Source organism: Rhinichthys klamathensis, unplaced genomic scaffold (assembly GCF_029890125.1).
Source record: "Rhinichthys klamathensis goyatoka isolate OS25496 unplaced genomic scaffold, OSU_Roscu_1.1 h1tg000098l_1, whole genome shotgun sequence".
Lineage (NCBI taxonomy): Eukaryota > Metazoa > Chordata > Actinopteri > Cypriniformes > Leuciscidae > Rhinichthys > Rhinichthys klamathensis.
This window is the reverse complement of record NW_026606637.1, coordinates 4639194-4927551: the sequence shown is the minus strand read 5'-3', so window position 1 is coordinate 4927551 and position 288358 is coordinate 4639194. Positions and strand designations below refer to the sequence as shown.

The window sequence follows — 288358 nt, the reverse complement described above, 5'->3', positions numbered from 1 at the left end:
TTCTAGGGGGAAGGGGAGGTTAACGCTTTTGATTAAAGATTATGAGTGCACATGAATAAAAATAATAATAATGATGTGTATGTATAAATCATTTATAATAAGCACTGCAACATTCTGTAAATACATTTAGATTTCACAGTGACTTTAACCATGCTAAGCCAGCAGGCTAATCGTCTAACAATATGCAACGGTTAGCATTTAAGCTAAATAAGTAACTTTTATAAATGTGCTTTAAAAAAAACATTACTGGTGTGCCGTGTGCGTGTTGAGACAAAACAATGGTAATAACATTTTTTAAGATCTGTCAGTGCAATTTGCTTTCAGTTAAAAAACAGATCAAACATGCATTTTCGTCTGGGACTAGACTTAAAGGGTTAGTTCACCCAAAAATGAAAATTATGTCATTAATGTCCTCACTCATTTGTTATTTTTGGACCAAAATGTATTTTCGATGCTTCAAAACATTCTAACTAACCCACTGATGTCACACGGACTACTGATGATGTCTTTATTTCCTTTCTGGACAAGGACAGTATACCGTACATACATTTTCAATGGAGGGACAGAAAGCTCTCGGACTAAATTTAAAATATCTTAAACTGAGTTCCGAAGATGAACGGAGGTCTTACGGGCTTGGAACGACATGAGGGCGAGTCATTAATGACATAATTTTCATTTTTGGGTGAACTAACCCTTTAAGCCTTGTCTGTGAAACTGGGGGTAACAGTAGTATGCTAAGCTAGCAGGATAATCAGTTACCAGTGTGCTAAGCTAACCGGCTAATCGCCTAGCAGTAGGTTTATGAGCTAACAGAAAAATCATATGACAACATTGCTTTGACCATTACATGAAGTACATAAATGTCTTTAGACTCTCTCAGTCCTCACAGTGGCTATAATGTCAGCTGAAAAGACATATGAAAGATGGTTAATTACGTGTGTAATATCTTGTTGTGTGTTTCATGTTTTCTAAATACAGCAACAGGAGCAGGACCCAACTAACCTGTACCTGTCCAACTTGCCCGTGTCTATGGATGAGCAGGAGCTAGAGAACCTCCTCAAACCCTTTGGACAGGTCGTGTCCACCCGAATCCTCCGCGACACTAATGGAGTCAGCCGGGGAGTGGGCTTTGCCAGGTTAGTGAGACTACTGATTTTGTGTGTGTATGTGTGTGTTTACGTGTGAAACGGGGTCAGATTTACACCGTTCATGCATATGAATGTTTTGTGAAATTTTCTGTCTTTATTCCTCTGTATTTCAAGGATGGAGTCTACAGAGAAGTGCGATGCCGTGATCTCTCACTTCAACGGGAAGTTCATTAAGTCCTCCTCTGGGATGCTGGGTGAGTATTCAGCACAATATTCTTGTGGTGTAGTCTATATGTAGGCTACAGACTGTAAGCTATATAGTCTTTGTCTTGAGTACTGTTAAGCTAAGCATGTGTGTGTGTGTGTGTGTGTTTTAGGTGCATCAGAGCCTTTGTTGTGTAAGTTTGCTGACGGCGGTCAGAAGAAGAGACAAAGTCAGGCTAAATATGTCCCTAACGGACGAACCTGGACACGGGACGCCGAGGTGAGACTAGTAAGTCCTGTTCACAATTGCGTATGTGTGCTGTGCTGACGGTGACGGCAGGTGAATGGGTGTGTATTTGTGCCTTGAAGCATAATGAGCCATTCTTCTTACATGACTTCATACGTCATCCTTTGTTTTGTTTCCAACTATTGTACTATAGGCTAATTAAATATAATAATTGACATATATTAACTGTCAATTGTATAGTGAAACTGGCTTTATGTGTATGAAACCAGCTGTGGTCAAAACCAATTTTTATTTTACTTTCTTTAGAGTGGAATGACCTTGACCTATGACCCCAATACCACCCTTCAGAATGGGTAAGAACAGCTTAAACGTGTCTTCAATTTATTTTTCACATTATTTTCAGTTTATAATGTTTATTTTCTACGCTATTCTACAGAGCCCAGCAAAATGCGGAAAAAGGAATTTGTTTCTAAGACGTAATAGTTAATTCCCTTGTTTTAGTTTAATCGTTTCCATGTTGTACTGATTCGTTCCCTCATTTTTATTTAAACAGTGGACACATTGTACTGATTCATTACCTCATTTTATTTATAACATGGCCAAATTGTATTAATTTGTTCCCTCGTTTTAGTTAAACTGTGGCTACTGATTCGTTCCCTTGTCTTAGTTCGGTTGTGGCCACGATTTAACTAAATTAAAACCGGTAAACAAATTAGTTAGTTTATAAAGTTACAATTATGGATTATTTTTCTTATAAAAAAGCATCTCTTCGCTTCAGAAGGCCTTTATTAACCCCCTCGAGCCGTATGGATTACTTTTATAATGGATGGATGTGGTTTTTTTGGGGCTTCAAAATCTCAGTTACTATTCAGGAAATTGAGTTTGGTTGAAAAAAGAAAGTCATATACACCTAGGATGGCTTGAGTGTGAATAAATTACTGGATAATTTAAATTTTTGGGTGAACTAACCCTTTAATACACCAACCAACCCCACAATTCTCAGATGTTTTTCTCTGATGTCATTGTGCAATTGCCATTAAAAAGTTAAATGATGTGTAAATGTCATATAGACCCTCATAAATATTGTATCCTTTTTATAATGTGTTTATAGGTACTATGCTGCTCCTTATGCTATGGGGAACCGGTTAATGGCTCAGCCAGGAGTGTCTCCATACATCTCTACATACCAGGTACCGCTCTTCTTCACCTCCCTCAACTTCACGATCACGACTAGCACCTGCTTTCTTGCTAACATCTGCGTTTGTGTCTCCAGGTACAGAATCCTTCATGGATGCAACATCAGCCTTACATCATGCAACACCCAGTAAGGCCAAATTATTCTCACTTTTTTTCTTTCATCTCTTTATATCTCTCCATTTATTCAACAGGAGATGACTCACACAACCAGTGCTGCTTACACATAAGTCAGAAAGACGTGTGTGTGTGTGTGTACTGTATTTACACAATATTTCCTGTTTTTGCCCTATTGTGGGCAGAATTTCTCTGTTATTTAGTGCTGGATGTCTCGCTCTTTCTCTGCAATGGCTAAATATAATTGTTGTATTCTGTTTTTTTTACTCAGGGAGCCGTTCTGTCGCCCTCTATGGAGCATGCCATGTCACTGCAGCCGTCCGCTATGTTGGCTCCCCTCACCCAGCAGATGGGCCATCTCTCTCTGGGCGGCACTGCAACCGTATGATCCTATCACACAGATTGCACTAATATGGCACAGGCGTATATGCTAATTAATAAGTAATATTAACACCTGTGTTTTTAATAAAGCCACATAATTCTTTTCTCCTGCAGTTTATTCCTGCCAACACAGCAATGCCAGGAGCTTACATCCCTCAGTTCGCCCACATTCAGCCCGCTACCATCCATCCTGAGGTCAGTCCTACACTCCGGTTATCAATGACAGTTATGCCGCAATTATAATCAGCATATATACCACAGACTGCTATAGTTTTCTGTATTGTCAAGACGCCTGTACAAATTTTGTTGATCTTGCTTTAAAAAAGCTATACTTGTTTTCAGAGAATGAAATTATGTTTGTTTTTTTCTTCTATTAGACAGGCTTTATTTTTGCTACCAAATCATAAGCATAAACCTTGTATAAACCTCATCATATTTACAATACCATTCAAAATGTTGAGGCTGGTAAGATTTGTTGTGTTTTTGAAAGTCTTATGCTCACCAAGGCTACATTTATTTAATCAAAAATACTGTAAAATCATAATATTGTGAAATATTATTACAATTTAAAATAACTGTTTTTTATTATACACATATATATATTTTAATTAAATTAATTATTGTGATGCAAAGCTAAATTTTCAGCATCATTACATTATCTTTACTGTCACTTTTGATCAGTTGAATGATTATAATATATTATATTACAAAAAAAAAGATTAAAGGTGCCCTAGAATGTTTTTTTTTGTTTTTTTTTATAATGTTTCCTGGGTTACCCTTATAATGTTAGTATGTTTTTTAGATAAAAAATAATCATAATTTAGAAATAAATGGCATTTTTCCTAGCCTGCTTTTAGCCTCTGATTTGAACACTCTGTTTGAAGGGGCGTGTCTGCTGTGGGATTCAGTGTAACCGCGGCCACTGGTGTGATTGGCTGACATGCTTGCATATGAAATAGCTACGCATTACATGTGAAACTCTCTCCCGAATACTTTTACTACTGCTATTATACGTTTTTACTATAACAGCTATCGAGATTAACGAATAGTGAGATGTTTTTAAAGTATTTAGATCTATTCCCATCACATAAAATGTTGCCGTGATGAGCATTGAGCAGATGACGTGTTGATCGCGAGAATGAAGATCTTATCATTGCAAAGCAGTTTCTGCACTCTCTCTGCTTTCACCAATGCAAACACGATGATGTAAATACAGTAAGAGCTTCGTTGTGCAGTAACGTGCGTCATTGATTTCATAACGAGTTTGGCAAGTGTCCAGATAAACTCGCGCTGTGTGGAAAGATTGTTCTTTGATCGCTTTCTGTATATAATTGGTTCACAATTGAAATACGATTATTTTCATCCTACTAAAAGAAACGATGTGAAGCTGATATTTTAGTCACTGGCTTGACTTACTGATGCATAAACAGTATTGAACGATTTTGAGAGAAAGATTACCTGTCTGAACTTGAACAATTACACAGAAAGTGTTGCTTGGTAGCTCGATCCGAGGCCAGCTCTGTATTGGCCCAAGTTGAGGAAACAGTCGGTGAAATGTTTGGAAATTTCCAGAGAAAATAAAATTAACCCATTGTTTCTTCAGAGGCTCAGATGAAGGAACTAAAAAATACTTTTGTGTTCATGTGTACATCCACACTGAGCAACTGCCATGCTTCGGCTGCGCAGTTCCGCCTGGCATTGAGGGCTGGCATTATGCAAATATTTGGAGGCGTACATATTAATGATCCCGACTATTGCGTCACAGTCGGTATTGTGTGGAGAACCGACCGTTTTTCAGGGGTGTTTTTTATAAACGTGAATTAAATGAGAACGCGAAAACAGTCCAGTTTGAGATTCACTCTATGTCATGTCCATGCACTGAACTCTTGTTATTTGACTATACCAAGGTAAATTCAATTTTGAATTATAGGTCACCTTTAAGAAAGATAGACTTTAAGAAATATTCTCTGGAAATGACTCATACAGTTAAAGTAAATTTAGCTTAGATTATTATTATTATTATTGGAAAACCACACATTATATTGAAATAAATGTTGAAATGTATTTGTTTTTTTCCAGCAGGAAAGTGGTGTACAGCCACAAGATGTGTCCTCTTCGGATCCTTCATCGTACTCTTTTCAACCCAACAAGCAATAAAACGGTATTTGATTTTCATCTTTTCATTCTTGTGGTGGTCAGTGTTCTGTTCACTCACTCTCATCTTCTGTCAAACCCATATGACCTCCTTTCTTCTGTGAACACTTCTGAAGTTGTAGAATGTTGACGGTGCTCTTTCCCATACATTGAAATCCCATTCACTGGGAAAGCAGTAGCCTCATGGACGTCAAAACCTTGTTCGATACATTCCACATTTGAATGAGATTTTAGAGATACAGCAGTTCAAATTTAAGACAAAGCCATTTTGTGTCTTCAGAAGACTAGGAATACAGCACACAACTCTTATGTACTACTTTTATGGTACTTTTGGGCATTTTGGGACTTTGAAAGCCCTGTCCACATTAGTCTCGCATAGCTAGACCTTCAGACTGATGGAGTCCATCACAGCTTTCATTGGCCAAGGACCGCCCAAGAGGACGCCTGACTGACATGTAAAGCAACCAATCACAGTTTGTTTTGTTCAGCGTCATGTTTAGAGGCGTGAAAATGTAAAGTCGATGTCCTTACAATAACAGGAAAACTCTTGGACATATTTTAAAGAGTCTACGGCATGAACTTCACATGCTTCACATACTTTTGAAAATCCAGCATTTAGTTGATCATGATAAGCACTCAGTGTCACAGTTGTAAACACGACGGCTTCCTTCTTCCATGAGGGGGTTTGGCATCACGACGGAATTCAACCAATCGGATGACGACTTGGAAACTCCTGAAGTGTTTCCAATTTTGTGTGCCATATGCATTTCTGGAACCGTCTGAGACTGAGAATGTCCACATTATCTCTCTAGGACGTACTACAAAATCACGACTTTTTGTGTTTTACTGAAGAAAATTAAAGCTATTCAATTAAAATGAGTCTTAAAAGGATTTTGAGTCGACATTAACATAATTCCGGAACACCGCTTGCACGTCCATAGTGTTCAGTATTTGACTAGTGTTGTTTTTTGTTTCAGGTTCTGAGATCAGAGCCAGACTACCGTACGAGCCGTTGCTACGGTAACAACGTTTGCTTTCTCTTAGAGGAAGTGACATCAGAGAGGAAGCGACGCTCGCGCACGGGTTCCAGAAAATTTGTCCATGATTTAATCATCTACTAAAAGAAATCAACAAGAAACCTCAGAAAACTCTTGTGCAAACATTTTCTCCAACAAATCAAGACAAGGCAATACCACATCAACTATGGACAACAAAAGGGAGCAGAGTTTTATTTTGCTAGAAAGAGGAAGGAGACGATGACAAATGCTTATTTTTTACCGAGAACTTTTAACACAGACCATGTCTGTGAGTAACAGTGAGTGATGATGATGATGATGACACCTTTCGATGCATGTTGTTTTTTTAAATATGGTTTTTATTATGTTTTTACGGACTGTTTCTCAAACAGACAAAAGAAAAAAAATTGCGGTTGCAGTCGAAATGAAGAGGTTTCTGTTTGCTTTTTGGTCTTCCACTCTTTGCCTTTTTAGTAGTTCAAATATTTACCTTTTAAATAAGGTGGGTGGGGTTTAGACTGACTGATGCAATGCTTGCTGGCTATTGGTTCTTGCTCCTGTCTCTCAAAGCAATGGCTTTCCTGTTTCCTTTTTTAATGTTGCTCTGAATCAAACATGATTTGTTTCAGAGATTGTGTGTCTGCTGTGGAGGAGTCTTTCTTTCCATTGAATTCATGTGTAAAGTCTTTCGGTAGATTTAGAAGTGGATGTTGAGACGAGGGTGGGTGGGGTTTCGTGGGAGGCGGGGCATGCGTGGGTGTGGTTAAGATAGCTAAGGTATGTGGGCGGGGCTAATAAAAGGGATATTATGGATTTGGGAAAGCTGACATTTTTCCATCTGTTCACAGGATGATTGCGATTTTTATTTTCAGCGCCATTTTTTATTTATTTGATCTTTTTTCTTCTTTTTTTTTTTTTTTTTTTTTTTACACAACACATCAGGATATCTTTGATGCGCAGATTAAAGGCAGAAGTGCAATGTTTCTTTAGGTAGAAATCAAGAAATATAAAAATGTAACCGAATAGTTCAGGCCTAACAGATTATAAACATACGATAGAACAGTTTTGCAAATAACAAATATGCATTTCTGAATAAATAATGTAAAACGTTCAATTTAATAAATAAATAATTTAAACAAAACAAAAACATGCAACTTCAAGGCAACTACTATGACACTTTCCACCAAAGACCTTTTCTGCCTACTATTGAACACAATAGTATGGACTCCTGCAATAGGTTTAGGTCAAACTGAATGGTAGTTTGTGTCTTTTTTTCGTCAATCTCAGCTTTAATCTAGTTTTCGTAGGTGTGGACACATGAACATCTCTAAGCAGTTGGATGGAAGTAAGACTTGATCGCGGGTTCATAACATGGTTGTAAACAAGGCTTTCATCTGTCTGTCTTACAGTTAGTTAAGCAGATTTCTGTGTGTCTGTGTGTGATTGTGTATTTAGATGTCCAGGTCAGCTTGGCCTTTGATCTACCTCAGAGTTGTATCTGTTGTCTGATTGGTCGGGCTGCAGGTCTATCCTGTCCAATCAGATGTAAAAGCGCCAGCTCGGGAGCTGGTGTCATGCAGAACTTCATCTTTAAAGCGTCTATTTGTCCTCCTCTTTAAAGAAACATCTATGTTTTGTATCTGTATGTCTTTCTGTTGGTGTGTTTTTTTTTTTTTTTACATTGCATTGAGATGTTTTGAGCTTGATTGTGTGGAGAATTTCTTTGTTCTTTTTTTTTTTTTGTCCATTTTATTCCTGATAGGTGCAGTAAAAAAGAGAGAGAGAGGCTTGTATAATTTTTCCTGCATTTGTTTCATTCATTTTTTTTCTTTCAAAAATCCATGTAAACTACCTTCTCTGGAATTTTTTCACTTTGCTGTAGCCTCTCCATGTTTAGAGGCCTAATCTGAAGAACCAAAGTTAAAAATGATCATGGTGACTAATGTGCGTCAAAAAGCAGCACATCATAATTTCATTGGACAGATAGAGTGTCTTTATTTCAGTCAAAGTAGACGTTACAGAACGGCAATCATTCACGCAGTGTATAAATACAGGACTGTTGTTGAAAATATTAATCTTTAAAATTGTTTTATTGAACACCTGCCACTTGCACGTCCAGGCTTTTTCGTTTGTTTTTATTTCTAAATTTTTTTTCTGTTGTGAAAAGAATTTTTTTAATTAAAAGAGCTCAAACTTGTGTTTTTGAGTTTGGTTTGTAATCCTGTGTTTTTTTGGACCTGGTAATTTAAGAGTAGGCTATATTACCACATGCTTAACTTGAACAAACTGTAATTTTATAGGAAATTCTTAATTGTCTTGAAAAAAATATCAGCCATGATATTTATCATAATCTGTAGCAGCTTTATTATTAAAAACAGCTTTATCAATTTGTATTTTATTAGTTACACTATCGAATTTCTTCTTCTTCTTTGCTAATAACCCAACAAAATGATATTAGGCAGTGCAAAAAAAAAAAAAAAAAGTCTTCCAAATCCTTTCTTTACCTAAATACACTTTGAAAAACCTAATAATGATTTAAATTTTTGTGGTGTAGGGACGTATGTGGCGGTAAATTGCATGCACACGTCATTCGCCCGTGCGAAACGTCATATCTCCACACTGAGAAAAGTAGCTTTCATTTGAAAAGTTACTTCAAATTGACTCCAAAACCTTTAAAATAATGACCGTACTGACATTAACCCGTGGGTGGTGCTCTAGGCCATAGTATACATGGTTGTTTCCATTGTCTTATCTCATTATCAAGTCATTCTCAAAGCCTACATCAAGAATAGGCCTATTAAGTGTAATATCAAAAGACTAGATCAAATTCATTTTATGTCGACTCGTAGCTGTAAATATCTGTGGACGAGGGGTTCATAAAAAGGGCGTGTCTGTGTCCACAATCTGTTTGATATTTTCAATAGCAGATATATTTATCATCTAAAGTAACCGGACTTCCGTTTTTTTCCGCCACCTTCAGGCATAGCTACTGAACGTGGAACCAAGATCAAAATATCAGATGGGGCAATTCGTAGATTCTTTCGACTTGAGTAAGCAACCCCCGAGCAAGGTGCTTAAAAGATCACCGAAAACCTTAGTAACTGCATAAAAGTGACAATCATTCATCCTTTTTATAAAATCTAGTTATTAAAGTGACTGTAAATCGTTATAATTTAGGATTGTCTTACTGGCATTGGCCAGCAGATGGCGTTATAGTTTAGGCCACAAAACTATAAGTAGGCCCATCAGCTCAACTCGCACACATCTTTATCATTTTTGTCTTTTGCCTTGATTTTAAACTGTACTGCCATAGAAAGTACATTTTCATTAAGGCCTATATTTAGATAATATACATTTGGCAGTCATCTCTTTGGAAGGTCATTTTGCACCTTTTTAGCTGAGAGGGGCCTTCCCAATGGGCCCTTTGTAATATCACCCTGCTGGGTTTTATCATAAATCCAGGAGATTATGTCTAAGACTCACAGGCACCTTGCATATGTCCCTCTCTCGCACTGTGTGTGTGTGTGTGTGTGTGTGTGTGTGTGTGTGTGTGTGTGTGTGTGTGTGTGTGTGTGTGTGTTTTCCACTGTCTAATTGCCACAGACTCAAACTCTAATCTAAGAAAGCATATCTGCGGTAGTCCTCTTCCTCTGTTTCTAATTCTTTCATTCTCCTTTTCATTGTCTTTAATATTGTTTCTGTCAGATTCTGGCTTCATGATCTATATTAATGACAAGTTCACATTTAATAGCATGTACACCTGTCTCTTTCCCTCCCCCCAGACAGCTGAGAGGACACACACCCTGTATCCTGGTGGGAGTGTGAAGGTTAGGTGCATATATGTGCGAGTGTGTGTGGATGAACATGTCTGTGCTTGAACTTGTGTGTTTGTGTGTGTGTGTGTTGCATAGATAGGAGATCTGTGTCTGACTTATTCAATCTAAATACCGCCATCACCACCACAGCAACCTGTCAATCAAAACCCACATGCTGAACCCCACGATGGAAAGAGACCGTCACAGTTCATTATAATTTTGTGTCTTTGTGGTTTTGTGTAGCTTTACTTTGAGGGCAGAATATTCCCCAGTAGTCTCTGCTTAAATTAATAAAAAATGTATTCATTCATTAAAATGAAAAAAAAAAAAAAAATAATAATTAATTAAATATCATTAAATAAAGAAACAAACAAACAAACTCCAATGGAGGTCCTTAGAGGTAAAACTTATTCACAAATTTAAAAAAAATTGTTTCTTTAAAAACAATTTAAGACTATGGTGCATTCTCATTTATCAAAGTATGTCCTCACAAACAGCATCAAAAGCTGTCTTGTGAGGACATCTGAAGTGGTCTTCTTTTAAAAGGCCAAATCGTGGTTTTGCTTTGAATCCAATAAAGTTCATTGTAAGAGCATTACCTATGTAACCATAGCGTTTCTAATAGATCTTCTTAAGTCTCACTCTCTGTGTGTGTTTGTTTGAAATAGTGCAACCACAAAGCTCTTGCTGCCCACATTATTTTCCCTTTGACTTTATATAAAAGAGACACTTTCCCTCAGTGTCTCTCATTCTCTCTACTTTCTCTCTCTGTTTCACTGTGTTCCATTAATATTTCAGTGAGGAAGAATGAGTGTATCTGTGGCATTCATTTCCGGTGAGTGTGACTGCAGCACACACACACACACACACACACGCGCGTTTGCCTTTCTATCATTGTGGGGACTTTCTACTGACTTCAGTTGTTTTTATACTGAGCTGATGATGTTTTTCAATCTCTTAACCCTCACAGAAACCTTTCTTTTTAAAAAGTTTTTATTAATATGTAATTTAGTATCTTGGCTGAGGAGTCGATTAATTTTTGTGGGACAAAATTCTCTGGAATAAATATTCTATTTAACATTGATTTCCCAAAGTAGAAAAAAACGGACACGCGCATATTCACACATAGTGGACATGCCAAGACCTGTTACTAAACAAAAAAAAAAGCACCTGACACTGATGGTGAATTTTACTTGCCACAGAATCAGTTTCGCTGTCTGACAGACAACAGAAAAAAACCCATTGACCTATGCTGTGCACACACACATTCAACAAAATCCACAGTCACACATGCCCATTTGGCCTGTCAGTCTCTCTCTCTCTCTCTCTCTCTCTCTCTCTCTCTCTCTCTCTCTCTCTCTCTCTCTCTCTCTCTCTCTCTCTCTCTCTCTCTCTCTCTCTCTCTCTCTCTCTCTCTCTCTCTCTCTCTCTCTCTCTCTCTCTCTCTCTCTCTCTCTTCTACTAATGAAGAAGCTTCATGCTGTGTGTGTGTGTGTGTGTGTGTGTGTGTGTGTGTAGTCCTGCAGTTGCTGCCGTCATTCATGCAGAAAAGTGTGTGTGTGAGAGAGAAGAAGGGAGCGCAGGCGTCATGCTCCATAAAACCACTGTGATAGTTTCAGCGTACTATTGCTTCCGACTCACACTTCCAGCCGGATAGACATTCACACGCTCCGGTATCGCTCTATCCCACTTGCTGCTGTGGTTTTGGTATTGAGAGAGAGGACAGCATGCTAGCTGCCGAGGCCTCCAGGGGTGAGTTACTCCATTCTAATACATCCAAAATGAAAAAAAAGAAGGAGAAAAGGTTCAAGTTTATATAACTCTTGGGCAGGTTAAAAGGTTAGTTAAAAAACCACACACACACATACAGCCAATGTCAAATGTAAGACTAATATATGCAGGATATCATAGATTTGGATAGAATTATATCTGATAGGACAGTATCTGTAGGATAGGATATGATAGGATAGAGTAGATGCAATAGGATGGGATGGGATGGGACAGGAAGGGATATACAATATGATAGGGTAGGACAGGATATGATAGGATAGAATGGGATATATATTTATGATATGATGGGATATATGATAGGTTAGGATGGGTTGGGATAGGACAAGATTTGGATAATATGGGATGGGGTGATAGGATAGGACAAGATTTGGATAATATAGGAAGGGATATATGATGAGATAGAATAGGATTGGATATATAACAGGATAGGATTGGATATATGATAGGATAAGACAGGATAGGATGGGATATAGGATAGGATGGGATGGGATGGGATGGGATAGGAGTGTTGTAGTACTTGAGTTCAGACAAGACCAGATTCAGGTCCGTTTCAAGTCCAAGACCATTTTTTTTTTTCAGATGCATTCCTGGCCTGGTCTTGAATAGTCATAAAAATATGGTATTAGGGTGTGTTCACAATTGTAGTTTGGTTCTCTTGGTTCTTTTGGTCTGGAACAAAAAAATAAAATAAAAAAATTATACATTTGTTCCTGGTCCCCTTAGCGATCACACTGTCATTTTTAAAACCGAACCTTAAGACAAAAAAGAGGCTTTTATGATGGATATTTTGTGACGGGCCTTGTTGAACATCTAAAACAATGCTGTGTGCTGGGCTAAATGTGCTTGCTGCATGTGCCTACATATGATGGTATATGATAGAGCTGACAACTTATGAAGAGCTTGTAAAATGTGTAAAGGAGTCAAAACACACAAATGAAGATCTGCTGCGAGGAGACGCGGTTCTGATGCCTGAACTATGATGGGCAACATCACGACTATGATGAGAAAAAACAGGTATGCTTGAGCATTCTTGTGACCTGATGTCCTGTTTTTTGTTTGTTTACATGTCTTTGGTCCGTGTCGCCTTCATATGTCAGTCAAATTACACCCAAGTTCATTTGAAAGTGGAGTGAGATCCATTTTTTCAGGGTTCTCAATCCGCTTGTTTGGTGCGCACCAGGGTTCGGATGCCAGCGTTCACACTTATTCAAATGAACCGCATTAACAGAGCAATCGCACCAGAGTTCGTTTTAATCGAACCAAACCTGCCAAGTGTGAACACACCCAAGATGGGCTTGAGTCAAAGTACGGATGCAAGTATTACAATACTGTAGGATAGGATAGGATAGGATAGGATAGGATAGGATAGGATGGCATATAGGATAGGATATGATAGGACAGGATAGGACAAAAGAGAAGAGGAACAGTTTGAATTGAAAAGGTTTGATTTATGGTCTTTACTGCAGTTATCCAGTGTCTCGACATCTGTATCTCTCTCGCTCCTCTTCCATCCATTAATGGCTACATCTCCTTTCTTACTTTTAAGTTTCATTTGAAATGGAATTCCAATTTTTTTTCTATTGTTCTAATTGTCCCATTGTTCTAAATGGAAGTGATTAACCAAATACACACTTCAGGAAAGAAAAATCACAAATGTGATCTGTGAAACTTGAAATCATTTCAGTTGTAGCAATTCGATTAAATTGAGAGTAAATGAGGTTCAATCTGGTGCTTCTCAAACTTTGCTCCAAAGTAAAAAAGTCCCCAGTAATCTCACGTCTCTTCTAGAATTTCAGAAGACATCACAACAATGTCTCAAACTGTGCTTGGATTTGCCAAGGAATTTTAGAAGGAACAGAGTTGACACTTTGAAATGATACATTACCAAGTCTATTAAGTCGGAGGCTGTGAATGAGCAACATCTGAACTACAATATTTCAATGTGGTCACACACTGATCTTGAGTTATGCTTGTAAATGAAAACAATACGTTATTCCATCTATTGTATACTGTACTGTAACTGTAAAATCTATTCCAAGGCCTCATCCACTCATTCCCACTGGTGGCCATCCCAACAATTTTACAGTCAGATGTTAATCATTACATTCTGTCATTCTTTTGAAATATGAAAACAATGACCTGCGGTCATTTTGTATTACCTGATCAGTTAAACATTGACTTGGTTTTATCTATATGTCTGTACTCTCTGTGGTCTCAGACAGAGTCTGAGTCACGGCTCTTCACAGCCAGGCGTGGCTCGCACACGCGCGCACACACACACACACACACACACACACACACACACACACACACACACACACACACACACACACACACACACACACACACACACACACACACACACACACACACACACACACACACACACACACACACACACACACACACACACACCTGTTTTGTGGAATGTGTCACATACAACCACACTTAACAAATATTAATATCAGTCAAGGCCATGGGGATTCCCACAGGCTTTGTTGAAGAATCAGGCTGTTCCCTATGGATATATACGGCAATACACATAATAGTCAATGAGAGTGCACTGCAGAAAACAAGATATCAATGGAATTGATTCCCAAAATACGTGTTTACGAAAGTCATATTTAGGGGTGTTTTCATAAGTAATCCACATTATGATTGAGGTCAGTGATGGGATTGAGCAGATGTTTGATATCTAAAGTAATGTGCTGATAAGGCATGATTCATTGCAAGGTCATAGCCTGAGGTTAACCTCTATGTTTGCTTTAGTCTTGTTGTCAGTCTTAATTACATTTAACTGATGAGTGTGGAGATAAATACTGTATAATTATATATTGTATCAACTAAACAATGAAAGAAAAGATAAACGTTTATGTGTAGTTCACACTGACTGCTATATGCAGAGACGATGTGACCAGAAATCATTCATTTTTAAAGTTGGCAGGTGATATTTAATGTGCAAATGGGCGACTGCCAAAAGGAATCGGTGAAGCCCTTGTGATCTGATGCCTGACAAGATAGTCAAACAGGAATCACAACCAGTATAGTTACTCAGGGGCCTCCATTGATTTAATTGGACTCAGTAAGGGTGTGAATTATGGGGCTTCATTCCCCTAATTAAAGCTCAAACACCCCTAAAGGAAATCAAGACTACAGTTAGCATGTACGTTTTCATAATTCAAGTTGACATTTATACATTTCAACAGCATTTTCAAACATTTCAATAACCACAAAATTAGATTACATGTTAGTCAGCATACTCTAAATAATATCTCAGAAACTTCAGTGTTTTAAAAAAAAATGCCTTTAAGATTAGCGGTTAGCTAACTGTGCACAACAAGACAGGTGGGTCAAGACCAAAGTCAACAGACTATGCTGTTTTTTTTAATAATGTTTTATAAAAGTTGAGTAAATTGAAAGTCAGTGAATAATTCACACAATGCTTTGAAAGCTTATTTACATATCCTATATTGTAGCCTATAGTATTTGGATTTCATAACAATATATAAATCAAGTGGCTGCATCTTTTCTCACAAATAGCTTTAACTTTCTTAGTCGCATTTAACATTTAATATTTAACTAGTCCCAGAGTGAGTTTAGTGAATGTAGGAAGTCAGTCAGTTCCCCTCAAGTTCACACAGGAGTCCAATTAACAATGTGCAGTTCATTATATGACCATATACCGATATTTTACAACCAGAGAGTATCTAAATACTTTTAATGTTCATTTTTGAAACAATATTTTATCTAATAGCCTACAATAGCATGGACATTTTACTTATGACGAACAATTCACTCTCAATGTCGCAACTTCTACCACATTAAACCGTGTTTGCAGAAGTGAGAAAGACATCTGAGCAGAAAACGTCACATCACAGCCTACCATAGAAAGTGTCACACTAACACATCTAATATATTAAACAAACTTGATCATTTCTAGACTATGAAAAAAGGTAGAACATCGTCCGAATTTTATCGCTGAATAAAATATCTTACGACAAAATGATAGAGTGTAGTTCTCAGTCTACTCTTGTAAAAAAAGCCTTGTCAATCTATGTCTTACTCATAAACGCGATGTTAAGTGCGTTAGAGAGGCTGCTGTGCTGTGACACAAGTATTTGTGTGAAATATGCACTTGAGAGAGAGTGCTTACCTGTTGTGTTCTCACTTGCACGGAAGTGCATATAAAGGTTGGGCAGGTAAGCGCACGCGCTGAGTCTGTCTGTCCAGGTGAGCTCAGACCTGCTCGCGCTATATGACCGAATCCCGCGTTTGTTTGTGTGAGAATATGAACTGTATTTTTTCTCCTGTGATCAGAAACCGTGAGGACTAATGGGGATTGTTTCACTCTACCTTGTCCTTCACTTCTGGCTCGGGACTGTCGGAGGTAAGACTGAACACATTTTTTATCAATCACACACACACATAAAGTACAGTCTATACGTGCAGTTTCGCTCTTCGTTCAGCCTAATTCCGGCTTTAAAAATATGAAAATATGAATTTAAAATATGAATCATTTAGAACTAACTTTATTTTAATTTTTTACGTGCATTAGCCTACTCACATTTAATTTAAAAAATATTTTATTTAAAAAAAATATGTTTTTTTAAAAAAAAATCTGCATTAATGTTACAATTACCTAGATATATGTAAATCTAAAGTCTGTCATTTTAAAAGAGATAAGTAGATTGTTTCCCTCATTTGCATTTAAATTGTTCGATATAATGTGCTTCTTATAAAGATGTGTTTCCATGAGAATAATGTCAGGGTTCTTGTTGACTTACAGTGACATAATTATGTAAATACTCACCTGAAGGCTCTCAAGATATAAACCACCCAAGATGTCACATATTACAACTTGGTATGAAATACGACAAGGATAACACTCAACTGATGATTTTAATAGAGGAACAAACAAATCACAAGACAACAAGTTAATAAACATGACAACAGCAATAATGTAAAAAAAAAGAAAAATAAAGTTAAACAGTAAAAATATGCTACCATACTTATTTACCCTAACCCCGTCCCTAGTGCATCCTGGGAGGTGAACCCCAAACCCATTTTTTAAGTGTTTTTCTGCACTCACAACATGTGTCGATCCAACTCACCTGCTATCTTAGTTGGTTTCACTTTAAAAACAAAAACAGTATATATTGTAATAGAAAAGTAGAAATATGATGTGTTCTTGCAAGTGAAGCAAAACAAAAAACTTGATTTAACAATATTTTTTATACTTTTAAGTGTACTTTGTTGCTCAGAATACTTTTTTGGGCAGAGAGTAGAAATATCAGCTGACTTTCTATGGTTTTGATGTTGCGTGAGAAACAAGCGAACCGCTTCCACAAACCACTGTGCACTTGTGTGCAGGGACGTGTTCTCAATTCAGCGCTGTGTCCTGTGACGAGTGTCTGCAGCTGGGGCCGCAGTGCGCATGGTGCACACTACAGGTAACACAGCACTCCCATCAGAACCACTTTGGAACTATTTGTGAATTTATAGTGAAAATTGTTTAAAAGTAAATCCTATTCGCTGAAAAAATTATATGATCAATAAATTATGACAACATATGTTTTTACATTGCTTGAACTCATCAAAATAAGTTAAGCAATTTTCCACCAAAAAAATTATAAGTTATACATGATTAATTTTTCAGGTCAGTTTAATGTTATTTTAAGTTGAAATGACTTAAACATCCAACTAAGTTGATTGTACTTAAAAAATTGAAGGCAGCAACTTTTTGCTCTAAAAATCAGAATGCAGTGCGCAGACTCTTTTTTTAAAGGATAGTTCAAAAAAAAAGAGAGAATATATATATATATATATATATATATATATATATATATTCTAATAATATAATATACTTATACAATATAATATAATATAATATAGCAAAAATGGCAGTAAATGTTTCTTCACGTCCTTTTTTTAATGAATTTCTAGGGATTTAAAAAAAAATTGTAAAAAATATTTTATACCATTCTCAGTTGAACTATTATTTAATTAATTGTATTCAATTATTAATTTCAAAGTTGGTACATAGTAGTTAAAGCCACTTAATATAAAGTGGGACTTTTGTTTGGTTTATATTAAGCACTTTATATTAAGTGGCTTTAATGTACTTACATCGAAAAATAAGTACAATGTACTTATTGTGTGGATGTTGTATTGTAAAACACTTTTGCTGCTATTGAGATGTGATACGGGTAAGGTTAGGGACAGGTGTGGTGGTATGGGTCGGTTTAAGGGCGGGTTAAGGTGTAAGGGTCAACAGTGTAATTACAAATGTAATTACATAAATTAATTACAGCTGTAATTACATGCAGGTATTGTAAAGTACAAGGTAAAAACATGTATGTACACAATAAGTCCATTGTATCAAATTATTAATTTCAAAGTTGGTACATACGTAGTAGTTAAAGCCACTTAATATAAAGTGGGACCGTTTGTTTTTTTCTATTATGGATTTAATGTGTTTTATGTGTGAATAAGATGTAGAATATGTGTATGTTGTAACACTTGCAGGGGGCCAAAAACGAAATTCCATTAAAATGGATAATACAGTGAATTTTACAATTCATTACAAAAAAGTGGCAAGTAACATATTAAATGAAACATGAAATTTTGAAGTAAATATTCTTGCAAAACGTACTTTAATAATCTTTGTTTTATTTACAAATAATCAAATCACTGTAATATTATATTATATTAATTGTAAAGCTGCGTGAAATGATTCTTATTTCTATTTTGGTTAATTATGTCACTATGCAACACTGTAAAGCATTACTACTGATAATAGTTCAAACTGTTTATCTAGAATTTCACCGACTTTTTCTCAATCGACGAGAGATGCGACACAACGGAGGCTCTTCAACAGAAGGGATGCTCCGGCGATTTTGTGGAGTTTCCCGTCACGAATGTCAAAGTGCTGAAGGATCAAGGGTTAGGAAAGCGCACCGGCCACACCAATGTTTCATACATCGCGCCTCAGAAGATGCGCCTCCAGCTTAGACCAGGTATAAAAATGGGTGACACAGATTTTGAAAATCAAAGAAACGTCTCTCTCTACCCACAGCTGTCGAGGTACTTCCCCTGATGGTAAGATCTAGTCATTCAGAGACCCGAAAACAATCTGTAGACAAACTAAATAAAGTCTACTGGTTAGAGTGGGCACTGAACCACGCTCTGACCTGGAAAACATTTGTACCACACTGGAATCTTAGAATGTGCAATTGGAACTTTGAGCTTTATTTGTCACTTCTCTTCCACAGGAAGTCAGCAGACCTTTCAGATTCGAGTCCAGCAACCGGAGGACCATCCGGTGGACATCTATTACTTGATGGACCTGTCGGCGTCTATGATTGATGATCTGAAAATGATCAAAGACTTGGGTTCGACTCTCTCAAAAGAGATGGCTAACCTTACCAGCAAATTCAGACTAGGATTCGGCTCCTTTGTGGAGAAACCAGTTCTGCCTTTCATCAAGATAACGCGCGAGGAGCTGGCCAATCCCTGCAGGTATTTCCCATAATACACCACCGCAGCCAGATCTAAAGGGTCGGCCAGTATAAACGCATAGTAAGATGAATCGTGACAGCCGCTGGGACATCAGTGGGGGGAATGTGTGATTTAATTTCAACCAATCATATTTATGACCAGTGCGTTACATCATCTTCCATTTAGAAGTGAATGATGAACTGTTTAAGACAATAGCAACCCACTTTTATCGCTTTTGTCTTTCGCAGGAGTGTTGATTTTGAATGTCTCCCCACATTCGGATACAGACACCTCCTGTCTTTAACAAGCAGCACTGACAAGTTTAATGAGATCATCTCCAAGCAACGGGTATCTGCGAACATTGACGTGCCAGAGTGCGGTTTCGACGCCATCATGCAAGCGGCGGTGTGTGGGGTGAGTCGTTTTCCAAAGACGCCCTTGAAATGCATACTCAGTTTTTGCTTTTATGGAGGGATGCCATTTTGTTCCAACTTCCTGGAAATGTCCATCCCACCTCAGGACAGGATTGGCTGGCGGAACGATTCCATGAAGCTGTTGGTGTTCGTGAGCGATGCTGATTCTCATTTTGGGATGGATAGCAAAATGTCCGGCATCGTGGTCCCCAATGACGGAGAGTGTCACCTGGATGGCAATAATGAGTATTCAATGACTGCCCACCTGGTAAGGTGAAGTCTGCAGCTTCAGTTCCTGAGTAATTGGGAAATTTGGATCCCTTAAAGGACTATTCCGGGTTACAATAAATAGAAATGAAACTCTATAGTCATTTTTCATCAGATACAAATAAATAAGAGGCTGTGAGGGATAGATGTAGTTTCTGGAAGCGCATATTGTCAGTATTTCATCGGCTGAACAATCGACACCATGCGAGATAAAAAATAGTGAATCATTTTGATTCTTCAGTTTCTAAAAGGAAAATTAATATGTTTACAGGTATGCGTTTACAATAATATTCATTTTGGTAGCTGACGGGAACTACTTTTGGGAAGTTGTTTCCTGCGGTGTGACACGTAATATATACTTTTGTAAAAACCATCTTTCTGATTCTTATTAATTTTTTTTTAAATCATTTTTATTTATCATTTTTATTGCAGATTTTATTTGTGGTAGGCCTAGTCATTAAATGAATGCATTCATGGAATATTCATTCTTAAAAATATATAATAATATAATATAATATAATATAATATAATATAATATAATATAATATAATATAATATAATATAATATAATATAATATAATATAATTGAATATAACATAATTGAATATAACATAATTGAATTTAATATAATTTAATATAATATTATATAATACAATATAGCCTAATATAATATCATATAATATCATATAATATCATATGATATATCATATATCATATCATATCATATCATATCATATCATATCAAATACACTATAATATAATTTTTTTGTATTTTGTAAAGCTGCTTGAAGTTATTCTTGTTTCTGTTTTAGTTACTTAAAAAATTAAGGCAAAAATGTAATTAAAATAGTGAAAAGCTCTAAGGAAGGAAAAAAAAAAAAAAAAAAACATTTTATTCATCAACTACTTGCTTACAATAGTAGCTTATGGGGGAAGTTGTCCAAAAAGGTTTTCAAAACAGAAACGATCATATTTTTGTAAAAGCATTTACAGTAATAGTTCAAATAGATAAGATAATAGAAAAGTCATCATTTTCAGAACTTAATTTGTATTTAACCTGGAATATTCCTTTACAAACTGCAATTTTGAGTTCTCGTTTTAACAAAAATAATGAAATATTGTTTTTTAAACAAATTAATTGAATAATTTTTTTGTTTGTTTTTTGTGAATTTGTTGTTGTGTGACTGAGTGTCTTGTTTTTGTTGCTTTTGTCCTGTATATTCAGGAGTATCCAACATTAGGGCAGCTTGTGGACAAACTGGTTGAAAACAATATCCTCCTTATATTCGCTGTGACTGATGAACAGAGACAGAATTATGAGGTGAGAAAAGAGTAAGGGACTTTTCATATTAGCCCACAGTGAGGCAAACAAACAGGTATGTGTTTTTCTGTGCACGAGGAACCTGAGAGGACCTGTGATGAGATATATCAGTATGTGAATACACTGCATGAATCACCAGTGTATTCAGTTCTCCTATAACATGTTCAAACACAGTCTTTATCACATCACCCAGACCGACCTCTCGCAACACAAATATTTAATGTATTCTGAATTCTCTTTTTGCTTTCTTCTCCCCTCCCTTTCTCCTTATCGATCTCCCACATCTTAAATTCTTTGGCTGTTCTCCAGGAGTTTGGAGTCTATGTTTAACCACTTTCTTCTGCATTTCTGACAGAATTATGCTAGTCTGATTCCTGGTGCTACTGTGGGGGTGTTGGCATCTGATTCAAGAAACATTCTGGAACTCATCATGACCTCATATAAGGTAAATGAATCCCTTTTAGTCTTCACAAGTCTTTCTGGACGGTTGATGGTGTCACCTGCCATATTAGGCCAACGTTCATTTAATGATCACGTACGTGGTTTTATGCTTTGCAAACTTGTTTGTTTATGTTTTGAATGTTTGGCGAATCCTGAAATGTTATCTAGCAGGCTGACGTAGATTAGGGTTAAAAATGGCATCTTTTTCCAGCAAAAATGTTGGAATTCTTGCTGTGAGATATTGCAAATTAAAAGTAAATTTATTTGTTGTAAAATTATTTTTTGAAAGAATCCAAAAAAATATACATTGATACATTGTATACATTAATATACAAATATATATTAACGTTTTAAAATCTAAAATAAAATTTTATGTTTATATAATATATGTGTGTGTACTGTGTATATAATTATTTTGTATATATATATACACACGCATGCATGTATATATTTAAGATATTTTTTATTTATATATAAAATATTTAGATTTATATATAATAGAAATGATAAATAAATACAGTATATACATGAAAATATTTCTTAAATATATACATGTATATGTGTGTATTTGTATTTGTATACATATATATTATATATTATTATGTAAACACAAATTGTGTACATGATTAATCGTGATTAATGGTTGCCCAGCACTAAACACCTTTAGAATCAAGCTATTTAGAATTTTAAGTAAAAATTATTTTAATAATAATTTATAATAATATTCACCCCTACCATCACCAACCAAAAAAAAAAGAGCTAAAAATATTGTTTCAAATTAAAAATAGGCATGTTGTCCATGTCTGTTAGTCATTGAGTAAAAATATAAAAATAAAACAGAAACCAAATTATTCATGATGATTTGCAGGAAGTTAAATAAATTACCATATGATCATTGAGTATGAGAGAATAGTTTATGTTTTTATGCTGACATGTCTTATCTGTTCAACATTTCCCCTCCCTTTAACCCCCTCTGCTCATTTTCTTGAGAATCGCCGTGTTCACAGAGCGTGTCTGCACTCGTTCTCTGGCTGTTGTTTGATCTCTTCATCTCCGTTTCTCCATCCCCCACTCTCTCTTTCCTCTGCCTGAACTCTAATCTTCATCAGAACCCTCTAAAACCCACCTGAGTGCTGCGCATCCCACTGACCTGACACAGGTGCACTATATGGTGGTGTATTATTAATTGAAGTGTGAAGTCTATAAACCCCAGTCAAAATCATAGAATAGACTATTTGACTTGAAGTTGACCATCTAAAAATGCTCTGGACGAGTTGGCACCTGGTGTGCTCGTATTGCTGACTCGACACGTGAGTCATTCAGACACATGATGACTCCAGCTGAGTACATTGCATACTTAGATGGGTCAAGTCAAGTCACCTTTATTTTTAGCGCTTTAAACAGATTGATTCAAAGCAGCTTCACAGTGATAACAGGAAAATGATTCAATGACATAGTTCATTTTGACCAGTGGCGTAACGAGCCAACACCGGGCCCTTATGCAGGATTATCGTAGTACCCCAGAGTGCAGTCTGGACGATGGGGCGGGGCGACACTTTTGGGCAGGGCGACACGTGTCGCTCCGCCCACCCCCAATTTTATTGGTTTATAATACCGCAATCTTATTGGTGTAGACGATTCAGGTCTGAGCATGCGCATTCCTTTAAGTACGATTTTATGAATGATTTGGCGTATTAAAGAACTATTAAATACTTTAATCGTATGGCTATCTTATCGGTTTACCATGGTAATTTTAGTTAAGATCTATTGCTGTTTTATTGTACTTAAGACACAGAATAGATTAAGTTATTGTTTAAAAACGAACGCTTGGTGACACAGCACCTGTAGGCCTACTTCAGTGAGATGTTTTACATTATAGCGCGTCATTCACTTGGCTTCTTTATACTTCTATCATGATCGGTGGATCAGCACAAACTCGGGATTTTACGCAAATGATGATAATTCACTGTAAGAATGTAGCCTAATAGCAGCTGATTTTAATTTTTAAAGCACAACCGTTTTTGTTTCATTTTTTAACGAGATGTTATTTGCATTATTGTGTAACGATGTAACGTGCATTATTTGGTAGGCTACAAAGTGCAAAATAAAATGTTTAATGGCAAACTCATGTTTCGTTGTTGTTTACCTGTTAATAAAATGAGGGCCTATATATGGTTCTGTAAAGCCCTATGTTATAGTTTTAAAAGATTCATGTTTTCTAATAAGTGTCAACTGGTTAACATGTAGGCTAGCTACAACTATCTGTGACTGCGACATTATAAAAATCCTATAATTTATTTATCCACCCCCGCATTACGTGTCCATGTTTTAATATGCGTAGTATAGGCTACGGGATAAAAATGGTTTTAAATATTAACACTCACATATAGGCTAGCTGCATAACCATAAAAAAAAACACTGCTGTAAATCTGTGCAATTATAAGGCCTTTAATAAAATAAATAAAATACCCAGCAGAGAAGTGATATGAACATGTAGGCATATTGCTTAAATACGCTCTTGAGCACATAAATAATAATATTTGCTATAGCCTAGATCGACATAATAAATCTGTTTTAGTAAATAAATATATTTTTTTTTTCTTCACATTTCAGCAGTGCACGGTTTTTATTCCTTTTGTAGCCTACGCACAAACCCCAATGGCCAGGGCTTGTATGCTATTTTGGTAGCCTATCATTGTCTTATTTGTCACCGTGGTTTTGCTTTAAAATAAAATAAAACACACTTTTGGATTTATACAATGTTTTACTGAAATACATGTTATCATCATTTGTGTAAAATCCCGAGTTTGTGTTTATTCACTGATCCTAATGGAAAAACGAAGAAGCATTTACGAATGATGTAAAATTCCGGAGCCCTGCATGAAATGCGGAAAAATATTGTCTAGCCTAAATCAGCCTATAGAAATTATCTCTCCTTCTATGCCAGTAATTTCATGCCGTCATGATCATTGCTCACTAAAAGTGGCACTGACTTTATCTCCAGGGTAAATTAATAAATACAATAGTATCTAGGCTAAATCTCAAACAGTGTATCATCAGCAACATAGGCTATTTCGTGATATCGCCTAGCCCTAAAACTGCTCAATATTATAGCCTATAAAGCTTACAATATTACTTTTTGTAAAGCTGCTTTGAAACGATGTGAATTGAGCGCTATACGAATACATTTTGACAGGAACTTCATCTAACTTGATTCGTAAATTCATCAAAACATTATCCAATTGATCGTTACTGAAATAGGAAATCGCCATGGTTATAACTTAATATTTCTGTAGTAGGCTATGGCCAAACAGCGTCGTAGATCATCCATAAACTCCTACCATAGACTCATACATAATGGAATGCGCATGCTCATGCCTTAAGCATCTACGCCAATAAGAGTGCTGTATTATAAGCCAATAAAATCAGGTGTGGGCGGAGCGACACGTGTCGCCCCGCCCAAAAGTGTCGCCCCGCCCCATCGTCCAGACTGCACTCTGGGGCTACTCGGATTATCAAGGCGGGCCCCCTACTACAACACGTGATGACGCAATGTCCACGAGTAGGCTTTTGCATGCAATACGCAAGGAACTGTTTACACCTGGCCACTTCATGCTTTTTCTGTGATCGTATAGCTATCCGATCGTGAAAAGAAGGTGTAAATTCCCTTCGAAACGCATTCGAGACGGATTTGAATCCGATCGCTCAAACCACTTCAGGAGGTGGTCTGGGCCGCATTCCAGACGACACTGGACAAGTGTAAATGCATCTGGTTGTTGAAACCACATATGTCAATTTTACTCCTCTAAAAATGCTAAAAAAAATAAACGTGTGAGAGCGTGTTATAGGCTAACGTTATATGTCATAGTCAGATATGACGACGCTTCTGCAACAACACGCATCACCGCAGATGAGCATCTATCAAGCCAATGCACAAACTATCGCAAATCAAAGTGAAAGTAAGTCGCAGACGCTCGCTTAACACACAATCATCTTCATTAAAAGTAAAGAAACGAAATGATCTTACCAATACTGTTGCCGCTCTCTCTAATTGCGGTCTTCGATTTAGAAATTTTAGCTGATGATCAATAAAATGCAGCTTATCTGTTGCTTTCGGTGACGTGAACTCTATTAAATCTGCATATAGCGCGAAAATTGAACATCGGATTTATATCTGTTTTGCAAAAACACATTTATGTGACCAGCTGTAAATGGAATCGTTTTGATAAATCAGTAGCTATCCGATCTGAGAAAACGCATGAAGTGGCGCGCGCGTGTAACGTTAAACAGCCGACCTGGGGATTCCCCAGTCCCAGCTCAAAACAAATTACACCAAAATCCATGATTGTTCGTTTCACACATGTATTTAATGATCTGTAAAATATGTTGTTGTCATTATTTATTTAAAACAAAATCGTGATAAAGTAAAATGCGATCAAACTAAAAGTAGTAATATGCGATAGGGGGCCCCGGCTGTCAATCAATATCTTCCAGTAGAGCGGGCCCCTGATTGGTCCGGGCCCGTAAGCAACCGCGTACCCTGCTTACCGATAGTTACGCCACTGATTTTGACTGTAAAGCAGCTCTAAAAGAAAGCGATGTCATTGTTCAGCTGAAGTCAGTTCAGTCAGTGTTGATTCAGTTCTGTTGTAAAGATCATCAATTATTAAATTAGTTAATTTAATCTAAAAGGCTGTTCTGGAGAAAACAGTGATGTCATCGTCCTGCTCAGGTCAGTTCTCAATCCAATAGTGTCAGTCATATAACATTGGTTTGAGTCCTTGAAGCTGATTGGCTGACTCACAGTTTTGATATTTTGTTTTCTTTATTACCCAGCTCTATGAAATACTTGATTATTATCAAATACAGCATTATAAAATGACCACTAAACATAATTTCAAAGCTGTGCTAGTTGAACGTCTCTCATATCACTCTACTGTGATCTTACAAATGAAATGTATTTGAACTCAAAAATGTTTTTTGTTGTTTTGGCTGTTTGTTTGCTTTTTGTTATTGTTATTGTTTGCGTTTTTGCTTTAAGACTGGGTTTATTTTGCAGTAATGACCGGCTCAAGTTTTTATAACACCGAGAAAATGACACACTTCACACATTAAAGGAGTTTATGTGTCTGTTTTTTGATTGACAGGAACTGAGGTCGGAGATCGATCTGGAGGTTCTGGGCAACACTGAGGGTCTGCAGCTTTCCTTCACGGCACTCTGTCAGGACGGGACCATCATCCCCGGACATAAAAACTGCTCCAATGTCAAAGCTGGTGATGTGGTCAGTTCTTTATTCTTTATTTGCTTACAATAATACTGCCCTAGTAGGTTAAAACAGGACTGAAGCAACAAAAAAAAAAAACCTGTCCTGTGTCCTGCATCTGTTGTTGACGAAATAACAAGTATGTTATGCTTAAGTATGATATATAATCCCATGAATATACTATTATTTTAGTTTAGAAAGGTCTTTGCTCTCATTGTTTTGTGTACATAACAGTTTTGTTAACGATTTGACAGTTACAAACAAACCTCTGCAAACAAGTTGGACACGTTTAGAAAATATTAGCTTGAAACGTTGATAAATATGTCCTGTATTTGACTTCTATACATTTTCTCAAAGAAATTTTAAACAAAACTGATTTTTTTTCTTCACTCAGGTATCTTTTAACGTTATGGTCGAGTTAAAAGGCTGTCTTGCTGGCCCACGGCTGTTTTACTTGCGGCCGGTGGGTTTCCAAGATACCCTGGAGATCGAACTGGAGTCCCAGTGTGTGTGTGACTGCCATCAAACCCCCGAGGCGAACAGCAACCACTGCAGCCGAGGGCACGGGGCGCTGGAGTGCGGAGCCTGTGTGTGTGATCCGGGCTTTGTGGGGCCGAAGTGTGAGTGCACAGAGGGCCAAGACCAAGTCAGTGACTGCAGGTGAGAACGAGCGTCATGGAGTGTTTCCCGCGAGGCACGCAGACACAGTTTAACGTATGTTTATGTGTGTGGCAGGGCATATGAAGGTGCGGAGATGTGCAGCGGCCAGGGCGAGTGTTTCTGCGGACAGTGCGCGTGTCACCCGTCCGATTTCGGCCGCGTGTATGGGGCGTACTGCGAGTGTGACGACTTCTCCTGCCTGAGGTTCAGAGGAGAGCTTTGCGGAGGTCAGAACACATCGTAACACTGTGATCAAATTTGAGGGGAGGAAAAGAAAGCGCTGACGCAGTGGGAGGGATATTTGATCTGCTCTCACCCTGTGGAATGTTGATGAAAGAATAACACACTGATAACTGCCAAAACAGTTGCTGTGCCCGGGAGGACGCGGGCGGAAGGGTTTAGTTTGGGCCATCCCATGTTTATATTTATATCCATGCAAATGTGCAATGCGAGTTTATTTATTTTTATTTTATGGCTGTCAATTTAGTGTGATAATCATCACAATCATTTAATGTGATAAATTATAAAAAGATTTGAATAATTAATCACCATATCTGACTGGTCTGACAAAACTTATTTATTAGTTAAGTATTTATGGCAACTATGTACACAATCACACACAATGCTCACCAAGACTGCATTTATTTGATAAAACTGTAATATTGTGAAATTATTACAATGTAAAATTACTCTATAATAATATTAATAATATATATATATATATTTTATTATGTTTTAAAATGTAATTTATTCCTATAATGGGAAAGCCTTTTCTGCAATCTTTAGTGTCACATGATCATTCAGAATTCATTATTTGGTGATCAAGGAAAAATTCTTATTAACAATGGTGAAAACAGTTGTTCTATTCAATAAAAAAAATTCAATTCACATTTATTTGTATAGCGCTTTTCACAATATATATCGTTTCAAAGAAGCTTTACAGAAAATGCATGCGTCTACATTACAATTTAGAGTGATCTGTTATCAGAGGTGACTGTCTAAGTTATATATTTCAGAAATGTACACAGTTAGCTAAAAATGTATTAATTTAAACAATGTAATAGTTTAGTTCTGAATATTTTTGTGGAAAACATGATAGAAATATTTTGTATATTTTTTCCCATCGTTCGTGCTGTTTGTGTAGGTCACGGGGAATGTGACTGTGGCGAGTGTGTGTGTCACAGCGGTTGGATGGGGGAGTTCTGTAACTGCAGCACCAGCACCAACATGTGCACATCAGCGGATGGGTCCATCTGCAGCGGACGGGGCAAGTGTGTGTGTGGGAAGTGCGAGTGCACCGTTCCCGGAGCCTCAGGAGAGCGCTGTGAAAGGTGCCCAACCTGTGAAGATATCTGTAACTTACCCAGGTAAAGACATGCACATTTATCTGTGACAGAATCTGACTTTCAAAATCAATATGAAGCATTCAAAGGCATTTGTTTTGACTACAGCCTGGTTTGAATCATTGCGGGCTGTCTAATTTTTGTGATCAACAGTTCAAGAAATGATTCTGAAACTATTTTTTCCCCACAAATAATTAAAAAAATGTTTTTAGAATTGTGAGATTTGTTTATCTTAAGTGTGTGTGTGTATTATTTAAATAAATGTGTATTAAATATGTTTATTTATTTTAGAACAATAATTATTTTAGAACATTTGTTCCAAATTTGAGAACAATAATTATTTTAGAACATTTGTTCCAAATTTGAGAACAATAATTATTTTAGAACATTTGTTTCAAATTTTAGAACATTATTTTAGAACATTTGCTTCTTATCACTTTTTATTCTGTCGGCTCTCATGCTCTGGGGCCAGTGTTATTGTAGTATTGTTCAGTCATTCAGATTCTATTGTAGTTTTATTCATATTTTGAATTAGATTTTATTTTTATATTTTCCATTTTTATTTTCATTTTAGTTGAAGTTTTAGTAATTTTGTTGTTTCTTCTCATTTTAATACAGTAAGTTTAAAAAAAATGTCTTAGTTAAACATAAATATGTTTGAGATATTTTAGTATTTTAGTACATCAAATAAAGCTCTCTCTCTCTCTCTCTCTCTCTAATATATATAATACATATAAGAAATAAACTACCTAACTAATAATACAATTTTTGCAACTGTCATACAATGTGAAACAATACATAATTTAACCCAATAAAAACTAACATGAATTGATTTCTTTGATTGACATCGCACCCCATGTCTTCACCTGACCAGGCTCTTCCTCTGTGTTTTTCTCATGCCTGTGTGTTTGTGTGAGTCTTCCTCTTGTTCACTCATATCCAGAGGGCATATATGAGCAGCAAAAGGCATGTGGCAGCTCTGTGGGATTGCATTTCCTTCCCACTAAAGGTCCGGTCACCCTGTGGGTCATTTGACTCTGTGATAGAGAGATAGAGAGAGAATGAACTCACAACGAATACAAAACTAAGCTTCCTCTAGAGACAAACTCTCTGTGAGGTCGACAGGTTAATGTTGTCATTATGTGTCCCACAGGTCTTGTGTGGAGTGTTACCTCAAAGCTAAAGACCCGTCGGACGAGTGCGCCGTGAAGTGCAACTCCCTGCATGCCACTGTCAGCAATTCCACAGGTCAGAATCCATTGTTTGGTTCTCTGCAGTGTTCTTTTATCAGTGCTCACATGTTCAGTAAGGTAGTTGTTTATTAGGCAAATATTTTACTTTACACCTCTTTTAAAGGTACAGTATAGCTAAAAAAGCACCCCCATGTTACTCCAAACCTGCATATTCATGTATTTTAACTCATACAGACACATTTATAATACTTAAACACTGTTTTCTTTCAAAATCTGTCTTGATATACTCATGCACGCACATAAAAAGCAGCCATTCTTAGTTTAGATCATCCCTCTTGACACTACAAAGGAAAACACGCTACTTAGCTTGTTGTGTGGAGAGCCTATTGTTGGGGCCCATTGAGTTTCAAGACCCTTCAAGTGTCTATACAAGATCAGTCTATTATATGAACCCTGAGATCACAAGCCAGCTGGTATTGTGGAGGCTGGCTGGCTCTATACGGCCTCTGACCCTAAGACGATGAAAAGTCACAAAACGCTGTCTGTCTTTGATAAAGACACAAGAGGAACAAAGGAAAGAGATTAAGGGAACAAAATGAGGTTTGAATGGGGTAATATCATGGTCACCGCCATTTTGCCAAGTATGACAAGTTCCTGGATATTTTGTTGATCCTTGAACAACATTCCTGTCTGAAAACATAGTCCTAACCTATGTCAAGTTTTTACCTATCATTTCTCTCAGATATTAGGGATAAGTTACAGTATGGGTAGGGTTAGGTTAAGGGATAACCTAACCCTACCCATAACTTATCCCTAATATCTAATAATGATAGGTAAAAACACTGATGTAGGAGCACCTAACTCTGGTTGTAAGCCTAAACTTGACATAAACTGTAAACTGGTGCCTCAAATCTGATTAGTTGATTGGAATGTTGTTCCAGGTTCAACAAAGATGTTGATCCAGGGACATGTTGTACTTCATGCATGTAATATCATGCATGCATGACACTGCCCTTACGAAAATGAACCATGGTTTTACTACAAATAAAACCAAAAAACATGTTATTATAGTTCAACCATGCTACAAATTAACCATGGTTTTATTACACTAACCATAGTTTAACCATGATATTTTTTGTAAAACTGTGGTTATACAAATGGTACTCAATCTGCCAAAAAACTGTGGTTACTACTTACTATAATAAACCATGGTTAATTTTCGTAAGGGTGGTGAACGAATATTTGTGGAGTGACGAATAACTATTTTTGAGAACAAAATGTAGTACAGATTTAATTTTATCAGTAGTTGATTGGATTGTGAAATGCGGCTCTTATAGGACAGGTGGTTGGAGAGGCTGGGTTTCAACATAAGAGGGCTTGGTGATGTCATCAGAAAAATAATGCTTTTTCCAAAGCTGGAGCAACTTATTTTACACGAATTAAAGATTATTAATTCAAACCTTTTTCTTTTCTTTTGAATAATCCTAAATTTTGTTGGTCTTATTTCACACATTTCAGTCTGGCAATAGTTCAACTAGTAAAATGTGTACAAGTTTATGTAACAATAACACGCTGACTAATGTAAGAAGAATAAATAAGTAAGTAAGATTTACTGATGGTATCCTCCGTTGGATCAAGCCACGCATCGCGTTCTTCTTCTTCTGAGGTAAATTAAAGGCTTATTCCTCAAAGCGAGTATTATATATTATTCTAACTCGATGAAAAGTAGAAGAACCTGATGAAGCTTGATGGTTTGTTTATGGAGGTAATGGGGACGTTTACAGGTTCGCGTGTCTCACCGTGTGAATAGCTTGCGTAGCTTGTGGGTGTGGCCACATTAAAAATAATGAGCAGAGGCGTGCAAAACTGGACCTCTCGTTGGCTTCATACGGATTACATAAACAGAGAATAGGCCTATTTGTTTTCGATATGAATGACTTTATTTAAAAGTAGACATCAAGCTTTCTAAAGACATATCTCTCATGTCTGTGTGGCAAGTATTCGCTGAGTTTCGGTTCATTTTTTGAAACGCGTTTTTTGAAAAGGGGGGGGGGGGGGGTGGAGATGCGTGCACACGCAAGGTCTCTCGCTCGCTTTCCCTAGCGCGCGCGCTACGCGGTTTGGAGCACAATCTCTGTCTCGCGTGTGCGCTCGCTCTAGATTCCGGGATATATTAACTAATTTGCGGCATAACTAGTTGATCACGAGTGGCTCAACAGGTAGATATAGATAAACTCATCTTCCCGGTGTTGTGCCGAATTTCGACCCCCGCCAAATTATTACCCCCCTAGCATTGGTAGGTTTAGGATTAGTTGTGGGGGAGGGGGGAGGATTAGGGGCGGGGTTGGGATTAGGCAATCAGGTACTGACTTCAACGAGGGGGGTAATAATTTGGCAGGGGGTCGAAATTAGGCACAACACCGGCATTTGACCGACCAGGTTGACACTTCAGCGTGAGAAATCGGGGGTGTGGCGTGTGAGCGTGTGAAACCAATCAAATGCGTGTGTCTCACGACCAATGCGTGAGAGTTGGGAGCTCTGTGATACACAATAGACCATTTACAGTTTTGAATGATGTATAACTGCATGTCTCTATGACTCTATGACTGTCTCTATGAGTATTTTAAGTTCTTTTCACCGTTATCAGGAAAAATGCAAGTGATCGCGCCGCCAACCCCTGAGGGTGAGGGTTAATACAATATTGTGTCAATTTTTTTGATAATTATTTTATTTATTTATTTTTCTAGATTTTGAGGAAAGTCGGGCAGCATTTTGCACCTTACAGAACGAGGACAGCTGCCTACTGTCTTTCAGCTTGATGGACAGCGATCACGGCAGCATCATTTACAACCCCAAGCTTTACGGTGAGATTAAAACATTTAATTTTTTTAATACATGAACATATACAGTTTAACTTATACATTGCGGCATTATACAGAAGAATATAGTTACAATCATATTTAAAATAATGTGTGTCTATAATTATCCTACAGCCTGCCCTGAGCCACCGAACGCACCATTGATCGCTCTGGGCGTGTGCATGTCTGTCCTCGTCGTTGGCATTACACTCCTTGTGATCTGGAAGTTTTTTGTTTCTGTCCATGATCGGAAAGAGGTTGCCAAGTTTGAGGCAGAGAAGGCGAAAGCAAAATGGCAGTCGGTATGATAGCATTATCGAGAGTTTTTCCCTATTCCAACATGTTTACTACATTTCACTGCAATTTCCATTCATTTTAATGTGTTAATGGCCCAATTTGCTTTTATGTAATGTGCTTTTGTCTATCTTTTATTCTAGGGCACAAATCCTCTTTTCAGGAGCTCGACATCAACATTTAAAAATGTGACCTACAAAAGCACAGGGCAGCAGAAGAGTGATATTTCTTAGGGCTACTGACCAACTTTGTGTGTTGAAACACAGAATGTAGGCTTCTATTTACCAGGAGCGAATGCTGTTTTTTTAATTTATATTCTTGTACTGTACAAGTGGGACACTGTGTGTGTGCAATTGTGTGCTTGTAAAGTGGGGGCAGGATTGTCAATTACTGGCAGTGAATTTATTTTAAAAAATGTAAATAATTTTGAACAATGTGTTGTGCTGCTAAAGGTGGTAAAGGTACTGTTAAATCTGGGCAACACTGGATCTTCTTGTTTTACATTTAGCGTTTCTTGCGGTTGTTGTAGCGAAATGTTTTTTATGTAGTGTTTGTGACCATTGTTTGTGATTGGTTAGTTGAGGCTGAGCCTTTTGTAATTAGATTTATTAATTCATTATGATTTTGCAGGATCAAATGTAAAAAGTCTGTTTGTGTTTTGTAATATATTAGATGGTTTTCCATATTGAGTCTCACATTATTTCTCTCTAAATGTATTTTTTACAAGGCCAACTTGCTGCAATGTGATCCAAAAAGTTAATAAGATATTTATTCAATTTAGTTCAAGCTTAACGTTATTTGTAGAGCTTTTCACAATACATAATTTTTCAAAGCAGCATCTTAGAAAATGATTGTTTTAACTTTCAATGTTACAACTCAGGAAGTATTCACTTATATCAGCCAGAGATTAGTGTGTCAATGTAACATTGTTTTCAAAATATTATTTCTGAATTTGTAATTCATGTGTGAATGCAATTATGATGACGAGTCGTGCAGTGTAAGGTAATTTTTCGTAGGATAATAAGCCACTTCAGATGAAGCTTCTGTGCCACATTTTACAGTGCAGTGATTTAAAACAATTTGTACATTTTATTAAACATGTAGGCCTAATATAAGTATTGCTACTTTGGTTAATTTCTTGCTACATGTTCGATTTCAAGAGAAAAACTGCACGCGAGTGAGGCGACTCGACGGGAATTTAAAACGCTGCTAATCTGGTCGCGTCGCGTTCAGAGCAGACGGGCTGTAAGAAGAGAGAAAGATTTAGCCTTTTATTGCCTCATAGAGAGACCAGTGACGTAAAGAACCTAAAAACTTGCGGAAAGTGTGGAGAAAAACAGGCTGCAGTCTATGCGGCGCGCGCAACTCCAGTGGAAATGCAAGGATACACTCAAACGCTTCGTATTCGCTTCCATGAAGCGCTTTATGTCCTTTATATGCTGCTTTATGTCAAATTCGCTTGTGCTGCTTCGGAAGCGTCGAACATAACTGAAGTTTGGAACAAAACTCAGCTTCTCGAGCTGTACAGTAAGTAGAATCGGCCTGCGCGACATATCTGTGACATTACTTACTGAAACGATGCTTAGCGCGATGGCATGAGCGCGTGGGTTTGGTCAGGATCAAGAGTTTATCGTGTAGATTAAGTGTGCTGTGCTCTGCAAATTACATTAGTATGTAGCGCATAGTCCAGCTCTTCTCTATGAAAGACTGACCGTACTGTGTCATTCCTCGTTTGAGATAAACCTGCACAGATTATTGTTTCAGTCTCAAGCGGGAGATTATACAAAATATGTTTTTAAGACTTGCACAACTGCTGCCCATTTAACTTGTTTTAGTGAAAGTTAACTGCACACAAACAAACCGATAGGCGGCTGCTCATCACATGATACAACAGAGACAGTTTGGACGGAACTCAAAGTAGCCTACACTCAACATTTTTAAATAAAACTAAGGATTTTTTTTTTTTTTTTAGTGGCTATTTCCACATTTTCACATTTTATGAACACACGTTGACCGTGACCGTATAGCAAACAGAGTAGGCTATGTTTCACAATGGAATTTGACATTCTACAAAACTGTAAAAGGAAACAACATACAAAGATATCCAATCATTAAATTGGCCAACAGATTTTATTGTTAAATTAATAACGTGACAACTTGCCCCAGTATTCATTCACATATAGGCTACCCATTTGTTAAGATACTGGAACACAGTTCAACTTTTCAATTATAATCTACATGGTGACTTTTTGCTATAGTGTAGTTTGATCATTTAACATACAAAACTGCTAGAGAAAATAACTTTTTAAAATAATAATAAAAAATAGATAAATAAATATTTTTTTAAAAAAATATCTATCTATCTATCTATCTATCTATCTATCTATCTATCTATCTATCTATCTATCTATCTATCTATCTATCTATCTATCTATCTATCTATCTGTCTATCTATCTATCTATCTATCTGTCTGTCTGTCTGTCAGAAGCTAGATTCCATTTTTTCTTTGATTTACAAGTATACAAAACATACATACATGTTTTGTATTATGGCACATTTCCCCTTAAAGACTAAAAATTAAGCAAATCTTGTGGATAATACAGTACAGTACAATTATACTGCATGACTTCTCCCTCTAATAAACGGAATGTCACACGTATGACCCCTGCTGAAAGACACAGTGGGTTTCTGAAGTTTGTCCAACAGATTCGTTACAGTCCCAGTGCATTTACATTTACATTCATGCGTTTGGCAGATGCTTTAATCCAAAGTGACTAGCATTGCATTTACTTGGGAACCAGTGCTTTTGTGAGTCACCCTGCTTGTTATAAACAGGGTCAGCTGAGGTTAGCAGCACATGCATAAACACACACCTACACCCTCGCTCACTCAGACCGATAACAACACGCTCAAAATAACCCATTTGGGTCTTGCAGTTCCAGAGTATTATGATCTCACATAGCAAATAATGATTCTGTCACTGAGATATTTGGGGTCGTGGAACACTTTCAGTTTTGGTAACCTACCTACAATTTAGGTAAAGTAGGACACTTTCACCCAAAAATGAGCCTCTTATGTGTCTGTTGAACTCAAAAGAAGATATAAGAATGTTCCACTGTTTTTGTTCATAGAATGATACTGGACAATACTGGACCCCACACTCTTATTGTATGGACAAAAAAGTTATGGTTAAAAATATCCTCCTTTGTATACATCAGAAGAAACAGGTTTGGACACACTAAGTGTACTGAAAAAAAGAAGAAGATACAAGTGGCAAAAATAAATAAAATAAAATAGAAGAAAAAAAAGGTAAATATAACTTTAGGACATATTTGTCACCTTAAATTATTCCAGGAAAGGGCACTCAATTTTAAAGATGAACTTAAGCTCTGTGAATCTATCCTTTTCCATTTTAAAAACATGTAAAGATCATCATATTTAAAACGGTATTGTATGAAGGACTAAGCCATTTTAGTAACATATTTTAAAACATTGCAGATGAAAAAAAAAACAATATTGTTCCCATTCTCAGCACAAGCTAAATGATAAATGCCACCACCGGACAAGAAAATCCTTTACTTCCTATATACTTTCCGACTCAGACATATGGCGAGGATAATGCGTAACTTCCCTTTGAAGTTTTAGAATACTCTGTGTGTGTTCGACTGTTTGAGAATATCTTTGTCTTTGGCCTGTATCTTCAATTACTCTTTCGTGTCAACGCCCACAAAAGACCCTCAGCCCTGACGACTCTGAGAACTCTGAAATATTAAGCCCCATTTTGTGGAGGTGAAACTGGAGAGAGCAGCTCTATCTTTCTATCTGTTCACTGCATAATCAGACCTGTCTGATACCTCAGTGCCTCTGAAAGGCTTAGAATCTCCAATATCACTTGCCTTTATAATCTAACATGGCCCTGCATGTAAATGGCTATATAATACTCCTAAAGAAAGGCTTTTCCCACTGGTCAAAAAACCCTAGGGCCTCACCATCTCCCAAATGTATTCGATACGACAAGAAAATATGCTTTAGCTTGACCTATTCGAAAGCTGCCATATATAATATCTGTGTTTGTGTGACTCAGGTAAAGGAGTTTTCCGGTTGGAAAGTGTATCGCAGGAGGGTTGCCTCTCTGCAGACTCGTCCGGTCTATCTCTGGCCAGCTGTGACCCCCCGTCTGCCGCCCTGCTTTGGAAATGGGTGTCCCGGCACCGTCTCTACAATCTGGGCACCAATCGATGTCTAGGGATCAACGCGACCAAGCAGCAGCCTGCCGTTGGCATCTACGAGTGTGATGTTTCCCTCACAACCATGTGGTGGCGCTGTGGGGGCAGCATGTTGTATGGAGCGATGAATAATAAGCTAGCGGTGGTGGACTCAAAAGTGGTGGTAAAGAAAGCCGTTCTGCAACTGTGGAGGATTTATGGGGCGGCTGGTGAAGGGCCGTGCGCTTACCCGTACGAAGGCAAGATGTCTTCAGACACTTTTTTTCAAACTAGGATCAATGACAAATACGAGTGTCCGCGATAAAGCAAAAGTAAAAATCTAGTTTAAAGGCGCGTTCACACCACGAATAATAACTATAACGATAACTATATTAGCGTCCACACCTACACCAAAAACAACCAAGTTGTGGGAATTTAAGAAAGGTTCTCCTTGTGGTCCTTGTTGATTTCGTATGGTTCTGAAAAACCGTTAAGCCATTTTCAAGAAAAGTTTCAGATTATTGAATCAGTGGAACCACAAAGTAAAAAGTAATAACATATTTTTCGTTAACGTTTTGAGTAAGTGTGTGCACATGTGCACGATTAAAAAAAAAAGAAAGAATTATTTATTCACAAATCATTAATAACCACATGGCATTTTAAAATCTGAACTAACTTTGCATTGGCAAAACAAACAAACTAAAAAAGTTTATTTGATATTTTAAGGGACCTTGAGTCCTTGACAAAAAGCCATGATGGTCATCAGGGTCATTTCCTGTTTTATGTGTCTTTTTCTGCATGGTTTTGCATGTTGGTTGCACCACATGACTTTGATTTGGCAGAACTTAAACTTACTCAAACTAAACTGCTGTCAACCCGCTCTCTAGATATCTTCATCAATGCTAAACCGATGTCCGATTTTGGTTGACCACTATCAAACTAGTGCATTCGGTGGATTGTTTGATGAGGTTTATTTGATGTGGCCGGAGTCAGACAGATTCTATGTGTTCTGTAACTGTTGTTCTCTTGCCATTGGCAGACATCCACACACTACAGGGAAACTCCCATGGCATGACCTGCTCCATACCCTTCAGATACAACAATAAATGGTTCTGGGATTGTACCTCTGAGGGCAGAGAGGACCGTCACCTCTGGTGTGCCACCACAAACCACTATGATCAAGATGAGAAATGGGGCTTTTGCCCCAATTCAGGTAAACCCATACTAATTAATTTAAATATTATTTTTTTCCTTTTTATACACTACCATTCAAAAGTTTGTGGTTATTTATTATAAGTTTAAAAGTTGTTGTTTTTTAAAAGAAATTAATATTTCTATTCAGTTAAATTGATAGAAAGTGACAGTAAGGACATTTATAATGTTACATAAGATTTCTATCATGGTTTCCACAAGGATATTCAGCAGAGCAACCATTTTTACCATTGATAATACAAATAAATGATTCTTGAGCACCAAATCAACATATTAGAATGATTTCTGAAGGATTATGTGACAATGAAGACTGGAGTAATGATGCTGAAAATTCAGCTTAACCATCACAGGAATAAATTATATTTTGAAATTATTAAAATAGAAAACAATTATTTTTAATTGTAACAATATTCTACAATATTACAGTTTTACTTTATTTTGATCAAATAAATGCAGCTTTGTTGAGACTTCTTTCAAAAATGTTCCTGACCCCAAGCTTATGAATGGTAGTGTATTTTGAGTAGATACTAACTAACTTAAGGAACCAAATCAAGCCTATATATGTGTGTTTTCTTCAGTGTCAGGCTGCAATGAATTCTGGGAGAGCCATCCGGAGCTGAATGCCTGTTACCAGTTTAACTTGTACTCCATCCTCACCTGGAGTCAAGCTCTTACTTCCTGCCAAGCACAGGGTGGGAGTCTTCTGTCCATCACACAGTCCAGTGAACAGAGCTATATCCGAGGTATACACAAGCTCAAATGTTTGCACATTCAGATTATTTTGACATCATTTATTTGTGTTTCTTTGCTGACATGCATTGGTTTATGCTGGTTTGGGTTTGGTCTGAGTCAAAGTCATGCTAGTTTAGCTAGTTACATTCACCTACAAATGAAACTTTGGTCATCATTTACTCACCACCTTGTCTTTCTAACCTAGGATTATTGTTTTTTTCTTGTGATGCACAAAAGAAGATATTTTTCCATTGAAGGAAAGTGCACTACCAGTTAAAAGTTTGGAATAATTAAGACTTTATTGCTTTGCTCACATGCTACATTTATTTGAAGAAAAATTCAGTAAAAAACAGTAATAATGGACATATTATTTCAGTTTAAAATAACTATTTTCTATTTGAATGTTTTTTAAAATGTAATTTATTTCTGCAATGGCAAAGCTGCATCATTATTCCAGTCTTCAGTGTCACATGATCCTTCAGAAATCATTTTAATATGATGATTTGGTGCTTATTATAAGCATTTCTTCTTCTTATTAATGTTGAAAACAGCATTACTGCTTTATTATTTGTGGAAACCGTGATAATCAAAAGTTTGGTGTAAGAAAGATTTTTAAAACATGAAAGAAATTAATACTTTTAATTAGCAAGGACACATTAAATTGACCAGAAGTTACAGTAAGATTTATTATGTTACAAAAGAAATGTTGTTTCTATTCATCAAAGAATCGTGGGGGAAAAAGTATCACTGTTTCCTTGTTTTCAACACTGAAAATAATAAGTTTATTTCAAGTTTTCTTGAGCAGCATATTAGAATGATTTCTGAAGGATCATGTGACTCTGAAGACTGGAGTAATGATGCTGAAAATTCAGCTTTGCCATCACAGGAATAAATTACATTTTAAAATACATTAAAATAGAAAACAATGATTTAAAATGTTAATAATAATATTTCACAATATTACTAATATTGCCATATTTAAATAATAATAAAAAAAGAGATACATATGGAGGATGTTCATTATATCACAATGTAGGAAAACAATAAGAGACAAATAAATTTCCAATATACATCACATTTACCACATGTAATAAATGTAGCCTTGGTGAGCATAAGAAACTTCTTTTTAAAATATCAAAATGATTCCAATTATTACTATTATTATTATTATTATTCCAAACCTTTGACCTGTGGTGTATATGGCTAGTTATACTGTCTTGCTCCAAAAAAGCATGGACACCTTTTATGCTGCTTTTGCTTGTTTTGTTGCAGCTTAGCACTATAAATTTCCATCCACTATTGCATGGAAAAGATGAGCTCAAACATTCTTCCTAACATGCTGTGTTTCATGGAAGTGTTTCATTGATGCATCATTGTTGTTCCACCAGAAAGACTCTCAGATATGGGTGTGATGGTCTGGATTGGATTAAACCATCTCAGTCAGCATGGGGGATGGCAATGGTCTGATGGATCTCCATTGGCTCTTGTCAATCATACCTCAGGTATAACTGGCTTATGTTTTTAAGTAGAAGAATTGTTCTTCATGGGCAGTATTAATTATGAAATGCCCTATTCGCTGTTTATTCATCTGTCCAGATCTGACCTCCATGCCGGTGCAGCAGAACCAGCAGTGTGGGGTGTTTAACTCCACGCAGGGTTCCTGGCAGAGTATGTCCTGTGAGTCAGCCTTGCCCTACATCTGCAAGAAAACCTCCAACTACAGCCGGAATGCCGAGCCGCTTGGTAAAGTGATGAGTTATCTGACTGCTTATTCATCCTTCCTTTCATTAATCCAGCTTTTTTGTTCGTCCATCCATCCGTTTCTAATAGCCTTTTGTCTTTCCCTCTAACATGTCTGACTTTTCCCAGACTCTCCATCCACATGGTTTTCTCAAGTTCTGTCTAGTTTAAGCTTCAGCCTCAGCATGCAACAACAATTATTACGTAAAAAGTGTGTCATTTTCCAGTGCTCATTATTGAGGGAATGAGTAGGCTGTCAGATAGACTAGTGACTATTGTTTCCATGATGGTCAGCATTGATTGTGATTGGTTGGAAGAGAAGAATGTGGGTGTGTCCTGAGATTTGTTCAAAGGCACAACAGCTGTGGCTCATCTAGAGTCTGAACTACTGCCCCTAGCTATCAAACACACACAAACACACACATTCTCACAGTGTGTGTGTAAATATAGAAACGGTCGGGGTCATCTGCAACAGTAAACAAAATCAAAAATCCTTTCCTTACAAGGGTTGGCTTGATATCAAAACGTTATATATACATACAGTATATTATATAAATTAGTAGTACTGCTGAAGGCAGTTGTTTTTGAAAGATTATACACTATACAATGTTGTGATGTTATTTCCATCAAGAGGTGCATTAATTTTCGGTCAAGATCTTGTGTTGACAATGCAAGAGTCAAGCACTCTGTAAAGTCTCCTCCTCCACATCCCAAAGACTTTCAATGAATTTAAGGTCTGGACTCAGAGGAGCCTATTCATGTTCGAAAATGATTTTTCATGTTCCCTCCCAACCATTCTTTCACAATTTGAGCCTGATGAATCTTGACATTGTCATCCTGGAATACGGTCATGATGTGTCTTCATACATGGTTGTTTAAGAAATGAAAACTACACACTCCATCAATTAGGGTTAGAAAAACTGTTGCCAGGCAGTGTGTGTATATATATATATATATATATATATATATATACAACAAATATTCAATGATTTAACACTTTTAGGATCACTATTTCTTGAAGAGCGATATCTTATATAATTGTACTAAGGACTTTCATTCAAACACTTTTTCATTAATTTAGGCATCACATAAATTGATTTGACATGGACAAAAATTGATTGATTTTGGAAAAATCTATAAAAGGTTTCTACAAAAATAAGCAGCACAACGGTTTTCAACATTGATAATCATATAAGAAATGTTTCAAATCAGCATATTAGAATGATTTCTGAAGGATCATGTGACTGAAGACTGTAGTAATGGCTGCTGAAAATTCAGCTTTGCAATCACAGGAATTAAATGTTACAATTGAGCAATTGTTTGTTTTTACTGTATTTCTGATCAAATTGATGCAGCCTCAATTTAGCTTAAGAGACTTAAAAATTCTTTCCAACCCCAACTTTTGAACGGTAGTCTATACTGTAGTATTTATTTTAAAAACTCTCTGTCTGTTTGTCTTCAAGATAACTGGCAATATAAGGAGACGATTTGTCCTGACGATTGGTTGGACCACAATGGGTTTTGTTACCGGTACCTGGAGAAGAAGTCGAGCTGGGACGGCTCTTCAAGCGCATGCAAGTCTCTTGAGGCAGAGCTGGTCAGCGTCCACTCCCTCTCCCAACAGGAACTGCTGCTGAAACTTCTCTCGAATGGTTGGCTGGATGTTTTTCACTTTATAGTGTAATTTATTAAAGTTACAGTGATCACAATATGTAACTGGTTGTGTCAGGATCCAACTCTAAGGTGTGGATCGGCTTGCACAAGGAGGCTAAACTTCCAGCAGTCCAGTGGTCAGACAACTCTCCTGTCACATTCACATCCTGGTCCTCTCAGGAGCCTTCCCATCAACATGGCGACAAGCGCATCTGTGTTACAGCGGACTGGAAGGTGAGTTCAGAGGTCAGAGATCAGATTAATGTCACAAGACATTAGTCATAAACTGAGCATACAGTATGTGGTCATAAAAGAAGCACGTGTCTAGAGTCACCCCATAAATCATACAGCAACTGTGTGTTAGATGAACACGACAAGATCTGATTTCAGAGACAGTCACTGCATGGAAACGTTATCCTGGGTGATCAGATGCACAGTCACCAGTTAGTCACAGTAGTAAACCAGCAGGTCAAGTGACAGATCTGGTCGTTCTGAATTTTCTTCTGTGCTTGATGAAAGACTCATTGTGTGTGTGTGTGTGTGTGTGTGTGTGTTTGTGTGTGTTTTAGGAAGGCAGATGGCAGTTTGCGGAGTGTGAAGAGCAGCATGCCGCAATCTGTAAGGCGTCAGGTCTTGTGCCTCAGCATCCTGCTGGAGAATGGGATGAAGGATGTCCAGAGGTGAGAACGTAACATAAACACACACACACACACACACACACACACACACACATTGTTACAATTTGGTGAGGAGAAACAAAATTACAAACCTGAGGGCAGTGTGAATGCGCTCAGGTTTGAAAATAGGAAAGTAAATGAAAATAGGAAAGTAACAAAATAAATCAATATATAAGTTTATGAAATCATTTATGCTTATGTTTTGCTAGCCAATACAACAGCTGTGTGATTTCTATGTGTCTGGTATTTTCTGCAAGCTGTTAAGAATCAGAACTTTTGATGTCTATCAGTGTTGTTATTATTAACTAAAGATATTTTGGTAATTGAAATAAAGCGAAAATAAAATATAAATATTACTTGAAAAACTTAAACGAAATGTTGCCTTGGCAACTAATTGAAATAAAAAAGTTTAAGTCGAAGTTCTAAAATTACTAAAACTTACCTGAAATGAAAATAAATTAAAGCTATATATAAAAAAACTAATAGAAAGTGCATAATTAATTAAACAAAAGTATACAAATAAAAGCTCAATTATTAGCTTTAATATATATGTATATGTATATATATATATATATATATATATATATATATATATATATATATATACAGTATATATATAAATAAAAATATTGATAAATACTATAATGGTATACTAAACTACTTTACTGATAATACTCAAATAAAACTGATGTCAATTCACAAATGATACAATTTTTTGAGTCAGTCCTTTTCAGTGAGGGATTCACTCACAATATACATTAGGTTACTGTAAATATCCTGAATTGGTTAGTGATTTGTTCTGAATCATTCAAACCATTAATTTTATAAAGAGAGAAAGAGAAAGAGTAGTTCCGGAGTAGTTTGCTCAACATTATCTGCAGGTGTATTTGCCACCTATCATTCATATTTTGCTGATTTTGTTTTTTGCATGATTAATTGATAAAGCGAACTTTCTGACTATGTATAATAAGTATTTCATAATAAAAGCACAGCAAGAACAAAAAACAGAACCATAAGTTTCCCAGAACAGTCATACACACACATTTACCATGTCATTCCAAATACATTGCGTGAGAAACATGAATAAAATGCAGTGAATGAGTGGAGGTCCTAACAAAAAAAAACTCCAATACCGAACTGCTTTTTCCCGTCAATCTAATAACCGGCACTCTCATTCCATCTGTTTTCCTGCATTTCTGATTGGTTGTGCTTGAGATGTGCTTTGTGTGGGGTGAGGAGGGCAGACAGGCTGTGTGTCTAGAGGACGGAGCGGCCGTCAGCGAAGGTTAGAGCGGGTCACGGCTGGAGAACAACAGACTGATTCAGATCTGCTCTGTCGCTCTGTTTCTGCTTTTGCTGGCTATGAAACAAGACGGCTACGAGAAGGACGAACGTGACGGATATGGCCAAACAGAGAAAGGGCACTTTTCAGAGATGCACACGTGCTAGTGAACGCTCATGTGTCACACCCACACTTACTCTTGTACTGTATGTGAAGAACAACCATTTATCTGTACTGTACTGAAATGGTTTTGTATTCTACTAAAGGCAAAAGAGTGTAAAATGATGAAAAAACACTTTCCCCTTCATATCGGTTTTAACCTCAAATCTTGATCTTGAATAAAAAGGTTCAATGCTCGTTTCAATCTGGTCCAGGTTATATGAAGGACACTGAATTGAGGCCATTGGACTCAATGGGGTTAATGGAGAACAGGTGTGAAAACACAGCTAGATGCCACTGAAGCTAATGCTGCATACCAAATTACCTGTGTCTACTGTGAACTATGCACTATTTATAGTATAAGTAGTATTATATATACCAAATTTTCTCTCAAAAAGTCGCACCCGAGTATGAGCCAGATTTACTATCTGCTTGCACCAGCGCAAACCCTAAAGGCATAACAAAACTACTGTGATTATTTACTACATGCAGTGAAAAATTGGCGATGAAAAGGCAAAGTTATTTTTGTGACTGACCTTATTGCACACTCATTTGTTGGAGTTTCCCTTTCAGACGCAACATTTATTGGAGGAGAGTAACAAAAAGCATGTCTTGAACCTTTTTGCGCTTGACATGGCTGCATCTGTTCTTTAATTTGCACATTGTTAGTCCACACTACATATGACACATGAATCCTATGCCTATACTACACACTACAAACCATAACAATCGGGTTTTGTGAGGAAAATCTCTTTTACATTCACAAATATCTCAGCATGTTAATATCAATAAAAGGCCTTGCTGAATCTTTTTAAAGTTTGCTTATTTTGTGCATGTGCAGGACTGGAGAAGGAAGGACAACTGGTGTTATATGATCACAGATCAGGAGCAGACGTTTGAGGATGCAGTGAGAGGATATTACTGCAAATCTCTTGTTACTGTAGAAAGCAGGTATGTAGAAAACGTCTGGATGGAATTATGTTGGTTTTGATCAGAATAAGCGGCAACTGAACGGTGGCAAATAAGTTTGTTTTCAATTTGAATAGAGTACAATTTAGTCAATTAAACAACTAACGCATACGTTACTTTAGGGAATTAAGTGCATTAAATAAACATGAAATATGAAATTACCTAGAATGTCTATTTTATTCCGAACAAAATCACTTTGTATTTACTATTTTGAGGAAAAGTAAGGGATGTGTAATTTTTATTTTATTTTAAGTCTCTAATGCTCACTAAGGCTGGATTTATTTCATACAAAAATACAGTAAAAAATGTAATATTTTGAAATATTATTTCAATTTAAAATAACTATTTCCTATTTTAGGAAAAGCATTCCTATATGCTGATTTGCTGCTCAACAAACATTTATTATATTAAATGTTACAAACAGTTGTGCTGCTTTATATTTTTTGGGAAACCACTATAATGTTTTTTTAAGGATCCTTTGATAAACATTACGTTCAAAAGAATAGATTTGAACTAGAAATATCAATAACACTTTAGGGTTCAATTCTCACTATTAACTAGTTGCTTGCTTGTTATCATGTATATTACTAGGATATTGGCTGTTTATTAGTACTTATAAAGAACATATTAATGCCTTATTCTGCATGACCAAAATCTACATCCCTCAATCCTACCCATTACCGAAACTTCCTTAACTAACTGTTAATAAGCAGTAATTAGGAGTAGTTAATAGTTAGTTAATAGTGAGAATTGGACCCTAATCTAAAGTGTGACTTAAATAAATTTTATAACTCTATAAATATCTGTCACTTTTGATTAATTTAATGCATCCTTGATGAATAAATGTATTAACTCCCTCAAAAACAATTCTGAATGGTACCTATTTATGTAACTAATACAACTTCCCAAGATCATAAACCAACCTTGAATAACCAGGTAACGCGTTTCATATAGTGTTAACCTCAAATGAGTAGCTGAGTCAGGCAATGCTTACTATACAAGGATAATTACGATGTTTACAACATGAAAGAAGCAGATACATTCATCACAATTGGAGTGTGTGGTTTCTCTGTGGCAGGTTTGAGCAGGCCTTTCTAAACAGCCTGATCAGGGAAATGGGAGGTTCTGAGTCGCAATCGTACTGGACAGCCCTACAGGACAAGGACAGAATCAGAGAGTACCGCTGGCTGACCCTGAATGGCTCGTCGACACCCCTCAACTACAACAACTGGAACCGACACCAGCCAGGTAAGTCCTTAACAGTTACCATCATAAACCTGGGCTAGCAGGCACAAACAGACTTTATTTGATGGTCTCTCCCTCTGCCTGCAGTGAATAGTGGGGGGTGTGTGGTGATGTCTGGAGGTCAAGCATTGGGTCACTGGGAGGTGAAAAATTGTCACACCTTTAAGGCCCTGGCTGTGTGCAAACAGGAAGTGAGCGACAACCATGACACCCTGATGCCTGTGCCACACATAAATATAAATGCACCATGTCCGACAGGATGGGAGAGCCGCAAAAGCCTGTCTCACTGTTACAAGGTGCAGAGAGTATATAATCATAAATCAATAATAGAGAGTAACTGCATGCTCTAATTATCTTGCTTCGGATACATTTTTACCCATTGTTTACTTAATATTTAGTATGTTACTGGCGTTCATGTCTGTTGGATCATGATCTGTTTGTTTGTTGTTTAGGTGTATCACAGTGAGAAGATCCTGATGCAGCGCACCTGGACCGAGGCTCAGTTCTTCTGCCGGGCTTTGGGTGCTGATCTGGTCAGTTTCCATCACAATGAAGATCAGACTTTTGTCAAAAATCTCCTTTCCATGATGTTCCAAAGGTTGGTTTACACGTTTACCCATGACAGATGGGGGTTTATAAGCAATTTTTAAAGTTTTGGTAAGATTTTTTAAATGTTTTTTTAGTTTTTTTTTAAGAAGTCGTCTCTGGTTACTTACGTAACCTATGTTCTCTGAATAGGGAACGAGACGCTGCGGAAAGCGCAGTGGGATATCCTCTGGATGTGCCGATTGCCTGAAGCCCTATAGAATCACGCCAATCCATTGGCTGATGGCGCTCGCGCAAAGCTGGCTCCGCCCCGACGCTCTTACGTCGTAGCATGATGTACGCGCGCGCGCCATCTTCTCCTCAGATTTCTCTGCCGAAAAGAAAAACTGTCGGCAGCGCGAGGAGCTTGGCAGCGAACGCAGCGTCTCGTTCCCTATTCAGAGAACATAGGTTACGTAAGTAACCAGAGACGTTCTCTTTCATAGGTTCACTCAACGCTGCGGAAAGCGCAGTGGGAACGAAATACCAAACTCGCCAAGCTAAGCGCTGCCATAACCGGTACCAGACCAAATAATAACAACCATGATAGGTTCAAGCAGATAGAACCTGGGAACCTGGAGTCATGTCAAGATCCAAATTATAGAACCTCACAAAGGTGTGCGGAGAGGACCAACCTGCCGCCACACAAATGTCTTCCAAGAGGGCCCCTCTAAAGAGAGCTTGAGAGGAAGCCACACTTCTAGTGGAATGCGCTCTGATGCTAAGAGGTGAAGGCAAACCACGCACCTCATAAGCCAGCGAAATAGCGTCCGTTACCCAGTGGGAAATCCTCTGCTTTGATGCTGCAAGCCCGCGGCGGCCAGCACCAAAACATACCAAGAGCTGGTTTGATTTCCTCCAACCGCTAGAGCGATCTACATACAACTTCAAAGAACGGACCGGGCAGAGCAAGTTAAGTTTCCTTTCTTCCTCAGAGGCAAAAGGAGGAGGGTGGAAAGCATTAAGGTTAACAACCTGAGAGCGGAACGCCGTGGAAAGAACCTTGGGTACATACCCCGACCTCGGCCTCAAGGTAACCCTAACCAGGCCAGGAGCGAAGTCCAAGCATGACTCACTAATAGAGAGAGCCTGCAAATCCCCTATCCGCTTCAGTGAAGATAAAGCTAACAAAAGAGCAACCTTAAGAGTCAGAATCCGCTCAGGAGCTGACTCCAAGGGCTCGAAGGGAGCCTCTGTCAAACCCTCCAGGACGACTGACAGGTCCCACGAGGGAACACTAGGGGGGCGAGCCGGTTTCAGGCGCCTAACCCCACGCATGAAGGCCGAAACTAACCTCAGTTTCCCCAAGGGAATCTCATCCGATTCTCTATGAGCAGCAATAGCTGCGACATACACTCTGAGAGTGGTAGCGGCCGCTCCGGAAGCAAACTTTTCCTGCAGGAATTCCAGCACTGAGCCTACTGGGCAGCTAACTGGGTTCCTATCATGTGCTAAGCACCACGCCTCGAACACCCTCTACTTGGAGGAATATAGCCTCCTCGTCGAAGGGGCTCTAGCATTCGCAATAGTCTCCTGAACGTCGGTTGGGAGATCAAAGCTTAAAGCTAACGGCCTCTGATAGGCCAAACGTACAGCTTCCAAATGTCGGGGCGAGGATGCCATATCCTGCCCTGAAGCTGGGAAAGCAGGTCCTCCCTGACCGGTATCTCCCAGGGGGAGGATTCCAACAGAGGGATCAGCTCCGAAAACCATGGCTGGGACGGCCAGAATGGGGCTACCAGAAGGAGGCGGACTCCGCTCTCCCTCACTCTGGACAGAACCGCCTGGATCAGCTTGATGGGCGGGAAGGCATAGAGTTTCTGCATCGGCCAAGGGTGGGCGAACGCATCTATCCCCAATGGAGCTGGAGGGCTCAGAGAGAACCAAAGCGGGCATTGGGACGACTCCTGAGATGCAAAGAGGTCCACTTCCGCTTTTCCGAACACCTCCCAGATCAGGGCCACCGACTGGCGGTTCAACATCCATTCCCCAGACCTGAGCTTCTGCCTCGACAGAAAATCTGCTGCGAGGTTCAGAATCCCTGGGACATGAACTGCTCTCAGAGAGAGGAACTTGTCCTGGGACCACAGGAGAAGGTGACGCGCATGCCTGTCTAGGGTGCGCGATCGTGAACCCCCCTGTCTGTTTACATGGGACACTACTGCCATATTGTCCGTTCTGACAATGACATGGTGTCCTTCGAGGAAAGGGAGAAAGTGGCAAAGAGCCAGGAAGACAGCCCTCAGCTCCAAGCTGTTTATGTGCCACGAGAGGGTCTCGCCAGTCCAAACCCCACACGCTGGCCTGCCCTCGAAAACCGCTCCCCAGCCGGTCAGAGAGGCATCCGTCGTAACCATCTGGCGACGGAATACCGCACCCATACCGACTCCTTTCTGAAGGAAGAGGGGGTCCCGCCAGATTGACAGGGCGCGAAAGCAACTGCGCGACACCTTCAATAGGCGAAAGGCTGGCCCCGTGGGCCGAGCCCCTGAGAGCTTCATCCACCACAGAAAAGGTCTCATGTGGAGCAGCCCCAGAGGTAGCACAGGGGAGGCCGCGGCCATAAGGCCCAGAAGTCTGCGGCAGGTGCTCACGGAAACATGCTGGCCTAGTGCGAAACGGGACAGACATGTCACCAGACTGGAAATCCGTGCAGGAGCCAAACGGGCCTGCATAAGAACGGAGTCCATGCATACCCCCAAGAAAACCGTGTTCTGAGCTGGAGTAAGAACGCTCTTCTCCGTATTCAGCCTCAAACCGAGAGACTGAATATGACGGAGGACAATGTCCCTGTGGTGAGTCACCAACTCTCTGGAGTGGGCTAAAAGGAGCCAATCGTCCAGGTAGTTGAGTATATGGATGCCCTGGAGCCGCAGCGGGGCCAGAGCAGCATCCATACACTTTGTGAACGTCCTTGGCGCTAGAGCGAGGCCAAAGGGGAGGACCCTGTACTGGTACGCTTTCCCTCCAAAGGCGAACCTGAGGAACTTCCTGTGTCGCCGTACGACCTGGATGTGGAAATAAGCATCCTTGAGGTCTACCGTCACGAACCAGTCCCCCCGCCGGATATGAGATATGATGGCCTTCAGCGTCAACATTTTGAATTTTCCTTTGTAAAGAGAGAAATTCAACCGGCGAAGATCTAGTATCGGCCGCAGGCCGCCCCCCTTCTTCGGGACCAGGAAGTAACGGCTGTAGAAGCCCTGTTCGACTTCCCCCGAAGGAATCTCTTCTATCGCCCCCTTCAGCAGAAGGGATGAAATCTCCTGCTGTAGTACAGAAGCCTGAGCGGCGCTGTCGACTACAGTAGGAAAGACCCCGTTGAAGCAGGGGGGGTTGCGACAAAACTGAAGCGTGTAGCCGAGCCGAACTGTGCGAAGGATCCAAGGCGATACCCCTGGTAAGCGCTCCCATTCTTGAACGAAATGTGATAGAGGCAGAGGAGTGTTGCAGTGCAAGGGACATACCTGAGGTAGGGTGTCGCGCTGGTTTCCATGGGGAGGCGCGGTTGACCGTGGAGGAGAGCGCTTGACGTCCTGACACGTATTGGGGGGTACCACCACCTGGATAGAAGTAACTGGGTCCGCCTGCTCCAGAGGAAAAAGAACTGTGCCTCTGAGGAAGCGATTGGCGGTTGTAACGTGCACCGGGAGCGAGGGGAGAAAGCAAGATGCGTCTCCTTCCTCCTGCGCCGGACTGGGTGAAGAGAGTGAAACAGGACCTGCACTTCGAAACACGCTGGGTGGCGAAGGTGACAGGGTTGGATGAGGAGAGCCGGCTGGAGGAGGGCAGAAACGCTTGCGCGGTCTGTCCCAACCTCGTAGATCTGATGAGGCTCTCCTCCTCCTGCCCTGCGGGTCAGGAACGGCTCGAGGAGGCTGGAGCGGCCGATTTGTTGGACCGCTTCAGCTGAAGGCGCTTGTGAGGGCGCTGGCGAGGAAATGGACGACCTCGGGCTCCCCAGACAGTAGTTGGTGGGTGGCGAGCCGGGTCACTCCTGCTAGTAGGGAACTCAGCCCTATGAGCAGAGCGTTCTCGGGTTTGAGAAGGGGGAGGGTTGGAGTCACTGGGCCCTCTGACCCTCCTGGGCATAAACTGCCTGAACGCGGCCGACTGAGACTTAGCGGCGCGGAACTTGTCAACCACCGTGTTGACCGCCTCCCCGAAAAGACCTGAGTGGGAGAGAGGGGCATCCAGGAGAAAAGTGAGATTCAACCAGAGGTGGCGCTCTGCAGCAACCGAGCCCGCCATAGAGCGACCTACAGCCCGAGCAGTGTGCTTGGTGGCTCTTAGGGCCAGATCTGTGGCTTTGCGAAGCTCTTTGACAGCTTCGGGCGTCAGTCCCTCTCCTTCATCCATGTCCTTCAAGACGTCCGCTTGGTAGGCTTGAAGGATGGCCATGGTATGCAGGGCCATGCCTGCCTGACCAGCCGCCATGTAAGACTTCCCAATAAGGGAGGAAGTAGTCCTACAAGCCTTGGAAGGAAGAAGGGGACGCGCCTTCCAAGACGGTGCAGACGACGGGGCGAGGTGGTTAGCCAGCGTGTCCTCGACCGCTGGAATAGCGGAATAACCCTGCTCCACAAAACCAACAAGGTTGGTGAAGTCAGCGGCTGCCGCATTAGTTAGGCGTGCGGAGAATGGCTGCTTCCAGGATCTGGAGATCTCGTGATGCAGATCGCTGAAAAAGGGCAGCTTTCTTCGCTCTGGCCTAGAATTAGGGCCACGTAGGAACCTCTCGTCGAGTTTGGACGATTGAGACTCGCGGGGCTCATCAGGCCAGTCAATAGAGAGCTTCTCTGTAGCGCGCGACAGCACCTCAATAAGCTCAGTGTAGGCCGGAGTAGGCCGCGCGTCCTGGCCGCTAGGCGGGATAACGTCATCAGCCAAAGCAGGCCCGAAATCCTCGGAGTCGGAGGCTGCAGTGTAAATAACGTCATCCAGACCGAAAGAAACCGATTCGCGGGCTCCCGGGCTGGGACATAAATAATCATGCGCGAATTCAACCGCGCCGCGTGCGTGCTCGGGAGAGGGAGGGAGAGAAAGGGCGAGGCTCGTCTGCTCATACTCAATATCCTCGAGCTCAACATCCGAACCCCAGGCCGCGGATCCACGAGAGGCCTCAGCAGTCTCGGGAGCGCGACAGGGGGAAACGAATGTCTCCTTCTCAAAAACCGCGAGTCTAGAGCGGAGGGTTTTGAGAAGGAGATTGTCACAAAATTTACATTTCGACAATCCTAATACAGCCTCACGCGCATGCGAAAAACCCATACATTTAACACACTTACTGTGAGGGTCGTCGTTCGAGATAAAACGAACGCATGGCGGAGAGCAGCGTCGATAATCCATGACACTTCACTGTAAGGAGAACAGAGTTCCACTTATACCAGTCGCTGAAGTGTCGAGACGAAAGCTGAAGTTGAATTGAAGAATTCGGGCTCAGAAAAACCGCACGAAGGGCGAGATGTGACCGCTTCGTGAAGGCAGAGAAATCTGAGGAGAAGATGGCGCGCGCGCGTACATCATGCTACGACGTAAGAGCGTCGGGGCGGAGCCAGCTTTGCGCGAGCGCCATCAGCCAATGGATTGGCGTGATTCTATAGGGCTTCAGGCAATCGGCACATCCAGAGGATATCCCACTGCGCTTTCCGCAGCGTTGAGTGAACCTATGAAAGAGAACTCTTATGCTCACAAAGGCTGCATTAACAGTATTTATTCGAAAAACAGAAAACAGTAATATTGTGAAATAATATTACATTTTAAAATAACTTTTATATTTCAATTTAAATCCAGATATGATCTTAATTTATACTAATATATATATCAAAATAGAAGAACATTATTACTATCAATGTTAAAAACAGTTTTTCCAGGATTCTTTGATAAATAAAAAGTTCATTTTGTAACTTTTGTAACATTTTAAATGTCTTACTCTCACTTTTGATCAACACTAGTGTGGGTGTATACTGTATATACATAGTGATAAATAAAAGTGTTAATTACTGACCCCAAAATTGTATATGGTAGTCAATGTAAGTGGGCATTATACACTGAACAAAATTATAAACGCAACATTTTTCATGAGCTGAACTCAAAGATCTAAAACTTTTTCTATGTACACAAAAGGCCTATTTCTCTCAAATATTCTTCACAAATCTGTCTAAATCTGTGTTAGTGAGCACTTCTCCTTTGCCTTTTACTGTATTGGTGGTCCGGGGGGACTTTTTTTTGGGACCCCCCAATACAGTAAAAGGTAAAACTGCTCATTTTAGGGGCTGTTTACACCTGGCCACTTAATGCGTTTTCTGTGATCGGATAGCTATCCGATCGTGAAAAGACCAGGTGTAAATGCCCTCCGAAACGCATTCGAGACGGATTTGAATCCGATCGCTCAAACCACTTCAGGAGGAGGTCTGGGCCGCATTCCAGACGAAACTGGACAACTGTAAATGCATCTGGTTGTTGAAACCACATATTTAAATTTTACTCCTCCCAAAAATGCTAAAAAATAAACGTGTGAGAGCGTGTTATAGGCTATATGTCATGTTATAGTCAGATATGACGAAGCTACTGCGAAACGCATCACCTCAGATGAGTAGCTGAGCGTCTATTCATCAAGCCAACGTGCAAACTATCGCAAATCAAAGTGAAAGTAAGTCACAGACGCTTAACACACAATCATCTTCATTAAAAGTAAAGAAACGAAATGATCTTACCAGGGCTGGTGTCGCTATCTCTTATTGCTGTCTTTGATTTTGAAATTAGCTGATGATCAATAAAATGCAGCTCATATCTGTTGCTTTCGTGACATGCACTCCATTAAATCTGCATATAGCGCAGGAATTGAAGATCAGATTTATATCCGTTTTGCAAAAACACATTTATGTGATCAGGTGTAAGTGTAAGTGGAATCGGTTGGATAAATCAGATAGCTATCCGATCTGAGAAAACGCATGAAGTGGCCAGGTGTAAACAGCCCCTTAGAGTGGCCTTTTATTGTGGCCAGCCTAAGGCACACCTGTGCAATTATCATGCTGTCTAATCAGCATCTTGATATGCCACACCTGTGAGGTGGATGGATTATCTCGGCAAAGGAGAAGTGCTCACTAACACAGATTTAGACAGATTTGTGAAGAATATTTGAGAGAAATAGGCCTTTTGTGTACATAGAAAAAGTCTTAGATCTTTGAGTTCAGCTCATGAAAAATGGGGGCAAACACAAAAGTGTTGCGTTTATAATTTTATTCAGTGTATATAACATATCTCTCAAGACCACATTGAAAATAAAGGATTTAAAATGTAATTTAAACCTGAAAGGTTTAAATATTAAGTAAATAAATATGTAAGGTTCTGAATTATTTATAGGTAAAAATAAACTAACCAAACCAAATAAAATAAATGTTTGACATTGTCAAGTTCACAGACTTTTGGACCCCACTGTATCTGGATATATTCTTAAATCTTTTGTCTCCAATTTTGACAAGTAGCCTAATTTATACAGTATAATAATTGATTAAAAAAAAAATAGAGTGAATTACTTTTTTTTTTTTTTTTTGCCATTCTAAATTTTATTTATTTATTTATTTTAGTGCTGTAAAATCGATTAATCTAACATAAAAGTTACACACAGACACACACACACATGAATATATACAGTATATATATATATATAAAAAAAACTTTATGTTAGATGAGATTTATCGCGATTAATCGATTTAACAGCACCAATTTATTTATTTACTTATTTTTCTCTCTCCTTCCTTTTCTTTTTGTCTCTTTTCAGTACAGAGGGTCGCTGGTTTTGGGTGGGCTTTACTAAGAGAAACCCTAGGTCCGAGGGAGCCTGGGAGTGGTCAGATGGCACGCCGGTAAGAATTCAGAGGAAAAAAAAGAGAAACAAACAAAAAAGCCAGGAAAAGAGAAAGCAGAGAGTCGAGTGATTGGAGATGTTTGACTATATTATCTAAATGTAAATAAAAAAGACAGAAATCTGTTTAGAAAAACAGACTATCATGGAGGAACCAGTTCATCAGCTTTAGTTATTTTATATTCATACCATTCTTTAGGTGGTGACATCATTCATTGAGGATATGAATGAAGTGGACTCTCACATGTGTGCTGTGTACAGTGACCTCACAAACACTCTCACGGCCCACTCATGTGACTCCAAATATGAGTGGATTTGCAAGGTCCCCAAAGGTTTGTGTTTAGGATGTATGGATATACATTTCAAATATTTAATGAAAAATTCATTATCAACCTGCTGAAAAGACCAGGGGCCAGTTGCATAAATAGCCATTAAGTTAAAGGATTAGTTCACTTTTAAAAAAACTTTTGCTGATAATTTACTCACCCCCATGTCTTTCTTTCTTCAGTCGAAAAGAAATTAAGGTTTTTGATGAAAACATTCCAGGATTTTTCTCCATATAATGCACTTTGCCGGGCACCAAACGGTTCAAGGTCCAAAAGACAGTTTCAGTGCAAACTGCAAACTGTTCAAATGGCTTTAAACGACACCAGACGATGAATAAGGGTCTTATCAACGAAACGATCGCTCATTTAAAAAAGTAATAACAAAGTTTAAGTTTTATAAGCTCAAATGCTCGCCTTGCTCTGTTCTGTGTGACTCTCGTGTTCGAACTCGTTCATCAAAATGAACGAATCTTTTTCCGAGTCAATTCGTTCATTTCGTTCGTTAAATGAACCAAATGACTCGAAAAAAGATTTGTTCATTTTGATGAACGAGTTCGAACAGGAGAGTCACGAACGTGCATCACAGAACAGAGCAAGGCGAGCATTTGACATTATTAAACTTAAACTTTGTTATTTATTTTTTAAATGAGCGATCGTTTCGCTTGATAAGACCATTATTCATCGTCTGGAATCGTTTAAATCCCTTTGAACAGTTTGCAGTTTGCACTGAAACTGTCTTTTGGACCTTGAACCGTTTGGTGCCCAGCAAAGTGCATTATATGGAGAAAAATCCTGGAATGTTTTCATCAAAAACCTTAATTTCTTTTCGACTGAAGAAAGAAAGACATGGACATCTTGGATGACATGGGGGTGAGTAAATTATCAGCAAAAGTTTTTTTAAAAGTGAACTAATCCTTTAAAGTAACACTATGTAGTTTTTCAACCTTCATAATATATTTCCAAGACCCTTGTGATGGTACATCGACTTAAAATAAGTTAAATGACACGTCTGCCATAGCCTGACGTGGTCTGTATCGCTTTTACTGGCACTATGTAACTTCGGGTTTCGGGTAGGAACCCGTGCACAAAAAGAACTACAAAATTCGACTGCTTTACGGCATACGTCACTTCCCCCACCACTTCCTCAAATTGTCTGTGGCCATTGCAGAAATCCCAAGTCTCCCGGGAGTCTCCTGCGTCTCCCTGATGCCCGCAAATTAGTTCAGATCTGCCGGAATCTAGAGCGCGCATGCGAGACAGAACATACTGCGCGCATAACATACATAGCGCGAGCACGGCTGAGAGAGAGAGAGCGAGAGACCTTGCGAGTGTGCCTCACGAAAGCTAGTCAACCCGCCACCAGCCGCCCCCCCCGTCAACAATCCAGTCACCAAGATATACCTCCCTGAAATGACTTCTTGCAGGTTGGGATGTCTGCCATTGTTGATTCCAAAGCCGGTGCTGGATAAACAGCGAGCGTGCGCGTGCGACAGTCGGCTGCAGAAGGCTAAATTATTTACGACAGCAGTAATGGACAATTCTGCTTCCAAACTGTAGGGCGACCAAGGGGGTAATCCATCGACCGGAAGTTGAAGCCTGCCGGGTGCCGCCATGTTGTAGCAGAACTTCACTTGCGTTAGCATTTCCATTGACTACCATTCATTTTGGCGTCCCTTTGACAGCGAATAACTTTACATCTGAGGCGTTTAAAGACTCCATTTGTCCATTATTTATTTCTAAAGAAACACGACAATGTATAAAGGGCTCCATTACCTTCTATGTTACATTATGGCCCCGTAGAAACAGATTTAGTAAAAATAGGCTAACGATTGCGTCATAACCACTCGACTCTCTATCGCGCTGTACAGAAATGACCGTACAGACAGGAGGAGAAGCTCGCAGGCAATCGGGGGGACGTCCCGTCAAGAGAGAAGCCCATAGATAATGAGTCCATAAAAGCAACGGAATACTTACTCCTGCTCACTCACGATAAAAGACTCTTTGCTCAAGTTCCCCGTCTCTGCAAGATTAACGTTGGCAATTTTCACGCACAGCTACTAGAAGATTAACGTCTGTCAGACACGTCATCAAGCTTAGTTTGAGTCGGTTTGAGTCTGCGCGTCAGGAACGGAAGTGCTCAAAAATCGCTAAAAATGGGCTTCAACTGTCTCAACTGAGTTCCAATGAGATGGCTCTGTCCACTTCTTATACTGTCTATGAGGGCGACCGCTGAGGAAAAATCACATGGTGTTGCTTTAAGACTGTGTCTGAAGAACTAGAATGACCAACTAGCAGTTAGTTTGGGGTAATCAGTCCTACTTTTCGGTATCAATTTAGACCGATCTACGTTTTTATGTAACTGACTTAAAAATGTATGAACAGAAACAAATTGGATGACTAGTCTTAGTGGTTTATGCAACCCGGCCCTAGCTTAGACATTCTTAAATTTCCACACTGCTTTCTGTCTAATAATTGTAATTGTTACCTTTTTCATTATTTTGTATTTCATTGAAAGAGGTCTAGTCATGGTCTCTGATTTATAATAATAATAATAAAAATAAAAAAATTGAGGATAAAACAACAACATGTTTGTCTTTTAAGCTGGAAGAACATCCATAAAACTGCACTGAAATATAAATTAATTGTTGAAATGTAGGTGTTTTTCCTCAGGTGTGGAGTTGGTCAAGCCGTACTGGTACAGCGACCGTAAGTACAGTACAGGTAAATACTATAAAGACTCACTTATGATGTTGATGATGATGACATTTGTTTTTGTTTATGGTGCAGAACATGAGCCATGGGTGTTTTTCCGTGGAGCTGAATATTACTTTGCCAGTAAGCCGTTTCCCTGGGAGGCCGTCGCCTTCGCCTGTAAGATGATGGGTGCTGATCTTCTCTCTGTTCACTCTAGCGAGGAACTGAACTTCATCAGAGAACGCATAAAGGTTATTATATAGTTATTTACTTATGTACCGTTCAAAAGTCTGGGCTCAGGATGTGTTTTTTTTTAAAAGAAATTAATACTTTTCAGCAGGGATGCATTAAAGTCATCTTATACTACGGGGCTGTTGAATGCTTGAATCTGATTGGTTGACAAACGTTCCAAGGTGTGCAATTATTTTCAGGGAAACGCACTGCTAAAGTAGTTCCAGGACGGTCTTGACCACATTACAGTTCCATATCACTTCACCAAATGATTTCAGTTATTTCAAAGCTTCTTACAGACTACAGAACCAAAACCCACAATGACACTGACCAAGCGAATAAATCTAGTAAACAATAGGATAAAAACGATAAATTATTTCCATGTTTTTTGCCACAAAATTACGTTTTATGTACGGAAAACACATCTTTCTCTCGCCCTCTCTCCCCCACTTAAACGCACACACATACAGTACAGACACACACTCGCACAGAAATTTGATGATTTTATCTGTAAAATAGTGTAGCAACTTAAAAGCTACATGACATTTCTCACTAGCAATTTAATAATGGCGCTGTTTTTGAAGCAGATAAACTTACAGTTTCGTTATTAGTAGACGCTGCTGCCGAACACTGTGGAGAGACAAACAGACTCAAGTAATTCACATATGCTTAATCTCTCTTGACCAATGTCTTGAAATACATCATCTGAAGAACAATGTTTTGAGGTGTGGTAACCATAGTATAAGCAAAATAATTCTCTGCTTCGCGTCGTGGCTGCATTACCACCTCGGGTGTGCATTATTTTCTGATAATTTTATGGCCCGTCGTCAATTATTACTTACAAAAGTGACAGCAAAGACATTTATAATGTTACAAAAAGATTCCTGTTTCAAATAAATGCTGTTCTTTTGAACTTTCTATTCATCAATAAATCCTTAAAAATTGTATCACAGTTTCCACAAAAATATTAAGCATCAAATCAGCCTATTAGAATGAATTAATGTGACACTGAAGACTGAAGAGTAATGGCTGCTAAAATTTCAGCTTTGCCGTCACTGGAAAAAATTGCACTTTAAAATATATTCAAATAGAATATATTTGAACTAATATTTGTTTCACAATATTACTTTTTTTTAACTGTATTTTGATCAAATAAATGCAGAATTGGTGAGCATAAGAGACTATAAAAAAAAACGGGCTGACCCCAAATGTTTGAACAGTAGTGTGTGTGTGTGTGTGTGTGTGCGTGTGTACTGTATATATACATAAATACATATACGAACTATATGTATGTATATAAAATAACATCTTTGTTTGTGTCTTTGTTTTTTAGGACTCTAAATATTGGTGGATTGGTTTGTCTGCTAACAGCGATCACAATGGCCTCAGGTGCCTTTCTTTGACTACCATAATGAGGCTCTTTTACAGTAGAATTAAGTTAAACTTTTAACTTTTATTTATGTATTTATTGTTATATAATAAGTCAAAGATAAAGGCAGAAAGAAACTTGCTAAAATTTTTCTCAAGTTAACTTGTCAAGATATTTTTGCAATTGCATTTGGTCAGCAAGTATTACAGAAATCACACACTTCACCTTTAAGAAAGAAAGAGGAGCATAAAAGGAACATACTATACAGTATGAAGCAGACTTCATGTTGGGATTTGTGTGTTGTATGTGTGTGTTCTGCAGTTGGACTGATGGATCCGCCCTGGATTATGAGAACTGGGAAAATGCTCGATTTTCCCGAAAGCCTGGCCAAAACTGCATCCAAATGTCGTCTCAGTCGGGTAAACAATACATGCACACACAATATTTTAAGCACACACAAGTACCATTATCCAGTATACTCAAACACAGCTTATCGGTGATGTTGTGCAGGTCAGTGGTCGACAGGAAGCTGTAAAGATCCTCATGGTTACGTGTGCAAGCGCAGAACGGTGTCTTTAGTGGAGGACCCACTCGAGCCTCACTATATCGGCAGCTGCCCTGAGAACTGGTTCTACTTCGGACACAAGGTTCATATACACTAGAAGCTGGTTCAGCAGCCTTGTGAGAATGTAACCTAGATCAGTGGTTCACAAAGTGCATATTCCTTTCATATTGCTCTTGCAAAGTAGTATCACTTCCTTTATATATTTACTGGTTTGTCTATTTATTTTGGAATGTTTTTCTATTTTATATGTTTTGTACCATATAAAATGTTTTACAGCACAACTTATATTAAACAACAAAATCCAATTATTTTTTCACATTAATCATGAGAAAAAAAATGAAAGCTTTTTTCACTGCAGTTTTTCAACCAAACCGTAATTTAACAATTAACTCCTAATATTGTAGACTCATGCCTTTTCTCTTTCACATGAATCAGTTTTCTTTTTTAAAGGAACTGATATTAATAGCACACCAGAGTTATTTCCCAGAGTATGTTTCTATCCATTTTCTTCAGAGATGACCTTCAGAAATCAACAATTTATTGATCATTTTAGGTTCTTGTGTTTTGTTGTATGATTGAGAATTGCTTGTTTGTGATTGGTTGCCAGTGTCTGTTACTGCATCTCCCAGCCCGTCCGGAAGAGGGGAAAAATTGGCAGGATGCTCAGTCCATCTGCTCATCCTATTCGGGATCTCTGGTGTCCATAGAGGATGAAATCGAACAAGGTAAAGATCACGTTCATTTCCGATGACGTTTCCGATGTTGTTTTATATTGACATTTTGCCAAAACTTTATATTGATGGTCCCTTTTGAACATTCTGTTAACTATAAGTAACTTTGCCACTAGATGTCAACTAACTCTCACTAAAGTATTAATATCTGCTAACTCTTTATTGTGATGGTCCTCCAACAGACATTCTACTGACTATAAGTAACTTTGTAACTTTAGGTCAACCTATTCTAACCTATTCAGCACTCTGATGAGAGTTAGTAGACATGTAGGTGCAACGTTACTTAGTCAACAGAATGTGTTAAATGGACCATTCAAATAAAGTGAAACTGACATTTTTTCATGGCTTTTGTCTTTATGGTTGAAGCCTACATCGTCATGCTGCTTCATGGCAGGGCAGCGGGGGTTTGGATTGGTGCACAGGGGCGTTTTTCTTCCAAATGGGTCAACGGGAAGCCAATCGTCTATAATAACTGGGAGGTATGAACTCAAAATTGAATCTATTTGAAATGTAACTTGATTCCAATACTGTTTTTAAATGTTTTTTTCTATGTTGTGTCTACAGAAGTCTTATTATAGATTTCCTATGGAACATCATTGTACTTACCTGTCCAACAGTCACATCTTCCGTATGACAGGGGAATGGCAAGATGACGTCTGTACTGAGAGCATCTATGGCTTTGTCTGCCAGAAGCCACAAGGTAGACTCATTTTCACAAAATAAATAGATTTTTCACAATAGAGATTTTTATTTATTTATTAGTATCGACCGATAGTAGATATTTATGTAACTGCGGATACACATTTAATACATTTTTACATTTATCTTGCCTTTGCTCATCATCATTAACTTAAAACACACGTGATTTAATAACACTGTTAAATGTAATCTTTAGCAAAGCTAAAAAAATATTTGAAAAAAATTATTCTGTGAATTATATTGTTTATGATGCTGAAATTCACTTGTTGCATTTAAAGTTATTGATTTATTTAGACAAAATACAATAGGATTTTATTGCCCAGCTAACAGGGAACGTTCTCAGAACTTTGGCTAACGTTCTGGCAAGGCTCTCTCAAAGTTATGAATGTTTTTTATCAATGTTTTAGTTTAGTCTAAACATTTTGTTAATTGTTACTGTTTCAGAATTTTCAGAGAACATTCAAAAATAACGTTACAATAATATTTGAAAAATTATAAAATGGAACTTAATGCTCACATTAAATATATATTTTTGAATTGATGTTTTGAATGTTCAAAGAAAATTCAGAAAATTCTTATTTTTGTTAGCTGGGTGGTTATTGTTCATAACTTTTCATAACATGAAAATAATTCTAAGCTTTTTAATACCGGTGCATCCCTACTTTATCTCAGACACCACCAAGCGTCCAACCCAGCCCTATTACACCGCTTCCTCTCTGGACACATCTGAGTATAAGAACCACAGTTACCGAATCATCCACGGCAACTTGAGCTGGTACGAGGCCCAGAAAGCATGTTTGGAGAAGGGGGCGGCACTTGTGCGGATCACAGACCCGTATCACCAGGCCTATCTCAATGTGCTCATCAACAGGCTTGAAGCCCCACTCTGGATCGGCTTGTACAGTACAGATGTAAGGAGGCTTTGAAATCACATTGTGATGTATTTTGATGACTTGTATTGGTGTATTAAACAAGAGCGCCCTCTATCTCCATAGGATGATATAGATCACCCGTGGTCCGATGGCAGTGAGGGATCGTTCACTAACTGGGAAATGCCAAAAGGAGATGGAGACTGCGGGTTCATGGATGTTAATGGACGCTGGAAATACGCAGAATGTGACATGCTGTTATCAGGAGCGATATGCTACATACCTCCTCCGAGTGAGTCCATTCCTCCTGTCTTTCGATTCATTTTATTAGTTTGTAAATTGTTGAAATCTGACTGAGATTCTTGTTTGACTTCACACAGAAAGCATCGCTTTTTCCTATGAAGTGGTATGTCCTGAACGCTGGCTGAAGTTTCACGGGAGCTGCTATTATTTTAAAAATGTTGTAACAAAGATGACCCTGGAGGAAGCGAGAAATCACTGTAAAAAGAACGGTACTGCATTTTAAAATTGTTTAGATCAAGAGCTCCACCTAGGGGTGGCTTTGATCATCTTTGGTTGCATTTGCATGGCTTAGCAAGACTTTAAATTTTTCTCAGGAAATTCTTCAGACCTTCTGACAGTTCAAGATGATGAGGAGAGCCGGTTCGTCATTGACGAGTTAGTGCGTTATTACAAGGGTCCTCGGAAATTTTGGCTAGGAATTTTCTACAACACTGACAGTAAGAGCCTTGATGTTAAATATTGAGCATGTAGTAAATTTATATCATAAATACATAATATATAAATGAAAAAAATATATAATGCATTTAGATTTTTTTTTAATATGTATATATATATTACAGTTATATAAACTTGTGTAAAATTAAAATGATGTATGAAAATATTTATGTATACAATTTTATATATATATATTTTGGCATTTTAATTTATATTATTTTGTATTTATTTAAGTTTTATATGAAAATTTAAATGTATTTTTATTTAATTTTTATATACACACTGTTTTATCTTGAATTTATAATATGTTATATTTAAAGTGCCCCTATTATACTATTTTAAAGGTTCCTACTTTTATTTTTGACGTCTCCTAAAATAGGTTTACATACTTCCAAGATAAATTTTGTTTTTAATTTTCTCATAATATACATTCATTGCAGCATCACCTCTTTTCTCACAGTGTCTAAAACAGTTTAGTAAAGGACCCAGTCTCTCTAAACCCCTCCTTTCCTAGAGCCTACTCTGCACTGATTGGTCAGATGGCCCAGTAATCTACTGCTTATGCCCCTTATCATATCTAAATTTCAGTTCCAGATGCTTCCTCTTGTATACACAGTGATTCGAACAGTAACAATGGCGTCGGTTGTTCCATATCAATTTGAGCCTGAGTCCTCATCCTTTGGAAGTGCATGCAGAGTGGATTTGCTTTTGCAGCACAGACAACACTGTTTTTTTCTACATGTCAGTAACACGGACCAAACTCTTCCTGACCTCAGCTAGAGCTTCCGTGTTTGAGAGCAGGTCAAAGTAGACAAAGTTGTTCACAGGCAGCTACTAAAGACCATAGGCTGGCATTATGCAAATTTGTTAAAAACCTATATTGGTTCCTGCTGGACGGCTCGTTTCAAGCAGTTCAGAATCGGTTCTTTCTTTTGGGAGACAATAACTCCATTTAGCGTATTTAACACTTTGATCTTTGAAACTTTGCAGACCCTTTACATTGACAAACACTACACTATACACACTACATGAAAGGTAATATCAGAAAAAACATAACAGGGGCACTTTAAAGGTTTATGCGAAACGTTTTATATCTGAAAAATAAAACTGTCCTTATGTAACCAAAATGCTTATTTTCAGAGAAAGCTTTGACTCGACTGGATGGCTCTCCACTCCAGTACACTTACTGGCGCTCCAAAGCTCCAGATCCCAGTGTCATGAGGCCTGGTCTATGCGTGACTATGCGGATATCAGATGCTGTGTGGCAGTTAGATAACTGCACTGACACCCAGGGCTTCATCTGCAAAACCTCGTCAGGTAAAAGGAATGACCTTTGACTTCATAACCACCACAAACCACCAGTGGTCCCAGTCCATGTTTACTGCAGAAATGGAACAGGAAAGGACTATTGGCCTTAGAGTGGCAACGTTTCTTTGTTGCAGTGCTGTATCATTTGTGTACTGACTCACAAGTTGCAAAATAAGAATCTGTTAACGTCATCATTTCCTTCCGTAGTTGTAATACATCCTTTTCTCACGGGTCAAAATAACCTGAAGCCCTAAAATAATACTTTTTTTGTTTTGTCCAGAAAGCTTATATCATTTAATTTTGTTAATATTTTTTTTCTATTTTTTAGTGCAAATTGTCTGGGAGATTGTTTTATTTTATTTACCTTTAAATTACAATATTTTATCAATAAATTATATATACTCAGCACATTCTTTCAACTTTATTTCAAAATAACTCACCATTTCATGCATAACCCTGTTTATTCAGCTCAAAATAACTCACTCTGCCGACCTCTTGTGGGAAAAAAATAATGCAACATGATATTTCATGACTCTTGTCACTAGATGGCCTTTTAGCTCTATAGTCTATATATGGAGCAAATGAACTGCAAATGAACTGTTTCCTGGGTCCTAAAGTCATTTTTCCCCGTTTATTTCTTCAGTATGCAGTCAGGTATCTATTTAGACATCATAAAACCATCCATTTTTGGTAAAGTTTTAGCATTTTTTGACCATTTTTAAAAAGATTTGTCAGATATTGCACATGTGTTGGGTGGGGTTGTTCTGCATTGTAAATGTGTTCAAATCTAACCACTTCATATCTGTGTGCATTGTGACTGATTGATTTTTATTTGAACATTGACCTGAGGAGAGGATGAGGTTAAAGGAATAGCTCTCACAAAAGTAAATAATAATACATAAATAAAAATCATTATTATTCATTCAGATGTTTTGCTTTGCATCACAGGAGCCATCAAAGAGGTAGAAGTGGAGCCATTGAAAGGTTAGAATAATCTTTTTTGCTGAATCATATTTTTGAGGAAGTGACACCTCTTATATCCTCTGTATACTCTGCAACACTGTCAGCTCTGTTTTGAAGCGATAACAAGTACCTCAAAATTGAGTGTAAATAATTGTATAATTTGTCTACAGTGTTTAGTTCTCAGTTTCAATCATGGTCAGGCATCATATGAAAGTAAGAAAACATGTTATAACCATGTTCTAAGACTCGACGTGTCATTTCGTTTCAGGTCTGCACCGAGGTGTGATCTCAGTTGCTGCTTTGGTGGCCATTGTGTTGTTTGCTGTGATGATTGGATCATTGTGGCTTCTTTACAAGAGAAACTCTCTTTGCATCCAGAGGCTTCCGACATTTGGCAGTGCCTATTACAGACAGACAAGCTCCCAAGCCAGTGATCAAGATGAGAACGTTTTACTCCCAGACCTAGAGACTCAAGCACGGGACTAGTATGCGTGTGTGAGTGTATATGTGCATGCATTCATGTGTGATTTGCCTGAGAGTGTGTTAGTTCAGTCAGGGAGACTCCAGTGCGAATATGATAAAGATAGTTGAGTTGTCTGTCCGTACTGTAGCTACAGGGGGATATTGTGCACATTTAGCCGAATCCCACTACAGTCCATTTAAAATCAATATGAAAGGGATATTCTTTATGAAGTAGGAAATGGGGCTTTTTACACTTTGTCTCATATTCAGGACAACAACAGAATTCCTCTAGAATGTAAAAGTTAAAATGGCCAAATGTGCTTGTTGGTTGAATGTGGTTTGATATTGTTTAGGTGTTACGGCCTGTTTACATCAACACGAATGTTCAGAAAGAAATTCAGACAGGTTTAAAACAACTTGAGGGTGAGTAAATGATGACATAATTTTCATTTTTAAGTGACCTATTCCTTTAACTGTCACAGAATGGAACGCACAGGATATCAAAGGGAGAGAAGGATGGATCTATGCTGCCTTTAAAAATCGATCAGATAAAGGTATCTCAGGAGACAGGAAGTGAAACTAATTGGAATGTATCGTCAAAAGGCAGCATTTTTAAGCTTTCGGACGCAGACATAGTTTTATGGAACAGCAGTGGCTCTGGGCATGTGACCTAAAAAGTGTGAATCTTATTGGTTGGCCAGTTCATCACCAGCAATAGAAAAGAGTTTAGAACCCCTCTCTGTTAAAAAATAATTCCATCGCGTTGACAGCATTGTGACGTTGTTTGTGACGGTCTAAACCAGACACATTAACTTCCGTTCATTCCAATTAAAATGTTTATTGCACTTATTTTGTGTGACGATCTGCGGCTGGAGTGGCCGCTTGAGCCTCTGGGGGGCGCTCCTTCCTAGTTTTTTGTTTCCTTTATGTTTTTTCCTGGACTGATTATGGTTCATTTGTTGCACCTGTTTTAGATTGAGCGTCCCTGATTTAAGCCTGAGTTTTCCCTTTGTTCGGGGATCAGTATTTTTTCTAGTTTCACGGTTCCTGGACCCCCTGCCTTTATCTGGTCTTCCCGTTTGCCTTATCCCTGCATAGTATTAGTGCTGATCTGGACTGCTTACCTGGTTTTGACCCCTGCATGTTACCCTGTACCTGTCTCTGGATTCTCCTCTTAATAAAGCCTGCGTTTGGATCACCTCTGTCCATGTTCCATGTGCAGCTTCATGACATTTTGCTTCGAACATTCGTCTTTTTGTGAACAGGCCTTTAAAGTCAACATGAAATCAAAATTGACCCAATTTACTTTCTGGTGCAATGAGAACCAGGCAGTCGAAGAAGTTGATGAAAAAATGACTAATTTGAATTGAAAAAATTGAAATTGAAATAAATGAATAATCAATAGCAAATTAAAAATATGAATAAGGACATTATCATAAAAAATGACCATTTTGGATACACCAATTTCTTAAAGGTGGACTCAGTATTTCTTTCCTCATTAAAAAGTTGTACGCATTTTTTATGTGAAAAATGTGTCAAACAAAAACATAACAATTACTGAGTGTACTTTTTTAAATGAATTCCTATTCATTCTGTGCAAGTTTTGCTTATCTTTGTAAAAAAAATAATAATAATCACAATTCATCACATTGTGAAAGTAAATGGGGTAGTGGATGTCATTTCATGTTGACTTTATGTTTTACTCTTCAACTATTGCAACTATTAAACAATGCAACTTTTGGATCTCTGTCCCAGCTAACAAAAATTATGTTCAAATAACCTTTGGCTAACGTTCCCGTTAAGTTATGAAAACGTTATTTCTGAATGTTCTCTGAAACATTCAAAAGGTCCATGTTTTAAATGTTTTAAAAACGTTTTTCTCGGTTATGGGAACATAATGGGAACGCTTTGAACGCATTTAAAATGTTAGACAAAGGTTCAAGTAAAACATTTCAGAAAAAAAAAACATTCCATGAATAATGTTTTTGTGAGAACATTATTAAAGACCAACTTAAAACGAACATTCTATTAATATTACTGGAAGTAATATTTTCGTTCATAAATTTGAGAGAATCGTGCCAGAACGTTAGCCGAAGTTCTGAGAAGGTTCCCTGTTAGCTGGGGTGATCCTCCTACCCAGGACGAACAGATCTTTTGAAGTCTTTTAATAGTTCATCTACAGCAGGGAGCTTGTTTTTACAAGTAGCTTGTTCTAGATAGAACAATAAACTACAGTAAAAGAGTCCACATATTCAAAATAAGCCACTGCACACCAAAGCACAGCAGAACCTTGTGGCCATGAATAAATGTTTACCTTGCACAGTTGCTGGTGTTATCAGTAATACAACCTTATTTTAGTATTGTATTCTCTCCTTTGATACCTGAAACTAGTTTGAGCTAAAGTGTGTTTGTTTGGATTACATGTTTGTTCTTTACACACCTTACCTTGCACAGCTCCCATTGCACTGGAGCCATGTTATACACTTCAGATTCTTCTTCTGCGGTTAGAAAACTTGACCCCAAGTTCAAAGTTCAAATCTTCATTTCGGCTGTTTTGCTCCTCTGTATTTTACTGAATGTGCCTCTATGACTTTTTGCATTGTCTAACGGAAAGGCTTGTAGTGCTTCATTAATTGGCACAAAAAAGTGAATGAAGCACACACATGAAAGGCTGCACTTTTCAGTTTCAGGAATCCCCTCTATAATAAGCAATGAACATCAAACTGCCTTGGAATTATTTTAATTTTTTTGGAATATCTGGCAAGACAATCGTGGCTTCATTGTTTTTGTTTTTATTTAATCGATGACACACATTTCATGTATTTGTAGTACATTTTGATAAGCAGTTATATTCTGTTATGTTCTTTTCATTCTGAACTTTTATGTTACTGTTAGATTGTGTGTTTATATTTGTGATTGTGTTTAAAGGGTCTTCATAGTATTATTGCGTGTCACTGTTTACATTTTTTATGTTTTATCATTGTTTAGCAGTTTTGTTTCTAAAGAAGTACAATTGTCAGTGTAAATGTTGGCTTTTTTCTTTTCATGACCAGTTTTCAAGAAAACTTGAAAAAATATTAAAATCTTCTTGTCTTCTATAATTGTACAATGAATCTATAAACACAATTCATTTGAATTATAACAGCAAAGAGCAACACATTAATTTGTACCGCCTCGTTATATTAGTCACAGGTTAATGAAAAAGATTGTTCATACTGTATGTAAAACCAATTAACCAAAATAAGCAGTTGATATTTTTAGTTTCTGTGGTTCTTGTGAGGAATTTGCTCCCAACATGAAACAAAACACAATAAAGTCTAACAATCTCACACACAAAATGCAGTATACAATACTGTACAAAACAATTTACAATATACTGTAACTCAACCCGAGCTGCTGAGTCTTTAGCCATTTTTAAGAGACGGCTGAAGACATCTTTTTCGGCAACACGACCCATACTAACACTTATTATTCTCTCTCTATATATATATATATATAAACTTGCTACATGTACTATGCTGGACTAACGGACTGGTCACATGCACTTGCATATTGTTGCCTTATTGTTAGTTTTATTGCTTCTATTGCTCTCCTCATGTGTAAGTCGCTTTGGATAAAAGCGTCTGCTACATGATTAAATGTAGATGTACTATAACCATACTAAAAAAACTAAACAAACACATGCACACACCCACATGTTGGGTTTTCATGTTTTATGGAGAATTTCCATAGAAATAATGATTTTTATACTGTACAAACTATTATATTCTCTAACCCTAAAGCCTTTTGAGCTAATAAGGACCAGGAAAATGTCCTCACTAGTCAGTTGTCATAATATTTCACTATATAAGTGAGGATATTTGGCTCTCACAAGCAGTGTTGGGGAAAGTTACTTTTTAAAATGTGTTACAATATTGCGTTACTCCTAAAAAAGTAACTAATTGCATTACTTGGTTACTTTTTATGGAAAGTAATGTGTTACGTTACTTTCGCGTTATTTTTCCTCATCTAAGCTGGGCTTGTGTAACGGAGGCCAGCTAGTCGTTGTGCGAGTAAACCTCACGTCTCTGATCTCAAAAGTCTCTCTAGCGACAGATGCTACAGGCTGCAGTCTTTAGCCTCCTTGTTAGAGCACCTGACTCTCATGCCGGAGACCCAGGTTCGAGGCACGCTCGGAGCGGGTCGAGTGGGACCCGGGTGGAGGGGTTATGTTTGCTTGTTTATTTTTTAATAGGCTAACAAAAAAAGTTATATTTTTGGAAAATGTAAAGGCCCTTTAACACCAAAAGGGAAAGTAATAACCTGGCTGAAGGAAATGTAAATTAACACATGTACAGCTCAAACAAACCTTTCAGCTTTGCTGCTGAAGAAAGTTTAACAGTCTTACTTCAGCAATAAAAACGAACAAAAAATGAAACAAATGTGATGCAACTAAGATATTTTGTTGTAAATTTATAAGTAATGCGTTACTTTACTAGTTACTATAAAGTAACTAGTAGCATAAAGTAATCTGATTACGTAACTAGCGTTACTTGTAATGCCTTACCCCAACACTGCTCACAGTATACCCCCCCCCCCCACCACCACTCTCACACACTATTGTAATTATCACACACACACACACACACACACACACACACACACACACACACACACACACACACACACACACACTATTGCAATTATCATAATATTTAAAACTGAATGTTTAAATATTGAATATTAAAACACATTGGGCTGATTAAATAGTCAAATACACGAATATTAATTATTTTAAACCTTACTGACCACGTTACTGACCCCCCAAGCTAAAGTAATACAAAACAAAAACAGCTTTAATAATCAATGTTGCTGCTAATATAATATACAAAGAGGTTGATGAGACACACGAAGCACGATCAATAAGCAGAAGCAGCAGCACTTTATATTAGGGCGTGGCGTTTGCACCATGACGTAGTCTACTTGACAGCTGACACACACCACCGCGGCGCGTTTGGGTAGCAATAAACAGAAACAGAAAATGTTTCAGGAGTGTCGAGGCAGCATCATCAAGGGGGATTTTCTGCCGCTTAAAGCGTGAGAGCACAAAGTAAACCCGGCCTTTACAAGCATATGTAGTCTGGAGAAACGTGTGACTGCAGTCAGGAGGGGTTGTTTACATTTCTCATCATGGATTGGAGCACACAGAAGTTGTTTTACACTATTATATTCCTACTTTTAGGAGAAAGCGTAGCTCCAAGTTACGCATCTGCTGTAAACAGCGGTAAGTCTGCCTTTCTGTTCTGTATAATCCTCTGTAACATCAATCATACTAACGGCTATTGATACAATTATTATTGAACCATTTTGAAATGTAAAACTTTAAATGACCGAAGCCCCGCCAGTCTTATGGTGAAGGTGCTGTTTCCTCGAGAGGGAGTTAAAGCAGGTTGTTTCAGTTGGTTATATAATTTATGCGTTCTGAAGCATTTAATACACTCATAAGTGGGCCATTTGTTAGTTTGCATGTGTCACATGTTGTTTAGACTCGGGTCATGACCAATTTTTGGAAATCAATACACAGTTTTTTAACTGCACCACTGACATATTAACCCACTGCATTGCTCATGCGATCACGGCTCATATCCAGCTTCTGCAAAACACCTCCTCATATTTCTGTTTGATGTGTGTGTGAGTGTGAGAGAGAGAGAGAGAGAGAGAGAGAGAGAGAGAGAGAGAGAGAGAGAGAGAGAGAGAGAGAGAGAGAGAGAGAGAGAGAGAGAGAGAGAGAGAGAGAGAGAGAGAGAGAGAGAGAGAGAGAGAGAGAGAGAGAGAGAGAAAGAGAGAATTTGCATTACAACATGTTTTGCCCTTTAGCCTTCAAATGATGAAGTCCATATTCTTTTTATATACCACATCCGCTATATTTACTGTATTATTTATATTTAAGTTGTAATTAAATACCCTATATGTAGGCCTGTATGTTTTTATAAATATAATTGTTTAAACATTCAAATTGTATTGATATATTGAATAACTATATTTATATATTTATAAAATATTTATTTCAGTTAGTGGGGGAGGAAGTAAGACAAAGAACCACTAGAACTTTCATGACACTTTTATGGCCTTAAGCCTTTAAACTGTTTTCCTTCGAGCCTTCAGGTTTGAAATAATGTTTACAATAATGTTTCATTAGTTAACTAACTACTTCAGTTAACATGAAATAAGAATGAACAATACTTAAAAAACATTTGTTAATCTTAGTTGATGTTAATTTCAACATTTACTAATACGTTATGGAAATCAAATGTTGTTTTTGTTAACAATTAATGCTCTGTGAACTAACATGAACAAACAATGAATGATTGTATTTTTATTAACTAATATTAACAAAGATTTATAAATAGCCTACTGTAACAAATGTATTGCTCATTGTTAGTTCATGTAGTAGGTTAATACATTAGATAATGTTAAATGAAACCTTATTGTAAAGTGTAAACCGAATAGATTATTAATTTCTAGCATGTCCACACATGCTTTTGTATGTTGGTTAAATATGTAAACAAACTGGTTAAATAAACAATCAAACAAAGATTTGCAGCCGTGTTCTTCAGAGAAATGTTGATGTAGTGTTTGTTTTGTTGGGCCTGCAGTGACGCGCCACCCTCAACAGAGCACTCCATGACTCAAAAAGCCCTTTGTTTTCTGCCTGTTGTTCCAAACAGCGAAGTGCAAAGCAGAGTGCAGACACCATTATGACACGACTATGACACTCGATCAGATGTTGTGGAAAATAACTTCTCTTTGGCAAGAGAGAAATACCAATTAATAACCCAGTGTTTATTTAAATGCGCTCCAAGGCTGCTTTAACAATAACACACTGCTGTATAAACAAAGATTGCAGCCGACTCTAGACATTCTGCACATCTATACAAATAGATATGTCTTGATTAACCCATAAACGCATACCTCGGGTCTTTAGTGGCCCGGGACGTCAGTCACTATTCTTCTCCTCATTAGTTTTTTAAAGTTAGACATCATCCTTCTTCGTATTCCTCAATCAATTAATTCTAAACAATACAACAAGAAAAATAATAATAAAATTAGGTGTTTTTTAATTCATTTTTTTGTAAAAAAAAAAAATATATATATAGGGTCGCTAACGACCCGAGGTGTGTAAAGAACAGTGTGAGCATATTTTTTCTGCACAACAATAATTGAATCTTTGATGAGTGAATAATTGCAATTCACCTTTATTCCACAAGGTGATACACAATGATAAAGTGATGCTTCACTTATAGTTATCGCAGGCAGAAAACAAAAGAATAGGAAGTATCATCAGCAAAATGCTCAGCGATTTAGTACTGAACGCAATCAAATATTAGTGTCACTGTCATGTGATGGTGGAACTGGTGAGGAAGCTGTCAGCAATCAAAATATTGGTTTTGAAGATGTTGAAAATGATCATTTTGAGAATATGTTTGAGAAGTCGAATATGAGCCAGATGCTGAATGTACTGGGAAATGAGTTCTGACGAGGACAGTGATGATGGTGTGTAAAACATCTGCTCAAACTGAACCCTTCCAAGCTCCAAAAGTTAACAAAATATGCCTTATTTTATTCTTCTGTTATTGTTACTCTAATATCAGGAAAGTTTTATATTATCGGCACAGGTAGAGGAGATCCATCCGTGTCAAATATAGACCCGAACATATAATAATGATTGGCAAAACATTCATGCATTTAAGGGTTAAAAATGTGCTTTCCTCACGTATTCAACTTCTCTATGGCGTCTGTAAAAAGGGCATCTAAGGACACTTGGATCATAATTATCTTTGTTGATTGAACTAAAACAGTGATTAAAAGCACATAGTGGTTATGAGACATAATACAGTGTTTGTTTTTGTACGTTAGATTTCAGAGTCGATTTCTCTCCACTGTCATCTTCTCTCAGATAATCATCAAATAACAAACTGTTTTATTTACGCAGGAGATGACACGTTTACTATCCAGCACAATGGGAATGGGAAATGCCTCCTGGTCCAGAATGAAGCCTTGAAGCTGGGAGATTGTTTGTTAGTCCCGGCCGTGTCGTGGAAGTGGGGTTCGGCCCACAGGCTGTTCCACGTGGAATCGTCTAAGTGTCTGGGCCTGGAGGTGCGCTCCAAAACCGTGACCCTGTCCAGCTGCGACTCCACGGAGATTCTGCGGTGGAAGTGCTATGAGGACGTCATCTACACAGAATACCAAATGAAACTCAGCGCCGGGCCTGACGACTCCGTAACCGCCAAGAGGGACGGACAGGACACTTGGAAAAGAGGAGGGAGCTCGGATAACATCTGTCAGCGGACGTATCGAAGTATGACACTACTGCTTTTTTTATATGCATACACTACATGTCAATAGTTTTTGGAAAAAAAGTCTCTTATGCTCACCAAGGCTGCATTTTTTTTGTAATCAAAAATACTGTAAAACAGTAGCATTGTGAAATGTATTAAAATTTTAAATAACTGTTTTCTATTTTCTATTTTAATACGTAATTAATTCCTGTGATGGCTAAGGTGAATTTTCAGCTTCACTCCAGTCTTCAGTGTCACATGATCCTTCAGAAATTGTTCTAATATGAGGATTTAGTGCTCAGTTTTTATTCATTATTAATGGTGCTAAATTATTAACAATGGTTCTTATTATTATCAACGTCGAAAATGTTGTTTTTGCTGCTGGAAAACGTGATGCATTTTTTTTTCAGGATTCTTCGATGAATAGAAGAAGATAAAAATTGAGCGTTAAATCTGCATATTACAATGATTTCTGAAGGATCATGTGACACTGAAGACTGCAGTAATGATGATGAAAATTCAGCTTTGCCCTCACAAGGATAACTTGTATTTTAAAATATATTTAAATAGAAAACAGTTATTTAAAATTGGCTAATATTTCACAGTGTCGCTGTTTGCACTGCATTGGTGAGCATTAGAGACTATTTCAAAAACATTAAAATACTTTAGGCTGTAATGCTCAGCTATGGGTTATAGCTGAATGGTTGTAGGTTCAAAGCCCTGAAAATATGATGCATGAACCATTGTGCCTTTGAAAAAGGTTATCCAGGGTGATTGACCTTATAAATCACTTTAGATAAAGGTATCTGCACAAAAGCTCTTGATCTTAATGATCTTGCAAGCTCTTATCTGATTGGCTGACTCCACAACTTATTGGATTGAGGCCACACAGTTATATATATTTATTTACTTGATCAGTTTGCCTGAAAACAAAGTTGTGGCTTCCTGTCGCTACATTGATAGATACAGTTGGTACAGTGGGGTGTGGGGGGGGGGATTAACTGTTGCGGTTTAACTGTTGTTCAGATAATCCAGTTCATCTGATTTCCGTTGCTCTGCCCTGCAAGAATAGTTTCAGGTTTTGCTCTGGATGTTTGCTTACTGGTTTAACCACTGTTGAATCATGTGACTGTAGCAATACAGCAGTGGGGTTTATGGGAAACTCCACGTTAACAACAACTCGTCTGAATTTACTTTCTGTTTTTCTTTTGACTAACTTTTGTTGCTCTGTGCCCAGCGAATCTGCACATTCTCAGATAGTAAACATTTCGATAAAAAATATGTTGGAGAATTTGGTGTCACAGCTGCAGAATGTGGTTGTCAAGTCTGCTAAAGACGTTTCTATTTTTATCTTTTAAATGTGTTCCTGTTTTTACATAAAATATGCGCTACAATTCAAACGTTTTTTTTTTCACTACCATTTAAGTCTCTTATGCTCACCAAGGCTGGATTTATTTGATAGAAAATACAGTAAAAACAGTAATATTGTGAATATTACTATTTAAAATATATCTATTTCTGTGATGCAAAGCTGAATTTTCAGCATCATTACTCCAGTCTTCAGTGTCACATGACCCTTCAGAAATCATTCTAATATGCTGATTTAGTGCTTAAGAAACATTTGTTATTATTAGCAGTGTTACACAGCTGCTTAATATTTTTGTGGAATTTTAGGGATTTCAGCATTTATTTGAAACAAATCTTATGTAACATTATAAACATCTTTACTGTCACTTTTGATCACATTTAATACATCCTTGCTGAATAAAACTATTAATTTCTTAAAACAAAAATCTTACTGAACCTAAATTTTTTATTGGTGGGTTTATTTTAATTTATATAATATAGAAATTAATATATTGAATTGTATATATAAAATTAAAGTAGTAAATGAATAAAATAATTATATAAATGAATATATATATATATTTGTTTATTATTATTATTATTATTATTACTTTAATTTTTATGAAAGTTAATTTTACTTTAATTAAAAAAAATATATATATATTATTTGAATTTTTTACTTTTTGTTTTTATGTAATTTTATATAATTTATATTTTTTGCTGGACAAAAAACTCAAACTAGATTTTTAAACAATTTTTCTTTTTCTTTATTTTGGATGCTTTTAACTTGTTACTCACTGACTGCATGGATGTATCCATAAAGGTCCCGCAAGAATTCTGTTATATATTTTTGTGCAGTCGTGGTCTTTACTGTATTTTTTCAGCCATAGTCTGTTTGCTTCACTCTAAAACTAAATTTACCCCATGTTTCTACCCTGAGAAACATTTCCTTTTATGTATGAGTCATTTATTCTTTTGAGGATGCGACCGAGTGGACATTTAGTCAGATTTAGCGGACTTCTGGGGACAATTTGGTGAGCGAAGCATAGCTACATAAACCCACAAACAGTATAAATTCCTGTTCCTCTGTTTCTCAGGAATGCACACAAGCGGGGGGAATTCTAACGGGGCACCCTGTGAGTTCCCCTTTCTCTACAATGGGACCTGGCACCACAGCTGCCTGCCTGGCACTGGCGACAGAACGCTGGACTGGTGCTCTACCACCGCAAACTATGATCTAGAGAAGAAGTGGGGAACTTGTCTGAAATACGGTAACGTTTACATCCACCACAGCTTCTGGGGGTTTTCCAGAGAGCAGCTGTAAAGGAGAAAAAAGTGCATTTAAACATGTGACTCATTTTACAAAACAATGTGACATTAAACTACTGACTATCGGAGACTTTTATTTATTCATTCCAACGCAATTACAACTGATGTTGTATAATAACATTGGTATAATAAAGGGATACACTTTTTGTAATTGGAAGCTGTTTTTCATTTATTCATTTCTTAATAAAAAACCAATGTGTGGAGATAAACAAACAAATACATTAACCAAAATTAACTACCTTGGTTTACCGGTTTCCCACAAACACCATGCTGACCTACTTAATGTGGTTTTAAGTGGAACCCATGCTGGTTTAAGCTGCAGTTTTCAGCAGGGAAAAGACATTGACTTGCACTGTTCTGTTCTTGCAAAGCCACGTTAACTATAACTCCTGTTTGTTGCACATTCCTCTATTGTGGCTTCCAATAATTTCTGAAAAAATATGGAAAAAGATTGCAGAGTTGTCCAACACTTCAAAAGTCAGAGACAGAATGAGAGAATCACATATGTGAGACAGACAGATGGAGGTCTGAACAGTTAAAGAATTTGAACTAACCCCCCACCTGTTTTCTTTTATTTAGTGGAAGGATGTTCTACTTTATGGGAAGAAGGCCCAGTGATAGGACGCTGCTATCAGGTGGTGTCCACAGCGGTGGTGTCCTGGCACGAGGCGCGGGATGCCTGTCGGAGTCAAGATGGTGATCTGCTTAGTGTGTCTAGCCCTCAAGAGCTTGAGTTCTGTAAGACTCAAATCTCATTTTCACTTGCTTTCATGTTTTTTAACCAGCTCTAATCTGAAACTCCAATCTGCAGCTATAGTATTCTGTTATATTACATTTACTTTATATAGTACAACCACCCAGAACACCCAAGCAACTGCATGGAAACCATCCAGAAAACCATAGCAACACTGTAGCAACCACCTATAAAACCCTAGTAGCCATATTGCAACACCCTAGCAACCAACCAGAACACCCTATCAACAGTATAGGAGCCAAATAGAACACCCTAGTAACTGGCTAGCAATACACTAGCAACAACCTTGAATATTTTAGCAACCGCATAGCAACACCCTAGCAATCACCTGGATTACCCTAGCACCTTCATAGCAACACCCTAGAAACCACCCATAACATCCTAGCAACAAATTCAAACTTTCTGGTCAGGTTTTCTCAAGTCAACAAAGTTTGTCTTGACAAACAACAAAAGTTTGTATCCATACTTTATTTATTGTTCTTTCCCTGCAGTTAAAGATCGGAAAGACTTGCCAAGCAAGCTGTGGATTGGCTTGAACCATCTGGACTGGATGCAGGGTTGGCAGTGGTCAGATGGATCAGCTTTATCTTTTGCCCCTTGGGAAACAGGTGATTTCAAGCACACAGTATATAATAACTAATATTATTGTAAATCATTGCTTTTTATTCTATGTTTTAAAGAGATATTTCAACCAAAAAATAAAATGATGTCATCATTTACTCAACCCCTGTGTTGTTCTGGCAAACTTCTAGGAGAGGTGAACTGTCTGACATACAGTAGTACATCTAACATTTTTCTTTTGAAAGAACAAGGATTTCCCCTTTACAACCTGCTGTGCCACCTTCTGTTGGGTCCTACAGTACATCTACATTACATTTACTGTGTGTCTTTTATTCAGTTTCACAGTGATTTAGGTTTAGCAGATCACAGAGGATCTATTCTCCATCTTATCTTAACACGAGTCTGCCGTTCACACTGACAATGACACTTCTATCACTGTTGATGTGGCAGTGTGTGTATGGGCATACAATGAGATTTGCTTTGCTGAATAACAAACTAATGAGTTGAATGGCGTCTTTATGCAGTAAACACAGGCAGAATCAGTCTCTGTCTCTGAGGACAGTGATGACAGCATTGTCTCTGACTGACGGTCAACTGTATGATGTGGGCGTTCTGTCTCTCCTCACCCCATGTGTGTGTTGTCACTGTAATGAACTGTCTATAAACACTTTTTATGCCAATTATTTGCATGCATTATTGGAGATATTACTGCAATAATGCAATCTTAATCTAGATAACTAGATTCGAATGGCATTAAAAGTTGCTTTATTTTATGTTAATTGTCACTTTACCGATAAATTAATTAATTTTTAAAAACAGATTAAGCTCTTGTCCAATTTTTTTACTATATCAACAATAAAATGATAGACACCAAATTGTCATTTCAGTTCTCAATGCAGTTGAGACCTTTTTAGACCTGGATTGTTATTACTATGCAAGCATTGCATGCATTATAGTATTATATGCAAGCATTATTCTTTCAGATTAAAAAAAAATCTAAAAAAGTATAATTCTATGTTTTTGAAAAACTTTTACTTTTAAATTTATTGACTAAAAATATCATATGCTATGGCCATTTTGTAAAATAACAATTTTAATACATACATGTCTGAAAGTTAAAGGTTTGTTTTTACGGATATCATGAATAATTTTTTCATAAATACTATTGCTTTTTGGAGAATTGCACCATGTGATATTTTACATCCTGAACTAACCTTACCCTGTCATAAAACGATCTGGGCCCGTATCCCTAAAGATTCTGAGAATCCTCTCAGAGAGCTCCTAACTTAACCTAAAGATTCCTTGCCAGGAGTTTTAGCTTAGAAGTGATTCCAGAACATTTTCAGTGAACTCTGAGCAAGGAATGGATGGAAAATCCTATCTTAGTGAGGAGGTGTGGTTGACCCCGTTGCTAGGTATGAGTCATCATTTCAAAAGCCGTGATTGGTTGATCCTACAAGTTTGATGAAAATAAACTTTTGGTGATAATGAGCTAAGGATGTACCCTCAAATCAATAAACATAATTATACACTCTAATCTTATGCAGACTGTAATTGTAAATAATATTTCACATTCAAGAAAATATCTGGAAAATGAATAGTAAGGTGTAGGGGTTATAGCCTAACATTAGAATCTTAAATATGTGAAAACTTAAGCTCATTACACCCTGTTCAAATAATGATTTGTGTCTTATTTGCTCATATTAATAATATCCTAGCTGGCATATTTTGTACTTTCACTCCCATATGGACCCCATTGAAAACAAGATGGCCTATCTCAAGGGGCTGTCCTTAATGAAGTAGAAATTGCAACGTTACAACTCAGTGTGGTCTTAACGAGGGTAACACGGCTCAGCTTTTATCAATGTCTGTGATTGCTGGCTGGTCTATTTATGAAGGCTTGTTAACAAATATCCTACAACTCCTTGAATTCCTAAGCCACTAAAAGTCCTCTTCCCTGCTCTTAGCAGATCTCGCCTTAGGAGCCCTTTTAAGCGCTAGGAATCTTGAGGAATAGCTTTTATATTAACTGGGATTTTCATGTCACTTTTAGGGGAAATTCTAAGAAAACGTCATGACTCTGAGAATTTTCTTAGAATTTGGCCGCTAGGAGACACTTTTTGCACAAAAATTCTTTAGGGATACGGGCCCAGACAATTAAGTTGACTTTTAAGATAATTTAATTTAAGAAAATATTAAAATAGATTTGAGACATCAAAATCATAACTATTATAGAAGTGGTGTATTTAAGTCATTGTATGAATGAATTGCATTTTAATTGATTTTTTAATGAAAATAATAATTCAGAAAAAATTGCATTTATGATATAATTTATGCATTTATGATATTGTAAACTATAATAATTGATTATATATTTGGCTAATTCTGGTGCATTTACAGTATTGTTTATTAATGTGCACTGCCCCTGCTAAATAAACTAATAAATAAATAAATAAAACGTCATTGACACTTTTAATTAAAAACAATTATTTAGGGGGGGATATTAAATTTAGGCATAATACTAAATAGTACTTTTTCGCCATAAAATAAACATTTATATATATATATATATATATATATACACACGCCAACACACACATATATATGAATAAAAGTATTTTATGGTTGCTTGAATTGTTACATTTTTGTTTGTCATTTGGCATATGTTTGTTAGGGATCCCAATAAGATCACTTTTGTCGGACGAGGACTGTGGGGTTCTGAAGGAGCCGCTGCATTTTGGCGCAGAGACGTGTGAAAACCGGCTTCCATTTATCTGCATGAAGACTAACAAAGACAATGCGACTACAGGTCAGAGACTGTTCTCTCGTACTGTTTTTCTTCTTTTCTTCCTCTCTTTCTCTGCACAGTCTCTCTTCCTCTCGTTTCAGCAGTCAGGGAGGTCTATAAGCCCACGGTGTGTAAAGATGGTTGGATCGGGTGGAAAGGATTCTGTTATAAACTCCACAGTGCAACAGAGTCAAGACTGTCCCAGCATGAAGCTCAGGACATGTGTAAGATGGAGAGATCTCAGCTTGCCAGCATTCAGAGTTTAGAGGAAATAGAAATGCTACACACAAACTTTCACACAGGTAAACACGTCTTATACACACAGGTATCAACAACATGTTCTATGAAAATATATAACTTGTTTTTGTTTCGTGTTATATCTGTCCAATTTACATTATAAACTGTGTGACAGATCTGAAGACCGATGTATGGATTGGTCTTTTGGGTAATGGAACCACCTCAGTCTTCGAATGGGTCGATAAAGTACCAGTGTCTTTCACATACTGGGCCAGAGCTCAACCTCCACCACTTCTACCAAATACCACCAACTGTGTGTACTATGCAGGAGAGGTGCGTGTGTGTGTGTGTGTGTTTCATCAAGTCAGATTTTAATTAACCGGTATCACATGAACAAGAGCGCTGTTCTCTGATTTCTCTATGCATTGTTTGTAGCATCACACATGGTCTGTGTCTGACTGTGAAAAGTCAAAGGCTTACATGTGTAAGTTAAAGGGGGATGTGAATGAGAGCGCCCCAGAGGAAGGCTGCCCTCCAGACGGGGTGAGTGACCATTACTGACTGACACATGACAGAGAGCGCCACTATTGAACAATTCACTGTAACTCCAGGGGAAATACATCAATCATGTTTGTGATTCATGTTGTTGTTATTGCCATCCATTTAGATTCCACATGTGAATCTGGTTCAGATATTACTGTATAAGCAGACATCTGTTGTTTTTTATTCTACTCTCTAGAACTGGAAGAGACATAGTGATGCTTGCTATAAAGTAGACACTGAGCCTATGTTCTACAAAAACAGCTGCCACATCACCATTAATAACAGGTAACAGTTGAGTAATTTGTAGCGCTGTCAAATCGATTAATCGCATCTAAGATAAAAGTTTGTAAATTATATAATGTTCTAGAGGTTCTTGTTGCTAGATAGTTGCTTTCTTCTCTAAGTGAAAAAAAAATCATATTCTGGTCTCTAGATATGACTGATTAACACTTTTGTTCAAATCTCTAACCCCTAAGTATGATCAATAATAATAGTGATTCGTTAATTACATAATAAGAGAACTCATGCTTATGTTTCACATTTTCTAGTAACATGAAGATGTTTAATCCACTTATCTAGATTTGAACAGGCCTTCATTAACAGTCTTCTGAAAGAGCATATCAGCTCTGGGGTTTTGAATTTCTGGACGGGGCTTCAGGACACTAAAGGGTCCAGGGAGTACCAGTGGATCAGTCAGGATGGGAGAGCAGATCAGGTCACCTACACCAATTGGAAATGGCTAGAACCAGGTAATGCATATTATGGATTTGGCTGTTCAATATCCTAATACATTTTTTCAGCATTTTTTAGCATCTTATTACTGTGCATTAGGGCTATCAATGGACAATTTTTTTACTCGCGATTAATCACACGCTTATCGTGATGTCATCAATTGCTATATCCAGCAAAGTAAACCATCAGATTGAAGGGTGACTCTCACAAAACTGTTTTTTCTGCAAGCTTTTCTCAAGGTAAATTTAGGTGTCTTTCTAAAAAAGGATACCTTGAGACTCTAAAAGGACACCAAACAACCAAATGACATAAGGAGTCCTTATAATTCATAAATGTATGCACACTGAAGCATGTATTAAAAAATAATTCACTTTGTATAGTATGTGTACAGTGCAACAGCAAAGAGCTTGTTCACATTTCAGACAAGTCAAGTTACCGAACCCACAGAGATGCTGAAAAACGAAACCTAAACCAATAGCCTTAACTATTACAGTACACGGATCCATTCAGAACAGTAGTTCTGAATGGATCCGTGTACTGTAATACAGATAGATCAAATCTTTGATCTGTCATGTGTGGAAACAACGTGGATTTAGTGAAATGTGTCCGTGCATAAATACAATCTGCATGCAGGCATTAATAAATGCATCCATTAACGTGTTAACGTTGACAGCCCTACTGTGCATCTTATTTTTCATTGGGATATATAATCAACAGAGTTGCAAATGGGCAAATTTGCGGAAGGAGGTTAAAGAGTTAGTTCACCCAAAAATAAAAATTGTCAACATTTACTCACCCTCATTTTGTTCCAAACCCGTAAGATCTTCGTTTATCTTTGGAACACAAATGAAGATCTTTTGATGAAATCTGAGAGCTTTCTGTCCCTCTGTCCCTCTATTAACACAGTCTACGCAACTGAAACTTTCATAAAGTTTATAAAGAGATTGTACAACTAATTCATATGAATGAGCGGTTTAGTCCAAAATTTTCTGAAGAGACACGATCGCTTTATGTGATGAACAGATTGAATTTAGACTTTTATTCTCATAAACATTAATCAATTCACACATCAGTGGTAAACGGAAGCTCAAGCATGTTCGCTTGACGTGCGAGAACCAATGAGGTTCATTCTTGTGTTACACAGCAGTTTGAACTTCAGCAAGAGGTTTGTTCTCGTGCGTCAAGTAGGTTTAGTTGAGTTTCTGTTTATTTTCGCTGATCAATGTTTATATGTGAATAAAAGCCTAAATTCAATCTGTTCATATAAGCAATCGACTCGCTTCAGAAAATCTGGATTAAACCGCTCAATTCATATGGATTAGTTTTACAATCTCTTTACAATTTGTGTTCTGAAGATGAACGAAAGTCTACTGGGTTTGGAACGACATGAGGGTGAGTAAATGATGACAGAATTTTTATTTTTGGGTGAACTGTCCCTTTAAGCTGGGGAATCTTGGAAATACTACAAGTTGGAAATTTAACAAGAATTTACAGGAATTAGTTGGAAATTTTGGGTAATTTATAGAAACTGTATCATATACAAACATAAATATAAACATTTTGTTTGGCTATAAGCAAATAACAAAAATGACATTTTTGACTTTAATACAAATTAAAACTTAAAATGAAAATGTATTTGTGAGTAGACCTTTAATTGATTCTTTCAAAGAACAAAAAAAAAAAGCATGAACGTTGAATAAAGTAATAATAAGATAAACATATTCTCTATGATCCCAAAAAAGGCAAGCATTTTCTTTCAAGCTTCTCAAACCTCTGGTTTCTGCATTTTTCCTCTCAATCCTCAATAGCCCTGCAGTAAGTAGTGTGCTGTATGCATTTGATTGAGGAATACACAGGGTAGAAATTCAACGGAATTTGCATTCAATCTTGTTGTTTTAACCAAGATTATGCTGCAAGATGTTTTTTTTTTTTTCAACTACATTTATAGGTGACCTATTATGCCCATTTTCACATGATGTAATATAAATCTCTGATGTCTTTGGAATGTGTCTGTGAAGTTTCAGCTCAAAATACCACCCAGATTTTTTATTATAGCTTGTCAAAGTTGCCCCTTTTTGGGCGTGAGGGAGAACACTCAGTTTTGTGTGTGTGTGTCCCTTTAAATGCAAATGAGCTGCAGCTCCGTCAGAAGACGGCCGATCCTTTACACGAGCTTCGGATACTGGAACAATATAACAGCCGAATTTCTCTGGAAAAATGTCAATAATACCCAGTAGCGAGTGCAGCCTTACATGTTTGAACCGGAGTCAGACACAAATGGAGAGACTCAGGAAGAGGTTGCAACTTTAATAGGTCCCCTTTAAGTTCCTTGTTAACCTGTAATTTTACACATTTTCAGTTTATTCCCATTAATTCCCATATATTCCCGTTAATTCCCATGGAAAGTTTCCAACTTTGAAAATTCATGAAATTTTGCCCCAATAATCAATATATATTTTTGGGGAACACGATATCCTAACTTTTTAAATATCATAAATTAAATAATTCAAAAGATTTTGCATTGAGTTTGAATGTGAATATGTGTTCCAGCTTCCGCCGGTGGCTGTGTGGTGATGTCTACTGGGAATCCTTTGGGCCAGTGGGCTGTCAAAAACTGCACTTTTTTCAAAGCTGGTAATATCTGTAAGAAACCCATAAAATCCATGGTCCAACCCACCCCAGATCCAATTGTGCCCAACCCCAATGCTTCCTGCGCACCAGGATGGGTCTCAAGGGAAGGCCTAAACTACTGTTACAAGGTGTGTTAAGGTGTATTCATCAAGACAATGAAGACATTTTCTCGTTAGATCTAACTGACATCTTTTTGAATGTGTTTTCCGGTTCTACAGGTGTTTCACGAAGAGCGTTTGAGCCGGAAGCGCTCGTGGGAAGAGGCGGAGCGTTTCTGTGAGGCGCTAGGAGGTCATCTGCCCAGCCTCGCTGAGACGAAAGATATGCAAGCGTTACATTTCATCCTGAGAGACTCTATCAGGTACAGATCGCACAGTTTTTTTTTCTCCCCATAACTCTCTTTATCATACGCACACACAAAACCAAATACTGTGAAATTGTATTGATTTGTATTTGTACTCTTTGTTTCCCTTTACAGTGATAATCGTTTTTTTTGGGTGGGACTAAATCGTCGAAATCCAAATAACAACAACTGGGAGTGGAGTGATGGGCGTCCGGTGAGTCATTGACATGTGATGTTTCCAGAACAAAATAAAGACATAATTAAGTTGTGAATCAGAGCCATTATTTGCTCCTTTATTAGCTAATGTGTGAAATGTATAGGTGTTGTAATTTGTTTCTGTGTCTTGGTAACAGGTCTCCATGATGATCTTTCCTGAGGAGTTCAACGAAGATGATGCCTATAACAGGGATTGTGTTGCCTTTAAGGTGTGGTAAACAAAACCCCCGAAACATTGCCCTAGCATTGCATGACCTCATTATAATGCAATATTAGCATTATAAATCCTTTTAATTACACTTTTTAAAGGTGCTCTACGTAACTTTTAGCGGCCTCTAGTGGTGATGTTTCAGATTGCAACCAAATTTTACAAGAGCGCTCGTGCTCGAACTCATAGACAATACCGTCTATTACGCAAATATCTCGGCGAATACTTGACGGATTCGGCGAGCACCAAGCTCGTTGGGACCATCTAGTCGAGCTGAAAAGAACCATATAAGTTCCATAGTTTTTGGTGGTGTTTTTCGCGGAGATATTAGCAGAAAACCATCGGGCGCGCTGCAAAATTGCGGACGCCGGTGACGTCACGATCTCAGAAGAAAATCGCTCGTACCTCTGGAACGCAAAGACCCAGAGAGCTCAAATTCCGGGGAGGAGGTCCCAGGGGAACCCTTGCCCGAACGCTAGAGTGGCGGGCCTCGGGGATGCCCCCCACCGGATCGCCGTTCGCTGGGACCCCCGATTTCGAACGGCTATAACTCGGGGAGCCGGGCGAGTTGGACCTCGGGGGTGGGCTCGTTCGAAAGGCCCCGTCCAGCACTACGAACGATTAGAGTCTTGGGAATATTGATCAAAGATTGACTGAGATATAAGCCGAAAAACGTGCGCCTTTAACCGGACGTAACTCCCTGACCGTCTACAATAGACTGTATATAAGGAGAGAGGCTCGGGAGCGCGCATGCACGTCACATCCGTTGGATTTCGCGGTAAATCCGACCCGGAGACTTCACATAGAAATAGGAATACTGGCCTTCAGAGGTAATAGCAAAACTCGACAAGTGGATCATTTTAATGTGTGATTACAACCCCTTCACACACAGGCAATAAAAAAGGATTCATTTTAGTAGAAAAGTTACATAGAGCACCTTTAAATGTTCGGGAATTGAGGATACTGTTAGATTTTGCTGTATTTGGCCGAGCAGTGGTTTGGGTGGCTATGCCAATGCATTAGATTTCTCCAATACATAAAATAAGTAAGCTTGACCAGAGTTCTTGTGGGGAGAAGAATTAATTGAAGGTTTGTAGTGTAGCAGTCCTTCAGCAGCGATGTTAGCATGTCGCCCTTCAACAATCTTAACCCAAAGTTCTGTCCGTGAGACAGAACTTTATACATGAAGACAAATTAAAGGGCTACAGACAATAGAAAACTGTTAGGACCTCCCACAGGAGATTGATCTACACTGCAATCTACTCTGAGCAATGTTGTTTCTTTGGCATTCACACCCATCAGTTTCTATAGGCCATCTGTATGGGCCATTTGGTTCACACCTTTACAGACACTGTTTCAGTTGATTGCATCTTGAGTTTTTGTCCAATCTTGCCTGATACAAAACAGCTGCTCAACAGTCTGTGGTCGACGTTGCCTGATTCTCCTTTTCATGATTGGCCATACAGTTTCAGTAGGAGACAGATCTGGACTGCAGTCAGGCACATGGACTGGTGTAGTAGAGTGTCTAAGAAACCACTCTGTTTTAGGATGTGTACCATGAGGCCTGGCATTGTTTTGCTTCCCATGAAAGATGTCATCTTGATGACAGTTTATGTCTCTGTACAATCCCAATACATCTCCATGTATAGGAGATTGTAATGGTGCCTTCACATATATGCAAGTCACCCATACCGTTTACACTGATGCACCCCCACACCATGACAGATGTTTGCTTTTGCACCTCTCCCTTTCGTATTTGGGACTGAGAAATCAATTTCTGTTTTTCCCCTAAACAAGCTGAAACGTGGACTCATCTGACCACAGCACACATTTCCACTGTCTTTTAGACCATCTGAGATGAGCTCAGGCCCAGAGAACTCAGTGGCATGTCTGCATAGAGTTGATGTATTGTATAGATTTCTCCTTGCGTAACAGAGAATCAAGTTGCATTTCTTGATGCGGAAGGAGACTGTGTTAAGTGACAACGGTTTTCCAAAGTACTCCCGAGCCCATGTGGCTATTGTTTAACACTGTAGCATGATGGTTTCTCATGCAGTGCCGTTTGAGGACTCGAAGGTCACACACATTCAACAGAGGTTTCTTGCCTTACACAGACTGAGATTCTCTGGATTCCCTGAATCTTTTCACAGAATTATGTATGCTAGATGGTGAAAGACCTAAATACTTTGCATTCTTGCATATAGAAATGTGCTTTTTGAATTGTTTGACAATTCTCGAATGAAATTTGGCACAAATCGGTGTGCCATGACCTAGCTTTGTTTGCAAAGACTGAGTTTTGGTGGATGTTCATTTTATACCCAATCAGTCTCTATAATCTCACCTATTACCTGTTCACCTGCTAATTGTGGACTGTTTTTTTTTAAACTTGGATATTCTAAAATATAACTTGGATATTCTGTAATCTTTTCACTTTTAGTTTGCCTTTATTTTGCATTTTTGGAGTGTGTTGCACCCATCAAAATCAAGATTTGTTTATATTTACAAAATGCTATTATTTTGGCCAGTGAAAACATTAAAATGTTTTTCTTTGTACTTTCGTCAGTTAAATAAGAGTTCAAGAGAATGAACAAATCACAGATTCTTGCGTTTCTCTGCGTTTTACAAAACTTTTCTGGAATTGGGGTTGTACATTAATAAAATCAAAAGTTTTATATTAATATTATTTAATGGACCAGTGGTAGCATGAGCTAACAATGAACACTTATTAACAAATATGAATAAATACTGTGACAAATGTATTGCCCATTGTTAATGTTAGTTAACTTGCATTAACTAATGGGACCTTAATGTAAAGTGTTAGTTTAAAGTGTAAATGTGTTCTAAACAACCTAAAATGTTACATTAAACACTAATGTACATAACTGATCACAAAAAGTAATAAGAAACATAACTATTTAAGTAAAATGTAGTGAAAGCTAATGCATCACATAAACATTTACTTACAAAAAACATACTTTTAAACATTATTTTAATGTAAAAGCTAAAATAGTGCTTTAGATTATCAAATTTTTGGTTATATAACTTATTTTATTGAACCAATTAACAGGTTTTTACTGTAGTATTTTATTCTTTTTTCATTAAAATGACATTATAATGACGTGAAAACAGGGTTATAGTTAATGAATATGTGAGTTTGATGTTTTAGTTTCATTGGGATGTGTAAATGTCGAGGAGGGGGCAGTAATTGACACAAAACAGCCTTTCACCGTGGGCAAAAAACAGCCAATCAATAATCAGAAACCTAGAATAGTCACAGCATGACCTACATATGGGCTCCCCCTTCTATTTGGGAGTAGAGAGAGATGGGAAATAAATCAGATCGATGTATTGTCATCAAACAAGATTCAAATTATTAAAAAACACATCAGAGTTATCAAAATGCCAATAATAATAAGAACAAGAAAAACCTGGACAGTAGATGTTACACTGTAGAAATGTAGAAATTTTGAATTAAGACAAAAATAAATATTACTATTCTGTGTTTTTGTGTTTTATCGTCAGTCTTCGAAAGGAACCCACAAGCCGTTTCTCTTCCTCCTGTATCATAATGTTCTTCCACGGTCTTTTTATCCCAGCACCTTTCACTGTGACGCCAAACTGGAATGGGTGTGTCAGATTCCACGAGGTAAACAAACACCCAACACTTTTAAGATCGCTTCCTGGCAAAGTGTAGATTATAGTTTTAGTTAATACTGCTAACATAGATTCTATATTTGCTTTGTAAATGTTTTATTTATATTTGCTTTGCAATTTTTTTATTTAAATTTGCAATTAAATGAGTTTGAAAAGTTCAGTCTCCTTCATTGTAATACTGTAAAAGTGTGACAAGTGCGTTCAGAATTGATATGTTCTAAGGAAAAAGTATCTGCATACACAGGTTTGGAACAGTGTTAATATGTTTTTAACAAAAGCATTTTGTGATTTCATGGTGTTTGCATAATTCTTTAGGTCAAACACCTAAAACTCCAGAGTGGTACAACCCAGGTAGAGCATTCATTTCAAATGCCTATTTTTTTTATTTTTTGTGTGGATTGTCTTTTTTTTGTGTGCGGAAATCAGTGACATATTTTGTTTCACTACTAACAGATGGGCACCATAACACATCAGTGTTTATAGACGGCCAGGAGTTCTGGTTTGTAACAGAGCCAAAGCTGTCGTTTGATGAGGCCGTGTTGTACTGCAGCAGCAACAACAGCAAACTCGCCACACCAGCCAGCCTTTATGCTCTCCGCCACCTTCAGGAACAACTTTTTCAGGTACAGTACCAGAGAGGACAGACGTTTGAATTACAGGGCAGTTCAGGGGTGGACTGAGCCCTTAATTAAAGTTTTACCTTCAGAAGAATGTCAAAACAAAATGTTTGTGAGGTCTTAAAATGTAGTAACACAAGTAAACAATAAAAATGCTGTTTATGCGAAACAGAGCCAAAGTTCATGCATAGACAGACCACAAAACATTATTTAAAAAATATATATATTTACTTTTAATCTGTTGTTGTTATTTAAAAAGTAATTTATATAGATTTTTAAAAAAATGAACAAAACATTTTGTATTATTTTAGAAAGTTATTCAATAAATGCACTGCAGTTCAAATGTTTGTGGTAGGTAAGATTTTATGTTTTTTTTAAGTCTCTAATGCTCACCAAGGCTGCATTTATGTGATCTACAATACAGTAAAAACAGCGATATTGTGAAATATTATTACAATTTAAAATAATTGTTTTCTATTTGAATATATTTTAAAATGCATATTTTAAAAGCTGAAATATTAGCTTAATTACTCCAGTCTTCAGTGTCATGTGATCAGAAATCATTCTAATATGCTGATCTGCTGCTCAAGACACATGTATTATTATCACAGTTGAAAATGGTTATGCCGATTCATTTCTTTTTGTGGAAACTGTGATTACATTTTTCATGATTCTTTGATGAACAGAAAGTTCAAAAGAACAGCATTTATTTGAAATCGAAATCTTTTGTAACATTGTAAGTGTCTTTACTGTTACTTTTGATCAATTTAATGGATCCTTGCTGAATAAAATACTAATTTAATTTAAACATTTACTGACGCCAAACTTTTGAATAGTAGTGTACTGAACCAAATATGAACCAAGCTGTCTGCAAATTTACTGTCTTTTATTTATTAAATAAATAGCATTGAAATAATATCATGATAATCAAGTCAAGAGTCAATACAGATTGTTTCAAAGCAGCTTTACAGGGATAAACAGGAAAATAAGGATCATTGATGCAAACAAAGTTCAATTCTGCTGTAAAGCAGCTCTAAAAAGACAATAGTGTTGTTATGCGCTTTGAGTCAGCTTCAATGTTAATCAAATTCAGTTCTATAACCGTGTCAATGTTGCAAAAAATAGCCGAAACGAAGTCCGAACCAGCTATAAAGCAGCTCTGCAGACAAAAGCGGTGTCATCGTCAAGCTCAATTCAGTTCAAGTTTTGCTCTCAGCCAATAGTGTCAGAGCAGTCAGATGAATAATATTACTGAATATTAAAATGATTAGTTAATCACAAATTTGCAAAACTAAAACTGAGCTTGCCATTTTACCTATTGCGAAATAAACACATGTGGAAGTTGCGTTCATATCTGTAGCAACACGTGGCTATGGGTGCATTTATTATTATTATATACATAATTGGGTGATTTTTATATACTTAGTGTATCAAAAATTAGACAAATCAGTTTGTTTCTTTTTTAAATGTTCTTTTAAATTTTTAAAAACCCCTATACTCATAAATGTACAATGTTTGATCCACAACACAAGAAAGTAGAGATCTGTTGGGTAATGGATTAAATTAATATGAGTGAATATCATGTGATTGTTCATATCAGCCAGTAATGAATTGAATTGTCATGACCTGTTGTAGCATGCAGAAACAGAGTTTGTGAGGTGGTGGGCAGACCTGCGTTATCCTGGTCCTCATGTTTCCTTTATGTAAGTTGGCTAAGTTGGTTTATCATACCTTATCTAAACCACAATTACAGGCATGAACCTCTCTTATATTTATCATTTATTGTCTTTTTATATGTGTCTTTATTGTTTGTGCTTGCAGGTTGAGCCCCTATCATCCAGCGTTCCTGGGCAGATGTCCTTCTATCACTCACATCTCTCTTGGACCCGGTATGAGAGTCTTATTGTGATTCCTAAAGTAATTTCAACATCTTGCAGAATTTACCTTGGAGCAGCTTGACGTGTTTTTCATTTGAAGATGTTTCATGGCTCATTCAAATGGCCTCCCTAGTTGTAGCACAATAGTACATTTCTGTGAATATTGTAAGACCCATAAATCACTTCTAGCTTGGTTCCTTTTTAATTGCCCTGGTGATATTTTCACTGACCTCAGACAGAAATGAAAAATGTTGAGTAAATATCAGTATAAATTTTTATAAAACATTAAGAGTTTTTAGGGTGTGTTGGTTTGTTTAGTCCAGACCAAAAACACATTTAGTCTTGGTCCGCTTAGCATTCACACTGGCATTTTATATGCCAGATATGTTCACAACCTGATTGGTCGGCTTTTATTGCGTATATTTTCCAACGGATCTTACTGATCATCCAAAGCAATGCTGTGAGTTGGGCTAAATGCTCTCATTTTATGTATAAATATTTAAATAAATTTTATAAATAATAGTTTAAATGATTTATTTTCCTGTAGCTCAATAGAGCATAGAGCTAGCAACACCAAGGTCATGAGTTCATTTCCCAGGAAGAGCAAGAAATAATAAAACGTCAATGTCTACTTTGAATCCAATATTAGTCCCTTTGATTAAGTTTAAATACATTTAAATAAATAATATTTATAATTATTATTTTTCTTCCAGACACACTACTTATAAATGACCCCTCCCAAATGTTATTTGTTAGTTCTATTATATAATTATAAGGTCCATTTTGTACAAGAAAAGCCAATAAAGCATTTTTGATTGCTTTCATAATAGAGGATAAGAAAGACAAATTTAATTGTAAAAGATAAGAAAATGTTCTAAAATAATATCTCTCTGTGCTGAAAGCAACGGTTATGATTTATGAAGCAACTCAGATGATCCTCTTTAATCTATGTTCCCCTGAAGGTTATACCAGAAGCTGTAATGAAAGACAGCCGTTTGTGTGCGAGACCCTGAATGTCACTTCTGCGGAGAAAGGAACCCCAGAACCGCACCCACCCGGCACCCCATGTGGGGGATGGTCCCAGCACTTCAAAGACAAGGTCTGACATGCCAATCACATCCCTTGAAATTTGAAGATGTGTGTGTTTTTTAATGCCATCATTGTATATGTGTATTGCAGTGCTACTGGCCTTTATCTGAGTCTTATTTCCAAAACTTCAAAGATGCCAATGAGTTATGCAAAACACTGAAAGGCTCGATGCTCACCATATCTGACCAAGTTGAACAGGGTTTGTTTGGGTTTTATATCATTAAAATCCACTGAGAACATATTTAATACACATAATTAACACACTTAACAACTTTCCGTCTTGTGCATCTTGCCTCCGTCTAGACTTCATCACTACAATGTTACCGCAGTTACCCGGGCAACCTCAGAAGGTCTGGATTGGTATGAAGTTCAACCTTCATGACACTCAGTGGGTGGATAACTCGCCAGTTGAATATCTGAACTTCAATCCTCTCCTGCATGGCCAGTTACGACCCATTTTCATCAATGCAAGTGTCCATCTGCTTTGAAAGTCTTACAATAAATGATATTGTTGACAGCATTTGTGGCATGCGGTGGATTATACAGAGAATAGTTTTGTTTCTCATTTTATAAAAACAAGAAATATGTTTAGAATAATGTAACAATGGAAGCCTAGCTTCTTCTTTAAAGGTTAGTTTGCCCAAAAATGAAAGCCTCAGAAAAAAAAAAATGCAAGGATGCATTATATTGATCAAAAGTGACAGTAAAGGCATTTATAATGTTACAAAGATGTCTATTTTAAATGTTAAAAAACTATATTCATCAAAGAATTCTGAATTTATTTATTTGTACACGTATCCAAACATTGATAATAATAAGAAATGTTTCTTGAGCAGCAAATCAGCATTTTAGAATGATTTCTGAAGGATCATGTGACACTGAAGACTGGAGGAATGATGCTAAAAATTCATCTTTGTTACCACGGGAATAAATTACATTTTAGTGTATGTTACAATAGAAAATGGTTATTTTAAATTGTAATAATATTTTACTGAATTTTTGATCAAATAAATGCAGCCTTGACTTATTTCAAAAACATTTAAAAAAGTCCCTAGTCTTTAGAATGGTACTTTAAAAGCAACATTATATTGATCCATCACATTTGAATGGTATTCTGAAGTCATACAATTACTTGAAAACAGATATGAAAGAAAATTTTAGTCATTTTTGGAGCTTGACAGCCTGAGTCCTCATTCATTTTTCACTGTATGGAAAAGAGCATCATGAACATTCCCCAAAACATCTCTTTATTTGCTTAATGGAAGAATGAAACTCATACGTGTCGTACAAGTTTTCATTTTTATGTGAACTAGTCACTCTGATGCAAAATGAAAAGTAGAGGAACACATTTTGTTTTATTCATCTCCCATATGCCACGTCATGTATTCAATTGGCTTTGCTTTTAATATCATAAGCAAACATTTCATTCAGAATTTTGCTTTAAAACATTTTGAGGCCATAGAGTAATCACAATACACTTAATCTGACTTAATTTCTCCTTTTACTCTTGAATTGCTTGGCAGACGTTTGAGCAAGACTCCCTGGAGCTCTGTGCCTACATGTACAATGATGATCATTCTGACATGATGGGCACCTGGGACTACACCTCCTGCTCTGACCGGCAGAATCTCAGCATCTGCCAGCATTATGCAGGTATGAGCCGCCAGCGACCGTCTCAGTCATCTGTATGTTAAATAGCGTTCTGTTGATTAACATCCAACTGACAATTTCCCCAGATAAACCAGAGGAACCTAAGCCTGAGGATAACTTCACAGTTCATGATCATACATTTAAGGTGGTACAGCAGGACAATTTAACATGGTCAGAGGCTCTTCGGTTGTGCCGGAACAACGATATGGACTTGGCCAGCATACCGAATGCATATGTCCAAGCAGTGCTTACAGTGCAAGTTTCTCGAAGAGGACAGCCACTCTGGATTGGACTCTTAAGCGAAGACGTGAGTGAAAATCACACACTCCCATACACTACCGTTCAAAAGTTTGGGGTCGGTAGGATTTTTGAATGTTTTTGAAAGAAGTCTCTTCTCAGCAAGGCTACATTTGGCTACATAGTAAACAGTCATATTGTGAAATATTATTACAATTTAAAATAAATATTTCTATATATTTTAAAATGTAATTTATTCCTTTGATGGCAAAGCTGAATTTTCAGCAGCCATTACTCCAGTTTTCAGTGTCACATGATCCTTCAGAAATCATTTGGACCCACTTAATATTAAGTCTTTTTAACTACTGTGTACAAATACATATTTTTACATTGTACTTGTATATAAAAATACTTTTAAATTACATCTGTAATTACTTCTTCTATAATTACACTGTTGACACTTCCCTTTCCCCATAACCCACGCTTAAACTTACCCATACAACCAAACCTGTTCATAACCTTAACTGTATCCCATCTCAATAGCATCAACAGTGTTTTGTAATTCAACATGAACACAATACGTCCATTTTAGTTACAGACACTTAATATAAAGTGGGACCAATCATTCTAATATGCTGATTTGTTACTTAAGAAACATTTCTCATTATTATCAATGTTGAACCGTTTTGTGTGTTAATATTGATATTGTAACAAAACAAAACAAAAAAAACAGTTCAATGTCATGAACATCTTTGATTAATATTTGTTTTTATCAAGGAAGGGGAGCACTACCACTGGACAGACCATAGCCACACTGAGTTCAACCGCTGGTCCTCTGAAGCCACTGAAGGGGCCTGTGTGTATCTGGACACTGATGGTTTCTGGAAGGCCACCGAATGTGAAGAAGAGCTTTCAGGAGTGATCTGCCACATCCCACACAGTGAGGATCATTTGTTCTTAAGCAAATTCAATTCATAAATGCTAACTGCTAACCTTATCTGATGATATTGGCATAACTGGAACTGATATTGGAACTGCTTTTCATTATTTACACACATATGTTTTGCTTTAAAATGCATTTTCCCATAACAGATAAGACCGTCACTCCTGAAGTGCAATCTGTCACATGTCCCCACAAAAGCAATGGACAGAACTGGATCCGCTTTAAGAAGAACTGCTACACGTTACTGCTGGGGTCCTCAAGGTGGGGCAACAACAACATCAGTGAACAGCAGATCTGCAAGACTCTTGGTACGGATGGTGCTTAATCGTATCTGGGACTTAAAATACTAGATGAACTATTCTGCACAACATCTTGTTCATGTTTACTTTTCTGCTGATTTTTCAAAGTTTTATTGTATACAGAAACAGCAACTCTAATCAGCCATGGTCAAAGCTGTTGTAAAATGATTATGGACATAAATGCCCATGTTAAATGATTTCTAAGGAGCATTACCTGAATTGCATGATGTTTAATGGTTATCCTTCCTGTATGTTTTAGCTGGGTATGGAGAAATCCTGACCATTCGTGATGAGACCGAGAATGATTTTATCAGGCTGCAGTTGCAGCCGTTCAGAAGCTTGGTGTCGTTTGTGTGGCTGGGAATGAACCGAAACAAGACCGGTAAGATGATCACTTGTCAAAGTTCAATCTTGTCAGGTGTGTTATCTTAATAGCCAATTATCAGACTAAATATGTAAAATTTTTATACACTACACAACTTTTACATTTTAACTGATTTTAAAACACTAAACATGATACATTTGCTGACTTTATAAATGGTTAGAGAGAAAACACACTTCCAGACCTTCAAGTAATTCCAAACTCCTGCAGAAACATGCGCCTTTTTTCTAGGAGACGCATGACGATTGAAAATAGTTTGTGTTCTAAATTCGGTGAAACTATCAAACATGTTTGATCTCCCCTGGATGGAATCATTGTCCGAATCTAAAAAATCTGAGCCCATCATACAATACACAATTTTCTTTTAAAATTGGTCAACTCCGATGTTAATATATCTAAAGGCTGTAAATACGGTAGCTGTTAATTTTTCTTTTTGCCATGATTGTTTTAGATGAGCAGCTGAAATGGCTTGATGGAAGCAATGTGCAGTTCTCCAACTGGAAATATGGTGAAAGACCAAACATCACAGAACCCTTCATGGCTGGCCTCAACGTGATTGGAGAGTGGGAAATAATAACCAACCAACGTCTTTTCAATGCCTTCAGACAGCGAAGTATTGTGGTGTGCAAGATTGAAAATGGTAAAGCAACACCAATAAGTTTTCAGCTTGTTTTACACTTTATATACTGTACAAGTATATTTTTACATAAATCTTTTTTTTATTTAGGCTTAATCTGCAAAATGAGCAATTGACATGTAATCCATCTATTAATCAACAATCAATAATCAATTATTATTAAAAAACAACTACTTGAAATAGCCAAATATTTGAATTTATTTATTATAAAGTGAATGTGACACTGCAGAATTATTTAAAGAGCTCATGAAATCATAGTAGTATTTTTGTAGCTTTGGTGGGTCTTTATTCTAGTGTACTACTAAAAATATACAAAACAAACTTTTGATATACACATTTAAAATGTAAAAAAAAAACACACAAAAAACACAAGCCCTTCAACATGTCCTGGCCCAGGAAAAGACTGTAGGAAAGAAACCTGTGATTGCCAAACCAGCCAAATACCATGCAATCTTTAAGTGAACGGCAAAAAGAAAATAGATTATTAATTAAATGAATAAAAAAAAATATATATATATATATATATATATATATATGGAGGGAGGGAGGGAGGGTTCTTTTGATTAAAGATTATGAGGACACATTCAAAAAACAGATAAATAATGCAATATTCCATAAATTAAAAAAAAAGAATTGTCCATTTTGATTTCATGGTGACTTTAATATTTTTGTGGAAATTGACTTGTGATGCATTTTTTTAAAGATTTTTTTAATTAATCGAATGTTCAAAAGAACAGCATTAAGCATTATAAGCAGCATTAATATTAGCATTTGGTGGGTATTATAAGTGTCAGTCCTTGCTGAATAAAAGTATTAATTTATTTTAAAAAATGGTAGTGTGTAGGTCCCTTACATCTATGTAGATAGTAGGCAAGATTCTTGTTGTAGCTTGTAATTTGTCAACTTACGAAAATGTCTTTCACAGATCCCAAAGATGAATTCATGAAGGGCGTGGTTGACGTTAATACTCCAGATGGCATAAGTTACCGTCGAGTGGCCAAGAAAATGGACTGGTATCAGGCACTGCAAGAGTGTGGCAGCAATGGAGGCCATCTTGCCAGCATTAGTGACAAAACGACTAACGACAACATGGCGCTGATTGCCAAAAGGGACGGCTTTTCACTGTGGATTGGCCTCTCCAAACAAGATGTACACAGTTTTTGTGATAATAGCAACAATTGACAGCAATTACTAACTGTGAGCTTAAACGTTTGCTCTGAATTGTTATCATTATGAATTTTGATGGCTTTTTCTCTAGGTAAGCGGATGGCCCTTTGAGTGGTCAGATGGGACCGCGGTAAAATTCCAACCAGATGGATTTGTAGCTGATGGCCGTGATTCTGAGGAAAAGTGTGTGTTTGTTGACTCCAAAGGCACCTGGTCATCTGTCAACTGCCATGCAGCCCAAGAAGGGGCCATCTGCTACAACAACATCAATGAAAGTAAGTCAAGCATGCAATAACACAACACAAAGCAACTGTTGTTCTGAAAAGTTCAGTCTGAAACAGTTTTTTCTTCCGTTTTTTTTCTTCTTCCAGAAACTAGTGCACATCTACCTTCTCAGTCCAGCAGTAGTTGTCCTGAAAGTGATAGTCAGACCTCTTGGGTCCTGTTTAAAGATCACTGTTATGCTTTCAACACGTACAACTACTCAGTCTTTACCATGGAGAGTGCCAAGAACGTGTGTCAGAATCTGGGTGAGTATTCTGCTGCGTCTTTAGCAACTTTCACCTAGTTTCACATTCAGTTGGCAACTTTTTTTTGGCTTGGTTAGACAGGAAGCGACAACACACATGTGAATGACCAGTTTGTCTAGTTTTACACGCTATTTAGGGGCATATCTAAAATGTTTGTTACCACGATAACAGACCAACATGATAAAACGCTCAAACAATTCCACAAAGGTTTCTACCAGTGGTTTTACAGACAAAATCTGCCCTTAAAAGTTGCAATTTCAGCCAGCTCTTGACATTTTTCTGTGAAATAGGCATCGGATGGTGGGTGAACAGATTGATTACATGGTAACTGTTATTTCTACCCGTTTTAGGAACAGTTTCTCAATTCCAAACCCCAACATAATCACTAATAACTGTACATACCAACCCGAAAATCAACCTGAAAGTGTCTAACAACATCTTGTATTTCTCCTGTATAGATTCTTCGTCCAAGCTGTTAACCATCAAGAGTAAAGAGGAGAATGATTTTGTCTCCAACTATATGATTAAGAACCCTTCCATCACCAGCAGAGTGTGGCTGGCGCTCAACTTTGACTCCAAAGGTAAACTAATGATTAATCTACCTTCAAGCTCACCATGTCCTTTTTTAGGACTTTTTAAGAGTTATGTATTGCAGCATGGATCATTAAATTACACGGTGTAAAAATAGAAATGTTTTCAAATGAGAAGAGATCAACTTTGTGGACTTATTTTAGCTTTGTTTCCTCTAAGGTAAGCCCACTGGCTGGCAGGACGGCAGTGAACTGGACTTCTCCAGCTGGGATGCAAAATTAGGGCCGCAATTATCACAGGACACATCGCAGATCTGCGCAGTCATGGTCTCCAGCAAAGGCATCTGGACCCAAGCCAACTGCTCGTACAGTCCCAGCCGGCTCGTCTGCAAAGCACCTGCCTGTGAGTCCTCACAACTTCTCATCTTGAAAATGACTCATAATATACATATAATCAATAATAATATGCAATAAATATAATAATAATATACAATAAAGTTAAAATAATATATTTTATGAATAATTCATAATTTTATTAACTTTATTGAACACACACACACACACACACACACATGCACACACACACACATATATAGATACACTCACCGGCCACTTTATTAGGTACACCTGTCCAACTGCTCGTTAACACTTAATTTCTAAGCAGCCAATCACATGGCGGCAACTCAGTGCATTTAGGCATGTAGACATGGTCAAGACAATCTCCTGCAGTTCAAACCGAGCATCAGTATGGGGAAGAAAGGTGATTTGAGTGACTTTGAACGTGGCATGATTGTTGGTGCCAGAAGGGCTGGTCTGAGTATTTCAGAAACTGCTAATCTACTGGGATTTTCACGCACAACCATCTCTAGGGTTTACAGAGAATGGTCCGAAAAAGAAAAAACATCCAGTGAGCGGCAGTTCTGTGGGCGGAAATGCCTTGTTGATGCCAGAGGTCAGAGGAGAATGGCCAGACTGGTTCGAGCTGATAGAAGGGCAACAGTGACTGAAATAACCACTCGTTACAACCGAGGTATGCAGCAAAGTATTTGTGAAGCCACAACACGCACAACCTTGAGGCGGATGGGCTACAACAGCAGAAGACTCCACCGGGTACCACTCATCTCCACTACAAATAGGAAAAAGAGGCTACAATTTGCAAGAGCTCACCAAAATTGAACAGTTGAAGACTGGAAAAATGTTGCCTGGTCTGATGAGTCTCGATTTCTGTTGAGACATTCAGATGTTAGAGTCAGAATTTTGCGTAAACAGAATGAGAACATGGAACCATCATGCCTTGTTACCACTGTGCAGGCTGGTGGTGGTGGTGTAATGGTGTGGGGGATGTTTTCCTGGCACACTTTAGGCCCCTTAGTGCCAATTGGGCATCGTTTAAATGCCACGGCCTACCTGAGCATTGTTTCTGACCATGTCCATCCCTTTATGGCCACCATGTACCCATCCTCTGATGGCTACTTCCACCATGTCACAAAGCTCTAATCATTTCAAATTGGTTTCTTGAACATGACAATGAGTTCACTGTACTAAAATGGCCTCCACAGTCACCAGATCTCAACCCAATAGAGCATCTTTGGGATGTGGTGGAACGGGAGATTCGCATCATGGATGTGCAGCCGACAAATCTGCGGCAACTGTGTGATGCCATCATGTCAATATGGACCAAACTCCCTGAGGAATGCTTCCAGCACCTTGTTGAATCTATGCCACGAAGAATTGAGGCAGTTCTGAAGGCAAAAGGGGGTCCAACCCGTTACTAGCATGGGGTACCTAATAAAGTGGCCGGTGAGTGTATATATATATATATATACTCATTAATTTGATTAATCTGTTGATTTATGTTTCCGATTAATCGGATGAAAAAAATAAAATACTTTTATTTCAATCCATTATTTTAAACAATGTTATTCCACATCCTGCCCAATGCTGTCCCCCAAACAATGTGTAATATAAAAGCATATTAAAAAACAAACATTGTAAATGTATCTAGGTAGGTTATGATGTACCTTATAGGCAAAACAGGGTTAAAATTCAAACATTACATTCTAAACCTAAAAACAACTGATTGCTTTTCTGAAAGCAGAATTAAAATGATTAAATTAAAAATAATAAACAAAAACAATATGAGGTATGAGGAACACACATTTATTCACTGAACATAGTGATTACATACACTCACCTAAAGGATTATTAGGAACACCTGTTCAATTTCTCATTAATGCAATTATCTAATCAACCAATCACATGGCAGTTGCTTCAATGCATTTAGGGGTGTGGTCCTGGTCAAGACAATCTCCTGAGCTCCAAACTGAATGTCAGAATGGGAAAGAAAGGTGATTTAAGCAATTTTGAGCGTGGCATGGTTGTTGGTGCCAGACGGGCCGGACTGAGTATTTCACAATCTGCTCAGTTACTGGGATTTTCACGCACAACCATTTCTAGGGTTTACAAAGATTGGTGTGAAAAGGGAAAAACATCCAGTATGCGGCAGTCTTGTGGGCGAAAATGCCTTGTTGATGCCAGAGGTCAGAGGAGAATGGGCCGACTGATTCAAGCTGATAGAAGAGCAACTTTGACTGAAATAACCACTCGTTACAACCAGTGCTTAATTTGTGGGAGACTCAAAGTGGGAGGTCCCGGAGTGCAGAGGGGGGGTGGATCCGGCGACTCAAAACGGAGGTTGGAGGCAACGAAAAAAAAAAAAAAAAGCTATGTAGCTTCTGACTAAAAAAAAACAAACACTGTGTGTGTATCAGGGCAATGTTTATTTTAATTTCAGAACATCCACTACATGGGTGCAAAATGTAAAAAAAAAAAAAAAAAAATTTCACAAGCAGCAAGGGGGTCGCACACCGGACGAGAAGCGCCGCGTTGCGTCTTGGACAACTCGAGGTATCGCACACCGGACGCGCACTTTCTCAGTTTATGGCCAGCAATATTGTTATGTTTAAGGACATTATGGAATTAAGATAATGTCTGTATTATGTTATGATTGTACTGTACAATCGTTGCTAGTCTGCAGACTCTGAACACTTCACTTCAGAGTGTCCGTTAACTGAATGAATTGAGAATCTCACCTGAAAACCCGATAACATCAGCAATTTTCATTCAAGCAACTGATTTATGTAAATGAATGTAAAACTAAATGTATATTGCATGCAGCACAGGGTGAAGTTAGACAGTTTTTACATTAACAACGCCGAATGGCGCTGCTGGTGTGTGTACATAGAGAATAATGTGTTAGAATTTTAAAGACGTGGCGTTGCGCTTCTCGTCCGGTGTGCGACCCACTTTACCCTGAAAATTCACCTCAAAAACGCATCGAAACTGCGCAATCAAGATTTTTGTGGAACTTCAATGGGGAATAAAGACTAACAAGACAGATAACAACATTGAACACTACACAAACAGTAATTATTAATTTGCCATAGTGACACAGGAGGTGCCGGATCCAATAAAAAAGGTTCCGGATCCAACGTCGGAGGTGCCGGAACATGTTCCGGCGTGTTCCGGCTCAAATTAAGCCCTGGTTACAACCGAGGTATGCAGCAAAGCATTTGTGAAGCCACAACACGCACAATCTTGAGGCGGATGGGCTACAACAGCAGAAGACCCCACCGGGTACCACTCATCTCCACTACAAATAGGAAAAAGAGGCTACAATTTGCAAGAGCTCACCAAAATTGGACAGTTGAAGACTGGAAAAATGTTGCCTGGTCTGATGAGTCTCGATTTCTGTTGAGACATTCAGATGTTAGAGTCAGAATTTGGCGTAAACAGAATGTGAACATGGATCCATCATGCCTTGTTACCACTGTGCAGGCTGGTGGTGGTGGTGTGATGGTGTGGGGGATGTTTTCTTGGCACACTTTAGGCCCCTTAGTGCCAATTGGGCATCGTTTAAATGCCACGGCCTACCTGAGCATTGTTTCTGACCATGTCCATCCCTTTATGGCCACCATGTACCCATCCTCTGATGGCTACTTCCAGCAGGATAATGCACCATGTCACAAAGCTCGAATCATTTCAAATTGGTTTCTTGAACATGACAATGAGTTCACTGTACTAAAATGGCCCCCACAGTCACCAGATCTCAACCCAATAGAGCATCTTTGGGATGTGGTGGAACGGGAGCTTCGTGCCCTGGATGTGCATCCCACAAATCTCCATCAACTGCAAGATGCTATCCTATCAATATGGGCCAACATTTCTAAAGAATGCTTTCAGCACCTTGTTGAATCAATGCCACGTAGGATTAAGGCAGTTCTGAAGGCGAAAGGGGGTCAAACACAGTATTAGTATGGTGTTCCTAATAATCCTTTAGGTGAGTGTAAATGGGCTGATTCCAACAATAGTGCCTTTACTGTTACTGCTCTCATAAATATGGTTACTTGTGTTACATGTATATTTTTAAACCTACTACACTTAATTTCTAACAAAAAATATTTGATTGTTTATTTTTTTTTTCATCTATCGATGGTTTTCAGTGGCATTGCAAATTCAAAACAAAGCAACATTATGGTATAACATGTTGTATATTGCATGTGCAGATCCAGGTAGCCCTGTGGCTTTGATCTTCTTCATCATTGTACTCCTCTGCATCATCGTTGCTGGCGTCTTCCTCCTATACCAGAAAAACAAGCATCGCTTCCATTCGACTGTACGTTACCAGCGCAACTTTGATGACGCGGACAGTACGAGTATAATTAATAATGCTGAATAATGCCTCAAGTGAATGATGTCAAATTAAACGGTAGCTATGATGTGCCTTTTACTACAAACACTCTATGCCATCTCCAGGAACACCTGCTTCAGTGGTTCAAACTAAGGTTATTTATTATCCACCTCACAGCATGGCTTACATGGATGACTCGACAGTTTTTGTAAATGAAAATAGGAGTGGTAATGTTTGAGGTTTTAATGTTTAAATTAAAATGTCTGAAATGCTTGTGTATATTTTAATAGGAGGACTGCTGGTACTTTCCGTACTATAAAAATTTGATTGTGTTACTTTGGCTTTTCTTGAAATTAAGTTATCAAAATCAGGGTTTTTCACTCCTCTTGAGCAGCACTGGATATTAACTTGCACTTAGAGCTGGGAAGATTTTAAGATTGTACATTTTGGAAGATTTTCCTCTTTTCTTTTTGAAGACGTTATTTTAACAGAGCGTCAAGGATCCCAAACCTAGTTATCGTTTTTCCTTTTTTTATTTTATTATTTGATTTCTGAAAGCCACTCTTTAAAATTGATAGATTTATTAGTCATCACTCAATAGAGCATTCCTATCAAACTTGCCATAATGGTGTTTTTCCACAGTGTTTTGTTTTCCTATGATGATGTATCATGTACTTCTCCTTGTATTATGGCTTGGTTTGCTTTCATTAATATCCAAGTTCTGTACAACAGCTAATGGTATCGCTGAGTGCACTAAGTGCAGTGCAAGACGCTTATGATAAAATTACATTCAGAGATTATATCTATGCACTCTTTTGCTTAATTCACTCAAACTACTGAAATCTGATGCACTTTAATTAGCTTTTTGAATCGAACTATTAGTGAAGGAATGCTTTGTAAATATTTTATTGTATATTTGTTGTTGCTGTTGATTTTTTTTTTTTTTTTTTTTTTTTTTTACTCCAAACTACACCAAAGATGATTCGGGAATTGATGGTATGTTAATATATTGCAAACCCAAACATGTTAACTAAAGCTGCTTTTGTAAAAAGATTTTTTAAGAGAATCTTTTGTGATCCTTGTCTTTTGATTTGAATACATATCAGCTTTCCTCTGTTTTGACCACAGCAGAAGATGCTCAATAAAACAATGTACGTCTTCTAATAGTATATGTCCTTTGTTGGTGAATATTAAAATAAATGTTGGTTACACTTTATTTTGATGGTCCCCTTTATACATTCTGTTGACTATAAGTAATGTTGCACCTACCCCAGACAGCAACATGGTGTCGGCCCAGATCCGGCCCACATCTGGTACGCATTGAATACACATGTACCAGATGTGTGGCCCGGACACTATGTTGCTGTCTGGGACATGTCTACTAATTCTCATTAGAGTGTTAGTAGAATATGAGTAGACTGTTGGGTTAGGGTTAGTAGAATAAGTTGATATGTAGTTGCAAAGTCAGTAGAATGTCATTTGGGGGAGCATCAAAATAAAGTGTTACCGAAATGTTTTTGGGTCACAGTGTTAAATTAATTGATATTTTAGTTGCAAAGTTGCAGTATTCATTAGTATCTACTATCTACATGTTGCTTTAGTATTATCCAGGCTGCCAAAAAGGCGGTATTTAATGCACAAGCCATTCACACTAAAGGAAACTAATGGTTCAGGGCAAATAGAATACTAAAGTGAAGAACAGATTACACAGATGTACTTAAGGTGGCTTGTATGTCTTTCAATTGTATGTCATTCATTCTGTCATTCATACTAAACTGAATGTTTACTGAATGCCTCAGACCAACTATTGGTAAATTCTCACCACTGTTGACCGGGAGCAACACACAAGCCTTGCCGTTTCAGGGATACTCTGACCCAGTCGGCTTGCCATAACAGTTTGGCCCTTGTCAAAATCGCTCCGATCGTTATTCCTGCATCCAACACGTTGAGAACAAGAAGTGATTGTTTGCTTACCATCTAATCTACCCAGACCTTAATATGTGGCCTTGTTAGGAGATGATCAACGATATTCGCTTTACCTGTGACTGGCCATAATGTTTTGGCTCATCATTATTCTGAATTTTTTTTTCTTTTCTTTTTTTCTGGTCTTGGTCTACATCTTACAGGGGTTTGACAGACACCATTAATTAGTTAATGTCTTATGTAGCAGTACTGTAACTGCAGGGTGTCATTTACAGTCTCTCTCTCTGTTTTATCTCCTGTTAAAAATAGATTTTGGCAACTGTAGCCCAGTAAGAGGGAGGGTAGATTAAACCCCTAAAAAGGGGCTCCCAAGATGCCGACTTAAGCATCATTTTGGAAATCACTTCTTTTTGAAGATAAAATTTAAAAACTGATAAGAAATTGTCTTGTCATCAACCCAGGGCTTTTTGAATATTTACAAACTCAAGCGTCTTTCAAAATTGTGCAGAGGGCTATAAAAGATTCTTATTTTGAACTGAACTTAAACCCAAAGTTGCCACGAATGTGCTTCTCTCCTTTAGAAGTTAGTGAGGACGTATACATGCTTACAACGTCCCAGTGCCGATCCCTCTGAGGTTGTGATTCCAGGTAAAATCCTATCTTACCCTATTTGTATGTCTCAAGAATCATCAGATAAGTTAAAAGGAAACAAATGAACATTTACCCCTGTTAAACTAAATCTGTTGCCTCTTCCTCTTTCAGTCGGTAAAATGGTCTAAAAATTGAGGTAAATGCTATATATAGTCTTAAGAGTATCCTTACATGGGGTGGCTGAGTGAAGGCATTCCCTAAGTGAGCGCATTATTTTTGTTCCATCAGCAGGAGCTTTCCAACTGCTCTCAGGCTGCTCTTCCAACACTCAAAGCTCTTCTTTTCTCTTGGGGTAAGTGCAGCTTTATTTTATTAATCTGTTAACAGATATGTATCGGGACACGTACGTTGCCCAGATGCTCATATTGGGTGTATTTCACATATACGATTTCAATTGAATATTGTTATAAGATGTTATTGAATACTTGCGGGGGGAAAGACTGTGTGTGACATGATTCTGGACTTTAGATCATTGCCAAACGTCTGGTCACTTTTGATTCTTCCATATTTAATATTCGTTTTAGTGAGGGGGGGTAAATGGTATTATTTCATGTAATGCAGAAATATACACAAATCCTTAATTTGTTTATTGATTTGTTTGTTTCCACATGAAACCTTGTCGCCATAGTCCTATTATGTGCAGGTCAAAGGTCAAATCTAAGGGATTTTGCTCAAATTCTTTTGCTCCGACTTGGATTCTGAGATGTGTGTGTTTGTGTCTATAAGTTGTGCCAGTTATTCTTGGGTCAGCTTTTCACTTTCTGCCTGTAATGTGATGCACTTGAGCTCATGGGTGTTGCTGATGGTCTGGAATGTGAGTAGAGGCGGTTTTGGTGCTAGTTTACAATAACCAGTACACTGTAGTAAAAAAAAAGAAAAAAAAATTGCTGCCTTAAATTTTTTAAGTACAATCAACTTGTATGTTTAAGTAATTTCAACTTATTAAACTGACTTGAGTTGAATCTACGACTTTGTTGATCTATAACTAAAAATTGTTGTAAGTTGATTAACTTATTTTGATGAATTAAAGCAATGTAAAAACTCATTGTCATAACTATTTGATCTCATAATTAAGTGAAATATAAAGTTTGATATACAGTTTATATAGTGATTTATTTTGGGCAGGCAATATTCAGTTTTTGTTTTATCTGGGGTTGTTTATAAGGTTATTTCCTTTATTATTATATTATGTAGGTCAGAATAATTTAAATGATCAAATCAATTTATATTCATCTGTTTATTACATACACTCTTAAAAAAAAAAAAATCCCAAATGTTTTTTTTGCAGTTATCCCAAATTCAATAAACAGTTCTTTAAAGACATTTTTGTTGTTAGAGTGAAGAACATTTTAATTATCTAAACATTTTTCCCGCTTTAGAGAACCTTTTGTCCAATGGAAAGGTTTTTTGGATGTTTCCATGGAACCATTGATGCCAATGAAGAACCTTTTTATTTTTTTAAGAGTGTGTATATCATGATTACCTGAGTTATCAATATTACCCAATATGTATTCGCAAGCATAGTAACACTAGCTCTGTTCCATATTCATATTCAGCATTCTTAACTGTACATTTTGTCCAGTATAAACCCTTTTAAAGGTGATTTAGATTGCACAATGAGTATTGGTGTGGTCATTAGGTCTTTTTCAGAGTGTTCCCGACATGCCTGCGAGGGCCATAACACTTTATCGGCAGGAGCAAACGCAACATCAAAGCTCAAAACATGTTGTCCATCACTCAAGGTACGGGATGGATGTGTTTAAACTCAGTTTGATTGGCCGAGCATACGGATAGCCTTGGCGTGAGCTTTGCTCAGAGGCTTTAGCTGGCCAGAAGAACGCCTTCGCTTATGCTAATGCCGCTTTCTTTGTTGCTTCATAAGACATCTAAATATCAAGTGACCTGATTGGATACTCAGATGGCTGATTTGAACCCACAGTAAGGCGTAAAGATTAGCAACGCTTGTGTGCGCTGTAAACAGATTAAAGGTTACGTCATGCATCAGTCGTGAGAAAGGAGAAAATGTTGCTTCACAGTACAGTAGGAACATTTGATATGATGCATGGCACTCAAGCTTCTCAGCTGTCAAGAAAGAAAATGGTTTGTATTCAGTTCACATTTTGGGTGAAGAGAAATTCAGATTTGCTTCAGTGTGGGGTCTGTTTCCTTCAGGTTAACAAGCGTGAATAAATCAGCTTTTACCACATTACAGGGACTGATTATTTTGCTGTAATCAATTTGGCCCTCAAGATTTTGCAATAATTTGGTATATGGATCCAGACAGCATACTTGGCAGAACAGATTAATTACCATTTAATCACCATTTTAATCATATTTTTATTTTATTTGCATATTTTTATTTATTTTTTGTTGAAGACACACTGTAAAAAGTGATCAGTTGACGTAACTTAAAAAAAAGGGAGGAAACCCGTTGCCTTAAATTTTTTAAGTTATAAACTTCATGCGTAAACTGGAAAAAAATAAGTTATGTGAACTTGACAATTCCACATAACTTAATTTTTTCAATTACGCATGAAGTTTATGTTCTTAATTTTGAGGCAACGGGTTTCCTCACTTTTTTAAGTTGTCAACTGATCACGTTTTACAGTGCAGGATCAAAGCCGTTTCTAAAGTTTTGCTGGCGCTGTTGAATGAAACATCCTGCATTTGTTTAGCATTTCCTGTTAGCATCTGTTCACATGAGCTTATTAGATCTCTAAAGTTGTTTAAGAACTGTAACACGCTTTCATATGTTAGTCAACACATCAAAATAAGTGTTCTTTAAAGCACGACAAAATATTATTATAACATAATTTGATTTCAAATGTACTTAATATACACTTATAATTACTAGACATTTGACATTACAAAATGCACTTTTTAAAAGTCATGAAAATGTACTACTAGCATTAAGTACACTTAAGTGGAATTGTATTCAATACGTATTATATTGTCTGCCAGTTCAGTTTTTTTAAATATACTGTACTTTTAAGATTTGAAGGACACTACAAGTTCACAATCAATACAATTAAGTGCACTTCTTTTTTCTTTTCTTTTTTCTTTTTACAAGGGTTAATTTGGTACCAAACCTAATTAACTAAAATTATGAAAGTGATGTTGGAAATAATGTTAAAAAAGGTTAGGCTTAAGCGAAAAATGGTTTCCTGATCAAGCTGGGCTTAGTTGGGTTTAGGCACATGGCCTTCATCATTTATAATAATAACCACCATATAGGAAATCCAAAATATACTGTATACTACTATAATAAATCAATAATCCATCCTTCAATGCTGTAAGTAAAATGATGGGAAAGTGTGAAATGTAACAAACTGCTCACACCTGCTGGCACACAATGCAAACATGACTCAAATGCTGTTCTGATGTGTTTGTCAGGAAATCAAGCTCTCAGGTAGTGAAGCAGAAGCAGGTCCAGGCCACTGAGGCTATGGCGGAACCAGCCTACACAGTGCCAGCCTTCAGGGAGAGGTGAGATTTTACTGGCTTCAGAAGGCTATTTAAAGACAGTGTAAGAGAAAACCAGAAGCCCGCTTCCATTTTAACAGACGACAAAAAAAATGATAGTGTCACTTTACTCTTAAGACTAAACCTGTACAGTATGGAATGTCATTTTTTTTTGTGTGTGTGCGCAGGGCTCCCGAGGGCATGCAGGAGTATCAGAGAATGGCAGCTCACTTTGGAAGAGATTTGGGTCATCTGCAGCAGGAGCTGCACAGAATGAAAGTGGCCACACATGAGCAAGTGAAAAATATCGAGATTACTAGAGAGGTGATCATCTTCGTAAACCTCTTGGAAGAATATCTCTATAAAATGCCTTTTTAAAGGGATAGTTCACCCCAAAAATGAAAATGCTCATGCCGTTCCAAACCTGTACTTTTTTTTCTCTTGTGGAACACAGAAGAAGATATTTTTAACAATGTTGTCCATACAATGAACGTCAAAAAAAAAGCAGAACCTTTGACTCATTACTCCGTTCTTTCTGTATTTTATCAGGTGAAAGGAATGTCTTTGAGGAAGGATGTTCCTGTTGAGGTTCCCAAAGCACCGGACTTCCTGGTCAGTCTGAGATCTCACACTGTGTGGGAGAAGACTCCCGTCAAGCTGTTCTGCACTGTGTCCGGCCAACCCAACCCTATTGTCAAATGGTTTGGATTTCCGTTTTAAATTCCAAAACCGTAATCTGGTTTTGATAATGATTAGATGACTCAAACTTAAAGTTCCCCTGTAGTCAATAATTGAATCCCTTAAAACTCATCTTTGATCACCAAAATTACATATTTAAATGTTTTTTTCCTTAAAATAGCTTGAATGTACTGTAACACTACACCCTTGCCTCATTTAGTATACTTGGTTCTATGAATATGCAAATTAGCCCCGCCTCCACTCACTCACACCAGCTCAGAGATTCACTCGTTGACGATCACACATGATGTGATTGGTTAAGGTAGTTTGTGACGTCAGAAACACCAGCGATTTCAAACCGTGTTTTTGAGACTGTCTTTGGTTCACTGCCGTTTTAAGGAGAAAATACTCAGCAATGGTGTTGACTTATGAATTTGCACATGGTTTGTCTTAAAGCATATTAAAAACACCACATAGACATATAACATATAACATTCAAAGCATAATTTTCACTATGGGGGGACTTTAAGCAACATAAACTGTTTGTAATATTATTTGAATATTCTGAGCAAAAAAACAAAACAATGAAACATGAGAAGAAATTTGTTTGTAAATTGTTAGTAAAACCATGCTTAAATAAATTGTCAGATGCATTTATTCTGCTCATGCTTCATTAATGAGGTCCATTATGTGTTTACTGATATTGAACTTTGGCTCTCTCACTGATGTGATTAAAATTGAGCGCAACTGAACTTTATTTCTCTGTATTGGCAGGTATAGGAATGATGTTGCCATTGAACCCTTGAGTGCTCCTGGAAAGTACAAAATTGAGAACAAATATGGGGTTCACAGTCTGATTATTAGCAGGTATGACCTCACACACCCTCAGTTTACAAGTAGGCCTCTAATAGTTTCCTTTTTCTATTTTAAACTAACTTATAGTTGCAAAATAAGCAACTTAAGTTGATCTGTTTTTACACATACTGTACTCACATGAATTAGCAACACATTTTAGTTTCAAGAGAACTTGGATTCAATAGTTACTCGTCCTTTGTCTTTCAAAACCCATTTGATTTCTTTCTTCCTTCCATGGAACACAAAACAAGATATTGAGAAGAATGTCCAAGCTGCTCTCTTCCATACACTGAAAGTGAATGGTGACCTGCAGAGCTTGACTCATTTTCCGCAGAATAGATACACGATACCAGCTGTGCTTTCTGAGTTGACACACAAACCCGCCTCGCCTCTCTCACTCGTTTCATTTGCTATGAATATTGTTAGGGTTACAGGGCTTGAATTTCGGAGTGGGATTCGGAGCTGCTTCTTGGACTTAAACAATCAAATACACACAAAATAATGTAAAAATACCAGTTTTGGAGAGTATTCATGTTAACACAGTCAGTTATGTTTTCAGTGAACGTAAACAGTTGAGAAAGAAAATGCACATGTAACAGTACAATGGATTCATGTGTCATGTCTTAAAGTGACTGCAGCCTAATATAGAAAACTATGAATTTCCTTGTAATTTAATGGTGAAAAACAGTAAAAGTACAGAAGGTTTCGTTTACCTTGTGTTTGCCATGTTACCCTTGCTTGTTGTTTACCTTGTGTTGGCCCTAATGCTAACATGGCGTTAAACAAATACCTTCCCAGAAGTCCCTACTCCCGTAAATTAATTTGGTAAACAATGTCACAATATATATATATATATATATTTTTAATTCTCTCTCAGAAAAACTGCTGTTTTTCACACATTTAATGGAATGTTTTTTTATAGTCCAAATGATGATGATGGCTGTGAAGCAAAATTTTCAAGGCAACATTGTCACTGTCTAATTACTTAAATTTCATTGTTTCACTCTCACAAAGCTATCATATAGCTTAATGTAGCCTACAAGCCATATGACCTACTTTTATGATGTTTTTTTTTTTCATTGTTGGAGATTGACTTTGTTGGAGCCCCATTCACATTCACTGTATGGAAGAGCGCAACTCACCCCTCCCTGTTTGTAACGCCCTGGGAAAGTGAATGAAGTGCTTTTAAAAGCGACACTTTCCTATTTAGTCCCAGTGAGGTTCATCTTGAAGAAGTCTCAGCTGTCGGTTCTGCTCAACTTAGCTATGCGTCATTTGATCCTGGAACGCCTGACGCCAGTGAAGACTCAGAGCCGCCATTACAGTAGCACCTCTCAGAGATCACAGGTCATCGCAGTGGCCACTGTTTGATCTAACCACTCGTTCATTCTCAAAAAAAAAGCTTGTTGCATATTTTACTACAACTCTCAGAGTGAAACAAAATGCAAATACATAAGAAAATGTCCTTAGTTAGGACAAACATGCCCTATGCATTGCAAAGGAAAAGGAGTGGCTCTAAAATAGTCCACAGGGACTGAAGGTCACATTTCGGTGCTCTGCTCACACTCCTTCAAGGAGAGCACAGCATGTCTGAGACCGACACACTGCTGCCCAGTGAGATCATGTTCTGGATGAAGAAGTCTCTCCACTCGTACCAAATAGTTCATGAAAGATGTGTGAGGAACACATTGAACACTTTTTCCTCCCTGTAAACTAGCCACACAACCAACAGCGGATCATAAAGCAAACATTTTGCCTCACCTTAAATCCTGAAGTCCATTTAAATACTTTTCTTGTCCCAGTTTAATATGCGTAGACAATTGTAAGGCATTCGTAAAATGATTTAGCCCCAAAAAAAGTCTAATAACTATGGCTTTGTAGCACTTTTAACAAAAATCTGATTTTAACATTCTGACCAACCCAGCATAGCAACAGTGGCTCAACCAATGGCGTGAGTTGGGGGCGTGGCTATCTGTTTGATTCACCAATGGCAGAGAGGGGGAGTGTTCAGGGAAACCTTTTTGAACACAGTCATTCTTTTCCAACTCTGTTCAAAATAGAGGCTGAGAAATTACACACTTGACCTTTAAATGATCTAACAAGTCACTTTACAAAAATGGAATACTATTAATGAGTTTATGTGTGTTCATGACGTTGTTGATTCAATTGCTAGTTCCTTAAAGGGTTAGTTCACCCAAAAAATAAAATTCTGTCATCATTTACTTGCTCTCATGTCATTCCAAAATTGGACATAAAATGGACGTACCATATGGCCACTATAAACTATATTTTGGTTAGAAAACTCATGTTCAGTCTGTTGATTGACATTGTGAAATTGTGTTGTTTTATTGCAGATGTGCAGTTACTGATTCTGGAGTGTACTGTGCCGTCGCAACCAATCCACAGGGAAAGGCCACCTCCAAGGCTACTGTCTGTGTCAGGAGTGAGTGTCTCTTCTTTTCTCCTTATATCTTTTCTCATTTTCTTTTGGTAAATGGTCTTTTAGTGATCTACCTCGCTTGTTTTTTCCATGTAGGGCCACAAGGGGGAGGAGAGCTCTCCCATCTGCCAGGACAAGGTAAGATGGAGCTTGTGTTTGGCTGATGCCCAGGTCTGAAGGACCTTACTTGAGATCATGAGCCATAAATACATGTTCTGTTCCAAGTGCTAAGTCTTGATAAGACATGGAAACAATGTCACATTTTTTTCCCATGGTTCATTTGTGCTTGTAAACAGAAGGCAGTGTGGTAAACACATCCTAGAGTTGTCAATAAACAAAAAAGTGCATTTATATTTACTTAATACTTAAGTTATTCTCATAGTTCAAATGACTGTTTTGTGGACAAGTATGCACAGAACAATTTGCCCTTGTTATGTGAAATTTGATATGAAATGTAATAAATATGAAATAATGAAATGTGAAAACAGTAGGCTTTACTATAACATGGATGGAGGGATTTACCTTTTGGGGATTTAAGAAAATAAAGTATGGTTGATAAATAAATATAGAAAATTAATTTTAATTTAATTTTAAATAAATAAATAGGACTTTTAAAAATGATGAGTACAATGAAAAGTCATAGAAATTAATATTTAGATAATTATAATTACAATTTAAATTAAAATATTTAAAAGTCATGGAAACCCCATTAGTGATTTTTCTCATTACTCTGAGCTCTAAAATATTTCCTGTAGGTTAGGAATTGATAACATTGAGTGTAATCTCTATAATTTATAAATCCTTATCCAATAACCATGAAAAAAAAAAAATGAAAAAATTAATCAAAATGTGTTGGAATAAGTAAATGCATAAATAAATATGAGGATTTATCTAATAGATTTATATCACACTAAAATGTTTGCTAAATTCAATTCAATTCACATTTATTTGTATAGCGCTTTTCACAATACATATTGTTTCGAAGCAGCTTTACAGAAATTGTGTGTCTACATTACAGTTTAGAGTGATCTGTTATCAGAGGTGACTGTGTCCAAGTTATGTATCTCAGAAATGTACATATACAAATCACACCGTAAGCTAATAATGTATTAATTTAAGGCAGAAACGATGAGTTCATTGAAGTAATAATATGTTAATAAATATGTTTTGCACAAGCCTATAATGTGGTTTGGTTTGTTATGGAGCATAACTGATCAACAGAGGGTCTTGGGTTTCTGTTGTGTTTCCCATAGTTCCTCTGCTCAGCAGCATTCATCCCAGTAAGCTTGAGGTGACCCTGCTGGACTCTTTTGGAGTGACGTTTGGTACCGAGGGAGAGTCTGTTAGTCTGGTGGCCAACATGGTGGTGGTGCCGGACCTGCCAAACCTGCCACCTGAGGCCATGTGGTACAGAGATGGTGAGATGCTGCATTTCTCATTCAGTTTAGAACCACTGAAAAAGTTTAAACTGATACTAACAATTTACATATGTGTGTAGATACTTTGCTAACGGCATCCAGGTGGGCTGAGATGTCTATTGGTGGTGGAGTCGCCAAGCTCGCTCTTCCTCACCTGAACAAGGATGATGAGGGTCTTTACACCCTCCGCATCTGGACCAAGGATGGAACCACAGAACACAGCGCTTACCTTTTTGTTAAAGGTAAAAAAAAAAAGTGATAAATGCATTGAGTAATCTAACCATTCCTAAAATAACCACAGAGCCCCTAAAGGGAAAAATATGAGATGGGAGAAACAAGTTTTCAAGCAAACGCAAAAGTTTCTTGGGTACGGAGCCACTAAAGGGACATGATGATGTGGAAAAAATAGAAGATGGAAGAAAAAAGTATTATTTCAATGCTTTGCATTCGCTCGCAAAAGTTTTGCGTTTCCCCGAGAAGCTTTAAGTTCCCTCGCAAAACTTTTGCGATGCCCTAAGAAACTTTGCGTTCGCTCGCAAAGAACTCAAAGGTTTTTCTCAGGGAAGCACAAAACATTTGCTTGAGAACGCAAAAGCAATTACATATGATTTTTCCTCCTTCAATTTTTTTTCCCAACATCATGTTCCTTTAGGGACTCCGTACATGGGAGAATGCAAAAGTTCTGGGGCCTCATTTATAAACATTGCGTACGCACAAAAGAAGGCGTACGCCGCTCTCTACGCAATAATTGGTATTTATAAAAAGCAAACTTGACGGTAAAATGTGCGGTCCTTCACGCAAGCTCTGACCCAGGCGTACGCACAAAAACGGGTGAAATGAGAAATGGCGACACCGTCGGCAGATGGAAGAAACACGTGAAAGTGTGTGAAACTGTAGACCGTTGTGTAATGGCAATACTGCCTCTCATAAATAACACGAAGACTTCACAAAGCAAGTCTTACAATTAACAGCCTACACGAACACCCGTTTGATCGATCTGCAACAGAAATGCAAATTAACACATATTTGCAAAAAGAAAAGTGAAATATGTTCTGCAATAATATTGGCATGTTATACAATTCATCCTCATAAATAAGATGGTAAACAGAACGAAATAATGTACAAAACTGATATTCTCGCCAATGTGTCCGTCAGGCGGAGCAGATATAGATGCAATTAGATAGATAGATAATTAGGGAGATAGATACATAGATAGATAGATAGATAGATAGAATAGATAGATAGATAGATAGATAGATAGATAGATAGATAGATAGATAGATAGATAGATAGATAGATAGATAGATAGATAGATAGATAGATAGATAGATAGATAGATAGATAGATAGATAGATAGATAGATAGATAGATAGATAGATAGATAGATAGATAGATAGATAGATAGATAGATAGATAGATAGATAGATAGAAAGATGTATTATTTGTCCACTGGGGAAAGTTGTTTTCATAGTAAAAATGTCTTTATCAGCTACGGAATCATGGTATTCATGCATATGCCTTTAGTTTGTTTTATTTTTGATAAAATAACGTATGACGTATGTCTCAATCATTCAGAAAGCTGCAAGAAATCACATTTGCGCTGAACTATTTCCCATTTCCAAGTAGATTATAACCGACATCTGTAGCTTGTCATTTCTTTTTTATTTCGGCCACAGTCCGAGGTTGTGAGGCTACAGCATTTACGGCGTCTGCAACCTTTTGCCACTCAAGTGCCAAAATGGCATTAGTAATGCCCACACTGTGCCCTCCAAACAACATTTTTCTCCTCTTTTCCACCTCGCCAACGATAACGTCTACTTCACATTGAGTGAAGTTACGTTTTTTTGATTTCCTCTCTATGTTTGCCATGATTTCGCAATCGATGAATATTAACTTATGGGCGTTTCACGGACTATTTATGGGCAACTATGGGCGTGACATGAAGCCGCAAAAGCTGCGCTACATTTAGAATTGATTGTGATTTATTAAGGGGAAAATGCGTAGGATGTGCGTGCGCACGGTTTTATAAATCCGAATATTTCTGTGCGTACGCACGTCCTATGTTTCATCCGTACGCCACTTCTGACGCAAATCCTACGCAAAGTTTTATAAATAAGGCCCCTGGTGATGGAAATAATATGAGATGTAAGGAAAATTATCACGTTCCCCCGAGAAACTTTGTGATTGCTTGCAAAACGTTTGTGTTCCCCTGAGAAACTTTTGCGAGAGAATGCAAAAGTTTTGCGAGTGAATGCAAAGTTTCTTGAGAGACTGAAAAAGTACTGGTGATGGAAATAAATCGAGATTGGAGGAAAAAAAAATATTTCAGTGAATATTATTTCATTTTATGTTTTGTGAGCAAACGCAAAGGCATTGAAATATAATTTTTCCTATCGTCTCATTTTTCCTCTACCATGTCCACTTAGGTGTTCCATAGAGGTATTACATTTCGTGTAACACAAAAATGAAAAAGAGATTAATAAATGTTTTGATATTTTATAAATGTGTGAATGTATTTGTTTCACAGATGCCACTCGCACAGTGGCCGGGGCCCCAGGAGCCCCCATGGATGTTACCGTCTCTGATGCCAATGCAGATTACGTCCTGGTCTCCTGGAAACCTCCAAACACCACCCATGAGGCTCCCATCACTGGATACTTTGTAGACAGGTAAACATAGATTTAATTTTAATGTATAAATAATTCAAATGCATTCAATTATTTACATTTATTTATTTGAAAATAATTTTAATTATTTAAACAAAAGCTAATTTATTTTTTAATAATTCAAATTAAATAAAATTATTGAATGCATTTCATTCGTCACATTCGTAATCAATCGTCACATTTGAACATTATATCTGAAAATATGATTTATAAAAATGTTTTAAACCAATTTTTAACAAAATTGGAAAATAAACAGTATATCTTTTTTACTTTTTGTTTTACATTTTATGCTTTGAACATCGTAACTGAACAATAAAATGTTGCTGTATAATGAACATTTTTAATTTTCCTAAGTTAACTTTCCCTAGTTTCGTAAGACCTATTTTCCTAGTTTCATTATTCACTCACAGGGAAGTGAGAAACCAAACATAACAAAAACATACATCAAATAAATGTTTTTTATTAATTTTTTGGCTCTGTGAAGCTGCCTTTGAAAATCCTACATAAAAGTTTTGGTTAAAAGCTAGGTATTTTAGATATCTTGAATATTGAAATGAGAGCTTATTTTACTATCTGTGTCTGACAAAGATTTTCATCTGTAATTTGCAAATAATTCTAAACACTGTGATTTTAGCTTTTTCAAGTGTGTTTGGTTAGGGTTAGATCACTTTTAGATACACTTGCACGTTAGAACTGGAGTTGAAGTGCCCTTACATACAGAAAATAAATGTTTTTATTTTGTGTCTGTACAGTTGCTTTTGAATGGCTGCCTATGAGGGTCAAATTGACCCGCGAACATCACAAACGTAATAGTAATTTTGTTTGTATATGTCAAAACACATCAGCATGTTGAAACTTTGCATGCATGTTCATCATGATAAATGAGAAAAAGTCACAAAATATCAAGAATAAAAACAGGTTAACCAGTATTTCCAACAACTAGAAAATCGAAACGGGTCAAATTGACCCGCAACATAACAAGGGTTAAATTAAATTAAATAATTATAAAAAAATAAATAAAATAAAATAATTTACATGGTTGTTATTTACATTAATAATAAATTAATAACTATTTTTGCATACTAAAAAAAATCTTGTGTACATTTTGCATGTTGCCTTGGCAGACGCAAGTCAGGAACTAAGGACTGGGTCCAGTGCAATGACTCCCCTGTGAAAGTGTGTAAGCTGCCCGTCCACGGCCTGACCGAGGGAGCTTCCTATCACTTCAGAGTGAGGGCTGTGAACAAAGATGGCATCAGTCTGCCTTCTAGGATGTCCTGTGGAGTGACCGCTGCAGAGGTGGAGAGTGATGTGGAAGGTAGGACTAAAAACTATCAGCAGATAAAAATATCTTGTGCTGAAACAGGACCAGTAGCCCACACACGTTAAAAGAGTTATTGAATGGGAGCAAAGGCTGCTCCTTCCTACTGTACATGCTCAGTTATGTTTCGCTCCAAATTCATTGTACAATGAGAACTTTCTCAGATGTTTGATTCAAGTGCCTTTAATAATGTATTTCTATATTTTGCACAACTGTTAATCATAGTATGTTTTTGGTGTCACATTTGAAATCCATTCGGTAAGTTCGCTATAATGCACACTCATATATCGCACAGAGAAGCTTAAATGCGTCTGTAGTGATGATCTTAAAAGCTGTCTGGTGTTAAATGTGTTCAAATGGAATCACCCAAGCTGAGGGGAAAATGAAGTATTATGTTTATGTATTGAAACAGTGATTAAAATCGAAGGGAAATATGACATTGCGATTCGACAGGAGGAACTACAAGGAGGTACATTCGATTTCAGGTTTCACTGAGCCATTAATATCATCTCTCTCCATCCACCTATACAGCATGCTGTCTTGGTCAAAGTATCTTACAACTTAACACTCATTTCATTCATTCATACCATGTAGTAATTATTGAAACAGAAAGGGGTAAACATGAAGCTTTAATCTCTTTTTTAAGATAGACAATACTTACACCTATACATGCATGTGATGTCAACAGGACATTGTAACCAAGGATAAAGAAAAAGGTATGACACTTTTTTCATCAAAATCTAGATTTTAGGCTACAATTGATATGAATGGATAAGGGAAAGTGTCCTGTATCTGGTCAAGGTTTTCATTATTTTAATCATCTATTTGACTTGATTGATTCATTTTAAATAGTCCTAAATAAATTATTTTTTTAAATAAAGATATTACATGTAATCTCTCAATTAATATGAGGTTATATAAACTGCAAATATAATAAAATATATAATTAGAAAATAAATAGTAAAATGCTGTTTTTAGATGAAGTACAGCATGATTTCCTAAAGGTATTTAATTTCAGCTACCCAGACCTGTCTGGCAAAAAGAAATTAATAAATAGTGGCAATAATAATAATTCATGATAGATAATGTTACATATTAAGTGTGAACTTGTTAACCAGCTAACCAGTAAAAATGCTGATTTACCGTCATCGCCGCATTTAACCCCAAACATGTTTTCTCGGATTGACTTTAACCAGCAAATAAATGAGTGAAATAATCCGCTAAATGAATTTCATCCATCTAAATTAAATTAATCCAATTAATTAAAGGTCAACATATTAAAATGTTTGTTTTTACTGCAGTGTGGTCAATCAAAAATTTTAATTTACCAGGATATGACAAACTGAATTTTTGGCTAAAATGTATTTTCTTTCTCTTGCAATGCTCAAAATATTCACATAATATATTCACAGAATATTCTGAGGAAAGTTCAATGAATCCATGTAATATACTGTCTCTACAGTACTATGTTTGTCAGCATACAAGTCCTAATAATTTATTTAGTTATTTATTTTGCCAAAAATTCATGTTGTCTCAACACATTAGTACTAAGTCCAGTCTTGGGGAAAGTTACTTTTAAAAGTAATGCGTTACAATATTGTGTTACTCCCTAAAAAAGTAACTAATTGTGTTACTTAGTTACTTTTTAGGGAAAGTAATGTTACATTACATTTGCTTTACTTTTACCTACAAATTCACAGATGTACAGTAGAGGTTAATAAATGGCAAAACAAAGTAACTTGCGTTACTTATTTGAAAAGTAACTCTATTTTGTTGTAAAAAAGTAATCTGATTACATAACTCAAGTTACTTGTTATGCGCCACCCCCAACACTGGTTACTAACACACTGCGAATAAGAGTGTAGTAGATGATGTTTAAAAAAAATTCTAAATAAACATCTGATTTATTCCTGTTTAGTGTATGTTACAATACCAGGTCCACCCACCAATGTGCATGCTACAGAAATTAACAAAACATATATTGTTCTGAGCTGGACACCACCTAGCCCTCGCGGACGGGCACCTGTGTGTTACCTCATTGAGAAGGTGTGTGTGTGTTTGCACTTTTATATCTGTAAAAAATATACTTTTTTTCTTATATAATGTTAAATAATGTAAATAATGTAAATTTGTAAATAATGTAAAATAAACATAATTCTACATTTAAAACAGTTATTAGTCAAGAAAAAACTTGTTGTAATATTGTAAAGTATTTATACATGAAAATGAATCGCACAGTGTGAGTCATATTTTGTAAATAGATTGTTTATCCCATAATTCCTGGGTTTGTAAGGGGAAACTCTCCTCATAATGGTCATCTATGACTCTCCACGGCTTAGTGTGAAGGTGACAGTCACATCTGGCAGAGAGTCAACACTGCGGTCCAGTTACGATCCCCCCGTTACCCTGTTTTCGATATGGAGGACAAGAAATCTTACCGTTTCCGCATAATCACTATCAACAAGTATGGCTCAAGTGAGCCGTCAGAGCCCACAGCACCCATCCAAAAGGTGGACCCTTATGGTAAGAAGGCTCTAACTGTCAAACTGCAACTTAACAGGCCTGCTGTTGTGGTTGTCTAACTGTCCGATGCCAAAATATGCTAAATAAGCTGTTCGAAAGGTCATTAAAATGATGTTCAGTACAAAGAATTCTACATATGCTGCTTGTGTAACTACTTCCATGCTGTATTTTGCAGGTATTGTTCTGAACATTGGTATGTATGTTTATGCTTTCACAGCCTTCTGCTTTGCGAAAAGGAAATCACTTCTTCTCGCTGAAAGTCTCAAATAATACTATGATCTGAAATGCATTGCTGTCCCCCTCCACTTTGTTGTTGTTTGGCTCACATTTGCTGTTTCAGTTCCACTTCCACATCCGTCCACCATAACATGTTCACTTTCAGCACTGCAGAGTTCACTCCCTATTAAGTCTGTGGCAAAATCGTATGACGAATCTGATTTTTAAAATAGTGTGTTTGGTTTGTGCAGGTGTTCCCTCTGCCCCGGGACAGGTGATTGCTTCCAGAAACACCAAAACGTCTGCTTTTGTGCAGTGGGAGGCCCCAAAACATGCCAACAACCTGATGGGTTACTATGTAGATGCCTCTGTGATCGGCTCCAAGGCCTGGTTCCCTTGTAACCACAGACCTTACAAACACAACAGGTAAAATATACACAAAAATGTCCAGATTTAGTTCAACTTTGTCACACCAAAGTTAATAATACTTACAGTGGTTTCTGAAAGTAGGTTTACATTGGGCCTGTCTGTCTGGACTTACATTTGTCAGGTTTGTGGTCCATGGTTTGATCCCAGGAGATACTTACGTGTTCCGTGTGCAAGCCGTGAATGCTTACGGATTGAGTGAAGAATCACAGGAATCTGCTCCCCTCTTCATTGATGCTGCACTTTGTACGTACACAGCTGACGTCTTTCTAATGGCTTTGTAAAAACAGTAATAAAAGGAATGGAAAGTTAGTATAAGACAATTAATTAAAATCAAAATCGTGATTATAATATTTAAGGGATTCATTGTTGACTTAAATCATTTAATAATAATTTGTTCCACTGGCCAGAATACAACAGTGGTCTTGTGGTTTATACTGACACCTAGTGGCGTGGTTGTATTATTATGCAAAAAACATTTTCAGTTGCAGATGCGAAAATATGCAAATGTATCCAACAACAGAGCGGACATATAGTATAATATTGAAGGTGTATATCATTTTAGGCTATATATATATGTATATATATATATATATATATATATATATATATTATGTCAAACTGTTTTTAAATGGAAAAAAGATAGCACAGGTACATATGTAAGATGTCTGCTAGAGATCTGGAAAACATCTGCAGTGTAAATACATCTGATAAACATCTTAGAAAGGGTAGTTTTACATACATTCTAAACCATAAACATCTTAAAGACATCTTCTAAATGTCTATGTGACATCTGAAAGGAGACGTCTCAGAGACATATTGCAGATGAGCAAACACTCTAAAAATACATCTTGCAGATGTATATGCAGACATAAAATAGACGTCTCTAAAATGTCTGTGTGCTATCAGGGTAACTTTGTGCATTGAGTGCACTATTGTCTGATTTTAGAAACCTGAAACCATGCAATGGGTGGACATGTAAAATTGCTTAAAAGACACATTTAAATAAAGTGTTTTAGCCATAAAAAACACCTGTGTTATCTTATACAGCAGGTGCAGTGGAGTATGGTATGTATGTATGTGATATATTTCATTTCTAAAGTAATTTAACACATCCACTCCTGATATTTACACACACTAGCCTAATAAAATCAGCTCTTCTTTTACTCAGTATGCAGTAAAGTCATTGACATACACAATAGAGGCACAGTGACAGTCTAGCCTGTTTGTGAATTTATGTATGCAACCATAACCAATCACTCTAACAATATCACTGTATCTAAGTGATTATGCTGTCACAGTAAATGATTTTAATCACTGCATCTGATCACGGCCCTAGTCACCTATGTTATATGTGATCCTCAGGACCTTTATTCGTCTCGCTGAATGATTTTCTCTCTGTCCCACATAATCAGCTACTCCCTCCGCCCCATACGGCATCAGTCTGCTGAACTGTAACGGATCCTCCATGACCCTGGCCTGGAAACGCCCCAAACACACGGGCGGCTCTAAGATCACGTCTTACTACCTGGACAAGCGCGAGGCAGAATTGGTTGCTTGGAAGGAGGTTAGCCCGAGTCCGGCTGTCCACAGGATCTTCACGGTACGCTTTACATGAATATATTTCTTGTGTATTTAATCAACTTTGAATATGAAAATAATCTTTACTGATGGAATAAAAATGTACTCTAAATGTATACTTTTGGTGTGTGTTTCTCGGATCGGCCTGTATTTCACAGGTGGAGAATCTGACCGGTGGCGTTTTCTATGAGTTCAAGATTCAGGCTGTTAACATGGCCGGAGTCGGCCTGCCATCTGAGCCCAGCAAAGCTTTTGCATGTGAAGCCTGGACAATGGCTGAGCCTGGTTAGTACCCCGTTTACTCCACTATACTACTACCGTCTCAACATCAACACTGTTATTGAACTAAAATAATTCAAAATTGAACTGACTCAAGCTGAATAACAACGCTATTGTCTTCAATAGAGCTGCTTATAGCTTGATAAATTGTCTAAATTGATCATTCTTCTTTTCATCATCAGGCCCAGCATATGACATCAGTTTCTGGGAGGTGCGGGAAAGCTCCATCCTGGTGCAGTGGAGGGCCCCTGTGTACAGCGGAGAGGGTCCCATCACTGGATACTTTGTGGACATGGCTAAAAAGGGCTCATCAGATTTTGTCACTGTGAATGCTGAGCCAGTGGGGCATTGTTACCTGAAGGTATGAAACAAAACTAATTTTGTTACAAAATTCAAATAGCCTCTCAGTTAAATAAGTGGCACAACACAGAGGCTAAGAACAAAAATAAATGTGATTCAGTATTCAAATGTTTATACTCTGATATGTAGGTGACTGGACTAGAGACTGGAGCGTCATATGTGTTCAGAGTGCGGGCTGTGAATGATAAAGGTGTTGGAAAAGCCTCAAATGTGTCCGATCCCGTATGTGCAAAAGCACTGCCAGGTAACAACCATTCTTTAACATGCAGCATATAGATGGATATCATTCCAAACCCGTATTTCGGGGCTTTCGCATCTGAGAAACATTTTCATATTGCCTATAACTATTGCTGGAAGTACCTGCTTTTTGTAGTTCACACCGCAGGAACTGGGAATGATTTTAGTTATAGGAACGCCATTTGGTGGGACTAAATTAGCTCGAACGTCAGAGTAGGGTCTAACCTAGCACAATAGGAGCTACCAGTGACGCAAGTGTGCGTTGATTGGCCGAATGAATGCCTTACAAAACACCAGTACTCACCATTTTTAAAAAGCCATGTAAACACACAGTTTATATATACTTAACCCCACAAACATGAAAAACAGCGATAAATGGACCAACGCCGAAGCCCAGGAACTTCTCAACCTTTTGTTGACGTTGTAGAATGCCACGCTTAAATGACGTTGCTGTTTGCCAGCTTACGTAACTTCAGAGTTCCTACTGGTGGTGCAAATGCAACCAGGAAAATGGCCCTAGGGGAACATTAGTTTTTGGGGAACCGCTCTGGTGGCTCGTTCCTATAACCACCCAGTCCGAAAGCCCCTTTTCTTTCTTGCGTGGAACTCAAAAGATGTTTAGCAGGATGTCCAAGCTGCTGTTTTCCATACAATTAAAGCAGATGAGAACCAGGGGCAAATGGGTTCACCTTTCACTTTCATTGCATGCCAAAAAGTGGATTATGATACATAGCTCTTTTTTATGTTGTTATTATTTTCTGTTATTTTGTTTCTTAAGGTACAAAGGAGATCTCATGTGGTGTGGATGAAGAGACTGGAGACATTTTCCTGAACTTTGAAGCTTGTGAAGTTTCTGAAACCTCTAAGTTCAGTTGGTCAAAGTCCTACAAAGAAATCAACGAATCAAGCAGGGTCTCCATCACGTCCTCTGGAAGAAAGTATGTCTGTTCTGTGTGAATTTGTAATTTTATTCAACCCGATCTCATGAGAATTTGTAGGTATTGAACAAGTTGGCAATTTCATACAATCTGACTCGTATGAAAACGTGTGATTTGTAGATAAAACGCTATCATGAAGGTCCACCCCTAAAACCTGACCGTCAGGGGAGCTTAAGCAAATCATAGGGAGATTTTTCAAATTGTAAAATACTTAGGAATAGTCATGAGACTTTGTTGCATTTATTAACACAGCATCATAAAACAACGTGGTGTAAATTAAAAAGCTGCAACGTTTTTGCTAAGGTCAAAGCTGACATTTGTAAACCCTGAGACGGAGGATCTGGGCATCTACTCTGTTGCGGTGTCCGATACAGATGGAGTTTCATCCAGTTACTCCGTCAATGAGGAAGGTCAGAGATGAGGATCTACATATCTCCTTTATTTACTTATAAAGATGAAGTTTGATGAATATGATACCCGTTTTCTTTTACAGAGCTCAAAAAAGTGCTTGATCTGAGCTACAACATCAGACATCCTAGTGAGTTGCCTGTGGATTGTTCATGAATGTTTTCGATTGCCATTTCATGAGAATTTTGATTATCTAAGAATGATTTGGTGTTTTTTCTTTTTTTACTTTTTTTTTCAGCTGTTCCACTGAAGACGGAGCTGAACTATGAGATTCTGGAGAAGGGTCATGTGCGTTTCTGGGTCCAGGCTCTGAAGTTGTCCTCCTCTGTCAACTACAGGTTCATCGTCAACGATAAAGCCATCACGAGTGCTGAGGTACAGCCAAACACTTCACTGCTTCAAAATCACTTCCCCAACAAATCACTTTTTAAATTTAAGGGACAAAATAGGCTATTGTTATTATTATTATTGTTGTTGTTTACAAAAAATAATAAATTTACAAATATTAACTAAATGAGCCACAGTCCGTTATTCTTATTATTTGTTTCTAATTCTTATTATTTACTACTAACTACTACTACTACTACTACTCCCAATTAACATTTGCATTCAATAACATTTACAAATAATTAACTAAATTACCCAGTTATTAATTATTATTGTTTTTGTTTATGAATAATAATGCATTTACAAATAATTAACAAAATTACCCAGTTATCATTATTATCATTGTTGTTGTTATTGTTTACTAATAAATGTAAAAATATGAAACAAATTAGCCCTAGCCACTTATTATTTATTATTATTATTATTTGTTGTTATTATTTACAAATAATAATATATTTACAAATAATTGACAAAGAAACCCAGTTATTTATTGTTATTGTTATTATTCTTATTTAAAAATAATACTAATACATTTACACATTTACAAACAATTAACAGTTACCCAGTAATTATTGTTATTATTGTTGTTGTTGTTTACTAATAAATTTACAAACAATTAACAAAATGACCTAGTTATTTATTATTATTGTTGTTGCTGTAGTTTACGAGAAAATAATACATTTACAATTGCTATCCAAATTAGCCACAGCCAGTTATTATTATTTATTATTACTATTATTATGTATTGTTTGTTTGTTATTATTATTATTATTATTTACAAATACTAATATATTTACAAATAATTATCAAAATTGCTTAGTTATTATTTATTATTATTATTAGTAGTAGTAGTATTATTTAAAATAATACTAATACATTCACACATTTACAAATAATCAATGCAATTATTATTATCATTGTGGTTGTTGTTTACTAATAAATTTAAAATATTAACAACATTAGCCACAGCCAGTTATTTTTTGTTTATTATTATTGTGATCTTTGTTATTGTTGTTTACAGTTATTTTTTATTATTGTTATTATTGTTGTTGTTCTTGTTTTAGTCCCATTTAAAACCCTTGAAATAGTAAATTTAAACTGATTTTACTGTGTGTTTAGGGTTGCAAAATCAGCCATGATGTATCCACTGGAATCATCCAGATGACTGTTGAGAACTTCACCAAAGCCAGTGAAGGCACTTACACCATTCAGATCCACGATGGCAAGGCCAAAAGCCAAAGCTCACTGGTTCTTGTGGGAGACGGTAAGGGCTTAACAGCGTCCAGTCTCAGAGCAGTTCTGGGATTTCTATATAAAACTAAAAAAGTCAAAAAGTATGAAACTTCTGTAAGCAAATGTTCTTGGTATTTTTTAATTTTAGCATTCAAAGTTGCTCTGAAAGAGGCTGAGTTCCAGAGAAAAGAGCACATCAGAAAACAAGGTTTGTGAAGCTACACAAATCCCAAAAATCTCAGTATTGTTTGTACTGTGTGGCCAGTTTTCACTTATTAATCCGTTACATTTTTCTGGTTCTCTCAGGCCCTCACTTCTCAGAATACCTGTCTTTCCATGTGACCGATGACTGCACAGTGATCCTTGTCTGCAAGGTAAATGCAACACAACAATTAAAAGACTGAGAAGTTGATATAAGTGTCTCAAATCATTTTCCTTGTCATATTTTTACACTGTAGCTGGCCAATGTGAAGAAAGAGACAACATTTTCCTGGTTTAAAGAAGATGAAGAAATAACTGTCGATGTTCCACCCAACCCAATGTCTGGATCTTGCTCCCTTCCAATCCCCATGGTATGATCACCAGCACTCCAGAGATCAAAGTTTATAAAACATTAACATAATTGCAACAGTTTAGAGCTTCATAAATCTAACTATTCAGTTACATTGGAAATATTTTGTTCCAATAGTTCTCCAGGAAAGACCAGGGAATTTACAAAGCTGTACTGGGCGATGACCGTGGAAAGGACACCTCTGTCTATGATATTTCTGGCAAAGGTATTTTTATATATATATATATATATATATACTGAGTCTGAGTCTGGGTATAAATGTGAGTGTGAAATAATAATAATATATACATACACTCACCTAAAGGATTATTAGGAACACCTGTTCAATTTCTCATTAATGCAATTATCTAATCAACCAATCACATGGCAGTTGCTTCAATGCATTTAGGGGTGTGGTCCTGGTCAAGACAATCTCCTGAACTCCAAACTGAATGTCAGAATGGGAAAGAAAGGTGATTTAAGCAATTTTGAGCGTGGCATGGTTGTTGGTGCCAGACGGGCCGGTCTGAGTATTTCACAATATGCTCAGTTACTGGGATTTTCACACACAACCATATCAATATGGGCCAACATTTCTAAAGAATGCTTTCAGCACCTTGTTGAATCAATGCCACGTAGAATTAACCCTTAGTCACTGTTTAAAAAGGACGACGCTTAAGTGGTTTGGGGTCGTATTGACCCCAAACTTTTAAAGAGTGATTGCATAAGGAAATATAAATTTTTTATATGGAAAACTATATATAATTTTTTTAATTCACTTCTCAACTATACAATAATGCTGTGTTTTTTGGGAAATTTTTAGGTTTTCTACATATTTACTGCACAATTACATAACTAGGCCATAAATTGGCACATGAAAAATGATTTTTTAAAGAAAAAATCACTTAAATGATGATGATAATTAAATCTTAAATAGTTTTTGGACATTGCTCTATGTGTTAGGGATAAAATACTACCATCTGGTGGTTAGTCGAAAAACTGTTTTTCTTACAGTTAAGGAATTATTGCGCAATGACCACATCTGTCCAATAGAGGTCCATAGAGACTCATTCATTTTCCCTTCATTTGTCTTGATGCTTCAAATTCTCCTAACAACTTGATATATATGATAAAAATATTTTATGCAATTCACAAAATATATATGTCAAATTTAGAGTTTGTTGTTGTTGTCTGATATATTTTGAATTATTGTTTTTGCAAATTATTATACATACATTTGCATAAACATTACAAGTCAGCACTATGACATGATTGTAATCACACACTATTTATTTCAGAAAATTATTTATCAAGAATTATTTATTTTTTTAGAACAAGAGATTTTAGAACAAAATAAATTAAATAAACCAAGTAAATAAACCAATATAATACAAAACAACAGCACCAATAAACTGTAATGAACAGGATGCATACATTTGCATACATGTGTGTGTTTGTGTGTGTGTGGCTGTGTGTGTGTGTGAGATAGAAAGCTCGTTCCACTTTGTGTTTATGCTCTAGGACCAGACCTTGATTTAAATATATATTTTTTTAGATTTATGCCAGTTTTGTTTATTTTATTTGCCAATATCTGTAACAATGCTCTCGGTTGCAGTCACATACATGTGTGTGTTTGTGTGTGTTTGTGTGTGTGTGTGTATGAGATAGAAAGTTCGTTCCACTTTGTGTTTATGCTCTAGGACCAGACCTTGATTTAGATGTCTTTTTTTTTTTTAATTTATGCCAGTTTTGTTTATTTTATTTGCCAATTTCTGTAAAAATGCTCTCTGTTGCAGTCAGGACATGTGTGTGTTTGTGTGTGTGTGTCTGTGTGTGTATGAGATAAAAAGTTTGTTCTACTTTCTATTTATGCTCTAGGACCAGACCTTGGTTTATATGTAGAACATTTCAGATTTATAATGGATTTACTTTTATTTTTTTGACAAACAAAATAAAAAAAGTCATTTTTTTCATTTTCCCATTCATTTTCAATTGGGGTCATTTTGACCCCAAACCCCTTAAATGGTAAAAAAAAATTTACACACCTTTAGAACAACCGAATCGAACCCAGTTTTTTTGTGCATATTTAGATAGATTATGTAGGAAAAGTCACAGAGTTTTATGGCCCTGAGATGAAGGGAACATTTTTAAAAAATCAAGGAAAAGTCCAGTGGGGTCATAATGACCCCAAACAGTGACTATGGGTTAAGGCAGTTCTGAAGGCGAAAGGGGGTCAAACACAGTATCAGTATGGTGTTCCTAATAATCCTTTAGGTGAGTGTATATATATATATATCCAGTCTATTGTTCAAAGGTTAGGGGTCAATAAGATTTTTTTAAGCATTTAATACATGGCTTACTATTCAGCAACGATGCACTAAATTGATCAAAAGTGATGGTAAAGACATGTATAATGTGGGTCATAATGTTTTGGCTCATCAGTGTATATTGAAATAGAAAATAATATTAACAATATTATTGTTTTTACTGTATTTTGCTTAAATATAATGATCAAATAAAGGCAGCTTTAAGAGTCTTAAGTGAACATAAGAGACCAGAATTTTTGGAACGGTATATTGTGTGTGTATAAATAGGCACATTATGTTATATACAAATTATATTTAAACATTAATTGTCATGTATTGTATTATTTTTTGCCAGTGTTTGAGGATATCATCAATGCAATCGCCAGTATTGCTGGTAAGTTGGACAATTTTATGAAAATGTAACCTGAATTCGCTGAATTCATTAAATTAATTTACTATTAGTTTAACACATTGTATAAGTACAGTATTATTATTGTATTGTGTTTCACGACAGGATCCTCTGCCTCTGAGTTGGTTCTTCAGTGCACACCAGAGGGTATCAGACTGCAATGCTACATGAAGTACTACACAGAGGAGATGAAAACCAGCTGGTTTCATAGGTACGTCCACATGAAAAGAGACCATCCATCTGTTCAGAACTTCAGACTCAGAATATACTCATCAAATGATATTCATGACAATGTTTTGTTCGGTGGGTTATCGCCAATTGAAGAGATTTTCTTTTGATGTTTTGGCTTTAGAGACAGTAAGATCTCCTCCTCAGAGAAGATGAGAATTGGAGGCACATCTGAGATGGCCTGGATGCAGATCTGTGAGCCCACAGATAAGGAAAAGGGTCATTATGCCATTGAGATTCATGATGGGGAAAAACCACACTCTCGTACCTTTGACCTTTCTGGACAAGGCAAGTGGAGACTGAACTGCTGAATGCTATAGGCTCAGAATTGACATAAAAAATGCAATTCATACATACTAATACTTGAATACAAATTTATTTTCTATGATTGGGGCATAAAGTCCGGGTAAAAATGACGGTAATAAAACTGTTCTGATATGATATATATAATTGTAAGAAAAACCTTTTGTACCACTTTTTATTCCATATCAGAACAGTTTGATACAGTTTTGTATCCAAAAAAGTTTTTATAAGCCATGTTAAAACTATATTGGCACAATATATTAAAATGTGTTTTAAACTATATTTATAAACTTTTTTTTTTTCTTTATCATGGAAACAATTATTTGTCATGGATTCTGCAACGTGTTACTTATTGTGTTTTCTTCCATTCTAACAGCATACACTGATGCCTATGCGGAATTCCAAAGACTTAAGTAAGATAAACGACATTGCTTCAATTCATTCTCTTTACAGACTCCTATTTTTTCCTATTGATGTTTTACTCTGATATTTTCTCCTCTTCTTTCATCAGAGCTGCTGCTTTCGCTGAGAAGAGTGAGTATTTCTGAGAACCTGTCAAATGGAACATTAATAAGGGTCTAATCTGGTATTCATGCATACTTGAACTCAGGCAGTATAATGGAGCATAAAGCTTTGTGCAATGAAAATAATCTCATTAAATTAGCTTAGGTATTTGTTCAGATGTCAGAACTATGACCAACATTTCCATACAAGTGGAAGTAACCTATTTATTATTAAATAGACATTATTCCCAAAAAAGTTGGAAATAGTGTCCAAATGTGTTAAATGAACTATTTGCCCTCTGTAGACCGTGGTCGAGTGGTAGGTGGCCTGCCAGATGTTGTCACCATTATGGAGAAGAAGGTAGTATTTCCTTTACTTTTCCCATGTTCACTAGAACTACACTTGATATTTCTTTTTAACACATACACAAGTTAACTGTGTTTTCATAAAGTGTTCATATTTTATGGACTAATTCGCAGTACATGTGCACATAATTTGTGACCTCTCACCTCTGCAGAGCTTGAGTCTCACTTGCACAGTGTGGGGTGACCCCAGCCCAGAGGTCACCTGGTTTAAGAATGAGCAGGAAGTTCTGTCTGACGACCGCTACAAGATCACCTTCGAGGGCGGCAAGTTTTCCAGCCTCACAATCAAGAGTGTTTACGTGGAAGATTCTGGAAAGTACAGCATCAATGTGCGGAACAAGTACGGCGGTGAATTTGTGGAGATCACAGTAAGCGTCTACAAACAAGGCGAAGAGATCCCTGAGCCCAAACTGGGACAGATGTCCAGGCCAGCCGCCACCCCCAAGCCAGCTACACCCGCTCCACAGTCCGTGAAGACCCCGACTCCTCAAACTCCTACGCCCTCCATAAAGTCCCCCACCCCTACTCCACCTCCCTCCGTGAAGTCTCCCACTCCAACTCCAGCTCCTAAATCCCCCACCCCACCAAGGTCCATGAGATCCCCCACCCCGCCAAGATCCATGCGATCTCCCACCCCTACTAAGAAGTAACTAGTAAACTATGGCTTATAGAACCTGAAGATACGTGAAGATAGATAAAGTTAATTTATAGTGTTTCAATTCAAATCAGCCGAAGATGATCGGTTTTAGTTTGCTGCAGAAGTCTACAAATCAGGATCTGTAACTGGTACAATTGCGAGATTAAAGATACTTGTAATAAAATATCTGAGGGAAGAGTCCTTTAAGATCAGCTTCAGACTCCAATGTACCAGTTCATCTCTGAAATTGAGACAAAAAAAATAGGAGGATTGTGTTTTATGTGTTGCTTTCGCAGCCAAAAGCTAATGAAGGTTAAATAAAGTGCTGTTGGGCCAGTCAAAAATCATCACCAAGGCCACCGCTGTCTTATCTGTCTTTATTCTGTACCCTCCAAATGCTTTTTGGTGCCAATAAAAATCAGCCGTCTCCTCTCTGGAGTGGATCTTCAGTAGTCTGAGTTGAATTTTGTCTCTGTTTATTTCCCAAAAGGACATTATTAATTTGATTAAGTTTCACATAATATAGGCAGTCTGTGAATTAGTGTTTGAATAGTTAACCTCAGGATTACAATCAAGGTAATATTCAGCTGTGTGTGCTAACCAGACTAGACGCATTATACCAGGGGTGGCCAGTTCTGCTCCTGGAGGGCCAAGGCTGCAAACGAAACATTAGGCAGCTGACAGGTCCAAACTCAACAGATTTGGAAAGTTTAAACTTTAAGTAGGTTGTCTAAAAACAAGTCACTATTACTTCTGAAGTTTAAAGTTGAGACTATTCAGACACATTTACACTAAATAAAATCAGTCAGACAGTGTGCAGCAGAGACCAGTCAGTTGTATGATTTTATTTTCAAGAAAGGTATTATCAGATGGTGATTAAATGTATTTTGTTTGTTTGAAATCCACAAAATTTACCAAATTCAAAAGTTAAATAAAATACTCAAGTCCCTTGTTCTTGTCGGCATCCTGCTCTTGGGTCTCAATCTCTACACGCTTCATGGCAATAAAAAACTGCACGAAAGGCTCTCCCAATGCACCACGAATCACACTGTCCTCTGACAGAGCCTCTAAAGCATCATCCAGTTTAACAGGGATGGGGAACTTTTTCTGCTGAACTGGAGCTCTGCTTAGAACCTGTTCGGCATTGAGATTACGCCTAATACCGTCCAGTCCTGCTGCTATCGTGGCCGCCAACACGATGTAAGGGTTGGCCATTGCCGAACCCAGCTTGTTATCGATGTGCATCTCCCGTCCACCATGAACCTTCACGTTAAAGGCACAGCTGTTGTCGTTGCAGCCGCATGTGGCGTAAAGATGGTTCTTGGAATCTTTCTTGCCATTGGAAAGCTGGTTTCGACAGCTGATCCCTGGAGCCAAGAGGCAGCTCAGAGCGGCTGAGTGCTGGAGAAGACCTGAGAGCCACTTCCTGCCGATCTCCGAAAGTTCCCCGTTGCCTGAGTGGAAGAGGCTTCTTCTGCCACTGGTATCCCAAAGGCTATGGGATAGTAATCCTGAATTGTGGATATTTTCATCCGTGAAAAAAGTGGCGATATAGTCAAACTTCCTGGCCATCTCTTTGATTCCCGTTCGGAAGGTGAAAGCGCTGTCGGCGGCATCGATTCCAAACCTGGATTTGAAGCAAATCTCCATCTGTCCTGGTCCATTTGCAGATGAGAAGCTCTCAACATCAACTCCCATGTAGTACATCCCCCTGACTAACTGCTGAAGGAAGGGTAGATCGTAGTTGCTCAACAGTGTGGTGGCAGGGAAGAACACAGCTTTGGGTCCCACTCGTTCAGGGGCTCCGAAGATACAGCACTCATACGTGAAAGATGAGTGGAGAGAGAATCCCATGCTCTGGAGCTGGCCGAGCATCTGCTTGGCTATGAGGCGGGGTGATGTTCGCAGTGGTACTCCTGTGATTGTGCAGGGGTCACAGATAAGACGAGCGGTCTGGTCCGCCCAGGGGAGGATTTGGAATGTGGAGAGGTCTGGGACCAGGAGGACATCACTGCTGAAGTTGGCTGTGCTCTGATGATCAACTTCATTGACTTTGGGACTTAGGGTTAACTCCAGGTAGCTTCTCGGCATAGGGATGCCATATACAGCTTTTTCCTGTGGTGTCAATAATGATTAATGTTTAGTATTGATTCAGCATTTTCAAAAAGCCTATAATTATTACAAAGGTATACTAAACAGTCACACTTAATACTAACATTAAAGCTGCTGTAAGCAAAGTTAGCCATCTTGCTGAGCCATCAACCTCACACCCTCTCCTCTCCAAAACCCTGCACTCTAATGACATGTCAGCAAACCAAATCTCAGTAAACCCAAATGTGCAAATTGATAGATGACAGAGAGGTGCCTCCTAGTTTTCTTATTGGCTAGCATGTGAGGGGCGTGTTCAATTTATTTATTTATTTTGCTTTTTACGGAGGATATGGCTGTCATAGAAACTTCTGTTATTTCTCATGACACTTATTTCATTGATATCAGTAGCTATTTTACATTTTGTCGAATTGGTGACTAAGTCACATGATCTGACAGTTTGGGGGTTTAAAAGTGGGGTTAGGGATCAACCTAAAAAATACTTTTTTTCGTATTAATCACATCTTACAAATTCATATGAAATTGACACTTTGTAAAACACCAACCCGATCTCAAGGCAATTTGTACGTATTTGCTACGAGGTGGCTAATTTGTACGAATTCATATGACCTCACTTGTACGATTTGTGCTAAATCGTACATATTTTACGAGTTGCCCAGTTCGTACGAATTACCTACCCCTGACTCCGCCCCTAAACCTACCCATCACTGGGGTTTAGACAAATTATACAAATTCGTACGAGTGAGGTCGTGAGATAGCTTTGAAATTATTTACATTTTCTCATGAGATTGTTGACTAAACCAGTACAAAAATATGCCAGTGTACCATTATGACAAAATACACTTATATTCAAGATATAATGTATGAAAATTCTTGATCCCTTATACAGAGTTAATGTTTTACAGAAAAAAGTAAACAATAGAACAAAAACAGCAGCTTAAGATTGTACCATCATATACCAACACACTTTCTACAGTACAGAATCAATAAGAGGCATTTAAAAGATTTACGTGAAAGAATCGAGCCGGAACGGTCTTGGATCGGGCTACGCCATGAAGATCGGTGGCCTCAAAGCGAACAAAGCTGATGTTTTCCCGGGCAATTTGCTGTTTTATTTTCTCAACGTCAGAAATGAAGCTTTGAGATGCAAAAGCGTGTGCCTGTGAGCTTTCTTTGTCTGTTGGAAATATGAAATGATTGACAGAGGGGTGAAAGATGAGAAAGTTCAAATAAATTAGTTAAAATCAGACAACCATAAATATTCTCAGAGAAGAAGATGACCCAAAGGCGCATACTGACCTGAATGTGATGTGCCAGCTTCACCCCAGTGGGATGTCTCAACAGTGGGGGATTTCACACCAGAGGACCTGCCTGGAGGACCATCAGTACTTGAAGACCCGCCTGAATCCAAATTAGAGCTTAGTCTGGATGCTCTCCTAGCTTCTGAAATTGGCTTGAACGTGCTGAAACTCTTAAAAGGCACTTGGTCTGGCTTACAGTCCACTCTTTGACCAGGAGGGTAGCTCCTTCTTTCATCTTGCCCTTTTGCACTCAGTAGGGAGCTCTCGCGCAACACACTTTTCAGTTCATCCATTGTTTGTTTGGGGGCGCCACCCTCACTAGTTGGCATGTAATATTGCACGTTCTCCCTTCTCCATCCATGCCTGTTGGCGTAGTCGTCCTCTCTCTCGAAACCCTTGTACTGGGACTCACTGGAGACAGAGGGGCAACGTTGTGGAGGCCCAATGGAAATAAGGATGGCGTCATTTGTGGGGCCTGGAATTGGTACGTTTGATGGCACTATGGGTACAGATGTCCCTTTTCTGTCCCAGTTAGAGGAGGATAGATGCTTCTCTCTTAGATCTGCACCCTTCTTTCCTGCACTCATACTTCCTCCATCCACTTGGTCTGGAATGTTCTCCTGAAGATGAAATTTATGGCATTCAGACAGAATATAACTCACAATACAGTAACACATAATCATATACCAAATTTCCAAAGTATGATATCCATACATTTTTACTCAACTGTACATTTGACAAAAATATTTAAGTAAAAAACAAAACAATAACTGCAAAGATTTGAAGTTGTACCGTATCTTTGGATTCCTCTGATTCTTGCATTATGATCGTTTTTTATGTGAATGTGTGGAAAGTCTTAACCATCTCCCAATCGAAGTGGCTCATACAACTGACTAACAGAGACTGAAACAAACCAATCTGCTCCCTTTCTCCCCAACCAGATGAACCGTCCAGTCTGTTCAGTCCCACTCATCTATTGTGAGCTTCTGCACATCAGCTGTTTTCAACAGCCCACAACACATCATTCATCAAATCTCTAGAAAGATGCAGTTGTTTGACTAAAGGTTATTTAACAGAATGCCAAAGCCATTGATTATAATGTGAACATAACTGAACACATGTCTTTGCACTGTTGTTGCCTAGTAAATTTGAACTAATAAATAAAAGGCATATTTCAAAGATGGCTACAAACAAAGGTGTATTTCATTCTAGAAAATTATTAGATTAACTGATAAATAAACCAAATCTTTGAAAAGGTCAGATGAAAACATTTATACAAATGTTAAATGTAGATAAAAAAGAGATCACCCTAAATGAAGACAAGACAGAAATGTTTAGGTCCTAATCTTGTATTTTACAGTGAGCACCTAGCTGTAGTTATATATTGTAAATATATTGCACCTGGATCTTTATGCGTTTATGTTAAAATTACGTTAGTTTGGACTGCTCCTAAAATTAGGCATTGAGGCATTGCTAATAGCTCCTTTGTGATTAATTGTTTGTGATTTTCCTTCATTGGAAGTACCTTTGGATAAATGTGTCGGCTACATGAATAAAATAAGAGCAAAAAGAGAAAAAGAGAAAGTGATCGCGTTAAAGGCAGAACGAGGATCAACATTGGGCCAGCATTTTCTCGCTGGCGTGAGCTGAAGGAGGAGGGGTGTCCGACCGATGCGGACTTGGCAAAAAAAAAAAAAAATCAAATGAAAGCCTGTGTCTAAACGGCGTGCACAAGTTTGGTAGGGGCTACATTCTTGCAAGTAAATATATAAGATGTACAAAATCATATTTTAGGATACCTAACATGTCTGTGATATTTGTTTATTTGTCTTGCCTCAAGCTATAATGCAAATCGATTTGTAAAATTTGCAGATTCATTTATGGTAGCTTGATATTATAATATTGACGATATATGGTTATTATCAACCACTTAAACATTGCATTGAAGTATCATATAGATTCAGTAAAACGGTAACCAATAGACTAGGCTACTATACGACGCTGGCTTTTAAACGTGATCATCGCGATCATTTGTCGTTAGAAAAAAAATAAAACCCATGAAGTTATATTCATATGACATGCTGAAATATATGCCACTGTACCTGGGATGAAGACATTTCACACGCGACGCAAGCAGAACACCTGCATGTGACCTCCTCCTACAGTGTTCAGGGCTATCATGGTTGTCAACAATTGCACGTGCATGTAGGGTGACAGAGTTTACGACAGTAGTAGAGGTCTAGAGAACACTGTTTCCCAACTGTAGGGGGACCCCACCCCGAGAGCAAAAGTTCCCTGGTGTTACTTTAATAATACAAAGTTCTGTCATAAAAAACCCTTATACTGTCTATGTAAAAAACTAGATTGGGCAGGTTGATTGGTTCCTGTTGTATCCGTAGCCAATGAGCTCTCTCAACCTTCAAGTAGTTGCAGCACGCTTTCAGAAACCCTCCACCTGTAGATCTATGGGTATGCTATATTATACAGCAGCAGCATGTCTTACTTGCTCACAGCAGCGTGTCGTGTATGTATTGGCAGTAGCAAGTCCCGTACTTGCCTTGCCTTGCCCTGCAGCAGCAGCGTAGCAGATCTATTCCGCCAAGACCAAACATATCAACATTGTCATTCATTGCCATGCCAGAATTATTATTATTATTAGCCTGCCCTACAGGACGAGTTTAGAATATAAATGTAATTAAATACATTTTGTAATTAAACACATACAATTTTTTACATTTATTTAATAACATTTTGAATCAAAGTATTATTGATAATTATTATTATTTTAATTAAATATAATTAAATAACCTTCTTTTTTTACATTTATTTAATAACATTTTGAATAAAAGTATTATTGATAATAATTATAATATTTTTTTTAACAAATATAGGATCTTTAGAATCGTAAAATATTTTTTATTGCTGTTATTGTAGTTGTATTATTGCAGGATATGTTTTAAGTATGGATATAATTAAATAGGGTGAATTCACGTAATTTGGGACCCTTTTTGCCATTGAGATGACTGGGAAAAAGTGTCCCAATCAACCTGAATGATAATACAAAGATGTATGTGTAAACTGTGTAGATGGTAAGTGTGTCAGGCTGTGTGCGTGCTTCAGAGTGTGTAGTTGGGTGCGGTTTCTTGAGTCCAGCTGTAACCGGTTACCGCTACCGGAGACTCTCTCATCACATACACGGCAGCGCTGTATGGTCAAACAACACAACAATTATTCTCCGGAGCGGCTTTATGATTAAGCTACAATCTTCAATGAGTAAGCATATTCCAGTAAGTAAAGCCTTTCAACATATATGCATTTTTTTTTTTTCGCGGATTCATGGTTTATTTTCGTGAAATGTGGTCGTAATCTCGATCTATTGTGAGCTAACGTTAATTGACACTAGACCAAAACAGATTTTGTTGTCGACCACAGTTTATATATACATTAATACATGTGTTTTAACTATCTACAAATCTAAAACCGTGTGTATATGATTATACATATTAGATTGTATCGCTATAATGTCGTCTTGGTGACGATGTTAGCTTTGGTTAGCCTCACAGCTAACTGCTAGCTACATCAGTGAGAATTCAGAACGACATTTCGGTCTTTTGTTTTCTTGTTAATCGATTACATTAAAAATGAATCAAAGTAAGTAGCTGGGAAGAGAATGTGTGTTGTGTTGTTGTTGAAATTTAATGTAATCTGTGAGCTTTTTGCCCCATTGCTAATATTAGCTGAGCGGAAGTCTTTGTGTCGATCAATTAGCATGTTGATGATGTTTTGGATATGATGTTTTTGTTGATGTTTAGGATAATTCATCGTTTGTACAATTCAAACATTTCACCGCAATTCAAACCTTGACCGGTTTTCTACATCATAATCTGCATTTGGTCATTTTAGTGGCCTCGTTTGGGGCCTTTACACTTGATTTCCATAAAGTCACGCTTAAAAATAACTCAACCAAACATCTGTGCATTTCATTTGAATGACATGTAGATTTGGGTTACGAATACATGAGGCTTGTCGCGTCTTTTTAAAGTGGTTTGCTAAAGAGGTTTAGTATCTGGTAATCCCAAAGAGTTGATGAGACACGTGTGTGTCCTCACGAGACTGACATGAAGATTTCAGCCTTCCCAGAAAACATCCCATCTGAACCGGTCAAGTGTTTTCTCTGATGACCCACATGCTGCTCATTGACTCATCTCTGAGTCATGTGTTTATGGAAAGGAGAGAGGGATATGGTTGATTTTTAAAGCCGACACGAATACACTGGTTCAGTTCTTTAGGCTACTGGGAATCGGGATGCATAAGTATTTTTGTGTACTTCGTGAGTGTATCAATTTCAGATTATAAAACTGAAACTTGCTTCTGATTGGTGAATATTGTCACCATTGATCCAAAATCATATCAGCTTCTCTGAAAATTTCTGGGTTTATAATTGATTAATATAGAATGTACATGTACTAACTAGATGATATGATTCAAAACATACATTCCATGACTTGTAAACATTTTGTTTTCTGTGGCTGTAAACGTCCAACGAATGGTTGTGAGTTTTGCCACGAATTACTCAGCTTTTTTTTTTGTAGGACTTTTCTGTATAATTTCCAGCAATTATGGGGCTTTTGAATGTGGTTTTTTTTTTTATGTTTTTGCATTATGCATTTATTTGATCAAAAATACAGTGAATAAACAGTAATATTGTGAAATCATTCTAATATACCTATTTATTTTCAATGTTGGAAACAGTTGTATTATTTTGGAACTTGTACTTTTTTCAGGATTCATTGATGAATACAAAGTAAAAAAGAACAGCATATGTATATATATATATAAATAAAAATGTGTGTGTGTGTATATGTGTATATATATATATATATATATATACACACACACACACACAACTGGACAAGCTGAAAAACATCTTACTGTTGACGTTTTAAATCAGGAATGAAAAATCTAAATGAAGTCCTGTTTCCTGACCGCTTCTGTTCTTGTGTCCTTGCAGCAGTTCTGTGGTGTTTTGGGTCACACATTTATGGAGTTTCTGAAGGGCAGTGGGGACTACTGCCAGGCTCAGCACGGCGTTTATGCAGAGAAGTGAACGGCTAGCCTCGCTACCTCATCAGAAGAGAGACTTGTGTTACAGTTTTAACGTTGGCGGGATCTGGCTTGGAGAGCAGGTGTCCACAGCGGTCGGCGGTTCTGGATGGGGTAAAAAAAGTCTCTTGAAGTGCACTGCCCTCGTCGGCCCTACGTTTTCACTCTCACCAGAGAACCGGCCTTGTTTTCTTTAGTTTTTGGTTGTCTCCCTGTTTTTTTTTTTATTCTCTTAATCCTGCCCATCTCTTTTCTCCTCTTTGTATTTGCCAGATTTTCTGTTGTTACAAGAGAGAGTTTCTCACACTTTTCTTTAAGATTTTCAAGCTGTTTTATTTTGAAAAGTCCAAAATGGCTCGTATGAATAGACCTGCCCCAGTGGAGATCACTTACAAAAACATGAGATTCCTCATTACCCACAACCCCACTAATGCCACGCTTCACAAGTTCATTGAGGTGAGTGCTGGTTGAAATGGCTTGAACACTAAAAGTGATGTTTTGGATAGATGATAATAAAAAGCTCATAATGAGGGTCTATTACAATTGCTTATAATTACAGTAACTGCAAAATATCCCTCCCATCCATTAGGAACTGAAGAAATATGGTGTGACGACGGTTGTTAGAGTGTGTGAGGCCACGTATGATGCAAAGCTGGTTGTTAAAGAAGGCATTCAGGTTCTGGTACGTCCGTATGAACCAATTCACTTAAATGAAAATGAATCATTTTAGGTCATGTTTTAACCGTTTTTTCGCTGTTGTGCAGGATTGGCCCTTTGACGATGGAGCTCCTCCCTCTAACCAGATCGTTGATGATTGGCTGAATCTTCTTCGGCTCAAGTTTAGGGAGGAGCCAGGCTGCTGCATTGCCGTACATTGCGTTGCAGGCCTTGGAAGGTAGTTTTATAGGATTCAAGATATCATTGCATTGTATCATAAGGCATAAACATGGGTTAAAATATGTTTTGAGCTACGCATGTTTTCTTTCCCATAGAGCCCCAGTGCTGGTTGCCCTGGCCCTGATTGAGTGTGGGATGAAATACGAGGATGCTGTTCAGTTCATACGACAGTGAGTTGACGTTGTACTTGTGAAAATATTATAATAATAGTCAGCATGTGATCTCCATTTTTAAAGATAAATGTTTATTTTAATTCCAGGAAGCGCCGTGGAGCATTTAACAGCAAGCAGCTCTTCTATCTGGAAAAATATCATCCCAAAATGCGTCTTCGATTCAAGGACACCAACGGACACCGCACCAACTGCTGCATTCAGTAAAAGCTTGCGCATCAGCCTTTCTCAAATGTGTAATGGAAATTTGTATCTAGCATAAGTAGTTTGTTCTCTTAATTGGTAAGTGTGAAAATGCCGTTACAAAAATTAAGCTTATTTCGTTACAAGTGTCCTGCTCCCTCCTCTTTGTTTTATGTATTTTCCTGTGGAGAACCTCTGTCAGCAAGGTGAAGTGCTTGTTTGAACTTGAGCTTAGTGTTTTGCGATGAATTTTATATTGGATGGTGAACATGGTCAAATCTCACCTCTGCCAAACACATAGTATGCTTTATAATCTAAATGGTTTAATTTAAAAAAATTGTTTAATGCATTTTTTGTTATTGATATGATTTTTAGTCTATCTGTAATAAATGCCTGCCTCCAAAAATATCTAAAATAAATGCCTTATTACAGCAGAAAGATGCCGTCTAGTGGAGCAGTTCTCAATGGCATTTGGAGAGGTTTCTCGATGTCTTTTGCTGAAAAAAAAAAAAAAAAAATCAGGAAGAAAGAAATAAAATAGAGGAAAATAAAAATTCTTTATAGAAATATATTGAAGGTTGGGGTACTAGTTTTTGTTGTTTATCCAAACTTCGTTTACCTATTACTGCCATGTCAATAGTGTGATGTTTGTGTTTTGGCTTAAACTGGACCTCAATGTCTGCGGTATTTTTATGCCTTTTTATTTGCTGTGCGTAACTTAATATTTCGATAATTGATTTATGTATGGTATTTGAATATGTGTATTGTTAAATCACCTATTTATATCAGTGGATATGTGTTTTATCATAGCGAGAGACAAGTTGCTACAAGTTCGCCAATTTGAGAGTACAATAAAGATACACTGAAGGAAATATTGTCTCTTTGAAGCCTGATTTTCAATTAATAACATGCAGCATTTTATCAAAATTCTTTTATTTTCCTCCATTTTCACAACTGCAGGTGTCACAGCAATCCTTTCTACAATAAATAAAGAATATAGAAAATTCCTAAATATTTTTAAACAGCCCCACTGTAAAGAACCACAAACATTTTCACAAAATCTGAGAACGTCAAGGTTAAAACAACCAGAAAACGATTTAATAAAATGCTTGCAAATTATTTTTAACTGAATGCAATATTGACAAATTTACAACGTTTGGACCCCCTCTGATATAAACAGTTTTAACAGTCTTCAATGTGTAAATTGACTAGGTTGTGATGGCATGATTTGAATACTATATGCATCCTAAAGAATAGTATATTCAAATTATTTTGCAAGCTATAATTGGATTATTTATGGGGCAATTTAGGTTTATTTTGATTCTTAATAGAAATATTAGACCTATACAAAAGTGTCACAATGGGCCTGAATGAGACTGGGAACCGGATCCAACTTCACACCTGGTTTGATAAGAACAATCACACCTGCATATACCATCGACACAGAAATCTCCTCGTAGAGGGAGTCACTCCATTAGTCTCTCAAATTTCCCTGTCCAGAGACGCTGGGCTCTGATGTGTGGCTCGCTGATGGCTGTCAGCTCATAGACCGTCTGGTCCCTTCATGTTGGAATCTTTGACGGACAGTGGACCTGCAACTGCTTGAAGTACGCACTGAGATGACTCGCAGTATCCGTTCAGGCCGGGGGGGCCGGGTGGTCCCGGCACACCTGGCATTCCAGGAACACCTGTTGGTCCTCTCAGGCCATCACGGCCATTACTGCCATATGCTGGATTACCAGGCTCACCTGAGATCAGGTGGAAGAACAGATGGAGAAACAGGCCAGAGGTCAGAGGCATGCTATTTACAGATTTGCCAAGATCATTTAATGCACAGTGATGAAGTAAATTATGGATATTCGATCAGATGTTGGCCTTGCTCTTACCTGGGAGCCCTGGTGGTCCAGGTATACCTTTAGACCCCTCCAGTGTGGGCCCTCTATCTCCCCTGTCACCTTGGTCACCTAAATCAAGGGGAACAAAAGTTTAATAGTGGGCTTAGGGCTCTCAACTGGTGTTTGATGGCCCAAAACTGATGTCCCATTTGCGTTCTGGTCACAGACGTTACATTGTAAATAAATAAAAAGATTATCGGAGTATATATTACAAGAAAATAAAAATTTTACTTCAAAATTTACTAGCAATTTCTGAGTGAAAATTGTGTCGAGAATAAAACAATGCTGAATGGAAATAATAAAATGCAAGTAACCAATCAATTATGATTGGAGTAAACAGACATGACTGTTTCTGGCCAGTCATATTCTACAGTATTGTGGCAAAATGTAACGGGATCTTCCTTTGAAACTGAAAATGTGACCACACCTTAAGTTTATACCAAAAACGTCTCCGGTTACTATCGTAACCTCGGTTCCCTGAGAGGCGGGAACGAGACATTGCGTACCAATGCTGCGGGAACTCCTCCCTTCTCCACTTTTGTTGAAATCTTAGGGGCTAACGCCAGTTTGGAACAGCTGGCCAATTGTCGGACACACTGTGTATCGCATCTGATAGGCGGAACTAGACCATGAGACATCAGCTCCGACCCTATCCAAATTTGCATATCCAGACGCAATTAAAGCGAAGGCTGCACTGATCCAGGGTAGACACAACACAATCAGCACTCAAGCATGAGGGTTAAACACAGTGTCAACGGCGGTAGAAGTGACAGCTGTATTAACACTAGCCACATACACAGAGTTAATGGCTTTCGTAAGCCAATGCGATAGTGTCCACAATCCAGTGAGAAAATCTCTGTTTTGAGACGGCACGTCCCTTAGTACATCCACCAAAGCACACAAAAAGCTCATCCGACTGACGAAAGGCGGCCAAGCGATTCACATACATCCCCAAAGCCCTGACAGGGCAAATAGCTCTCTGAGCGTCAGCGTCACGCGAGGATGACGGCTCAGCAGATAAAGCGGGCAGGGTAACAATCTGTGCTTGAGAGCCGGAGAGCGCTGCAGTCGCTGGTTCCGAAACAGATACAATCGTCGTTCACCGAGAGCACGTGTAAGTCTCCAATGCGCTTCACAGAGGCAAGAGCTAGGAGTAAAGCCGTTTTCGAGCTCCTTAACAGCAATCGAAGCTAGGGGTTCGAACGGCGGTAGAGAGAGAGCCCTCAAAACTAGAGCAAGATCCCACGGCGGCGTAGATGGCGGCTGTGAAGGACTCAATCTCCTCGCTCCCCTGAGAAATCTGGTCAACCGGGGACCGGGGACCGGTCTGGTGTGCTTACTGATCGATTGCCGTCAACCGGGGAATGAAATGAAGCAATAGCGGCCACATACACCTTCAGCGTGGATGGCAAACTCCCGCTATCCAGTCTATGCTGTAGGAAGCGCAAAACATCCGACACGGAACAGATCACCAGGTCGATATCGTCCATGTCCTGGCACCATTTTGCAAAAACTCCCCATTTTAGAGCGCAAAGGCGCCTAGTAGAAGGTGTGCGCGCGTCCGCGAGTGTGCCCAGCACTTATGAATGCGTAATGTCTCGCTCATATAAGGTCCCTGAAGCGGCCACACATGAAGGTTCCACAGCTCGAGCCTGGGGTGCCATATCGTGCCGTTCGCCTGAGACAGCAGGTCCTTCCTGAGGGGAATTTTCCATGGGGGAGCCACCATTATCTCTCTCAGATCCGCAAACCAGGGCTGGTTTGGCCAGTCCGGGGCCACGAGGATCATTGACGCTCTCTCCTCCCTGATTTTGCATAAAGAAAAGAGCTCTGGAGCGCACACGGCCCAGGCGATTTATATACGAAACCACAGACATGTTGTCGGTTTGAATCAGTATATGCTGCTGCTCCAACCTCGACCGAAAAGCTTCCAGGGCTAAGGACACCGTCTTTAATTCCAAACGGTTTATGTGCCACTCTCTGTGACTCCAACCACAGACCTGAGGCAGGCACACCCAAGCAAACTGCTCCCCAGCCTGAGGTCGACGCATCCGTTGAGACCACAGTGCGTTGCGTCACTATTCCCAAAGGCACTCCTGGGCTGAACATATCCGGGTAGAGCCACGTTCTCAGAGCACTGACGCAACTGTGAGTGACCGGAATGCGCGTGTGACCTGAAGACCACGCCCTCGGCGGAACTCGAATTTTCAGCCAAAACTGCAGAGGCCGCATATGCAGCAGGCCCAGATGGCACACTGAAGAAGCCGCCGCCATCAGCCCCAGAGGCCTCTGAAATTCCCTCAGTGAAACAGACCTGCCCGGTGTGAAACGCCGCAGAGTCGATGAAATTGTCTCTATGCGCTCTTGAGAGAGGTGGGCTCGCATCGCCACCAAGTCGAAGTCTGACTTGGGATAAACACGCTCTTCTGCACATTCACACGCAGTCCCAGCGTATCCAGATGGCGAAGCAGCGTTTCCACGTGACTGATTAGCACATCCCTTGAGTGAGCTAAAATCAGCCAGTCGTCCAGATAATTAAAAATGCGCATTCCGCTCGTTCTGAGGGGAGGAATCGCTGCGTCCACACACTTGGAAAAAGTGCGGGGGGCTAGGGCCAGCCCGAACAGAAGCACTGAATACTGGTATGCCGTGCCTTAGAAAGCAAATCTCAGGAAGCGCCTGTGGCTGAAAGCTCGCGTCCGCGAAGTGGACAGGTGAGCGTGATGACGATGGATGACGGTGGCTCCAGGCCCCGTCGTCATCTTCGCCTCCAGGCAGGGGAGGGCCCACCAGGGGCTCGCTGGCGGCAGTGGGCCTTGTCCCTGTTATAGCACGTACCATATACCTCATGGTTCTTAAGGCACGCACCGGCAGCTCGGCGCAGTGGCCGCCTCGGTGTGGGCGAGGCCCTGGGGCCCGCACAAATCTGGAAAGTTGAAGCCATCGAATGCTTAGAGAAAAAGATTACTAGTCCTCCTGGTGCAGCTTGCACGACGGCAGCGTGAAGAAAGAGATTCTGACCAATTGTCTCATCCATGCATTTTATGCCTGTCAGTATTTGCATACTTCGCGACTATTGGCCAGCTGTTCCAAGCTGGCGTTAGCCCATAAGAACAAAAGTGGAGCGTTGCAGTGTTGCTACGCAATGTAGAGTTACCGCTCTCGAAAGGGAACCAAAATCAACTTCAGAAGTCGAATACTGTCTCTTCGTACCTTTGGGTCCTTTCCTCCCCAGAAGACCTGGGGGCCCTTTGAGACCTGGCAGTCCTCTGCTTCCAGGATGCCCAGGGAAGCCATTGTCTCCAGCAGGCCCTGTAGGGCCAGGGGGACCAGGAGGACCTGGCAACCCAGAGATGCCCGACTCAGGCCTCGTCAGACTGGCTGCCAACTGGGCAAGCTGTCCTGTGAGGAAAAACGAAAATGTCAAAACCAATCAAAGAACAAGGATTTAACAATGAGTTGAGCTTCCATTTGTAAATATCTGTTTGGATATCAAAATACTTACCATGCAAAACCCTCATGCAGACCTGCTTGATGTGTTCATCTGTTGGTGCTCGGCCCTAGAGGAGAATTATGTGGACACTATTAATATTTCAAATATTTTCCTCTTGTTGTTCCTCCTTGATTGGATGTAAAAAGGGCTTTGGTGGAAAAAATCCCTTTAGAACTTGACAAAAACACATTGAGGTAAAATCCCTGATGGTCTGCCAACCATATAATGAGTTTAGTACAGCAAAATCCAACTGGAATGACAGATTTAATAAACTTTGATTAAGCCGTCAATATTAAGATGATTAAAACAGGCTTACTGATCGTCCCTGTGTCCCAGCCAGTCCAGGTACACCTCTGTCTCCTTGCATGCCTCTTGGACCTGGCTCTCCTGGTGGGCCTTCGGGTCCGTGTTGGCCACGTCCACCCTCTGGCCCTTTATTTCCTGCGTCCCCTGGTTTTCCAGTCTGAGCACAACAAAAGATAAACTCTTAATCATTTTCAAGAAGGCCAATGTAGAATTTTGTACACTTTTTCTCATTTTATGGATTGAACATCTATGGAAATATGGACTCCCTCTGAATGTCTAAATTGATCTGGTCTCAAACACTGTAGCTCTAGCTGAGGCCTGGAAGAGTTTGGTTCGAACTGTCGACAAGTCGAGAAGATATTGTTTTCTGCACTGCGAAAGCAAATCCACTTTGTATGCACTTACAAATGAAAAGGACTCAGGCTCAAATTAATATGGTACAAACCATCATTAGGGTTCATTTTACTACATGTGCTGTGGAATCCTCCGGAGCTGAAATTCAGATATATTTAGTTTCCAACTAACTGTAAAGCGGTAGACCAGTCACAACAGACTGTGCCAACTGACCAATCAGAGCAGACTAGGCTTTCAGAAAGGAACGGTTTATAAAGATCGGATCCTTGGTTTCAGACACTGTGATAAAAGATGTGATGCTACAATGTATATAATGAGAAAATTAAAGTATTTTTTGACCTTGGATGTAGGGGTGTGCCGGTTTCAGAATTGGTGATGACGGTTATGACGTGAATCAAATGTGACGGTTCGTAACATAACCGTCCTTGGGGGGGGGGGATAACTGTCGTCTGTTATAGGACAAGCAGACACTGCTACTGGCATTTATTTAACATGAACAGCAAGACAACTAGAAGTGAATGTGCTTTCCATTAAATGTATCACAGTAAACAAATCCTTAACAAACAAAACAAACAAACGTTTGCAAACGTTGCAAACAAACGTGCTTTGTTTTAAATAAATCGCACACAGTAAACAAAACCTTAACGAAAAAACTTTGGAATGAACTTTGCAATTTAGACGCGCAAACTGCGTGCCGGTGCGGTGAGACGTTCATGCTCGGGCAGATTCGGCTTGAAGTCGGTCACCCTCGGACGCGGCGCCGCGCGCGCTGTTACAAAAAAAAGCCGTCCACACAGCCAAGCCAAATGGGGTCTTGCCGGTCGTGCGCACCGAACGCGTCATTTTTGCCGCGCGCACCTTCGCGATCGTGCGGACGCGTCGAGTATAAACAAGGCTTTACTCCGTGTCAGCGCGCGCTCTGATCGGTAAAGGTGCACAGACCTCTCCCGAATCATCTCCAGCAGTAGCAGCCTCCGTTTCCCTCGTAAGATGATATTAGTATTTAAACATTCTCTATGATAAAAAATGTTTGTAAAAAATATTTTAATAGCACGATTTTGGCGGTTATAGAGTACTAATGACGGTGTTCAAGTATAACCGTCGGTCTCACGGTTATATAATAACCGTCACACCCCTACTTGGATGCTTGTCAACCTAATGTAGGAGACCTCCAAAACAAAATGAAAATTGAATTTTTTTTTTCAATTAACGTTAATTTTATTTCAAGAAACAGAAACGTTTTTGTTATGGTTTTAACTCTTTACCAGCCATTGACAGAAATTTCTGTCATTTATGAGACAACGCTTCCCCGCCACTGACGAAATTTTCCTGATTCCTGTGTTTTCACTGTTATACGGTAGGGGGAGCTATTACGCATCTTCTAAAAGAGTACTGAATCTCCAGATCAAAAGACATGTAAAGAAGAAGCAGAAACAAGCGATATCATATGTAAGCAGATGCATATGTAAATTAACGTGATTATCAATATTAAACAGCATATAAATTCAAACTTCCTTATGTTACTGAATGAAATGTCGACCCAGGACGAGCTATAGGACTGTGAAACTTTGGGGGTGTTTATGGACTCGATCTACTCCATCTATGTTTTAATCATCGTTCTCACCTCATCTCAGCTTTTTGCTTAAAATGTTGCTTTTTACTTACCCACATTGGGTCTCATTCATTAAACATTCGTAAATATACGTGTAAATATGAGAGTGAATTGCGAGTAAAGAGACCTTCCCGAAAACTTATCTCCTGATTCACAAATACTTCGTAAACGTCAGATGTGACAGTGAAATGTGTGTGTTAATGAATTCCAATCAGTCGTAAATGGGATGCGCGTGCACGCTCAATTACCATAAATCCCGCCCATTAAATCCGACTGACAACTATATATGGGCATCATATTATGACACCAAACGAAGGATTTCAACATGTCTTCTCAAAAGCGAATGAAAAAGAAATCGAAGTTTTATTATCAGAAGTTCATTCAAAACACCACATTTTATTTTCAAGCGTAGGCTACATAGTGGCGTATCAGGTCCTAAAAAAAAGGAAGCTTGGCAGCATATTACAGATGCAGTTAATGGAGTTTCATCTGTTAATCAAACAGTCCCAGAAGTAAAAAGAAAAAACGTATGTAATTACTATATATAATATATTTTTTAAAATGCTGTGTAAATATGTACCCGATTAAGGTGAATTAAAATGCAGCCTTAGTTATTAATGAGCAAAACGTTCGGATGTTAAGCGCACTATTTACGCATGGCTGGGAGCAGGTGTAGATTTCTTTCGTACCAACTACCATTTGGAAAATACGAACATTTTAATGAATCCGAAAATTTACGCCAGAACCACTTTACACACGATTTACACAAAAATTCGTTCTGCTCGTGTTTCATGAATGAGACCCATTTTGTTGTTAAAAAAAAGAATGCATAAAGCTAGAATAAAACTTAGGGTCTGCTCGTTATTTGACATATTGCATGTTCAAATATTCATACAACAAAATATTGCAAATTTTGTGAAAATGATCAAAAATGCTGGCGCTGACTGGCAACTTTTTTCAAAAACGCTGGCGGGGAAAGAGTTAATTCACTATAAAAACCCTGGAGGACAGTTCGAGAGATCCCCACAATAACATCACTTCTAAGCAAACTCACCGATCCTTTCTCGCCTGGCTCCCCCTGTTCACCCTGGGAATATAAATGGACACGGAGATTAGATCAGCAAGGGGGTCATGACACATGTCTGAATGCATAACCAATACATTCTGTGACAATTAAACATCTGTGCTGTTTTTACTTACAACATCTCCTTTGTCTCCTGGTGTTCCCTCTTCACCAGATGGTCCCTAAACAAACATGCATTAAAATAGGTCTAGTTTAGATCTAATTATTTATATTAACTATAAAAAAAAAAAAAAAACTTCTTCACTGTAAAAAAATATTGTTGGTTTAATTTAAAAAAAAAGTAGGTTAGCTGGTTGCCTTAATATTGAGTTTATTGAAATTAAAAATGTAAGTTAATAAAATGAAGGAGATTGGTTTAATAAATATAACTCATTTTCTGTAAATATAAAAAAATTACGTTATCTGAACCACATTAATTATCTAAGTTGATTTGACAAAAGAAAAAAAAAGTTGCAATAACAAATCATAAAAACATTTTTTTTACAGTGTATAGAATAAAAAATAATAAGTTGGCTTACTTGCTCTCCTTTTGGACCAGTGAGACCAACAGCACCCTAAAGAATTATAAAGATAAGATTGTGCTTTTAATAGTAATTGGAACACATCCGATCCTAACTACCCTAAACATGACTGTAAAATATAATGATTTTGATTGATTGTTATTTATTTATTTTGCCAGCTTGTTTCTGAGAGAATGTTGTTACACAGAAGATTTCAGTTTTAAAGTTCTGCGATAAAGAGAATAATAATTTTACTCCATTTAACCAATAACAAAGCTTATTTCAACCAAGTGTCTGAGATTCAGAAGTCACATGACATCGCCACATTACATATTTAATTCGGCAAATGAATTAAACATTTAATTCACATTATATTTAATATAAAAAATACAGTAATTTAGCATTTTAAATCCAATTAGGTCTAAAAATGTTTTAAAATTTGGCAGCCTGATCAAATGAGTAAAGAACTAGATGTCAAAAGTTGATTTTACTTCCAGACAGTTAATTTGTCAAACAGGAAATGGAAGCCTTAATTGCATTATGGGATGCAATAGCCAGTGCGTTTACTGTATACTGCACATTTTAGCCATTGTTTAAATATATTTCTATGTGAATTTGATGCAGAAAAGTATATAAATAGAGTGATAGTATGTTGTTAGTAATGTTAGAATGCTATTCTGACCATACAGAATTGATTAGCTTTTGAAATCCTACCCTGTCGCCTTTCTGCCCAATGAAGCCAGCGGGCCCTGGGAGGCCAGGGAGGCCCGGATCTCCTTTAGATCCCTGTAGGATACATAAACACACAGACACACATAAGTAAATACAAATTCATGAACACTACACGGCCTGTGCCTGTAGCTGCCTTACAAACCACATCTGCGCTAAAAAAAACAGAGTCGGCAGCTCGGTGAGCAGGGTGCTGGCGGGGCACGTCTAAGGTGTGTGGATGGATGTGGACTATGATTAAGCCTGATGCCCTTCGCTGGCTGCTTGAAGGAATGCCTGTAAGACAGAGGGTTCATTCAAGCCCCCCTTCCTGCTCTGAATATCCCCTTACCAAAGAAAATACCCCCAGCTACTAGGCCTCAATAACAACAGGCTATTCATGCCCCTACCAGCCGATTACTGTACTAAAGCACTCCAGCGCTTTCTAAGGAGATTGTGTTTCGGTTTGCAGCACTATTAAGCTCCTCAGCATGAGAGTAAGCACATAGGACAGGCATCTGAGAACTAAGACCAAGAGGAACATGTCTCTGATTGTGTTATATTTGTTGTGGGACATCTAAACAGTGTTGTAGTACAAGTCTAAATGTACAAGTCGTTGGGTCCCAATATAGTTCCCTAAACTACAGGCAAAAACATAGTCAATTGTGAGACATTTCCATAACATGTTTTTAAGACCTTTCTTACCTTATTCACCTGGGGTGTCTTAAAATATTTTAGAACTAATAATATAGAGCTTATGTCTCAATATATATTGCAATATGACTTTCTAGAGTGCTTGTTAAAATAAGATTGAAAGTGTGAATTCAAGTTGAAGTGATTTCAAATTGTGCAGTGCTTTTTATTTTGGCCTGTCCCAAATGGTTACCTCAGCCCTTGCTCTTAAACACTTTGCCCAAATAGGCTGTTGGGTAATATGCCACATTACATTTGACAAAATGGCCGACGGTTGGCAGCGTCTGGCAGATCCAGGTGCGTTTGTGCGCACTAAACCTGTGATTTATCAAACTTCCGATGGCCTAACAATCGTGGAAGATGAACTGTTAAACTTTCTCCTGATTAAGTCGAGAACTCTTGACCAAGATAACATCATTAAGTTGGTTAAATCTAGCTTCAGTCAACAACGCATTGAAGACTCGAAGGCTGTGATGGCAGAGTTGTTTCCTGACAACAAACGCTGGTTCTCCCATAGGGGAGAGAAGAAAGATGAACTGTACATCAAAATGTGCCTGGCTGTCTTCAAAGAGAATGAGGAGTTGCCTAGATTTGTCTCGCACTACATTGACGAACTGCCTCCCGTCTCATTCAAGCATGTGGATGTTTCTGCGCTACTGGGGCGGATTATGCAACTAAACGGCGACATTGACCTTTTGCGGATGTCAATCACCTCGCAGGCGACTGCTTGTGAAAAACTGGACGTCCACATCAAGTATGCCATGTAGAACAGGACCTTTGAGAATTTAGGGGGGGGGGGGGGGGGACAACATAACTGTTGTTCATAACAACAGTTATGAACAAATGTTCTTCCAGTAACATTACTAAAAAATTAGTTCAAAAGTTATCTAGTCAGTTATTTAATAATGTTCTCAAAACATTAGCACAAAAACGTTATTTATTCATCATTCATGGAAAAAAAAATCTGAAACGTTTTAGTTGGACGTTCGTCTTTTTTTTTTTTTTTATGCTACTTGTTTCAGAACTTTCATGCAAAAGTAACGTTCCCGTAATGTTTGGAAAATTATCATGGAATGTTCCCTTAACATTCACATAACCAAGAATGGGACATATTTAGAACATATTTTCGTAGTGGCAAGGCTATTCTCAGTGCTCATGAAGCTTCATCTAGAGTGTTATTGTCTAAATGTGTCCTATTGCGTCTTTTATAGTTATGTAATATAAGGTTAAATTAAATTGTGGTTCCTGATAACTCACCCTTGCACCTGGCAAGCCTGCAGGCCCACCTGGACCTCTTACTCCTCTCTCACCCTGGAGAAAAAGAGAGAACATTATAGAAGTGACACATTTCTTTATATGACACTATATGATGTAAGAGGAAATATACTCACTGGCCCACCTCTTGCCCCGACTGGTCCCATTTCTCCCTGCTCACCACGTTCACCCTGAAATCACAACACCAGAAGATGTTCATCCATCCACATGGGCCTGTAGGCTGTGGTGAACAAATGGATAAACGGGACTCACTGTTTTCCCATTATTTCCAATCAGACCTGCCACACCTGGATCACCAGTATTTCCCTGGAGCAAAGACAACACAGGTTATCCTTCCTACTAATGGACACAAACTCATCATTTACAGCACTTCAATGAGAACTATATCATAAATGAGTTAACATAATTAATATGAATAAATAAGCTACATTACCGATCAAAAGTGTTTTGTCACTTATTGTCACTTAAAGGCACATATCATTTTGTGAAATTCTATTGCTAAATAACTGTTTTATATTTGAATATATTGTAAAATGCTATTTATTCATGTGATGACAAAGCTGAATTTTCAGCATCATTACTCCAATCTTTAGTGTCACATGATCCTTCAGAAATCATTCTAATATGCTGATTTGGTGATTATTATTCATGTTGAAAACAGTTGTGCTGCTTAATTTTTTGTGTGGAAACCATGATACATTTAATTGAGGATCCTTTAATGAGTTGAAAATGTAAAAGGACAGCATATTTTTGTGAAATAGAATGTTTTGGTAACAGTATAAATGTCTTTACTGTCACTTTTGTTCAATTCAATGCATCCTTGCTGAATATTATAGTATTATAATATTATAGTATTATAAGTAATATAATATAAGTATTAATTTCTGTATAAAAAATAACCCCACTGACTCCAAACTTTAAACAATAGTTTTTCTCAGCACACATTTAAAACAGGAATCTATCTCGGATAAACCAAACAAAGATACACTCTAACAATTCACATTTGAATTACCTACTTTTCCACCCATGTGGCCTTTTGCTCCTGAAATTCCTGGCAAGCCCTGGAGGAAAATAAATCAATAATCAATAATGCAAACTATTCCCGGTTATCTCACAAGCAGATATCACTGCATAATAGGTGCATTTTGAACAGGGGTCAAGGGTCATACGCACTGGAAATCCCTGAAGTCCAGCGTCACCAGGTGAGCCAACTTTCCCAGGAAGACCCTAAAACGACAACAGACATATGCAGATAAATTCACTTCACGAATAAAGCAGACAAACAGTGATATAACATGATATTGATCTGCATGCACAAATTAAAGTGATTACCTTTACTCCAGGCAGTCCTGGAATACCGTCACGAGCATCAACTGCAGGCAAACCCTACACCACATAACCGTTCAATTAAAAACAATACAATTTGATGGTTTAATAGATCACTTTAGCAGCACAGGTGACTTACAGCTTCTCCTTTCGGTCCAGGAAGACCCATAAGTCCCTGCAACCCCAGAGTTCCCTAGAAAGAAGAAGACACATTATACATGATTATAGTAAATCAAAAAGTTATTAGAACTTCTTAGTGTAAAAGCCCATTCACGCCAAGGACGATAACAGGAACGATAAAGATATAGTTAATAACTGTAACAATAACGATTAAGTTAGAGTTCTAAAGATTGTTCTAAATATAAAATAATAGCAGAGTCCACACCACAACTATAACGATAACAACACAGAGAAACAAATCGTAGAAATCACTTTCAGAAGGATTTTTTTTTCATCTGATGAACGATAAAAACATTGACAGCCAATCAGAATTCATTCAGAATCATGTCGAGCATATAAAGCGACAGACAAAAAAATGGCAGTGCGTGCTTTAGAATAAACAGAACCAAGTCATCTGCTTGTGTGGATGGTAATAACTATATTATGGTTATCTTTATAGTTATTCTTGATGTGAACGGGCCTTAAAGGGACAGTTCACTCAAAAATGAAGATTCTGTCATCATTTCCTCACTCTCAAGTTGTTGCAAACCTGTATGAATTTCTTCTGCTGAACACAAAAGAAAATATTTTGAAGAATGTCGGTAATCAAACAGTTAGCTTCCAATTGACTTCCATAGAATGGAAAAAAAATGCTATGGAAGTCAATTGAGCCCATCAACTGTTTGGTTACTGACATTCTTCAAAATATCTTCTTTTGTGTTCAGCAGAAGAAATTCATATAGGTTTGGAACAACTTGAGAATGAGGAAATGATGACAGAATCTTCATTTTTAGGTGAACTATCCCTTTAAGGGAGTCAAAAAAATATGGCAAGCTTGTTGAATCTTCTTGAGCTGTTGATATGACATTATAAATATAATGTATATGTGTTGTTTTGTAGCTGTATGAAGACTCACCTGAGCTCCTTTTGGTCCAGTCTCACCTACTTTTCCTCTTTGGCCCCGATCACCCTTTAAAAATCAAATACAATATAAATCTATAGGTTTTAACTCTTCATTTACAAAAACAAATCAAGCAGCCTGTAAAGATAATATTACGATGAATGTGGATAAATGGCAAGACAACTGATGCATATTTTGAAATGAGGTTAAAGGCCAAACTTTTGTGGTGCATTTTTATAGGATAAAAATGACATCATTTTGATTTTGCCACTTACAGGAGCACCCTGAATACCCTGAGAGCCCAGGTCGCCAACATTCCCACGAGCTCCCTAATGGAGAAGAATATACAATTGGTAATTTCAAAACATATCCTTGTTATTGTATTAGATATGAAGACCTCTTGACACTCACCCTGTCCCCTTTAGGGCCCATCATCCCTGTGATTCCTCTCAAACCCTGCCGACCCTACAGTAACAAAACAAGCGACACACTGAACAGGAACACATGGGTGGAAAAGATACAAACAAACATCATATGAACTATTAGTATATAAGATAACATCAGTAAAAAATATTAGATAAGTAATGTCTTTTTTTACAGGTAATCCTTGTGCACCCGGCTCTCCATGTGCTCCCTGGTCTCCTTCTTCTCCCTGTAAGAAATCAATAAAATTACACACCTAGACATGATCTTTGCTCTGTAACTAGCTTAATTATTTTAACAATTACGTATTTATGAGCCACCATAAATTAAAAGGTCATTTGATCACATTTGCTCTACAAAAAGAACTCCTAATAATAATTTGAATAAATAATTTCGCTAATTGTTCAAAAGAACTTCATTTATGCAACCGTCACCTTATGTCCTTGCCTTCCTGGTTCACCTGATTCACCTTTGACACCTTTGTGACCCTAGAGTGAAAAATAACGCCATCGTGTGTTAGACATCCTTGTGTTTGGCTAGAAGTATATATGAATTGAAATAATGTCATTTAAAAGGCACCTTCATGCCAGGGAGACCTGTGTAACCATTCAGGCCAGAAGTACAGGCATTTGGACACTAAAAAACATAACAAAGACAAAACAATTAGTAGAAACATAATGCATATGAGTGACTGTTCCGTTAAAATTAAGAGTACTTATCTATTTTAAAACATTTATCACATGTCCTGAAATAAAGATCAACGTCAGCAAAGATCAAAGTCAATTTTGGCATGAAGTGTGATGTTGCAGAATTTGTATATAGTGTGTGATGGGTCATCATAGTGGACAGAAAGTTTTTCCTAATTGAAGAATCACCCAGAAATATAAGAGTCCTAACACGTGATGGCAGTTTTGTTGGAGCAATTGAGAAAGTAACCAAGTAGCAGAATTAATTGTAACATCAAAATCAACATCTTTAACCAAAACAGATATACAGTAGAACAGCAAATATGTGTTGTTGTTTTTTACATAAGATTGCTCAGTTTCTGTTTCCTGAAATCTGAGGAGCAAGCACTAGATTTAGTGCAAAGGTAACAGGATATGAGACTTGAGGATACATACCAACTCCTTCCCATCCCAGACTCCAGGAGGGCCCTATGGATAGAAGGAATATATACTTTTAACAATTCTGTTTATATAGCCATATATGCATCATGGACATGAGTGAATGGTCATAAAGATCTCAACATTAATACTTACTCTGGGCCCTGGCAGTCCTTGCGCACCAACAGGACCTCTCAGTCCACGACTTCCCTTTAAAGCAGAACCAGAGACAGACCCTTCAAATTATTATTCAACTATTTTATTTTAATTTATTGGAATAATGGAGTAACATTACATACAGGAGGTCCAACTTTGCCCAGCTCTCCAGGTAATCCATCTTCCCCATCAGCACCCTTCAGTAAAAAAAGAAAACAATACAGGAGCCGATAACAACAGAAAAAAAGTATCAGCAAATCCCGCCATTAAAAGATAATTAAATGAAATATTAAGCACTTACAGCTTCACCATCCTCGCCAACACCCTGTTAACAAAGTAACAGATGTGCAATGATATGAACTTAGCATCAGCCCAGTACAGTACAGCCTTGTATCATTACATCACTGTATGGGCTAAAAGGTCAACTTGATCAATGACCGACTGCCTGCAACAGTTCAAAGTGTGTACAGCCATCTTATAATGGGAGGTCGCTGTTTAAACAGATATATCTATTCATAATAACAAACTAATGGAAGAGAAATCCCTATAAATATCTGATTATTCTAGTAGCACACTGAAATGACACGAGACCAATCAGTGTGAAGAGAATCTGAATCATTTACTTACAGGGGCTCCTCTTAGTCCTGGCTCACCCGGTTCACCCTAATAAAGAATAAACATCAAACCATAGGATCTTTTAAATGAACTTTAATGATTAACATTTAGAACTTAAGTAATTGAAGCATCAGTCAATTTCAAATATATGTGTGCACTTTCACTTATTTTTAAGAGAAAAAGTGGAATAATAAATAAAACGCATTATTAAGTGGAAACTTACTTTCTGTCCAGGAGGGCCAACAGGGCCAGGTACACCACGGGGCCCAGTCAAACCCTTAGAAAGACAAAACCATTTATGATCATAGATTTCACTATAACTCACTGCAGAGTTATTCACTGATCTGACAACAGCTGAACTAACGGTAATGTGATACAGCTGCAGGATCGCAGAGCTAATTATTTATGCTTATTTAACATTTGTATTAAATTAATTGCATTTTTTACAAAAAAACTCAGACACACTCTGACAATAAAATGATAACAATTTTTTAACCAATTAGAAATGACATTTACCTTTCTCCTGACTTTGACAAATATCAAACCCTGCCCACATTTTCTCTAATATATGTACAGTAGACGACTGCGGACGCCTGTGTTCAACACTTCATTACAGGGAACAGGGAACATCTCTCCAAAATGATAGTCACCAAAAACTATTTCATTTTTAAATAGAATTATGCATATAGAATGGTTTAGTATGAATGTATTTTTTCCCTTTGCATCAGTAATACCAACATTTAGAACCAAAATCCAGCAAATATATATTTTATGCTATCTACCATTTATATATATATATATATATATATATATATATATATATATATATATATATATATATATATATATAAATACATACACATACATAAATATACTGTATATTTACTTAAATATATTTAAAAGTTTTGTTTTTTTGTTTTTTGCAAAGTAATGCTAACATGATATGCTACAATATCAAGCAACCTACAATATAACATCTGTATGTTTAATTAATGCTAACATAATAGATTACTATGGACAAAAAAAAAACCTTTCTTAAACCTTTAAAAATATCTTTTAAACAAGATAAAATTACTTGAGAATTAAAACTGAAGATATTAAAAAATATTAAAAACTTGTCTTTCTTCATGCGTTAATTAAACCAGAAAATAGATCTGCCAGTGGTGTATGAAACATAAACTTAACCCATGATATAGTCTCTGAAAACACACACCCTAAACAAGCCTGCTTCTCAAGTAAACATATCTTATTTTAAGGATGTTTGGATATTTTTACTGAAAAACAAGACTAAAAAACTGATAAATAAATTGATTTGTGTTGTGTTAAGTCTTTCAAATGACTCACAGCGCTAGCTAAACTATAAAGCTCAGAGGAGTCACAAAGGAATAGGTGTTCTTCGGTTTAATGCTCAGTTTCATCAGTACTAGTACACATTTCTGCTCCTGTGGTTTCATACTTGCACAAAAAGGTCTCTGTCTCCACCAGGAAGCTAATATGGGTTTCTGTCTGCTCTTTCTCTTTCCTCTCCTCTCCAATCCTTTTTTCCATCTAGGATTTTTTTTTTTTTTACTCAGACCCCTCCAATGCAAACTACACTTGCTCTGATGGTGCCAGCGTTACTTAGAAAAGAAAAGCTGGTTTTATCTCGGTTTCCAGACCTCAACAAAAATAAAGAACAATACTCACATCCGCTCCAGGTTTTCCCGGAAGGCCATTTAATCCATCTTTGCCATTGTCCCCATCAAGGCCCTGCCGAATTAATCAGATTAATGGATTGTAGAATATAATTTCAGCTATGTATACTCATTTGTTTCTTGAAAAATACTCACTGGGGGGCCGACAGGGCCGGGTCCAGGACCCCTCTCACCCTAAATCAAACAAAATACAAAAAAGAGACATTATTCATGGCTACAAAACATACCTTGTGTATAGTATGAGAGGACAGACCTTTAATTTGTTTCTGAGAAATCAAAGTGTAAGCAAAATAATCGATATGTGACTCACATCAATGCCGTCAACTCCAGAAAACCCAGGAAGCCCTGGAGGTCCAGGCGACCCTCTTGGACCGACTGGCCCCCTCTAAAAACAACAAGAACAACAACAAAAACACAAAACAAACCATCGCTTACTCAAAATGTATCCTGAAATAAAATAAAAAAGTTCTACAAACAATGAAGTCATTGTATGTGCGCCTGATGCTGAGGTATCACAATGGCTTTCCTCTTATCCTGGGAAAGTGAAAACAGCTGTGCACACCTGGACCAATTTACAGAAAATACCTTCCATATGTCAAGTAATGTTCTGGCTGTCAGATACTTGCAAATTCAGATAATATTAATACAGAAGCTTGGCATCAATTAACATAAGAAATATAAGACAAGTAGGTAGTTCAGAAAAAGTGCACAGTTTGTGAAAAATGTATTTGCTGCTTTAGTAGGCTATTATTTAATAATCTCACATCAAAACACACATTCCTTTGCTGCCTATATTTAATGTTTTTGTCTCAGATATTTTCAGAGCCATACAGTCTCAACCCATGAACTCAAAACACCCACACAGTCCATCTCTACTGCTAAAGAAATCCCTTGTTTCCTAGGGGTGGTTAATCTGTCTGATTTCCCGATTCGATTCGATTACGATTATTGAAGTCCCGATTCGATTACAGTCGATTTTCGATTATTAACGATTCTCGATTAGCGATTATTGATTTTCCATTTCACAACAGTAAACGAAAATACACTAGACCAACATATGATTATATTAGCAGCAACATTTTGGTATTAATTTGCACTTTTTATTTGTTTGATATTCAATGAAAATGTAATGATGGTTACTGAGGACATGCAAACATGCTTGTTGTCTACTACTTAGGCAACCCATTATCTTTAAATTAAATTATTTTTTAAAAGCAATTGTGTTGCATTATAATGCAAAGGCACCTGGTTCTATTAATTGACAGCGTTAAAATGCATTTTGTGATTTCCTTCAATTGAAAATCTTTGAAGCAAGTTTGGGGGATTTGAAGGGCACCCAATTCAGAGAATCACCCAGAAATTCAAAAGAACAGCATTTATCTGAAATAGAAAGCTTTTGTAACATTAAACAATACCGTTCAAAATTTTGGAGTCGGTAAGATTTTTTATTTAATTTTTTTGGGCGAAAGAAAAAAGAAATCAATACTTTTATTCATCAAGGATAAATTAAATTGATCAAAAGTTACAGTGAAGACATTTATAATGTTACAAATCAATTATCTGAATCTTGTGTGTGTGTGTGACTATAAATACTTTGCTTTAAAAGTACAAAGTAATGACCCATAAAGAATTAACGTACAATATATTTTATTAACATTGCAAAGAACCAACAGGAAAATAAATGTGTGCCTAAACTAGGAGCATACTTGTAGTAAATTAATATTATAACGACTGGTACAGCCGAGTGTTTTTCCTCCTCTGGCTGGAAACGTGTCATATGGTTTCTCATATTTGTCGTGTTTCGGTCGTTAGTTTTATTATACAAAGCTTACAACTAGTGTGGCTCTTGTCCAGCTCCTTTCCCCCTTCAACTTCAGAAGTCAAAATATCTCCACACGTCAGCTTTTAACCTAACGCGGAGGGTGTTTAGCGCTCAGCCATCGCGTCTCTGTTATGTGCACGCCACAGACGGTCCGGCCACTGCACTTCCGCGCTTCAGAGTTCCGTCTTTCGCGTTCCGTCAATATTACGTTATTATAAATATATCAATTTTTTTTTTTTTTTTTTGGGAAAAATCGATTTTTTGACATTTGTGAATCGATTCAGAATCGTCCACGTCCGCATCGCGATGCATCTAAGAATCGATTTTTTCCCCCACCCCTATTGTTTCCTACCTGTGCAGAGATGACCAGGACTAACTGCAGTAAAATCAGCAGCACGGACGCGCGGAGAGTCCCGGCGTGCGCCATAGTCACCTCCGATGACTTGGAGGCAAAATAGTCCTTTTTAGGAGTTTTGTTGGGGTTCACGGGTTTTCTGTCAATATTCCCCAACTAAACCACACCATCTACCAGTCTCTCGATGCAGTATTAAGAAGTCATGCTTATTCATCAGCCGTGTTGGGAACTTGAAGGTGATTGGATATGAGTTCAAAGGTTTGCGTAAAATGGGCGTGGCTCAAGCTCCGGGTACCTGCTGTGGGTACCGCTCGTAAACAATACATCCTATGAATCAGATGTATCCCAGATTTAGATCGGATTCGGTGCTAGTAACTTTTTAAAAAGATTACCAGGCTGTCCGTTTTTCTAAGGTACAAAATGAATATTGTAACAACCGTCTCCGCCGAGATTTCAATGTAAAACTTTATGTTTTATGCATAGGAAACTTGGTATTAGTGACCACTATCTAAAAAGAAATTCACCTAACTTTTATCTAAATAATAAATTCCTAATCTATTTGGACGAGATGCCATATATTGTGGTGGAGATTATATTTTTTGTACTGGACAATAAAATAAATAGAATATTTACATCAGTCTTTTCCTGATTTTTCTTAGATTTTTCTAAGGTAAATAAATAAATAAAATTAAATAAAATACTTTAACGACTGTAATGTGGTTAATGCATAGACTGTAAAAAATGGGTTAATGTGATAATAACCATATGGTCTCCCAAACACCAGATGGCGCTGTAACCTTTAATTGAAGCGCTTTCTTACTCTGTTATCTTTTTATTTTGAAAACGGAACCGCCGCCGTTGTCCTGGTACTGTGAAGACAACAACTATAACATCTGACCATTTAAAGGTGAGGCAAAACAGAAAAGAATAATCATTGTGCTTTAAACTTCACTTATGTTTTCTTTTCATATGTTGCACAACATCCTTCTTATTTCAGCACTATGAACGTTGCTGTCAGTAAGGCAGTTAATAAAGATTTTGTTGAGTTTTGTTTAAACTTAACAGATAGGCTAGATGTTTTCTCTAGAGTAAATACGACGTATTTGACTAATGTCTGATCTTTTTATTTTGTTATTAAAAGATGGAGAGTCTAGACTATTCTGAGGAGGAGATTCAGCTGCAGTTAGCTGCACTTGGATACAGTAATATTCCCAAAGAAAGACTGCGGGAATTCAAGCGAGGTGGGCTAATATTTTGAACTGTTCCAGCCTACATCAGTGCATGTATTTGCATTTTATAGCATGTCTTGCCTTGAAGTAGTGCTGCCATATTTATGAATCTCCACCAGATCTAGATCAGCTGATTCGTCATGAAAAGTCAAAGAGTCACAGCTCCAGTGAATGGACTTCTCCAACATCTCACAGCAGTTCCAGCAAAAGTCCACCAGCGCTTATTAAGGAAAAGGGTGAGCAGTCACTCCAGCTTTATGCTGTGCAATTTCATGTGAATTTAAAGCATTTTTTAACACACTTAACCTGTTAAATTTGTGTTTTTGCCTCAGTCCAACTGAACAACATTGGTCCCAGTTGTAACTACGTTCTCTTGAACACCAGCTCAGCGGGGCAACAGAGAGAGGTATGAGTTTTTAAAGAGACGGAAGTTGCGATAGTGTTTTCTTCATTATTGTGATGTATATATGAGTAAAGCGGCTTCTCAAATGAAAAAGAAAATGTAGGGTGGAACTTGATTTTGTCCACAGGGAATTGATTGAACTGTTGTGGTTTGCTATTGCTATGATGTAATGTGAGTGACAGGTTGTCCCGCCCTCATGCCAGTTAACACATCATCAAAGAAGTTATTTTGATTCAAATTATGAGGACACATGAATTTAAAAAAAAAAGATGTGCATGGTTAGATCAATATAAAAGCAATATAAACTGCAATATTCCATAAAAAACAAGAATTGAATTGAACTATTTTGATTTCATGGTGACTTAAACACGTATAATCGTTCTAGGACTGTGTACGCAATATGTATGTTTTTCCTATTTTCCATTCCTAGATTTTCACGTCCACATTTAATGAGGACGATCACAGAGACACTGGTATGAATCACTACTATGATTCATATTCACGGCACTCAGTTGCTCACAGACCAGCTCGGCCCTCCACAGCACCCAACAGGCTGGAGACTGAGGAAGGCCCTTCTGAAATATTTCACTCAGTTTTGGATGGGAGTGAGACGACAAGTCCTGATAGAGAACATCGGGCTCATTTGAAACCTGTGATTAAAAGGAAAGTGTTAAGGTGGGGACACACAATCATTTCTTGATTTGATAGTTAAAGTAAAAAAAACAACCTCATCATCCATGCGCATGTGTAATAAAACATTATTTTATTTTATTATTTTATCTCCTTATATAGAAAGCATCAAGGTCGGTCTCATGTCTGTGATGAGTCCACGCATAGTGAAGATTCTGGTAAGTCCAGTCATTATGTTTCTGGAATTCTAATAAACTACATACTGAATGCTGCAAAGTATCTAATGTATACCTTTAAAAAAAATTGTATGTGAAACAATGCATTATGCAACTTTTTATTTCAAACTGAATTTCTAATGGTTTTGAAAAAAAAATACTCTAATGCTCACCAAGGCTGCATTTATTAGATTGATAATACAGTAACAAAAAAATACTGACCACAAACATTTGAATGGTAGTGTACAGATTATATCCTGAAGAGTAGTAATAATACCTCCCATACACCAGGTGGTGCAATTAGCCTAATAATAAACCCAGTAAAGTTCTTATCAGTAATCTTCTTAGTTACATTCCCCCTCCCTCTCAGCCATCTGCTTTGGCTCAGAGGAGGATTTCATTTTCTTACTGAGGGCTAAAAGAGAGATCTGTCCGTCTACCCCAAGATGTATAAAGCTTTTGACAGCCATTTGGAAAATGAAAGCAAGGACGATGAAGGATCCCTGTCCTCTTCTTTCTGGACAGATCGGGAAAGTGAGGGGGAAGACGGGGACTATGTTAAGAAAGAAAACAGAAGGATTGAGAGAAAGCCTGAAAGAGACAGTAATGATGAGAAGAAAAGATTTGTAATGGGAGATGATAAAAAGGAGAGGATGAAGGAAACTCTTCAAGGGAATGAGTTGGAGAAGAAGAAATATGTACAGGCTGAAACAAATCCTAAGGCAGGTGATGAAGGAAGTGATTTCGATAGAGAATGTTTCATGGAAGTTGAAATGGAAAAAGGCATAGAGGTGACAAGAACAGATCAAGAAAAAGAGGAGGACAAGGAAAAAGGCAAAGAGAATGAAGAGGAAGAAGAAAGTGAAGATGAGGAAAGAGAGTTTGATGAGGAGGAAGACAGTGGAGATGAGGAGGAAGAAGAAAGTGAAGAGGAGGAAACAGGACTAGAGAATGAAGAGGAGGAAGAAAGTGAAGATGAGGAAGAAGAAAGTGAAGCTGAGGAAAAAGAGTTTGAAGAGGAGGAGCAAAAAGGAAAAGAAAGTGAAGAGGAAGAAACGGGACAGGAAAGCGAAAAGAAAGAAGCCTGTGAAGAGAAAGAAAGTGAAGAGGAAAAAGGAGAAGCAAGTGAGGAGGAGGAAAAGGAAGAAGTAAGTCAAGAGGAAGAAGGAAGTCGAGACGAGGAAGAAGAGTTTGAGCTGTGTGAACAGGGGAAAAGGAATAAAAAGAAGGAAGAGGAGGATCTAGAAGAAAGTGAGGAGGAAGAGGATAGTGAGGAGGAGAAAGAGAGCTCTGTCAATGGAGAAAACTCTGAGGAGAACAAAGCCCAAAGCAATGATTCAGAGAGCGAGAAAGATCAGGTGAGTGTGGAGGAGAGTGAAGAAGAAGAAGAGTGTTTTCCAAAAGAAGACTCAAATAGTGAAGAAAAGTGTACAGGTAAAGATTCAGACAGTGATGAAAAGAAAGAGGGTCTCACCAAGGAAGAGAGCACAGGTGGAAGTGGGGAAGAAGAACAAGATGAGGAGGAAGAAGAAGAAAACGAAGAAGGAGATAATGTATGTTGTGTATCAGACGAGAATGAAGGCATTGAGGACAAAATAGATGGTGGCCAATCTTTTGTGAAGAAAGAGAGCACAGGAAACTCTGAAAGCGAGGGATCAGAGAACGGCAAACCGAATGAGAGAGAACCTAAAAATGACGAAGACATGAATGACGAAGAGGAAAAAGACTTTTTCGCAAAAAGGAAGAAAACAGAGGAAAACCCTGACAGCAATGAGGAACAGGAGAGGAATGGTATTGGAGATGGAAACAGTGAAGAGGAAGAGAGAGAATGTTTTATCAATGAATATGACAAAGAGATAGAACTTGGAAAGAGTGATGAAAAAGACGGAGATATAAGCAGCGATGTCAATCTGGCAGAGAACAGGTCAGGAGCAGATGAACATGAAAGTGGGATGGAAGAGGAGGAGGAAGTATCTAAAGGAGGCAGTAAGGAAAAAGAGGAGATAGACTGGTTTTTTGATGCACCTGTTGGGGAAAAGGAGAGTTGGGACCAGGACAGGAAGTCATGGGCAAGTGATGATGATTATGTTACCATATCCAGTGGCCATTCGCAGAAAGAAGAGGAAGACGAACATAACACGTTGCCTGCTTGGGAAGAAGAGCATGCTGATGTACGGCAGAAGAAGGAAACTAGAGACATCTATGATGAGGATTTTCATGAAAGTCTGGGCAGCCCTGCCGCGAGCATTTTAACGTCCGGTTATGGCACGTACAGACCAGACTCGTCTAAAGATGGAGACCCGGAGGAAGTGGACTATAGAGACGACTGTACTCTGGCTGGATTAGAAGAAGAGAGCGAGTCGATCTTAGATGCTCATGATTATGAGGATAACAGCAGTCTGGTGTGGTTCGGAGACGTTCAAGCATTAGAAACATCTGATGGAGGAGCTCCTGCAAAATCACCGGATGATAGGAAAGATGTAGCCGTACACTGTACTGATCAAAGCCATGATGGATCCGAGGATGATGCTCATCGATTTCCTGACACGCCAAGCAAAGGTCATCAAGCCGGCCCGCAGCAGACTCCCACAGGGAGTGACATTGGAGCTCAAGATTCAGGCTCTCAAAATGTGGCATATTTCAATGATGGTTTGGAGGTTGAGGGTTTGCGGGACAGTCTTGACCACCCATTTAATTTGAGGCACAGGAGGGGCAGAGTTCAAAGGAGACCCGAGGAGAAACGGAATGATGATGGATATGATGACGGCTCAAAGGGGAAGAGGGTCAGAGCTTATACTGGCTGCCTTGGTGTGTTACACTGTTTACAGGGATTTGCTTATTTTGCTTATTTATATACTTTTATTTAGTTTTTAGAGGTATAGCTGCAGAGGAAGTAGAGGGGAGAGATGTATTTATCTTTTTTTTTTCATTATTATGAATATAATACTCATTATGAAGATGTGTATACTGCTTAGAAGCATGTAACATCTTAAATAGACAATAACTACTCAAGATTTTTCTTTAGTTTAATTTTTGGGACATTTAGGGATTCGGGACGACAGCTTAGATTTCGGGACTGTCCCGAATCTTTCGGGACGTCTGGTCACCCTAATCTCACTGGATTATTAATGTAAAATGATATTTCCTACTGACATATTATATCAAAAGATATAAATAACTGGCTATAATGTATAATATTATAGATGTTTAGGATGTGTGTAATCATTTACTTATGTTTTGTAGGTACAGTTAGTGAGCTGGAGGAGCGATTGGACCACATGCGGATCGGTGCATCTCGTGTGCAGTATGACTCAGAGAGTGAAGAAACAGGAAGTTACAGTGGCAGATCCAGCTCTGTGACGGAGGAACCCCCGAGTGCTTTCCTGGAATACATCAGAGGCATGGTCAGTACACAGACACCTTCCTACTTATCAGTCTTCTACAGTTTAGAATTTTAAACTGGAATTGTTTTTCCATGGGCGTTGGTTTGATTTCAAACTGCAATTTCATGTCATATAAAGCCATTATCTATAGATATAGGTAGGATCTCACTTATAACTCTTAACATAATCTTGATTATGCAATCAACAGCATTACAATTTAGCTTTCTGTAAACTTATCTAAACAAGCATACATTCATAACTGAAAAAAGCGTTATTCAGGGATCGACTAAGGTTTTTAGCTCACATTGACAATTAATCAATTCTGTAATGTTATATTTTAAAGGTAAGGAATGAAGACAAGGAGGCATAATGTATGTAGAGGACTTAAGTTACAGGCAGGGTGCTAATTACACAGTTAATGATGTTTATTTATAGATTTATATTTGGCATTTTTGCCTTTATTGAAATTATGGTGACATGTAGGTGATCGACAGGAAGCAAAGTGGGAGGATATGGGACAGGATGGCGAAAGGTCCCTGAACAGGGACTCAAACTCCCATTATATGTTGGAGCGCTGCTGCCCATGAGGCTGTCGGCTTCAACTCATCGCTCTATTTTAATATTAAAAATAAATTGAACCAATGAAAATTCTGAAAGAAAACGAGACAACGAATCTACTGTGCTAAAGAAATGAACACAAATTTCACGCATATCTGTTTGACAGATAAATCGCACATTTTAAAGATATATTGAATGTTTTAAGTTAAAAAGGATAAACTTCAACTTAGCTTATATTCTCTGTTCATGCATTAAAGGTGCCCTATGTAAAAATTGAGGTAAAATTATCCAAAAAATGAGCTACACGCATCAAAAGAATGAGAAGAAATAAGTGCAATGATGTCATTAAAAAATGGACAAGTTATAGTGCTGCCGAGATATAAACCTAAATTAGCATGCTAAATTACTAGCGCCGGCCCGACTGGTGTCGTAATACCAGTTTCGGCCATGGGAGGCGGTATGCGGGCAACATACATAACCACCAGCCAAACTGCAGTACACGAATAACTCGCACGGCTTGTGGGCGTACTTGAACCTGATGTCAATCGCGTCTATATGAGACAGGCATTTATAATTTAGTGTTGAGATGTTGTTCATTGAGTCTCTAATCTCTTAAAATATCCAAATGAACTGCGGCCTTACTATCGTGTCAATTGATTTGATTAATATGCACGAGGGAGAGAGAGAGCAGGAGGACTGCGCTCGTGTTGTTTGAAGACGTGAGAGTGCGCGCGCGCGGCCGGGGCGCTCTCTCTCTCTCTGCTCGTTATAAGCCCTGTCAAGCGCAGCAGTCATTCTATTCTACATCACTCACCGATCAAAATAGGCTTTGGCGGGACAAAGCGGACGATTTGACGGTTTTTAGAAGATTCACAAACCGAAACTAAAAAACAGACTAGAGTAGGCCAACTTTCTGGAGGTATACTGCCCCCATCTGGTATGGAATATGCGGAATATAAATTTTATTTTTTGGCAGACATTCCACATGGCACCTTTAAATGTGTGTCCTTGAAAGAGTGCATGCAGTTTTCTAACTAATTTACTTTGACTTATCAGGTAATGTCAGTGGTATGACCCATTTCAGATGCGACAAAATTGCAACAACATTGATTGCATATAAATATATTTTAATTGTTTGATCAAAGTTATTGCTAGGGACAATTCAGTAGTCACTGGATATTGGTAGGGACATGACCCTAGCGTCCCTACTAAATTCTACACCCTTGTCCTCCAACAGACACGATCACACAGCGAGAGTGACATTCGCCCTCGTCCAAAGTCATGTAAGTTCCATTTTCATGTCTAGTTTCAGTTCATACTGGTTTCTTTGACTCATGACTGTCAGTTTGCATGCATTTACAGAATCCGATTCTCTTCACAGTTATACGGCCAGTTTTTGATCATCCTCACACGAGGAACTTGAAGAAAACTGATCCAGTGGCAAAGTATGGCATCCTGCATTGATCTTCATAAATAAACAATTCAAGACTTGAATCTCTTGTGATTGGTTCAGGCTTTTACAGTTGCTGTTAAAGATCTCACACTGGAAATGTGATAGATAACCCACTGACTGAGCACCACAAACTGATCGTAACATTGATCTAAATGTGTTTTTGACTGCTTTATCAGGTATTTGCAATATAAGCAGGACTGGGAGATGTTTAAACCTCCAGGAGAGAAGAGCAGGAAGGAGCTGCACTGGGCCATCAGGGTAATCCTGTACTTGTTTTAGTAGTGGCTGCTTGCTAAGAAAAAAAGAGTATTAATGTGTGCAAGTTTGATTTGTATTACAATATTTGTATTTATTTTTCTCAGGAACAGCTCATGTATCAGCCTCCACCAGTAAGACACACACACATATGAATATATATATTTATTTTTGGAAAGGACTGCCTGGATTCTCTGAATCTGAGTGTTTTTTTCTTGTCTCTATAGACGAGACCTCAGAAGACATTCATCCCCAACAATTATGTGGTTCCAACAGAGAAGAAGCGATCTGCTCTAAGATGGGAGATCCGACATGATTTAGCACACGGCATTATCCCAACAAAAATCTCCTATCCCTGAGATGCAGAATGTTCCACCGATGCCTTATCTTTTATATACTCTTCTTAATGTTATTATTTATTCATATGATATTGAATTGTTTTTTACCATGTGGAATATGTGAAATGAGACAACTTGATCACTGTTTTTATGAAATAAACTTTTTAATACTCTGAAATCAATGCTGTGTTCATGGCAGGTCTCTGTATGGGAGTTTAAAGGGATACAGGGGAGTGTAACGCACATCATGCCAAAGAAGCTTCTTTTCAAGAAATTTTACAGCTTCCAGAGTGAGAACCAGGCTCTCGTGTTTCAACATGCTGTGGACGTTTAGACCTGTAAAAACAAATTGCATATAATGTTTTTCAACTTCACGGAAGCTTTAATACAAAAGCCACATTCCCTTATGTTCGGTCTACAATAAATGTGCGCTTATAATGTGGTTAGTTTGTTTACCTATAGCTGGAATAATATTCACTGTTTTCAGGTTTTCGGTTGCCTTGAGAATGTTCTGAGGGAATTCTTCACCTCTGGAATGCAAGCATGCAAAAAAAGAAGAAATTACTTAAACCCAAAAATTTACTCACCCTCATGTCGTTCCACAAATGAAGACCTTTTTAATGAAATCTGAGTTATTTTTGTCCCTCCATTGACAGTCTACACAACTACCACTTGAATCCTTCAAAAAGTCCATAAAGAGATTGTGAAACTAATCCATATTAATTGAGCAGTTAAGTCCAAATTTCCTGAAGAGACTCGATAGCTTTATATGATGAACAGATTGGAACGACATGAGGGTGAGTAATTAATTAATGACTGAATTTTACATTTTTGGGTGAACTATCAGTTTAGTTCACCCAAAAATGAAAATGATGTCATTAATGACTCGCCCTCATGTCGTCCCAAGCCCGCTAAGACCTCCATTCATCTTCAGAACACAGTTTAAGATATTTTAGATTTAGTCCGAGAGCTTTCTGTCCCTCCATTGAAAATGTATGTACGGTATACTGTCCTTGTCCAGAAAGGAAATAAAGACATCATCAGTAGTCCATGTGACATCAGTGGGTTAGTTAGAATGTTTAGAAGCATATCGAAAATAAATTTTGGTCCAAAAAATAACAAAAACTACGACTTTATTCAGCATTGTATTGTCTTCCGGTTCTGTTGTCAATCCGCGTTCAGTGACCGGTAGACAATACAATGCTGAATAAAGTCGTAGTTTTTGTTATTTTTGGACCAAAATGTATTTTCGATGCTTCAAAAAAACTTCTAACTAACCCACTGATGTCACATGGACTACTTTGATGATGTCTTTATTTCCTTTCTGGACAAGAACAGTATACCGTACATACATTTTCAATGGAGGGACAAAAAGCTCTCGGACTAAATCTAAAATATCTTAAACTGTGTTCTGAAGATGAACGGAGGTCTTACGGGCTTGGAAAGATATGAGGGTGAGCCATTAATGACATAATTTAAATTTTTGGGTGAACTAACCCTTTAAGGAAACAAATATATCAGGTTTGCAATGGCATATACATCCCCTCTTGCAGACTTACACGTCAACGATGAGGACTGAATCCCCCCACTGTCTGTGTTTGACCAGGTCCTGGAGATAGTGGGGGTCTAGAGTGGGAATCTCCAGTGAGTCCACAATATGAAGGTAATCCTGGAAAAATAATGAGACTATTTTGTCTAATAGAATAATTTATGAACCAAACCACTTTTCACTTATTGACAAACGCATCCGTTTTGCTACTGTTAACTAAAACTAAAAAAATGTTTGTTAACTGAAATAAAATAATTACATGAATAAAAAAAAAAAGTTTAAGGAACTTAAGATTTAAGTAATCGAGCACCGTCGAGTCCCTGGCCAAAAATCGCGGTAGGATGGCATAAATCGGTAAACACAGAATAGATAACATCAAAGACGTCCGTTCGACTTTCATTGTGGAACTATTTTTTTAACCATGACGGGATGTGTGGGCGGGATGTCTTTTTAACGGTAATTAAACGTCCGAATGTTTGCTGGGTAAAAGCTAAATAGAACTATACAAATATATGTATAAAACACATAAAATAACGAATACTTAAAATTGAAATGACAACTGACCATTTAAATATTTAAAGCCAACAAAATATGAAATACTAGTAAAACAGTATGCATTCCAAAGCAAGCAAGACTTTTAGAGCACAGCCCCCCTCACCTGAGCCAGTTTGGCAGTTAGGGCGATTTTCAGCCCTTGCACCCGCACCTTCATGGGCAACATGTAATAATAGCTGGTTGGTCCTCGTGGACCATGAGCTACTCCTCCTGAATGTGCAAGAGGAGCATTTGTTTAGTGATTCAGAGGGTTTACTGCTATATATTGTCATCTATGCGTTTAAAACTGAACTCAAAATTATAGCTCACCTCCCCTCCATAGTGGAGAACGAATGCTTCCTTGTCGTGCCCGCCCACTTCCTTTTTGTTTCCAAGGTTTCCTCCCTCCACCGCTGACTTCAGCTCTTGACTTGACTTTTGCATGGCTCTACAGTAATCACATTACATATGTTTATTTCATTCGCAATGATTCAATATGACAGAGGTTCATAGAACATGATTTGGACGGTATCTTAATGCACAAGTCCAAACCGGAAAGCATAAAATGCTCCTCAGGGTTACTTACTATTCGTTTGAAATTACGTTGCCAGACCTCTACAGCATGGAGAATGTCCAACCTATTAATAAGAACAGAAAAAAAAGACCATTTGTTTGCAGCATAACTCCTGAAATGATTCAGAGGATTAAATGGTTTACCTAACAGGCACTGAGAAGACATCAGGGTGTAGGTCAACCACGCCAAGCGGTTCACTGTCAAGACTGGCCAAAGACTCGAGCCACGTTTGAGTGGGTGCCAGGTGAGCTGGGATATCAGCGTCACATCTCCGCAGAACTGGAAGATCAGAGCCGGATGGAGGAGCCCTCTCTGAAACAACATTTCAGACACGCTCGGTTCGATGAAAACACACGCCTCATGCATTTTAAAATGGCATTGTTGCACTTTCATTGACAACGTACAAAAATTTTGCATGGAAGCCGAAGTTCCTTCCAATCATTTAATTACTTCAGTTGTTATTACTGTGTGAAACTATATTAAATTAATATAGGTTGCCCTTGCACTCCATCTGTCATTTGGTTGAATAGCTTTAGATAATAACAGCTAATAGAAAGTTCTCAGATTCATTGTGGCAGCTGTTCTGTAACTATGGTATATTTGTAAAAACTATTTTTACCGTGGTGTACTTTTAACTCAAGGATGTAAGTAAGAGTGTAAAGCTGAAAACACTTCAAAGCCAGAGACTTTTTCTTCTCACAAGAAGAAGAATGCATTATAATTCTCTATTTAATAAACAAAGCTTTGCCTACTTTGTCCCGCGACTCCGATGAGATTTGATGGGAGTCGCAGATTTGATGGAAGCGCGCTTTCTCCAGAGACCGATGAGATGAACTGGTTTGAGAAAAATCATTGTTTAACTAGTCAGTGTGTGTATCAGCATGAACAGAAAAATCCTATGCACAAACGTTTAACATGATGAATTGCATGCGCACACTTACCCTTTTAACAACTGTTCTTCCACATATTGCCAACGTGGTACGAAACATGATGCGGGCTGAATAAAATAAATACTAAAAGCACTGCTGTTATAATTTCAGCTTCTTACATTATTTGGTTTTCCTGTCAGGAAGGTCGTGATGGCGTGCGCACACTTCCGTCGCCCTCATATGACGTAACCCGCGTTGTTGTCACATGTTCCTCCAGAAATCATTCTAATATGCTGATTTGATACTCAGTTATTATCAATGTTGGAAACAGTTTTGCTGCCTAATGTTTTTTTAGAACCTGTAATATTTTTTTCAGGATTCATTGACGCATAAAAACTTAAAAAAAAAAGAACAGCATATTAGAATGATTTCTGAGGGATCATGTGACACTGAAGACTGGAATAATGGCTGATGAAACTTCAGCTTTGCATCACGGAAATAAATAATATTTTAAAGTATACTAAAATAGAAAATCATTATTTTAAATTGTAATAATATTTCACAATATTACTGTTTTTTTTATCAAATAAATGCTTGGTGAGCATAAGAGACTTTTTTTAAAAACATAAAAAATCGCACCGATCCCAAACTTTTGAACGGCAGTATATATATATATATATATACATATATATATATATATATACAATGTATATAGTATTCTAATATTTATACATAGATTGAGATGAGCATAATATGTTATTGTATATACAGGTATCTTCACATTCTAAAATAATATACTTACTGTACATTGTTTCTAAAACAATAATAATGTAGTTATAATATAGTTGATGTGATTTATTCAGAGACACAGCTGTATCTAATTAAGTATTCATGGCATACCATACTATATTAACAGTGACCAAACCTAAATGACCGTTTTTATCTAGCTCACTCGTTTGGTATTTTTGAAATGGAAACCCCACCTTGTTATTTGCACAAAAAACACATATATAACACAAAAGCTGAACACAATCCTAAGTAATGTTGAACACTTCGAAATTTTCAAAAATAAGTGATTCTTTTATTTGTATCTTACAACTACAGGTGCAGAAGTTTTTTTTGCTGTTTATTAGCCAACAGACTCTTTACAATAGGCACAGCCGTACAACCTTCATCACAAGGTGATTTGTGTGATTGCATAGTGCAGTTTAAAACCTAGAATTTACATCCCAAGGTCAGTAAAAGACAAAAAAAATGCGCCACACAACAGTTTTTTTTTAACTCAATCAATAAAATGTCCGAAAAGAACCAATCAGGTCAAAAGAAAGAACCTTGTGTTTAACATATCAAGTGCAATCAGTTGTGTTGATATGCAAATTATAAATGTTAGTCAAATTAGATGACATATTAAGAAACCTATAGCAGAAATGAACATAATCCATATAGTGGTTGAGGCGCCACGCTATATTTAATCAAAACTTCAGACAAAGCATTTCTAATCCTCTGTCAAAAAAAAAAATCTGTTTATTTGATCTAAATGGGAACAACGTTGTGGCAAATGTGATATTTTGCCAGCTGGCACATCAAAATCAGAACAAAATTTCAAGTATGATCTTAAGAATCCCAATTAGAATAGTCCACAGGATGGATTCCTCTTCTTCCATCACATCCTCGGGGCCCTGAGAGTGTTGAGACTGACCAGGAGTCTCATCTGAAGGATAAGAGTTTTTCTCAATTTTACCTTCTTTCAGTGCTGTCTGGTCGTAAAACACCTTCATCTCAAACTCACTCTCCATGTAGGAGGGATGTCCGTAGATCCCGATTCCAACAGGCCTAAGAAAATCCCCCGGGACGACCACCACATCCTGGCCGCAGGTGGTAGACTGAAGCTTGTAGGAATCAAAGTTTGGCCGCAGCGTCTTGTCAGAGACGTAGAGATCCGCATCCCCTTTAAGGCTTTGCATGTGCAGGATAATGCGTCCTTCGTGGTTGAGACGCAGGTAGCTGTAGTTTCCCGCCCCTATGTGGCCTTGCACGACATGGAGCAGGGCCCATTCTTCTGGCACAGAATGCTCCTCTGAAAGCTGCAGAGAGCCCAGGGCCCGGGAGAGGGCCGCCAACACCAACAAACCACCCCAGCACAGCGCCATGTCACTGCTGCCAGACCCCAGCTACACCTGTAACCTGCCTGCAGTCAAAAACATATATATTAGTTTAGTATCATCAGGGCCCAGCAAAAAAAAAAAAGAAAAAAGTATTGTATTTCAGCTATTGGATTGGATCAAATCATGTAAATAGGTTGTTTAAAAAAAAAAAAAAAAATCTGAAATCAGATTAGAACTGAATTGAGGATTTTGATCTAGATCTAGAACTTCAATATGCGTTTAAAACCTTTTTATAGGAGTGGGATACAAAAAAATGTATTATCCTGATCCAACCAGAAGGCTGGATATCAGGAACAAAATTTATATCACTGTACAATTTGTTAACTAATACAGTACTTTAAAATAGAATTGATTTCTGTGATGCAAAGCTGAATTTTCAGCATCATTACTCCAGTCTTCAGCGTCACATGATCCTTTAGAAATCATTCTAATATGCTGATTTATTATCAATGTTGGAAACAGTTTTGCTGCTTAATATTTTTTTTGGAACATGTGATGCTTTTTTTCAGGATTCATTGATAAATAAAAAGTTAAAAAGAACCGCATTTATTCAAAATAGAAATCTTTTCTAACAATATAAATCTTTCCTATCACTTTTTATCAATTTAACACATCCTTGCTGTATAAAAGTATACATTTCTTTGATGAAATCTAATGACTAATGAAACTTTTGAACGGTAGTGTATATCGTTACGAAAGATTTCTATTTGAAATAAATACGGTTATTTTTTAACTTCTTATTCATAAAAAAAAAAACATATTCTGAGGGATCATTCATGTGACACTGAAGATTGAGTAATGGCTGATCAAAATTCAGCTTTGCATCACAGAAATAAGTTATGTTTTAAAGTATATTCAAATAATAAACCATTATTTTAAATTGTAATAATATTTAACTACACACACACACACAAAAACACACACATATATATATATACATACAGCACTTGATTAACCATAACAGTAATAAAGTAGAAGCAGGCTATATATTAAGGCTTTTGATACAGTACAGTAAGGTTAAAAAAGATGTTGTCCCCAAACAGCTGGACAATATCAAACGAAAGCAATACATTTTATTTTAACTATCATTAATTACTGTATATTAATTACAATGACACAGAGAGATGAACTCTTAAAAGTAATTTCTAAACACTGCATCCACCTTCTTGAGGACAAAAAAAGTTATCCACGTAGATTTTGATAATGTTCAAGTTGTTTGGTTTGAAAGGGACTTCTGTGTGTGCAGTGCTTAATACATCACTACACTACTGACAATGGACCTTTTTCTTGTCTGCAAAATTCCACCAAAATATTGCTAATGTGGTTTTTATTATTTTGTTAGAGGTCAGATGAGGGACCTGACTGTTTAAAAGAATTTGAAATTGGAAGAGGATGTTTGTATTTTTTTTTTGTGCTGTTTTTTTGTCTCTTCAATAAAAAACACAAAGAGACCATTCATTGACTATTCTATCTGTTGTTCTTTATATACATTGTGACACAAAGTCTCACTTAGTTTGTTCATCTGGATTTGGTAATCTGGGAAAATATGTTATCTGCATAAGTGTGATTCATTACAATGTTGTTTTGAAAAGCCTTAGTGATCCGTTTCCTGTAACATTAGACCAAGAGACTTTCGCCCCAGAGGCATTCTGAATCTAAACCTTGCATAATGGTGAAACGGCACCATTTGACACGTCATACATCTGGACTGACTGCTAAAAATATCTCTCTCGCTATTTTTAAGCAGCCACACACACACACACAGCCAATGGCCATGGTCGTGTACTGTCAGCCAGAGAAATATGCTTCAAGACCCCATTTTCAAATGAAACTGTAAATACTTATAACTGAATTGTGCAACTTCGTTTCAGGGCGTATGCTATGGAGTCTTAAAGTAGATATTTTGTTAGATAGCTTTTGTTTCATACACAGTCGAAAGTAAAAGCAGAAATTTAAAGGTGTATTTGTATATAACAGCGATGTTAAAAATAGACACCCGTGTAGCCTCAGAAGACCTTTTTTATAACGTTACTCTATAAAATGATTTGCACAATGCCATATACTATACACTCTCCGTTTCTAAATTAAAACGCCATCTAATTCTTGAAACTTGCACAAAAGAATAAGACAGCTATTCAGCTAGCTGGCTAGCAGACCAGTAACGTTAGTTTTTATGAAACTGAAACAAAAGAACTATCCGTAATTAACACAGGTTCTAACACAGACATGTATGGTTTTGAGTTACCGGTGCATTGTCAAAAATAATCCATGAGGAAGGAGAGTCAGCGTCGTTATGTTTGGAATTTTCTGTTACAGGTGTTGAGTTGACTTCTGCACGTTCTGGGACGTGATGCCATTATAACGCACCACAGCGCCCTCTGTAGGACAGGAGGACAGCAGATCTGGAATGACATGCATAACATAAAATAATCAGAATTCTCCTGTGAGATTTGGATTTAGAAAGTTAAACATTATTAGCAGACGATTTAAATAAAATAGTGAGTGTGAAAAGTGTGCTTATTCTTAAAAAGCTACAAGAGTGACCATGGTTGAACAATTTTCAGGTTTTCAAAAGAAGCACATTATAAGCATTTCACAGATACACACACAATTAAAAACAAAACAAAAATGATACAGAAAACAAAAAAGAATGACGATAATAATAATGATAAAATTGAGTGGGGAAATTGTGCCAAACAATCAAATTATTGCAGTGTACAGTACAAAATAAAATAGATATTATATAAGAAACAGAATAAAATAAAATACCTATCAGTAAGATATCAATGAGTAAGGCAGTGCTGAGTAGATTACTTGCAAATTGTAGTCCGTTACTGATTCCAAATTACATGACAAAAAATGTAGTTAGCAACGTAATACACATTTTAGGTAGGTAATATAATCAGACTACTTTTTTTAGAATACTTTTGACCTAACTAATCTATCACATTTAATTGAATAGGATAATAACATGCTGATATAAAAATATATTCTTTATCAACAACATGAAGTGCATTAAAAAAAAAATTACGTCAGGGTTTCCCAAACTGGGGTTTGTGAAGGAGCTAAACTATAATTAAATAAACCATGTAACAAATTTAAAATAAACAAATTTAAAATAAGAAACCCATATGGTAAATGTGAGAAACCCAATAAAAATGTGTTTAAAAGACAAAAGCTTTCTGAAGATATAGCGATGTTTAAATTAGCCTATACTTACTGAGTGATAATTTAAATAATAATTAATGTGTTCGCCAGGAGTTGATTCGATACGCAAACTTGCAATGAAAACACTCCTTCAAAGTGAAATGATTACTGTAAATTAAGTGGTCAAATGTTTTGTGGCCTCTTAATTTTCTGTGTTATTAGAGCCACCTGACTAACTGGTCTAAAAATATCTGAATGCATTGAAGCAATATGCTTTTTTAGAAAGGGAAATTTAAAACATGAAAAAAAAAAAGAATTAGTGAAAATCAATAAATGATTGTGAATAACATTATAGGCCCACTCAATTAAAAAGTAACTGAAGTCTGATTATGAGTATTTTAAATTGAAATATAATCTAATCACAAGTACTTTCTTAATCTGATTATGTAATTCAGGTTGCATGTAAAAATATTGTTGGTTTAATTTAGAAAGTAATCTGGTTGCATTATATATTTTTTAGTTAATTGAAAACTAAATATTTGAGTTAATACAAAGAAGAAGATTGAAGAAGAAGAAGAATCTTAAAATTGAATGTTATCTGAACCACATTAATTAAGTTGATTTGACAAAAGAAAAAGGATTGTGCATAAAAACATTTGTTTTTACAGTGAGGCAATAAGGTTAGAGAGGAAACACCTGAATCTAAACTTTATTATATTTTTTTTAGAAATTATGAAAATATAACTGTGAAACAAACTGTTATGCTATTAAAGGTGATATAGCTGGTCACAAACGTATCCTGATCTGAGGAGGTTTTGTTTTTGTCAGAACATATTCTGTTTTCATACACTAGAGGGCGCTGTGAGCAACTAGATTCAGTAGCAGCGCTGATTCTCACAGCTCTCGCCGGGTGCAGTGGCGCGCGCCTGTAGTCCAAGCTACTGGGAGGCTGAGGCTGGAGGATCGCTTGAGCTCAGGGGTTCTGGACTGCAGTTGACTATGTCGATCGGGTGTCCGCACTAAGTTCGGTATCGATATGGTGCTTCTGGGGGAGCCCGGGACCACCAGGTCGCCTAAGGAGGGGTGAACCGGCCCAGGTCGGAGACGGAGCAGGTCAAAGTCCCCGTGTCGATCAGTAGTGGGATCTCGCCTGTGAATAGACACTGCAGTGCATCCTGAGCGATACAGCGAGACTCAGTCTTTTGTGTGCACAGTTATTCTGTGGAATCTAACAAACAACAGCAGCAACAACAAATGAACACAAAATAAAGCCCTTAATGGCCAAATAAAATGATCCAATCCAGTCTTCTTTTATTATAATAAAGTACATTTTTCTATATGGCTACCCTGTTAGATACATTTACACCAATGCGGTAAATTTTTTCATACTGTCTCACAAATGTAATTTAGATATCAATATTAAATAGCCTATAATACATGTTTAATGACCAAACAGCTGAAAATGTATAGATAGCAAATGATTAATTGGTTAAACTAGATGATTTTTTTTTTTTTTTTTTAAAGGTCAACCAGATGTATTAAAATGAACTAGAAAAGATTAATATAAATAGGCTTCTCTTATGGTAGATGGGAAACTCAGCCTATAGGGCCTACATGTGGTTAAACAGCTATACATTAAAGTAGTCTATATTGTGCTGAATTAATTTAGCTTTATATTTAAAGGTATTTAAGAAGAAAATGTACTTTAAAAAATATAGCTACCAAAGAGATTGAACAAATATTTAGTTCACCCTGCCTAATCGTTCCCTGGTATTGTGTTTTCATACACTAGAGGGCGCTGTGAGCAACTAGATTCAGTAGCAGCGCTGATTCTCACAGCTCTCGCCGGGTGCAGTGGCGCACGCCTGTAATCCAAGCTACTGGGAGGCTGAGGTTGGAGGATTGCTTGAGCTCAGGGGTTCTGGACTGCAGTGGACTATGTCTATCGGGTGTCCGCACTAAGTTCGGTATCGATATGGTGATTCTGGGGGAGCCCGGGACCACCAGGTCGCCTAAGGAGGGGTGAACCGGCCCAGGTCGGAGACGGAGCAGGTCAAAGTCCCCGTGTCGATCAGTAGTGGGATCGCGCCTGTGAATAGACACTGCAGTGCATCCTGAGCAACACAGCGAGACTCAGTCTTTTGTGTGAACAGTTATTCTGTGGAATCTAATAAACAACAGCAACAACAAATGAACACAAAATAAAACCCATATTGACCAAATTAAATGATTCAGTCCAGCCTTCGTTTATTATAATAAAGAACTCAATTGTTCTTAATGGCTACCCTGTTCGATAAATTTACACCAATGCGGTACATTTTTTCATACTGTCTCACAAATGTAATTTAGATGTCAATATTAAGTAGCCTATAATACATGTTTAATGACCAAACAGCTAAAAAATGTATAGATAGCAAATGATTGGTTAAACTAGATCTTTTTTTTTTTTAAAGGTCAACCAGATGTATTAAAATGAACTAGAAAAGATTAATATAAATAGGCTTCTCTTATGGTAGATGGAAAACTCAGCCTAGGGCCTACATGTGGTTAAACAGCTATTCATTATTAGTGTATTGTGCTGAATTAATTTAGCTTTTTATTTAAAGGTATTTAAGAAGAAAATGTACTTTAAACAATATAGCTACCAAAGAGATTGAACAAATAGTTCACCCTGCCTAATTGTTCCCTGGTATTGTGTTTTCACACACTAGAGGGTGCTGTGAGCAACTAGATAGATTCAGTAGCAGCGCTGATTCTCGCAGCTCTCGCCGGGTGCAGTGGCGCGCGCCTGTAGTCCAAGCTACTGGGAGGCTGAGGCTGGAGGATCGCTTGAGCTCAGGGGTTCTGGACTGCAGTGGACTATGTCGATCAGGTGTCCGCACTAAGTTCGGTATCCATATGGTGCTTCTGGGGGAGCCCGGGACCACCAGGTAGGCTAAGGAGGGGTGAACCGGCCCAGGTCGGAGACGGAGCAGGTCAAAGTCCCCGTGTCGATCAGTAGTGGGATCGCGCCTGTGAATAGACACTGCAGTGCATCCTGAGCGATACAGCGAGACTCAGTCTTTTGTGTGAACAGTTATTCTGTTGAATCTAACAAACAGCAGCAACAACAAATGAACACAAAATAAAGCCCTTAATGGCCAAATAAAATTATCTAATCCAGTCTTTTATTATAATAAAGTACATTTTTCTATGGCTTCCCTATACATTTACACCAATGCGTTATATTTTTGTAATGTATCACAAATGTAATTTAGATGTCAGTATTTTACAAATAGCCTATAATACATATTTAATGATCAAACAGCTGAAAATCTATAGATAGCAAATGATGAATTGGTTAAACTGAGATATATATTTTTTTAAGTTAACCAATTAGAATAGATTAAGATAAATAGGCTAGTAGATTAAAAAAACTCAGGCTAGGGCCTACATGTGGTTAGACAGTTATAATTTAAATGTATTGTGCTAAAATAATTTAGCAAAAAAAAAAAAAAAAAGACAATGTACCACTTACCTTTAACAATATAGCTACCAAAGGGATCGTAAAATGCTTTAGGTCAACGGATCCTGCCTAATCGTTCCCTGGTATTGTGTTTTCATACACTAGATGGCGCTGTAAGCCACTGGATTCAGTAGCAGCGCTGATTCTCACAGCTCTCGCCGGGTGCAGTGGCGCGCGCCTGTAGTCCAAGCTACTGGGAGGCTGAGGCTGGAGGATTGCTTTAGCTCAGGGGTTCTGGACTGCAGTGGACTATGTCGATCGGGTGTCCGCACTAAGTTCGGTATCGATATGGTGCTTCTGGGGGAGCCCGGGACCACCAGGTCGCCTAAGGAGGGGTGAACCGGCCCAGGTCGGAGACGGAGCAGGTCAAAGTCCCTTTGTCGATCAAACAGCTGAAAATCTATAAAGCAAATGATGGATTGGTTAAACTGAGATTTTTTTTTTTTTTTTAAGTTAACCAATCAGAATAGATTAAGATAAATAGGCTAGTAGATAAAAAAAAACTCAGGCTAGGGCCTACATGTGGTTAGACAGCTATAATTTAAATGTATTGTGCTAAAATAATTTAGCAAATAAAAAATAAAATAAGACAATGTACCACTTACCTTTAACAATATAGCTACCAAAGGAATCGTAAAATGCTTTAGTTCAACGGATCCTGCCTAATCGTTCCCTGGTATTGTGTTTTCATACACTAGATGGCGCTGTAAGCCACTGGATTCAGTAGCAGCGCTGATTGTCACCGCTCTCGCCGGGTGCAGTGGCGCGCGCCTGTAGTCCAAGCTACTGGGAGGCTGAGGCTGGAGGATCGCTTGAGCTCAGGGGTTCTGGACTGCAGTGGACTATGTCGATCAGGTGTCCGCACTAAGTTCGGTATCCATATGGTGCTTCTGGGGGAGCCCGGGACCACCAGGTAGGCTAAGGAGGGGTGAACCGGCCCAGGTCGGAGACGGAGCAGGTCAAAGTCCCCGTGTCGATCAGTAGTGGGATCGCGCCTGTGAATAGACACTGCAGTGCATCCTGAGCGATACAGCGAGACTCAGTCTTTTGTGTGAACAGTTATTCTGTTGAATCTAACAAACAGCAGCAACAACAAATGAACACAAAATAAAGCCCTTAATGGCCAAATAAAATTATCTAATCCAGTCTTTTATTATAATAAAGTACATTTTTCTATATGGCTTCCCTATACATTTACACCAATGCGTTATATTTTTGTAATGTATCACAAATGTAATTTAGATGTCAGTATTTTACAAATAGCCTATAATACATATTTAATGATCAAACAGCTGAAAATCTATAGATAGCAAATGATGAATTGGTTAAACTGAGATATATATTTTTTTAAGTTAACCAATTAGAATAGATTAAGATAAATAGGCTAGTAGATTAAAAAAACTCAGGCTAGGGCCTACATGTGGTTAGACAGTTATAATTTAAATGTATTGTGCTAAAATAATTTAGCAAAAAAAAAATAAATAAAGACAATGTACCACTTACCTTTAACAATATAGCTACCAAAGGGATCGTAAAATGCTTTAGGTCAACGGATCCTGCCTAATCGTTCCCTGGTATTGTGTTTTCATACACTAGATGGCGCTGTAAGCCACTGGATTCAGTAGCAGCGCTGATTCTCGCAGCTCTCGCCGGGTGCAGTGGCGCGCGCCTGTAGTCCAAGCTACTGGGAGGCTGAGGCTGGAGGATTGCTTTAGCTCAGGGGTTCTGGACTGCAGTGGACTATGTCGATCGGGTGTCCGCACTAAGTTCGGTATCGATATGGTGCTTCTGGGGGAGCCCGGGACCACCAGGTCGCCTAAGGAGGGGTGAACCGGCCCAGGTCGGAGACGGAGCAGGTCAAAGTCCCCGTGTCGATCAAACAGCTGAAAATCTATAAAGCAAATGATGGATTGGTTAAACTGAGATTTTTTTTTTTTTTAAGTTAACCAATCAGAATAGATTAAGATAAATAGGCTAGTAGATAAAAAAAAACTCAGGCTAGGGCCTACATGTGGTTAGACAGCTATAATTTAAATGTATTGTGCTAAAATAATTTAGCAAATAAAAAATAAAATAAGACAATGTACCACTTACCTTTAACAATATAGCTACCAAAGGAATCGTAAAATGCTTTAGTTCAACGGATCCTGCCTAATCGTTCCCTGGTATTGTGTTTTCATACACTAGATGGCGCTGTGAGCAACTGGATTCAGTAGCAGCGCTGATTGTCGCAGCTCTCGCCGGGTGCAGTGGCGCGCGCCTGTAGTCCAAGCTACTGGGAGGCTGAGGCTGGAGGATCGCTTGAGCTCAGGGGTTCTGGACTGCAGTGGACTATGTCGATCTGGTGTCCGCACTAAGTTCGGTATCGATATGGTGCTTCTGGGGGAGCCCGGGACCACCAGGTCGCCTAAGGAGGGGTGAACCGGCCCAGGTCGGAGACGGAGCAGGTCAAAGTCCCCGTGTCGATCAGTAGTGGGATCGTGCCTGTGAATAGACACTGCAGTGCATCCTGAGCAACACAGCGAGACTCAGTCTTTTGTGTGAACAGTTATTCTGTGGAATCTAATAAACAACAGCAGCAACAACAAATGAACACAAAATAAAGCCCTTAATGGCCAAATAAAATGATCCAATCCAGTCTTCTTTTATTATAATAAAGTACATTTTTCTATATGGCTTCCCTGTTAGATACATTTACACCAATGCGGTAAATTTTTTCATACTGTCTCACAAATGTAATTTAGATATCAATATTAAATAGCCTATAATACATGTTTAATGACCAAACAGCTGAAAATGTATAGATAGCAAATGATTAATTGGTTAAACTAGATGATTTTTTTTTTTAAAAATAGGTCAACCAGATGTATTAAAATGAACTAGAAAAGATTAATATAAATAGGCTTCTCTTATGGTAGATGGGAAACTCAGCCTATAGGGCCTACATGTGGTTAAACAGCTATATATTAAAGTAGTCTATATTGTGCTGAATTGATTTAGCTTTATATTTAAAGGTATTTAAGAAGAAAATGTACTTTAAAAAATATAGCTACCAAAGAGATTGAACAAATATTTAGTTCACCCTGCCTAATCGTTCCCTGGTATTGTGTTTTCATACACTAGAGGGCGCTGTGAGCAACTAGATTCAGTAGCAGCGCTGATTCTCACAGCTCTCGCCGGGTGCAGTGGCGCACGCCTGTAATCCAAGCTACTGGGAGGCTGAGGTTGGAGGATTGCTTGAGCTCAGGGGTTCTGGACTGCAGTGGACTATGTCGATCTGGTGTCCGCACTAAGTTCGGTATCGATATGGTGCTTCTGGGGGAGCCCGGGACCACCAGGTCGCCTAAGGAGGGGTGAACCGGCCCAGGTCGGAGACGGAGCAGGTCAAAGTCCCCGTGTCGATCAGTAGTGGGATCGCGCCTGTGAATAGACACTGCAGTGCATCCTGAGCAACACAGCGAGACTCAGTCTTTTGTGTGAACAGTTATTCTGTGGAATCTAATAAACAACAGCAACAACAAATGAACACAAAATAAAACCCATATTGACCAAATTAAATGATTCAGTCCAGCCTTCGTTTATTATAATAAAGAACTCAATTGTTCTTAATGGCTACCCTGTTCGATAAATTTACACCAATGCGGTACATTTTTTCATACTGTCTCACAAATGTAATTTAGATGTCAATATTAAGTAGCCTATAATACATGTTTAATGACCAAACAGCTAAAAAATGTATAGATAGCAAATGATTGGTTAAACTAGATCATTTTTTTTTTTAAAGGTCAACCAGATGTATTAAAATGAACTAGAAAAGATTAATATAAATAGGCTTCTCTTATGGTAGATGGAAAACTCAGCCTAGGGCCTACATGTGGTTAAACAGCTATACATTATTAGTGTATTGTGCTGAATTAATTTAGCTTTTTATTTAAAGGTATTTAAGAAGAAAATGTACTTTAAACAATATAGCTACCAAAGAGATTGAACAAATAGTTCACCCTGCCTAATTGTTCCCTGGTATTGTGTTTTCACACACTAGAGGGCGCTGTGAGCAACTAGATAGATTCAGTAGCAGCGCTGATTCTCGCAGCTCTCGCCGGGTGCAGTGGCGCGCGCCTGTAGTCCAAGCTACTGGGAGGCTGAGGCTGGAGGATCGCTTGAGCTCAGGGGTTCTGGACTGCAGTGGACTATGTTGATCGGGTGTCCGCACTAAGTTCGGTATCGATATGGTGCTTCTGGGGGAGCCCGGGACCACCAGGTCGCCTAAGGAGGGGTGAACCGGCCCAGGTCGGAGACGGAGCAGGTCAAAGTCCCCGTGTCGATCAGTAGTGGGATCGCGCCTGTGAATAGACACTGCAGTGCATCCTGAGCGATACAGCGAGACTCAGTCTTTTGTGTGCACAGTTATTCTGTGGAATCTAACAAACAACAGCAGCAACAACAAATGAACACAAAATAAAGCCCTTAATGGCCAAATAAAATTATCTAATCCAGTCTTTTATTATAATAAAGTACATTTTTCTATGGCTTCCCTATACATTTACACCAATGCGTTATATTTTTGTAATGTATCACAAATGTAATTTAGATGTCAGTATTTTACAAATAGCCTATAATACATATTTAATGATCAAACAGCTGAAAATCTATAGATAGCAAATGATGAATTGGTTAAACTGAGATATATATTTTTTTAAGTTAACCAATTAGAATAGATTAAGATAAATAGGCTAGTAGATTAAAAAAACTCAGGCTAGGGCCTACATGTGGTTAGACAGTTATAATTTAAATGTATTGTGCTAAAATAATTTAGCAAAAAAAAAAAAAAAAAAGACAATGTACCACTTACCTTTAACAATATAGCTACCAAAGGGATCGTAAAATGCTTTAGGTCAACGGATCCTGCCTAATCGTTCCCTGGTATTGTGTTTTCATACACTAGATGGCGCTGTAAGCCACTGGATTCAGTAGCAGCGCTGATTCTCACAGCTCTCGCCGGGTGCAGTGGCGCACGCCTGTTGTCCAAGCTACTGGGAGGCTGAGGCTGGAGGATTGCTTTAGCTCAGGGGTTCTGGACTGCAGTGGACTATGTCGATCGGGTGTCCGCACTAAGTTCGGTATCGATATGGTGCTTCTGGGGGAGCCCGGGACCACCAGGTCGCCTAAGGAGGGGTGAACCGGCCCAGGTCGGAGACGGAGCAGGTCAAAGTCCCCTTGTCGATCAAACAGCTGAAAATCTATAAAGCAAATGATGGATTGGTTAAACTGAGATTTTTTTTTTTTTTTTAAGTTAACCAATCAGAATAGATTAAGATAAATAGGCTAGTAGATAAAAAAAAACTCAGGCTAGGGCCTACATGTGGTTAGACAGCTATAATTTAAATGTATTGTGCTAAAATAATTTAGCAAATAAAAAATAAAATAAGACAATGTACCACTTACCTTTAACAATATAGCTACCAAAGGAATCGTAAAATGCTTTAGTTCAACGGATCCTGCCTAATCGTTCCCTGGTATTGTGTTTTCATACACTAGATGGCGCTGTGAGCAACTGGATTCAGTAGCAGCGCTGATTGTCGCAGCTCTCGCCGGGTGCAGTGGCGCGCGCCTGTAGTCCAAGCTACTGGGAGGCTGAGGCTGGAGGATCGCTTGAGCTCAGGGGTTCTGGACTGCAGTGGACTATGTCGATCTGGTGTCCGCACTAAGTTCGGTATCGATATGGTGCTTCTGGGGGAGCCCGGGACCACCAGGTCGCCTAAGGAGGGGTGAACCGGCCCAGGTCGGAGACGGAGCAGGTCAAAGTCCCCGTGTCGATCAGTAGTGGGATCGTTCCTGTGAATAGACACTGCAGTGCATCCTGAGCAACACAGCGAGACTCAGTCTTTTGTGTGAACAGTTATTCTGTGGAATCTAATAAACAACAGCAGCAACAACAAATGAACACAAAATAAAGCCCTTAATGGCCAAATAAAATGATCCAATCCAGTCTTCTTTTATTATAATAAAGTACATTTTTCTATATGGCTTCCCTGTTAGATACATTTACACCAATGCGGTAAATTTTTTCATACTGTCTCACAAATGTAATTTAGATATCAATATTAAATAGCCTATAATACATGTTTAATGACCAAACAGCTGAAAATGTATAGATAGCAAATGATTAATTGGTTAAACTAGATGATTTTTTTTTTTAAAATAGGTCAACCAGATGTATTAAAATGAACTAGAAAAGATTAATATAAATAGGCTTCTCTTATGGTAGATGGGAAACTCAGCCTATAGGGCCTACATGTGGTTAAACAGCTATATATTAAAGTAGTCTATTGTGCTGAATTAATTTAGCTTTATATTTAAAGGTATTTAAGAAGAAAATGTACTTTAAAAAATATAGCTACCAAAGAGATTGAACAAATATTTAGTTCACCCTGCCTAATCGTTCCCTGGTATTGTGTTTTCATACACTAGAGGGCGCTGTGAGCAACTAGATTCAGTAGCAGCGCTGATTCTCACAGCTCTCGCCGGGTGCAGTAGCGCACACCTGTAATCCAAGCTACTGGGAGGCTGAGGTTGGAGGATTGCTTGAGCTCAGGGGTTCTGGACTGCAGTGGACTATGTCGATCGGGTGTCCGCACTAAGCTCGGTATCGATATGGTGCTTCTGGGGGAGCCCGGGACCACCAGGTCACCTAAGGAGGGGTGAACCGGCCCAGGTCGGAGACGGAGCAGGTCAAAGTCCCCGTGTCGATCAGTAGTGGGATCGCTCCTGTGAATAAACACTGCAGTGCATCCTGAGCGATACAGCGAGACTCAGTCTTTTGTGTGCACAGTTATTCTGTGGAATCTAATAAACAACAGCAACAACAAATGAACACAAAATAAAACCCATATTGACCAAATTAAATGATTCAGTCCAGCCTTCGTTTATTATAATAAAGAACTCAATTGTTCTTAATGGCTACCCTGTTCGATAAATTTACACCAATGCGGTACATTTTTTCATACTGTCTCACAAATGTAATTTAGATGTCAATATTAAGTAGCCTATAATACATGTTTAATGACCAAACAGCTAAAAAATGTATAGATAGCAAATGATTGGTTAAACTAGATCATTTTTTTTTTTTAAAGGTCAACCAGATGTATTAAAATGAACTAGAAAAGATTAATATAAATAGGCTTCTCTTATGGTAGATGGAAAACTCAGCCTAGGGCCTACATGTGGTTAAACAGCTATACATTATTAGTGTATTGTGCTGAATTAATTTAGCTTTTTATTTAAAGGTATTTAAGAAGAAAATGTACTTTAAACAATATAGCTACCAAAGAGATTGAACAAATAGTTCACCCTGCCTAATTGTTCCCTGGTATTGTGTTTTCACACACTAGAGGGCGCTGTGAGCAACTAGATAGATTCAGTAGCAGCGCTGATTCTCGCAGCTCTCGCCGGGTGCAGTGGCGCGCGCCTGTAGTCCAAGCTACTGGGAGGCTGAGGCTGGAGGATCGCTTGAGCTCAGGGGTTCTGGACTGCAGTGGACTATGTCGATCAGGTGTCCGCACTAAGTTCGGTATCGATATGGTGCTTCTGGGGGAGCCCGGGACCACCAGGTCGGCTAAGGAGGGGTGAACCGGCCCAGGTCGGAGACGGAGCAGGTCAAAGTCCCCGTGTCGATCAGTAGTGGGATCGCGCCTGTGAATAGACACTGCAGTGCATCCTGAGCGATACAGCGAGACTCAGTCTTTTGTGTGAACAGTTATTCTGTGGAATCTAACAAACAGCAGCAACAACAAATGAACACAAAATAAAGCCCTTAATCAATGGCCAAATAAAATTATCCAATCCAGTCTTTTATTATAATAAAGTAAATTTTTCTATGGCTTCCCTATACATTTACACCAATGCGTTATATTTTTGTAATGTATCACAAATGTAATTTAGATGTCAGTATTTTACAAATAGCCTATAATACATATTTAATGATCAAACAGCTGAAAATCTATAGATAAAGCAAATGATGAATTGGTTAAACTGAGATATATTTTTTTTTAAGTTAACCAATTAGAATAGATTAAGATAAATAGGCTAGTAGATTAAAAAAACTCAGGCTAGGGCCTACATGTGGTTAGACAGTTATAATTTAAATGTATTGTGCTAAAATAATTTAGCAAAAAAAAAAAAAAAAAAGACAAAGTACCACTTACCTTTAACAATATAGCTACCAAAGGGATCGTAAAATGCTTTAGGTCAACGGATCCTGCCTAATCGTTCCCTGGTATTGTGTTTTCATACACTAGATGGCGCTGTAAGCCACTTGATTCAGTAGCAGCGCTGATTCTCACAGCTCTCGCCGGGTGCAGTGGCGCGCGCCAGTAGTCCAAACTACTGGGAGGCTGAGGCTGGAGGATCGCTTGAGCTCAGGGGTTCTGGACTGCAGTGGACTATGTCGATCGGGTGTCCGCACTAAGTTCGGTATCGATATGGTGCTTCTGGGGGAGCCCGGGACCACCAGGTCGCCTAAGGAGGGGTGAACCGGCCCAGGTCGGAGACGGAGCAGGTCAAAGTCCCCGTGTCGATCAAACAGCTGAAAATCTTAAAGCAAATGATGGATTGGTTAAACTGAGATTTTTTTTTTTTTTAAAGTTAACCAATTAGAATAGATTAAGATAAATAGGCTAGTAGATAAAAAAAAACTCAGGCTAGGGCCTACATGTGGTTAGACAGCTATAATTTAAATGTATTGTGCTAAAATTATTTAGCAAATAAAAAAAAAAATAAGACAATGTACCACTTACCTTTAACAATATAGCTACCAAAGGAATCGTAAAATGCTTTAGTTCAACGGATCCTGCCTAATCGTTCCCTGGTATTGTGGTTTCATACACTAGATGGCGCTGTAAGCCACTGGATTCAGTAGCAGCGCTGATTGTCGCAGCTCTCGCCGGGTGCAGTGGCGCGCGCCTGTAGTCCAAGCTACTGGGAGGCTGAGGCTGGAGGATCGCTTGAGCTCAGGGGTTCTGGACTGCAGTGGACTATGTCGATCTGGTGTCCGCACTAAGTTCGGTATCGATATGGTGCTTCTGGGGGAGCCCGGGACCACCAGGTCGCCTAAGGAGGGGTGAACCGGCCCAGGTCGGAGACGGAGCAGGTCAAAGTCCCCGTGTCGATCAGTAGTGGGATCGCGCCTGTGAATAGACACTGCAGTGCATCCTGAGCAACACAGCGAGACTCAGTCTTTTGTGTGAACAGTTATTCTGTGGAATCTAATAAACAACAGCAACAACAAATGAACACAAAATAAAACCCATATTGACCAAATTAAATGATTCAGTCCAGCCTTCGTTTATTATAATAAAGAACTCAATTGTTCTTAATGGCTACCCTGTTCGATAAATTTACACCAATGCGGTACATTTTTTCATACTGTCTCACAAATGTAATTTAGATGTCAATATTAAGTAGCCTATAATACATGTTTAATGACCAAACAGCTAAAAAATGTATAGATAGCAAATGATTGGTTAAACTAGATCATTTTTTTTTTTAAAGGTCAACCAGATGTATTAAAATGAACTAGAAAAGATTAATATAAATAGGCTTCTCTTATGGTAGATGGAAAACTCAGCCTAGGGCCTACATGTGGTTAAACAGCTATACATTATTAGTGTATTGTGCTGAATTAATTTAGCTTTTTATTTAAAGGTATTTAAGAAGAAAATGTACTTTAAACAATATAGCTACCAAAGAGATTGAACAAATAGTTCACCCTGCCTAATTGTTCCCTGGTATTGTGTTTTCACACACTAGAGGGCGCTGTGAGCAACTAGATAGATTCAGTAGCAGCGCTGATTCTCGCAGCTCTCGCCGGGTGCAGTGGCGCGCGCCTGTAGTCCAAGCTACTGGGAGGCTGAGGCTGGAGGATCGCTTGAGCTCAGGGGTTCTGGACTGCAGTGGACTATGTCGATCGGGTGTCCGCACTAAGTTCGGTATCGATATGGTGCTTCTGGGGGAGCCCGGGACCACCAGGTCGCCTAAGGAGGGGTGAACCGGCCCAGGTCGGAGACGGAGCAGGTCAAAGTCCCCGTGTCGATCAGTAGTGGGATCGCGCCTGTGAATAGACACTGCAGTGCATCCTGAGCAACACAGCAAGACTCAGTCTTTTGTGTGCACAGTTATTCTGTGGAATCTAACAAACAACAGCAGCAACAACAAATGAACACAAAATAAAGCCCTTAATGGCCAAATAAAATGATCCAATCCAGTCTTCTTTTATTATAATAAAGTACATTTTTCTATATGGCTACCCTGTTAGATACATTTACACCAATGCGGTAAATTTTTTCATACTGTCTCACAAATGTAATTTAGATATCAATATTAAATAGCCTATAATACATGTTTAATGACCAAACAGCTGAAAATGTATAGATAGCAAATGATTAATTGGTTAAACTAGATGATTTTTTTTTTTTTTTTAAAAAGGTCAACCAGATGTATTAAAATGAACTAGAAAAGATTAATATAAATAGGCTTCTCTTATGGTAGATGGGAAACTCAGCCTATAGGGCCTACATGTGGTTAAACAGCTATACATTAAAGTAGTCTATATTGTGCTGAATTGATTTAGCTTTATATTTAAAGGTATTTAAGAAGAAAATGTACTTTAAAAAATATAGCTACCAAAGAGATTGAACAAATATTTAGTTCACCCTGCCTAATCGTTCCCTGGTATTGTGTTTTCATACACTAGAGGGCGCTGTGAGCAACTAGATTCAGTAGCAGCGCTGATTCTCACAGCTCTCGCCGGGTGCAGTAGCGCACACCTGTAATCCAAGCTACTGGGAGGCTGAGGTTGGAGGATTGCTTGAGCTCAGGGGTTCTGGACTGCAGTGGACTATGTCGATCGGGTGTCCGCACTAAGCTCGGTATCGATATGGTGCTTCTGGGGGAGCCCGGGACCACCAGGTCGCCTAAGGAGAGGTGAACCGGCCCAGGTCGGAGACGGAGCAGGTCAAAGTCCCCGTGTCGATCAGTAGTGGGATCGCTCCTGTGAATAAACACTGCAGTGCATCCTGAGCGATACAGCGAGACTCAGTCTTTTGTGTGCACAGTTATTCTGTGGAATCTAATAAACAACAGCAACAACAAATGAACACAAAATAAAACCCATATTGACCAAATTAAATGATTCAGTCCAGCCTTCGTTTATTATAATAAAGAACTCAATTGTTCTTAATGGCTACCCTGTTCGATAAATTTACACCAATGCGGTACATTTTTTCATACTGTCTCACAAATGTAATTTAGATGTCAATATTAAGTAGCCTATAATACATGTTTAATGACCAAACAGCTAAAAAATGTATAGATAGCAAATGATTGGTTAAACTAGATCTTTTTTTTTTTTAAAGGTCAACCAGATGTATTAAAATGAACTAGAAAAGATTAATATAAATAGGCTTCTCTTATGGTAGATGGAAAACTCAGCCTAGGGCCTACATGTGGTTAAACAGCTATACATTATTAGTGTATTGTGCTGAATTAATTTAGCTTTTTATTTAAAGGTATTTAAGAAGAAAATGTACTTTAAACAATATAGCTACCAAAGAGATTGAACAAATAGTTCACCCTGCCTAATTGTTCCCTGGTATTGTGTTTTCACACACTAGAGGGCGCTGTGAGCAACTAGATAGATTCAGTAGCAGCGCTGATTCTCGCAGCTCTCGCCGGGTGCAGTGGCGCGCGCCTGTAGTCCAAGCTACTGGGAGGCTGAGGCTGGAGGATCGCTTGAGCTCAGGGGTTCTGGACTGCAGTGGACTATGTCGATCGGGTGTCCGCACTAAGTTCGGTATCGATATGGTGCTTCTGGGGGAGCCCGGGACCACCAGGTCGCCTAAGGAGGGGTGAACCGGCCCAGGTCGGAGACGGAGCAGGTCAAAGTCCCCGTGTCGATCAGTAGTGGGATCGCGCCTGTGAATAGACACTGCAGTGCATCCTGAGCGATACAGCGAGACTCAGTCTTTTGTGTGCACAGTTATTCTGTGGAATCTAACAAACAACAGCAGCAACAACAAATGAACACAAAATAAAGCCCTTAATGGCCAAATAAAATGATCCAATCCAGTCTTCTTTTATTATAATAAAGTACATTTTTCTATATGGCTACCCTGTTAGATACATTTACACCAATGCGGTAAATTTTTTCATACTGTCTCACAAATGTAATTTAGATATCAATATTAAATAGCCTATAATACATGTTTAATGACCAAACAGCTGAAAATGTATAGATAGCAAATGATTAATTGGTTAAACTAGATGATTTTTTTTTATTTTTAAAAAGGTCAACCAGATGTATTAAAATGAACTAGAAAAGATTAATATAAATAGGCTTCTCTTATGGTAGATGGGAAACTCAGCCTATAGGGCCTACATGTGGTTAAACAGCTATACATTAAAGTAGTCTATATTGTGCTGAATTGATTTAGCTTTATATTTAAAGGTATTTAAGAAGAAAATGTACTTTAAAAAATATAGCTAACAAAGAGATTGAACAAATATTTAGTTCACCCTGCCTAATCGTTCCCTGGTATTGTGTTTTCATACACTAGAGGGCGCTGTGAGCAACTAGATTCAGTAGCAGCGCTGATTCTCACAGCTCTCGCCGGGTGCAGTGGCGCACGCCTGTAATCCAAGCTACTGGGAGGCTGAGGTTGGAGGATTGCTTGAGCTCAGGGGTTCTGGACTGCAGTGGACTATGTCGATCTGGTGTCCGCACTAAGTTCGGTATCGATATGGTGCTTCTGGGGGAGCCCGGGACCACCAGGTCGCCTAAGGAGGGGTGAACCGGCCCAGGTCGGAGACGGAGCAGGTCAAAGTCCCCGTGTCGATCAGTAGTGGGATCGCGCCTGTGAATAGACACTGCAGTGCATCCTGAGCAACACAGCGAGACTCAGTCTTTTGTGTGAACAGTTATTCTGTGGAATCTAATAAACAACAGCAACAACAAATGAACACAAAATAAAACCCATATTGACCAAATTAAATGATTCAGTCCAGCCTTCGTTTATTATAATAAAGAACTCAATTGTTCTTAATGGCTACCCTGTTCGATAAATTTACACCAATGCGGTACATTTTTTCATACTGTCTCACAAATGTAATTTAGATGTCAATATTAAGTAGCCTATAATACATGTTTAATGACCAAACAGCTAAAAAATGTATAGATAGCAAATGATTGGTTAAACTAGATCATTTTTTTTTTTAAAGGTCAACCAGATGTATTAAAATGAACTAGAAAAGATTAATATAAATAGGCTTCTCTTATGGTAGATGGAAAACTCAGCCTAGGGCCTACATGTGGTTAAACAGCTATACATTATTAGTGTATTGTGCTGAATTAATTTAGCTTTTTATTTAAAGGTATTTAAGAAGAAAATGTACTTTAAACAATATAGCTACCAAAGAGATTGAACAAATAGTTCACCCTGCCTAATTGTTCCCTGGTATTGTGTTTTCACACACTAGAGGGCGCTGTGAGCAACTAGATAGATTCAGTAGCAGCGCTGATTCTCGCAGCTCTCGCCGGGTGCAGTGGCGCGCGCCTGTAGTCCAAGCTACTGGGAGGCTGAGGCTGGAGGATCGCTTGAGCTCAGGGGTTCTGGACTGCAGTGGACTATGTCGATCGGGTGTCCGCACTAAGTTCGGTATCGATATGGTGCTTCTGGGGGAGCCCGGGACCACCAGGTCGCCTAAGGAGGGGTGAACCGGCCCAGGTCGGAGACGGAGCAGGTCAAAGTCCCCGTGTCGATCAGTAGTGGGATCGCGCCTGTGAATAGACACTGCAGTGCATCCTGAGCGATACAGCGAGACTCAGTCTTTTGTGTGCACAGTTATTCTGTGGAATCTAACAAACAACAGCAGCAACAACAAATGAACACAAAATAAAGCCCTTAATGGCCAAATAAAATTATCTAATCCAGTCTTTTATTATAATAAAGTACATTTTTCTATGGCTTCCCTATACATTTACACCAATGCGTTATATTTTTGTAATGTATCACAAATGTAATTTAGATGTCAGTATTTTACAAATAGCCTATAATACATATTTAATGATCAAACAGCTGAAAATCTATAGATAAAGCAAATGATGAATTGGTTAAACTGAGATATATATTTTTTTAAGTTAACCAATTAGAATAGATTAAGATAAATAGGCTAGTAGATTAAAAAAACTCAGGCTAGGGCCTACATGTGGTTAGACAGTTATAATTTAAATGTATTGTGCTAAAATAATTTAGCAAAAAAAAAAAATAAAAAGACAATGTACCACTTACCTTTAACAATATAGCTACCAAAGGGATCGTAAAATGCTTTAGGTCAACGGATCCTGCCTAATCGTTCCCTGGTATTGTGTTTTCATACACTAGATGGCGCTGTAAGCCACTGGATTCAGTAGCAGCGCTGATTCTCACAGCTCTCGCCGGGTGCAGTGGCGCGCGCCTGTAGTCCAAGCTACTGGGAGGCTGAGGCTGGAGGATTGCTTTAGCTCAGGGGTTCTGGACTGCAGTGGACTATGTCGATCGGGTGTCCGCACTAAGTTCGGTATCGATATGGTGCTTCTGGGGGAGCCCGGGACCACCAGGTCGCCTAAGGAGGGGTGAACCGGCCCAGGTCGGAGACGGAGCAGGTCAAAGTCCCCTTGTCGATCAAACAGCTGAAAATCTATAAAGCAAATGATGGATTGGTTAAACTGAGATTTTTTTTTTTTTTTTAAGTTAACCAATCAGAATAGATTAAGATAAATAGGCTAGTAGATAAAAAAAAACTCAGGCTAGGGCCTACATGTGGTTAGACAGCTATAATTTAAATGTATTGTGCTAAAATAATTTAGCAAATAAAAAATAAAATAAGACAATGTACCACTTACCTTTAACAATATAGCTACCAAAGGAATCGTAAAATGCTTTAGTTCAACGGATCCTGCCTAATCGTTCCCTGGTATTGTGTTTTCATACACTAGATGGCGCTGTGAGCAACTGGATTCAGTAGCAGCGCTGATTGTCGCAGCTCTCGCCGGGTGCAGTGGCGCGCGCCTGTAGTCCAAGCTACTGGGAGGCTGAGGCTGGAGGATCGCTTGAGCTCAGGGGTTCTGGACTGCAGTGGACTATGTCGATCTGGTGTCCGCACTAAGTTCGGTATCGATATGGTGCTTCTGGGGGAGCCCGGGACCACCAGGTCGCCTAAGGAGGGGTGAACCGGCCCAGGTCGGAGACGGAGCAGGTCAAAGTCCCCGTGTCGATCAGTAGTGGGATCGTTCCTGTGAATAGACACTGCAGTGCATCCTGAGCAACACAGCGAGACTCAGTCTTTTGTGTGAACAGTTATTCTGTGGAATCTAATAAACAACAGCAGCAACAACAAATGAACACAAAATAAAGCCCTTAATGGCCAAATAAAATGATCCAATCCAGTCTTCTTTTATTATAATAAAGTACATTTTTCTATATGGCTTCCCTGTTAGATACATTTACACCAATGCGGTAAATTTTTTCATACTGTCTCACAAATGTAATTTAGATATCAATATTAAATAGCCTATAATACATGTTTAATGACCAAACAGCTGAAAATGTATAGATAGCAAATGATTAATTGGTTAAACTAGATGATTTTTTTTTTTTAAAATAGGTCAACCAGATGTATTAAAATGAACTAGAAAAGATTAATATAAATAGGCTTCTCTTATGGTAGATGGGAAACTCAGCCTATAGGGCCTACATGTGGTTAAACAGCTATATATTAAAGTAGTCTATTGTGCTGAATTAATTTAGCTTTATATTTAAAGGTATTTAAGAAGAAAATGTACTTTAAAAAATATAGCTACCAAAGAGATTGAACAAATATTTAGTTCACCCTGCCTAATCGTTCCCTGGTATTGTGTTTTCATACACTAGAGGGCGCTGTGAGCAACTAGATTCAGTAGCAGCGCTGATTCTCACAGCTCTCGCCGGGTGCAGTAGCGCACACCTGTAATCCAAGCTACTGGGAGGCTGAGGTTGGAGGATTGCTTGAGCTCAGGGGTTCTGGACTGCAGTGGACTATGTCGATCGGGTGTCCGCACTAAGCTCGGTATCGATATGGTGCTTCTGGGGGAGCCCGGGACCACCAGGTCACCTAAGGAGGGGTGAACCGGCCCAGGTCGGAGACGGAGCAGGTCAAAGTCCCCGTGTCGATCAGTAGTGGGATCGCTCCTGTGAATAAACACTGCAGTGCATCCTGAGCGATACAGCGAGACTCAGTCTTTTGTGTGCACAGTTATTCTGTGGAATCTAATAAACAACAGCAACAACAAATGAACACAAAATAAAACCCATATTGACCAAATTAAATGATTCAGTCCAGCCTTCGTTTATTATAATAAAGAACTCAATTGTTCTTAATGGCTACCCTGTTCGATAAATTTACACCAATGCGGTACATTTTTTCATACTGTCTCACAAATGTAATTTAGATGTCAATATTAAGTAGCCTATAATACATGTTTAATGACCAAACAGCTAAAAAATGTATAGATAGCAAATGATTGGTTAAACTAGATCATTTTTTTTTTTTAAAGGTCAACCAGATGTATTAAAATGAACTAGAAAAGATTAATATAAATAGGCTTCTCTTATGGTAGATGGAAAACTCAGCCTAGGGCCTACATGTGGTTAAACAGCTATACATTATTAGTGTATTGTGCTGAATTAATTTAGCTTTTTATTTAAAGGTATTTAAGAAGAAAATGTACTTTAAACAATATAGCTACCAAAGAGATTGAACAAATAGTTCACCCTGCCTAATTGTTCCCTGGTATTGTGTTTTCACACACTAGAGGGCGCTGTGAGCAACTAGATAGATTCAGTAGCAGCGCTGATTCTCGCAGCTCTCGCCGGGTGCAGTGGCGCGCGCCTGTAGTCCAAGCTACTGGGAGGCTGAGGCTGGAGGATCGCTTGAGCTCAGGGGTTCTGGACTGCAGTGGACTATGTCGATCAGGTGTCCGCACTAAGTTCGGTATCGATATGGTGCTTCTGGGGGAGCCCGGGACCACCAGGTCGGCTAAGGAGGGGTGAACCGGCCCAGGTCGGAGACGGAGCAGGTCAAAGTCCCCGTGTCGATCAGTAGTGGGATCGCGCCTGTGAATAGACACTGCAGTGCATCCTGAGCGATACAGCGAGACTCAGTCTTTTGTGTGAACAGTTATTCTGTGGAATCTAACAAACAGCAGCAACAACAAATGAACACAAAATAAAGCCCTTAATCAATGGCCAAATAAAATTATCCAATCCAGTCTTTTATTATAATAAAGTAAATTTTTCTATGGCTTCCCTATACATTTACACCAATGCGTTATATTTTTGTAATGTATCACAAATGTAATTTAGATGTCAGTATTTTACAAATAGCCTATAATACATATTTAATGATCAAACAGCTGAAAATCTATAGATAAAGCAAATGATGAATTGGTTAAACTGAGATATATTTTTTTTTAAGTTAACCAATTAGAATAGATTAAGATAAATAGGCTAGTAGATTAAAAAAACTCAGGCTAGGGCCTACATGTGGTTAGACAGTTATAATTTAAATGTATTGTGCTAAAATAATTTAGCAAAAAAAAAAAAAAAAAAGACAAAGTACCACTTACCTTTAACAATATAGCTACCAAAGGGATCGTAAAATGCTTTAGGTCAACGGATCCTGCCTAATCGTTCCCTGGTATTGTGTTTTCATACACTAGATGGCGCTGTAAGCCACTTGATTCAGTAGCAGCGCTGATTCTCACAGCTCTCGCCGGGTGCAGTGGCGCGCGCCTGTAGTCCAAGCTACTGGGAGGCTGAGGCTGGAGGATCGCTTGAGCTCAGGGGTTCTGGACTGCAGTGGACTATGTCGATCGGGTGTCCGCACTAAGTTCGGTATCGATATGGTGCTTCTGGGGGAGCCCGGGACCACCAGGTCGCCTAAGGAGGGGTGAACCGGCCCAGGTCGGAGACGGAGCAGGTCAAAGTCCCCGTGTCGATCAAACAGCTGAAAATCTTAAAGCAAATGATGGATTGGTTAAACTGAGATTTTTTTTTTTTTTAAAGTTAACCAATTAGAATAGATTAAGATAAATAGGCTAGTAGATAAAAAAAACTCAGGCTAGGGCCTACATGTGGTTAGACAGCTATAATTTAAATGTATTGTGCTAAAATTATTTAGCAAATAAAAAAAAAAATAAGACAATGTACCACTTACCTTTAACAATATAGCTACCAAAGGAATCGTAAAATGCTTTAGTTCAACGGATCCTGCCTAATCGTTCCCTGGTATTGTGGTTTCATACACTAGATGGCGCTGTAAGCCACTGGATTCAGTAGCAGCGCTGATTGTCGCAGCTCTCGCCGGGTGCAGTGGCGCGCGCCTGTAGTCCAAGCTACTGGGAGGCTGAGGCTGGAGGATCGCTTGAGCTCAGGGGTTCTGGACTGCAGTGGACTATGTCGATCTGGTGTCCGCACTAAGTTCGGTATCGATATGGTGCTTCTGGGGGAGCCCGGGACCACCAGGTCGCCTAAGGAGGGGTGAACCGGCCCAGGTCGGAGACGGAGCAGGTCAAAGTCCCCGTGTCGATCAGTAGTGGGATCGCGCCTGTGAATAGACACTGCAGTGCATCCTGAGCAACACAGCGAGACTCAGTCTTTTGTGTGAACAGTTATTCTGTGGAATCTAATAAACAACAGCAACAACAAATGAACACAAAATAAAACCCATATTGACCAAATTAAATGATTCAGTCCAGCCTTCGTTTATTATAATAAAGAACTCAATTGTTCTTAATGGCTACCCTGTTCGATAAATTTACACCAATGCGGTACATTTTTTCATACTGTCTCACAAATGTAATTTAGATGTCAATATTAAGTAGCCTATAATACATGTTTAATGACCAAACAGCTAAAAAATGTATAGATAGCAAATGATTGGTTAAACTAGATCTTTTTTTTTTTTAAAGGTCAACCAGATGTATTAAAATGAACTAGAAAAGATTAATATAAATAGGCTTCTCTTATGGTAGATGGAAAACTCAGCCTAGGGCCTACATGTGGTTAAACAGCTATACATTATTAGTGTATTGTGCTGAATTAATTTAGCTTTTTATTTAAAGGTATTTAAGAAGAAAATGTACTTTAAACAATATAGCTACCAAAGAGATTGAACAAATAGTTCACCCTGCCTAATTGTTCCCTGGTATTGTGTTTTCACACACTAGAGGGCGCTGTGAGCAACTAGATAGATTCAGTAGCAGCGCTGATTCTCGCAGCGTGCAGTGGCGCGCGCCTGTAGTCCAAGCTACTGGGAGGCTGAGGCTGGAGGATCGCTTGAGCTCAGGGGTTCTGGACTGCAGTGGACTATGTCGATCGGGTGTCCGCACTAAGTTCGGTATCGATATGGTGCTTCTGGGGGAGCCCGGGACCACCAGGTCGCCTAAGGAGGGGTGAACCGGCCCAGGTCGGAGACGGAGCAGGTCAAAGTCCCCGTGTCGATCAGTAGTGGGATCGCGCCTGTGAATAGACACTGCAGTGCATCCTGAGCAAGACTCAGTCTTTTGTGTGCACAGTTATTCTGTGGAATCTAACAAACAACAGCAGCAACAACAAATGAACACAAAATAAAGCCCTTAATGGCCAAATAAAATGATCCAATCCAGTCTTCTTTTATTATAATAAAGTACATTTTTCTATATGGCTACCCTGTTAGATACATTTACACCAATGCGGTAAATTTTTTCATACTGTCTCACAAATGTAATTTAGATATCAATATTAAATAGCCTATAATACATGTTTAATGACCAAACAGCTGAAAATGTATAGATAGCAAATGATTAATTGGTTAAACTAGATGATTTTTTTTTTTTTTTTTAAAAGGTCAACCAGATGTATTAAAATGAACTAGAAAAGATTAATATAAATAGGCTTCTCTTATGGTAGATGGGAAACTCAGCCTATAGGGCCTACATGTGGTTAAACAGCTATACATTAAAGTAGTCTATATTGTGCTGAATTGATTTAGCTTTATATTTAAAGGTATTTAAGAAGAAAAGGTACTTTAAAAAATATAGCTACCAAAGAGATTGAACAAATATTTAGTTCACCCTGCCTAATCGTTCCCTGGTATTGTGTTTTCATACACTAGAGGGCGCTGTGAGCAACTAGATTCAGTAGCAGCGCTGATTCTCACAGCTCTCGCCGGGTGCAGTGGCGCACGCCTGTAATCCAAGCTACTGGGAGGCTGAGGTTGGAGGATTGCTTGAGCTCAGGGGTTCTGGACTGCAGTGGACTATGTCGATCTGGTGTCCGCACTAAGTTCGGTATCGATATGGTGCTTCTGGGGGAGCCCGGGACCACCAGGTCGCCTAAGGAGGGGTGAACCGGCCCAGGTCGGAGACGGAGCAGGTCAAAGTCCCCGTGTCGATCAGTAGTGGGATCGCGCCTGTGAATAGACACTGCAGTGCATCCTGAGCAACACAGCGAGACTCAGTCTTTTGTGTGAACAGTTATTCTGTGGAATCTAATAAACAACAGCAACAACAAATGAACACAAAATAAAACCCATATTGACCAAATTAAATGATTCAGTCCAGCCTTCGTTTATTATAATAAAGAACTCAATTGTTCTTAATGGCTACCCTGTTCGATAAATTTACACCAATGCGGTACATTTTTTCATACTGTCTCACAAATGTAATTTAGATGTCAATATTAAGTAGCCTATAATACATGTTTAATGACCAAACAGCTAAAAAATGTATAGATAGCAAATGATTGGTTAAACTAGATCATTTTTTTTTTAAAGGTCAACCAGATGTATTAAAATGAACTAGAAAAGATTAATATAAATAGGCTTCTCTTATGGTAGATGGAAAACTCAGCCTAGGGCCTACATGTGGTTAAACAGCTATACATTATTAGTGTATTGTGCTGAATTAATTTAGCTTTTTATTTAAAGGTATTTAAGAAGAAAATGTACTTTAAACAATATAGCTACCAAAGAGATTGAACAAATAGTTCACCCTGCCTAATTGTTCCCTGGTATTGTGTTTTCACACACTAGAGGGCGCTGTGAGCAACTAGATAGATTCAGTAGCAGCGCTGATTCTCGCAGCTCTCGCCGGGTGCAGTGGCGCGCGCCTGTAGTCCAAGCTACTGGGAGGCTGAGGCTGGAGGATCGCTTGAGCTCAGGGGTTCTGGACTGCAGTGAACTATGTCGATCGGGTGTCCGCACTAAGTTCGGTATCGATATGGTGCTTCTGGGGGAGCCCGGGACCACCAGGTCGCCTAAGGAGGGGTGAACCGGCCCAGGTCGGAGACGGAGCAGGTCAAAGTCCCCGTGTCGATCAGTAGTGGGATCGCGCCTGTGAATAGACACTGCAGTGCATCCTGAGCGATACAGCGAGACTCAGTCTTTTGTGTGCACAGTTATTCTGTGGAATCTAACAAACAACAGCAGCAACAACAAATGAACACAAAATAAAGCCCTTAATGGCCAAATAAAATTATCTAATCCAGTCTTTTATTATAATAAAGTACATTTTTCTATGGCTTCCCTATACATTTACACCAATGCGTTATATTTTTGTAATGTATCACAAATGTAATTTAGATGTCAGTATTTTACAAATAGCCTATAATACATATTTAATGATCAAACAGCTGAAAATCTATAGATAAAGCAAATGATGAATTGGTTAAACTGAGATATATATTTTTTTAAGTTAACCAATTAGAATAGATTAAGATAAATAGGCTAGTAGATTAAAAAAACTCAGGCTAGGGCCTACATGTGGTTAGACAGTTATAATTTAAATGTATTGTGCTAAAATAATTTAGCAAAAAAAAAAAAAAAAAAGACAATGTACCACTTACCTTTAACAATATAGCTACCAAAGGGATCGTAAAATGCTTTAGGTCAACGGATCCTGCCTAATCGTTCCCTGGTATTGTGTTTTCATACACTAGATGGCGCTGTAAGCCACTGGATTCAGTAGCAGCGCTGATTCTCACAGCTCTCGCCGGGTGCAGTGGCGCGCGCCTGTAGTCCAAGCTACTGGGAGGCTGAGGCTGGAGGATTGCTTTAGCTCAGGGGTTCTGGACTGCAGTGGACTATGTCGATCGGGTGTCCGCACTAAGTTCGGTATCGATATGGTGCTTCTGGGGGAGCCCGGGACCACCAGGTCGCCTAAGGAGGGGTGAACCGGCCCAGGTCGGAGACGGAGCAGGTCAAAGTCCCCTTGTCGATCAAACAGCTGAAAATCTATAAAGCAAATGATGGATTGGTTAAACTGAGATTTTTTTTTTTTTTAAGTTAACCAATCAGAATAGATTAAGATAAATAGGCTAGTAGATAAAAAAAAACTCAGGCTAGGGCCTACATGTGGTTAGACAGCTATAATTTAAATGTATTGTGCTAAAATAATTTAGCAAATAAAAAATAAAATAAGACAATGTACCACTTACCTTTAACAATATAGCTACCAAAGGAATCGTAAAATGCTTTAGTTCAACGGATCCTGCCTAATCGTTCCCTGGTATTGTGTTTTCATACACTAGATGGCGCTGTGAGCAACTGGATTCAGTAGCAGCGCTGATTGTCGCAGCTCTCGCCGGGTGCAGTGGCGCGCGCCTGTAGTCCAAGCTACTGGGAGGCTGAGGCTGGAGGATCGCTTGAGCTCAGGGGTTCTGGACTGCAGTGGACTATGTCGATCTGGTGTCCGCACTAAGTTCGGTATCGATATGGTGCTTCTGGGGGAGCCCGGGACCACCAGGTCGCCTAAGGAGGGGTGAACCGGCCCAGGTCGGAGACGGAGCAGGTCAAAGTCCCCGTGTCGATCAGTAGTGGGATCGTGCCTGTGAATAGACACTGCAGTGCATCCTGAGCAACACAGCGAGACTCAGTCTTTTGTGTGAACAGTTATTCTGTGGAATCTAATAAACAACAGCAACAACAAATGAACACAAAATAAAATCCATATTGACCAAATTAAATGATTCAGTCCAGCCTTCGTTTATTATAATAAAGAACTCAATTGTTCTTAATGGCTACCCTGTTCGATAAATTTACACCAATGCGGTACATTTTTTCATACTGTCTCACAAATGTAATTTAGATGTCAATATTAAGTAGCCTATAATACATGTTTAATGACCAAACAGCTAAAAAATGTATAGATAGCAAATGATTGGTTAAACTAGATCATTTTTTTTTTTAAAGGTCAACCAGATGTATTAAAATGAACTAGAAAAGATTAATATAAATAGGCTTCTCTTATGGTAGATGGAAAACTCAGCCTAGGGCCTACATGTGGTTAAACAGCTATACATTATTAGTGTATTGTGCTGAATTAATTTAGCTTTTTATTTAAAGGTATTTAAGAAGAAAATGTACTTTAAACAATATAGCTACCAAAGAGATTGAACAAATAGTTCACCCTGCCTAATTGTTCCCTGGTATTGTGTTTTCACACACTAGAGGGCGCTGTGAGCAACTAGATAGATTCAGTAGCTGCGCTGATTCTCGCAGCTCTCGCCGGGTGCAGTGGCGCGCGCCTGTAGTCCAAGCTACTGGGAGGCTGAGGCTGGAGGATCGCTTGAGCTCAGGGGTTCTGGACTGCAGTGGACTATGTCGATCGGGTGTCCGCACTAAGTTCGGTATCGATATGGTGCTTCTGGGGGAGCCAGGGACCACCAGGTCGCCTAAGGAGGGGTGAACTGGCCCAGGTTGGAGACGGAGCAGGTCAAAGTCCCCGTGTCGATCAGTAGTGGGATCGCGCCTGTGAATAGACACTGCAGTGCATCCTGAGCGATACAGCGAGACTCAGTCTTTTGTGTGCACAGTTATTCTGTGGAATCTAACAAACAACAGCAGCAACAACAAATGAACACAAAATAAAGCCCTTAATGGCCAAATAAAATGATCCAATCCAGTCTTCTTTTATTATAATAAAGTACATTTTTCTATATGGCTACCCTGTTAGATACATTTACACCAATGCGGTAAATTTTTTCATACTGTCTCACAAATGTAATTTAGATATCAATATTAAATAGCCTATAATACATGTTTAATGACCAAACAGCTGAAAATGTATAGATAGCAAATGATTAATTGGTTAAACTAGATGATTTTTTTTTTTTTTTAAAAAGGTCAACCAGATGTATTAAAATGAACTAGAAAAGATTAATATAAATAGGCTTCTCTTATGGTAGATGGGAAACTCAGCCTATAGGGCCTACATGTGGTTAAACAGCTATACATTAAAGTAGTCTATATTGTGCTGAATTAATTTAGCTTTATATTTAAAGGTATTTAAGAAGAAAATGTACTTTAAAAAATATAGCTACCAAAGAGATTGAACAAATATTTAGTTCACCCTGCCTAATCGTTCCCTGGTATTGTGTTTTCATACACTAGAGGGCGCTGTGAGCAACTAGATTCAGTAGCAGCGCTGATTCTCACAGCTCTCGCCGGGTGCAGTGGCGCACGCCTGTAATCCAAGCTACTGGGAGGCTGAGGTTGGAGGATTGCTTGAGCTCAGGGGTTCTGGACTGCAGTGGACTATGTCTATCGGGTGTCCGCACTAAGTTCGGTATCGATATGGTGATTCTGGGGGAGCCCGGGACCACCAGGTCACCTAAGGAGGGGTGAACCGGCCCAGGTCGGAGACGGAGCAGGTCAAAGTCCCCGTGTCGATCAGTAGTGGGATCGTGCCTGTGAATAGACACTGCAGTGCATCCTGAGCAACACAGCGAGACTCAGTCTTTTGTGTGAACAGTTATTCTGTGGAATCTAATAAACAACAGCAACAACAAATGAACACAAAATAAAACCCATATTGACCAAATTAAATGATTCAGTCCAGCCTTCGTTTATTATAATAAAGAACTCAATTGTTCTTAATGGCTACCCTGTTCGATAAATTTACACCAATGCGGTACATTTTTTCATACTGTCTCACAAATGTAATTTAGATGTCAATATTAAGTAGCCTATAATACATGTTTAATGACCAAACAGCTAAAAAATGTATAGATAGCAAATTATTGGTTAAACTAGATCATTTTTTTTTTTAAAGGTCAACCAGATGTATTAAAATGAACTAGAAAAGATTAATATAAATAGGCTTCTCTTATGGTAGATGGAAAACTCAGCCTAGGGCCTACATGTGGTTAAACAGCTATACATTATTAGTGTATTGTGCTGAATTAATTTAGCTTTTTATTTAAAGGTATTTAAGAAGAAAATGTACTTTAAACAATATAGCTACCAAAGAGATTGAACAAATAGTTCACCCTGCCTAATTGTTCCCTGGTATTGTGTTTTCACACACTAGAGGGCGCTGTGAGCAACTAGATAGATTCAGTAGCAGCGCTGATTCTCGCAGCTCTCGCCGGGTGCAGTGGCGCGCGCCTGTAGTCCAAGCTACTGGGAGGCTGAGGCTGGAGGATCGCTTGAGCTCAGGGGTTCTGGACTGCAGTGGACTATGTCGATCGGGTGTCCGCACTAAGTTCGGTATCGATATGGTGCTTCTGGGGGAGCCCGGGACCACCAGGTCGCCTAAGGAGGGGTGAACCGGCCCAGGTCGGAGACGGAGCAGGTCAAAGTCCCCGTGTCGATCAGTAGTGGGATCGCGCCTGTGAATAGACACTGCAGTGCATCCTGAGCGATACAGCGAGACTCAGTCTTTTGTGTGCACAGTTATTCTGTGGAATCTAACAAACAACAGCAGCAACAACAAATGAACACAAAATAAAGCCCTTAATGGCCAAATAAAATTATCTAATCCAGTCTTTTATTATAATAAAGTACATTTTTCTATGGCTTCCCTATACATTTACACCAATGCGTTATATTTTTGTAATGTATCACAAATGTAATTTAGATGTCAGTATTTTACAAATAGCCTATAATACATATTTAATGATCAAACAGCTGAAAATCTATAGATAAAGCAAATGATGAATTGGTTAAACTGAGATATATATTTTTTTAAGTTAACCAATTAGAATAGATTAAGATAAATAGGCTAGTAGATTAAAAAAACTCAGGCTAGGGCCTACATGTGGTTAGACAGTTATAATTTAAATGTATTGTGCTAAAATAATTTAGCAAAAAAAAAAAAAAAAAAGACAATGTACCACTTACCTTTAACAATATAGCTACCAAAGGGATCGTAAAATGCTTTAGGTCAACGGATCCTGCCTAATCGTTCCCTGGTATTGTGTTTTCATACACTAGATGGCGCTGTAAGCCACTGGATTCAGTAGCAGCGCTGATTCTCACAGCTCTCGCCGGGTGCAGTGGCGCGCGCCTGTAGTCCAAGCTACTGGGAGGCTGAGGCTGGAGGATTGCTTTAGCTCAGGGGTTCTGGACTGCAGTGGACTATGTCGATCGGGTGTCCGCACTAAGTTCGGTATCGATATGGTGCTTCTGGGGGAGCCCGGGACCACCAGGTCGCCTAAGGAGGGGTGAACCGGCCCAGGTCGGAGACGGAGCAGGTCAAAGTCCCCTTGTCGATCAAACAGCTGAAAATCTATAAAGCAAATGATGGATTGGTTAAACTGAGATTTTTTTTTTTTTTTTAAGTTAACCAATCAGAATAGATTAAGATAAATAGGCTAGTAGATAAAAAAAAACTCAGGCTAGGGCCTACATGTGGTTAGACAGCTATAATTTAAATGTATTGTGCTAAAATAATTTAGCAAATAAAAAATAAAATAAGACAATGTACCACTTACCTTTAACAATATAGCTACCAAAGGAATCGTAAAATGCTTTAGTTCAACGGATCCTGCCTAATCGTTCCCTGGTATTGTGTTTTCACACACTAGAGGGCGCTGTGAGCAACTAGATAGATTCAGTAGCAGCGCTGATTCTCGCAGCTCTCGCCGGGTGCAGTGGCGCGCGCCTGTAGTCCAAGCTACTGGGAGGCTGAGGCTGGAGGATCGCTTGAGCTCAGGGGTTCTGGACTGCAGTGGGCTATGTCGATCGGGTGTCCGCACTAAGTTCGGTCTCGATATGGTGCTTCTGGGGGAGCCCGGGACCACCAGGTCACCTAAGGAGGGGTGAACCAGCCCAGGTCGGAGACGGAGCAGGTCAAAGTCCCCGTGTCATTCAGTAGTGGGATCGCGCCTGTGAATAGACACTGCAGTGCATCCTGAGCGATACAGCGAGACTCAGTCTTTTGTGTGAACAGTTATTCTGTGGAATCTAACAAACAGCAGCAACAACAAATGAACACAAAATAAAGCCCTTAATGGCCAAATAAAATTATCCAATCCAGTCTTTTATTATAACAAAGTACATTTTTCTATGGCTTCCCTATACATTTACACCAATGCGTTATATTTTTGTAATGTATCACAAATGTAATTTAGATGTCAGTATTTTACAAATAGCCTATAATACATATTTAATGATCAAACAGCTGACAATCTATAAAGCAAATGATGGATTGGTTAAACTGAGATTTTTTTTTTTTTTTTAAGTTAACCAATTAGAATAGATTAAGATAAAAAGGCTAGTAGATAAAAAAAAACTCAGGCTAGGGCCTACATGTGGTTAGACAGCTATAATTTAAATGTATTGTGCTAAAATAATTTAGCAAATAAAAAAAAAAAATAAGACAATGTACCACTTACCTTTAACAATATAGCTACCAAAGGAATCGTAAAATGCTTTAGTTCAACGGATCCTGCCTAATCGTTCCCTGGTATTGTGTTTTCATACACTAGATGGCGCTGTAAGCCACTGGATTCAGTAGCAGCGCTGATTCTCACAGCTCTCGCCGGGTGCAGTGGCGCGCGCCTGTTGTCCAAGCTACTGGGAGGCTGAGGCTGGAGGATCGCTTGAGCTCAGGGGTTCTGGACTGCAGTGGACTATGTCGATCGGGTGTCCGCACTAAGTTCGGTATCGATATGGTGCTTCTGGGGGAGCCCGGGACCACCAGGTCACCTAAGGAGGGGTGAACCGGCCCAGGTCGGAGACGGAGCAGGTCAAAGTCCCCGTGTCGATCAGTAGTGGGATTGCGCCTGTGAATAGGCAGTGCATCCTGAGCGATACAGCGAGACTCAGTCTTTTGTGTGAACAGTTATTCTGTGGAATCTAACAAACAGCAGCAACAACAAATGAACACAAAATAAAGCCCTTAATGGCCAAATAAAATTATCCAATCCAGTCTTTTATTATAATAAAGTACATTTTTCTATGGCTTCCCTATACATTTACACCAATGCGTTATATTTTTGTAATGTATCACAAATGTAATTTAGATGTCAGTATTTTACAAATAGCCTATAATACATATTTAATGATCAAACAGCTGACAATCTATAAAGCAAATGATGGATTGGTTAAACTGAGATTTTTTTTTTTTTTTTTAAGTTAACCAATTAGAATAGATTAAGATAAAAAGGCTAGTAGATAAAAAAAAACTCAGGCTAGGGCCTACATGTGGTTAGACAGCTATAATTTAAATGTATTGTGCTAAAATAATTTAGCAAATAAAAAAAAAAAATAAGACAATGTACCACTTACCTTTAACAATATAGCTACCAAAGGAATCGTAAAATGCTTTAGTTCAACGGATCCTGCCTAATCGTTCCCTGGTATTGTGTTTTCATACACTAGATGGCGCTGTAAGCCACTGGATTCAGTAGCAGCGCTGATTGTCGCAGCTCTCGCCGGGTGCAGTGGCGCGCGCCTGTTGTCCAAGCTACTGGGAGGCTGAGGCTGGAGGATCGCTTGAGCTCAGGGGTTCTGGACTGCAGTGGACTATGTCGATCGGGTGTCCGCACTAAGTTCGGTATCGATATGGTGCTTCTGGGGGAGCCCGGGACCACCAGGTCGCCTAAGGAGGGGTGAACCGGCCCAGGTCGGAGAGGGAGCAGGTCAAAGTCCCCGTGTCGATCAGTAGTGGGATCGCGCCTGTGAATAGACACTGCAGTGCATCCTGAGCGACACAGCGAGACTCAGTCTTTTGTGTGAACAGTTATTCTGTGGAATCTAATAAACAACAGCAACAACAAATGAACACAAAATAAAATCCATATTGACCAAATTAAATGATTCAGTCCAGCCTTCGTTTATTATATTAAAGAACTCAATTGTTCTTAATGGCTACCCTGTTCGATAAATTTACACCAATGCGGTACATTTTTTCATACGGTCTCACAAATGTAATTTAGATGTCAATATTAAGTAGCCTATAATACATGTTTAATGACCAAACAGCTGAAAATGTATAGATAGCAAATGATTGGTTAAACTAGATCTTTTTTTTTTTTTTTTTAAGGTCATCCAGATGTATTAAAATGAACTAGAAAAGATTAATATAAATAGGCTTCTCTTATGGTACATGGAAAACTCAGCCTAGGGCCTACATGTGGTTAAACAGCTATACATTATTAGTGTATTGTGCTGAATTAATTTAGCTTTTTATTAAAAGGTATTTAAGAAGAAAATGTACTTTAAACAATATAGCTACCAAAGAGATTGAACAAATATTTAGTTCACCCTGCCTAATCGTTCCCTGGTATTGTGTTTTCACACACTAGAGGGCGCTGTGAGCAACTAGATAGATTCAGTAGCAGCGCTGATTCTCACAGCTCTCGCCGGGTGCAGTGGCGTGCGCCTGTAGTCCAAGCTACTGGGAGGCTGAGACTGGAGGATCGCTTGAGCTCAGGGGTTCTGGACTGCAGTGGACTATGTCGATCGGGTGTCCGCACTAAGTTCGGTATCGATATGGTGCTTCTGGGGGAGCCCGGGACCACCAGGTCGCCTAAGGAGGGGTGAACCGGCCCAGGTCGGAGACGGAGCAGGTCAAAGTCCCCGTGTCGATCAGTAGTGGGATCGCGCCTGTGAATAGACACTGCAGTGCATCCTGAGCGATACAGCGAGACTCAGTCTTTTGTGTGCACAGTTATTCTATGGAATCTAACAAACAACAGCAGCAACAACAAATCAACACAAAATAAAGCCCTTAATGGCCAAATAAAATGATCCAATCCAGTCTTCTTTTATTATAATAAAGTACATTTTTCTATATGGCTTCCCTGTTAGATACATTTACACCAATGCGGTAAATTTTTTCATACTGTCTCACAAATGTAATTTAGATATCAATATTAAATAGCCTATAATACATGTTTAATGACCAAACAGCTGAAAATGTATAGATAGCAAATGATTAATTGGTTAAACTAGATGATTTTTGTTTTTTTTTAAAAAGGTCAACCAGATGTATTAAAATGAACTAGAAAAGATTAATATAAATAGGCTTCTCTTATGGTAGATGGGAAACTCAGCCTATAGGGCCTACATGTGGTTAAACAGCTATACATTAAAGTAGTCTATTGTGCTGAATTAATTTAGCTTTATATTTAAAGGTATTTAAGAAGAAAATGTACTTTAAAAAATATAGCTACCAAAGAGATTGAACAAATATTTAGTTCACCCTGCCTAATCGTTCCCTGGTATTGTGTTTTCACTAGAGGACGCTGAGAGCAACTAGATTCAGTAGCAGCGCTGATTCTCACAGCTCTCGCCGGGTGCAGTGGCGCGCGCCTGTAGTCCAAGCTACTGGGAGGCTGAGGTTGGAGGATCGCTTGAGCTCAGGGGTTCTGGACTGCAGTGGACTATGTCGATCGGGTGTCCGCACTAAGTTCGGTATCGATATGGTGCTTCTGGGGGAGCCCGGGACCACCAGGTCGCCTAAGGAGGGGTGAACCGGCCCAGGTCAGAGACGGAGCAGGTCAAAGTCCCCGTGTCGATCAGTAGTGGGATCGCGCCTGTGAATAGACACTGCAGTGCATCCTGAGTAACACAGCGAGACTCAGTCTTTTGTGTGAACAGTTATTCTGTGGAATCTAATAAACAACAGCAACAACAAATGAACATAAAATAAAATCCATATTGACCAAATTAAATGATTCAGTCCAGCCTTCGTTTATTATAATAAAGAACTCAATTGTTCTTAATGGCTACCCTGTTCGATAAATTTACACCAATGCGGTACATTTTTTCATACTGTCTCACAAATGTAATTTAGATGTCAATATTAAGTAGCCTATAATACATGTTTAATGACCAAACAGCTGAAAATGTATAGATAGCAAATGATTGGTTAAACTAGATCTTTTTTTTTTTTTTTAAAAAGGTCATCCAGATGTATTAAAATGAACTAGAAAAGATTAATATAAATAGGCTTCTCTTATGGTACATGGAAAACTCAGCCTAGGGTCTACATGTGGTTAAACAGCTATACATTATTAGTGTATTGTGCTGAATTAATTTAGCTTTTTATTAAAAGGTATTTAAGAAGAAAATGTACTTTAAACAATATAGCTACCAAAGAGATTGAACAAATATTTAGTTCACCCTGCCTAATCGTTCCCTGGTATTGTGTTTTCATACACTAGATGGCGCTGTAAGCCACTGGATTCAGTAGCAGCGCTGATTCTCGCAGCTCTCGCCGGGTGCAGTGGCGCGCGCCTGTAGTCCAAGCTACTGGGAGGCTGAGGCTGGAGGATCGCTTGTGCTCAGGGGTTCTGGACTGCAGTGGACTATGTCGATCGGGTGTCCGCACTAAGTTCGGTATCGATATGGTGCTTCTGGGGGAGCCTGGGACCACCAGGTCACCTAAGGAGGGGTGAACCAGCCCAGGTTGGAGACGGAGCAGGTCAAAGTCCCCGTGTCGATCAGTAGTGGGATCGCGCCTGTGAATAGACACTGCAGTGCATCCTGAGCGATACAGCGAGACTCAGTCTTTTGTGTGAACAGTTATTCTGTGGAATCTAATAAACAACAGCAACAACAAATGAACACAAAATAAAGCCCTTAATGGCCAAATAAAATGATCCAATCCAGTCTTTTATTATAATAAAGTACATTTTTCTATGGCTTCCCTATACATTTACACCAATGCGTTATATTTTTGTAATGTATCACAAATGTAATTTAGATGTCAGTATTTTACAAATAGCCTATAATACATATTTAATGATCAAACAGCTGACAATCTATAGATAAAGCAAATGATGGATTGGTTAAACTGAGATTTTTTTTTGTTTTTTATAAAGTTAACCAATTAGAATAGATTAAGATAAAAAGGCTAGTAGATAAAAAAAAACTCAGGCTAGGGCCTACATGTGGTTAGACAGCTATAATTTAAATGTATTGTGCTAAAATAATTTAGCAAATAAATAAAAAAATAAGACAATGTACCACTTACCTTTAACAATATAGCTACCAAAGGAATCGTAAAATGCTTTAGTTCAACGGATCCTGCCTAATCGTTCCCTGGTATTGTGTTTTCATACACTAGATGGCGCTGTAAGCCACTGGATTCAGTAGCAGCGCTGATTCTCACAGCTCTCGCCGGGTGCAGTGGCGCGCGCCTGTTGTCCAAGCTACTGGGAGGCTGAGGCTGGAGGATCGCTTGAGCTCAGGGGTTCTGGACTGCAGTGGACTATGTCGATCGGGTGTCCGCACTAAGTTCGGTATCGATATGGTGCTTCTGGGGGAGCCCGGGACCACCAGGTCGCCTAAGGAGGGGTGAACCGGCCCAGGTCGGAGACGGAGCAGGTCAAAGTCCCCGTGTCGATCAGTAGTGGGATCGCGCCTGTGAATAGACACTGCAGTGCATCCTGAGCGATACAGCGAGACTCAGTCTTTTGTGTGAACAGTTATTCTGTGGAATCTAATAAACAACAGCAACAACAAATGAACACAAAATAAAATCCATATTGACCAAATTAAATGATTCAGTCCAGCCTTCGTTTATTATATTAAAGAACTCAATTGTTCTTAATGGCTACCCTGTTCGATAAATTTACACCAATGCGGTACATTTTGTCTCGCAAATGTAATTTAGATGTCAATATTAAGTAGCCTATAATACATGTTTAATGACCAAACAGCTAAAAAATGTATAGATAGCAAATGATTGGTTAAACTAGATCATTTTTTTTTTTAAAGGTCAACCAGATGTATTAAAATGAACTAGAAAAGATTAATATAAATAGGCTTCTCTTATGGTAGATGGAAAACTCAGCCTAGGGCCTACATGTGGTTAAACAGCTATACATTATTAGTGTATTGTGCTGAATTAATTTAGCTTTTTATTTAAAGGTATTTAAGAAGAAAATGTACTTTAAACAATATAGCTACCAAAGAGATTGAACAAATAGTTCACCCTGCCTAATTGTTCCCTGGTATTGTGTTTTCACACACTAGAGGGCGCTGTGAGCAACTAGATAGATTCAGTAGCAGCGCTGATTCTCGCAGCTCTCGCCGGGTGCAGTGGCGCGCGCCTGTTGTCCAAGCTACTGGGAGGCTGAGGCTGGAGGATCGCTTGAGCTCAGGGGTTCTGGACTGCAGTGGACTATGTCGATCGGGTGTCCGCACTAAGTTCGGTATCGATATGGTGCTTCTGGGGGAGCCCGGGACCACCAGGTCGCCTAAGGAGGGGTGAACCGGCCCAGGTCGGAGACGGAGCAGGTCAAAGTCCCCGTGTCGATCAGTAGTGGGATCGCGCCTGTGAATAGACACTGCAGTGCATCCTGAGCGATACAGCGAGACTCAGTCTTTTGTGTGAACAGTTATTCTGTGGAATCTAACAAACAGCAGCAACAACAAATGAACACAAAATAAAGCCCTTAATGGCCAAATAAAATTATCCAATCCAGTCTTTTATTAAAATAAAGTACATTTTTCTATGGCTTCCCTATACATTTACACCAATGCGTTATATTTTTGTAATATATCACAAATGTAATTTAGATGTCAGTTTTTTACAAATAGCCTATAATACATATTTAATGATCAAACAGCTGACAATCTATAAAGCAAATGATGGATTGGTTAAACTGAGATTTTTTTTTTTTTTTTTTAAGTTAACCAATTAGAATAGATTAAGATAAAAAGGCTAGTAGATAAAAAAAAACTCAGGCTAGGGCCTACATGTGGTTAGACAGCTATAATTTAAATGTATTGTGCTAAAATAATTTAGCAAAAAAAAAAAAAAAAAGACAATGTACCACTTACCTTTAACAATATAGCTACCAAAGGGATCGTAAAATGCTTTAGGTCAACGGATCCTGCCTAATAGTTCCCTGGTATTGTGTTTTCATACACTAGAGGGCGCTGTGAGCAACTAGATTCAGTAGCAGCGCTGATTCTCACAGCTCTCGCCGGGTGCAGTGGCGCGCGCCTGTAGTCCAAGCTACTGGGAGGCTGAGGCTGGAGAATTGCTTGAGCTCAGGGGTTCTGGACTGCAGTGGACTATGTCGACCAGGTGTCCGCACTAAGTTCGGTATCGATATGGTGCTTCTGGGGGAGCCCGAGACCACCAGGTCGCCTAAGGAGGGGTGAACCGGCCGAGGTCGGAGACGGAGCAGGTCAAAGTCCCCGTGTCGATTAGTAGTGGGATCGTGCCTGTGAATAGACACTGCAGTGCATCCTGAGCGACACAGTGAGACTCAGTCTTTTGTGTGCACAGTTATTCTGTGGAATCTAATAAACAACAGCAGCAACAACAAATGAACACAAAATAAAGCCCTTAATGGTCAAATAAAATGATCCAGTCCAGTCTTCTTTTATTATAATAAAGTACATTTTTCTATATGGCTTCCCTGTTAGCTACATTTACACCAATGCGGTAAATTTTTTCATACTGTCTCACAAATGTAATTTAGATGTCTATATTAAATAGCCTATAATACATGTTTAATGACCAAACAGCTGAAAATGTATAGATAGCAAATGATTAATTGGTTAAACTAGATGATTTTTTTTTTTTTTAAAAGGTCAACCAGATGTATTAAAATGAACTAGAAAAGATTAATATAAATAGGCTTTTCTTATGGTAGATGGAAAACTCAGCCTATAGGGCCTACATGTGGTTAAACAGCTATACATTAAAGTAGTCTCTTGTGCTGAATTAATTTAGCTTTATATTTAGAGGTATTTAAGAAGAAAATGTACTTTAAACAATATAGCTACCAAAGAGATTGAACAAATATTTAGTTCGCCCTGCCTAATCGTTCCCTGGTATTGTGTTTTCATACACTAGAGGGCGCTGTGAGCCAATAGATTCAGTAGCAGCGCTGATTCTCGCAGCTCTCGCCGGGTGCAGTGGCGCGCGCCTGTAGTCCAAGCTACTGGGAGGCTGAGGCTGGAGGATCGCTTGAGCTCAGGGGTTCTGGACTGCAGTGGACTATGTCGATCGGGTGTCCGCACTAAGTTCGGTATCGATATGGTGCTTCTGGAGGAGCCCGGGACCACCAGGTCGCCTAAGGAGGGGTGAACCGGCCCAGGTCGGAGACGGAGCAGGTCAAAGTCCCCGTGTCGATCAGTAGTGGGATCGCACCTGTGAATAGACACTGCAGTGCATCCTGAGCGATACAGCGAGACTCAGTCTTTTGTGTGTTATTCTGTGGAATCTAATAAACAACAGCAACAACAAATGAACACAAAATAAAACCCATATTGACCAAATTAAATGATCCCGTCCAGCCTTCGTTTATTATAATAAAGCACTCAATTGTTCTTAATGGCTACCCTGTTATATAAATTGACACCAATGCGGTACATTTTTTCATACTGTCTCACAAATGTAATTTAGATGTCAATATTCTACAAATAGCCTATAATACATGTTTAATGATCAAACAGCTGACAATCTATAGATAAAGCAAATGATGGATTGGTTAAACTGAGATTTTTTTTTGTTTTTTATAAAGTTAACCAATTAGAATAGATTAAGATAAAAAGGCTAGTAGATAAAAAAAAACTCAGGCTAGGGCCTACATGTGGTTAGACAGCTATAATTTAAATGTATTGTGCTAAAATAATTTAGCAAATAAATAAAAAAATAAGACAATGTACAACTTACCTTTAACAATATAGCTACCAAAGGAATCGTAAAATGCTTTAGTTCAACGGATCCTGCCTAATCGTTCCCTGGTATTGTGTTTTCATACACTAGATGGCGCTGTAAGCCACTGGATTCAGTAGCAGCGCTGATTCTCACAGCTCTCGCCGGGTGCAGTGGCGCGCGCCTGTTGTCCAAGCTACTGGGAGGCTGAGGCTGGAGGATCGCTTGAGCTCAGGGGTTCTGGACTGCAGTGGACTATGTCGATCGGGTGTCCGCACTAAGTTCGGTATCGATATGGTGCTTCTGGGGGAGCCCGGGACCACCAGGTCGCCTAAGGAGGGGTGAACCGGCCCAGGTCGGAGACGGAGCAGGTCAAAGTCCCCGTGTCGATCAGTAGTGGGATCGCGCCTGTGAATAGACACTGCAGTGCATCCTGAGCGATACAGCGAGACTCAGTCTTTTGTGTGAACAGTTATTCTGTGGAATCTAATAAACAACAGCAACAACAAATGAACACAAAATAAAATCCATATTGACCAAATTAAATGATTCAGTCCAGCCTTCGTTTATTATATTAAAGAACTCAATTGTTCTTAATGGCTACCCTGTTCGATAAATTTACACCAATGCGGTACATTTTTTCATACGGTCTCACAAATGTAATTTAGATGTCAATATTAAGTAGCCTATAATACATGTTTAATGACCAAACAGCTGAAAATGTATAGATAGCAAATGATTGGTTAAACTAGATCTTTTTTTTTTTTTTTTTTAAAGGTCATCCAGATGTTTTAAAATGAACTAGAAAAGATTAATATAAATAGGCTTCTCTTATGGTACATGGAAAACTCAGCCTAGGGCCTACATGTGGTTAAACAGCTATACATTATTAGTGTATTGTGCTGAATTAATTTAGCTTTTTATTTAAAGGTATTTAAGAAGAAAATGTTCTTTAAACAATATAGCTACCAAGGAGATTGAACTAATATTTAGTTCACCCTGCCTAATCGTTCCCTGGTATGGTGTTTTCATACACTAGATGGCGCTGTAAGCCACTGGATTCAGTAGCAGCGCTGATTCTCACAGCTCTCGCCGGGTGCAGTGGCGCGCGCCTGTAGTCCAAGCTACTGGGAGGCTGAGGCTGGAGGATCGCTTGAGCTCAGGGGTTCTGGACTGCAGTGGACTATGTCGATCGGGTGTCCGCACTAAGTTCGGTATCGATATGGTGCTTCTGGGGGAGCCCGGGACCACCAGGTCGCCTAAGGAGGGGTGAACTGGCCCAGGTCGGAGACGGAGCAGGTCAAAGTCCCCGTGTCGATCAGTAGTGGGATCGTGCCTGTGAATAGACACTGCAGTGCATCCTGAGCAACACAGCGAGACTCAGTCTTTTGTGTGCACAGTTATTCTGTGGAATCTAACAAACAACAGCAGCAACAACAAATGAACACAAAATAAAGCCCTTAATGGCCAAATAAAATGATCCAATCCAGTCTTCTTTTATTATAATAAAGTACATTTTTCTATATGGCTTCCATTTAGCTACATTTACACCAATGCGGTAAATTTTTTCATACTGTCTCACAAATGTAATTTAGATATCAATATTAAATAGCCTATAATACATGTTTAATGACCAAACAGCTGAAAATGTATAGATAGCAAATGATTAATTGGTTAAACTAGATGATTTTTTTTTAAAAAAAAAGGTCAACCAGATGTATTAAAATGAACTAGAAAAGATTAATATAAATAGGCTTCTCTTATGGTAGATGGGAAACTCAGCCTATAGGGCCTACATGTGGTTAAACAGCTATACATTAAAGTAGTCTATATTGTGCTGAATTAATTTAGCTTTATATTTAAAGGTATTTAAGAAGAAAATGGACTTTAAAAAATATAGCTACCAAAGAGATTGAACAAATATTTAGTTCACCCTGCCTAATCGTTCCCTGGTATTGTGTTTTCATACACTAGAGGGCGCTGTGAGCAACTAGATTCAGTAGCAGCGCTGATTCTCACAGCTCTCGCCGGGTGCAGTGGCGCACGCCTGTAATCTAAGCTACTGGGAGGCTAAGGTTGGAGGATTGCTTGATCTCAGGGGTTCTGGACTGCAGTGGACTATGTCGATCGGGTGTCCGCACTAAGTTCGGTATCGATATGGTGCTTCTGGGGAGCCTGGGACCACCAGGTCGCCTAAGGAGGGGTGAACCGGCCCAGGTCGGAGACGGAGCAGGTCAAAGTCCCCGTGTCGATCAGTAGTGGGATCGTGCCTGTGAATAGACACTGCAGTGCGTCCTGAGCGATACAGCGAGACTCAGTCTTTTGTGTGAACAGTTATTCTGTGGAATCTAATAAACAACAGCAGCAACAACAAATGAACACAAAATAAAACCCATATTGATCAAATTAAATGATTCAGTCCAGCCTTCGTTTATTATAATAAAGAACTCAATTGTTCTTAATGGCTACCCTGTTCGATAAATTTACACCAATGCGGTACATTTTGTCTCGCAAATGTAATTTAGATGTCAATATTAAGTAGCCTATAATACATCTTTAATGACCAAACAGCTAAAAAATGTATAGATAGCAAATGATTGGTTAAACTAGATCATTTTTTTTTTTAAAGGTCAACCAGATGTATTAAAATGAACTAGAAAAGATTAATATAAATAGGCTTCTCTTATGGTAGATGGAAAACTCAGCCTAGGGCCTACATGTGGTTAAACAGCTATACATTATTAGTGTATTGTGCTGAATTAATTTAGCTTTTTATTTAAAGGTATTTAAGAAGAAAATGTACTTTAAACAATATAGCTACCAAAGAGATTGAACAAATAGTTCACCCTGCCTAATTGTTCCCTGGTATTGTGTTTTCACACACTAGAGGGCGCTGTGAGCAACTAGATAGATTCAGTAGCAGCGCTGATTCTCGCAGCTCTCGCCGGGTGCAGTGGCGCGTGCCTGTAGTCCAAGCTACTGGGAGGCTGAGGCTGGAGGATCGCTTGAGCTCAGGGGTTCTGGACTGCAGTGGACTATGTCGATCGGGTGTCCGCACTAAGTTCGGTATCGATATGGTGCTTCTGGGGGAGCCCGGGACCACCAGGTCGCCTAAGGAGGGGTGAACCGGCCCAGGTCGGAGACGGAGCAGGTCAAAGTCCCCGTGTCGATCAGTAGTGGGATCGCGCCTGTGAATAGACACTGCAGTGCATCCTGAGCAACACAGCGAGACTCAGTCTTTTGTGTGAACAGTTATTCTGTGGAATCTAACAAACAGCAGCAACAACAAATGAACACAAAATAAAGCCCTTAATGGCCAAATAAAATTATCCAATCCAGTCTTTTATTAAAATAAAGTACATTTTTCTATGGCTTCCCTATACATTTACACCAATGCGTTATATTTTTGTAATACATCACAAATGTAATTTAGATGTCAGTTTTTTACAAATAGCCTATAATACATGTTTAATGATCAAACAGCTGACAATCTATAAAGCAAATGATGGATTGGTTAAACTGAGATTTTTTTTTTTTTTTTTTTAAGTTAACCAATTAGAATAGATTAAGATAAAAAGGCTAGTAGATAAAAAAAAACTCAGGCTAGGGCCTACATGTGGTTAGACAGCTATAATTTAAATGTATTGTGCTAAAATAATTTAGCAAAAAAAAAAAAAAAAAGACAATGTACCACTTACCTTTAACAATATAGCTACCAAAGGGATCGTAAAATGCTTTAGGTCAACGGATCCTGCCTAATCGTTCCCTGGTATTGTGTTTTCATACACTAGATGGCGCTGTGAGCAACTAGATTCAGTAGCAGCGCTGATTCTCACAGCTCTCGCCGGGTGCAGTGGCGCGCGCCTGTAGTCCAAGCTACTGGGAGGCTGAGGCTGGAGAATTGCTTGAGCTCAGGGGTTCTGGACTGCAGTGGACTATGTCGACCAGGTGTCCGCACTAAGTTCGGTATCGATATGGTGCTTCTGGGGGAGCCCGAGACCACCAGGTCGCCTAAGGAGGGGTGAACCGGCCGAGGTCGGAGACGGAGCAGGTCAAAGTCCCCGTGTCGATTAGTAGTGGGATCGTGCCTGTGAATAGACACTGCAGTGCATCCTGAGCGACACAGTGAGACTCAGTCTTTTGTGTGCACAGTTATTCTGTGGAATCTAATAAACAACAGCAGCAACAACAAATGAACACAAAATAAAGCCCTTAATGGTCAAATAAAATGATCCAGTCCAGTCTTCTTTTATTATAATAAAGTACATTTTTCTATATGGCTTCCCTGTTAGCTACATTTACACCAATGCGGTAAATTTTTTCATACTGTCTCACAAATGTAATTTAGATGTCAATATTAAATAGCCTATAATACATGTTTAATGACCAAACAGCTGAAAATGTATAGATAGCAAATGATTAATTGGTTAAACTAGATGATTTTTTTTTTTTAAAAAAGGTCAACCAGATGTATTAAAATGAACTAGAAAAGATTAATATAAATAGGCTTTTCTTATGGTAGATGGAAAACTCAGCCTATAGGGCCTACATGTGGTTAAACAGCTATACATTAAAGTAGTCTATTGTGCTGAATTAATTTAGCTTTATATTTAGAGGTATTTAAGAAGAAAATGTACTTTAAACAATATAGCTACCAAAGAGATTGAACAAATATTTAGTTCGCCCTGCCTAATCGTTCCCTGGTATTGTGTTTTCATACACTAGAGGGCGCTGTGAGCCAATAGATTCAGTAGCAGCGCTGATTCTCGCAGCTCTCGCCGGGTGCAGTGGCGCGCGCCTGTAGTCCAAGCTACTGGGAGGCTGAGGCTGGAGGATCGCTTGAGCTCAGGGGTTCTGGACTGCAGTGGACTATGTCGATCGGGTGTCCGCACTAAGTTCGGTATCGATATGGTGCTTCTGGAGGAGCCCGGGACCACCAGGTCGCCTAAGGAGGGGTGAACCGGCCCAGGTCGGAGACGGAGCAGGTCAAAGTCCCCGTGTCGATCAGTAGTGGGATCGCACCTGTGAATAGACACTGCAGTGCATCCTGAGCGATACAGCGAGACTCAGTCTTTTGTGTGAACAGTTATTCTGTGGAATCTAATAAACAACAGCAACAACAAATGAACACAAAATAAAACCCATATTGACCAAATTAAATGATCCCGTCCAGCCTTCGTTTATTATAATAAAGCACTCAATTGTTCTTAATGGCTACCCTGTTATATAAATTGACACCAATGCGGTACATTTTTTCATACTGTCTCACAAATGTAATTTAGATGTCAATATTCTACAAATAGCCTATAATACATGTTTAATGATCAAACAGCTGACAATCTATAGATAAAGCAAATGATGGATTGGTTAAACTGAGATTTTTTTTTGTTTTTTATAAAGTTAACCAATTAGAATAGATTAAGATAAAAAGGCTAGTAGATAAAAAAAAACTCAGGCTAGGGCCTACATGTGGTTAGACAGCTATAATTTAAATGTATTGTGCTAAAATAATTTAGCAAATAAATAAAAAAATAAGACAATGTACCACTTACCTTTAACAATATAGCTACCAAAGGAATCGTAAAATGCTTTAGTTCAACGGATCCTGCCTAATCGTTCCCTGGTATTGTGTTTTCATACACTAGATGGCGCTGTAAGCCACTGGATTCAGTAGCAGCGCTGATTCTCACAGCTCTCGCCGGGTGCAGTGGCGCGCGCCTGTTGTCCAAGCTACTGGGAGGCTGAGGCTGGAGGATCGCTTGAGCTCAGGGGTTCTGGACTGCAGTGGACTATGTTGATCGGGTGTCCGCACTAAGTTCGGTATCGATATGGTGCTTCTGGGGGAGCCCGGGACCACCAGGTCGCCTAAGGAGGGGTGAACCGGCCCAGGTCGGAGACGGAGCAGGTCAAAGTCCCCGTGTCGATCAGTAGTGGGATCGCGCCTGTGAATAGACACTGCAGTGCATCCTGAGCGATACAGCGAGACTCAGTCTTTTGTGTGAACAGTTATTCTGTTGAATCTAATAAACAACAGCAACAACAAATGAACACAAAATAAAATCCATATTGACCAAATTAAATGATTCAGTCCAGCCTTCGTTTATTATATTAAAGAACTCAATTGTTCTTAATGGCTACCCTGTTCGATAAATTTACACCAATGCGGTACATTTTTTCATACGGTCTCACAAATGTAATTTAGATGTCAATATTAAGTAGCCTATAATACATGTTTAATGACCAAACAGCTGAAAATGTATAGATAGCAAATGATTGGTTAAACTAGATCTTTTTTTTTTTTTTTTTTAAAGGTCATCCAGATGTTTTAAAATGAACTAGAAAAGATTAATATAAATAGGCTTCTCTTATGGTACATGGAAAACTCAGCCTAGGGCCTACATGTGGTTAAACAGCTATACATTATTAGTGTATTGTGCTGAATTAATTTAGCTTTTTATTTAAAGGTATTTAAGAAGAAAATGTACTTTAAACAATATAGCTACCAAGGAGATTGAACTAATATTTAGTTCACCCTGCCTAATCGTTCCCTGGTATGGTGTTTTCATACACTAGATGGCGCTGTAAGCCACTGGATTCAGTAGCAGCGCTGATTCTCACAGCTCTCGCCGGGTGCAGTGGCGCGCGCCTGTAGTCCAAGCTACTGGGAGGCTGAGGCTGGAGGATCGCTTGAGCTCAGGGGTTCTGGACTGCAGTGGACTATGTCGATCGGGTGTCCGCACTAAGTTCGGTATCGATATGGTGCTTCTGGGGGAGCCCAGGACCACCAGGTCGCCTAAGGAGGGGTGAACTGGCCCAGGTCGGAGACGGAGCAGGTCAAAGTCCCCGTGTCGATCAGTAGTGGGATCGTGCCTGTGAATAGACACTGCAGTGCATCCTGAGCAACACAGCGAGACTCAGTCTTTTGTGTGCACAGTTATTCTGTGGAATCTAACAAACAACAGCAGCAACAACAAATGAACACAAAATAAAGCCCTTAATGGCCAAATAAAATGATCCAATCCAGTCTTCTTTTATTATAATAAAGTACATTTTTCTATATGGCTTCCCTGTTAGCTACATTTACACCAATGCGGTAAATTTTTTCATACTGTCTCACAAATGTAATTTAGATATCAATATTAAATAGCCTATAATACATGTTTAATGACCAAACAGCTGAAAATGTATAGATAGCAAATGATTAATTGGTTAAACTAGATGATTTTTTTTTAAAAAAAAAGGTCAACCAGATGTATTAAAATGAACTAGAAAAGATTAATATAAATAGGCTTCTCTTATGGTAGATGGGAAACTCAGCCTATAGGGCCTACATGTGGTTAAACAGCTATACATTAAAGTAGTCTATATTGTGCTGAATTAATTTAGCTTTATATTTAAAGGTATTTAAGAAGAAAATGGACTTTAAAAAATATAGCTACCAAAGAGATTGAACAAATATTTAGTTCACCCTGCCTAATTGTTCCCTGGTATTGTGTTTTCATACACTAGATGGCGCTGTAAGCCACTGGATTCAGTAGCAGCGCTGATTCTCACAGCTCTCGCCGGGTGCAGTGGCGCGCGCCTGTAGTCCAAGCTACTGGGAGGCTGAGGCTGGAGGATCGCTTGAGCTCAGGGGTTCTGGACTGCAGTGGACTATGTCGATCGGGTGTCCGCACTAAGTTCGGTATCGATATGGTGCTTCTGGGGGAGCCCGGGACCACCAGGTCGCCTAAGGAGGGGTGAACTGGCCCAGGTCGGAGACGGAGCAGGTCAAAGTCCCCGTGTCGATCAGTAGTGGGATCGTGCCTGTGAATAGACACTGCAGTGCATCCTGAGCAACACAGCGAGACTCAGTCTTTTGTGTGCACAGTTATTCTGTGGAATCTAACAAACAACAGCAGCAACAACAAATGAACACAAAATAAAGCCCTTAATGGCCAAATAAAATGATCCAATCCAGTCTTCTTTTATTATAATAAAGTACATTTTTCTATATGGCTTCCCTGTTAGCTACATTTACACCAATGCGGTAAATTTTTTCATACTGTCTCACAAATGTAATTTAGATATCAATATTAAATAGCCTATAATACATGTTTAATGACCAAACAGCTGAAAATGTATAGATAGCAAATGATTAATTGGTTAAACTAGATGATTTAAAAAAAAAAAAAAAAAGGTCAACCAGATGTATTAAAATGAACTAGAAAAGATTAATATAAATAGGCTTCTCTTATGGTAGATGGGAAACTCAGCCTATAGGGCCTACATGTGGTTAAACAGCTATACATTAAAGTAGTCTATATTGTGCTGAATTAATTTAGCTTTATATTTAAAGGTATTTAAGAAGAAAATGGACTTTAAAAAATATAGCTACCAAAGAGATTGAACAAATATTTAGTTCACCCTGCCTAATCGTTCCCTGGTATTGTGTTTTCATACACTAGAGGGCGCTGTGAGCAACTAGATTCAGTAGCAGCGCTGATTCTCGCAGCTCTCGCCGGGTGCAGTAGCGCACGCCTGTAATCCAAGCCTCTGGGAGGCTGAGGTTGGAGGATTGCTTGAACTCAGGGGTTCTGGACTGCAGTGGACTATGTCGATCGGGTGTCCGCACTAAGTTCGGTATCGATATGGTGCTTCTGGGGGAGCCCCGGACCACCAGGTCGCTTAAGGAGGGGTGAACCGGCCCAGGTCGGAGACGGAGCAGGTCAAAGTCCCCGTGTTGATCAGTAGTGGGATCGTGCCTGTGAGTAGACACTGCAGTGTGTCCTGAGCGATCAGGGACGTGCACAGGGGGGTTGCTCAGGTTGCCCGGGCAACTGCCCATATGCCCTTCTCACTCAAGTTGCCCTTCTCACTCAAGTTGCCCTTCAGAGAAAAAAATGTAATCGTACAATGGATGCAGAATTTCACGTAGGCCTAGATTTTAAAAAAAAATCGCAAAGCCTCATTCACTCCCATTCGGGCACCGAAAGTGAAAGTCAGTATGAAGGGCAAACGCTGCACGCGACCATAGACTGCACGTGACCGGCGTAGGGCCACGCAAATTACTTAAGGCCACGCCTCCATCTCGTGTCATAGTCATAGCGCGCCGTCAAATGTGTAGCTACAACATCCACGACAAAATGAAGCGAAACTATCCTTCTGGTCACGAAAAGAGGAAGAAGAAAAAACACATGAGAGTGAATTGCGGGAACAACAATCAGGTAAACTTGTGTTCTCTCCTCTCTAAGTTTGATGTCAGCAAAGTTTGATGTTTTTCGGTCTTGCTAACCTAGCTGGGCAGGCAGTGCATCTCTTGCATCTTTGTGGCTGACAAAAGTGAGAGTAAAATACAATTATTTATTACGTTTGATTTTGATAAACGACAAAGTGCAACGGTGTTTGTTTACTGCAGCTCGGAAAACATAACCGCGTCGCGTGTGTTATCGTGAGTTCATATGCGCGTTGCCGAAATGAAACTTTTCAAGCAGAAATATGTGGAGACCAGACATACTGTACAATACATGCACGTGAATGATGGCACTCCCAATCAAAGTACACATTATACTTCTAAAACAAGACACTGATTATCTAGTCTCAGTGTAGTTAAAAACTCTAAACAACTGCTCTAATTATGCAAGATAGAAAGCAATGTATTGACAATTTGACATTGATTGACTATTGATTTATAGGCTATATTGAATTAAAAATGTTGATTAGCTGGACATACTGGTCAAAATGGATGCACATCCCTCAGTAAATAACCATAAATCAAGAATTGCTTCAACATGCATAATAAACAATTAAAAAATCATACTGATGCCGAAAATGCCCAGGCTGTAGAAAGAACCAAAGTTAATCCCAAAAGCCAAAGCTCAGGGTTATAATTTATTATTTTCTTCTTATTTATGTTTACGTTAATATTCACTTACTTAATAATATTCACTTATTATCTTAACATTCTATAGAAAATACTCTATTCAATAAATATTGTGTGTTTGAACCTCATTCTGTTCTATATTGTTGTACTTATTCTTTGACTGTTTTGTGTAAAGGAGGGAGGATTGTATGGGAGCGCTGAAGTGTCAGGTGTGACTGTGGCAATGGCAAATGGTTTACATACATAGCTCACGACATCACAGGTCAGGTAGAGGCCCCTTAGCGGAATTTTGCTTAGGGCCCCAGGGAGGTCAGGATCGGCACTGGGTGTAGCAGTCGATTCTGTTCCTTACCGGAATTCCTGTTCCCTTTACGCAATCATACTACAAATCATGCGTAGTTGCCCAGATGAGCAAAAAGCACAATTGAATGTACGGGAAGCCAAAAGGTTAAAAAAGGATTGTATTTTTTCCGAAATCTAAGCGTTTTTTTTTTTTTTTTCAGAAGCGAATTTTTCCCCATCTGTCAATTCAATCCAGATTATTTATTTTAAAAAAAAAATATAATAATTAAAAAACAATAAACAATAATATGAGGAACTCTTTTTCTCATGTGTATTTTGGTGACATTTAACATATTGTTAATACATTTTGTATACTGTTTACAAAGTTGTATATCATAAACCTGTCATCTTTGACGTTTGCAATCTTTATAAATAATAATAAGACCATAATATGAGGCATTGCGTTTGGACATAAACACGATCAGATAAGGCAATTTGTATGGGCAAAATTCAACTGAATATATTCCTTCATATAGCCCGTGAGTTTTGGGGGTAGTGCCCTTTTTTCAGGTCAGAGCAACTGCCCCACAAAATTCCTGTGCACGTCCCTGTGAGCGATACAGCGAGACTCAGTCTTTTGTGTGAACAGTTATTCTGTGGAATCTAATAAACAACAGCAACAACAAATGAACACAAAATAAAATCCATATTGACCAAATTAAATGATTCAGTCCAGCCTTCGTTTATTATAATAAAGAACTCAATTGTTCTGGCTACCCTGTTCGATAAATTTACACCAATGCGGTAAATTTTTTCTTACTGTCTCACAAATGTAATTTAGATGTCAATATTAAGTAGCCTATATTACATGTTTAATGACCAAACAGCTAAAAAATGTATAGATAGCAAATGATTGGTTAAACTAGATCTTTTTTTTTTTTTAAAGGTCAACCAGATGTATTAAAATGAACTAGAAAAGATTAATATAAATAGGCTTCTCTTATGGTAGATGGAAAACTCAGCCTAGGGCCTACATGTGGTTAAACAGCTATACATTATTAGTGTATTGTGCTGAATTAATTTAGCTTTTTATTTAAAGGTATTTAAGAAGAAAATGTACTTTAAACAATATAGCTACCAAAGAGATTGAACAAATAGTTCACCCTGCCTAATTGTTCCCTGGTATTGTGTTTTCACACACTAGAGGGCGCTGTGAGCAACTAGATAGATTCAGTAGCAGCGCTGATTCTCACAGCTCTCGCCGGGTGCAGTGGCGCGCGCCTGTTGTCCAAGCTACTGGGAGGCTGAGGCTGGAGGATCGCTTGAGCTCAGGGGTTCTGGACTGCAGTGGACTATGTCGATCGGGTGTCCGCACTAAGTTCGGTATCGATATGGTGCTTCTGGGGGAGCCCGGGACCACCAGGTCGCCTAAGGAGGGGTGAACCGGCCCAGGTCGGAGACGGAGCAGGTCAAAGTCCCCGTGACGATCAGTAGTGGGATCGCGCCTGTGAATAGACACTGCAGTGCATCCTGAGCAACACAGCGAGACTCAGTCTTTTGTGTGAACAGTTATTCTGTGGAATCTAATAAACAACAGCAACAACAAATGAACACAAAATAAAATCCATATTGACCAAATTAAATGATTCAGTCCAGCCTTCGTTTATTATATTAAAGAACTCAATTGTTCTTAATGGCTACCCTGTTCGATAAATTTACACCAATGCGGTACATTTTTTCATACTGTCTCACAAATGTAATTTAGATGTCAATATTAAGTAGCCTATAATACATGTTTAATGACCAAACAGCTGAAAATGTATAGATAGCAAATGATTGGTTAAACTAGATCTTTTTTTTTTTTTTTTTTAAAGGTCATCCAGATGTATTAAAATGAACTAGAAAAGATTAATATAAATAGGCTTCTCTTATGGTACATGGAAAACTCAGCCTAGGGCCTACATGTGGTTAAAGAGCTATACATTATTAGTGTATTGTGCTGAATTAATGTAGCTTTTTATTAAAAGGTATTTAAGAAGAAAATGTACTTTAAACAATATAGCTACCAAAGAGATTGAACAAATATTTAGTTCACCCTGCCTAATCGTTCCCTGGTATTGTGTTTTCATACACTAGAGGGCGCTGTGAGCAACTAGATAGATTCAGTAGCAGCGCTGATTCTCACAGCTCTCGCCGGGTGCAGTGGCGCGCGCCTGTAGTCCAAGCTACTGGGAGGCTGAGGCTGGAGGATCGCTTGAGCTCAGGGGTTCTGGACTGCAGTGGACTATGTCGATCGGGTGTCCGCACTAAGTTCGGTATCGATATGGTGCTTCTGGGGAGCCTGGGACCACCAGGTCGCCTAAGGAGGGGTGAACCGGCCCAGGTCGGAGACGGAGCAGGTCAAAGTCCCCGTGTCGATCAGTAGTGGGATCGTGCCTGTGAATAGACACTGCAGTGCATCCTGAGCAACACAGCAAGACTCAGTCTTTTGTGTGCACAGTTATTCTGTGGAATCTAACAAACAACAGCAGCAACAACAAATGAACACAAAATAAAGCACTTAATGGCCAAATAAAATGATCCAATCCAGTCTTCTTTTATTATAATAAAGTACATTTTTCTATATGGCTTCCCTGTTAGCTACATTTACACCAATGCGGTAAATTTTTTCATACTGTCTCACAAATGTAATTTATATCAATATTAAATAGCCTATAATACATGTTTAATGACCAAACAGCTGAAAATGTATAGATAGCAAATGATTAATTGGTTAAACTAGATGATTTTTTTTTTTTTTAAAAAGGTCAACCAGATGTATTAAAATGAACTAGAAAAGATTAATATAAATAGGCTTCTCTTATGGTAGATGGGAAACTCAGCCTAGGGCCTACATGTGGTTAAACAGCTATACATTAAAGTAGTCTATATTGTGCTGAATTAATTTAGCTTTATATTTAAAGGAATTTAAGAAGAAAATGTACTTTAAAAAATATAGCTACCAAAGAGATTGAACAAATATTTAGTTCACCCTGCCTAATCGTTCCCTGGTATTGTGTTTTCATACACTAGAGGGCGCTGTGAGCAACTAGATTCAGTAGCAGCGCTGATTCTCACAGCTCTCGCCGGGTGCAGTGGCGCACGCCTGTAATCTAAGCTACTGGGAGGCTAAGGTTGGAGGATTGCTTGATCTCAGGGGTTCTGGACTGAAGTGGACTATGTCGATCGGGTGTCCGCACTAAGTTCGGTATCGATATGGTGCTTCTGGGGAGCCTGGGACCACCAGGTCGCCTAAGGAGGGGTGAACCGGCCCAGGTCGGAGACGGAGCAGGTCAAAGTCCCCGTGTCGATCAGTAGTGGGATCGTGCCTGTGAATAGACACTGCAGTGCGTCCTGAGCGATACAGCGAGACTCAGTCTTTTGTGTGAACAGTTATTCTGTGGAATCTAATAAACAACAGCAGCAACAACAAATGAACACAAAATAAAACCCATATTGATCAAATTAAATGATTCAGTCCAGCCTTCGTTTATTATAATAAAGAACTCAATTGTTCTTAATGGCTACCCTGTTCGATAAATTTACACCAATGCGGTACATTTTGTCTCGCAAATGTAATTTAGATGTCAATATTAAGTAGCCTATAATACATGTTTAATGACCAAACAGCTAAAAAATGTATAGATAGCAAATGATTGGTTAAACTAGATCATTTTTTTTTTTAAAGGTCAACCAGATGTATTAAAATGAACTAGAAAAGATTAATATAAATAGGCTTCTCTTATGGTAGATGGAAAACTCAGCCTAGGGCCTACATGTGGTTAAACAGCTATACATTATTAGTGTATTGTGCTGAATTAATTTAGCTTTTTATTTAAAGGTATTTAAGAAGAAAATGTACTTTAAACAATATAGCTACCAAAGAGATTGAACAAATAGTTCACCCTGCCTAATTGTTCCCTGGTATTGTGTTTTCACACACTAGAGGGCGCTGTGAGCAACTAGATAGATTCAGTAGCAGCGCTGATTCTCGCAGCTCTCGCCGGGTGCAGTGGCGCGCGCCTGTAGTCCAAGCTACTGGGAGGCTGAGGCTGGAGGATCGCTTGAGCTCAGGGGTTCTGGACTGCAGTGGACTATGTCGATCGGGTGTCCGCACTAAGTTCGGTATCGATATGGTGCTTCTGGGGGAGCCCGGGACCACCAGGTCGCCTAAGGAGGGGTGAACCGGCCCAGGTCGGAGACGGAGCAGGTCAAAGTCCCCGTGTCGATCAGTAGTGGGATCGCGCCTGTGAATAGACACTGCAGTGCATCCTGAGCAACACAGCGAGACTCAGTCTTTTGTGTGAACAGTTATTCTGTGGAATCTAACAAACAGCAGCAACAACAAATGAACACAAAATAAAGCCCTTAATGGCCAAATAAAATTATCCAATCCAGTCTTTTATTAAAATAAAGTACATTTTTCTATGGCTTCCCTATACATTTACACCAATGCGTTATATTTTTGTAATATATCACAAATGTAATTTAGATGTCAGTTTTTTACAAATAGCCTATAATACATATTTAATGATCAAACAGCTGACAATCTATAAAGCAAATGATGGATTGGTTAAACTGAGATTTTTTTTTTTTTTTTAAGTTAACCAATTAGAATAGATTAAGATAAAAAGGCTAGTAGATAAAAAAACTCAGGCTAGGGCCTACATGTGGTTAGACAGCTATAATTTAAATGTATTGTGCTAAAATAATTTAGCAAAAAAAAAAAAAAAAAGACAATGTACCACTTACCTTTAACAATATAGCTACCAAAGGAATCGTAAAATGCTTTAGTTCAACGGATCCTGCCTAATCGTTCCCTGGTATTGTGTTTTTATACACTAGATGGCGCTGTAAGCCACTGGATTCAGTAGCAGCGCTGATTCTCGCAGCTCTCGCCGGGTGCAGTGGCGCGCGCCTGTAGTCCAAGCTACTGGGAGGCTGAGGCTGGAGGATTGCTTGAGCTCAGGGGTTCTGGACTGCAGTGGACTATGTCGACCAGGTGTCCGCACTAAGTTCGGTATCGATATGGTGCTTCTGGGGGAGCCCGAGACCACCAGGTCGCCTAAGGAGGGGTGAACCGGCCGAGGTCGGAGACGGAGCAGGTCAAAGTCCCCGTGTCGATTAGTAGTGGGATCGTGCCTGTGAATAGACACTGCAGTGCATCCTGAGCGACACAGTGAGACTCAGTCTTTTGTGTGCACAGTTATTCTGTGGAATCTAATAAACAACAGCAGCAACAACAAATGAACACAAAATAAAGCCCTTAATGGTCAAATAAAATGATCCAGTCCAGTCTTCTTTTATTATAATAAAGTACATTTTTCTATATGGCTTCCCTGTTAGCTACATTTACACCAATGCGGTAAAATTTTTCATACTGTCTCACAAATGTAATTTAGATGTCAATATTAAATAGCCTATAATACATGTTTAATGACCAAACAGCTGAAAATGTATAGATAGCAAATGATTAATTGGTTAAACTAGATGATTTTTTTTTTTAAAAAAAGGTCAACCAGATGTATTAAAATGAACTAGAAAAGATTAATATAAATAGGCTTTTCTTATGGTAGATGGAAAACTCAGCCTATAGGGCCTACATGTGGTTAAACAGCTATACATTAAAGTAGTCTATTGTGCTGAATTAATTTAGCTTTATATTTAGAGGTATTTAAGAAGAAAATGTACTTTAAACAATATAGCTACCAAAGAGATTGAACAAATATTTAGTTCGCCCTGCCTAATCGTTCCCTGGTATTGTGTTTTCACACACTAGAGGGCGCTGTGAGCCAATAGATTCAGTAGCAGCGCTGATTCTCGCAGCTCTCGCCGGGTGCAGTGGCGCGCGCCTGTAGTCCAAGCTACTGGGAGGCTGAGGCTGGAGGATCGCTTGAGCTCAGGGGTTCTGGACTGCAGTGGACTATGTCGATCGGGTGTCCGCACTAAGTTCGGTATCGATATGGTGCTTCTGGAGGAGCCCGGGACCACCAGGTCGCCTAAGGAGGGGTGAACCGGCCCAGGTCGGAGACGGAGCAGGTCAAAGTCCCCGTGTCGATCAGTAGTGGGATCGCACCTGTGAATAGACACTGCAGTGCATCCTGAGCGATACAGCGAGACTCAGTCTTTTGTGTGAACAGTTATTCTGTGGAATCTAATAAACAACAGCAACAACAAATGAACACAAAATAAAACCCATATTGACCAAATTAAATGATCCCGTCCAGCCTTCGTTTATTATAATAAAGCACTCAATTGTTCTTAATGGCTACCCTGTTATATAAATTGACACCAATGCGGTACATTTTTTCATACTGTCTCACAAATGTAATTTAGATGTCAATATTCTACAAATAGCCTATAATACATGTTTAATGATCAAAAAGCTGAAAATGTATAGATAGTGAATGGTTCATTGGTTAAAGTAAATCATTTTATTTAAAAAAAAAGAAAAAAAAAGCTCAACCAGATGTATTAAAATGAACTAGAAAAGATTAAGATAAATAGGCTTCTCTTATGCTAGATAGAAAACTCAGCCTAGGGCCTACATGTGGTTAAACAGCTATACATTAAATTAGTGTATTGTGCTGAATTAATTAATCTTTTTATTTAAAGGTATATAGGAAGAAAATGTACCTTAAACAATATAGCTACCAAAGAGATTGTAAAAATATTTAGTTCACCTTGCCTAATCGTTCCCTGTTTTCATACACTAGAGGGCGCTGTGAGCAACTAGATAGATTCAGTAGCAGCGCTGATTCTCGCAGCTCTCGCCGGGTGCAGTGGCTCGCGCCTGTAGTCCAAGCTACTGGGAGGCTGAGGCTGGAGGATCGCTTGAGCTCAGGGGTTCTGGACTGCAGTGGACTATGTCGATCGGGTGTCCGCACTAAGTTCAGTATTGATATGGTGATTCTGGGGGAGCCCGGGACCACCAGGTCGCCTAAGGAGGGGTGAACCGGCCCAGGTCGGAGACGGAGCAGGTCAAAGTCCCCGTGTCGATCAGTAGTGGGATCGCACCTGTGAATAGACACTGCAGTGCATCCTGAGCGATACAGTGAGACTCAGTCTTTTGTGTGCACAGTTATTCTGTGGAATCTAATAAACAACAGCAGCAAAAACAATTGAACACAAAATAAAACCCATATTGACCAAATTTAATGATCCAGTCCAGCCTTCGTTTATTATAATAAAGCACTCAGTTCTTCTTAATGGCTACCCTACCTGTTATATAAATTGACACCAATGCGGTACATTTTTTCATACTGTCTCACAAATGTAATTTAGATGTCAATATTCTACAAATAGGATATAATACATGTTTAATGATCAAAAAGCTGAAAATGTATAGATAGTGAATGGTTCATTGGTTAAAGTAAATCATTTTATTTAAAACAAAGAAAAAAAAAAGCTCAACCAGATGTATTAAAATGAACTAGAAAAGATTAAGATAAATAGGCTTCTCTTATGCTATGGAAAACTCAGCCTAGGGCCTACATGTGGTTAAAAAGCTATACATTAAATTAGTGTATTGTGCTGAATTAATTAATCTTTTTATTTAAAGGTATTTAAGAAGAAAATGTACCCTAAACAATATAGCTACCAAAGAGATTGTAAAAATATTTAGTTCACCCTCCCTAATCGTTCCCTGTTTTCATACACTAGAGGGCGCTGTGAGCCACTAGATTCAGTAGCAGCGGATATGGTGCTTCTGGGGGAGCCCGGGACCACCAGGTCGCCTAAAGGCCAATTTATACTTCTGCGTCGAGTGTACGCCGTAGTGTACGGCGTGGGCTACGCACGTAGGCGACGCCGTCATGAGCATTTATACTTCTGCGTTTAGGTCTGCGTTGCTCTGCAGTACAGCGCCGAAACGCTAGTTGGCGGCGGAGGGTTTTAATGTTCCACTGTGTTTAGATTCCTCGCGGCAAGAAGAAGAAGATTCCTCGCGGCTGTTTTGAGTTTAGGTTACTACAAGCAATGCCGACTGAAAGAGAGCAGATCATGTTGGAGTTGGAGCTTATCGAGGTGGAAAAGGTAATTTTTTGTGAAAAAGTACAGTTTCGCTGTACTTAGAATTTAAAAATGGCGGGCGGTGCAAAAGAACACGCCGGAAATACATAGGAGGAAACGCGATGCTCCCAAGCCGACCAATCACAGATCTTGCGGTCCGCGTCGTCGCGACGTGTAGTTACATTTTTGAGGAGGTGCGCGTCAGGTTACGGCGAAGGGTACGGCGTATGGTACGCGTCTGTGCGTATGCTACGCCGTACCTACTGCGCGCACCCGACGCAGAAGTATAAATTGGCCTTAAGGAGGGGTGAACCGGCCCAGGTCAGAGACGGAGCAGGTCAAAGTCCCCGTGTCGATCAGTAGTGGGATCGCGCCTGTGAATAGACACTGCAGTGCATCCTGAGCGACACAGCGAGACTCAGTCTTTTGTGTAAAAAGTTATTCTGTGGAATCTAACAAACAGCAGCAACAACAAATGAACACAAAATAAAGCCCTTAATGGCCAAAAAAATTATCCAATCCAGTCTTTTATTATAATAAAGTACATTTTTCTATGGCTTCCCTATACATTTACACCAATGCGTTATATTTTTGTAATGTATCACAAATGTAATTTAGATGTCAGTATTTTACAAATAGCCTATAATACACATTTAATGATCAAACAGCTGAAAATCTATAAAGCAAATGATGGATTGGTTAAACTGAGATTTTTTTTTTTTTTTTTTTAAAGTTAACCAATTAGAATAGATTAAGATAAATAGGCTAGTAGATAAAAAAAACTCAGGCTAGGGCCTAGATGTGGTTTGACAGCTATAATTTAAATGTATTGTGCTAAAATAATTTAGCAAATAAAATAAAAATAAGACAATGTACCACTTACCTTTAACAATATAGCTACCAAAGGAATCGTAAAATGCTTTAGTTCAACGGATCCTGCCTAATCGTTCCCTGGTATTGTGTTTTTATACACTAGATGGCGCTGTAAGCCACTGGATTCAGTAGCAGCGCTGATTCTCGCAGCTCTCGCCGGGTGCAGTGGCGCGCGCCTGTAGTCCAAGCTACTGGGAGGCTGAGACTGGAGGATCGCTTGAGCTCAGGGGTTCTGGACTGCAGTGGACTATGTCGATCGGGTGTCCGCACTAAGTTCGGTATTGATATGGTGCTTCTGGGGGAGCTCGGGACCACCAGGTCACCTAAGGAGGGGTGAACCGGCCCAGGTCGGAGACGGAGCAGGTCAAAGTCCCCGTGTCGATCAGTAGTGGGATCTCGCCTGTGAATAGACACTGCAGTGCAACACAGCGAGACTCAGTCTTTTGTGTAAAAAGTTATTCTGTGGAATCTAATAAACAACAGCAACAACAAATGAACACAAAATAAAATCCATATTGACCAAATTAAATGATTCAGTCCAGCCTTCGTTTATTATAATAAAGAACTCAATTGTTCTTAATGGCTACCCTGTTCGATAAATTTACACCAATGCGGTACATTTTTTCATACGGTCTCACAAATGTAATTTAGATGTCAATATTAAGTAGCCTATAATACATGTTTAATGACCAAACAGCTGAAAATGTATAGATAGCAAATGATTGGTTAAACTAGATCTTTTTTTTTTATTTAAAAAAGGTCAACCAGATGTATTAAAATGAACTAGAAAAGATTAATATAAATAGGCTTCTCTTATGGTACATGGAAAACTCAGCCTAGGGCCTACATGTGGTTAAACAGCTATACATTATTAGTGTATTGTGCTGAATTAATTTAGCTTTTTATTTAAAGGTATTTAAGAAGAAAATGTACTTTAAACAATATAGCTACCAAAGAGATTGAACAAATAGTTCACCCTGCCTAATTGTTCCCTGGTATTGTGTTTTCATACACTAGAGGGCGCTGTGAGCAACTAGATAGATTCAGTAGCAGCGCTGATTCTCATAGCTCTCGCCGGGTGCTGTGGCGCGCGCCTGTAGTCCAAGCTACTGGGAGGCTGAGGCTGGAGGATCGCTTGAGCTCAGGGGTTCTGGACTGCAGTGGACTATGTCGATCGGGTGTCCGCACTAAGTTCGGTATCGATATGGTGCTTCTGGGGGAGCCCGGGACCACCAGGTCGCCTAAGGAGGGGTGAACCGGCCCAGGTCGGAGACGGAGCAGGTCAAAGTCCCCGTGTCGATCAGTAGTGGGATCGCGCCTGTGAATAGATACTGCAGTGCATCCTGAGCGATACAGCGAGACTCAGTCTTTTGTGTGCACAGTTATTCTGTGGAATCTAATAAACAACAGCAGCAACAACAAATGAACACAAAATAAAACCCATATTGACCAAATTAAATGATTCAGTCCAGCCTTCGTTTATTATAATAAAGTACTCAATTGTTCTTAATGGCTACCCTGTTCGATAAATTTACACCAATGCGGTACATTTTTTCATACTGTCTCACAAATGTAATTTAGATGCCAATATTAAATAGCCTATAATACATGTTTAACCAAACAGCTGAAAATGTATAGATAGCAAATGATTAATTGGTTAAACTAGATCATTTTTTTTAAAGGTCAACCAGATGTATTAAAATGAACTAGAAAAGATTAATATAAATAGGCTTCTCTTATGCTAGATGGAAAACTCAGCCTATAGGGCCTACATGTGGTTAAACAGCTATACATTAAATTAGTCTATTGTGCTGAATTAATTTAGCTTTATATTTAAAGGTATTTAAGAAGAAAATGTACTTTAAACAATATAGCTACCAAAGAGATTGAACAAACAACAAATATTTAGTTCACCCTGCCTAATTGTTCCCTTGTATTGTGTTTTCATACACTAGAGGGCGCTGTGTGCCACTGGTTTCAGTAGCAGCGCTGATTATTTTTATTTTTAGTGTTTCAATATTGTAAATTAGATGTAAATGTTTTACAACTATAATACCAATATTTAACAATCAAACAACATCTGTAAATCTATAGCCCATATAGCAAATGATCCATTGATTAATAACTAAAAACAGTTTGATTAAAAAAGAATCAGATATGTGTTAAAATAAATGAGAACAGATGAAGATAAATATTCTTGTGATGCGTTATGAAAGGCTAGATGAAAGTTATGCCTGTAAACTTGGTTGTGGTTAAACGTGTTTTTTTTGTGTAATTTTGTGTATTGTGCATCAGTTAAAAATTTTTTTTTTGAATGATACCTTTGACAATAATAGCTGTTTTGATGTGCGGTAAGGAGAAGACACGAGACATGTTTTAGGTTTTAGCCATCAACGTTTTATCTGCGTTCACCCCGCCCCGTAACCCCAACATTACATTTGTGCTTCCGGCTGGCAATAGGTGACATGTATTACATATCATGACATCTCCTTTTTTTTCTTTTTTTTTCTTTTCTGAGAAAAAAACAACAACAACATCAACTTTAGTCACCTTGTATATAAGCCCACCATTACAAACCAAATGTGTATCACTGCCCAACATACAGTAACAGCATGTTTTTTTTTGTTTTTTTGCATCCGTCAGGCTTTAATTTAACATAACACTATCCTTGGAACTGTGACATTGTTTAAACTTAAGGAAAAAATCGTAGAACTACTCCTCAATAAGCCTTCTTGGTTTTGAGACTACTCGTCCACTTGCAGTTTTCACAGGTAGACTTGAGAGCTCGTTGGGACTGACTTCTCTTTTCCATGTTTGATTGTCCATTTCCTGTTTTTTCTCTGTGTTGTCACACCCATTTTGTAGAGTCACATCTGGATTGTCCGTGTCCTTCCTTGGTGTGCCACTTTGTTCTTTTGACTTCATTAAAAACTTTCTGTTCCTTCTGTACACCTTCCCCTCAGGTGTCTCAACGACGTAAGATCTTGGCTGCTCAGAAAGTCCAGTAACTTCAGCTGGATTCCATGTTCCATCTTGCCATATTCTTACATTGTCGCCAACCTGAAGTTTCTGAAGAGGTCTGGATCTTTGGTCGAAATATTCCTTCTGCTTCTTTTGTCTGCTTTCTAGCAACTGTTGTACTGGGTTAGTTACCATGCGAGGCTTCAACAACTCTGATATAATCGGAAGTCTTGTTCTCAATCTTCGACCCATCAACAGTTGGGCTGGAGATGCTCCAATATCCTCCATGGGTGTGCTTCTCAGATTCAGCAGAGACAAGTAAGGATCTTTCCCATCAGCCTTAACCTTCTTAAGCATATGCTTAACAGTCTGCACCCCTCTTTCAGCCATTCCATTCGACTGTGCATGATGGGGGTTTGGGGTTTTGTGCATGAATTCCAACTCTTTCGCAAAAGCTTGAAATTCACGTGAGCTAAACTGTGGCCCATTGTCTGAAATGACTGTTTCAGGAATTCCATGTCTGGCGAATTGTGACTTCAAATGGGTAATGACTGTTGTACTCCTTGTCTCTGACCTCAACCACTCTACTTCAATAAATTTGGAGTGGTAATCCACTAAGATTAGATACTCCTGTTGGTCAAAGGTAAACAAGTCAACACCTATTTTCTGCCAGGGTCTTTCAGGAACACTGTGTGGATGTAAGGGCTCTTTGGTTTGGCGTTTTTGGTGTGTGCTGCACACTTCACAGTTGTTTATCATCTCCGTTATGCTTTGTGACATTCCAGGCCAAAAGAGCACATCTCTCGCTCTCCGTCTGCAGCTTTCTATGCCTAGGTGACTTTCATGAATTCGCTTCAGCATTTCTGCTCTCATTGATGCTGGAACTATGAGCCGTTCTCCTTTGAACAAAACTCCATCCACAACTGAGATTTCCTCTCTGAAGTTCCAATATCCTTGTATTTCTTTTGCTGCTTGGCTCTTCTTTTCAGGCCAACCATTTAGCACTGTCTCTGTGAGTTTTGTCAGAATCACATCCTCTTTAGTTTCCTTTTTGAATTCATTTAGTTTCTCATTTGACACAGCTAGGTTTGACATTACCATATGCACCTGGCTTCTATTTCTTTATCAGGAGAGCCGGTCTCTGGTAAGTATGCTCTGGATAATGCATCAGCTATATACATCTCCTTACCTGGCTTGTACTGTACGTTCACTTGATATTTTTGTAATCTCATTAACAGTCTCTGTATTCTAGCTGGAGCACTGCTCAACGGCTTTTTCATTATTGCTTCAAGCGGTTTGTGGTCGGATTGTGCGTCTACCTCTCTTCCATAAACATACTGATGAAAACGCTCTGCTCCAAACACAATCGCCAACATCTCCTTCTCTATTTACGCGTAACGCTGTTCTGTTTCAGTCAATGCACGTGATGCATAAGCCACTGGCTTGTCGTCTTGAAGTAGATCAGCACCCAGTCCACTTTTAGATGCATCGACAGAAAGTGTTACTGGTAACCTGACATCATAGTATCTGAGCAAGGGGGCCTCAGTGAGCATTGTTTTCAATTTGCTGAATGCGCGCTGATGTTCCTCCTCCCACGGGCAACGTCATCTCTAGTAAGTACACGCAATGGCTCAGTATGTTGTGACATGTTTGGGATGAACTTTGCGAGGTAAGTGACCATGCCTAGAAATCTCTCCACATCCTTTTTGCATTCAGGAGTGGGCATTTTTCTGACAGGCTCAATTTTGGTCTGATCTGGTTTCAAACCATCCTTTGCGAAGATGTGACCGAGATATTTGATTTCCTCTAAGCCTATCTTGCATTTCTCTTTATTCAACTTGAAGTTCTTGACTCTTGCTCTCTCTAACACTTGCCTCAGTCTGTAATCATGCTGCGCTTTTGTTTCTCCCCAGATCAAAAGATCATCAATATGTCTCAACACCTTCAATTCCCTCAAAAAGTTGCTTCACTGTCCTGTGAAAAACTTCAGGAGCAGAGTTGAGCCCAAATGGGAGATGGAGGAATCTGAAGCGGCCAAAAGGAGTGTTGAATGTACAGAGGCGAGAGCTGGCTTCATCTAATTTGAGTTGCCAAAAACCTGAACTTGCATCCAACACTGTAAAGTATTTGGCTTTTGAGAGTCTGCTAGTTATTTCCTCTACCGTTGGTAGCTGGTAGTGTTCTCTCATTACCGCTGTGTTGAGATCTCGGGGGTCTAAACATATTCTTAATTTCCCATTAGACTTTTCCACAATCACAATGGGGTTGACCCACTGTGTGGGCTCTTCAATTCTTGCTACTTTCATTTTTTCCATTCTGTTCAGTTCTGTTTTCAGGTTTTATCTAAGGGCATCTGGAATTTTTCTAGGTGGATGAACTCTCGGAACCACATTTTCATCTATTCGGACGGATTGTGTGCTCGCCATCCAGGCAACCTATGCCTTCAAACACATCAGCATATTCTGTGAAGATATCCATTTTGTCACTTTTGCTCAATTCCATCACTCTCTGTATGAGCCCCATTTTGTCACATGCATTAATTCCTAATATTGGTTTAGTATCTGACTTCACAACAATGAATTCAAGTACATGAGTTTTCTTTTTGTATTTCACTGTCCAGTTACACTTTCCTTTCACTGGTATTTTGTCTCCGGTGTAAGTTGACAGTTTCACATTTGTTCTTTTTTCCAATTCTTTGCAGCAGGCTGTACGGGATTACATTGGCTTGTGCACCAGTATCTAGTGAAATTTTACATGTTTGTGCTCCAATTTTAAGTCAACTGTCCATTCATCTGTCCCTATCTGCGTTTGCACTGCACCAACGAACAGACTAGGTCTCTGATCTGTGACGTCATCACAACCGCATGCACTTTCTTCGATTTACACATCTTAGCAAAGTGGTTCATTTTCTCACAGTTTGCCATATGCGGGGCAATTGCGTGATGCATGCTCCGTTCCAAATCTTTTGCAATTAAAAGTGCTTGGTTTGTCTTTTTCATTCGGTTTGTATTTATTTCGTTGCTCGTTTTTGCGTGTCTGCTCATGTTTCACTGCATCGACGTGTTTGCTTTCACGTGCAGAGGCTTGTGCGTTGTGATCCTCGTCATGCATTTGCTTCATCTGAGCTTTTGTCATTTCTGACGCGATACACAGTTGGGTAGTTTTTTCGAGACTAATGTCAACTTCTCTTAAAAGTCTCTCCCTCATGGCATCTGACGTGATTCCACAGACAACTCGATCTCTTATAAGAGATTCTTGCAACAGTCCAAACTCGCACGACTTCGCTTTTAGCTTTAGTTCTGTGATGTATTGGCTAATGGGCGTGTTCCCTTGCACACACGTGAAAAACTTATACCTCTCATAGGTTATGTTCTTTTTCGGGTTACAGTACTCTTCAAATTTCTCCATTATTTTCGTCAGACTATGTTTATCATCGTCTTCTTCGAACGTGAAGGTATTGTACACTTCAACCGCTTCTTCGCCGGCTACATGAAGAAATAGTGAGGACTTTACCTTGGCTGGCTTGCTAGCGCTTCCAGTCGCGTCTAGATAAGTTACAGCTCAAATCTTTGCCGAAATCTCCTCCAGTTTTCCAACAAATTACCGTGCAGTAGATCAAGTCCTGCAGGTGGCTTCAATCCTTCCATTTTCGTTACTTTTTTGTCGCTTTATCTCCTTTAGTACTTTACTTCTGACACCATGTTTTGATGTGCGGTAAGGAGAAGACACGAGACATGTTTTAGGTTTTAGCCATCAACGTTTTATCTGCGTTCACCCCGCCCCGTAACCCCAACATTACATTTGTGCTCCCGGCTGGCAATAGGTGACATGTATTACATATCATGACAATAGCTACAAAAGAGAATGAAAAAATTGACACCCCTTGGTTTCCTGTCCTGTGTGTGGAGAGGTTCTAATCACGGTGGCCACCTGCAAACCAGTGGCCCTTGAATCGTCACCACCTTTCGTCCCCTATAGAGACTGCCCTGGCTGTGGTATAGAAGAATAGGCTACTTAAAGGGGTTTTTTTCTTTTCTTTTTTTCTGATCTGAAAAACGATCCTATCCGTAACTCAAAAAACATTATGGTCTGATGAACCGCGAGTTTTATGATCCATTGCGCCCCTAAGAAATATTATGGCAAGTGCATTATGAAAGGCAGTCGATGAAAGTTATTTAGATGCAAATTAAGGTTAAACAGTTATTGTGTGATTTCGTTTATTGTGCTTTGTCAACTTGAAGCATGAATTTGAGAAAAAATGTTTTGAAGAAAATGTACCACACACTTTTGTCATTGATATAGCTAAAAGATTGTAAAAGCTTTCAGTTCACCCTGCCTATTTGTAATTGAAAAGTCAAATTAAGCTTGATTAATGATATACTGTGACTGATGTAAAATAAATAACAGCATCAAGAATATGCTCCCATGAGACTCCCATGTGTTTTGCATCATTTTAAATTTTAGTCATAGTGTTTATGCAAAAAAAAAAAAAAAACACACATAAGAAATTATTGCTGACAGCACTTTTATTTTCAGAGACACACAAAAACACAACAGTGAGTGTCTTTCAATGCTTTTAAAATAACACTCATTTCCTTGTTCTTTGTCATATCACAAATGATGTAAACACTCGTTTTGAATTAAATGTGTGCATGTGTTTGAATACTGTCTCACAGAGCAGAATGCTGTGTTTAGTAAGTACGGTGTGAAGTGGTGGTGGTTTGCTTTATTTGGATGGTTGGTCCACCAGTTGAGATGGTCTGGGAACCTGATGAGCCAGAGTGAGATCCACCAGAGAAAGAGATAGATCCACCTGAAAGGCAAAATCATTAATGTCATTAATGTCTTAATGCTTAAAATCATTAATGCTTAATGTAAAACATGCCTAAAACTGACCACCATATACAAAGATAGATTTCAATTACCTGGTATCTGAGTCCTGGAGGAGTAGGAGGAAGAAAAAAAAGAACTTGTGAACCTATTCCAGGACAAGATCATGTAATTAACTGACTTTAAAGGGACACTCCACCCATTTGCATTAAGCTTTCCATTGTTAGAAACCCAGTCATACTATTGAATGGTCGTGCAACACTCTCTCATTTTCCCCTGAGACGAGAGAAATCTGCTATTTACCTTTTTCACTTCCTCCTACAATGACGCAAAAATCGTCATTTTACGTCATTGTAGGAGGAAGTGTAAGAGGGGGGGATTTCTGTAAAGACTACAAGCACTAGTTCCCACCCTTTCAAACCCGCCCATAGGGGGTTAGACCTAATGCGCTAACAGAGCTATCACAGATCAGTGGGTGGGACTTCACTTGTAGATACTGAAATCAATATCAGCCATCTTGTTTATAAGCTAAGCTAACAAGCGCTGTGGAGATAGGAAGTTACGACAATGACGGAAGAAACTAAACATGATATGGAAGTAGAGGATTTTGAAATTTTGCTGCTCGAATCCGCTGTTCGTGGCTATCTTTACGAGCCGCAATATAGTGAAGAGCAGCTGAGGCTGATGGAGGAACAGGAGGCGGCCGCCTGTCGTGGATGAGGAGCCCGGACTGGGTCGAGCTGGGCGGACTGCTGGTGCCTGTGCTCTCGCTGTGCGCTACGGACACAGATCGAGTCCGTCTGCTGCAGAGAATTTCAACGATAGCAATTTCTCCTGGACGAAATCTCTGAATCAGACGAGCACACGGACGTTTGTGTTGTGATGTGAACCATCCTAGTGTCGCACCGCATATGTTCTGACGGAACATCCAGGTATCATGCAATAATTCACCATATAGAAAGAAATACAAACGAGGAGTAATTCGCTAATGAGTTTGCCAATGTAACGGGGTTCGTTGTTGTGGGAAGAAGGAGGCGGGAACCGGCGCACATTTAAACATTTTAATAGTAAAATAAACAAATACAAAACAAAAGTATAAGCCAGCTGGCCACACACAACAGAAACAAAACATAAAATCAGGCCTGTTCCTTTTGTGCTTCCGCTCCTCCGTGAGAGATATGAGACCGCTGCGTCTCACAGGTGTCATTCATTATCACTCGCGCCGTCCTCTCACGTCCCTCGCCCTGCTCGCCACAGCCAACTAACTAGACACTTTGTGTGAAATGAATTTAAAAACTCTTTTGGCAGCTAGCCTTGTAGACGGATTTCTAGTTTCGGATTTTCAAACAGAGAGTGATTTCTCTGTTTGCGCTGTTCTAGATTAGTGGGAGTGGCTTGCGGAGCTGTGCAACGTGGTGCATTGTGGGAGTTGTTGTCTTACATACAAATGCGCCCTAAAGTTATTTTCTGTCTTTTCTCGGTCAAGAGGGCACCAAATGCAAAATTTCTTTTACATTTCGACTACATATATAACCCACTTTCAATAAAGATTAATGTTGAAATGGGTGGAGTGACCCTTTAACTCACATCAACTTTTATACATAAATGAACTTACTTAATGTCCTGATTTTCCAGGAGGCTTCTGTAGGTGGCGATCTCCTGCTCCAGACGGCTCTTGATGTCCAGCAACATGATGTAATCTCGTCCCTGTTGCTCAATGCTAGCCCGCATTTGACTCAGCTCGGACTCCAACATGTTGATTTGGTTCTGGTAGCTTGCTAGCATAGAGCTGTACCTGTTCTCTGTGTCTGCCAGTGAGTTCTCCAGTGCCGCTTTCTGTTTGAGTAATGAGAACAAGCACAAAGATCTTAATTAAGGATACTTGGCCATAAAACTGCCTTTGGTTCAGATAATGTATCTAATGTCTCTCACTCTACATTCCACTTGTTTCTCACCATGCTGAGTTGAGACTGTAGCTCGATCTCCAGACCCTGCAAAGTGCGTCGCAGATCTGTGATCTGTGTCTTGGTTGTTTGAATGATTTCTGTGCTCTGGGTCACCTCTTTGGTCAATCCTGCCGTCTAAAAGAAAGACAGAATCACACAATATGAATTCAAGTACTGAATATCATAATCTAAGATATATTGTTTTACCACAGTACCACTGCTATAAGACACCAGCTGGAATATGTGGTTTATTCTTCAATAAAGTCAGTTTTTCGGTATGTATAACGGTAGAATTCCCAACCAAAGAATTTAAAGAGACAGACGAGGTCTTACCTGGTTTTTAAACCAGTCTTCCTGTTCCCTGCGGTGTTTCTGTATGATGGTCTCGTAATGAGAACGAATCTCGTCCAGAACCTTGTTCAGGTCTTGCTGAGGAGCAGCATCAACCTCTACATTCACTGTGCCTGTCAGCTGACACCTCAGTGCTGCCAGCTCCTGAAATGTCATAATATAATATAATTAATATAATATAATGGTCCAAACTTTCAGGATCAGTCATAGATAGATGATTCTGTCAGTAAGCTACTACAAACCTCCTGGTGGTTTTTCTTCATAAACTCCAGCTCTTCCTGCAGATTCCTGATCTGCATCTCCAGGTCGGCCTTTGCCCGATGTGTCTGTTCCAGCAAGCGACTCAGGTTAGCGATGTCGGACTCCACGCACTGGCGCATCACCATCTCATGCTCATATCTGATTGGTGGAAAGGTCACACAGGGAATTAAACTCACCGATCAAAGTTTAAACATGACGAGTATCGTATATATAGGCCTACACACACTACCGTTAAAAATTGTGGGGTCGGTATGATATTTTAAATGTTTTTGAAAGTCTCATGCTCACCAATGTTGCATTTATTGGATAAAACATACAGTAAAACAGTAATAATGTAAAATATTATTACAAATGCAATTTTTTCCTGTAATGTCAAAGCTGAATTTTCAGCATCATAAGTCTTCAGTGTCACATGATCGTTCAGAAATCATTCTAATACACTGATTTGGTGCTCAACTTAAGACATATTCTTATTCTTATTATTCTTATTATCAATGTTGAAAACAGTTGTGCTGCTTAATATTTATGTCGAATCTGTAATACATTACAACAACAAAAAAATCTTTATAACCCCAAACTTTTGAATGGCATAGATAAACACTGTGAAGCTATTGCATTTTAGGCATCAACAGTTATGTCTAAGTTAGTGGTCAACACTGTTTAACTTACTTCAGCCTGAAGTCATCAGCAGCCAGTTTAGAGTTGTCGATCTGCAGAAGGATGTTGGCGTTGTGGATGGTAGCATTTTTAATCTGAAAGGTAGAATATTGATATATAAATTTAATACATTAGAACATATATAAATCTGGAGCATTGCTGTAGATCATCAGAACCGGAAGTGATTATCTGCGTCTGCTTTTCAGCTGCTGTATGCAAAGAAATGTCAGTACACTAGAATTTGCTATATATGTCATTCATTTAGAGATCACTGTACCTTGTCCTTCAGGTCCTTGATGGTGTTCCAGTAGGCGCTGTAGTCCCTCTGAGCGATCGGCCCCTTCTTCTCATAGTACTCGCGGATCTGCCTCTCCAGAATGGCATTTGCAGCCTCCAGGGAGCGCACCTTCTCCAGGTAGGATGCCAGACGGTCGTTCAGGTTCTGCATGGTGGCCTTCTCATTCAGCTGGTGGTCCTTTATTACGCAGCCTCCTGGTCCAAATCCTCCACCAAATCCTCCACCATATCCTCCACCGTGTCCTCCGCCAAAACCGTGTCCTCCGCCAAAACCGTGTCCTCCACCAAAACCGTGTCCTCCGCCAAAACCATGTCCTCCGCCAAAACCGTGTCCTCCACCGTATCCTCCACCGTATCCTCCACCGCATCCAATTCTGGAATGCAGCAAGGAGGAAGAGATGCGGGTGCTTCCACCATGACCACCTCCATGCACGCTGAAGGCTTTATGTGGGATGGCTGACGAACTGCTCCGACTCTTGGTGATAATGGACTTTGAGGTCACAGTCTTGGGACCTTTGGAGGACATCGTGCGAACAGAGACCGACATAGTTGAATGGATACAGAGATGAGATGAACCCAGAGAGGACACTGAAGGAAACCGTTAGAGTTGTCCTGGCGAGGATGGCACGTTTGAGCCCAGCTCTGACCTCTTATAGAGATGGAGATCCAGGGTGGCTCCAGCACTTTGTGGGTGGGTGAGGGATGTAAGGTGTGTGTGAGAGAGTGTGTTTGTGCCAGACCCAGCTGTCACCACCAGCAGAGTTGAAACTAGTGTTTAGGCTCCACCCTAGTGAGGGAACTGCAAAAGAATTTCATACTCCTAGATGTACTCACCCTCCAGACTACAATGGAGGGAGTGCAATAAGACAACTATAGGCTTTCGACACACACTGTGTATACAAGTTTTATGCATGTGTGTGTGTTTATGAGCGTGTTTGTAAGTGTTTTGTGCGAGTGGAGGAAATCTCTTTGACAGTTAGGGGCAGAAAAAAGAGGCTGAGCCGGTCAAGCGAGGATAGAGATTTTATAAATTCACCATTTTAATAATGATAAAGAGGGATTTAGCTGACAGGTAACTCCCTGAGGCGATGTGAGATCATCTGAGACAGTTTCACCACCCTTTTACAGGTCATACGAATCTGCTTGAGTACTTGTGTGCCCAGTTTGTTTATTTTATTGTATTTTATTTTATTTAAGGCTTTTATTTTATTATTTTAGGCTATTTTAGGCTATTTTATGGTGCATGTGAGCTGGGGTGTAAAAAGAACTCCGAAAATGGACTGAACTTGGGGTATTTACCTATGGGTACATTGTCAATATTTTTTATCAAAGTATTGACACAAAAACATGAGTAAAAAGTACAAAAGTTTACACTTTTAACTCAAGTAATTAAAACTAAAGAGTAAACTTTTTTTCTTTATAAAGAACACATGTGTGCATGTTTGTCTGTCTTGAGCATTGGTTATAATTAAACACAATGCTTTAGGTAAAAACGGTGGGGAATAATGAGAAATATTGTCTTATATGGGAGAATCACAAAGTTGTGGTTAATAACATTTAATCATTCTTTTATTAATATTAATTTATTTTTTATTTTTATATTTTACATATTTTTACTAAAATTTTGTAAAAACGTGTAAAAAAAGTAATTTTGAGATTTGGGGAGTAATCTGTTTTTATACACTAGAGGGCGCTGTGAGCCACTAGATTCAGTAGCAGCGCTGATTCTCGCAGCTCTCGCCGGGTGCAGTGGCGCACGCCTGTAATCCAAGCTACTGGGAGGCTGAGGCTGGAGGATCGCTTGAGCTCAGGGGTTCTGGACTGGAGTGGACTATGTCGATCGGGTGTCCGCACTAAGTTCGGTATCGATATGGTCAGAGCCGGATTATCCATAAGGGCACTTGGGCCAGTGCCCAGGGGCACCAACCATTCACAACCACTAGGGGGGCACCACATGAGTCAAGCTTTAAAAATATTTTTCGTAAATTGTTATATTATTAACTTGAAATTCTTGACAGACCATAAATAAATCGTTTATGAACACTAATTTAACAATAATAATAACAATAATGATTTAATAATAAATTATAAATAAATAAAGATTACATGACCACTATCACTCCCCCCTCCCCAATCTGTCAGAGTTGCGTTGGTCCACAACAAATACGTGCAAATGTGTCATTTTTTTAACGGCTACAAAAAAATGAATTAAAATCAAAACTGGACAGACGTCAGTGGTTGAGTGGTTTTGCAAAAAGAAAGTTAAAGAAAGACAAGGACGCTAGACGTAGCTACAATTTACAATGTTCCAGGTATCGAAAGATTTTTTGTGAGAACATCACGGGAATTGCTATCACTAGCAGCGCTGAGTCTGACGAAGCCGGAGCTAACTGTGGAGACGGTAACAAAGAAATGGACTTTGGGGATGTAGTTGACACCTTTGCTTGCGCAAAATCAAGGAAGGAGCAGTTCTGCTAAACTTAATACATGAAAACGTTTTACCAGATTTAGTGCTACACTTATTGTCTCTTATTTGTTCCTCACTAAATAAGGTTTTTTTTTTCACTAAATGTTCGATTTTATACAATTATTGTGCACTTGTGATTTTTCTAGACTAAATTTTACTGCTGAGTTACCCACTAATCTAGTTTATATAATAGAATTTTTGTCATAGGTTATGATCATATTTTTTTTTATTTGTTGTTTTTCTTTATAATGAAGTTGTCTGTATTAAGTAGATTATGTTTAACAGAAAATAGTGATTATCAGTTCAACACACAGAGTTATAGAAATTCTACTTGATTTTTTTTTTTTTTTAACTGCGCTGGTATCGGATCGGTATAATTCAATACTAAGAATTTTTGGTATCGGATTGGATCGGTTCAGAAGAAATGGTATCGGGACATCCCTAATATTTTCTGGTAGGCTATATCTAAGTTACCCAGGAGCTCTGTTGACATAGGCTTAGCTAACGTTAGCTACAGCTTGATGAATTGAGTTGAACACAGCAGGAGAGAACGCAACATTAGCCAGCTAGCTAAAGCTCTGGTGGGAAATTATTAGCTAACGCTACGGAGGCCATAATATTTTTGACTCATGGCTGAAGTTAAGTTTCTCCAACTCTCCCCAGGTTGGCAAAAAAAATGCATCTCAAAATGCATCAGATTGATGCTATAAAATATGGAATATTTAAAAAATTTCTTCCGGGGGGGCATGCCCCCGGACCCCCCTAGAGGGGTAATATCCTTCTCACCTTTTTCACCCCTGACCCCTTTTCATGCCTGTAGAGGTAAGACACCTGATAGATTTATTATTATTTTTGGGCAAACGTGAATTGACGCTGTCAATTAATTTATGTACATTTTTAATTGACACATTTAAATATAGGGGGCCTTTTGAGGTATAGTGCCCAGGGGCACCACACTGTCTTAATACGGCCCTGGATATGGTGCTTCTGGGGGAGCCCGGGACCACCAGGTCGCCTAAGGAGGGGTGAACCGGCCCAGGTCGGAGACGGAGCAGGTCAAAGTCCCCGTGTCGATCAGTAGTGGGATCGCGCCTGTGAATAGACACTGCAGTGCATCCTGAGCAACACAGCGAGACTCAGACTTTTGTGTGCATATTTACCTTTTTGTTTTCATGTAAACTTATCATTATTTCTGTGTTAGTTTACATTCCACGGTAGGCTAAAATGATAGGCTACTTCTAATGTTAGACGGCAGCATTTAATGATGAAAGTTTAAAGTCGCAATTTAGAAAGATGATTTCAGGTTTGCAGAACGTTTCAGTTATGAAAGAGGACTGAATAATTACAACTTTGATGTGTAAGTTCAAAGCAACCTGTGGCACTGGCAACTACCAGAGCAGAAAAAAAACCTAACAGAGCAGGCAACAAAATAAAATAAAAAGAGCCTCCATTGTCTACTCCGTCCGTATAAGGACAGACTTTTAGTAGCTACAACCTGGTGTTAGGAGCATAAAACGTAACCTCTGACCAATAAATAAATTGTTTTGTGATGTATACCGCTCTGCTCTTTTGCCCTATTTTTACATACAGGTAGCTTTTAAAAACAATAGAGAAATGTGCACACATATAATCCCCCATGGTTACATATTTCCATTATCTTACTCTGTCACAGTGTATAATTAAAATACATTGCCTGTGTATATAATGCTTGAATAAAACATGTTGAGTGTTTGATGCAGATACAGATCACATATAAGATGAGGGTCATCTGAATATAAATTATTCTCCCTGCAAGACACACACACACACACACACAAATTAGTCTTCTGTTTTTTATTATAAAGTTTCATGACTGTTATGTACATATGTTAAAATATATATTGTGATATTTAAAAAAAATATTTTGTCAGAATGCAGCACTACTTTTGAAAGGCCGTCTATATAGATACACTGTCCTAATATGTGGACAGTTTTATAGTTTTATCTTAAGATTGCATTTTTGCAATATCACTTTTTTTCATCTTTTTGAATGTCTTTCAAAAAAGTTTAAATCATGCAGTCCACAAAATTTTCAGTTGTCGATATCACGTCTCTCGTTTCCTTACCATCTGGCCATGAGAAAGAATCAACATTCAACGTTCAAGTGTGATACATTGTTTCCTGTGATTGTGATTCCAGTACAAATGCATTATGCCACATTAACAAGTGTAAACGAACCATTTCTACCGAGATAAAGGTAACAGCTCTTTCCAGTTATTATAAACTTTTTGCAACATGCAAAGAACTGAAACAGTGAAAACTGAAAGAAAACAGAAACAGTGAAAACCATCGCTGGACAGGACTTTTGAAGTTTTCAGATGTAAGATTTCATTATATTGATGTTAATGATGTAATGAAGTTTACTGTAAGAAAGCAAGTAGTGATTTACCAAAATCACAGTGAACACACTGAGCAATACAACACTAGCACTTCAGATTTTTTGGGTGAAAGTGCAGTAGCACACCCAGCCGAAACCCCTAAGCATAATTGCAGCAGCTCGTTTTAGGCTTTCTTGACGGATGATAAAACAATTTTAACTCAACCGCACTGGAGCAAATTAAACATTTAAATCTCAGCATGCCCTGTCAATCAGCATCTGAGCAATAATAATGCCACTCCTATGTCTGCCAATGAGTCGGCTTTTCATGTATAGACATAGTTCCATAAGTTAGTTTTGTAATATCTCTACAACTCTTTTGTTATTGTCTCTCTCTTTATGAAGATTACAGGTCATTAAATGACTTGTTACATCCTGCATATCACATAAATGTAAGTGTATAACAAATTTGTGGTTAATCGTAGCCAAATAATGCAAATGAAGTGCATTCCAAATTGCATTTTCATTTATCCAATAAATGTGTGTTAAACATAAAGGCTACATTATGGTCTCTGGGTTTAATCTCTTTCTGTGCATATGTTTTGTGCATATTCCTCATTTTCTTTTATCCAGTTTACACAATTGCAATTGTTCATGAGGGTCGAAGGTTTTTGCAGATAAAGAGGAAGTCAATGGCCAGCCAGCAATGTTTGACCTTCACTTCACCACTTTTGTGATGGATCTGTTGCCAGGCAACTTAAACAATATTGTTTTAAGCCTGTTATGGAAGGAACCCATGAGTAACAACCGGGAAGACTGAGACCCAGTTCATTTCCCTCAGAGACTCTTTTCTAGTGAACTCTTTTCTTGTCAGTAAACATATTATCATGAAATGGTACATAAATACGATGTAATCACTCATTTTGTTTTGATGAGTATTTAACTCATTATATTTAAAATAGACTGTGTGTTCAGATAAAGACAGTTATGTCAAAAGTTATTCATGACAGCATGCAGCTTTATTTTCAGAGACGGGTTTCATCACACAAAAATACAAATATGAGTATCATCCATTTTTCTTTCAGTAACACATGTTTCCTTGTTCTCAATGATACTTTCAATACACATTCAAAACCAAATGTATGTGTGTGTCCAGATGGTGTCTCATAAAGCAATGTGCTCTGCATTTAGTTGAAGGTATGCTGTGTCTGCTTGATAGTTGTTCCACCTGTGGTGATGGAGATAGTCCCACCTGAAGGCCGAGAGAAAGAGAGTCAGTAATGCATGATGTACGGCATTCACTACAGTATACTTGAAACTGACCATCCCAGCACAATATGCAAAGAAAGATTTTACTTACCTGGTATTTGAGTCCTGAGAATTAAAAAAGACAAGATGCATTAGTGAAGCAATTCCAGAACAAGATTATCTAACATGATGCACAGATTTTGACACACAATTATATAAAGGAAATGACATTACTTAATGTCCTGATTTTCCAGGAGGCTTCTGTAGGTGGCGATCTCCTGCTCCAGACGGCTCTTGATGTCCAGCAACATGATGTAATCTCGTCCCTGTTGCTCAATGCTAGCCCGCATTTGACTCAGCTCGGACTCCAGCATGTTGATTTGGTTCTGGTAGCTTGCTAGCATAGAGCTGTACCTGTTCTCTGTGTCTGCCAGTGAGTTCTCCAGTGCCGCTTTCTGTTTGAGTAATGAGAACAAGCAAAAATAAGTCACTGTGTATTTTTGTGTTCTGTGAAAGAAAGTCAAAAGGGTTGGAACAAAATGATAGGGAGTAAATTATGACAGAATTTGTGGGTAAACTATGCCTTTTTACACATGCTTGGTATCAGAAAAACACCAATGTGCAAGTCCACAAATGAACCCTTCAGATTTCCAGACGTTATAAATGGCTTCTCCTCATTCCTTTCATTCTACCTCACTTACTATCTGGGATTTGGAGGACTTCAAATAAAACATTCTTGACATATCTCACACTCCTCTCCCTGTTTTTCGTCCATCTTTGCCTCCCTTTCTGTGTCCTCTTCTTGGCCTGCTTCCCTAACCTCTTGCGTAAAAAATTTCCCTGCCTTTGGTTCAGATAATGAAATCTCTCTCTCTCTCTCTCTCTCTCTCCACCCTACAGTTCCTGCATTCCACTTGTTTCTCACCATGCTGAGTTGAGACTGTAGCTCGATCTCCAGACCCTGCAAAGTGCGTCGCAGATCTGTGATCTGTGTCTTGGTTGTTTGTATGATTTCTGTGCTCTGGGTCACCTCTTTGGTCAATCCTGCCGTCTAAAAGAAAGACAGAATCACACAATATGAATTCAAGTACTGAATATCATAATCTAAGATATATTGTTTTACCACAGTACCACTGCTATAAGACACCAGCTGGAATATGTGGTTTATTCTTCAGTAAAGTCAGTTTTTCAGTATGTATAACGGTAGAATTCACAACCACAGAATTTAAAGAGACAAACAAGGTCTTACCTGGTTTTTAAACCAGTCTTCCTGTTCCCTGCGGTGTTTCGTTATGATGGTCTCGTAATGAGAACGAATCTCGTCCAGAACCCTGTTCAGGTCTTGCTGAGGAGCAGCATCAACCTCTACATTCACTGTGCCTGTCAGCTGAGACCTCAGTGCAGCCAAGTCCTGTAAACCCACAAGGCTCAAGCATCAGTTCACTGAATGGATTCACAAGTTCTGATAACAACTACATGCAAGCTACTACAAACCTCCTGGTGGTTCTTCTTCATGAACGCCAGCTCATCCTGCAGAGTCTCGATCTGCATCTCCAGGTCGGCCTTTGTCAGGGTCGTCTGGTCCAGCAAGCGACGCAGGTTGGCGATGTCAGCCTCCACAGACTGCCGCATTACTAACTCGTGCTCAAATCTGATTGGTGGAGATGCAGAAATGGGAATAAACTCACCAATCATGTTTTAAACATGACCAATATGATCTTTTAAGATGCTAAAGCTACCAAACTATAGTAACGGAGAAACTATTATTTGAGAGAATTTACTTTATCCTGAAGTCATCAGCAGCCAGTTTAGAGTTGTCGATCTGCAGAAGGATGTTGGCGTTGTGGGTGGTAGCATTTTTAATCTGAAAGGTAGAATATTTATATATAAATTTAATACATTAGAACATATATAAATCTGGAGCATTGCTGTAGATCATCAAAACCGGAAGTGATTATCTGCGTCTGCTTTTCAGCTGCTGTGTGCAAAGAAATGTCAGTACACTAGAATTGGTTATATATGTCATTCCTTTAGAGATCACTGTACCTTGTCCTTCAGGTCCTTGATGGTGTTCCAGTAGGCGCTGTAGTCCCTCTGAGCGATCGGCCCCTTCTTCTCATAGTACTCGCGGATCTGCCTCTCCAGAGTGGCATTTGCAGCCTCCAGGGAGCGCACCTTCTCCAGGTAGGATGCCAGACGGTCGTTCAGGTTCTGCATGGTGGCCTTCTCATTCACCTGCATGTAGTCACAGTCTCCTGAAACCATGTGTCCAGAGCTGAATCCTCCACCATATCCTCCACCATATCCTCCACCATATCCTCCACTGTATCCTCCGCCGTATCCTCCACCAAAACCGTATCCTCCACCGCCTCCAATTCTGGAGGAAGAGATGCGGATGCTTCCACCATGACCACCTCCATGCACGCTGAAGGCTTTATGTGGAAAGGCTGACGAACTGCTCCGACTCTTGGTGATTATGGACTTTGAGGTCACAGTCTTGGGACCTTTGGAGGATGTCGTGTGGTAAGAGATCGACATGGTGAATGGATGCAGAGATGAGCAGAACGCAGAGAGGACACTGCAGGAAACTGCTAAAGTTATCCTGAAGAGGATTGGTGCCTTCGAGCTGAACTCGGTCCTCTTATAAAGATGGTGCTCGAGGGCGGGTCCTGCTCTTTGAGGACGGGAGGGGGGAAGGAGGGTGTGTGCCAGACCCCTCTGCAACCTCCAGCTATGTTGAGACTCGAGGACCAGAGTTCAGTTTCCACCCTAGTGAGGAAACTGCAAAGGAATGCCTCTGTGTCTGTATGAACTATTGCAATGTTCTCACCCTTGAGATTTCAATGAAGGGAGTGCAATTTGACACACACACACACACACACACACACACACACACATAGACGTGTGTGTGTGTGTGTGTCTGTGCAAGTGATTTGGGCAAGTTTTCCTTTCTCTGTCAGCTTGAAATATAACAAGGACACTTAACCATGCAGTTATGTGAGGATACCAAGTAGTTTTCAATTCAGTATTTAATTTTGATCAAGCAGTAAATATAAAAGTGGAAGCAATCAAACATCAGAGTTTCAGAGTGCAAATGTTTGTTCTCAGGGAGCAGTTGTGAGAAGGAAAGTCATCATTTGAAACCAAGAGGACACTTGTGCTGGGTCCTGTTTGCTCATAAAGACTCATGGGTCAGTGACAAATAAGAGTGTCCATGATTAAAAAAAATGTTTTACACACATGTCTCAAGTTAAATATATTCATGTTGGTTTCATTCATTTTTTTCTGCATGTTTGTCGCACCACATTACATTATCTGTTGTACTGGATGACTTTGATTTTGTGGATGATTTTGACAAAAGATGCTTTTCAAATATTATTAAGCTGTATAACAGTTCGATTTTTTTGAGTTACAATAAAATTAAAATGCAAAGCAAGTTTAAAAAAAAAAAATTTAATTCTCCTAATGTATGAAAAAAAAATCTAAATATCAAAATGTACTTTAACAAACTAATACTCTAAATGAGAGTTACTTGACATGTAGTTGAAAAGTTACTTATAGAAGGTCTAAAATGGACTATTGAAAAAAGACCATTGGAATTTTTAAATATGAATACATCCAGAAATTAGTACATCCATTAAAAAAAATAAAAAATAGCATCATGTCATTCACCATCATACTTTAATGTTTGTAAGTTCATACAATTTTTTTTGAAAAAAAATGCCTGTCAAGCTCAAGCTATTTGACATGACAGTGTTCTTTACGACAAAGTTATTTTATGTTGTGTTGGTTTGGTTGACAGGGTGTTGCTATCCAGTTGCTATGGTGTTCCAATTGTTTGTTTGTTTTTTGTTTTTTGTTTTTTTGTTTGATATTGCTATGTTTGCCTAAGCAAGCACCGGTAAATGAATGTGTTTTCATTGGTTACAGGTCAGGCGAGAGATTTGTGTGCAAAATTACATCATGTGCTTGTTTTAAGATTTGTAATTTAGCAGCTTTTTTAAACATGCACTTGATGTTAAGGGTGGTGACATTTGTAAGATTTTAAGCATGTGTTTTGTGTCAGTTGATGCTTGCAGAAGATTTGCTTTCATTGTGGGCTCCCTGGGGGGGATGTGACATCATCTGAAATTTCACCATCACCCTCTTAACAGGTCACATCTGGAACTTTGCATCAACTTGGATACCTCACTGATCAACAATAGAGAATTGGGGAGTGGTGGGGGAGGGGGAGGGTGGAGGGTTATATCATGGAGCTTTGTTCCTGCGAATTGTTTATCATATAATACACCCTGAGATTGTGCAGAAACCAAAGGGAAAATGTAAATACATTTACATGGAAATGACTGCAGTGTGATACAAGAGACATAGCAATATGAAATTAGTTTTCTGGGAGAATTATTCAGTTCCAGGGTCATTATACAGAAATATCACAGTCATCAGAATCAAGTATTGCTTAATGTTGTTTAAAAAACAGAATTTTGCATTATTTAACATACAGTCGTTCTATTAATGGCACCCCTGGTAAATATGAATAAATATGAAAAAAATAAATCTGCATTGTTTATCCTTTTGATCTTTCATTCAAAAAATTGCCAAAAATTAATCATTATAAATAAATGTTTATTTATAAATGTTTTTCTCCAAAACACGTTGGCCACAATTATTGGCACCCTTTTATTAAATACTTTTTGCAATCTTCTCCTAATGCCTGATGAGTTTGGAGAACACCTGACAAGAGATCAGAGACCATTCCTCCATACAGAATCTCTCCAGATCCTGCAGATTCCCAGATCCATGTTGGTGCTTCTTCCCTTCAGTTCAGCCCACTCATCAGGTCAGGGAACTGGGACGGTCACGGCAGAAGCTTCATTTTGTGCTCCGTAACAAATTTTTGTGTTGATTTTGATGTTTGTTTTGGATCGTTGTCCTGATGGAAAATCCAACCACGGCCCATTATAAGATTTCTAGCAGAAGGCGTCAGGTTTAGATTTCTTCCCGAATTCTTTATTCTGTATTTTACAGTGCATTACATGTTTGTTTAATTAAAGTGCTTGCGTTTGAATTCACTCTCCGATTCCTTCTTGCATCAGCGGCTCAATGGGGAACGGCGGTGTGGGAGAATCAACATCACTGCTGTTCTTCGTTCCAGGCACTCGCGGACGAGATGAGACGGGTGTTTGACCGTGCGATCGTGGGCCGCGAGGCGGCGCGCAGACTCACTGAGTTGCGTCAAAACAACAACACCGTCTCGGACTATTCCATCGAATTCCGCACCCTGGCGGCCGAGTGCCACTGGAACGAAGAGGCGCAGTGGGACGTCTTCCTGCATGGGTTGGCTGACCGTGTTCAAAGAGAAATTTACACCCTGGAGTTACCGAGGAGTCTCGATGAACTTATCAGCTTGGCGTTACGCGTGGACGCTCGTCTTCAACAAGGAGGGAATCGTTCACGTCGGGGTTTGGTTCCGGAGTTTCCGGAGTTCGCCAGCGCCAGAGAGGAGAACATGGTCAGCTCCTCATTCGATCAAGAACCCATGCAGGTTGGTCGAGCTCGGCTTTCCCGGGAGGAGAAGGAACGTCGGAGAGCTAGAGGGTTATGCATCTACTGTGGCAAGGCTGGACACTTTCTCGTCAACTGTCCAGTAAAAGACCCAGCCCGACAGTAGAACGGAGGTTACTGTTGGGTGGGCTTTCAGGTATTAAATCCTCATCAGCGACTCTCCTCCCAGTAAGACTGCGATGGGCAGACCAAGACCACACCTGCCAGGCCCTGGTGGATTCTGGAGCGGAGGGCAATCTGATGGACTATGCTCTGGCTAGACGTCTCCAGATTCCTATCATCACACTCCAGCACCGCATCACCGTTAACGCCCTGAACGGACAGATACTTCCAGGGATTACTGAGGAGACTGGTGTCCTTACTATCATTACCTCTGGTAACCATACCGAGAGAACTTCATTTTTACTCACTAACTCACTTTAGGCCGTCACGTTAGGCCAGCGGTCCGCGAGCTGCTTAAAAGGTAGTCCGTGATAGGAGGTCAGCGGAACGCTGCGCGCCGCCCCCTAGATGATTTTTCGGGGGCCGGCCGACCGCGCCCGGCCGCAGGGGGGGACCGACGGGGCGGGCCAGAGGCGTCGCCTCGGGCCGGGGGGCCTCGGGGGCCCCGCGGGAGCCCGACGAAATTCGGCCCCCTCGCTCGCAATACGGGCATCGGCCACAGGGGGGCGACTCGCCGACCGCCTGCAGTCGTTTCGACGCGCGCCGAACAGGTTGCAGGCGGGCGCCCACGGAGCGCACGCGCCTACCCCTGACCGCCTTTTCGGGAAATTCCCTGACCACACCCACCGTCCACTGAGCGCCCTTTCGTCCCAAAGACAGCCTGTGACCGCCCCCTGACCACGCCCACTGACACAAACAGCCTATTCGTCCCCCTGACCGCCTTTGTGACAGCAAACGGCCTGTTCGCCCACGGGCAATCTAAGAGACGGCCCGGGGCCCCGCCCACTGACACGAACAGCTCATTCGTCCCCCTGACCGCCTGTGTGACAGCGAACGGCCTGTTCGCCCACGGGCAATCTAAGAGACGGCCCGGGGCCCCGCCCACTGACACGAACAGCTCATTCGTCCCCCTGACCGCCTGTGTGACAGCGAACGGCCTGTTCGCCCACGGGCAATCTAAGAGACGGCCCGGGGCCCCGCCCACTGACACGAACAGCTCATTCGTCCCCCTGACCACCTGTGTGACAACGAACGGCCTGTTCGCCCACGGGCAATCTAAGAGACGGCCCGGGGCCCCGCCCACTGACACAAACAGCTCATTCGTCCCCCTGACCGCCTGTGTGACAGCGAACGGCCTGTTCGCCCACGGGCAATCTAAGAGACGGCCCGGGGCCCCGCCCACTGACACGAACAGCTCATTCGTCCCCCTGACCTCCTGTGTGACAGCGAACGGCCTGTTGGCCAACGGGCAATCTAAGAGACGGCCCGGGGCCCCACCCACTGACACGAACAGCTCATTCGTCCCCCTGACCACCTGTGTGACAACGAACGGCCTGTTCGTCCACCACCACCACCACCGGGTGTATCTCGGGAACCAAGCCGAGTTGGAGCTCCAAACTCCGGGCCAGAGTATGGAGCCCCAAGTCGGCTTAGCTCCCGAGATACATCCGGTCAAATTCGGCATCCCACCTGTAGCTTGATAAGTTACACACTGGCCTTCAGCACATATGCTGAAATCCCCAATTCCTTACAGGGATTCACCGGCTGAAAATGTCTAACACTATGCACAATTATTGGCTGTAATGTACATGAGTGTGTTGTGGTGTGTCCCCTGAGTTGTGTACAGTAGGTTTGACCACATAAAACCACTGTCCTATAGGGCCTCTGTCAAATAAGTTGAAGGTGGGCAAAGTAAGGGCCCACCTGTAACTGATTTGACAGGGTCCCTTTGTGCACTCCGTGGTCAATGCATTAATAGGTCATATTTCATAATTATACATGTTTTATTACTCTAAACAGCCAGTACAGTGCACAGGGAAGACAATCCAACATGTTGGGGTACTTTACAGTTCACAATTATGCATTATTAGACTTAAATGGACATGTCCACGGAGTGCACAAAGGGGCCCTGTCGAACAAGTTACAGGTGGGCCCTTACTTTGCCCACCTGTAACTTATTCGACAGGGCCCCTTTGTGCACTCCGTGGTCAATGCATTAAAAGGTCATATTTCATAATTATACATGTTTTATTACTCTAAACAGCCAGTACAGTGCACAGGGAAGACAATCCAACATGTTGGGGTACTTTACAGTTCACAATTATGCATTATTAGACTTAAATGGACATGTCCACGGAGTGCACAAAGGGGCCCTGTCGAACAAGTCACAGGTGGGCCCTTACTTTGCCCACCTGTAACTTATTCGACAGGGCCCCTTTGTGCACTCCGTGGTCAATGCATTAATAGGTCATGTTTCGTAATTATAAATGTTTTATTACTCTAAACAGCCAGTACAGTGCACAGGGAAGACAATCCAACATGTTGGGGTACTTTACAGTTCATAATTATGCATTATAAGCCTTAAAACGACATGTCCACGGAGTGCACAAAGGGGCCCTGTCAAATAAGTTACAGTTGGTATGTTTTTTTATATTTTGAGGTCATGGTTGATAAAAATGAATAAAATTGATTAAATATCAATTTTAGGTTCATCTTTGGGCCCCCCTGAGCAATTAGCAGCCTTCAGAACCCAGAAATCCCACTGTCCATGAACAGCCTGAATTTTTGAATGGTATAAGTTGCAGGTGGAACGTCCAGATCTCAGCCTCTGGACAGAATTTGGAGATGAAACCTGCACTCCTGTGCTCATCTGGGCACGCCCTGTCCCTGGTGTGAATTTCAAAGAGTTTGGAGAAACTTGAAAATTCGACCCAAAAAATCTCAAAGGGGTATGTATCCCTTGGAGAATTTTTCAGTCAGATTTTCAAGTTTCTCCAAACTCCCTGAAATGCACAGCACTGTCGGGGCACGTCCAGACAAGGGCAGGAGTGCAGGTTTCAGCTCCCAATTCTGTCCAGAGGCTGAGATCTGGACGTTCCACCTGCAACTTATACCATTCAAAAATTCAGGCTGTTCATGGACAGTGGAATTTCTGGGTTCTGAAGGCTGCAAATCGCTCAGGGGGGCCCACAGATGAACCTAAAATTGATATTTAATCAATTTTATTCATTTTTATCAACCTTGACCTCAAAATATAAAAAAACATACCAACTGTAACTTATTTGACAGGGCCCCTTTGTGCACTCCGTGGTCAATGCATTAATAGGTCATAATTCGTGATTTTTAATGTTTTTATTACTTAAAAATAGAGTACAGTGCACAGGGAATACAATCCAACACGTTGGGGTACTTTAGAGTTCACAATTATGCATTATTAGCCTTAAATGGGCATGTCCACGGAGTGCACAAAGGGGCCCTGTCGAATAAGTTACAGGTGTCAGGTTCCACTTGTAACTTGTTTGACAGGGCCCCTTAATGCACTCCGTGGTCAATGCATTAATAGGTCATATTTCGTAAATATAAATATATTATTACTTACAATATCCAGTAAAGTGCACAGGAAAGACATTCAAACACGTTGGGGTACTTTACAGTTCATAATTATGCATTATTAGCCTTAAAACGACATGTCCACGGAGTGCACAAAGGGGCCCTGTCAAATAAGTTACAGGTGTCAGGTTCCACTTGTAACTTGTTTGACAGGGCCCCTTAATGCACTCCGTGGTCAATGCATTAATAGGTCATATTTCATAATTATACATGTTTTATTTCTCTAAACAGCCAGTACAGTGCACAGGGAAGACAATCCAACATGTTGGGGTACTTTACAGTTTATAATTATGCAATATTAGCCATAAAATGACATGTCCACGGAGTGCACAAAGGGGCCCTGTCAAATAAGTTACAGGTGGAAGGTTCACCAAACGCCTATGAAAATGAATGGGATAAGTTGCACGTGTCAGTGGCTCCCGTGCGGCCCCCGGGGGTCCGAGGGGCCCCAAACTCGTCAAAAAGTTGCGTCACGTGGCCCTCTGCGACATACCGAGCGGGCGAGGTCGAGACGCGCCAAGTTTATTTTTAGCTATTTTTTATGCACCTCTCTGTCTCACATTGATCTCTATAGGAGCACATGTCTGCTAGGGTCAATTCAGCAGTTAGAATCAGAGGGCCTATTAGGCTCAGGAAGCATCTAGAGCCACGAAACTCTGGGGCCCGATTCGGGGGCCCGTGGCGGTCGTCCGTGGCGAATCTCGAGGTCCTGCGACCTTTTGACCCCCTTGAGCGGCTGTTTGTTTGACGTCCCACGTGCGACTTGTTCCATGGGGCTGTTGGTGGCCAATTAGCGTGAAAAAAAGTCAGAGGGACACGGAACTTTAGAACCCGTCCCCGGGGCCCGTGACGAGACGCGTGTGTCAGTTTCGGGCCGATCGGGCCTTTCCAACAAGCCGCTTTGCTGGAACCCACACTTAGAACCGATCTAGAACCACCAAATCCAGGATCTAGAACCGGGGGCCCCCGGACTACCGCCGTGCCGAGTTTGGGGCCGCTGCGACCTTTCGACCCCTTTTGGCCCCCGTTTGTTTGACGGCCCACGTGCAACTTGTTCCATGGGGCTGTTGGTGGCCAATTAGCGCCAAAAAAGGTCAGAGGGACGCGGAACTCTAGGGCCCGTCCCAGGGGCCCGTGACGGGACGCATACGTCAGTTTCGGGCCGATCGGACCTTTCTGTCCACCCTTCGGCGAGCACATGGTCCGATTAATGGCCGCCCTCTCTCACACATAGACATACATGCAGTCAGAGTGAACCAAAGTGAGGAGATTTTTGCACTGCAAAAACACACACTTGGAACCGATCTAGAACCCTGCGACCCGGGATCTAGAACCGGGGGCCCCTCGACTACCAGGGCGGGGAATTTGGAGGCGGTGCGACCTTTCGACCCCTGCATTTCCGCCCGCCCACGTGCAACTTGTTCAATGCAAACTTCACAGGCGCTTCCCGGTCAAGGGGGTCTTTTTTCGGGCAAACGAGCTGTTTTGGACGCGGAACTCTAGAACCCGTCCCCGGGGCCCGTGGTGGGACGCATACGTCAGTTTCGGGACAATCGGGCGTTTCCTTCAAACCGTTTGGCCGAAACACATACCTAGAACCGATCTAGAACCGCGCGACCCGTGATCTAGAACCGGGGGCCCCCGGACTAGCGCCGTGCCGAATTTGGGGCCCCTGCGACCTTTCGACCCCTTTTGGCCCCCCTTTGTTTGACGGCCCACGTGCAACTTGTTCCATGGGGCTGTTGGTGGCCAATTAGCGCGAAAAAAGGTCAGAGGGACACGGAACTCTAGAACCCGTCCCAGGGGCCCGTGAGGGGACACATAAGTCAGTTTCGGGTCGATCGGACCTTTCTGTCACACGTTCCACGAAACACCTGTGAAAATGAATGGGATAAGTTGCAAGTGTCAGTGGCCCCTGTTCGGCCCCCCGAGGTCCCACGGGCCCCAAACGCTGCGTGCCGGGCCCCCTCGGGCCCCCGAACGACATATCAGGGGGACGGGTCTCCAGAACTCAGGGCTCATTTTTTTCCCTCCCTTGTTCAAGTTTCTCTCAAAAGCATCTTGCACTCATAGTGAGCTCATAGACTGACATTCCCTCTCGAAGGGTCAAACTGAAAACACACTCGGAACCGATCTAGAACCCGGCGACCCGGGATCTAGAACCGGGGGCCCCCGGACTACCACCGTGTCGAGTTTGGGGCCGCTGCGACCTTTCGACCCCTTTTGGCCCCCGTTTGTTTGACGGCCCACGTGCAACTTGTTCCATGGGGCTGTTGGTGGCCAATTAGCGCGAAAAAAAGTCAGAGGGACGCGGAACTCTAGAACCCGTCCCCGGGGCCCGTGACGAGACGCATGTATCAGTTTCGGGCCGATCGGGCCTTTCCAACAAGCCGTTTTGCTGAAACCCATACTTAGAACCGATCTAGAACCACCAAATCCATTATCTAGAACCGGGGGCCCCCGGACTACCGCCGTGCCGAGTTTGGGGCCGCTGCGACCTTTCGACCCCTTTTGGCCCCCGTTTGTTTGACGGCCCACGTGCAACTTGTTCCATGGGGCTGTTGGTGGCCAATTAGCGCCAAAAAAGGTCAGAGGGACGCGGAACTCTAGGGCCCGTCCCAGGGGCCCGTGACGGGACGCATACGTCAGTTTCGGGCCGATCGGACCTTTCTGTCCACCCTTCAGCGAGCACATGGTCCGATTAATGGCCGCCCTCTCTCACACATAGACATACATGCAGTCAGAGTGAACCAAAGTGAGGAGATTTTTGCACTGCAAAAACACACACTTGGAACCGATCTAGAACCCTGCGACCCGGGATCTAGAACCGGGGGCCCCTCGACTACCAGGGCAGGGAATTTGGAGGCGGTGCGACCTTTCGACCCCTGCATTTCCGCCCGCCCACGTGCAACTTGTTCAATGCAAACTTCACAGGCGCTTCCCGGTCAAGGGGGTCTTTTTTCGGGCAAACGAGCTGTTTCGGACGCGGAACTCTAGAACCCGTCCCCGGGGCCCGTGGCGGGACGCATACGTCAGTTTCGGGACAATCGGGCGTTTCCTTCAAACCGTTTGGCCGAAACACATACCTAGAACCGATCTAGAACCGCGCGACCCGTGATCTAGAACCGGGGGCCCCCGGACTACCGCCGTGCCGAGTTTGGGGCCCCTGCGACCTTTCGACCCCTTTTGGCCCCCCTTTGTTTGACGGCCCACGTGCAACTTGTTCCATGGGGCTGTTGGTGGCCAATTAGCGCGAAAAAAGGTCAGAGGGACACGGAACTCTAGAACCCGTCCCAGGGGCCCGTGAGGGGACACATAAGTCAGTTTCGGGTCGATCGGACCTTTCTGTCACACGTTCCACGAAACACCTGTGAAAATGAATGGGATAAGTTGCAAGTGTCAGTGGCCCCTGTTCGGCCCCCGGGGGTCCAACGGGCCCCAAACACTGCGTGCCGGGCCCCCTCGGGCCCCCGAACGACATATCAGGAGGACGGGTCTCTAGAACTCAGGGCTCATTTTTTTTCCACACTTGTTCAAGTTTCTCTCAAAAGCATCTTGCACTCATAGTGAGCTCATAGACTGACATTCCCTCTCGAAGGGTCAAACTGAAAACACACTCGGAACCGATCTAGAACCCGGCGACCCGGGATCTAGAACCGGGGGCCCCCGGACTACCACCGTGTCGAGTTTGGGGCCGCTGCGACCTTTCGACCCCTTTTGGCCCCTGTTTATGTGACTTCCCACGTGCAACTTGTTCCATGGGGCTGTTGGTGGCCAATTAGCGCGAAAAAAGGTCCGAGGGACGCGGAACTTTAGAACCCGTCCCCGGGGCCCGTGACGAGACGCGTGTGTCAGTTTCGGGCCGATCGGGCCTTTCCAACAAGCCGCTTTGCTGGAACCCACACTTAGAACCGATCTAGAACCACCAAATCCAGGATCTAGAACCGGGGGCCCCCGGACTACCGCCGTGCCGAGTTTGGGGCCGCTGCGACCTTTCGACCCCTTTTGGCCCCCGTTTGTTTGACGGCCCACGTGCAACTTGTTCCATGGGGCTGTTGGTGGCCAATTAGCGCGAAAAAAGGTCAGAGGGACGCGGAACTCTAGAACCCGTCCCAGGGGCCCGTGACGGGACGCATACGTCAGTTTCAGGCCGATCGGACCTCTCTGTCCACCCTTCGAGGAGCACGTGGCCTGAGACTAAGACCATGGTGAAGTTCGGGTGGTCAGGGGACCCCCCAGGCACTCCGTGGCAATGAAGAAGAGGATAGGTTGTTAGGGGTCAAAAAAGGCTCCTCGTGGTACTGAGGAAGACTGTGGTGAAGTTCAGGTGGTTAGGGGACCCCCCAGGCACTCCGTGGCAATGAAGAAGAGGACAGGTGGTTAGGGGTCGAAAAAGGCTCCCCGTGGCACTGAGGAAGACTGTGGTGAAGTTCAGGTGGTTAGGGGACCCCATAGGCACTCCGTAGCAATGAAGAAGAGGACAGGCGTTTAGGGGTCGAAACAGGCACTTCGTGGACCACGAGGAAGACTATGGTGAAGTTTGGGTGGTTAGGGGACCCCACAGGCACTTCGTGGCGATGAAGGAGAGAAAAGGTAGTTAGGGGTCGAAATAGGCCCTCCGTGGCACTGAGGAGGACTATGGTGAAGAGCAGGTAGTTGGCGGACCCCAAAAGCACTTGGTGGACCACCCAGTAGTGCACTGGCACCCCTATAGGCTACCACACAGAGCCTATGTTAATTTATGCTGATTTTGGCTACTTTATATGCGATTTCGGAAAGAGTACCACTCACCATCCGAATAAGCAGGATCTGGCGTCCTTTTCGAGCACGCGGACTTCGGAGTGCATATGATGACGATGGCAACTTAAATGAATGGGAAAATTCCCACAGACAGCCTGGGTTCCCTTACTCTCCTTTTGCACCTGTGGTTTTGGGTCATCCGTGGCTAGTTCGGCATCAACCTAGGATCGAGTGGGGTCAGAATTCTGTGTCGGCTTGGAGTAATCAGTGTTATGCCTCTTGTCTTGTGTCTGCGTGTCCGTCTGTCTCTTGTTCTATGTTGCAGGAGGAGTCGGTGAATCTGTCTAACGTGCCCCCGGAGTATCTCGACCTGAAGGAAGTGTTCAGTAAGTTTCGGGCTGCTTCTCTTCCTCCACATCGTCCCTATGACTGTGCTATAGATTTAATGCCAGGTACGTCTCCGCCTTAGGGCAAGTTATACTCGCTCTCCGTACCTGAGAGGGAGGTCATGGAGAAATATATTTCTGATTCTCTGACAGCCGGGATCATCCGTCCTTCTTCATCTCCCGCGGGCGCAGGTTTTTTTTTCGTGGGTAAGAAGGATGGCTCTCTGCGACCGTGTATTGACTATCGGGGGCTGAACAACATCACGGTAAAGAATACTTATCCTTTGCCGTTGATGTCTTCAGCTTTCGAGCAGCTACAGGGAGCGTCTCTTTTCACGAAATTGGATCTGCGCAACGCTTACCATTTGGTCCGGATAAGAAGGGGGGATGAGTGGAAGACGGCATTTAATACCCCCAGGGGGCACTTTGAATACTTGGTTATGCCGTTCGGCCTGTCCAACTCCCCCGCCGTCTTCCAAGCACTCGTCAATGACGTGTTGAGAGACATGATCGATCAGTTCATTTATGTTTACCTGGATGACATATTGATATTTTCTTCGTCTCTCCAGGAACACGTTCAACACGTCAGACGAGTACTCCAGAGGCTGTTAGAGAATGGGCTTTTTGTCAAGGCGGAGAAGTGCGTGTTCCATGCACAGTCGGTTCCATTCTTGGGGTATATCGTCTCGTCCGAGGGAATGCGCATGGATCCTGACAAGATTAAGGCTGTGGTCGATTGGCCAATTCCGGATTCCCGCAAGGCCCTGCAGAGGTTTCTGGGGTTCGCCAATTTTTACCGACGTTTCATTCGTAATTTCAGCCAACTAGCCGCTCCTCTGACCGCCTTAACCTCCACCAAAACGAAGTTCAGGTGGTCTAATGCTGCTGAAGCGGCATTTACCAACCTCAAGAGCCGCTTCGTTTCAGCTCCCATTCTCGTAGCCCCTGATCCTTCACATCAGTTTGTGGTGGAGGTTGATGCGTCGGAGGTGGGGGTAGGTGCAGTTCTATCCCAGCGTTCTTCCTCGGACGACAAGATGCACCCTTGCGCGTTTTTTTTTCTCATCGCTTATCGACTCCCGAAAGTAATTATGATATTGGTAACAGAGAGTTGTTGGCAGTCAAATTAGCATTGGAGGAGTGGCGCCACTGGTTAGAGGGTGCGGGGGAACCTTTTATCGTCTGGACCGATCACAAGAACCTTGAGTACATCAGATCCGCTAAACGACTGAACTCCAGGCAGGCTCGGTGGGCACTTTTTTTCGGTCGTTTTGATTTTTTACTATCGTACCGTCCGGGTTCTAAGAACATCAAGCCCGATGCGTTGTCACGTATTTTTGACCGCTCCGAACGCCCAGCTACTCCTGAGTGCATTCTTCCTGAGAGACTCGTTGTCTCTACACTCACATGGGAGGTCGAGTCGAAGATCCGTACGGCCTTAGAAGGGGTAACACCTCCGCCCGAGTGTCCACCGGGTCGGTTATTTGTGCCGGAGGGGGTCCGGTCAGACGTAATACGGTGGGGTCATGGTTCCAATGTGGCTTGTCATCCAGGGGTTAATCGTACCAGTTTTTTGGTTAAGCAACGATTCTGGTGGCCCGTGATGGCTCGCGATATTCGGGAATTTGTTTTGGCTTGCTCGGTTTGTGCTCGTGGCAAGACTTCCAATCGTCCTCCAGATGGGTTGCTCCAACCGCTGCCTGTCCCTTCGAGACCCTGGTCCCACATCGCACTTGACTTTGTTACGGGTCTTCCATCTTCTCAAGGTAATACGGTCATTTTGACGGTAGTGGACCGGTTCTCGAAGGCGGCACATTTCATTCCCTTACCCAAATTACCTTCAGCTAAGGAGACAGCGGTTACTGTGGTTAATCACGTCTTTCGCATTCATGGCCTCCCGATAGACGTGGTTTCCGACAGAGGGTCCCAATTTATATCCAAATTTTGGAGAGAGTTTTGTAGATTGTTGGGGGCGAGGGTCAGCTTGTCCTCTGGGTTCCATCCCCAGACCAACGGCCAAGCGGAGCGAGCCAACCAAGATCTTGAAAGGGTATTACGATGTTTGGTGTCCCAGAATCCTTCCTCCTGGAGCCAACAGATCTCTTGGGTTGAGTACGCTCACAACTCGTTGCCAGTCTCATCCACGGGCCTATCTCCGTTTCAGTGTAGTATAGGTTACCAGCCACCCATTTTTCCTGGTCTGGAGTCCGAAGTCGCGGTCCCCTCTGCTCACGCCTTCGTCCAAAGGTGCCGCCGCACTTGGAGAAGAGCCCGTGAGACTCTCCTCCAGGTGGGAGCGCGCACCAAGGCTCAGGCCGATCGCCACCGGCTGAAGCCTCCCGTATACGTCGTTGGTCAAAAAGTGTGGCTTTCTTCTAAGAACATTTATCTCCGCTCCGTCAGTAATAAACTAGCTCCAAAATTTATTGGCCCGTTCTCTGTCACAAAGATTCTTAGCCCTGTGGCAGTCCGCCTCAAACTTCCTCCGGCGTACAGGAGGGTTCATTCCGTTTTCCATGTGTCCAAATTGAAACCTGTATTTCATTCTCGTATTAATCCGCCTGCCCCGGTTCTAGGGGTGGGAATCTTTGGTCACCTCACGATCCGATCCGATTCCGATTCTGGGAGTCACGATCCGATTCTAGAACGATTCTTTATCTACCCCCCCCCCCCCCCCCCTTATTAATTCATTAGTTTACATAAGTAATTAAGTACTTTTTAAAAAATAATTACAAATTAATTTGTTTTTATTAAAACAATTGTATGTTAAGAATTTTAAACTAATATAACTAATATAACAAATAATAAAGAGGAGCATAGAAAAATATAACAAACAACAAACAAAAAGTGCTTTCAGCCTATAGATTATCTGAACGTTTTCCATTTAAGAACTGAGTGATTTTTCTTCATCTTTACTGTTGTTTTTTACTATGACATCATAAACTGCGGGAGATCTATTAAGCTGCATTCACGCACGCATCTCTTTTGAAATAAAAGAAGTAATGCGGTGTGTCCTGTCCGTTTAATCATTAATCCCTCAAGCTGGCTGTGTTTACGTTAATTTTGCACAAATTGAGCGTCAGCGTCAGTTCTGGCAGGCCAGGTAGTCAAGCCGCTGCTTATGCTATTTGCTATCAACACTGTCCCGTCAGCTGATCTGCTCCAGCTGAGCCGCATTAGCTGGTTAACTCCCCTCGCTGTTCAATGGCCAAAGCTCAAACAAGGCGCCCTATTTAAAGCTCATTCACCTTGCTCATACATGCTTGCTGCTCGCTCTGCTGGCTCGCTTCTGCTGGCTCGCTGCTCGCTTCTGCTGCAAATATTGACACAGGACTCGACGTGATTCATTCTCCATTCATCTCTGAAAATCTTCACGAAGCTAAGTTCCTTTTTTCATTGCTAAAAGCTATCAGTGTGTTGGCAACATGCTTCTTGTTAATGCTGTCAGTGTGTTGGCAACATGCTTCTTGTTAATGCTATCCGTGTGGCATTTGGGCTATCTAACTAGTCGTTTTCATAAAAATGCTTATGCGATCATATTGGCTACGTGCGTTATCTGTTGTCATTGGCAACTGATCGCGTTGCTCACGCTGGCTTTTACCACTATGCAGCGCAGATTCAAACAGCTGGCTGTGATAGGAATTAACTTCTGCGGACTGCCTCCGGACCGTATACAGCTCATTCTTACACATTGTGCAACAACTACGGCGGCGACACTCGCTCCGGTTTAACCCTTTAAGCTATGGGGCGGTGGTTTCTGCTGCTTACGAACGATACCTCCGTCCCGATGTTCGGGATATTCTTGACGACCAGAAGCCATGAGCTCAAGTCTCTGATTTGTTTCGTTAATAAAACACATTTGATCATTATTTTGCTCGCGCTCTGCTCAGTTAACGCCCCTGAATGCGCTATCAGCTGTTAATTTATTCATCTAGCTCGTTCTCAGAGGTGGATTAGTCATCTATCCATAGAGCTTACACTGTAGACTGTCAAACAGTTTAAATACAGATAATCTAGGTGACAGCATGTTTTAGCTATTGCGGTCTTGATTAGTCATTTCAGTAATTAATTAATATTTTACTATTATAAATCGCTAAATTAGGGCGGCTCAGTCGACACCGTTCGAGACACTCAATTTTGTTTAGGGGGGAATAGCTCATGTGGTTAAATAATCATCCTCTGTATCACAGAGGATTGCCAGGTGTGGTTTTGTTTGGGGGGATATTCTAGCTCTCACAGTCTAAAACTGTGTGAGCGTTCCCTAATGCTGCTGCTGCTGTCCTCTGACTCTCTGCTATTTCATGGTGCTCATGAAAGGTCAGAGGACTCCCTGAACAGAGCCATACCGCCAAATTTCAATTCAGGAACATCAACCTGTTTGCAATCTATTCAAATAATTCTTAATTATTTTGTCTGTGTGTTCTTGACTTTATGGACCTGACAGAAGTACATTAAACCACTACACGGAGTCGCACAGCCCCATGCGCGAGCAGTCTCACAAACAAAGCGCGTGTCAGCATTTGAAATTGAAAGCAGCCTTCTGTTAGTGAGGTTCATATTTTAAATATATAAGTCCACTGCATTCCAAACCACATAAATGATGACTTTGTAGAGCATTTGTAAGGAAAATACCGACGGGCTAGACAGCACACTTCAAGTGTAACATTAAAGAAAGCGCGCGTCTCTCACAGCGTATCCTGTGCAATGAAGCCTGTGAATGTCCTTGTAATTCGCTTCAACCTTTCCGAACTTTATGAAAGATTATTTTACGGAAGGTTCGAGTGGTGTATGTGTGTGAGGAATTGGAAGCAAGCAGAATACGGGTGTTTCTAAAGCAAACTCAACGTCATCGCACATCTGGTTAAAAACTAAGCTCAGAATCGATTCTGGAATTCTCAGAATCGATCCAGAATCGTTGGAGAGAGAATCGCGATGCATCGATGGATCGATTTTTTCTCCCACCCCTACCCGGTCCCCCGGGTTTTGAGTTTTGGCCTTTGTGTTTCCTCATATTTCAACATGACATCATGACTTTGCGTAAACATACACGCCACTTTCAATTCAAGTGGCGTGTTATTTATACGCATTTTGAGCTATCCGCGTGTATGTCCACGCCGAAATCTTTTGCGTGTATGTCTACGCCATTAAATGTCCTAGTGATTCCGCGTGTATGTGTACGCTGTTAAATGTCCGAGCGAAACGAAGCAAAATCTATATCTACATCTGTGGAGCGATATTTCTTTTCCTAGGATGGTAGGAGAAGACTCATAAATGGAATTAACCCCAGTGACGGGTAGGTTTAGGGACGGGGTTGGGGTAGGTCATATATTTATATATATACATAATACATTAATATAACGTTAAGTCAAAGGCGTTGATAAACACGCTGAAAAGCGATTATGCGTGTTGATAGCACGCCAAAAATGGAAATACGAATTGGCGTGTCATACATACGCCATTTCATGAGATCAGTCTGCATATTTAAACTCCTGTGAAACTAGAAGTCATGGCTGGACAATTTCATGTTCCTAGTCCTCCTGGTGTGCTAAAAAAGGTAAACATTAATGGGAATATACTTCAGAGATATTTTACTCGTAAAAAATTCTAGGGGTGCCAATAATTGTGGCCAACGTAATTTGGAGAAAAACATTTATTTCATAATGTGATTTCCCCCTCACTTTCAATTATTTTACTTCAATGAAAGGTTAGATTTTTGGCAATTTTTTTAATGAAAGATCAGAAGGATAAACGATGCAGATTTATTTTTTACAGCCATTTTTGATCATATTTACCAGGGGTGCCATTAATTCTGAGCACGACTATATATATATATATATATGGAGCTTTCACCGCTAGCATGTATCTACATGACTTAAGATCTGGTTGATCTGTTCTTCTTTTTGTGCTCAAGTCTGTCTCTGTTGTGAGGACTTTAGTCTGGTTGACTCTCATTCATGACTCACAGTATAAACAAACAGATCTCCACCCCACCAATCTCTCTCTGCTGAATGAGCTGTCCTCAAAGAGCTCATGGGAGAGTTGATAACTGTTATTACTCAGAAAAATTAATCAAATTGGCTGTTCTGTCCAGACGAGCACCAGCTTTGACTCAGTGCTGGCCTGCTGCCACAAGGGAGAGACAATTATTGTAACCTTGACTATTTAATATTTTCCTTTAAGCTATTATTGTTTTATTTACCTGTAATAGTTTACGACATAGTGAATTATAGGGTGAATTAGGGTGCTTATTCTGGACAAATTTCAAATGTACTGTAATGTCATCAAAGGGCTTTTTTAAATATTATCCTTTAATTTACAAAAAAAGAAGAAAAGTGAAAGTCATGTAGCACAAGTTTACTAATACCTTTAAACAATAAAATGTAAATAAAAATGGATGCTCTGCATTGTAGAAATGGCCGGATGTAAATACAGTAAAACACTCTTAATGCCACTATTCTAGCTTCATCTATAGTAGTTAGTCTAGTTTAATATGTTGTAATCTAGATAAGTGCCAACAGATAGGTTATGAAATGGGTGTCACTAGAGTATTGTGTCTCCTTTACTAAATGTGAGTAACTTATGTGTGTATGCAAACACGTGTATACCACAACAAAAACTACTAGCCTAACTAATATAAAGTTTGACATTTTTCAGGTAGGGCTAGGTCTAGCAGTAGTTAGCTATTCAGGTAAGAAAAACTGAAATTGAATGAAGTAAATGAATCCTTATTAAAGCTACAAAAGTTATTCAGTCAAAAGTAGTGAGTGATTTGATCTTTTTCTAACGTTGACTGATTACGTAACATTAAATCTCTGAAAAGCCACGCCAAATTCTCATTTTATTACGAGATGTGTCACATTCTCTTTTTGCCAGCATACTCTCTGTTTGGCTTTTTTTTTTAAATGGGTGATTCCCCGTAGATTCGAGATTTAGTGTGCTCCACGTCAACTTTCTTGCCTTCAACCTTCAACTGACTAACCTATGCCACTCCCACACCATACATACATGCATGAATATGACGAGACACGCATGGGTGAGTGACGTATGCATCATTTCCCACAAAAACCATCCCGCCAGGTCTAAAATATAAACACTTATAATAGGCTTATAGGCTATAGTGAATCAGGGTAAGACAAAAACACGTTTAATGAATATAATTTGTTTTTCTGATGGCACTCCCTCGCCTACTTGGGGGAATTAAATGCCCCTGTTTAATGGGTAGGTAGTTTAAACAGAAAAGCCTTAATCCCTTTTAATAATACTTTTATATAGAAGTGTGTTTTACAGTATGCTTACTATGTGTATATGGCTTAGTTTTTTTTTTTTATGGTGGCCCATGAGAACATTGCATTCTTATTGTTATATGTTTGCTCAAACTCTGATTCATCTTATGCTGTCAGCTTGATATTTTTGGTCTCCTGGATTGTTCTTTTTGTGTTCAAATCCATTTATTCGGTACAGTACCTCAGCACCTTAGAAAGTTTATTTTTTCTTATTTTTATTCCAAACACAACCAAATTCTTACTTCCCTCTATGGTTATTTTTGGAAAAGGAAAAAAGATACAAAAGATCTATTACTGGCCTGAACAATCAACAACATAAGGCACCAATGAATGCCAGGAAATATGATGTGTTCCTCCCTCATTTCTGTTACCTCAGCTTTTTAAGGCTGCTTCATCACTGGAACGTCTATGGATCATGAAAAAAAAGGCAAATATAAAAGCCTTTTCGCACCAAAAATGAACTCAGGCTGAAGGAAATGAAAATTCGAGCCTGTACAGTATGAGCGCAGCTCAAACAAACCTTTCAGATGTGCTACCAATCTGGATTGTAGAAGAATAGGACGCAGGAGAAGAAAATTCAACACTCTTACTTATGCAATGAAAACAAAAAAATTAAGATGTTTATCTAAAGTCATTTTTGCTTGTATGGTTGAATACAAACAACATAATAAGACCAATGTACTATTTAAATCGATTGCTGGACATCGTAATATTATTGTACATACATCTGATTTATGAATCATAGAAGGTTAGCAGCAAAGACATTGGTTAATAAAGCAAGATTAAATACACAAAGTGCATGGTTAATAAAGGCCTTGTAAGTAAATATCCATATTTACAACTGTATCGACTTAAATAACTAGCTTCGGACAGACGTAGATGGGGCGTATATAGGGCGTAGATCCGTACGGCCTATATAGAGGTAGAGCCCCCCCACCCCCCCCCCCCCCCCCCCCCCCACCCCCATCACCCCCCCACCCCCCCCCAAAAACTGAACAATTCATTATAAATCATTATTCACTGTATTTTGAGGTGCCCACAATAAAAATATGCATGGTCATTATCATGATTATAGGCCCGCCCGGGCTATTCAATTGGCGGCCCCAGGGGCGGGTACGGCCCCTGAGGGATTTTGTACCGGCCCTTTAGGCGTTATTTGCGGGTGGGACGGGTGTGACATGTCCCCACCACTTTTTGCTAAGGTTGATATTGTCCCCACCACTTTTGAAACATCTCGCGGCACGAATGTAGTCTACCAATACAAATAAATAAAAAATCTCCAGTTAACTAGCAGAGCATTCATTTCGTTCGTTTGTTAAATAAGAGGCGATCTAGCGCTGAAATGTGTTGTTTTTGAAATCAAGTGATCAAAGTGCTCAAAGGGCGCGGATACTGTGTTCTCTTGTGGCTCGCGCACAGTCTTCACACAGACGTGCGCTTCAATCTGTTGTGGAGACTCTAATCGTTCCGGTGAAATTACAAAACAAAATGCACACAAACGTCTCCCTGCCCTTTATTCAACCACTGATAAACATAATCGGTTTTGATGAGAGAAAAAAAAACCTATTCGAATGCGGATTAGAACCCAAAACCTCTGACACGCTTGGCAAAAGTTCTGCCCCGGACCATTTAATTCCATGTGTAAATCGATTGCTGGACATCGTAATATTATTGTACATACATCTGATTTATGATTTAGCATTGTGTTAGGAATGTCCCACCCACTTTTTAAAACAAAGTGGCCCCTTATTTTGCCATGACCCTTATTTAGTTTCATGAACTGGCCCCAATTCCAAATTAATTGAATAGCCCTGTAGGCTATCGACTATCGTATTACCTTATAAGGCACATGTCTAGCCTGCTCACTTTTAGTCTAGAACTAGAATAACTATCATGTTCACACAGCGCACACAACGCCTCTGCACTTACTCAAGATGTATCTCAACATGGGGACAGAGTTGTCAGTCTGGAAAAACACATGAAAAAACAGAGTTAAAAATGAGAGAAAAAAACATAGTACCTTGTGTTGCTTATCTGAAAAAGTAACTCAGATATTCTGTTGTAAATTTAAAAGTAAGGTGTTACTTTACTAGTTACTTGAAAAAAGTAATCTGATTATGTGACGTGCATTTCTTGTAATGTAGAGGTAAGTTGCTACTTTTGCTAAATTGTGTACATAATTTTGTGTGTTGAATATATTTTTAATCCAGATAAAGTTGAATTGACAAAAAGGGCAATTTATGCTATACTGAAAAATCACTTTGACATGCAAAATGATCTGGCACATAGGAACATCGTCATGTAGGCCACTTCCAATCACAGAAAGCCATATGATGGGAAATCTTTGAAAAAAAAGAAATTGCACAACTCCTGAGATAGTTGGGGTGACTCAACTTACCCAATGGCTCATCTTACATTACTACAGTGTACATTTTCAGATACCTCCCTCCATCACCTCACTGTAACACCCTCAATACTTGTGCGAGCATCACCTGAATGAAGTCATGAAGTGGATGTTAACACCCATGTTGTCCTCAGAAACCCTGGCTTGAACTTGTCCCATTCATGCACTAATGCCATGACAACAAGGTAAAGTGTAAACATTTGCTAGTGGATGTTTTTCTAGGTGTGTACCTCCTGATGTCCCTCAATCTATCTCTGTCCTATTTGCACCCTCCTATTGTTTCGGTCAGGATTTATCAGATTCCTGGCTTTACAGGTTTCTATCACAAGTCAAATTTCATCAGGGATATCTGCCATGCAGACAGATTATGTGCTTTTCTCACGATGTCAAACATCTGATGACTTTTTACTACCAAGTTTTCACCTGTTGTTAAAGGTGTGACTAATGATGAGATTGTGACATGGAAAGACAAAGGAAGGTCTTGTTCTCTAGCTGGCAGCTCTATAATGCATGTGCTTTGAGTAAATCTGCACGTTTTCTTTTTTTAGTACTATTGGCTGACAAACTAGGATGTCCCTGGGGGACAGACAGTTACCTTATGTCTATCTGTTTTGGCTGCAGTTATTAAAATTTATGTACCCTCAAGTTGTTCCAAACCTGAATGAGTTTCTTTCTTCTGTTGAACACAAAAGAGAAATTTTAATGAAATGCTGGTAACCAGACGGTTGACAGTATACATGGTATTTTTTTTTCCTACTATGGAAGTCAATAACTACCGTCAACTGTCTGGTTACCAGCTATCTTTAAATGATGAACATTTTCATTTTTGGGTGAACTATCTCTTTATGTTTGATTATATTTTTTCTGTTGCAAAATTTAGAAACTACACACACACACGCACACACACATACATTACATACATTGCAGTTTATTATTATCTTTAGTGTTCTAAGTTTTTAACTGTGACCTTCCTGTAAATGGGATTTCACCAAGTACATCATGTTCCTGAATCAACATCTTTGTTGATCCTGGAACAAAATTCCAATTTACCAATGATTTAAGTGACAAGTTTAAATTGTATGTCAAGTTTAGGCTTATAACAGGGTTAGGTGTTTCTACATTCACCACTGATTTCACTCATATTTCCCACTGATTTTAGGGATAATATGGGTAGGATTATGTTTAGGATATGGTTACATTCTCGGACTGGAATGTTTTTCCAGGATCAACAAATATGTTGACCCAGGAACACGTCTAACTCAGCAAATTCAGGACATACGTTTTAAGGACTGTTCCATGTGCATGTGCAGTCATTGAATGAGAATCAGACAGAGTTTTTTTGCCCAGTATTTTAAAACAAACAAATAATTTGTCTGGGTGACAGGAGCTTCCAGTGCAGAAGAAAGTACAAAGAAAGTATGAAGTGCAGACAGGAATTGGTCAATACAAATGAAATATAACACAATAATAATATTATAACAATAAATTAATAATACCGCATAATAGACATTACACTTTACAATAAGGTTCATTAGTTAACATTAGTTAATGTAGGCTACTAACTAACATGAACTAACAATATGAGCAATACATTTGTTACTGTATTTATTAATCTGTGTTAATGTTATAAAAATACAGCTGTTCATTGTTTGTTCATGATAGTTCACAGTGCATTAACAAATATTAACAAATACAACCTTTGATTTTAATAATGCATTAGTAAATGTTGAAATTAATTTGAACTAAGATTAATAATGCTGTAGAAGTATTGTTCATTCTTAGTTCATGTTAACTATTAAAGATGCAGTGTGTGATTTTTAGCGACATCTAGCGGTTCGGTTGCGAGTTTGCACTAAGGGCTCAGCCCACCGCTCACCCCTCCCTTCCGAAGAAGCTACGGTGGCTAAAACGGGACAAACATATTGTCGTCTGGAGACAGCAGAGAATAGCTAGAGTAAGCCAAGTGTGTAACATTGTCACTGTTTCTGTACCACAGTCCATTTTAAACCACATTATGGATAAAGTTTACAAAGCCATAGTCAGATGAGGATCAAGGGTCTTAATATATAATATAATAATAGTAATCAGCTGATTGTCTCACAAACGTAACCAGCACATTTCTCCCCACATAGCAAACCCATAATACAGCGAGGGAGAAGAACCACATGAAACTATGCAACTATATATGTTTTCTAACAGGGTAGTAAAAGTTTAGCTGGCTAATTACTGTGGCTGAGCTGGTTAAAGCGTAAAGCCTTGTTTAAACTCGACGCGTCCGCATGATATGAGCCCAAAGGTGCGCGCGGCAAAAATTACATGATTGTGACAGCGCGCGCGCCTCCGCATCCCCTAGACACCATTTACTACACACAATAGGCTTTTTTCTCTGATTTTGAAAACTCTTCGCGATCGACTTAAAATGCTTCCAAGATCGCCTTGTCGACCGCGATCGACGGGTTGGTGATTCCTGTAACGTTACTGTTTTACGGTCAATGACAAGAGTACTAATCAGCTGTCTCACAAACGTAACCAGCACATTTATCCCCACATAGCAAAGCCATAACACAGCGAGGGAGAAGAACTAAGTTACATGAAACAGTCCAACTACATATTTACACCACTGACAAGGGAAAAGTCACTACTCACGGTGTTTATGGCTAGCTTCTTCTAGCTTCCTGCGGCTTCTCTTTCAAGGTAGTGACGAAACGCGGTCTGTAGCGCTGTTTGTTCGCGTTCGGCTACTGTAGAAACATAACGTAACAATATGTCGACCTTCATAGAAGGGGGTGCCCGCGGTTATGTAGATGTGGCAGCTTGCGATCAGGAGTTTACTACAAGGCCAGTTATGGCACTAAACCGACTACGCCACCCCGGAAATTGGCCGGGGACCCACAGATAATTTGCAAAGACACACAGATTCGTAGTGGCTGAGTCAGGTATCAGACAAGGATAATCGCTTCACAGATTTTATTCTTCAATACATACAATAAAATGCAACTGGTATCTTTTAATATGCAAACAGCAAAAGGAACGCATCAATCATAAAACACGTTACACAGACAGACAGACACACACACACACACACTACCACTTCAGAACTGGGGGATTCATCTTGCCTGTCCAATAAACACAGCAACTACTCGTGCTCTCACCACACAACACCAAATCACCCGCTGTGAACACTGCAGACCGATAGCCGAACCACCACCACACACAGAGGACTCTGGCTAATACTGGAATCCCAATTCTGAGTAGAAGAGAAAGCAGTATGAGATACAACCAAACAAATACACATTCCACGTAATGGTCTGTCAATTAAACACTCATCACATGTTGCCAGAAGGAATCAGTTTGTCACAATATTCACTGGCTGACACTGGTGAACTCTTGTCAGCACAACACAATACTCAAAACACATTTACAAGCAACATCCACAGTGACATAATCTTCACAATGAAACACAGTAGTAGCGACAAAACTAGTAGCTTCTCGCCACTGTACTCAGGTCTGAATGTCAATTATATTAAAGACTAAATTTAGAAGCGTCACCAAAGGCTGTGAACGCACTATCGATCCGGTCGTCAAGGAGACCCTCGTTCGCTAAAAATGAGACAATCAAACAATTAGAATAAATATACAGTACAGATTGGCAACAAATGCGTCGTCACGGTCGTCAAGGAGACCCTCGTGCGCTGGAATGAGATCGTCAAACAGTTAGAATAAATATACAGTACAGATCGGCAACAAATGCGTCGTTACGGTCGTCAAGGAGACCCTCGTTCGCTGAAATGAGATCGTCCGGTAGTTAGAGTGAAAGGTACAGATCGACGGTCGATGCCTCGTTCCAATAAAAGGCAGAGGAATGGTCGAAGACAGCTTGCAGAGGAGAATACAACTCAGTTCGGAAGCGCTCCAGTTCGAATGACTACCGGATGCAGGTAATCCTCACAGGACCATCAAATGGGTCGCCTAAAGCCTAACAGCGCCCACAAAGCCTGCTGCAACACCTCCTGGCCCCCGTGTCACTGTAAAAATATAATACACATTTCAATTTAAGAAATCACCGTCTCGTGAACCTAACGTTAAAATAAGCTTAACATAACATCGCCCCGCCCAGTGCACTTGATGGCGTGCCAATTATGGCCTCACATTAATAAATACTAGTTCGACGGGTCTAAAGTACTCCTCAGCCACACACTGTAAATCACATGAGTGTCAAATTACCCTTCCACACCAAACATTCATAATGAGACTTGCCACCAGTAGCTCTTACCTCCTGGACATAAACACGGCGCACAAGAAATGACGTCACTCCCAGGACCCAGAAAGACGCGCTTAATGATGTCAACCTCATCTCCTTTTATGTCCCTTGAACGTGCCGTATCCGCCCCTAATCACTATAAGGATTGATCGCATCACCACATAGATATAAATGTCTCATTCTAAGGTAATAAAAACATTACGGTTTATTAAGTAAGTTCTTTATACACCTCTGAAAACATAGTTATGGATGTCATATTGTATTTCTGTTAATAGATACTCAAAATTATTACACATTGCACCTTTAACTAATGAACCTTAAAGTGTTACCGAAAATATGTTTATTTATGAATGTACTGATGTTATTTACAGGTGTAGCTACAGTATTTACAGATGGACAGTTCTGAGATGGCATGCTCTGTAGTGCCGACCAGTCCGCATCTTCTGTGGCAGGTTGAAATTCCTCTGCTGCCGATGGAAATACAACCTCTGCTGTGCCTTTTTCACTATATGAGTCTATGTGAGTGTCCCACTTCAGGTCCTGAGAGATGCTGGTGTCCAGGAACCTGAATGACTCCACTGCTGCCAAAGTGTGGCTCATGATGGTGAGTGTGTATGTGCTGAGGGGTTTCTCCTGTAGTCCACTATCGTCTCCACTGTTTTTAGCGTTTTCATTTAAGGTTGTTACGACTGCACCAGACAGCCAGCTGTTCAACCTCCAGTCTGTAAGCAGACTCGTCACCCCATTGGATGAGGCCAATGATTGCGATGTCATCTGAACATTTCAGGAACTTGACAGAGGGGTCTTTTGCAGTGCACTCGTTCATGTACAGGGAGAAGAGAATTGGAGAGAGAACGCAACCCTGGGGAGCACCGGAGCTGATAGTAAAGGGTGTGAGTTTCCCCAGTCTCACTAGCTGCTGCCTGTCAATGCAGGAAACTACAGTTGCACTTGAACTGGGGCCTTTCCTTATTTAATTGTGTGTAAAACCAGCAGCTGCTGCCATTATGAAGGACACTGTAAAGCTTTAGGGTATATGTCACTCTATATAAAATATCACAGAATGTCAGATTAAAGAAAAACCAGTACATTCACCTCTGGTAGTTGTGTTTCAAAATGGTAAGCGTGTAGCTGGTCAACAACCTGCAATATGTCAGCAACCAACTTGACCACCAGAAGCCGATTAAACCATCTGATGTAAATGTTTTTTTGATCCGTCAAGGTACTATAGCAATTTGGACCCAATGGGTCAATGTTTTGCTGCTTGTAGCATGTTACAGTTAACCCCATCTGGTAGACACATAACCACCGTACCATCTGAACCTAAAAAACATCTTTCTTCATTGATGGCAATGTACACTGACAACAATGGAAAATGTTTTTTCAATGGTTCAATTTAACCTGCTTCAAAAGACAAATAAATGACTGTCACATAGCATCACCTGGTGGCTAAACACCTCATGGCATCAGGCACACACATATACACGGCCTTTGCAACACAGAGCCTCTTATTCACAAACATTTTACACATTCTGAATTTAAATTATAAGCAAATTTTTTCTGTCCTCAGACTTGACATTGATTTTGAGTTACATTCACTTGTTTGTTTCTCATTATTCATGTCTGAGTAGTTGTTTGATCGTAGTTTACAGAGGAAGCGTTTTTTTAAATCCAAGCACTCCCATTAAGTTGGACCCACCTTAAATCCAACAATGAATCACGGCGACACCTCAAGTTCACACTGGTCTATGATCAATGATCAATGTCTATGACCTGTTCACACTGAAACGTGTCATGTTTTTTTTCTGTTGACACCCATTTAACGGAATAGTTCACCTAAAAAATTATTTGTCATCCTTTACTCAAACCAATATGAGAAATGCTGATGAATGAAACCCCCCTTTCTCTTAAACATATCATGTTTTAGTTCAAGACAATGGTTTTACTTGGTAAGCTCACTGAAAGACTTGTTTAAAGAGGACTTATGCTTTTTTACTTTTTCAACTTTCTTAAGTGTGTAATGTTGCTGTTTGACCAATGAAAAGGTCTGCAAAGTTACAAACCACAAAGTCACTCCAAAGGGAGTTATTCTCATATCAGTAAGCACATTTAGCCTTTCTTCACCTTGTCGCCATTGGCTTTTGGCTTGCTTAGTTGGGGACATTTAATTTTATATTTAACAATATTATTACAGCATTATTTTCCTGTTATCTCTGTAAAGCTTTGAAACAATCTGTATTGTAAAAAGCGCTATCTAAATAAAGGTGACTT

The 288358-nt window shown here is 39.3% G+C and overlaps 14 protein-coding genes across 24 annotated transcripts in view; 8 read left to right on the top strand and 6 right to left on the bottom strand.

The window, feature by feature from the left end:
• The window catches only part of rbms1a (RNA binding motif, single stranded interacting protein 1a), a 22536-nt gene extending 13938 nt beyond the window's left edge, over nucleotides 1–8598 (top strand). The window contains exons 5-14 of one of the 5 annotated variants that reach the window (XM_056252776.1): nucleotides 979–1136; nucleotides 1263–1342; nucleotides 1466–1572; nucleotides 1846–1892; nucleotides 2651–2729; nucleotides 2813–2863; nucleotides 3116–3232; nucleotides 3346–3426; nucleotides 5311–5392; nucleotides 6363–8598. In XM_056252776.1, the coding sequence (XP_056108751.1) occupies nucleotides 979–1136; nucleotides 1263–1342; nucleotides 1466–1572; nucleotides 1846–1892; nucleotides 2651–2729; nucleotides 2813–2863; nucleotides 3116–3232; nucleotides 3346–3426; nucleotides 5311–5388 (798 nt within the window). In that variant the 3' untranslated portion in view covers nucleotides 5389–5392; nucleotides 6363–8598. Of the gene's footprint in view, nucleotides 1–978; nucleotides 1137–1262; nucleotides 1343–1465; nucleotides 1582–1845; nucleotides 1893–2650; nucleotides 2730–2812; nucleotides 2864–3115; nucleotides 3233–3345; nucleotides 3427–5310; nucleotides 5393–6362 lie in introns of all 5 variants that reach the window. The other 4 variants (XM_056252774.1, XM_056252777.1, XM_056252772.1 and 1 more) reach the window with 4 other exon arrangements.
• Nucleotides 8599–11815: 3217 nt separating this feature from the next.
• On the top strand, nucleotides 11816–34203 carry itgb6 (integrin, beta 6). Of its 2 annotated transcripts, none has more exons than XM_056252770.1 (17): nucleotides 11816–11968; nucleotides 16325–16394; nucleotides 17378–17457; nucleotides 18825–19023; nucleotides 19279–19525; nucleotides 19753–19918; nucleotides 20024–20185; nucleotides 21410–21505; nucleotides 21861–21950; nucleotides 27094–27228; nucleotides 27605–27870; nucleotides 27946–28097; nucleotides 29015–29237; nucleotides 30367–30461; nucleotides 33154–33270; nucleotides 33400–33566; nucleotides 33702–34203. In XM_056252770.1, exons 2-17 carry the CDS (start codon nucleotides 16340–16342, stop codon nucleotides 33789–33791), a joined length of 2340 nt encoding a protein of 779 aa, XP_056108745.1. In that variant the 5' UTR covers nucleotides 11816–11968; nucleotides 16325–16339; the 3' UTR covers nucleotides 33792–34203. The 2 variants fall into 2 exon arrangements, with proteins under 2 accessions (XP_056108745.1, XP_056108746.1); XM_056252771.1 differs by lacking the exon at nucleotides 11816–11968 and adding an exon at nucleotides 16167–16237.
• A 541-nt stretch (nucleotides 34204–34744) lies between these two features.
• On the top strand, nucleotides 34745–67239 carry pla2r1 (phospholipase A2 receptor 1). Its single transcript, XM_056252769.1, has 30 exons — nucleotides 34745–35085; nucleotides 37644–38024; nucleotides 38804–38977; nucleotides 39555–39719; nucleotides 41097–41210; nucleotides 41305–41451; nucleotides 42912–43100; nucleotides 43178–43335; nucleotides 43671–43781; nucleotides 46061–46170; nucleotides 47267–47436; nucleotides 47521–47729; nucleotides 47886–48031; nucleotides 55802–55886; nucleotides 56085–56217; nucleotides 58882–58917; nucleotides 58999–59156; nucleotides 60470–60525; nucleotides 60827–60924; nucleotides 61016–61152; nucleotides 61678–61795; nucleotides 62168–62280; nucleotides 62366–62501; nucleotides 63173–63411; nucleotides 63496–63661; nucleotides 63750–63881; nucleotides 63987–64109; nucleotides 65248–65424; nucleotides 66364–66399; nucleotides 66647–67239. Exons 1-30 carry the CDS (start codon nucleotides 34935–34937, stop codon nucleotides 66862–66864), a joined length of 4386 nt encoding a protein of 1461 aa, XP_056108744.1. The 5' UTR covers nucleotides 34745–34934; the 3' UTR covers nucleotides 66865–67239.
• Nucleotides 67240–71845: 4606 nt separating this feature from the next.
• ly75 (lymphocyte antigen 75) lies at nucleotides 71846–106316 on the top strand. Its single transcript, XM_056252767.1, has 35 exons — nucleotides 71846–72103; nucleotides 74813–75181; nucleotides 77606–77779; nucleotides 78417–78575; nucleotides 79083–79199; nucleotides 81827–81961; nucleotides 82045–82242; nucleotides 82353–82510; nucleotides 82613–82720; nucleotides 82917–83005; nucleotides 83300–83469; nucleotides 86003–86211; nucleotides 86302–86444; nucleotides 86562–86640; nucleotides 86780–86851; nucleotides 90373–90496; nucleotides 90820–90855; nucleotides 90958–91127; nucleotides 92757–92824; nucleotides 92943–93010; nucleotides 93961–94097; nucleotides 94178–94286; nucleotides 94391–94554; nucleotides 95611–95740; nucleotides 95824–96044; nucleotides 96752–96914; nucleotides 97067–97225; nucleotides 97476–97598; nucleotides 98050–98238; nucleotides 99161–99384; nucleotides 99494–99677; nucleotides 99774–99932; nucleotides 100391–100513; nucleotides 100683–100865; nucleotides 105028–106316. The coding sequence occupies exons 1-35, from the start codon at nucleotides 72010–72012 to the stop codon at nucleotides 105198–105200; spliced, it is 5181 nt and encodes a 1726-aa protein (XP_056108742.1). The 5' UTR covers nucleotides 71846–72009; the 3' UTR covers nucleotides 105201–106316.
• Nucleotides 106317–107843: 1527 nt separating this feature from the next.
• Nucleotides 107844–134908, top strand: myom2a (myomesin 2a). 2 transcript variants are annotated; one of them, XM_056252758.1, is made up of 38 exons: nucleotides 107848–107862; nucleotides 107955–108018; nucleotides 109366–109468; nucleotides 111120–111212; nucleotides 111377–111512; nucleotides 111738–111889; nucleotides 112641–112733; nucleotides 115076–115164; nucleotides 115258–115299; nucleotides 116415–116579; nucleotides 116660–116821; nucleotides 119107–119248; nucleotides 120370–120563; nucleotides 120979–121035; nucleotides 122485–122612; nucleotides 122906–123089; nucleotides 123557–123731; nucleotides 123856–123977; nucleotides 125147–125334; nucleotides 125471–125597; nucleotides 125774–125952; nucleotides 126081–126195; nucleotides 126967–127126; nucleotides 127430–127536; nucleotides 127620–127664; nucleotides 127773–127909; nucleotides 129041–129185; nucleotides 129303–129362; nucleotides 129461–129528; nucleotides 129613–129726; nucleotides 129843–129930; nucleotides 132366–132404; nucleotides 132525–132630; nucleotides 132772–132935; nucleotides 133327–133363; nucleotides 133462–133484; nucleotides 133759–133814; nucleotides 133972–134908. In XM_056252758.1, exons 3-38 carry the CDS (start codon nucleotides 109389–109391, stop codon nucleotides 134467–134469), a joined length of 4470 nt encoding a protein of 1489 aa, XP_056108733.1. In that variant the 5' UTR covers nucleotides 107848–107862; nucleotides 107955–108018; nucleotides 109366–109388; the 3' UTR covers nucleotides 134470–134908. The 2 variants fall into 2 exon arrangements, with proteins under 2 accessions (XP_056108734.1, XP_056108733.1); XM_056252759.1 differs by lacking the exon at nucleotides 109366–109468 and having other exon boundaries at nucleotides 107844–107862.
• A 347-nt stretch (nucleotides 134909–135255) lies between these two features.
• On the bottom strand, nucleotides 135256–138915 carry lgsn (lengsin, lens protein with glutamine synthetase domain). Its single transcript, XM_056252763.1, has 4 exons — nucleotides 138659–138915; nucleotides 137865–138486; nucleotides 137576–137742; nucleotides 135256–136571 (listed from the first exon to the last, which is right to left on the bottom strand). Exons 1-4 carry the CDS (start codon nucleotides 138686–138688, stop codon nucleotides 135384–135386), a joined length of 2007 nt encoding a protein of 668 aa, XP_056108738.1. The 5' UTR covers nucleotides 138689–138915; the 3' UTR covers nucleotides 135256–135383.
• Nucleotides 138916–143120: 4205 nt separating this feature from the next.
• On the top strand, nucleotides 143121–144714 carry ptp4a1 (protein tyrosine phosphatase 4A1). The gene is made up of 5 exons (XM_056252766.1): nucleotides 143121–143425; nucleotides 143559–143651; nucleotides 143734–143864; nucleotides 143962–144036; nucleotides 144126–144714. Exons 1-5 carry the CDS (start codon nucleotides 143321–143323, stop codon nucleotides 144241–144243), a joined length of 522 nt encoding a protein of 173 aa, XP_056108741.1. The 5' UTR covers nucleotides 143121–143320; the 3' UTR covers nucleotides 144244–144714.
• An 867-nt stretch (nucleotides 144715–145581) lies between these two features.
• Nucleotides 145582–164885, bottom strand: col9a1a (collagen, type IX, alpha 1a). Its single transcript, XM_056252762.1, has 32 exons — nucleotides 164691–164885; nucleotides 162827–162901; nucleotides 162652–162690; nucleotides 162509–162571; nucleotides 161046–161099; nucleotides 160835–160870; nucleotides 160509–160532; nucleotides 160351–160404; nucleotides 160208–160261; nucleotides 160070–160102; nucleotides 159528–159584; nucleotides 159383–159436; nucleotides 159124–159177; nucleotides 158937–158990; nucleotides 158801–158854; nucleotides 158541–158594; nucleotides 157605–157658; nucleotides 157472–157525; nucleotides 157313–157366; nucleotides 157156–157200; nucleotides 156392–156445; nucleotides 156256–156309; nucleotides 156122–156175; nucleotides 154178–154249; nucleotides 153482–153517; nucleotides 153080–153124; nucleotides 152934–152966; nucleotides 149924–150070; nucleotides 149620–149674; nucleotides 149328–149516; nucleotides 146106–146183; nucleotides 145582–145967 (listed from the first exon to the last, which is right to left on the bottom strand). The coding sequence occupies exons 1-32, from the start codon at nucleotides 164763–164765 to the stop codon at nucleotides 145762–145764; spliced, it is 2064 nt and encodes a 687-aa protein (XP_056108737.1). The 5' UTR covers nucleotides 164766–164885; the 3' UTR covers nucleotides 145582–145761.
• A 629-nt stretch (nucleotides 164886–165514) lies between these two features.
• LOC130086663 (centriolar and ciliogenesis-associated protein HYLS1-like) lies at nucleotides 165515–166349 on the top strand. Its single transcript, XM_056252765.1, has 4 exons — nucleotides 165515–165600; nucleotides 165835–165934; nucleotides 166042–166158; nucleotides 166255–166349. The coding sequence occupies exons 2-4, from the start codon at nucleotides 165835–165837 to the stop codon at nucleotides 166332–166334; spliced, it is 297 nt and encodes a 98-aa protein (XP_056108740.1). The 5' UTR covers nucleotides 165515–165600; the 3' UTR covers nucleotides 166335–166349.
• A 1035-nt stretch (nucleotides 166350–167384) lies between these two features.
• Nucleotides 167385–173292, top strand: LOC130086659 (protein starmaker-like). Its single transcript, XM_056252760.1, has 7 exons — nucleotides 167385–169978; nucleotides 170414–170574; nucleotides 172349–172394; nucleotides 172493–172556; nucleotides 172741–172822; nucleotides 172927–172953; nucleotides 173047–173292. Exons 1-7 carry the CDS (start codon nucleotides 167617–167619, stop codon nucleotides 173176–173178), a joined length of 2874 nt encoding a protein of 957 aa, XP_056108735.1. The 5' UTR covers nucleotides 167385–167616; the 3' UTR covers nucleotides 173179–173292.
• Nucleotides 173293–173296: 4 nt separating this feature from the next.
• Nucleotides 173297–176938, bottom strand: mrpl4 (mitochondrial ribosomal protein L4). The gene is made up of 9 exons (XM_056252764.1): nucleotides 176756–176938; nucleotides 176567–176648; nucleotides 175958–176126; nucleotides 175827–175878; nucleotides 175571–175688; nucleotides 175365–175471; nucleotides 174717–174826; nucleotides 173614–173687; nucleotides 173297–173493 (listed from the first exon to the last, which is right to left on the bottom strand). Exons 1-9 carry the CDS (start codon nucleotides 176801–176803, stop codon nucleotides 173348–173350), a joined length of 906 nt encoding a protein of 301 aa, XP_056108739.1. The 5' UTR covers nucleotides 176804–176938; the 3' UTR covers nucleotides 173297–173347.
• An 804-nt stretch (nucleotides 176939–177742) lies between these two features.
• cunh6orf120 (chromosome unknown C6orf120 homolog) lies at nucleotides 177743–181232 on the bottom strand. Its single transcript, XM_056252757.1, has 2 exons — nucleotides 181094–181232; nucleotides 177743–178871 (listed from the first exon to the last, which is right to left on the bottom strand). The coding sequence occupies exon 2, from the start codon at nucleotides 178831–178833 to the stop codon at nucleotides 178273–178275; it is 561 nt and encodes a 186-aa protein (XP_056108732.1). The 5' UTR covers nucleotides 178834–178871; nucleotides 181094–181232; the 3' UTR covers nucleotides 177743–178272.
• A 66817-nt stretch (nucleotides 181233–248049) lies between these two features.
• LOC130086655 (keratin, type I cytoskeletal 13-like) lies at nucleotides 248050–252450 on the bottom strand. 5 transcript variants are annotated; one of them, XM_056252755.1, is made up of 9 exons: nucleotides 252168–252450; nucleotides 251809–252071; nucleotides 251544–251626; nucleotides 250856–251012; nucleotides 250596–250757; nucleotides 250272–250397; nucleotides 249932–250152; nucleotides 248412–248425; nucleotides 248050–248299 (listed from the first exon to the last, which is right to left on the bottom strand). In XM_056252755.1, the coding sequence occupies exons 1-9, from the start codon at nucleotides 252373–252375 to the stop codon at nucleotides 248178–248180; spliced, it is 1356 nt and encodes a 451-aa protein (XP_056108730.1). In that variant the 5' UTR covers nucleotides 252376–252450; the 3' UTR covers nucleotides 248050–248177. The 5 variants fall into 5 exon arrangements, with proteins under 5 accessions (XP_056108730.1, XP_056108725.1, XP_056108729.1 ...); XM_056252750.1 differs by having other exon boundaries at nucleotides 251809–252129; nucleotides 252178–252450; XM_056252754.1 differs by having other exon boundaries at nucleotides 251809–252093; nucleotides 252178–252450.
• Nucleotides 252451–257786: 5336 nt separating this feature from the next.
• LOC130086656 (keratin, type I cytoskeletal 13-like) lies at nucleotides 257787–260521 on the bottom strand. Its single transcript, XM_056252756.1, has 8 exons — nucleotides 259946–260521; nucleotides 259681–259763; nucleotides 259394–259550; nucleotides 259149–259310; nucleotides 258825–258950; nucleotides 258134–258354; nucleotides 258012–258025; nucleotides 257787–257903 (listed from the first exon to the last, which is right to left on the bottom strand). The coding sequence occupies exons 1-8, from the start codon at nucleotides 260435–260437 to the stop codon at nucleotides 257839–257841; spliced, it is 1320 nt and encodes a 439-aa protein (XP_056108731.1). The 5' UTR covers nucleotides 260438–260521; the 3' UTR covers nucleotides 257787–257838.
• Nucleotides 260522–288358: the final 27837 nt, after the last annotated feature.

Bases quoted from the DNA above. Each gene is read 5' to 3' on its own strand.
- lgsn (XM_056252763.1), bottom strand. From the start codon at position 138,688: ATGCAAGAATCAGAGGAATCCAAAGATACG. The intron at 138,487-138,658 runs GTACAACTTCAA...TTTCATCTTCAG, and splicing joins CAGAGGAATCCAAAGATACG to GAGAACATTCCAGACCAAGT. The intron at 137,743-137,864 runs GTCAGTATGCGC...TATTTCCAACAG, and splicing joins AGCTGGCACATCACATTCAG to ACAAAGAAAGCTCACAGGCA.
- mrpl4 (XM_056252764.1), bottom strand. From the start codon at position 176,803: ATGTTTCGTACCACGTTGGCAATATGTGGAAGAACAGTTGTTAAAAGG. The intron at 176,127-176,566 runs GTAGGCAAAGCT...ATGTTGTTTCAG, and splicing joins CATCGGAGTCGCGGGACAAA to AGAGGGCTCCTCCATCCGGC. The intron at 175,689-175,826 runs GTAAGTAACCCT...TGATTACTGTAG, and splicing joins AACGTAATTTCAAACGAATA to AGCCATGCAAAAGTCAAGTC.
- itgb6 (XM_056252770.1), top strand. From the start codon at position 16,340: ATGGGGATTGTTTCACTCTACCTTGTCCTTCACTTCTGGCTCGGGACT. The intron at 21,951-27,093 runs GTAAATGAATCC...TTTGATTGACAG, and splicing joins TCATCATGACCTCATATAAG to GAACTGAGGTCGGAGATCGA. The intron at 29,238-30,366 runs GTAAAGACATGC...TGTGTCCCACAG, and splicing joins GATATCTGTAACTTACCCAG to GTCTTGTGTGGAGTGTTACC.
- ptp4a1 (XM_056252766.1), top strand. From the start codon at position 143,321: ATGGCTCGTATGAATAGACCTGCCCCAGTGGAGATCACTTACAAAAAC. The intron at 143,865-143,961 runs GTAGTTTTATAG...TCTTTCCCATAG, and splicing joins TGCGTTGCAGGCCTTGGAAG to AGCCCCAGTGCTGGTTGCCC. The intron at 144,037-144,125 runs GTGAGTTGACGT...TTTTAATTCCAG, and splicing joins GCTGTTCAGTTCATACGACA to GAAGCGCCGTGGAGCATTTA.
- LOC130086659 (XM_056252760.1), top strand. From the start codon at position 167,617: ATGTATAAAGCTTTTGACAGCCATTTGGAAAATGAAAGCAAGGACGAT. The intron at 172,557-172,740 runs GTATGGCATCCT...CTGCTTTATCAG, and splicing joins AAAACTGATCCAGTGGCAAA to GTATTTGCAATATAAGCAGG. The intron at 172,954-173,046 runs GTAAGACACACA...TTGTCTCTATAG, and splicing joins TCATGTATCAGCCTCCACCA to ACGAGACCTCAGAAGACATT.
- myom2a (XM_056252758.1), top strand. From the start codon at position 109,389: ATGCCTGCGAGGGCCATAACACTTTATCGGCAGGAGCAAACGCAACAT. The intron at 109,469-111,119 runs GTACGGGATGGA...TGTGTTTGTCAG, and splicing joins CATGTTGTCCATCACTCAAG to GAAATCAAGCTCTCAGGTAG. The intron at 129,931-132,365 runs GTATTTTTATAT...ATTTTTTGCCAG, and splicing joins CTATGATATTTCTGGCAAAG to TGTTTGAGGATATCATCAAT.
- LOC130086656 (XM_056252756.1), bottom strand. From the start codon at position 260,437: ATGTCGATCTCTTACCACACGACATCCTCCAAAGGTCCCAAGACTGTG. The intron at 259,551-259,680 runs GTAAATTCTCTC...TCCACCAATCAG, and splicing joins GCTGATGACTTCAGGATAAA to ATTTGAGCACGAGTTAGTAA. The intron at 259,311-259,393 runs GTTTGTAGTAGC...GTGGGTTTACAG, and splicing joins TGAAGAAGAACCACCAGGAG to GACTTGGCTGCACTGAGGTC.
- ly75 (XM_056252767.1), top strand. From the start codon at position 72,010: ATGGATTGGAGCACACAGAAGTTGTTTTACACTATTATATTCCTACTT. The intron at 72,104-74,812 runs GTAAGTCTGCCT...TTATTTACGCAG, and splicing joins CGCATCTGCTGTAAACAGCG to GAGATGACACGTTTACTATC. The intron at 90,497-90,819 runs GTAAACAAACAC...ATAATTCTTTAG, and splicing joins GGTGTGTCAGATTCCACGAG to GTCAAACACCTAAAACTCCA.
- cunh6orf120 (XM_056252757.1), bottom strand. From the start codon at position 178,833: ATGGCGCTGTGCTGGGGTGGTTTGTTGGTGTTGGCGGCCCTCTCCCGG.
- pla2r1 (XM_056252769.1), top strand. From the start codon at position 34,935: ATGCAAGGATACACTCAAACGCTTCGTATTCGCTTCCATGAAGCGCTT. The intron at 38,025-38,803 runs GCAAGATGTCTT...TGCCATTGGCAG, and splicing joins GTGCGCTTACCCGTACGAAG to ACATCCACACACTACAGGGA. The intron at 66,400-66,646 runs GTTAGAATAATC...ATTTCGTTTCAG, and splicing joins AGAAGTGGAGCCATTGAAAG to GTCTGCACCGAGGTGTGATC.
- LOC130086655 (XM_056252750.1), bottom strand. From the start codon at position 252,375: ATGTCGGTCTCTGTTCGCACGATGTCCTCCAAAGGTCCCAAGACTGTG. The intron at 250,758-250,855 runs GTTTGTAGTAGC...ATGACATTTCAG, and splicing joins TGAAGAAAAACCACCAGGAG to GAGCTGGCAGCACTGAGGTG. The intron at 250,153-250,271 runs GTGAGAAACAAG...TTACTCAAACAG, and splicing joins TACAGTCTCAACTCAGCATG to AAAGCGGCACTGGAGAACTC.
- LOC130086663 (XM_056252765.1), top strand. From the start codon at position 165,835: ATGGAGAGTCTAGACTATTCTGAGGAGGAGATTCAGCTGCAGTTAGCT. The intron at 165,935-166,041 runs GTGGGCTAATAT...AATCTCCACCAG, and splicing joins ACTGCGGGAATTCAAGCGAG to ATCTAGATCAGCTGATTCGT. The intron at 166,159-166,254 runs GTGAGCAGTCAC...TTTTTGCCTCAG, and splicing joins AGCGCTTATTAAGGAAAAGG to TCCAACTGAACAACATTGGT.
- col9a1a (XM_056252762.1), bottom strand. From the start codon at position 164,765: ATGGCGCACGCCGGGACTCTCCGCGCGTCCGTGCTGCTGATTTTACTG. The intron at 162,691-162,826 runs GTGAGTCACATA...TGTTTGATTTAG, and splicing joins CTGGAGTTGACGGCATTGAT to GGTGAGAGGGGTCCTGGACC. The intron at 153,518-154,177 runs GTAGGATTTCAA...ATAATTCTTTAG, and splicing joins TTGGGCAGAAAGGCGACAGG to GGTGCTGTTGGTCTCACTGG.